This window comes from Tetrao urogallus (genome assembly GCF_951394365.1).
Source record: "Tetrao urogallus genome assembly, chromosome: Z".
NCBI lineage: Eukaryota > Metazoa > Chordata > Aves > Galliformes > Phasianidae > Tetrao > Tetrao urogallus.
Genome location: NC_136816.1, coordinates 26,277,943 through 26,482,772, shown reverse-complemented (window position 1 = coordinate 26,482,772; position 204,830 = coordinate 26,277,943). Strand labels below are relative to the sequence as shown.

The 204,830-nt window shown below is 37.8% G+C and overlaps 1 protein-coding gene across 3 annotated transcripts; it reads left to right on the top strand.

The window, feature by feature from the left end:
- Positions 1-18,410: 18,410 nt before the first annotated feature.
- On the top strand, positions 18,411-159,554 carry FER (FER tyrosine kinase; the record flags this gene model as incomplete). 3 transcript variants are annotated; one of them, XM_079548141.1, is made up of 18 exons in its annotated part: positions 18,411-18,617; positions 22,440-22,613; positions 25,838-25,937; positions 39,694-39,877; positions 42,448-42,585; positions 43,438-43,557; positions 49,733-49,855; positions 53,173-53,362; positions 71,333-71,425; positions 75,767-75,970; positions 79,291-79,413; positions 94,884-94,940; positions 101,263-101,378; positions 102,795-102,889; positions 120,622-120,745; positions 150,211-150,365; positions 154,652-154,774; positions 159,412-159,554. In XM_079548141.1, the coding sequence occupies 18 exons, from the start codon at positions 18,411-18,413 to the stop codon at positions 159,552-159,554; spliced, it is 2,469 nt and encodes an 822-aa protein (XP_079404267.1). The 3 variants fall into 3 exon arrangements, with proteins under 3 accessions (XP_079404267.1, XP_079404265.1, XP_079404266.1); XM_079548139.1 differs by having other exon boundaries at positions 71,333-71,429; positions 75,738-75,970; XM_079548140.1 differs by having other exon boundaries at positions 71,333-71,437.
- Between the last annotated feature and the right edge of the window lie 45,276 nt (positions 159,555-204,830).

Below are 204,830 nucleotides of genomic sequence, written 5' to 3'. Positions count from 1 at the left end.
ACACTGAGTCTTATGTATGCAAACACTCTTCCACATCAGGCATTTATGCATGCCTTTTATTGTTCTTGTGCACTTCAGCGTTATTTTTTCCAGAGACATTGGAGGTTAATGTCCACATCTTGTCACAGTTTGCTCTGACACCCAGTATGTTATAATATAAGTAAACATAATTAAAGCTTAGTCCATTTATACATTTTCGAATGAGGTAATGCATCTCAGGAGTGTTCTTTATAACTAGGGATGATATCTGAGCAAAACTGACTGAACTTGAAATAGTAGGATAGCTTTTTTCGTGTTTCCTGAAGAGTTATATTTTCATAAGGTGTTTGTATTAAAATTGTTATGTATGTGAATTTGCACTGCAAGAACAATATTTGAGAAGTTGCAAACGTCTGGTTCAGTCATCTGTCTTTTGGGTGACTGCCCTTATAGTGAGAATCACTTTATCTCATCTAAAAGAAAGAGTTACCATAGTAAGCATTTTTCAGGACGTGGAGCATGCAAAGGAAACGTCATCCAGATGAGTTACAGCAAATAAAAATTTCAGACAGTGTCTTTTATCAAATTACATTATATGATTTATATCGTACAGTGTAAGAGCCTGGCAAATAAGCTATGAGGAAGGGATTCTGTTCTTGGACTTGTGTTTCTTATGGGCTAGTTTCCCGTGTAAAGAATCATGAGGATGATCTACATTTAATGTGGTACAGTGCCAAGGAAATAAGTGATCTCAGGAAAATTGAATGAACTATGAATTAACTAAAAAGTGTTATATAAACCAGAAGGATGTAGTTAGCTTAATGAAGGTGGAAAGAAGCAGCCACCACTGTATTGCTTTCTCAATTTCTTTTCAGTGAATGATAAATGCTTGGAACTATACTATTTTTCTCTTACAGAGACCTGTGTGTCATATATTACAAACCATTGGTGAGTCTTTGGTCTAATTGTTTTGGCATCTGGGATAAATTCTGTTTGATGTTGGGCCATAGGGAGAAAATAATAGTTGGATCATAGTAGCCCTGTGCAGCAGTGTAGGCTTGGGTAGGGTGGCTTGAAAGTTGACTATCAGAAAGTGGGGTAGAGGGTGCTGGTTGTCAGACAGCTGAATATCAATGAGCCAGCAGTGTGCCCAGCTGGCCAAAAATGCCAGTGTCATACTGTTTCTCTGTGTGGCACTGGTGAGACTGCACCTTGCGTGCTTTGTTCAGTTTTGGACCCCTCTCCAGAAGAGCATTGAGTTGCTTGACTGTGTGCCAGGAGAGCACCAAAGATGGTGAAGGAATTGGAAAACAAGAGCTATGAGGATTTACTGAGGGGACTGAAATTGTTTGGTTAGAGAAGAGGAGGCTGAGGGAGACCTTATAGCTCTGTACAACTGCCTGATAAGAGATTCAGCACAGAGGATATTATTCAGAGAATCACACACAGAACTGCAGAGATGTGAAGGAACATCACAATATCGAGTCTAACACCCCTGCTAAAGTAGCTGCTGTATAATAGGTTGCATAGGTAGATATTCATACAGATCTTAAATATCTCCGTAGAAGGTGTCTCCACAACTTCTCTGGGGAATCTGTTCCAGTGTTCTGCCATCCTTAACGTAAAGAAATTCTTCTGTGTGTTTATACGGAACTTTCTGTGTACGAGGTTAGGCCATTACTCCTTATCTTACTGCTTTACACCAGCAAGAAGAGCCGGGCCTCATCAATTTGCTTTCCACCTCCCTTTACATCATGAGCATCAACTATTGTCTTGCCTGGGCTGCATGTAATGAACAGAAATTGTCTTGAGCCACATACAGGTAGGTTGTTCCAAAAGTAAAGCCTCCTATTTATTTCTATGGAAACTACAACTGATACAAAGAGCATAGTAACACTGTTTGATAGAGCACATCTCAACTACAAAACACTAATTTCCAACTTAGTCACTACCATTAACTATGCATTTTCACCAGTGATGAGTAAAAGCTTGCATACTGCCCTCATAAAAATCTCAACCAGAGGAGGTGACTTACTGTCATCAAGACTGAAACACACTATCCACCACATCACTGTGCTGACATCCACTATTTGGTCTCCATAAATGTTCAGCAAGCATTAGTGAATGTCAGTAGATGCAGGTTTTTCCTGCATGGTGAAATTCAGTGACCAGTGACTTTGCTTCGTATGCACTTCCGCATTGACACAGTTTTGTCAGGCTGCCCCTCTGCTGCTATCTGTAACACAGCAACAAGATGTCATGGAATATTGTTGGGAAGGTTGTGCCTCTGTTGTTATACCATCTATGTCCTCTTCTGATGTTAGGAGTCAACATAATAAAATACAAGGCATTACTTTTGGAGCAGCCCTCACAGAGTACACACAATTGTATATTGATAATTTTTAAGTCCAGAGAGTCCTATTCAGGCTCCAGTTGGTCCAGGAGAACCTCATGAAGTTCAACAAAACCAAGTGCAACGTCTTGGGTATGGATCACGGCAGCCTCCACTACTACCAATACAAGCTTGGGGATTAAAAGATTGAACACAGCTGTGTGGTAAATGTACTGCTTGGCGGTACTAGTGGACAGGAAGCTGGACATGAGGCAGCTGTGTGCCTAGAGAGATGTGGACTGTTTGGACCATGTCCAGAGGAGGGCCACAAAAATGATCCAAGGGATGGAACACATCTACAAGGATACACTGAGAGAGCTGCGGCTGTTATGCCTGAAGAAGAGAAGGCTACAGAGAGACCTGAAAGTGGCCTTTCAGTATCAGAGATGGGCTGTAAGAAAGAAGGGGACAGACTCTTTAGCAGTGTCTGTTGTGACAGGAATGGGAAAATGGTTTCAAACCAAAAGAATGTAGATTTAGACTGGATATATGGAAAAAGTGTTTCATAGTGAAGGTGATGAGACACTCAAACAGGTTTGCCTGAGATGTGGTGGAAGGTCTGTCCCTGGGGATGTTGAGGGTGGGGCCAGTGGGGGACCCTGAGCAACCTGATATAGCTGTGGATGTTCCTGTTGACTACAGTGGGGTTGTACTATAAGGGTTCTGTGATTTCGTTTTCAAATTCCTTTATCAAAACAGAAATCACAACGGCATATTTTTCACTGTTCAAAGCGATGAGTTAAGCCAACGTATCAAAATGCATACAATTTTTTTTACCTTTGTTTGTGTCAGTGCTGGCCTCCCCATGCCCTGGTTTCAGTTGACAGAGAGTTAATAGTGCACTGATGATTTGATTTGATTGTTGCTAAACAATGGGCAGGTGCCCAGGGTGGTTCCACTGGGAAGAACAGCCACCTTTAATCTGCAGGGAGGGGGTGCACTGTGTTGTTAGCCATGCTGGGCCGCATGCAGTCTGCAGGCCACGGGTTGGACATGCCTGCTTTAGGTATTTATAAGCATTAATCAGGTCTTCCTTCAGTCTTCCCTAGGCTGAGCAGACTCAGGTTACTCAGCCTTTCCTCATATGAAAGAGGCTTCAGGCGCTTTATCATCATTGTGGCCCTCTGCTGGACTCCTTCTAGATCTCTATCTTTCTTGAACTGGGAAGCCCAAAACAGGACAGTGTAGAGGAGGAGGATCAATCACTTCCCTCAACCTGCTGGCCACGCTCTTTTTAATACACTCCGGGATACCATTGGTCTTCTTGGCTACAAGCACACTGCTGGCTCATGGCTAACATGCAGTCCACCAGAAGTCCCAGGTCCTCTTCTGTTGGTCTTTTTCTGCAGTGGTGGGTGATAAGAAATGAGGAAGTGGCCTCTAGCTGTGCTAGAGGAGGTTTAGATTGGATACTAGGAAGAATTTCTTTGTGGAGAGGTTGGTTTAGTATTGAAAGGGGCTGCTGAAGGAAATGGTGCTGTCCTTATTCAAGGTATTTGAGCAATTTGTGATGCAGCACTAAGGAACATGTTTTAGTGATGGGACTCAGTAGCTCAGCTTGGTAACCAGCAAGCCTGATGATGATTAGGGTCTTCTCCAAGTTAAGTATGATTCTCTGATTTTGAGCAAGTGAATAAAGAAATGAAACAGTAGCTTCAACTTCCTCCTAACCAAGTGAAGATGATGCTAATAGAATAAAGGAAATTAGTGAAGGAATATGTAATTGTGTATAGAACAAATAATTAGTAAACAAGTTTATCACAGAAATGCTTAATTTCAGCATTGATTTTTCCTGCTCTTTTAATTGCAGTTGTTTCCATTTTCACTATTCATTCAAGACCACTCCTCTTGCAAATATCACATTTGACTTGTCTTTTGTTGTTCCTGCTTGTTTAGAATTTTTTAAAATGTACTTAAATATCAGCATGAGCCACTGATCTCAGTGTTTGTTTTTTGCTTTTTTTTTTTTTTTTTTGGTGTCTGTTTGGGGCCAACTTTTTTGTAATTTTAGCATTGCAAACTTCTTTGTAACAGCTCTCTCCTTTAGGAGATAGAACCTTTGTAACATTAGGAGAGCTGTTTATACTTCTTCAGAAGACCTACCAGCCACATGAGATGATGACCATAATAACAAAAAGCAAATAATAGAATTAGACCTTTTTAGGCTAGTATTTCTTTGCTGTTAATCAGACCTTACCAGGGAATGCTATTGTTAATGACATTAGTATATTCATGTGAGAAATTTGTTGTGGTGTTGGTCCGTAGTTTCATTCCTGCTTGAATTACATTAATTTTTGAATATGCAGGGTATATCATAACATATGCGGGTATATATGAATGCATACATGCACATACAGAAGGAGCTGAGAGAGTCATGTCCTTAGTTTGGATCAGTACAGTTAAAAGATGGAACAGCTACAGCTTTAATTCAGGATTTTGACTTTCCACTCCGAAACAGATCAGAATAAGAGTGACTGGAATTGTTCCTCATAAGCTATGGATCCCCCCATTCCAATTTTGAATAAAAAAGCAGAGTAGCCATGATCAAAGGAAGACTATAGGAACATAGCTGTAAAGAGAAAGGCTCTGCAGAGAGCTCGAACATTTAAGAGGATTGGGTATATTTGATCACATTTTGTGTTGAGATAGAATTGTCTTTACCAGCCTCATTCTGTTCAATCAGATTTTCTGTGAACATCTAACGTGGAGATAGTTGTTGCACCACTGCTGAATACAGAGTTCAGAGGAAATTCTTTGTTCAGGTCCTTTCTATTCAGGCTGTGCTTTTCTTTGGCTTCCCTTGCAGTCTGTAACCTAATTTAAAGGAAGTTTAATTCCTGGAAAAAGATGGGAGGAAACCCTTCTTTATTTGTAATCCTGTGGAAGGTAATAAGAAACTAGGTGCGTGTCCCTTTTGTAAGTGAGCTGTGCGGTCAATGTGTTGTTTTCTACATGGCATTGCCTCTTTCAGAGTTACTGGCAGTGCTGCAATGAGTCCTTGAGGCACAGTGACCGAGTATGATTGTTGCAGTCTCGCTCTGCTCTTCTGAACATTGCTGTAGCTGCCTTCACCTCTGTTTACTCTTCTGCCTGGTGAAATTCAGTTTCAGTCATAGTCAGTGGTTCTGGCCCAGTTCAGCCTGATTGTGTGACTAATGGGGCAGGTGGACCTACAGACCCATTCCCTGAGATAGGTCTGAAAACAAAACTGCAACAGTGAGCTAAAGGAGACAACTGATTTACTAAATATGATAGTGGAATGAGAAAACACAATATAATACAATATAATTGGAATTGAAACTAACAAATAAAATGGCAGAGATAGTGTCCAAAACCAAAGGCCTTACTCTTATGCTGGAGGCAAGACAGGTAGGGAGCAAAACCACAGTGGTGAGCTGTGGAAGAAGAGGCAGTCTCATGACTCATGAGCAGTTTTCCCTGCAGATGGAAAATGGAAACAGAACAGTGAAGTCTTCTGGGATGTAGCTCTTCTCTTCTGAGAAAGGTACATGAAAATATCATCAATCCATGGAACTGGAGCATTAACTCTTTAACTCCCAATGCACGGTATGATGTTACGATGTGGAACACCAGTAACAAAAATAATAAAACATGACAATCATCTGCCTTGCTATTTGCCTCTGGCTGTTGGGTAGAATATTCCTCATGATGGATGTGGGTTGGTTGAACAACTGCTCCTGAAGAGCAGCTACTGTGTGGCTCACTCCCCAGTGCCAGCTCTTGCTTGTTATCTGTTCTTCACAAGAGTCTGAGATGGTCATTAAGTGGCTGGAGGCCAAGATGTGTGAGAAGCAGCTGAGATCTCTGGGTCTGTTCTGTCCAGAGCAGAGGAGCTCTGCTTTGTGTGACAGCAACAGGGCCTGAAGGAATGGCATGGAGCTGTGCAGGGAAGAGGCAGGGAGGGTGTTAGGGAAAGATTCTTTACCAAAGGGCAGTTGGTTTGGAGCAGGCTCCCCAGGGCAGTGAGCATGACTATACTGGAGTTCAAGGGGTGTTTGGCTCTCAGACACAGGGTTTGAATTTTGAGCGGACTTGTGTGGAGCCAGGAGATGGAATCAGTGATTCTTGTGAGTTCCTTCCAGCCCAAAGTATTCTTTCATTCTGTGATCCAATATAGAGCATGTTAAGGATATTTTCATACTCTAAGGAGCTGGGAGTGACTGCAAGTGTGATGGAGAATGGGAAAGTGAGACCTCTGGAACAGTGCAGCCTGTGTCATTAGGTCAGCAGGATAGTAGCATACAGTAGGTCATAGATTAAAATAGGATTTTACTGTTGGGAAAAAACCAAAAGCACTAAGGTTTGGAAGTCACATGAAGCAACCTCTGTTCTTCTCAGCACTGGCAGCTCACCACCACTGCTCCTTATTAGGCTTTGAGCCTAACTGATTTGGGGATCAAATTTGAGGGAGTTAAGAGAGCATCAGTGGTCTAGAAAATGATTTCAAATAAAAGACTGAAATAATCAGAATTGGTTAGGCAGAAAATTATATGCTTAAGTTGCAAAGGAGATAGTCTCTTTTCTCTAAAGTCACAAGAAAATAAAATTTGGTAATTGAGAAACTTTTTCCCATGCTAGAAGCAGAGGAATGCTGAATTGGAGAAGACAGACTTGACAGAAATCTTTCTGCTGTGGGTAAATGTCTTTCTTCGGTGATAAAGGAAAGATTTAGGTGGTGACTTTAGGTCGTGTTATGTGATTGTTACTAACTTAATCCCATCACATCTATTACTATCACTTGCATGTTTGAAAACAATACCTTCAGGTAAGCAAAAACTTTTTATGTCCAAAGATATTTTATAATTCTGATCAGAGAGGAGTCTAAAAGTGGTTTTATTCTTTTTGATAGCATCACAGCTGCTTAAGAAAATTGTGATATTCATCTACCTACAGGGGAGAGCCCAGTGTACAAGTTTGTCTGAGTGAAGTCCATCCAGCTTAGAACTAGCTGTTGAGAAAGGACTGTTGCCACAGATGTAGAATATTAGTGTGTCTGGCATGTTTTTCCTGCTAGTGCAGTTTGGAGATGTCTTGAGGTGGGCGTTCTGTGTGTAAGATTTATTTTATGAATTTTTGTAATAATTTTTGAACTTGTTTGTCTCAAAATATCTTTTGGAATTAAATTCATTCAATTATTTACTTGGTGAAGAAGTACTTAAGAGCATCTTTTTAAAGTCTCATTTTGTGTTCCCACATTCTTGTGGGAAGCAATTCAGACATCTGATATATCATGCCACTTTTTGCTATCACTTTTTTTTGTACTTTGATCTGGCATATTGTTGTTACCTGTTTTGCAAGCTAAAAAATTCTCTTTACTTTCTTTGTGCAGAAGCTGTTCCATACTCTGATCAATATTGCCTATACTTCATGTTCTTCATAAGACAGAATAGAGAGAGAGGAACACCGTTCCCACCAGCAATCTAAGAATATATTCTCTGATGTTCTCTCTTCCCTTCATATCAGAGAATATATTCTCCGATATACTGGATATCTCCAAACCTGACCACTTCAAAGCGCTGAACAAATGTTTTTGAAGGTCTATGCTCAGAGACAGTATTCTCCTGTGTGATGTTAAGCAACCTAGAATGCTACACAGCATTTACTGATCGTTACTTCACCTGCTGTTTTACTTGCCTGTTTCTCGATATTCGGGAGTTTGTCTGCAGGAGTTTGTCATGTAGCATCAGTTTTGATTACAATCTAGTGTTTTTCTCACCATATTCCAGTTTACAGATTCGTTAGTATGATTTTAACACCTTCTCCAGTATGAAAGTCAGACTTTGTACTTTTCCCTGTTAAGTTCTGAAAATAAAAAAAGGGTTTATTTTCTGCTCTCCATTCTTCTTTACATTACTGGTCAGTAGTCACTTTAAGCCTAGGTTTTTGTAGAATTAGTAATTCAGCAATTTCATACTTGGTACTGCAACATTTCTATTAAATAGTAGCTGCTTCTTGTGAATTCTTGCTATTAATTTGTTATTTTTGAATATTCTTATGATACTTCAGGATGCCCCCAAGATCTGATTTGTGAATTGCTTTGACTTCCTCAGCCATAATGAAGAAAACAAAAGTTGATCTAGATTTTCTTCTCTACCTTATCATCCTTTAATTCTCTCTTTTGTATCTTCATTGTCCAGTGGTTCATTGCATTGAGGAAGCAAGCTGTCTGTGCCTTTTAGTTTCTACTGTGTAGGAGGCCAGAAATAGCGATAGTATGTTGTCACTGTCTTATAGGCAGCTATATGATTAGTTTACTGACAATTTTTTTTTTTTTTTTTTTGTGTGTGTAGTGGTTAGTATGCTTCTATCATTTAAACAAGTATTGGAGAGGTTTTCTGCTACCAGTTTCAAATTCTACAAATGTCCTCCATGTAGGTGAAAACAAGCACATAGACATGAAGTCAGTAGTAACCAGAATTACAAAAAGAAAAAAAAAACAAGGTAGCGTACTTTATTTTTGTAGAAATAGGCAAAAAAACCTCTTTTCTGACATGCTGAATAATATCGCGTTAAAAAAAGATGCGAATTTTACCTCTGTGCAGAGAATGGAAAATGTAGCTTGTCTCTGTTTCAGTAACTGTGGTCTGTTTTATTTAGAAATAGAATTTTTGGAAAGAATTATTTTAGCATATGTGATTTTTTTTTTTTTTTTTTTTTTTTTTTTTTTTTTTTTGACAACTGCCTTCATTCGGATGTTCATGTTCTATCTGAAGCAAGAAAAAGGCAAGAAAAGTTTTTCTGTCTAGTGGAATGCTGTCATTTCTAATTGGCTTATATTTGTGATGGGAGAATAGAAGCCAAATTTATGAGAGCTGTTTTGAAGGTAATGCCTCCTATTTTATGATGTTGGCCCAAGGTGTCAGGGGTGATATCACTAAGTAGAGGTTGAACCTTCCCACCAATATTCTGGTATATATATTTTTTTACCATATGACAGATGGCAGCAGAGGGGCAGTCTGACAAAATTGTGTCTGACACGGAATTGAGTATGAAACAAAGTTGTGTCACTGAATTCATCCATGGAGAGAATATGGCACCTATTGACATTCATCATCAACACTTGCTGAATGTTTAAGGAGGTCAAATAGTGGATGTGAGCACAGTGAGGTGGTAGGTGGTGCATTTCAGCAGTGACCAGACTCCTCTATTTCAGACTTTCATAAGCATGGCGTGCAGGTTCTTGTTCATTGCTGGTGAATGTGCCCAGCTCATGGTGGCTACTGTGTTGAAAATTAATGCTTTGTAGCTGAGAATTTGCTCTATCAAAAAGTGTTCTTGTGTTCTTTGTATTCGTTGTAGTTTCAGTGGAAATAAGTGGGAGGCAGTACTTTTGGAGCAGCTTAGGTATTCTAATGTTTTGCTCTTGGTATTTTGCTCTTGGTAATTGCTGGTGGAGACTCTATTTTATGTTCTTAAATCTTGTGCTTTGCAACTTCTTGCAAGTATTCACTTCTTCTATTAAAGATGGTGAATGCTGCAGCGACTCTCATTTAGTGCATTTCTTCCTCTTTTCAAACAACTGCCCATGACTGTTGTTTTCCTTGCAGCAACTGAATGTAAGCATTACTTACAATCTTTCCTATTTTTGGTCATGGAGAATGAAAGTTTTTTATTTATGTTAGGCAGCACTGTTTCTAGAATGTCACTAAGTAACGAGAAAGGAATACTAAATAATATCTGCTTGAATGATATTTGTTCACATTCTATCCTTTTGTAAGATTTAAAACATGTGTTCTATTACTAATGCTTTATTTTAAAGTTAAAAAATAATATACAAAAGATTCCTGATTTAATTTTAAAAAGATATGTTATGAGGTTGTGTGCAGATGCTTAGGATGAGTAAAAATATACAGAACAGCTTGCACTTGCAAGCTACATGCAAACCATCTTTCTTATTACTTTCATATACTTATTTAATATAAAACCTCAAAGATTCAGCCTTGTATTGCTGTTTGCTTCACCAAGATTGCAGTTCAGAGTTGCAGCTTTAAATTTGAGTGCTATAGTCTTTTTAACTGCTTGTCTTTTTGCTATTGTGGATATTACAGTAGCTAGAAATTTCTGTGTTTGTTTGATCCCTTTCTCATGTTGCTGTTTGTTTTATTACTTTCTAGTGAAAATGTTCCCATTAAGTTTTTATTGCAAATTTTGTCAGGGAAGAATGGCATTGAGTTTTAGTTTCCTGTGCTTTCATTTTTCTTATTGGTGTTTTTTTGCCTCTGCTCTTATCAAGAGTAGAGTGCAGCAATAAATTAATTTGTCTAATTTTCCAGCCTTAGTACTCTGTTTCAATAGAAAAAGAGTTTTTCCAAAAAGAAAAGTAAACAAATATGCTTTAGTTACTTGTGTGTAGAAAAAATACTTCATCTCTCAAAACTGGCATAAAGTGATAGCACATGACTTCTTGCAGTCATTTGAGAAGTCTTCTGAATTTTTTGTTTTCCTCAACTATATATTTTTTGTTTTTTAAATATTTTCTGTGATTAGAAACTGAAAATGGAAAGCAATGTATCTAGTTCTAATTTTGCAACATATTTTAAAAATGCTGAAATAAAACCCAAACTATATGATCTCTTTTTATTTCAGAGAGCTCACTGAAAGTGAAAGTATATTTCTGAAAGTGAAAATCAGAGGAAATAGCAGCTGATGTAAAAAGAAGTATACTAAGGATCGTTACTTGGGGATATTTTTTAAGGTACGTGCTCTATATTTTGTAGAAAAGTAATCCTAAAAATAAGCTGCTTGTTTTGCCGTGGGTAGAGTAATATTTCATACTTATTTTGGAATGATTAGGCCGGATTTATGTTGCTCCTTTGGATGTTTATTGGTGGCAGTAGCTCTGTGGAAGCATTAGTTCATTTCAGCTGTCTTTGTACACTTAGCATCAAATGCGTGTGTGAATAATGTTCTGTGTATGTGGTTAGCATAAAGAAATGATAGTTAATACATATGTTTTTTGTTTCATTATGTAAATTCTGGGAGTAGTTCCTATACTATTAGAAATTCAATAGTCTGATTTTTATTTAGTATGTGGATGGAGGGCTATGAATGATGTGTTTCCCTGTTTTAATGTAGAATAACTAGAATAAGCCTCACAGGTGGACTGTGTAATAAATTGAGCACTTTTTATAAAATTGCTTTAAAATTTCTGTGGAATCCTTGAATTTGAGTATATATTTCTCCTGAATTCAAGTCCTTCTCCTTTTTCTGTTTTTTTTGCAATATTGTTAACATTTCGCAATACTGTTAACATTTCATCCTATACTTGATGCAGCAGGGAATGTGGCCACTGAGGACAAGGAGAGGGCTGAGGTCCTCAATGCCTTCTTTACATCTGCCTTTAGTAGCCAGATCAGTCATCCTCTGGGCTTTTTATGCCCTGATCTGGAAGTCTGGGACCCTACTCAGAATCTACCCCCAGCGATTCAGATGGAGACAGTCAGAGAGCTCCTCTTCCAACTGGACTGTCACAAGTCCATGGGACCGAATGGGCTGCACCCTTGGGTGCTGAGGGAGCTGGCGGGGGTGATTGCTGAGCCCCTCTCAGCCATCTATCAGCGCTCCTGGTTAACTGGAGAGGTCCCGGAGGATCGGAGGCTTGCTGTGACTCCCATCTTCAAGAAGAGCCATAAGGAGGATCAGGGGAACTGTAGGCCTGTTAGCCTGACCTCAGTACCAGGGAAAGTATGGAGCAAATCATCTTGGATGAGATCACAAGACATGTACGTGGTGTCCAGGGGATCAGGCCCCGCCAGCATGGGTTCGTGAAAGGCAGGTTGTGCTTGACCAACCTCATCTCCTTCTATGACTGGGTGACCAGTCTGGTAGATGAGGGAAGGGTTGTTGATGTAGTCTACCTAGACTTCAGCACAGCCTTTGACACAGTCTCTCACAGGTGTCTTGTGAGGAAACTGGCTGTCCATGGTCTCAACAGATATACACTTCTTTGGGTAAGGAACTGGCTAGAGGGCCATGCCCAGTGGGTTGTGGTGAATGGATTTAAGTCCAGCTGGCGACCTGTTTCAAGTGGTGTCCCCCAGGGGTCAGTACTGGGGCCCATCTTAATATCTTTATTGTTGACCTAGATGAGGGGATTGAGTGCACCCTCAGTAAACTTGCAGATGACACCAAGCTGGGAGGTGGTGTCAATCTGCCTGAGGGTAGGGCGGCCCTTCAGGGGGATTTAGACAGGTTGGATCACTGGGCTGAGGTGAACGGGATGAGGATCAACAAGGCCAAGTGTTGGGTCCTGCACTTTGGGCACAACAACCCCATGCAGTGCTACAGGTTTAGGGCAGAGTGGCTGGATGACTGTGAAGAGGAAAGGGACCTGGGGGTGTTGGTTGATGCTCGGCTGAACACGAGCCAACAGTGTGCCCAGGTGGCCAAGAGGGCCAACGGCATGCTGGCCTGCATTAGAAATAGTGTGGCCAGCAGGAGCAGGGAGGTGATCATCCCCTGTACTCAGCACTGGTGAGGCCGCACCTCAAGTACTGTGTTCAGTTTTGGGCCCCTCACTACAAGAAAGACATTGAGGCCCTGGAGCGTGTCCAGAGAAGGGCAACGAAACTGGTGAGGGGTCTGGAGCACAAATCTTATGAGGAGCGGCTGAGGGAGCTGGGCTTGTTCAGTGTGGAGAAGAGGAGGCTCAGGGGAGACCTCACTGTACTGTACAACTTCCTGAAGGGAGGTTATGGTGAGGAGGGGTTTGGCCTCTTCTCCCATGCAATGAACAGGACCTGGGGAAATGGTCGCAAGTTGTATCAGAGGAGGTTTAGGTTAGACATGAGGACAAACTTTTTCTCTCAGAGAGTGGTCAGGCACTGGAATGGCCTGCCCAGGGAGGTGGTGGAGTCTCCATCCCTGGCAGTGTTCAAGAGGTGCCTGGATGAGGAGCTGCGAGATATGGTTTAGTGCTTGTGGTAGCAGTGGTAATGAGAAGTCGATTGGACTACGTGATCTTATAAGTCGTTTCTAACCTTGTGATTCTATGATTCTATGATTTCTAGAAAGGGGCTTCAAAACACATGCCAGCCACAGTGATTTGGAACCTATATATGTTTAGGAGTACAAGTGTTCATAGCAGATCATGAGTGAGAGTGATGCTCTAAGCATACTGTTTCCATTCCATCTGCTGGGGGTGCTGGTGTGTACTGTGCTTCCTTCTTCTGAATATAACCAGGGGCACGGCATGCTTCTGTTCTGTGGTTTATCGGTTGCCTGCCTTGGCCTGGACAGTTCATCACTCACGTTACAGAACCACAGGTTCCAACTGATGGAGTTATTTTTAAAATTAGCAGTCACATTTTTAGATATATTTCATAGCAGCATATTAAAGAAGACACAGGCTGTTAAGGGTAGGAGAACATCCTGGGAAAGTATTGCTATGTATGTGCTGTTCTTCTCTGCTTGTTTGCTTTTGATCATTGTTAGGGAGCCAGTACCTTTGATCTGACACTCTACAGATGCTATCATGTATCAAGGGATTGCAATCTTTAAGTGCAGATGGGCTGTGAAAAGTACCTTCTTCAGTAGCTGAAATCCAGAAAGACTAATAACGCTAGAATATTGACTTTATTTGTTGAGTGGAGTGTTACAGGATAGAAGAATTAAGTGACTGTCTTTTAAGCTTTTCTCTTAATACTGAGAAATTTTAAAATTATTTCTTTAGAATCATAGAATGATTTGGGTTGGAAGAGACCCAGACTACCCACTCCACCTAGCCTTGAACACCTCAAGGGATGGGGCGTTTACAACTTCTCCAGGCAAACTGTTCCAGTGCTTCACCACCCTCTGAGTGAAAAATTTCCTCCTAACAGCTAACCTAAATTTCCTGTCTTTTAGTATAAAACCATTCTCCCTGTTCTGTGAACACCATACCCGGGAGCCATTCTCTTCTCCAGGCTGAATGAGCCCAGCTCCCTCCACCTTTCTTTGTAGGGGATTTGTTCCAGCTCTCCAGTCATTCTCATGGCTCTCCTTTGAACACTTGTCTGTATCTTTCTTGTGCTGTGGGCCTCACACCTGAGGCCTCTGCCCTCATGAATGCAGAGTAGATGGGGACAATCCCTCACTATTCTGGCCATCCCTCTTTTGATGCAGCTCAGGATACTACTGGTCATCCAGACTGCAAGTGCACACTGCTGGCTTGTGTCCAGCTTTTCATCTGTGAGGACCCGCAAGTCCTTTTTGGCAGGGCTGCTCTCAGTGACTGCTTCTCCCAGTCTGTACACATCTGGAACCCATCCTAAGTGTAGCATCTTGCACTTAGCAAGATGGTTCATTAGGTTCATGTGAATCCTCATCCCAAACCTGTCCAGGTCCCTCTGGATTGCATCTCTTCCTTCTGTTACATAAACTGCTACTGAGCTCAGTGTACTCTCTGTGTCAAAAGACACTGAAGAGCACGCTGCTGTGGTAGTGGCTGAGCTGAACCACACACCATCTTCAGTAACTATCTAAATACAGAACTGTTTGAGAATGGTTGCTCATTTGCAGTGCATTGTTGAGTGTACATGGAGAGCTTACTACCTTTCAATGATTAGCTTATTATTTTGTGAGTGATTGTAAAAATGCAAATGACTTATTTTTTTGTATTGGCTTCGCAACATATTTTAACTATTGAAACTTAGCAAATATTGATTGACCAATTTGTATATCCACTGGTTTTAAAGTAGTGTATATATCTAAAAATAAAATTAAATTAGCTGAGGTTCAATTGTCCTTTTTGACACCACTTTTATGAAGCATGCTAAATTCACTTTAAGGCATCTTTGGCATGTGAAATGCAAGATGAATCATGTGGGTATCTACCAGAAGTAGTAAAGATATCTTCTCAGTGAGAGCAAACAGCTCTTGAAGGTTTTTTTTGTTTTCTATTTTTTTTTTGTATGAATTTGTCATATTGTGTTTCCATCTAGCTACTTCAACTCATGATACCATCTTAATTTTCTTTCCCTTTAAGAGTAACTATTCTTCAATGTCTTTTTGAGGGATTTTTTTCATAATATCCTTAACGTTACCTCCCATTGATTCCACAGTAAATTGTTTCTTTATTTGCACGTTGTGTTGCACAGCTCAATTTTGCCACTAGTAATAGTGATCGTGATAAGGAGAAGCCAACCAGAGACAGAAGTCAGGCTTGTCCTCAAACTGCATCTCCCATTGATGTGGTTGGAACAGAGCACTAGTTTGATGTGTCATTGATTAGACCCTGAAAGGCCGCTATGAATTTATCTGTCCATGCTAAACAGGGAAATATCATTCCTGGAAAAATACCTGTCGGCATTAGTACCAGTTGAAAGTCTCTGTTAACACTGGACCTTTGAAATAGCTTTGCACTATTAAAAAAGTATTTTAAGTACAGATTACATAGAAAATGTTCACTAAATCCTACAATTTTGACTTCAAATAAACAACTGTATAATATGTTGGTTTCATTTGTTTCCCACAAAGAATAATAAGTGTTGGGTTTAGTTTCCAGGCCATTAAGTAGCTTGGATCTTGGAGATGTGATAACTGTTTTTTTTGCATCCGTAATTCATAATCAGACACATAAAATGCATCTGATATTAGCTGAAATTTTTGATTCAACATTTTCAAATTTTATGAGGGTGCACAGAGGCTGTGCTGAGAATCATCAGCAATAAAACGTGATCCTTCATAATCGTACAAATCAGAGTTTTATCACTTCTGTAAAACAATTTTTTCCATTGCTACTTCTGTCATAGTGTATGGAATAATTGAAAACAAAGATTGCTGTCTAGTATGCATGTGGTTCTTGTCTGTATACTCAGGCATCTACTGCTGTAACCAAAAGTTTCTATTAGTTAGTAGAGACTTAGCAAGTTGCAGAGAGTTGTTATTGGATTTCTGTCCTATTGATTTTTGCGATCTTTTTGCTCCATAGTGAGTCAGTGGAAGAGTGAAATATCACATGCTGAAAATGTTTCCTGCCTCTCTTGCCCTTCTACATCTTAAAGTGCAAGGCCAGACTTCTGGAGATTCAGTTCCTATCTTTCCTGAATCTGAGATGTAAGGAAACAGGCTTGCAGCTTCTTTTGTTGCTGAGGTGCTTGGTGATTAAGTGAATGTACTAAAATGTGCTAGGAGAAAAATGTGATTGGACACAGAAGTAGATTTAAATGTAGATAGTGTTGAAAAATTGTGCAAGTCATGCTAGGAAGTACATGCTGTGAGACTGTTTCTTTTATGTGCCACACTAAAATATTATCTTTTGTGATATTCTCCTTTAACTGTGAAAATGATTTAATTAGTGCAACTAGTAAAACATAGTTCATCCTTTTTAAATACAGCAAGTATAAATTATTCATAGTTGCTGCTTATGACTGGGCTTTTACCATTCAGGAAGAATTTTGAATACGATGTGTGGCTGCAAAGAACATGAGGAAGCCTGTGGTAGCTGTAGGTTACTCGTATAACCTTGATGTCCTTCTGTTGTGTACATGCATAATAACCCGATGTCGCTTGTATTTTCTCTATGGGAGCTTTTGTTTCTTTCATCAAATAGCATGCGTTCTGAATAGGTACGTAGTGGATAAGGCTTATTTCTGTAATTAACTGAAGAGCAAGGAACTTCAGAGAACACTTTCTGGAGTCAGGCTATTGTGAAGATTGTTGTAGGTTCTGATGAAAAATTCTGAAACTTTCTCTGGTAAACGAGTTAAGCCAACAGTGTTGTTACTCTGTATGTTTAGTGTGGCATAAAAGTCAGGCACTTTCAGAAGAAATTCTGTCTTCAACTCAGGCAGTGCCAGTATTGGCTACTACACTACCAACATTGATTTCTGTGTCTCAGTTTACTGTGCATTAGTTCTCTTTCACCTCATGGGCTGCTAAGAAAATGATTGTATTAATGTTTGTAAAACACTGCTAATTTGGTCAGCAATTTAAAGCCTGTCAAGGAATACATACTTCTGCATTCATGAGTGCTAAGGTTAGGCTAGACTGTAGGAATTAGAAGAAGCGATAGACAGGCAGCGTCTGTGCTGCAGTCTATAGCTGTAATTGCAGTTTATGAAGTTCATCTTAAGAAGTTCGAGGCTGATCAGTGTGCAAATGGGTTTTTGCTGTTTACACAGAAAGCAGAAGGCAGCCCATATTTAAAAAAAAATGCAAGACTGTGGAAATTATATATATGGGCTCAAGTCTTCAATGATGTGACCATGTGATTTATCAGTAGAGGTGGTGATGTTTAAAAACCACCACAAATGTGTGTTTTTGCCCTGCAGCACTTCTTATGAGATTATCAAATGATGTCTGCATTGTGCAGTGAGACTGGACTGCTTTGGGAGAAAACTGTGAAATTAAGGACACTGCCCTAGTGTGTTTATCATGAGAACAGAGGAAGGTGGCATAGGATCCTCTTCAGGATCCTCTTTTACTTTTGGCAGGTTGATGCTCGCTGTTAGTGCAGTGGTTAGGAACAAACTATCTAGTGATTTTCCAGGTATCCATTTACTATAGGTGCTATGCCTGAGAACTGATCATTTATTTGGAATTTTCTGTGTTCTTTGGATAGTGTCCATAAAAGCCAAATATTTTGGGTCACTAGTAATGAAACAGTATAATGGCAGTTGTTATCATGTGCACAAGTGTGTGTTTCTTTGCTTAAATAAATTGGTTTGATCTTCAGTATCTCAAAAGTACTTTTATGTGTTTCCTCATAACTCCACCTTCAGGTAGGGAAGCGCTGTTATACAATTGTGTTTTACGGAAGGGAAACTGGAGAACACAAACTGATATTAATTAATCTGGCAATTGAAAATAACAGGGCATGAGATCTCTTTCAGTCACAGCATTGTGTTTGGTTCTCTGACATTTCTCTGTTTGCTTCAAAGCGACAATGGTGTGGCTAAGTCGCTTCAGTGTTAAGTGTTAATAGGTGCTCTTTGTAACTGTAAAGCTTTTTTTGGTTTGTTTCTCATGATTTTTGTTTTGCTTTCAGATGTGGTGAAGAGCCTCTGTTTTCATCTGTACAGTTTATAGTGCCTTAAAGATGGGGTTTGGAAGTGACTTGAAGTATTCGCATGATGCTTTATTAAAACTGCAAGACTGGGAACTACGACTGCTCGAAACGGTCAAGAAATTTATGGTCATGCGTGTAAAAAGTGATAAAGAGTATGCCTCCACTTTACAGAATCTTTGTAATCAGGTAGATAAAGAAAGCACTTGTCAATTGGATTATATCAGCAATGTATCCAAGGTAAGACTGAGGAATTACGAATTTGGAATATCCTTAGAATTAAATGTTTGATTTTTGTTTGTTTTGTTTGAGTTGGATTCTTCCTGATTCATCTTCTTGGGAGTTAATGTTTCTGAAGTTTTTAACTGCTTTTAGTTCTTTGCTGGATTGTGGAGCACTCGAACTCCAGTCTTGCTTTGAATTTAGTAAGTAAAATAGAATCCTAAATTCTGAAATTTCAGTATTTTATGTCTCCATGCTTCACCTCCTTTGTTTTGAAAACAAAATATGTTACAGTGAGCTTTTCTTTTGAGACAGTTAAATGGAAACTATTGTTTATGTTGTATAGAATTTGTGACAGAAATAGAAAAATGCCAGGAAACTTAAGGCGAAGTGTAGCATACCAACTGTTATTCACACCACAGTGTGTGATGTTAAAACAAAAACTTAATTCAGGATGTTCCTTGTACTTGTGAAGTTATTTTCCATCCAATTTACAATAATTTTGTTGATTTTTCTATAAAGTAAGGCTATGTTTTCTCCAAGTTGTTGTCAGACTTGCAGTAAGTACAGTGAAGGTGTAGTTGAAGGAAACTTTCCTGTTCCACCTGCTAGTAACCTTTCCTCTTGACTTTGATTCCTTTCTAACTACAGAACGTAATTCTGTTTTATGGCTTTTTCAATTTTTGATCCTTCTGCTGCTGCAGTGCTTACACAGTTCCGTCAGTCTGGCATGAATCCTGCTCTCTGCAGAAGGCTGGTTTGGGGACAAGTTAAATTCTACACAAAGCATTTTTTATGCAGTGTGCTTATGAAGTTGCTGCTTGAGATCAAGTTATGGCATTGCAGCAGGAGCATTAGTGCTCTGTTTGCAGCCGTCTCAATCGGTACTAGTGAAAGTAAAGTGACTGTGTGGCTTGAAAGCTGCACTGAAGTAGCTAGCTTGCTTCAGCTGCCCTGAAATAGCACTGGGTAGTGTTTATCTGTAATGAATTCTGTTGTTGCCTGCCCCACCCAATATTTCTCGTCTTGTAAGCTGCTGCGCTTGTTCTTTTGTGTTTGTTTTTTTTCATCTGTTGCGTTTTGGTGGTATGTTTGAAATGCTGTTCGCGTAGTTATGTATCTTACCCACAGTTGTGATGATTTTGGTAAATTTACATAAAACTTTTTTGTTCACTGATGGCAAAATCATGTATTTTTTTCAAGCTTTCTGCTGTCAGATCCCAGAGTTTTTACAGAATTACAACAATACTATTAATATTTCTTGCTGTTGCTGCCCCACTAGGATTCTTCTTATGTGGTAGCAAAAAAGCCTTGCAGTGCTTATGGGCAACAAAACAGAGTGGATTCTGGCTAAAATGGTAAAGGAGCACTGGCACCTTTTGAATGCTGAGCATTGCAACCCTTCAGGGTCACCTTCCAGTGATTACCTCTCTGCTCAGTTGAGCCTCTATAAGAAGTTGAATACGTGTCTTAAACCATTTTCTATGCAGGTTAAACAGAAGAATTTGTTTCACATTTTTAAGTGCTGTTTTGGATGTTGCTACTCAAGTTAATCTTTCAGGTTACTTCTGTTCCTTTCATTTCATTTTTCTGTCGAGGAAGTGCTGTTTTCCTCCTAAGCCCTTGATCTCTGATCTTTCACATAACTACAAAAATATTCATGTAATACTGATAGATCATTTGCATAGGCTTGCCTTGAAATTACACTGTCAGCTTGGATTTTATGCTAGCAGAGTGATATATTGTCATATTGCTTTTAGTAGGTAAAATATCTAAGTTATCGTTTGATTACTTGAGCTGTTCTAATATATATTGCTATTTAATTATTCTTTTTGTCTCTTTCTGACATTTTACATAATTAAAATCTGACACAATTTTTGTGGGATGTAAATAGTATCTTATACTTCCTGAATTAAAATACTATCTCTGCATATTTATGTATGTTTTGTGTGCATACGTGTCTAAAAATGTTTTCTAATCAAACAATATTATATTTTACAATTTTTGCTGGATCGTGGGTTTTTATAGGAAAGGAAGTGCTTTGCCTTTCTGATGACTCCACCCAGCTGCTTTTTTGTCCCTTAAATCTTAATTTTTGTAGTTTTTCTCCTATTATAATCTTTCACCTTCTGCTATTTAAAAACAATAAAATTTTACAGAACACAGAAATCTTGTTCAACTAGTGCTTTCTCATCTAAAAAGAGGAATATGAGGAAAGGGAAAATGTGCAAATTATTTTATTTGTTTTTTAAATAGATCAGTTTTCTTTTGGTGTCAGTCTTGGGTTAATTTTTAAATGGAAGGATAGGTTTTTGCTAGGTGTCAGACTTACTTGGGCTTGTTTGGTGAATTGTAGGCTATGTATTTCTTTATTGATTGAAGCTGTGTTTGTCTGGCAATAAATCACCCAAAGAAATGCATTACTTTTATTACTTTTTCACCTCCGAGAGTGCTATGATGAGCTTTTCTGTAACCACTCTTCTCATATGTATTTTTGATGTTATTTTTATTGTACACAGCTTTGTGACATGGCTTCTGAAGTCATTTGGAAAGTTCTCTGTAAATGGAGAGATAAACACTTTTCAGATGTAACCAGTAATCTTCAGACTCTGAGCTTATTATATAACATCACACTTAAAGCAGTTATGCCAGTGGTTGCTAGAATTCTTATCAGCTAAAGGAAATATTAAAGATGGTTTACTGCATACAGGAATTAACTGTCTTTCATTTGGTTCTCTAAATTACAGTTGGCTAGCAGCATTGTTGTGTATAAGTTTGTATGCATGTGTATGTATGTACATGCTCATGTAAACATACATATGTGTGTTTGTATATGATAAAAAAGACAAGATCTGCCAAACAAATGAATTTTGTAAGTTTTCACGATATAAGGTGTATTTCTACGTTTAAAAATATTAAGACAAGTGCCATTAAAACTAATGTACCAGCTGCATTCAATAACTGGTAATTGTATTGGAAACAGCCACACTGAAATGTTAACTGCAGTACAGCAGTCTGTGTTAGTGAGTTATATCTAATGAATCCAATGCTGTTCCTGTCAACAAAGTGTAATGGGCAAGGGTTTTTAAGGGTAACAAATACTTCCATCTGAACTGAACTCTAATTCTTGACTTTTCGTCTGTAGTGCATCAAAAGTCTCTCTGTTCAGCACTCAGTTCTTATCAAAAGCCACGATATATTAAGCAGTCCTGAAAACAGACTGATGGGATGGCTAAAGAAGTTATTAAAGTAAGGTTGCAAAAAGCCGCTTGGTTGCCGTGATAGGGAACGTCTAATCTGTTAGCAGCATTACATCGCGCTGCTGCTGGTGGCTTGGTGCTGTCAGTTATGCGAAGCAGCTGGCAAATGGTGTTCTCTTGAACAGTAATAATTCAAATGCTTATCACTGTGAGGTATTTAGACCAGGACAAAGAAGTCATTTATTGATCAGAGTAAATGATCAGGTGGTGGGAAAGCAAAGAGCACAGGAATGTGCTTGTCAGATGTGTTGAAGATGTGATCTGAAAAAAGCTGTAGAGCTTTCGTGAGTGTTCAGAAGTGCAAAGAGTACTCTGTGGAGTGACTGTGTGATGCTGCGTTTTTGTCCCTGGTGCTTTTTTTATGAGTTTATGACTAAGTTCACTACATGATTTTGTTACAGGAGAAGGAATTTTTGTGGAATCTCAAGTGAATTTGGGAAGTTCAGTTTTTATTTGTTGTTGTTTGTTTGTTTGTTTTTAACTGAATGCATCTTTTACCACAACCCATTTTCATTGTTTAGTTATTTGTAAGCTAGAATAAGTGACTCTTCTCTCCTGATTTTATTTTATTTTTTTATAGTCTTGGTTGCTCGTAGTACAACAAACAGAACAGCTGAGCAAAATAATGAAGACACATGCAGAAGATCTTAATTCTGGGCCTTTACATAGGCTTACAATGATGATCAAGGACAAACAGCAAGTGAAGAAGAGTTACATAGGGGTTCATCAACAAATTGAAGCAGAGATGTACAAGGTATTTTATTCAAATGTTCTTCGTAGATTTACTGAAATTTTATGTACTTAAAAAAATAACATTGAGCATTTTTTTAGATTTTGTTTTTGTTTTTTGCTATTGTAAAAGTGGTATCTAGGCTGCCTAGTTCAAATGTTAGTTGCTTCCTGTATGTTTTCTCATTGCTGCTACCTGACAAGGGAGAAGAGGAAGTCTTTCTTCTGTATGAATTGATTTGGTCAGATAGTGTAGGAAATGCTCCTCGCAGATGATTCTCTGTTCCATCTTTTTTACTTTTCTCATTTTGCTGTAGACATCCACTGAAAGCTTTTATTATTGAGTGATTTTGGCAGCCTGGACTGTTTTGGGTGGGGATGGGATTCTAATCCTTATTCTAAAATATAAGTCAATTGTAAACCAAATATTAAGTCTGTAGGTGGAGCTCTTCAGGACCCTTTCTATTGTCAGTTGTGTCTGTGATATTGACAGCACTGTGTCTCGTCAGTAAAGCTGACAGAAATCTCAGTTTAATTCAGATGCTCTGGGGGAGGATTAACTGCGAATGCGAAGAAACCGATTGGTAGTCTAAAAGGTCTCACAAGAAAAACACTGTTTCTTTCTTTTAGCAGAGATTTAGAGATCTGGAGTAGCATAAAATATAACCTATGAGTAACGTAGTACAGATATCGCAGACTAGTGAGAAAAAGATTCTTGGGCAGGTAATGAGAATAACCTTACTCTAGTACTGAACATATATCATGTTAAATGTTTGGCTTTAGTAGGACTGCTTCCATAATCTCTTGGGAGTTTGGCATCTTCCCTGGCTATTAACTCTGGGAAGTGCATCATTTTTAATGCATGTTTGGTAGAGATTGTGTTATCTGATAGAATTGCCAAGCCAAATAATCACTCACAGGCACTTATGGATTAGTGCATCTGGAAATGCTCAGGATCAAAGGTGGAGAAAAAGTGTTGTGATAAACTTACAAAGAACTTGAGAAATGGAAAAAGAAAGAAGATAACAATGAAGAAATTAGGGATAGCAAAAACAAGATTGCTGGGTATTCATATATGCTTTTAAAAGAGCCTGTATTAAACATGCTTTTTTTTCTTTTTAAGTTCACTCTTATAAAACGCTTTTTAAAAGAAAGAGAGTAAGACTTCTTCAACAAAATATAAAGTAGACTAAACACTCCACAAATATTTAATTACAGGCTATATTGATTTTAATCATAGGGTGAACAAAATGCATGATTGTGCGAGTTTTTTTCCATCCTAATGAATAAACTTGCACTAATTTTTGTACCCCTTCTTTTCCCACCGCCTCTTTCTGCCTTCGTGGCTTTCCTAAGAAGCACTTGGATAAAGTTTTGGTTAGATGTGGTATGTTCTTTCTTTGTTAGCTGACATTATTTATTCAAAGGTTCTACGTCAATGGAACACTTCCAGAATGGTTCCCAGAAATCCCGAACACTTTTTGTGTTCTGTGGCATTAGATCTATTTCCATTATATGTGTTAAGAAAGTACTTATAATTTCCCAGAGCATTATCCAAAACTTGTACAGAACAGTGTCTTTACATTTCATAATCTTTAGGGTATCTGGTAAGGAACTGTTTGCCCTTTCGTGAGGGTCCTTCTTTTCTTATTCTAGAGACCTGTACAATGAGGAATCTTTTTTGATGAAATTATTGAGGGTAATGAAAGGCATGGCTTTTAGTAAATCTTGAAGTTTATTTCAGTTTCCATTAAGATCTTTCATATTTTTTCTTTCTGTGTGAATTTTAAGGGGAAGAAGTAGACACTAGCCAAGTGGGAAATACTGTATAAATATAAATTGGGATTAGGATAATCCTTAACCACTTCAGCTGCTTAAGAGTAAATAGAGGATGGAGGTGCTTTGTTTTTCTCTGTTGATGGAAAAAGACATTGTGAAATTGATTTTCCTGGACCTTGAACTTATTACAAAGGTTTTGTAGTATTGTTGGCCTAATTTAATTTCCAGCTTTCTGTTAGAAAAGAACATTCATCATTACGTGTGTATTGTCTTCATTGCTTGCTAATCATGTTCTTCTGTCCATTGCTTAAAGTAACTTCATAATACGAGTGCGCTGTAAATTTTATTTCTCCTGTGCTATCTCTTTTAGTCAATAATAACAGCAGTTGTGAATGATTTTACAGTACAAATTAATGTGAGAGTATGGGATGAATAGTTCGCAAAAGATCTTACGTTCTTATTTTTAAATTGAGCCTTTGCACAGGTGGTCCAGAAGTAGGAATTACATGTAGTGTCTTGTTTGCTCTTGAGGGAGTTTCCCGGAGTCTTCAAGTGTTGTTCGTGAGAGTGAGAATAATGGTATCTGGGCCTTATCTCACAAAGAAAGGAGGGATTGTGAATGCTAGTTTTCTTCATGCCTTTTGTACAAGGACCAGTTTTTCTGTAGAACAGACTTCCTTTTCTATGCAATGAAACATGTGCTTTCATTAGATTGTTCCTCTTCCATGGTAGCCCATTGTGAGAGCATGTTGCTTTGTCAAAGTTTTTACATTTCTTCAATATTTATGTCAACATTGTGGTATTGTAGTGACTGGTTTGTAATGAACTTGTGTTACACGTTCATGAATTATGAATATTTTTGAGCAGTGAACTAATTTTCACGCTGTAAATGAAAATAGAAGGTTGAAGTTTAGTATTCTGTGATGCAAAATGGAGTAAGTGTGCCTGTTGAAAGAAACTCTGCCAGTACTTCATTCCACGGTACTTTTTAAAATTTTTTGTGAATTTAAGTTTCGTGGCAGATAGATTTATTCATGCACAGTAGCTATTTCTAAGCTATTTGCATAAAATTTTAGATCCAAAAGTTCTACTGTATTTGTATTTTGAGACATTAGAAGAATTCCTTCTTGTGTGAATGTTTTCATCTTGTATGGTTTAATGATCATCCTTTTTGATGCTTTTTTCACTTTGACTGAAGTGGAATAGTGTTTACACTAAGTTAGATTTCCTAAACGTTTCTCCTTACACTGTGCTGCAGAGATGCAAACGGGGAAATCACTTTCAGGCCTCTTATTTCATTCTGAACATTCATTGATTTTTGATTTTGTCACGCTGCATAATAGTCTGATAAGATTATTGCAAGCCGATAAAAAGTGGCAGCATCCTTACTTTTGGAGTAAATCTTATATGACATCTTTAATGTTGAGAGTAAGTATTTTTTATGCTCTTTTTGTTTCTGTTTTCTTAAAGGTCACAAAGACAGAACTTGAGAAACTAAAATCTAGCTATAGACAACTAATAAAAGAAGTAAATTCTGCCAAAGAAAAGTATAAAGAAGCCGTGGCTAAAGGTATGACTGACTTCAGTTTATGTGCTTACTATTGCCTTTTTTCAAACGTAATGCAACTTTAGAGTGAAACTAGGTAATGCTTTTATTTTGAACAACTTAATGAAGATGTGAAAATTAATTCAGAATCTTAAGAAAAGCTAGTTGTCATCAAGATAGCTTGTTGATACACTGAAAATGATAAAAATGAAAAAAAGAAAAGTGGTAGTCCTTCATGACAAAAGAAAGATTACTTCTTTAAGCTCTTCAGTTATTCCTGTAGTGGATGCATTGCAGTGTAAAATTGCTCTTATGGACAGTATTAGTAGTGAAAATCAGGTTGCAGATCCTCATGTACATCATAGCTGCAGCCTCCTTGTGTCTTATGACCTATTATGGCTTGCTGAACAGCATCATCAATGCTATTGATGATAGTGTCATCAATTCTGATGACAGTAGAATAGATCTAAAACTTTTCAACATTAAGGAGCAGGAGAAAAAAAATTTAAAAGTGATGTGTCCAAACTTCATAAATTTTGACTTCCAGTGAATTGTGTTAATGATTAGGATGATGAAAGACTTTGCTATAGGATATTTTGAAATACCTTGTTAATAATTGGTCTCACTTGCCTAAGATTCTTTTTCGTTAAATGAAATTAATTGCATGATGGTGCATAAATACAATTCCAACTGCAGTGTTTTTATGTCATTCTGATTAACTGATCTAATACTTGTTTAGACATATAACATCCAAAAGCTGTTTTTGAGACACTTACTGTGTATTTTCCTGCTTCCATTTAGTATTTATTTTCCATTAATACAGTTCATGGTTGGTTTAACTTCCTCTACTGTTTTACTGTTTACTTAACAACCTCTGACTATCAGAAAAACTGTTTTTCCCCCTAAGAATTTCAGTATTATTTTGCTACTCCTGCACCTCAGACCATGGTATTGCTTCTGTATTACCTGTATGCAGCTAAAATGGTTGTGTATTTGCTGGTCAGCTGAGCTGTTTGAGTATTGTTAAGCCATGGTATTTTCACAGTGTTTCTGAGCCCTCAGGTTGTCAAAGTAGTTTGCAAGGTGAACTAGTTAGGGAAGTCTTAAAATTATAGTATTTCATTATTCCAGGCATTAGTTGAATAGCAGCGGCTTACTCAAGTGATGTGCTATTAGGAGATAGTCTTTCTGTTAACATGAAAACTGGTTTGGTTTTTGAGTCTCTCAAGAATGATTGAAAGCAAGGGAAAGAATGCTGCATACGATAACAGTGGGAGGGCATAGCTGAATATTGGAAATAAGCTGAAAAATATTTAGTTAAACAAAAAAATGAAAATTGTTGTCACTAACTCTCAGAAGAAACATGAGCCAGTTCATTTCTGCTTTTGTAAAATATGATTCTTGACAGACTCTGTTCCTCTGGAAAACCAGCTCTTCATTACTCTTCATTACACTCTTCATTCAGTGTCTGACCCCTCCTGTCAAGAGCAGAAGAAAACAGCTACTCTGCAGGAAATATGATTTAGTCCTTGCTCCTGGGCTGGAGCTGGATTACTTCTAAGTCTGCAGAGTACACATGCAAGTTAGTCAACATCAAAGCAAGTCATAACAAAGGAATGACTTAGAAATTTCTGTTTTGCAATTGTAATCATTTTGCAATTTGGTGACTGTATGGTTTATAACAGTACTTACAGTATTTCTACTAAGAAAATACTGAAACAACTACTGAGAGAGGTACATGCGTTTCTCTACCTAGGGAAAACAGTTTCTTTGAGTTGTTAAAAGCATACTTAGATTTTAAGCTGAACGCTTAGAGTGTTTAAGTGAAAAAGTGGAAGTCTGGCAAAATTAGGAATTATTGATGGTGATCTTCTTTAGAAGAAGTTGATTTTATGATTTTTTTAGCTCAGCTTTTTGGCTAACCTGTGTCATACTTAACACCAGCTAACAGGACAGTCATTTAGAATCAGCATGTTGATGCTTTAGAGAGTTACAGCTGCTTTCTTTTCTAACTGAAAATATAAAGAGAATCTGAGGAATGAGAATTAAAGTTAAGTGATGAATTATGACACCAGGTAATTACTAGCTGTGTTTCTAGTGGGGAATGGGAAGGTGACTGGATGAGATTTTGCATGGAGAAGGAGAAGCTATTTCACAGTGAGGAAAATGGAACTGCTTTCTGAAGGATGCAGGAATTTCATTATGCAAGGATTTGTGCTCTCCAGAGAGGAGAGAGGTGAAAGTGACAGAGATGGTGTGTCAGGAGTTCTGGGAAGCCCCCTTGCAGCATATCTTTTCCTCTTCCCTCTGGGAGAACAGTGGCACACCTGAGTAGATGATGCACTGCTAAGTCCCACTTGCTGTTTGGTGCTTAGACTGCATTTTACTGCCCTATTCTGGCTGCCAGTATCTGCTGCCATGTCGGTCAGAAATCGTTGAATCACAGGATCATTTGGGGTGAATTCCCTGCCATGGGCAGGGTTTCCAGCTCCTAGATTATGCTCCTCAGGGTCCCATCCAGGCTAGCTGTGAAAATCTCCAAGGGTGGCTCATTCACAATTTATTGAGTAAAGCATGTCCACCTAACATCTAACATAAATCGCCCCTCCTCTTAGTTTAAAACAATTCCCCCTTGTCTTATCACTATTCAGACTGTAAAAAGTTGGTCTCTTGTTCATAAGCTCCCCTCAAGTACTGAAAGGCCACAATGAGGTCTTCCTAGAGCTTTCTCTCAAGTGAAGAAACCTGGCAGCCTAAGCTGTTCTTTGTAGAAGAAGTGCTCCTGCCCGTGGATCACCCTTGTGGCCCTCCTCTGAACCTGCTCCAATTGCTCCATGTCTTTCTTTTCTGAGCTCTCCAGACCTAAGTCCTCATGAAGACAGAGCAGAGGGGGGCAATCACCTCCATCACCTTCCGCATCAACCTCTTTTAATGCAGGATACTGTTGGCTTTCCAGGCTGCGTGTACACACAGCTGCTCATGTGAAGCTCTTCATCCACCAGAACTCCCCAAATTCTTGTCCACAAGGCTACCCTCAAAGAGTTTTTCTGCACACGTGTATATTGCCCTAACCCAGGTGCAGTGCCTTGCACTTGACCTTGTTGAACCTTATTGAACCTCTTCTGTGCCTGCTTCTTAAGTTTGTATATGTCCTTTTGCATGGCATTCTTTCCATTCGTAATATCAACTGAACCACTCAGTTTAGTGCTGTCTGCAGTCCTGCAGAGGTCCCACTGTGTGTGTTGGTGATAAGGATGCTGAAGAACACTGGTCTAAGGACAGACATCTGGGAGGCACCATTCATGACCAGCCTCCACCTGGACATAGATCTGTTGACAACAGCTCTCTGGCTATGACCATCCAACCAGTTTCTTTTTCCACTGACTAGTCCAGGCTTCAAATCCATATCCTTCCAATTTAGAGATAGGATGTGGTATGAGACCGTGTTAAAATTAGATGACACTGGTCACTCTTCCCTTTCCAATTGATGCTGTCATTCAATCTTAGAAGGGCATCAGATTTTTTAGGCACAACTTGCTGTCAGTGAAGCTATGCTGGCTGTCCTGGATCACCTCCCTGCCTTGCATGTGCCTTAACAGATCTTCCAGGAGGATCTGTTCTATGATCTCTTCCCAGGCACAGAGGTGAGGATCAATGGCCTGTAGTTTCTTGGGTTTTCCTTTCTACCATTCTTAAAAATGGGAGTGATATTTTCATTAGCGACATGATTTGCTGTTCTTTTGTGGACCAATGATTACCGTGGGAGTCACAAATGTAGCTTGGCTGGTTGTGCTTGGGTGTGGAGATCTCTTTGTCAGGCAGTCTGGTTGGTGCTAATCATTTGATTGATGAGCAGTTTTTGTCCTTTACAGTCCTTACTTCTGTCTATGATTTTATGGGTCATGAGAGAAGGGTAAAGTCACAAACTGAACTGATTCAGTGCTTCTGATGATGTATACTTACCAGCTGAGAATCTGCACAAATTCTTTCTAATAATCTCTTCTGGTTTTAAAACATTTGAATTGGAACATTTGGTAATAATGTGCTCGGAATGCACAGTGTGTTCATCTACAGAATTGAGTCAGTAGGGCATGTTGGGGTCATTTGGAGAAAAGCTTGAGAACTACTGGGCTACCTTTATATAATGAAATAGATGCCCTTTGTAATCTTTCGCATGTGTGCTGTACAGAAGAAAAATTGTCACCTTCTTACAGCAGTGTCCCATAGTGACAATTGCATATTGTACGTACACTTCTAAACCTGCAGTGATATTCTAACGCAATGATGCTGAGTAACAGAGTAATTAAATAGAATGCAGCATATTGACTTAGCTGCTACAGGAAAATGCATCAAAACAAAATGTATGCCAGATGGAAAGACATTGTTTTTCCCAACCAGAGGTCACAAAGTTCTAAAAAGTTTCATAAATAATGAGTAGAGAATACAAACTGGAAACCGTAGAACAGTTGTTGACATTTCTCACTACGATTTGAATCTCAGTTTTCTTACACCTTAAAAAAACAAAAAACAAAAACAAAAACAAAACATAAAAGGAGAGCATCAATTCTTAGACTAGCATTTATTTTTATAGCCGATTTTGGTATTTGGTGTTAAAATGTGAAATGAGTTTGTATCAGGTAATCTTTGCAAGCTGAAATATTGCCAGTATTACTGTGGTAGGTTCATACTGGATTTTAGTACAATATCATCTTTACACAGCAACGTTTATAGTTTTACTGGAAATACATCTTGTAAAGGTGTTTACTGCATTCTTGTTGCTAGTTAATTACTGACTGAATGTGGAAACTACTGTAACATTTTTAAGTAACAGAATGGCTCTGAAATAAACAGTATAGAGATTCAGTATATTATTTCATTATTTCATTCTGTGCTGCTCCTGTATGGTGGAATATCACATATGAGATTTCCCTAGGCTGGCTTATGTTCCCTGACAATGTTGTGATTTAGGTGAGACTGAAAACCTAGCACACTACAGAGCATTGCATCAGATGAAAGAACGATTTTTGAAACCTGCAACTCTTGTGATATGATTCTTTAGATTTCATTTGTCTTTTGTGTTATATATTGAATGTTCACAAATAAGACAGCAGCTAAAAAGGCTTTCATTCAGTAAACATTTCAGACATAGTTGTCCTGCTACTCTTTGTGCTATCTGAATGGCCAGGAAGTACTTTTATTAGGTGGCTGGTGCATTAATTCTGTCTGTAAAATAGTGATTATACTATTACATTTCCTTGTGGCATGTGTTGCCTTTAGGGTTTGCTGAGATGGGAAAAACTCTTGAGTTTAATTTTGACTGAACCTAATGTTGTAAGATGAAACAAATGTTGTTTGTTGAACCAATCTGTCTTATTCACAGATGTCAGTAGGCTGGGATCGATTTCAAATCAATCATAAAATTGTTTGTATTGAAAGGAGCACTCCGCGGCCATCTAGTCCAACTCACATGCAATGAACAGGACACCGAAGCCACATCAATTTGCTCAGAGCCCCATCCAGCCTGACTTTGAATATCTCCAAGGATGAATATATCCACTGACTCTTTATGAAGCCTTGTTCCAGTGCCTTACCACCCTTGTTGTAAAATCATCTTCCTTATATCCAGTATAAATCTCTCTTCCTTTAGTTTGAAACCATTTCCCCTTGTCCTGTCTCAGCAGATCCTGCTGAAGAGTCTGTCCCCTTCTTTCTTGCAGTCTTCCCTTTTATGATACTGAAATACAGCTCTTAGGTCTCTCTGGAGCTTTTTCTCTCTCAGCATGTTCTGGCAGGGGAGGGTGTTCCACTGGATCATTTCTGTGGCCCTCCTCTGGACATACTTCAATAGATCTGTCTCTCCTGTGCTGAAGACTCACATCTGGATGCAGTTCTCTAGTTGAAGCCTCACCAGCACAGAGCAGATGGGCAGCATCACCTCCCTCTCCTTGCTGGCCATGCTTCTTTTGATGCAGCCTAGGATAGAGTTGGATTGCTGGGCTGCGAGGACTCATTGCTGACTCGTGTGCTTGCCATCCACCATCCAGTACGCCCATGTCCTTTTTGGCAGGCCTGTGCTCTTTTTGGCCTACAGCTTGCATTGTTAGTGGGCGTGAGTACTCTGTTGTAGCTCATAGGCACTACAGCAGTGCTTGCAGATGCTAGGGTTATTTCTTCTGTGTGAAATAAAGCTTCTAGAGAAGGAAACTCTGTGGACTTCTGATGGAATTTGGAACCATCTTCAACATATCGTTTCTACTCACAGTGGACATGCAGCACCAGGATGTTCTCTTCAGTCCTCACAAATCAGCATTTATGGGTCAGAGAATATTTTTTAATGGTGCTTATTCAAACATGTTACTGCAGATCGTTTCAATTCTTTTTATTTTTGTACTTTGTTTATGTAAGTGCTGATATGCGTAAAGTAAATAAATTTATTGAACTGACTCAACTCAGAAGTTTAGGTCTTCAGTGTTCCGTAAATTTGAAATCATGAAGCATGTACACATAGTTTTTTTCCCAAAAGAGAACTATTTGTTACTTGCACTCATTCTTTTGTTAGATAAGGTATGGCAGAAACTTGTTATACTTGTCTAAGAATAAGTTGATTAGAGGAGTAAGAGGGTGATTTTCTTTGTTGAATTCATGTAGACTTCTTGCAATACGTTAAGGGAAGAAAAATACCTTAGTTGAAAAGAAAATGGAAGTAATATCTTTGTAACAGTAGTCTTTTGAAAACCATGTCAGTTAAGAGCATTATGCTTGCATCTCTTTATTTAGAGAATAATATTAGGGTTGACCAGTCTCAAACTTTGATTCCTAAGACAGAACTAACAAGAATTCAGAATTCAGTTGTGAATTGTGTTTCTTTATTATTGAGTTCAGTTACCTTGAATAAAACTAGTTACTCTGCCTTGAATTATCACTATAGTCTTTATTTTTTTCTGTCCTATGGTAGAATCATAGAATGGCTTGTGTTGGAAGGGACTTCAGGCGAGTTGCCAGCTACTAGATCATCTACTAGCAGAATGCCCAAGGTACCCATCCAGCCTGGCCTTAAGCACCTTCAGGGACTGGGCATCTATGTTTTCAAAATTGCTTGCTTTAATTTAAGAAGTATGTACGAAATTCACTTGAGAGAAGCAGAATACAGAGATCCCACTAGTACTCCCTCCATTCATGAATCTGTGGAAGCAGTTATAAGGATTATTTCAAAATTCTTTAATATTAATGTATCATATTGCTTTAAAAAAATGTTGCTAGAAGATGACCAATGTCAAAGTGTTAGTCATCTCACTGATGAGATAAAAAACATTTTAAATAGAATAATGCAATTCAATAATAAAAAGGTGCATTCTTTTCTAGGCAGAGTGACATAATGCCCTTTGATAATGTTTCTTTCTAGAATTAATAAGAAAAATTTTCTTCTTAAAGAGGTTTGTTATATTGAAAAAGAAATTGAGAAGCAGCAAAATGTTCAGGAGTTACCTCTGTTACTGGAAACATTGGGAAATAAGTATATGAGAAGATAGACACAGTGCTAGAAAAACTGGTATTATAAACACTATTCACTGTCTAATAGATGGACTTTTATATGTTATTGGTGGCACTTAGGAAAAAGATTCTAAGGTAAACCAAAAAGAAACATTTTTATGACTCAAAAAGAAGTTTTATTCTGAAGATTTGCTTTGTGTACCAAAGGATGATTGATGCTTTATTCTACAATAGTAATACGTTTTAAAAGCCCTAATACTCACCCTCTTTTCTCCCCTTAAAGCTTGTCTCAAATCAGATGGTGTGATAATCCAGTGAAATTTTAAGTGGCAAGCTTCTTGGCTTTTCATGGGAAGCACACCTAGACAGCCTAATAAAGGCAGATGCTAATTTAAACTAAAACCACTCATTGCGTCTGAGCCACAGAATAAGCCAAAACAGATGAGATATCCAAAGGGAACTTGTAAGGTGACGAAGGAGTGTAGCCTGTTCCATTATCTTACTATGTTCCAAGTATTACCCAGGCCATTTGTGTATTTCCTTATGATATTATGTGGTTCGTTGCTGAAAGTTTGCTATTTGAAAAATGAGCTGTCAAACACACGCTGTCCGTTTAGTAAGGGATCCTCTATCCCTGAGTCAGCTGTTTTTATCATATCCTGTCATCTCTTCTTTCTCCAATAACAAAGTACTGTCTCATCAGTACTACTCTTCAACATTGCCTGTGTTGTTTTTCCTGTTTTCACCCATAACCAGAAATTTGATCAGATTTGCTTTTGTACTTCCTGAACTGAAAGAGGCAGTGATTTGAATTTTTGATGTCATGTTTTGTCTTGGAAGTTTCTCTGAGATACTTGCCTGTAATTTTTTTTTTGCCGGTTATTTTCTTCCCCACTGTTATTCGTATATGGTATGTCAAGATTTTCAGATTGCACTTTAACTTTTATTTGATCAGTCTTAGAATTCTGCCACTTTCCTCTCTCCTTTGGTGAAGGAATTTAAGAACAAATAGCTCAAAAAGTAGTACTTTGATTTGGTCTTCTTGACAGTTTTTCTTAACATTGTTGTAAAGAAGTGCAAGTTAATCTTTATTTAGAGTTCACTGGCAGAGATGTTTGTGTGAGCTGTAGGATTTATTCATTAATTTTGGAATGAAGAAAAGCTCTGGGCTTATACTAGCATGTATCCTTTAAAGTACAGTGTTGTGGAGTTTTTTGTTGTTGTTGTTGTTTGTTTTTTTGTTTTCCTACTAGCTGATGTTCTATGTAGATACCAAGCAATTATTTCGTAGAACATTCAGTTTCAGAATTCTTCGTAACCACTTTTTGTGTTTGAGCTATCCAAAATGTTTATATTTGAACTTTTGATTTCAAGAGGAATGCTTTGAATTCCACGTTGGTCAAACCTTTGATTTTCACTGCATGCGTTTTCTCTTTCAAAAGGATAAATTTGTAATAAAATGATTTTATCTCTTGGATCTTCACTTGTGTTGTGGGATATTACTTAATATTTAGCTGAAACTCTTAAACTGGAAATCTTAACTGGAATCTGCTGTTGCAGAAACAATAGAGTATTGGTTATTTCTTAACCCACACTACCATGAAGCTGAATATGAAATCTGAACAGCTAAACTTCTGCTAGTTCCTAAGTGTTGTACTACAGATATCACCCCTGAGTAGATGGATCCTTGTGTGCAAATGAGTGAATATGTAGCACTGTATGTCAAAGTATTACAGTTCAAGAATTTCAAGAGAACAGTATTAACTGTAGTGTAAATTTGGAAAATACACAAATGTTAAATTTTATTGAAGTTGGTCGTAGCTAAAAATAGTGAACATATAAAAGATTTTAAGCCTTTATTTAACACTTTTGACCAAACATTAAACGTTGAGGGTAAAAATTGTAAGGACAAAAAATTGAGCTCCTTAGTATAATTATGTCTTTTTAATCCAAAATATATATGAATTTTTTTCTGCCTGTGCAATATTTATTTTCTGAAGATCAATTTCTTTGACACATTTTCACTGTGGATTAATACATATTTAAAATATGATAAAATTTATGAGCTGATTTTTTCTTAGTTCTAAAGAGTTATCCAGTTAACATTTTGCCATTGTAAGTAAATCTATGCTTCTAATAGAAAATACCCTATGAGAGTTTTTCTGGATGGCTCCTGTACTAAATACAACAGTTTTTAACAGAAATTGAAATACTTGACTCTCTGGAATAGTTTAACAAGAATGCCAACCTTTTCTTTGCAAATGTCAAATTTTCATAATTGAATTTTTCAAGCTGCACGGTACTGTTTGTGACTTGACATATTGTACACTCAGTTTGTTTCTATAAACATTGAACAGATTTGATGACTGATGGTGGTAGGATTATATCTATCCATAACATTCTGTATATAGATAAGGAAAATTTGATGTTTTCCTCAATGTAAATTGGCACATAGAACAACTGTGTACTCTGCCTCACTGCATTTTTCTGTTTTAAAGAATAAAGGATGGGAATAGTACTGTAGCTAGTTTTTTTTGTTAATTACATGTTCAGAGACTGCATTTGAAAGTAGAATGTGTATGGTAAGTTGATCTAGTTTGGAATTTTTGGAGGTATTTTCCCAATGAGTAATGAATAGCAAAGGCACTTAGTTCTTACAGCATAAAAAGGAGTAGTTTAGCTATTAACAAGTGTCATGAAAGTGATACAGTGCTGATAGTCTCTAGTTATGTAGTTGTGATTATTAGTGGTGTGATTAGCTTAGCTGTTGAAAGCTCTCTGTTGTGATGTTTACTGATGGAGCTCTGTTTGGTTTTACGTATTGTTGATTTTTGTTTAACTGATAGAGTATGCAGCTTAAAGACGTGTGTGGACAAGCTGCACGATTTAAGCTCTTCATTCTACTGTAATATTTGGAGATAATTTTTGTTTATGTAACCTAAACAGTCCAACATTTCTTTCTCTGCTGCCATCTTGGCATCCTTTGCCAGTTTCCCAAGGAGTTCTCAGTGCAGTGCAGGGGTTAGGCTGTGTTTAAGCAAAACTGAGTTGTTCCAGTTTGGAGTTCCAGCTGCCTTGTCCTGTCATCCAGTCCTCTGCCTTGTCCTCTTTCATGCAGTTCCAGAACTCTCAGTACTACTTGATGGCTTCCCCTACAAACAGTATTCTGTTGTTTTCCATTATCTTTACATGTTCACATGCCTGCTATTTTCCACAAACACCATCTGGTATGTGTTTTGTCTATCAACAGCCAAACTGATGCCATAGCCTACTGTATTTGAAAGCTGAGTGTATATTACACTTCGATTCATTCTCAGATTTGCTGAAGTCTTTTGTTAGGGGGTAATATAACCAAGTACTTGAAGAATGGGAAAGTGGAATACTACGCTATCCTACTGTCCTGTGGTCTTGGTACACTGGTGTCAGATGTGTTCAGCAGTTTCTAAGTTCTGGAATGCTATTCTGGCCAAGCTGTTTTTCTCCTGCCCTGCAAATGATACAGGTTTGATAGAGACAAAAAAGCTCAGTATTCTTATGTTTTGGCAAAACAAAACAAAAAAAAGTCTTCCAGTGAAGCATGATTTTTTTTTAATTTGCTTGAGTCAACATCTTCAACAGCATCTTCATCATCTCATATATTAAGCCCTAACTAATATTTCTGAGGGCTACCCACTGAGTCCCTACTTCTTCCTTTAAGAATTGATCATAGTATTTCTGTTACAACATTCTCAGATACCCTCAGAGTTCTCAAGCTAAACAGCTTCCAGTCCTGCTAATTTCTGATGCCTCCTGGGAAAGATTGTTTATCTCTTTCACAGGGAGACATTTCAGCATGGAAAATTCGGAACGTCATTTGTAATGAACACGAATGGAAAATACTCACATTTTTTTCTTTCCTACCATCTCTTTTTATATAGCTATCATGTAGGCTTTCTGACAAGCTTACTGACTCCTGTGTATTTGAAAGAGGACCAATTTGTTGTTGCTGTAGAAGTTTGTCTCTCAACTTTTTTTGACATGCCTTAATGTGTTTCTGTGTTTTATCAGAATATACAGTCCAGTCCTTTGTCTGTTTCTTGTTCAACAAAATTTCAGCTTTTCAAGATATACATTAAGGTTTTTAATTTTAAAAACTGTGTCTTTCTTTTCTGTAATGCTTTGTGATGTGTAGTTGACATGATAAAATAGTCTTTTATTATTTAATTTATTGTAAAATTAAAAGAAATGCAGCAGTTTAAATGAGATTGTTCTAGTTAGTGTATGTTAATTTGTGCAGATAATTGTGAATCTGCACTTGATAATTGCAGATAAAGATTCATTTAAAATGCTTTTAATTCCTGGAAGAAGTAATCAGACAATTAATAAGTATCTGATTATTTATAATAAGGATATGGAAGCGATCTTATAAGTCACAGTGAGGAATTGTCAATATAATTATCCTTTCATGACGATGATAAGGGCAGTGCATGATCAGGTTGGAAATATCCTAGTAGAGGTGCAGATCTGTCAGCATAAAGCTGGTTGGTGAATAGATGTTAAGGGGCTCCTGTCAGGATAATGTATCATGCAGGATATATGTTGGGATTAGATGTGGGCGGTCTTTCAGTGTATCATCACTTGGATCTAGAATTTGATTGTTAAATTTACAAGTATCAGTATACCTTAAGGGAATTTAAAAAAATTTAAAAGATAAACAGGAGGACAGCTATAGACTTTCAGATCATTCAAGAAACTCAAGAGATGTCTAGAAATAAATAGTGTGTGTATATAAATATATATATATATATGTTTAGTGCTAACGTGTGTGGGAACCCTTAAGTCACAACCTGAACCAGTGATTGAGCACTGGGAGCATAGATGTAAGCAATTCACCTGTATGACTGGAACGGATGGACTCTGGGTTCTAACCTCATTTTAGGGCTGGTAGCCAAAAGGAAGCATCTCTGTTCAGAGATCTCCTTCTCCAGGAGTTTCTAGTGAGCCCTGATCCATGGAAAAGGGTGAGCTGTTTCTTCTTTATTAAGTAATTGTTATCATTGCCTTTCCTGGATGATCTGAAAACTGAAACAAGTTTAAGGTAGCTATATCAACTGCCTCCTATCCTTATAACATGATTGTATGGTGTTCAAAAAAAGCTTTTTTTGTTTTGTTTTTTGGGGGGGGAAGTAGGAGAGTGATTTACCCTTTGGCTTCCAAAGTTGAATTTTACCTGCGGTTACACTTGTGTAAAGTTGTGAGCCATTTGGCACAAAGATTGGGTGGAAAAGGAGAGTGCATTATCTTTTGCTACATAAAAGATGAATCACAGAGGGCTGTAGAATCTATTTTTCATGTCACACATTGGTAAAATAAGTAACAGTTTAAATTTATAAATTTGTAGTGGAGAATGAAGGAATTATATAATGAGGGTGTATTTTGAGCTAGCACAGCACTAGGCCTGAATAGTACTGGGAAACTGCATAGCTATCACTGGAGATTTTAGAAGACATGTCGTGTATCTGTGTAATTACTGTGGCTAAGAGTAGAGTAGATGACCTCCTGAAGTACTTTGCAGCTCTCTGGTTCAGCACTGGACTGATCTGATAGAGCTAAGATGCAGGGTTGAGCTCCTGATCAGTATACTGACAGTGATGAGGAAATGTTAAGTTGTAGTAGAGCTGAGAGTTTTGTACAGGAGTAACAGTGCTGGAGTTCAGCTACTAATACGAGACTGCATCAGTGCTTGCTTGGGATGATATGTAGCACTAGAGTGCTTGCTCAAAATAAATGACAGCTTCTGTGTAAATCTCAGCTAGCAAGACATCTCTTATTTTCCTCATTTAAAATGTTTGTTCACTTTGAGGCAAATGAAATGTTAGTGTTTCAGTAGTTGTGTGTGTGAATTTTTTAGTCTTTATTCTTGACAGTTATATTATTTCTATACCAGAATATACAGTGGTTTTCATGTACTTTTAGATAAAGAATTCTGGTCAAAGTAAAAGTAGTTTTTTTTCTTACCTAGAATAAGAAAACCAAGAGATTTGGTTGTATTAGAAACTTCAGAATGGTCAAATTTATTTCTTCAGCAAAATATTTTGGAAAAGTTGTATTTCCAACTAATAATAATAAAAAAACCCATGTATTGTCAAATATCTTGGATTGATGTTTCTGTAGGATAATAATTTAAAAATAAAGTGCAAACCTATTATGAATCAATTAGACATCAATTAGATTTATGCCACCCACAAATCTGTGTACTTTTAATTCACCTTTTCTTTTTTTGTTTTGTTTTGATTCTGTTTTCCCCTAGGAAAGGAGACTGAGAAAGCCAAAGATCGATGTGATAAAGCCACTATGAAGCTTCATATGTTGCATAATCAGTATGTATTGGCACTGAAAGGAGCACAGTTGTATCAGCACCAATATTATGACACTACGCTTCCTTTGTTACTTGATTCACTACAGAAAATGCAAGAAGAAATGATTAAAGCCCTGTAAGATACTTCCTTACATATTTTAACTTGCAAATGTGTGTAGTATTCTATTTTATTGCATTGTTAAAAATTAGTAAGCTGCAATCAGTTAATTAATATATCATGGGTACTGAAAAAAGCTGTTTTAAACTTTCAGTAGACAATAATTGTGCGTAAGAAAGTCTATTCAAATACAGACAGTTGTTTGGAGGGATTATTTATGCATTTTGGCTTGACACTGTTATAATTTTTCAATTTAACAGATTAATTACAATGTTTACAATTTATCCTCTTCTTCATCTGGAATAATATAGAAGTTTGTTACCTTTGTAGTAGTCTCATTTTTATGAAATTTTGCCACTAAAAACCTTTGCTAAAACTGTCCAGCCATCTTGACAGTCATTTTGGAGGCGGACAGATGCAGGGTCAAATGTGTGGGGAAATAATAGGATCATGTAAACCTAACCTTACTGTGAGGAATCCAACCTTTATTTTTAAAATACAACTACCTTTTCCCTGGAAGATCATTCTCTGCATCACGACAGAAGATGTGTAAATTGATTATCCTACAGCACAGACGTCAAGCCTTCTTTTCTGGTCTGTAGCTGCCATGCTGCCTCTGTGACTTTCCTGAAGAGTTCTTGAAGAGCTGGTTAGGTCCTCTTCTTAGGTGTTTTGTAAGTCACTAAAAGACAAAATTATTACTTCTTTTTTATAGCTATTGTTCAGTTAGATATGAGGCAATCTTCTGTAACTCATTTACTTACTTTTACAGAAATATGTGTTTGTATTTATGTCACAAATAGAAAATGAGGGAGAATTAAAGATTTTGTGCTCAGTGTCACATAATCACAGTGTGTCAGGATTGGGGGGACCTTGGAAGATCGCCTAGTCCAATGCCCTTGCTGGAGCAGGAACACATTAATTAGGTCACACAAGAATGCATCTAGGCAAGTTTTGAATGTTCCTGGAGAAGGAGACGCCACAACCACTCTGGGCAGCCTGTTCCAGTGTTGTGTTATGATACGCTTGTGGGAAGCAGACATTAATGGCCCCGTTATCAGTATTATTGTATTACTGTCATTAATTCTGGTGCAAGAATCTAAATTAAATAGACCTCTGTAATACTCTAAGTCTTTTTAATCTTAACGTATGCGTAATCACAAGAGAACACACTTAAATTTCTGCATTGTAATTAAGTTGATTTTTTTTCCCAGAAATGTGAGTTAAAGTAATACACTGAAGAATTTTATTGTATAAAAACGGACTGTTGAGCCCACTTGCGTTTGCTGTCTGTGAATACAAGCTTGAAAAGTATTTTTGTCAATTTTAAAACTTTCTGTAGTTAAATCTGAATTGATTGGGAAATTACTGATTTCTGATATCATGAATTAATTCTGCAAAAAAGAAACAGTGATTTCATACGTGGAGCTTGGTGTTGTTGCCATATTATTCCTTAATAGTTCTGATTTTGCAGACCAGCTGGTTTGGTTTTTATGTAGATAGATAGTAATTGTCATTGATTCCCTTTCTTTTAGATATAGCATTGTTGTTGCTGATATTGGCTTGTTGCATTCTTTGAACTGTTTTCTGGAGCTTTTTCAGACACATTCACTGGCAAGGCAAGATTTAATGACTTACCTTGTCCCTTTTCTCCTCAGAAAAAATACTGGAAAAATCCAAGCAATTAATGTTTTTTACTGAGTAAACATAGTTAAAGATCATACCCAGGAAAAATGTATTTTTACCTCTTTCTGTGTGTTTTCCTCTTGGCTGGCTAAAATCATCAGTATTTTAAAAGTCTTGCCACGCTCCAACACCTGGCAAGCCGGCAAGTTTGTCACAAAAAAAAGAGAGTTCTTTTGTGGAAAGCTGAAACAGAGAGAGCAGGAAAGTATTCTGAGGTAAAGGATGCTCACTGGATGCTCTTAAAATTTGTGGTAAAATACTGCCTGTTCTTTTACCACTTACCATTAATCACAAAGTTTATTTTCCCCACTTGTGGAACTGACTAGTAGGCTGAATGGCTTGTACTTTCTTGTGTGAATTTCCTCTTTGATGTTTTTTCCTTTTTTAGTTAACATGTCAAAGTGAAGTGTGCTTGTTTTTGTCTAAACAACAAATTCATAACATAACTGTGTGATAAAGGATAAATAATAATGAAGAAAAAAATTGTTAAAGGAAATTCTCATTCTTCAATGTTTCAGAATGTATTTTGTTATTCAGGAGTACATGAGATGCTATAGCGTAGATTATGACAAGCACGATGATTCCTCTGGTTGTGAAAGAATGTCATCAATAAGTTATGTACGTTCCTTTTTCTTATAATCTCCGCAGCTTCAGTTTATCTTCTCTGTGTAATCAATACAAGGATCGTGGCATTAGAGACATCTCCACTTCTAACCAATTTGTAAAGAAAAGGCCACAAATGCTCTGTTATTGCTTTAAGTAATATACATTGTCTTATTTTTTCCCTTTTTAGCCAGTTGCAACAAGAATTTATAGGAACAGCAAACTGAAACTTTGAAGCATCTCCAATACCATCTATGCCTTCAGTGCCATGTTATACTAGAATTTTTTTTCCTCTCTAGAAAAGGAATCTTGGATGAGTATAGCCAGATCACCAGTCTTGTTACAGAAGAGATTGTGAATGTCCACAAAGAGATCCAGACTTCGGTTGAACAGATAGACCCTAATTCTGAGTATAACGACTTCATAGATACTCACAGGTACACATTTTTATCTTAGTGTGCATGTTCGTATTTTTTTGAGTAAGTCTTGCATTGAACTGCAATGCTGCTTGAGTGATCAGACTTGAATTTGTTTTTCTTTCACATTGTTAATTATAAAACTTTATCCTAATTTGAAAAGTTGTTCTACTTGCATGTACAGAATGCTGCTAGATGTTTTTCAACCATCCGCCTCTTTGACTGTTGTAGAAAAACAAAATCCATGTTAATGTTATTGCATGTGAAAAGACATAGCTTGGTTACTGACAGTGGACTATAAATTATCATCCAGCTTCAGTGCAATCTAATTTGCTGTGTATTTGGTTGGAGTTTGCATCCATTATAGTGCTACGTGTGTATGCTTTATTCCTCTCACTATCCTGATTGTGAATAAAGTGAATGTTAGGCATCACAGTCTACGTTGTGATTACTGCAGAGTGAGCAGTGCCTGAAACAACAGAGCATGCACATAATGCAGTAAAGTATTGTATTTTTAAATATACTGCATTTGTTACTTACTGAGCTGTAACTCCACGTAGGTACATATGGAAATAGTTCTAAGACCCTTATTTTATACTTTACTGTGAACATATGTGAGTTGGTAATTGTCAAGTGCAGGTTTATAGCAGGGTCAATGGCCTGTGCAAACAGATGTCTTCTGAGAAACTTTGGTTCTCCTGTGAACTTAATTTAAAAAATCGTATTTTATTTTATGCTCAGGTGTTTTTAAGACTGCATTCTTTATTCAAAGGATAAGGAAGGTGTATACAATTGCTATTTTCTATTCTTTAACTATGTTCTATTTTAACTATATTCCAATTTAATAAATGCAATATTTATTTTATGAATTAGATCTTCAGAAGTTGTTGAACAAGAAATAGAATTTGATACATCCTTATTAGAAGAAAATGAAAACCTTCAAGCTAATGAGATCATGTGGAATAACCTAACAGCAGAAAGTTTACAAGTCATGTAAGTTGTCTTTTTCAAAAATCTCATCCTTTGGAAATGCTGTCATAGTTTATATTAAATGCTTATTCAACTCACTGCATTGCTGTGTTCTCATTTTTAAGGTCCGTTTTCTCAAATCATTATTTTCAAGCTGTAAACTGTTACTGATTTCTGTTCTTATTGTTCGCTTGCACAACATACCCAGACCTTCTGAATACTTGCCAGCACTTTCAATATAGTTTCACTTCCTCTGCAGTTATTTTACACAGTGCCCCAAATGCATCATTAATCTTCCTTAGACATTTATTTACCTTCCCAAAACTGTTTCCACATTTAGTACTCTAGGAAAAAGTACCAGAATCCACTGGTGAAGCCATTGAGTACAGTGATGTCATTAGCGACATCTTATCATCCAGAGAAATTTCACAAATGTGGTAGTTTACTTGATTTCTGTTTGCTTTTGTTTTCTAAAGGAAGACCATTATTAGAATTTAAAATGTATTAACTTTTAAAGCAAGTATACCTTTTGTATTATGTTTCATGGGAACTTTATTTACAGTGATAAAATGCATATTTTGGTTATTACATATTTAAATCTTTTCATTAATTTTACCAGCTTTACCTTTAGTCAGTTGCCACTGGCATTCAATTCTTCTGCTGAGGTTATTATTCTCAGTGTATTCTCATTATTTTATCAACCTTAGCTTTTCCATAAAATAGCCCATTGTAGTTGCTTCAAAGATTAAAATATACATACACATACAGTTAATATTTCTTATAGCAATTTAAAACTGTTAAGTGAGAATAATGATTGGTTTGTGGTTCTTTGGTGTCTCTTCTGTATATCTGTGCTTGACATGCTTATAAGCTATAGAAGGCATAACTAGTCCAAGTAAGATCAGTGGTGAGTTGTGGTTTTTAACTTCTTTTCTGCTTAATCAAATTGTTTCTTGTAGATTATTCTGAAAACCAAGATTATAGGGAATCCTCATAGCAGTGAGATATTTGGAACGCAAACATTACGGTGTATCTTCCATAGATTATTCTAATCCTTATTCTTCCTCATCATGAGAGATTCTTTGGATTTTTTTCATTTATTTTTCAAGGTCACTAACTAGCATATCTTTTCATAAATTTGTTCTTAAATAGGTATTGAAATAAGTTTTCAGATGTAAATTTTTAACTTTCTTTGTTAAACTCCTCTTTCTTTGTACTCAAAGAGCTGCATCTATCATGTCAATCCTACAATAGTTAAAACCCCTTCCTTCTTTAAGCATGCTTCTAACATATTTATTTATTTATAAATTTATTTATATATTTATTACCAAACTGAGATCATCCCTGAGTATTTAAACATTGTACATGTAAATCAACTTTAGCTCAGTAACAGGAAAAATACAGTTATTAAATCAGTCTTTTTGATCCATCTTTATGTTTTTCTAAGATTCTACATTCAGTAGTTCAAAAAAATTAAATAAATCAAAATAACTTTTTTGCTTTTATGAATAAAACATTAGTATTTCTAACTAAAACATATGAAACTGCAGTTTTCTTGTAAAAAAGATTGTCAAGGTTCTGTCTGTTTCTTCTTTCAAAAGAACCACGCTGATACTCTGTTTCAATCTCATGCTGTCATATAAAATTAGATATTTTTGAAATTTTAGAGCATTTCAGTGTGTTGGTTCTGCATGTGTGCAATCATATATTACAGTGATGAACAGTCTTATTAGTTTGCTTTTAACTTATTGAATACTTGTGCTTTTGCTGTATCTATATTTGGTACATACTGAAGCTTGTTCTCCTCTGCAGAAACTTTATGATATAGAATTTATGTGAACAAAGCCAGTGATTTTAAAACTCAGGACCATCAGTCAGTTTCATATTGTTTCAGCATATGCAGAATGTGTATTTAAGAAGTCAAGTTAAGAATGCAATATATTGATCTTACTTGCAAATTTGTAGATGTAATAGATGTAACATCTGTTTCCTTTTTTTTAATTGCTAAGCCAAATACAGTGTTGATTAAAATACTGATTAGAAAGCTGACCAAAAAAACCAACAGTGTTTTCAGTTAAAGAATTGATAATTAATTTTTAAGCAAGGTATTAACATTTGATAATTGATATTAAATCAGAGAGTCAGTGTAAGAATTGTTATTTCTGAGAAGTTCAGTGTACAGATTTTAATAATCTAATAACAGTAAAACTGCTTATTAGAAAAAGAGATATTAATGTGTTGCTTTTTTCTAAAAATAAACATGCAGATGCTTGTTCATTTGGGAAGCAAGTTATTATCATACACTATATGGCTTTTTTGTAGTCATTTAAGTCTTGCATTTTCTAGTACTGTCTGAAGAAAGAGTATGCTTAAACATATTCGTTTGTGTATATTGTATATATTCTTTTGTGTGCTGTGTAAAATACAGCAGGAAAACTAGTTCAGTATTAAGATCAAACTATTTTGGTATAAATGACACACTGGACATAGATCATGGAGTCTCTGTAAATTGCTCTGTTGTCCTTTGCCATTCTGGGATGGCTTAGGATAGTCACCATTCTGGGATGGTTTAGGGCAACATATCTGTGTAGTAGTATGTACTGTATGTGTTTTGCTCGTTCCACTCTTTACACATGTGTGTGCATATTCATGCTCCTCTGAAAGTAATGCCTCCTGTTTTATTATACTGGCCCATGACATTGCAAATAGATGTTGGGTGTATGGCAATAGGGTTTGAACATTCCCCCTGGTATTCCATTATGTTTTGTTGCTGTGCAACAGCTGGCAGAAGAGGGGTGGTGTGACAAAATGGCATCTGACATGGAATTGTGTATGAAGCAAAGATTTGTCATGGAATTTCTCCGTACGGAAAAAATGGCACCCAGTGACATTCTTTGATGCTTGCTCAGCATTTATGGAGACCAAACAATGGATATTAGCGCATTGAGGGGTGGTGTTTCAACAGTGATGACAGAGACATGAAAGATAAGCCACATACCAGGTGGCCATACGCAGATTTCCCACCATGAAATGCATGTTGATGGGTTCATCTATACAAACTGGTGGATTATGACCAGGAAACTCTGTGCAGAGCTGATATATTGGCTGCAGTGTGTTGGGAACAGTGATGGCATTGTTGGAGTATCACAAAGTTTATGCAGGTGGATCCCATGAATTCTTACATAGGAATAGAAAGAACACTGTGTGCCAGTTTGTCAGGATGTTACTGGGCTGTTCATGGAATCACAGAATTGTAGGGGATGGATGGGACCTCTAGAGATCACCAAGTGCAACCCCTTGCCAAAGCAGGCTCCCTACAGCAGGTTGCGCAGGTAGACATCCAGGCGGGTCTTGGATATCTCCAGAGAAAGAAATTCCACAACCTCCATGGGCAGCCTGTTCCAGTGCTCTGTTACCCTTATCATGAAGAAGTTCTTGTGCACATTTGCGCAGAACTTTTTATGCTTCAGTTTGTGGCATGACTTTGTGATGCGTCCCCTTGTCCGATCACCATACAAAAGAATCTGGCCTTACCCCTTTACCTCCTGTACCTTTAATATTTGTTGTCATTGATCAGTTTTCCTATCAGTCTAATTTTCTCAAGGCTGAACAGACCAAGATCACTCAGCCCAGAACTGGATACAGTACTCCAGGTGACGCCTGACCAGGAAGGAGTTGAGGTGGAGGATAACCTCCCTTGACCTGCTGGCCACGCTCTTTTTAATTGCACTCCAAGATGTCTTTGGCCTTCTTGGTCACCACACTGCTGTCCTACAGTCAGCCTGTTGTCCACCATTGACACTGGCTGTCCTCCAGTCTTCAGGCATCTCTCCCATTCTCCAAGACCTCTCAAAGATAATAGCGTGTGGTTCAGTAGTCACCTTTGCCAGCTCCCTCTTCACACATGGATGCATCCCATCGGGGCCCGTGGGTGTACACTGATGTTGCCAGGACGCTCTCAGACCGTCTCCGCCCTCACTGAAGAGGAGCCTTGCATTCCCAGACTCTCTCACTTACCTCCAGGGTCTGGGATTCCTGAGAGGACTCTTTGCATTGAAGACAGAAACAAAGGTGGTGTTCAGTATCTCCGTCTTCTCAGCATCCTCCATTACTGCAGCACCCCCCTCATTTAATAGGGCACCCACATTTTCCCTAGCCTTCCTTTTACTGTTGACATACTTAAAAAAACCTTTCTTACTAACTTTTACCTCCTTTGCCAGATTCAATTTCAGGTGGGAAACCAGCCGAGAATTTCAGCTGTTACAAGACAGACAATATCGTTTTCCTGAAATACATCATTACATTTCCAGTAGTATGCCCTTGTAGCCAGGAAGGTCAATGATATCCTGGGATGCATTAATAAGAACATGACCAGCAGATTGAGGGAGGTGATCTTCTCCCCCTAGTCTATCTTGGTGAGGCCACATCTGAAATACTGTGTCCAGTATTGAACTCCCCAGTCCAAAGAAGGCAAGGATCTACTGGAAGGACTCCAGTAGGGAGGTGACAAAGATGATAAAGGGCCTGGAGCATCTCCAGTGCTAGGAGAGGCTGGGAGACCTGGGTTTGTTCAGTGTGGAGAAGACTAAAAGGGAATCTGATCAGTGTTTATAGGTATCTAAAGTGCAGGAGGCAAGTAGATGAAGCCAGAGTTTTTTCAGTGGTGTGTTGTGGTAGGATAAGGAGCAGTGTCAAAAAACTTGAGCATAAGAAGTTCACACAGATAAGCGGAAGAACTTCATTACAGTGAGAGTGACAAAGCACTGAAACAGGTTTCCACAACAGAGAGGTTGTGGAGTCTCCTTTTTTGGAGATATTCAGGACCTGTCTGGATGCCTGTTGGTGTGACCTACTTGTGGGAACCTGCTTTCACTGGGGGGTTGAACTCGATGATCTCCATTCCAACCCTTGCAATTCTGTAATTTTGTGATTACTAGTGATGATACATGTTGTCCTCACTACAAGCGGGAATCAAAGTGACAGTCCATGAGGAGGCTTGAATTCCTCATCAAAGAAAAGGCTCAAGATGCAGCACTGAATGAGTAGAGTGCTGTGTGCTGTTTTTTGGGTTAAGAAGGGGTGATCCTTCTGGATTTTCTGGAACCCAGACAAACCATTAACTTTGGACTGCTGTATCATGACTCTGACTAAGCTGAAGGCTTGAACTTCCTGAGTCAGACCAGAGAAGAAGACGACCTTTCTCTTGCAACCTGGTAACACTAAACCCCATACTAGTTTAAATAAAAATAATGGAGCATATTATCAGTCTTGGCTGAGCTGTACTACAATACCCATCTTACAGTCCTGTTTTAGCACCGTCTGACTGTCATCGTTTGGGTCAGCAAAAGATTGTGTGGTTGACGTTTTCCCAGCAGTGATGCTGTCATAGCAGCTGTGAAACAGTGAGTCGCTCCTGCAGTTACAGGTTTTGATGAGTGTGACATGTAGGCACTTGTTAATCTGGTGAAGATATGTAGCTGATGGTGATGACTACGTTGCACATAGTATTTTGTAGCTAAGAATTTGCTCTATCAAGTAGTTTTATTGTGCTCATTGTATATGTTGTACTTTCCATGGAATTAAATAGAAGACACTACTTTTGGAGCAAGCTACTTATATAGTGATGTGTATGCCACTTTTTGGTGCTCATCAACACATATATGTTTTATATGAATGCACATAGGCACTCTTTAGAAGTTTTTCTCCTGGTTTAACAATAGTTTGATTTGAACATATTTTGTTATCAAAGATTGTGTGGTACCAAAAAATTGTTAAGAGAAGCATGCAGCTTGCTCTTAAAACAAGTGTAGTATTAATTAATAATTTAGGACTTGTTTCTTCTTTCATTATCTATAGAGGTTTTTCATTATTTTCTTATTTTATCCCAGCTATCAATTCTGGGTATTTACTTAAAAAGTACTTACGCAGTCAGAAAGTTATTAATTAATGAAGCATCTCAGATATCAGCAGTATGTTAGTAAGGCTTTAATCCACAGAACTCATCATGATTCATAGCTGAAGTTTTCTTGGTAGAAGAGCCTGTGGGCATAGATCATTTTGCAACCTTGTAGACATACATAGCTTAGTATAGACCTGTTTAAAAATTAAAAATTAATGCTTCTTAGATAAATGAAAGTTCCCAAATATGTACAGTTTCTATATATTTACACAATGGATTTTGGTATTGCATGTCTTGCAGGTTAAAAACAGTAATAGAAGAACTCATTCAAACACAGCAAACACTTTTGAGCAAAGAGGAACTTGTGTTGGAACTAGAGAAAAAAATAGAAGACTCTTCTAAGACGTGTGAAAAGAAGTCAGAGTAAGTGGAATTAAAATTGTAATAATGTGAAGGAAAACGTCTATAATGCCATTCTCCTAAATAAGAAATAATCTCCAGTCTTGTTCTGCTTTTTTGAGAAAGTATTCTTACTTAAAAATAACAATAAATTTTCAGCTTCTAAAATAAGCCTTCTTGACTCCAGATTCTAATTAATTAGAAAACTGAGCAGCTCTATTAATTTAATTTTGTTGTCATATTGATGGTAGCTCAATAACTGAACTTTTTTTAGCATTGTAACTTCAGCCCAAATGAAGAAAAAGAGTCAATTCAGATTGTCTCTTTGTTTGACATAGTTTGTTGTATACATGTGATTTTGTGGAAGACTTTTTCAGTTATGTGGAAGCTGTGTAATCTTTCTTACACAGTAATGTTTAGAAGTTGTCAAGTTAAGTTCATTCTTCATGGCATTTGCATTAGAATAGTGAATATAGAGCCAATGCCCTGTGGTACTGCTCAATAAATAATGAAGGTGAGATTTTAATGGTTGTTTTATGTGTCATAAATAAAACATTTATTATAATGATACTTTTAGGGCAGGGTCTTTAACCTCTATTTCATACTTACATCCCAATCTTAAGTGAAGTTACTGTAACAGGTAAAACCTTTATTTTTGTGGTGATGTCTCCCTAGTTCTTTTTGTGATCAGTTGTAGTCTTACTAAGCACTTGGTCATAAATACTGATTTACAGTTACAGGAAATTGTAATGCAATATCTCAGGTGATCTTCATTTGCTGTAGACACATTCTTAGCTCTTGGAAGGCATTTTATCAGTTGGTACTGCCAAATGCATTTCAGTCACATTCAAAACTTTATGTAAGTGTACATGCTGACTAGACAGATTTTCTTTCACTGACAAGGGACACATAACACGTTTTTCATTTATTCAGTTCTTGACCTACCTTTCTTTCTTACAGGATAGACGGTTTGAACTGGATGGATTTTGTTCTGCTTTACTGTAGGAATGCTTCTTCATTGCTTTGCTATCAGTTACATCTCTCTGAAAGTAGTTCGAACTCTCCCTCTGTTTCTTGGTGTGTGCAGGCTCCTTTGAATAATCTGTAGCAGATGTTTGTGTTGTTGAGGAGATTATTTCAGTCCAAACAGTGCCTGTCTTGAGTCTGTGTTATTGTTGAGCCTCAGGTTTCCCCACTTCTTTCTGACTAATTTTCATTACTGCTAATCTGAACAATTTATTGATTTCTCAGTGGCAGTCTGCACTCGGTGTTGTTTCTCTGTATCTAATTACAGCAGCACAGTGAATTGAGTTTTTCACCTGTTGTGCTTTTCATTAAGGGACATGTTGAAGTGCATCTTGAAGTGCATCACTTTCTCACTTGCTGCCCTCTTTTGATCTTGCAAGGGTTCACTCTTAAAAGACACAGGCAGAGAGTTTTGCACGCATCCTGGGATATGACTTTCTGTCTTTTGCCACCAGTGATGTCTCTCTTATTACTTTGTAACTTGTTTGAGTAACCACCTAGCTCAGGATCAGTTTCTGAAAGAGTAATCTTGCCATCCATGACCTTTGGCTTGTAGTGCAGTCAGCATATGTCTGCCTACACAGTGTTTAGTGTCTGTATGTGTAAGTTATGACAGAGCAACTTCTTCAACAGACAGGGCTGTGTCCCATTCTTTGTCAGATGGAGCTGAAACTGTGGATATACAGAATTATGAGGCTTGCTTTCGATTTTTTTCAGGATTTTCCAGTGGTATTTTGGGTGGTGTCAACTGAACTGCTTGAACCTTGTTCATGAGTACAACAAACAACTTCATTTCTGAAGTAGGAATAATGGACTTGGTAATCAGGAATAATTTATAAATTTCTTTTTTTCTCCAAGAGCATACAGAATGACAGAATACTTTAATTTTTCTTTAGTGTCCTTGTTCTTGATAGGCCTGGTGCCTCAACTTCCCATCTGCTCTTTCAGACTATGAGAATTCTGTGTTTCTTTCTAGACAAAGCTTCTGGGCTCAAGTGGAATGATCTGAGTGTGTTAGTGTTGTAGCATAGATGATTCATGCTGTTGGACATGTTTGGTTTTTGGCAATTATTGAGGTTAATAGCCATCTAGCTTCCAGGTGGATGTCCTAAATGGTTTACTTGTCCTCTGCTAATGTTTCATTGTCTGTTGTAGAGTACCTATTGAAGTTAAGTGTGCGTGTTCTCTCATACCTTTATGTGAAGATCTGTTTTATGGCCACCTTCATTTAATTGATGTTCTGCATGTTCATTATTAGGAAATCAGCTTTCTGTTATTTCGTTGGTGTTGTCTCGTGCTTCTAAGGCTGAGTTTGTACCTGATAGTCTCAGTGCTAGGTATGTGTTTCTCATATTCACATGGGTCACTTCTGGGAGAACTGAATGGTCTGGGGCTATTTTTTTTTAATGTACGCAGAATGGTTCTCTAGTGGCCTTCAAGGCCACTAGACACCTTCAACAAGGTGAGAACCTTGTTGACTGTGGCACAGGAGACAATTAAGAGCCAAGTACAATTTTTTTATGTGCAGCTGCAAGGCCACTCACAGGTTTTTTCTTCCAGATCTGTTTCATGTACAGTTTTTCTCAGGAAGCTTCTAGAGCTGATGGAGCCATTCATGATGCAACTATTGTTTGAGAAATGAGAAGCTTTGGTCTTCTCTGAGGCTTTTTTTAATAGGGCAACGGTTTGAAGTCGATCAGTGTAAGAAAGGAGGTATAAAATATCTTTAAAAAGAAGTATTAGTAAATAGACTGAAAACAAGGAAGTGGACAGAAAACATAACTGTAACTAAATATTAATCTGAAATTCTGACTTGGAAGAGAACTAACTGATAAAATGAAATGACACAGTAGTAAATCCATACAGCGTTCTACATTGCACTTCTGTAATGATGTTTTAATAAGTCCAAATGAGTCACAGAATGGTTGAGGTTAGAAGATTGCTGTGCAGGTCTAACCTCCAGAGGTTAATCAAAACGTAAGTTTATACAAACAATAATGAAAATGTATAGTAGTTGAGGGCAGCTGTTTCTCTGCATTTGGAGTAAGGTCAAAGGTAACAAGTGGGAATGTGAAAATACTCTTGTGTTCTCTTGTATGTTAATGGTAAAATACTGTGTAATAGTGCTATAAGTGAGACCACAAGTAGATTATGGGATGTGATTTCAATAGCTGCTGAAAAACAGAGAAATATGCAGAGCAGTGTGAAAATCACTCATAGAAGATAAGAAAAAAACACTTTTTTTTTTTTAAGCTTTCATAAAATAAAAAATATACCTTAAATTATGTGCATTTTAAAGTTAATTTTCTTTTCAGTATTGTTCTCTTGCTGAGCCAAAAGCAAGCACTGGAAGAACTTAAACAAACTGTTCAGCAATTAAGATGCTCTGAAGCAAAGTTTGCAGCACAGAAAGAACTACTGGAACAAAAAGTGCAAGAGAATGATGGGAAAGAACCACCACCTGTAGTGAATTATGAAGAAGATGCCAGATCAGTCACTTCTATGGTAAGCTTTACAGAATTATACTTACTATCATATATTGTTCCTTAGATCAGCAATTCATGACACATAAATGGATGACTGGAGTGAATAAACTTCTCTTTACATTTTCCGAAACTGACTAGTTGGAAAAACAATTCAGTTGTGTGGTTCTATTTATTTATCTATCTATCTATCTATCTATCTATCTATCTATCTATCTATCTATCTATTTATTTATTTATTTTAAGTTGCAATAATTTACATTACTCTTCTTATGTCTGTAGACTTAATTTGGCCTCCTGCACCCTAGAGACTTAACTTCTCATTATATTGTTTTATAATTAAAAGTGTAAATCTTTAAATAGGTTTAATAAACATGAGTATGAGTTATTGACAATTTTGTTGGCTTTGTTGAAGCAATATGTTCACAGTTGTAGAAAGAAAACTAACAGATAAAAGCTGTTGGAATACTGCATACATTACGTCACTGAGAAATTAACTTCACATACTGTAATCATTCCTTTTAACTCTTACTTGCTAACACCCGATTCCTTGCAGCTTATTTTTAAATGGCCTCTTAATTTTAGATGGCTCTTTCTAATAACAATAAACTTGTGTTAATTTTTAAGATTCTATGTAATCTTAAAACGTACTTGTCTACTATTTTGGACTTCCCTTTCTTAATTATATGCAGTTGTGTTGAGATAGTAATCATAGAATCATAGAATGGCTTGAGTTGGAAGGGACGCCAAGGATCATAGATTTCCAACTCCCCTGCCAGAGGTAGGGCTACCAAACTCCAGATTTGGTAACTGGACCAGGTTGCCCAGGGTTCCATCTAACCTGGTCTTAAACACCTCCAGGGATGGGGCATCCACAGCCTCACTGGGCACCTTCACCTCTGTGAAGAACTTCCCTCTGACGTTTAGTCTATGCCTTCCCTCCTTGACCTTAAAATCATTCCCCCTTGTTGTATTTCAATCTAGCCTTGTAAAAAGTTTATTCCCCTCCGCTGGATTATAAACTCCAGGTGAGGCCTCACAAGCATTGAGGGCAGGATCACCTGCCTCAGTCTGCTGGGCCTGGCTCTTCTTTTGGTGCAGCTCAGGATAGGATTGGATTGGGCTGCAAGCACTCATTGGCAGCTCATGTTGGCTCTTTCATCAGCTGACATTCACAAATCCTTCTCCTGAGAGCTTCTCTCAAGCTGTTTTTTTCCCAACCTGCATATGCTTGGGATTGCCTCAACCAAAATGCAGGACCTTTCACATGGCCTTGTTGTACTTCATGAGGTTAGCATGCACCCACGTCTCAAGCCTGTCTAGATCCCTCTGGATAGCATCTCTTCCCTCTAGTATGTCCTTCTCAGCTTGTTGTCGTCTGCAAACTTGCTGGAGGTATGCTTGATCCCACTGTCCATGTCACCTACACAGATGTTAAATAACACTGGTCCTTGCAGAATGCCATTCATCACTGCTGTTGACCACTAACACTCTGAGTGCAGCCATCCAGCCAATTCCTTATCCAGCGAGTGGTCTGTCCATCAAATCCATTTTTCTCCAGTTTGGTGACCAGGATGTCATGTGTAATGGTGTCGTACACTTTGCAAAAGTCTGGGTAGATGACGCCAATTATTTATCCACTGATGCTGTAACTCCATTGTAGAATGCCACCAGGATGTCAGGCTTGACTTGCCCCTGTTGAAGCCATGTTGGTTACCACCAATCACCTCATCTTTATTTTCCATGTGCCTTAGTAGGGCTTTCAGGAGGATCCACTCCATGATCTTGCTAGGCACAGAGATTAGACTGACTGGCCTGTAGTTCCCTGGATCTTCTTTTTTTCCTCCTCTTGAAAATGGGGGTTATGTTTCCCCTTTTAGGCTGCCATGACCTTTCAAATCTGATGGATAGTGGGTTGGCAACTTTATCTGCCAGTTCCCTCAGAACCCATGGATGAATCTCATCAGGTCCCATGCTCTTGTACACCTTCAGGTTCTTTAGATGGCCTTGATCCTGATCTTCATTTACAGTAGGCAGATTTTCCTTGTCCAGGTTCATACCTTTGCTTTCTGTAACTTGAGTGGTGCAGCTAGGACACTTGGTAGTGAAGTCTGAGGCAAGGAAGTATTGGGCACCTCAGCTTTCTCTGTATCCCTTGTGTCCAGTTCTCCAGTTTCCTTCTGGGCCCATGTCTTCTCTGGCCTTCCTGCTTCCCCTCCCTAAGGCTTTCTTTTTGTGCTTAATTAAGTTCACAATCTTCTCACTGATCCATGGAGGCCTCTTGCCTGCTGTCTTTTTTTCTTGGGATGCACTGCTTCTGGGCTTGGAGGAGATGGTCCTTGAACACTGACTAGTTTTTTTGGGCCCCTCTTCCCTCCAGGGCTTTAGCCCACGTCACCCTGCCGAGCAGTTCCCTGAAGAGTTTGAAGTCTGCTGTCTTGAAGTCTGTGTAATCTAAATGTAGAGTGATACTACATTTGATTGTACTTATTTGCTCTTCTTGAAAAATTTGTTGTAAATGTGTGATTTGAAAATTGTTTTCCTAGTAATGACTAATTTTTTGTTTGGTTTATGTTGTGAGTGCATGTTGAGGTTTGTGTATGTTTGGGGTTATTTTAAGTTTAAAATTGCATACTTCTTTATATAAAGCATTTATTTGTTGCCACATAAATGGAGCCAGTATCAAAAGGGAGTAGTTTTCAAATAGTTTTGTTTTTCATCTCTTAGAATGTGTAATAGTGTTGTATGACTCTCACAAGTAGCCTGGCTCTGAAACACTGTTTTATGTGATTTTGTAGATAGAGTTAGGTAACCTGTATTTTGTCTTGAAACTTCCTATGTTTCTGATTCATCTCTACTGTCTACTGGAAGGAGATAAATACTATGAAATAGATTGTTATTTCTAGTAAAGCAGCTGTATTTATGCCAAAATGATGTACCAAAATGAAGTATCAACATTTTTAAAGATTATGTCACTGTCACAAAAGTTAACTGGAAGCTTGTGCTAGATTATCAGTGTTTAGTCAATGAATGCATTGTCTGTCACTTGTCTTAGTGTACGTATATTTCACTTGCTATTTTAAGCGTGTGACAATAGTCTACAATTAAAACAGAAAATAACAAGAAAACTCTAGTATTATTTAATCTTCTGATTAGAAATAGAAGTATTGACAATAATTGGAGCTTTGCAGTGCAAGTATAACTTACTGAAATGTGCAGCAGTGGTTTGCATTTCATTTTAGGTGATTACATTGAGAAAATCAGTGTTGACTAGAAAATTGGTATGCCACAATAATGTATGTCTTCCCGTATCCTTATATGGTAGAAAGAGTTACTGTGACAGTACAGAACAGTATTCTAGAGGTTTTTGGGTTTGGGTTTTTTTTTTTTTTTTTTTTTTTTTTTCCTGAGAACTACCTGTCTTCTAAGTAGAATACAGCAATTATGCTATTTCAGCGTAATTGTGGTTCATGTAGTCACTGTCCCTGGAGATGTTCAAGATACGTTTAGATGTTGTAAGGTACATGGTGAAATGGGACATATTGCTAGCAGGTGGATGGTTGGACAAGATGGTCTTGGAGGTCTTTTCCAAGCTTTCTGATTCTATGATTCTGTTATTCTATGATTTTGCATTATGCTGTAACCATTGGTAAAACTAAGACTTGGTACTCTGGCTCTGTAATCTGGAAAAACTTGTCAGCAGGTGGAGCTCAAGCTTTTAAGCCAAAACACCGGTTATGACTGAATAGTCATCATTTTCCATCATTGTTTAAAAAAGTTTCATCATCTATGTTTAAAAAAATTAGATGAGACACAGAAATGTATGTTCTCTTTTTCTAACATTAAACAGTCTGAAGTGGTGCTTTGTTATTTTGTTTTCTGTTATTTTTCCTGTTGTTTTTTAAAGATGGTAAAATATAACAGTTATGTAGGAAAACCCAGCCCATGTTCTTCGGTAGCATGTAAGCTAATCAAAAAACCTGCACAGCTTTGCTGTTTAAGGAGCAGCTGTGCAAAGTTGCTACACATTTTGCATGTGCTCATTAAAGGATTTCTGGTTGAATTCGGTTGTCAGTGTGGGAGGCACCTGCACTATCAATGAATTATCAGTGCATCATTGTAGGAGAGTGTTGTCCTTTGCACTGTGTGTAGTAGAGTAAGTAAGAGTAGACATGTATTAGCATGAGATTTAACACTTCTGAATTCCTATTATATCTGTCGTAGCTGAGGTATGTATCCAAAAGGAAAAAAAAATATAAAATTTCACAGCATTTATTATTAGTTTCACTATTTAAAAGGCTTCAGAGATTCTGGTCTCAGTGATTACTTTAAAAGTTAGATATGCTAGCTTCTGGTGAAAATTGTTTGTGGCACATATTAAAACAAACAAACAAACAAAGACACAGAAGAAAGAGCACTGTATTCCAGTCGCTGTTTTCCAGATTTTGTGAGTCCATGCTCCTTTTAACAGTGTGATCAACACTGAGAATTTGAGACAAGTATTTTTAGGATTCTCACTTGTACAATCAATAGGTGTACAGATATTAGTTCAAGTAGGCTTATCACAGTAGAAAGATAATAAATGAAAAATGCTCACTGGTGTTGTAGATTTGTAACAAATTCCATGAGGAGCAAATCTCCAGAAAGATATCCTTCCTCAGCGGCAGTCAGCCCTTAAATGGGATCTAGGAGAGGTGGAGCCAGGCTCTACCCCTTCCAGTAGCACAGGTGAATTGCCTTCACCTGTGCTCCTGCAGCTGAATCACTGCTTACCTCAGGTGGTCAATCAGAGGTTCAGGCCATGATCAACAGTTCCCATACATCACTAAAATTGAAATCAGCAAGTTTATCAGTTTATGAGTTCTGAATTTTTCTAAGTCAACTATGTAGATATGTGTAGGAACTGTTGAGTACATGGCCTGAACCACTGATTGAGCACCTGGGGAAAGGACCCCGTCAGTCCTGGGTGCACAGGTGAAGGCAATTCAGCTGTGTGACTCAAAGAGTCTGACTCCTTCTCTCTCTTAGACCTCATTTAAGGGCTGATTGCCACAACAGGTCTCTGATTGGAGAGCCTTCCTTGTGGAGTTTCTTTTGTGTGTCTAGATCTCCAGAGATGGGTGAGCACTTTTGTTTCTAACATCTTTCTGTTGTGTTAGTTTCCTTGTCATTACATCTGCTGTAATGCTATTCCATTGTATGGGTCTTTCTGACTGTGCAGATTTTGAAGAAAGTTTACAGGAAGTGAGTATGTGATTAAAGATGCATCATGAGATGAGTTTTAGGTATTGTATTATAAGGCTGTAGAAATGTAACACACATTATCTATGTTCTATGGGGTGGTTTACTTAGTGCCTGGCTTGATGGTTGCTGATGGGGTCCACCTAGGTCATAGAGGGGGAAAAAAATATTGCCCCTGGAGCTATCTGGGTTCATTGACAGGGCTTCAAAGCACTTTAGAAGTGGGAGGAGAGTGGTAGTAATCTTGCACGTGACCAGATAGTCAAGTTGAAGGGACAGGGTGCTATTGGGGTCCTCAACCTGCTGCATCTTAAGAAGATGAAAGCAACAGGCAAGTCATTCAGAGGTATTAAGGAGTTATCTTGCATGAATCTTGCTGCTAGCTCAAGATTATGTAAGAGTCCGTGTGTTAGGAAGGGGCTGTCAGGAGTTGTTCACAGTTACTTGCAGACTTCTACAACATTATTTTGAGATTGTAAATGGAAACAGGACCTGTGTAAGTCTATGCAACGTTGATACCCTTAGCCTCTTTCTTATTTATCAGCAGAAGAAGCACTGACAATGTAGTCATCTTTTAGAAATTGTGCCTATTAATTTATGTAAGACTTGGACGTAAGCAGCTGTTGGATTCCTGGGCAGCTGAAGTTCAGCGTAATGATTTTTGCTTTGGGCTGCTTTTTAAGCTTTGTAGCTGGGACTTGTGTTTTTGGCTCACAGACAGAAATTAAAATGAAGGAAAAATGTTCCAAATTTCATATGGTCATAGCAGGTGAGAGTGAACTATGTTCTTCTTGCTGTAAAGGTATGTTCTAGTTCCATTTTCTTCTTTTTATAAATCCTTTACCTGATGGGCATGCATCAAAGAAAGGGCAATCCACAGAGATACAGAGATATACTAAGGTAAGAGACAGATAAATCCCATCATGCTTTGTCCTGAGTGGTGGATGTTACTGGCTGAGAATTTAAGAGATAAGAGATAATGAAGCTTCTGAACTTCTTTCTACTGAACATACCTGGAAATTTCTGAAGTGAAAGATTAATCTGGCAGTAATATTTTGGTAGACTAGGAATCAAATTATACATAGTTTGCTCTGGAAGTAGTGTCTCCTGTATATTTCTATGAAAACTGCAATAGATATAAAGAGCACAGGAACATTATTTTTTACTTAATTTATGAAACACTGTTTTTCAATGTAGTGGCTGCCGTTAGTTAGGCATTTTCACTGGCAGTAAAGACAAGCCTTCATGCCAAGTTCATAGATTTTGTATTAGTGAAGGTGATGCACTTTCTCAACTGCTGAAACGCCATTCATCACCTCATGGTGTTCACATCCACTGTGTCTCTGTAAACATTCATCAAGTATCAATGAAAGGGTGCAGTTTTTTCCACGAAGAGGAGGCGTTCAGTGACGCATCTTTGCTTCACACATACTTCCATGTCAGATGCCCCTCTGTTGCCATCTGCCATGCAGTAACAAAATATAATGGAGTATTGGTGGGGAAGTTTCAATCTCTACTGCCATACCACCAACGTCTGCCTCTGACATTATGGGCTAGCGTAATAAAATAGGAGTCAGTACTTTCAGAGCAACTCTTGCATGTTTCTTAAGGTCAGCATATTATCTGGGGGGAAAAAAAAAGGAAAAAAGTGTTGAGCGAAAAACTGTCCTGAGGAAGGGGAAAACTAGAAATGTGAATGAACTTTGGAAGGAATTGATGAAAGTCGCTTGTTCAGAGTATTTTACATGGTGAATTACTGTACTGTTTCTGAAAAAAGGAGAATGTATGTGCTTCTCCTTAACTGCCAAAAATAGTTCAAGAGCTATCAGTATTCCTTAAGGAAGAAGCCTTCATTCCAGTGCTGCAGTATTGCATACCCCTGGGGGATTTGTAATTTCATTCAAAATCATCCCTGCAATAAGGAACGTTTTAAGCAGAAGATTTGGTTTGAACAGGAGTCATGTATTAGTATCCACTGTAAGTTTCTGGATGATTCTGTGTGTGTTGAGAGGAAATTAGTAATTCTCTGCGGGAATTGCTATTGGCTTCTTAAATCTTTTTCATAGTGATTGGACTGATGTAGTGTAATCATCAACTTTTCATAGCCTTCTGGGAACTTGCAGAAAAGCAGTGACAGAGTTTGCCTGCTATGTATTGTCCCTCTTTTCTCTTTTTTTTTCTTCTTTCTGTTCTCTCTTTTTTTTTTTCCATATCTGGTTGAAAAGGCCCTAATTATTGAAGTCAGTGATAATGCTTCTGAGAGTACATAGAGTTATTACAAACCTTTGACTGTTAAGTTTGTGATTAGTGAAAATCAGTTCCAGTTCCAGGTTATGTTCTTTGGCATATGTGCTGCTTTCTAGAGGTATGATGGTGTGTGCATGTGGCATGTGTAATTTGTTTGTATCTGCTATTAACCATTGCGGAGACCAGAAGGAATAGAGGCTCAGCAATCTTGATCTTACATTAACATGTTGCAGAGTTGTGCTACATCTGAATTAATCTGCTAAATTCATTGTGTGGAGCACTGTATGTATAGCTTGGTCCTTCAGCCAGCTGCACTGTAAAACTGTTCATGCTGAATGTAGCTTGTTGTAGCTCGAGGTTCTTTGCCTCTGTCTTTGTATTATTAGCTCATACAGCAGTCTTTAAACTTTTTAAATTGCCTTGTTTTGATGGCGCTCGTGAACATACGTCAGTAGAGATTATTCTAACTGTATTTATTAATTCAAATTTTATAATGAAGTTACATTCATAATTAAGTAGTATTTGTCAGTTTGACACATTACACATCAGACTTTTTTAGAAGTTAAGCTGTCTGCTGATTACCTAAAACTTTATAGTTCCATTGAGAAAGTGTGAGCATTAAATGGTTTGTGGATGCACATGCACTTCTAGCTATTAAAGTGTGTGTGCTTTTAATACCTCTCTGACAGACTGTAACTTTTAGATGATGGTAATAAAAAACTTCTTCACTTTTAGTTTGCTTTGCAAGATTTATATTCTTTTAATGTTTTGTTCTCTAATACATGTTCAGCTTTCTGCTGTTCTAAAATTTATGTTCTTGACGCTTCAAGTCACTTTCATGAAATCTCGCTTGGTTCCCTGATTGCTTATTCTGACATTATTTGCAAGGAAGTAAACAAGTTTATATGTACCTGCTGAACTATAAACTGTAGATTCTAGGTTAAAAACTATATCTGGCCTAGGAGGATGAAAATGCTTGGAAGCAGGGAAAGCAGCTCCATAGCCAGAATGTTGAGCAAGATTGTGACTGGCAGATGTTGACTTTGACCAACAGCTGATACATCATCATGGTATTTTTGAATGATGAGCTCCAAGAGGATATGAAACAATTTAGGTTTTCTAATTTTCATGAACACAAGGTACTGCAGTAAAACCAGGGCAATTTACTTTGGTCTGTTTTAGATTGTTCATTTATTTAGACAGGACAGTAGCTAGAGTTGTCTTGTGTGCATATTCAGGTCTCTATTACTGTGATGTAACAGTGGAAAGCAAGGAAGAGAAGGATCGTCTTATGACTGTATTCCCTTTTGGCATTGCAAATGCTCTACAGACTCAAATTGGCATCATTTTAATGATTTCAAACTAGTAAAGTGAAAACAGAAGAATTAACAAAATTATTATACATCAAGTTAATAGCAGTATTATTGATTAATAACAGTGTTGAAATCGGGGACAATTCACATCTGTGCATTTACATACTGATTTTTTTGGTAGGATTAAATTCCAGTTTTGCCTCATATTTTTCCCAATATACTGGAGTTATTAGCATTGGGCCTTTGTTTTCCAAAACTATGTATTAATTCCAGATTTGGCAGTAAGCCTTCACAAATCTGAATTGGTTTCTTAAATTGTGTTTACTGATATCAGTTCTGTTTTGCTTGGTATCATTGTTCAGTCAGGTGAAGGAGGTATGCTAGAAATTGGTGGTATAGAAACACTTCTATTAAGCAAAGCAGGAATTCTGTCGTGAGCTTCATGGACCCATCTGGAATACTGCATCCAGTTCTGGGGCTCCCATTTTAGGAAAGATGTGAATCTTCTGGGAAGGATCCAGAGAAGGGCTACGAGGATGACCAGAGGGCTGGAACACCCAGCCTGTGAAGACAGTCTAAAGTAGCTGGGCTTCTTCACTTGGGAAGACCTCATTATGGCCTTCTAATAATTAAAGCAAGATTATAAACAGAAGGGAAAGCAACTTTTTACACAGGTAGATAGTGATAGACAAGGAGAAGTGGTTTTAAATGAAAGGAGGGGAGATTTACTTCAATGTTGGGAAAATTTTTCGCAGAGAGTATGGCGAGGTGCTGGAACATACTGCCCACAGAGGCTGTGAACATGCTGTCCCTGGAGGCTAGGTGAGGCCCTAAGCAGAACAATCTAGCGCTTTATCTAGCAGTTTGCAACCCTGGCCACAGCAGAAGAGGTAGAAGTGGATGATCTTTGAGGTCCCTTCCAGCTGAAGCTTATTCTTTGACCTCTCTAGCTGCCTTGCAAAAGGCTGTTTGGTTAGTTTACTTTTCCACAAAGCTACCAGGGAAGGTTGCAGTGCCTCAGCTTAGATGATATATGTTAAGCGTTTTCTTCACAGAGGCACAGTTGATGTTCTTGGTGATAATTGGGTGAAATCAAAATTATGTTTTTTAAAAATAGATAGACTGTTTTGTATATAATTAAAATTTCCTTTGTCTTTAAAAATGCTATTGCTAGCCACCATTAAAGGGTGGTCTGCTTCTGTAAAGTCCTCTAATGTATGCTTGTGTGTTAGAAAGAGTTACTAATTATTTTGAGGATGAAGGTGACATTTTGCTGACATTTCATAGGTAGCTTAAATAATTGGTCCTTAGATACTCTAATTAAAACTGAAAATATAGTACAATCTATACAGTTTAACTCTACATTCAGTTCCAATAGTCATTCAGAATAAATCAACAGGTCAAAGCATTCTGTTACTTTTTTTAGAACTTAATTTTCTAGGGCTCAAATATAAAACTTTGCTAAGTAAAATCTACTGAAGTTTTTCATATTTTCATTTCTAGGTATTTTGCCTGCCTCTTGGTTCAGCAATTAAAAAGATCATTAAACAACTTGTTTTTCTGAACCAATAAAACCAGCTGTCTAGTGTCTGTTGAACCATTAATGATTCTGATAACTGTGGAGCAATTGTTTTGCATGAAAGTTATGATTTATATTTTCATAATTGCTTATTTTTCCCACTTTTCCCCCATTTTTATCCTGCTTTCACTTCAGTTTGATTCAAACCTGATATGTCTCTGAACATATCTGCATATGTAAGCAGAGGAATCTAGGTGGAAGACTGTAGCTGTCAGTATTCCTCAGGGTTTGGTAGGGGGTCCAGTCTTGTTTTGCATCGTCATCAGTGACCTGGGTAGAAAGAATGCACCCTCAGCAAGTTTACTGATGATACAAAGCTGGGAAGAGTGGCTGACATACTAGAATGCTGTGCTGCCGTTCATCAAGACCTGCGCAGAGTGGAGAGCTGGGTGGAGAGGAACCTCTTGAGGTTCCACAAGAGCAAGCATGGAATCCTACACCTGAGGGAAAGCAAGTACATGCGTCAGTACAGGTTAGGATCTAACATGCAGAGAAGGACCTGGGTGGTCCTGGTGGACAGCAGGTTGACCATGACCCAGCAGTGTGCCAGTGTGGCCAAGAAGGCCAGTGGTATTCTGGGATGCATTAAAGTATGTGACCAGCAGGTTGAAGGAGATGATTCTTCCCATCTGCTCTGTCCTAGAGAGGCCACGTCTGGAGTACTGTGTCCACTTATTGGACTCACCAGATCAAGAAAAATGGGAAACTCAGAGAGGGTCCAGGCTGCAGTGATGATTAGGGGCCTTATGAGGTAAGGCTGAGAGACCTATCACTGCTTAACCTGGGGAAGACTGAGGGGCATCTTACCAATGCATATAGATATCTAAAGGCTGGGGGTCATGTGAATGCTCCCAGGTTTCTTTTGTTGATGCCGAGTGATGGTACAATGAGCAGTAGGGACGAATTGGAGCACAGGAAGTTCCTTATGAGCATTAAAAAAAAATAAAATTAGTTTGTGGATGATGGAGCGCTGGAACAACCTAGTGAGCGAGGTAATTGAGTCTCCTTCTCTAGAGATATCAAAACCCACCTGGATGCTTTCCTGTGCAACCTACTGCATGCGACCTGCTTTACCAGAGGGTTGAACTAAATGGTCTCTTAACAACTCCTATGATTTTGTGATAAGTAATCTCAAGAGGAGGAAAGCCTCTTTGGAAATAAAGTTTGTATTTTCTAATAAGAAGCTGAGAATATTTTTTCATGTTATATTTTATATGAATTATTGCTAATAGTCTTTTGATAGTAATTTCATATTGTGTAGTTACGTTTTTCCAAACTGATTGTAGCAACAGTTCTCTGTTTCACATATGCTAGTAATGAACTTTAGGTTACCTTTCCAAACAGGCTCTAAACATACCTGGAAATATCAGGTCACTATTTATTTCACGTTCAAAATCAGTAAGTATGCTAGAAATGATCAGGAAAAAAAAAAAAAAAAAAAAAAAAAAAAAAAAAAAAAACAAAACAAATAGAGAATAACATAGAATTTGTGTAATCTGATGTCCACTTCGTGAATATTGTAGAACTGCAGAATAATGTAGATTTGAAGGGAACTCAGGAAGGCCATTTGATCCAGCTCCTTCTTCAGAGGCATGAGCTTTGTGGTATCGGTCTGCGTGGGATCTTCATTTGAGTTCTGGACAGCACCAACATTTCCCAGTGTGGAAATCTCTCTGGGAAGTTTCTGTATTTGATCATGTTATTCATTGTGATGTCTTATTGCCAAATTTTATAAAAATTCAGTAAGCACCTGAAAAAAATTAAGGAGAATCCTTCCATGACTCTACCATGTAAGAACTTCACATTTGATACAGTCTGCTCTAACATTTCAAGTCTTTAGAGGATGAGGAAATGCTCTGGGGAGTTATCACTGCCCTTTTCTTACAGGCCACCAGGATTCTGGTACAACCTGGAAAGTATATTTCATCTCCAAATGAGCTGTTCTCAAATTTCATGCTGGCAGATTTTTGCTTTTTAAGCTACAACTCAATTTGGAAGGTGGAACATTAATTTACATCTGGTGCTAAGTTTTACAATATGTGTGCATCAGTTATGTATCACGTGTGCTGCTTTGGAAGATGTTACTGTTATTTAAAACTGAGAATACTAGCTTATTTGTGAATGATTTTTGAATAGCTGAGTTGCTTAATTAGTTTCACTGCGTACTTAAGGTATTTTTAATTAGCTTAAAACGCTTTAATTTTTAATAACTTTGTTATACTTCATAGCTCTGCACAGTGCTGCCCCCAAGTCTAGATATATACAACGACAAAATAGTGCAAATCATTATTCCTCTGGAAGCTCTTCTGGTCTGCTGAGCTTGGACAATCAATTTCTGTGCAGTCAGCAACTGATTCTGTCTGGAATATATGGCCATATAAGTGGTTCAAAATATCAGTTTCTGTTTGCACAGAATGAACGATTCTGATTTTGTACATTTAGCTTTTCTGAGATACCCAGTTCTGTCATGGGTGAGAGGGGTGGGGTAGGAGGAAGAGAAATCTTTCAGTGTTTTGGCTTCAAGGTTTCAAGGCATGTTCAGGTTTTTGATGTTATGTGCCAACATTTACCACTCATTTCATGAAATTACAAATGATCAGTAAGTGTTAGTATCTGTAGAGAAGGCATTCATCTTAAAGGTTTTGCCATTAGTATATGTGCGTATCAGTAAACAGGCCAGAGTGACTGTTATATGCTAAGCGTATTGCGTGTTTTCCAGACCTCCTAAATAACATCTCTGCTGAAGTGACTAATGCAGACTATCACTTTCAGAAAATGACCCTCTCTCTAGAGGTTTTTTTTAAGAACTCCTGCTTATAAATCACAAAACTTCATTCTCATGCTAGATATCTGTAGCATTCTAAGACAAAAATTTTAATCATTTTCCACCATATCTGTGTTTGAGGCCTTAAGATGAATATTGTTCTGACTCTTTTTTTCATCAGAGAAATCACATATTTAAAGCAGAAATGAAGCTAGCATTCATTTCACATAAATAAGAGCGTGTTAATTGCTCTTGCAGGTACTTCTAATGTCTCTCTTTTATCTGTATGTTTACTGAATATATCATTTGCAATAATTACAAAGAATTCTACCAGTCTAGTTTCCTCTTAGTTCTCCAGTACCTTTCTGAAATAATTTTAATCAAAATCTGTGAGGACCAGTTCCCTTATCAAACCTCAGAAAAAATACTGTCATGCTCATCTTTTAGATTTTGCTGATTGTGTTCTTCCAGTTGTAATCTTTTTTTTTTTTTTATGTGGGAGCATGGTTCTTTTCTTTCAGGTGGGGAGTCCTTATCATATTTCCTTTACTTTTCCTCTGAAGCTTTTCTGCTTTTACTTGCAAGCCAGCATCATCTTCTGTATCTATGCCATTAGTTCATATCTGACATATTAAGTAGGCCTTTCTTTGTATTAAAATATTGCCCTATTTGTATCACCAAATGTATTTGTTGATAAACAAATTTGTAAACAAATTTGTAAACAAATTTGTTTATTTGTATTTGTGTCTGGCCAGGCTTTTTTGCAGTATTCAGTGTATGCTGCATTATAAGTTGTTTCTTACTGCTAATCTTCTACTTTTTGATTGAGATAGTAACACTATTTGCTTGTCCCCCAGTAAACTTAATACTCTTTATCTTAGATTTTGTTATAGCTTGTTATTTTCTTGCTTCTCTAAAGAGAATATATATTATTCTTCTTTCCTAATAATGTCTGAGATGCAGCTATTTCCTTGGACTCTTACAGCTAAAAAGATTTTTTGGGCTTTTACATTATGCAGTTCAATTTAAACAAAATTTTGTCTTTTATCCTGCCCACATTAATTCAAAATAGTGCTGTGAAGATGATTCTCTGACCTTGTCGTTTTGATTGTCACACCTCTGGGTGTACTGTATTATTTCGCATGCACTCTAAAATCTGCAGTATTTTTGCCTAGTGAAAGAACAGCATGCTTGGCAAATGGGAGATTTTTTGCCCATGGGATGCTAACAGCTGTAATGCATGGCCACAGGTCTACTGGAAAAAAAAAGACGACAAACCTCAAAGTGAACAAGCTTTTAAAAAACATTAAAAAAAAAACAAAAAAACAAAAAAAACTCTGCTTTGTAAGGAAACTCTCCTATGTAAGGAAATGGTCAGACACAAGAGTGAGTGCTTTACTTGTGGTTTTCAACTGAACTGAGTCCTGCAATTCTTTGTGAGCTCTTACACTTTTTTTTGTCTGCATCTTGTCAGGAAAAAAAAGAAAAGCAAAGTAGGCGTGCCAGAGTGATTGTCTTCTACTGAGGCATTACTTTAGAAGGGCAGGGGTAATATTTTAGACCATTAGAAATGGGAAAAAATAACTGGAATGATAAAGATAGCTGAGGTATATACAAGTGGAAAGAGTGTTTCAAGCATTCCTTATTTCGTGGTAGTAGAAATGTAACATGGCTGCTTCCAAAATTGATTGCTTTTAGAATATGACAGTACTCTGATCTTATGATTACAAGTAGCTGATGTCAATCAGTGCCTCAGTAACTGCTTAATTAATATTACAAAATCTGTAAAAATAAGAGCACTAATGCTTTGCATTATTTAGCAGTGATAATGCCAAGAAGTCACATTTGTAAAATTAATTTTTATATTCCATATGGAAAATTATCAATCAAACTTGCGTCATTCTTGGGAACGTGGTTGGAATATGTTAGGTTTACTTGTCTACCGCCTGGAAGTTTCCTTCTCTAAGTGTCAGTCCCAGGTCTGGTGGTATTAAGTCTTCCTGGAAAGTTAGAAGTGTGGCTAGTTCAATAAAGAAAGTATTAGCCAGTGCGTTTTTCCTTATTTATTCTTTCATTTGCTCTTATGCCATAGGTTCATTTAAACACTGTTGAAGAAATAAGTGTTCTGTACAGACAGTATTTATTTTAATGTGTATATAATGGTAAAGTATAATTTATTCTGCAGTAATTCAGTCTTTGCATAAAATATTATAGCCCAGGAATTAGTTTTCTTTTTAATAAAGCTGGTCTAGTGTAAAATAAAGGGAAAAAACAAATATGCTGCCATTTTGCTTATATCTCAGAAAGTAATTAATTCCAGCTAAAGGGAAACTGAATCAGTTAATACTTCTTAGTAACTGCAATTGTGTATGTTAGCAAGCATGCTGTTCCATAGGGCTCACGGCTCTTTATAACAATCCCTGTTGCTGAATTCTTAATTTCTTCCCAGTGTCCTTCTCAAGTTTGTTAGTGAAATAGTGGTGTGATGTGTGTTATGAGTGTATCTGGGACATATGGCATAGACAGCGTGGTTGTGCTGGTTGGTCAGTTACCTGGTGTTAATTCTGGAATGAGTTCTGTTGAAACAAAATGAATTTTGTTTCAGGGAGTCTGTGCTCCCTGTTGGGTTTCCTTCAGTTTTTTAAGGATCTTAACATCCTGAAATAATCCTTTTGCCTATTAAATTGTTTACTGAATTCTGAGGGCCTTGGCCAAGAGATTCAAAATCTATTGTGGCTGTGTTAAAGTTGACTGAAAAACAGCTCTGTTAACATTTTACTCAGAAATCAGGCTTAAAATACCACTTTGACTTAATCACAGAATGGCAAGCATGCAAACAGAATTGGACTGCATCCTGTTGTTAACGAAATTTTTTTTTGTGTAGACAATTTAATTCTTTTTTAAATTTCTTTTATTAAAGCATTGCTTAAACTATATTCTGTAAACTAAATTCCATTTGACAGTGATTGTAGTATAGGTATATTCAGTATGAGGTTAATAGATTTTGTTGCCCATTCAGAAGTCACAAAATAAACTAAAAATGAAAATCTATTAATGTAATACATGCAGTTTTTTTAGTTGAAGATGTACACTGGTCACAACAACCCCGGTTGAGGATTGTACATTTTGGTCACAGCAACTCCAGGCAACCCTACAGGCCTGGGGAGGAGCAGCTGGAAAGCTGCCTGATGGAAAGGGACCTTGATGTTCTGATGGGCAGTCAGCTGAGTATGAGCCAGCAGCGTGCCCAGGTGGCCAAGAAGGCCAATGGCATCCTGACTTGTATCAGGAGTGGTGTGGTGAGCAGGACTAGGGAAGTTATACTGCCCCTGTACTTGGCACTGGTGAGGCCTCACCTCAAGTACTGTGTTCAGTTTTAGGCATCTCAATACATCAAAGACATTGAGGTGCTGGAGCAGGTCCAAAGAAGGGCAACAAGGCTTGTGAAGGGCTTGGAGAATATGGCCTATGAGGAGAGAATAAAGGAACTGGGGATGTTAAGTGTGGGGAAAAGGAGGCTAAGGGGAGACTCTATTGCTCTCTTCCAATATCTGAAAGGAGCTTACCAGGAGAGTGGGGTTGGTCTCTTGTCACTGGTGACAGGATGAAGGGAAATGGCCTCAAATTGTGCCAGGGTAGGTTTAGATTGGATATTAGGAAATGGTTCTTTATAGAAAGGGTTGTCAAGCACTGGAATAGGCTCCCCAGGGAGGTGGTTGAGTCGCCATCTCTGAATGTGTTTAAAAACCATTTGGATGTGGTGCTCGGGGACATGATTTAGCGGTAGATCATTAAGAGTTAGGGTAGTGTGGTTAGGTCGTAATTGGACTTGATGTTCTTGAAGATCTTTTCCAACCGGAGTTGATTCTATGATTCTACATTCAAAACTTTGAAGCAGTTGTTCTTGTAGCACTATCTAACAGATATAGTCTGTCACCATTAATGGTTTAGTTAACCTGTAGCTAATTGGAAAGAGATTGTTGACTAGTGGCCTCTGTCCATGAATTAAATGATGTATGTTGCTTAAAGTATCTTGGCATTTCCTAAGGGTAAAATTATGAAAGATAAATCAAATTTGTCAATGTTAAAAATATTTACTGTTATTATTCTCTGAAAGATTCTGTGATATTGAGAGCTGATGATGATATTGAGACCTCTCAATGAGAGATGTAGAACTGTGCAGTCTTTGGACTAACTTGCATTACATGCACCTTGGACATGTCACTGATTTATGTTGAATTAAGGATGGTTAAAAGCTGGTTCAGTGTTCTAATTTCAGTGATTAAGACTCTTTATTCAGAATTAAAAACTTAGGCAGTGGTTTCTTATGGTTTTGCAATGCCAGAAATTGGCTTTCAAACTGATTAGTATTAATATTTGCTGTTTATTGTTAGCAAAGAACACATTAATTAAAAAGGAAATAACTGAACATACATCACATACATGAAGTAAGAGTAAAGTGTATTTTTTTGAATTCTATTATGTGGGTTTTCTTTTTTATTGTATCAAACCAATATTTTTTGGAAAAAAGTATTTCAGGAGAACTGGTAATTAAATGCTCTGTTTTAGGGTACAAAAGAATTCTCTTTATAGTTTACAATAGTGATATTTAAAATAATGGCACAAGATATTTAAGGAATTACAAGTCTGTGACCTTTTAAATTTATATGTATTAGTTTATTCCCACTAATGTGACATAATCTTACTGGTTTGTATTCATAGAACCTCAGTCTCTCTCTTAATCCATGATTCTAGATGCCGTGTTCTCCATAATTCAGTTACTAATACTTAGAGGTAAACTTCTATTGATTTGTTTGGTTTCACTAGAAATTCTACTTTTCTTCCTAGGACAAGAAGGACAAAGTCTCAAGATTTGATACTATACGTCACTCCATAGCTGGAATTATAAGGTCTCCAAAATCCATGTTGGGCTCATCATCAGTAAGTAATAATTTAGTGTTGCAGTACATTCTCTTGTTTGTCAACTTAAGCAAGATTCCCATCTACACGGAGAAGAATTGTAATATTAGAAACACTGTTCTGCCTGATCAGTGAACGCGATCATACTGTTGCATACTGTGAAACTATATTTTGGTTTGAATGCAGAGAAAAACGCTGTCCCGTGTTTAGTTGGTTACTGGAAGTATTGTGATTAATTGAAGGAAAATAAGGACTTTTTTGTTTCCTCTGAGCAAAGCTGTGGAGAAGCCTAGAATTTCCTCAAGCAGCCGAGAGTTAAACTGTTGTTTATGAGTTGACACTTAAATGATTCACAGGTTCTGAGAATGGGAAGGTATACCATATAATTAGTTTGATCAAATGATGAGAGGAAACATGAGAGACGAGCCAGCTTTTCTGCACCAGTAACTCTGGCTATGTATTAACAGAATAAAGAGTCTGAACGAGTTGTATAGTAAACATCAGCTTCTACCATTCTGATTAAGTGAGTCTATTTTTTTATTAGTGAAGGATTTCATATTGGCACAGATGGCTGTTTCTGTTTATAGGATAACAGCACATGTTGTTTCTCTTACATCAAATAATTTTTAGTTTTTTAGATTTAATAATGATGGTCATAAAACATCACTTTGTACAAACTGCAGGTGATAATTTTATTATGATGGCTTTATCTTAGAATTTTCAGGTCTGTACATTTTTACTTTTATGGAGTTTTTTGATAGGTACTTAAAATTTTTTCACTTCTTTGACAGAGTAGGTGTTGACTTCCAATGATATATTGGCTTGTAGAACTGAGCTAGATTCACTTTGTCTGCTGGTAGAATATTCTACAAGGAAGTGTCTCAAAAAATCAACATAACTGTATTGATTTATTTTCTAATCTCTCTTTGTGCTTACAACTTGAGATAAAAAAAAATCTAGGTAAAATCTTGGATTGTGTAAGAGTGGAAAACAAAATGCACAGACTTAAGAATATATGTAAAAATGAAATTTCAAGTAAATTGTTTAATAAAGTGTTTCCATTATGATTCTTTTTATTGGGAGAATAAGTGCAGAAATAGTTTCTCTTTTTCTGAAGTTAAAAGTAATACAGTACTCTTTGTCTAACACTTCTTTTTAGTAAGAGCAGTAGCTGGGGACTGCTCGTTTTTTTTTTTTTTTTTTTTTTTTACTGTTGGAGAAAAGCAGCTATTTCAATGGATTGTTAATTATAGGGAGGGAAAGAAGTTCAGAATAAGTTAGGAGGGCAGTAATAACCTGAGCATGATTGATAAGAGGGAATATTTCTTCTCTCTGGATGAAAAGCATGATGAAATATGAGGGTATCCCTTTGCTGAAGTAATCGGTGAGCGAACTGTGGGAATAAGTGAAGAAAGAAGGAAAAAAAAAAAGAAAAAAAAAAAGAAAAAAAAGCATTTGGGAAGGAGAAGAAAAAATTTTCAATGTAGTTTCCTTTCCCTCTGTATGATCTTGTTAATTTTTTTGTTGTCCATTCAAACTAACAACAGAAATCCTTTAAAAAATAAATTTTTCTCCATTTAAGGTATTGAATCATGCATTTGAAAGTTCCTCTGTGTTTATGTGTATGTGAGCAAGACATTTTTTTAGTCACAGAGTGACACTGTAAAACACTGGGGCCTAGAATGACAACAGCATTAACTGGTAAATTTATTTTTAATTAATATATATATATATTTAATTATAATTAAATTAAATTATATATTATATAATATTACATATAATATTATTTTTATATATAATTAATTATAATTATAATATATATATTTAATTAATTAGTATTAAAATGATGATATTATTGTACTGGTCTTTTTGTGTTCTCAGCTGTTTTTTTTTTTTTTTTCAAGGCCAGGATGAATATCATATCATGTGGAAAATATTTTTTAAAAATAATTTAAATAATATTCAAATCATATTTACCACTTGTTTCTTCAGAGAAAATAGTGTAATTCACCTTCTTTATAAGTACCCCTCCAGGGTAAGGTAAAAAAAAAAATTAGGTAGTGTAAGGTGGGAGATGTCAGCAAAGAATCTTTTTGTTGCTTGCTTCTATATAAATAAACATTATTTTAAACAAATTTAAAGTTAGGAGGAAGGTTGGTGTTAGTATCATAAGCAGCACCATAGCTAGCATTTTTAAAATGTTTTCTTATTTCTTCATGAGCCTTTTCTGTGTTTTATTCAGGGGATGTGATCATGATTTTCTGTCTAAACAGTGACTCACGCTTGATCCAGTTTGAACATAAGGAAGTGTTATTATCTGGTGACTGCCTCTTCTGTAGGCTGTAAAATAAATTACAGTGTCAGGGTTTGGTTTTTTTCAACTTTTTAAAAGTTTTCTTTTGTGAAGGGTATGGACTAGTTTATTGACCCTGAGCAGTCCCTTTATCCTTAGAGGCATTTCTTTTGGATTAGAACTGTATTTACGTGCCAGAGGTTTTGCTACTTTGAACCCCTTAATGTTTCTTGATAGCATAGTAAAGATCTGTTTTTTGTTTTTTGTTTTTCTCAGCATCTTTGATGCATAAATATTCCAGTGAATAACCTCTTAACGCTTTCTGAAAGCTTGTGTGTGTGTGTGTGTGTGTGTGTGTGTGTGTGTGTGTGTGTGTGTTAGTGCTAGGGATTTCTGCATAGCTTAGTGTCATTTAACTGTAGGAGATAACTCTAACCTAAGAAATGTTTGACTTTTGATGAAATTGAGATGAGTGCCTTCTTGACCAAACAATATCCTGGGCTTTTAGTAATTCTCTATGCAAATAAATATAGTACCTTGGAGTACCCCTTTTTTTCCAAAAAGCTCTGTTATCTTTCTATTCAATCTGTTATTTTTTCTTCATAGTCCTTCTTAGTTTTGAATCTCTAATAAAGTGTAATTGGTAAGTGAGTATCCTTACTCATGACTAGAAAGAGTGTGTTTGTCACTTTTTGTTGTCAGATCTCATATCTGAAATAATCCTTGATAAAAGAGACACCCAGAGTTGTAGATCCCGCTTTTGATGTCTGAGAAGAGGAGGCGTAGTCATCCTCTTAGATAGGATCTCTGGTTTTCCATGAAACTCTTGGACTAACAAGCTGTACCTTTTGAGGTGTTTCTTGCAAAGACAGCCAGAAACCCACAGACAGAGGCATTTGTTATACCAGATACTTTACTATGAAAGTGCTCGGGAATTACATACATTTAAAAGGAAGTTTTCAATAGACTCCCTTTTTGTTATTTTTTTCATTCCCTCTGAGAGAATTCCTCATGGTTAGGGGTTTTTTGTTTCTTTGTTTTGGATTTTCTTTTTGGTTGGGTAGGTAATCTTGACCTGAATATCCCCTCAAGAAGATTGTAAATTTATGTGTTTAGTTTCTAGTTTGTTTAGTTTCTATCTGTTTGATTTAACGCTTAGCTGAGATGTGTCTTTTATTCTGCTATCTGAAATGCAGTTCAGCATACTTGCATGGGAGATATCCCTGTGTCATTTAACTCCTGATCCAATACACAGTGTTTTGTTTTCTTCAGAGCTTTTCCACTTGACAGTGAGAATCTGTATGACCCCTGACACTAATGATTTCAAATGACATAAAGCTTCTCAGTCTAGTCAAAGCAAGCAAATCTGAATGTCATTGAATATGTTTTTCCTAAATGTTTTAATCAATTCTAAGCTCATTTAAATTAATATATGAAACTGTAGATTAAAACTCATTGCCTTCTGCTTACAGTCAGTGAAAATAGTATCTTGTAATCATTATGACTTCAAAAACTCAGCGCATTCATGAACGAAGTACACCCGCATGTCTATTCTCTGCTGTTATGTAAATGCTGGGGAAGATGTCACTTCCATTGATTGATTTGATATGGAGCTTTTAAAGTGTATTAAAACAATTTATCCAATTTAAATGCTTTTTAAATTCAGGGTTTTTTGGTTTTTTCCTCAAAAGTTTCTTTATATGAAGAAAATCTTCATTTTTAATTGTTATTAATAGCATATCAGAATGTCTAAAGCAGTGAAAAAGAGTCACTGGTCACTATTGGTCAGTATGTCTTAAGAAAAACAGCCAAGTGAAAGTTCTTATGTTTTTATGGATATTTCCATAGACTTAATGCTTTTCATATAAACAGACTTAATTGTTTAGATAATAGGAAAAAAAAAGATTGATGTCCATTTTCTGTAATATGCAAGTCTCAATTTGTTAATAGAAATACTTAATTTAGATAAATAACTCAGAAATTATTGTTGTTTATCATGCTTTTCATTTAAAAGTAAATTCTAAAAATGTGCAGTCACAGTAACATTTTTCTTCAATATCTTTCCCAAGTTCTTTGATGTAATATCAACCACAGAGAAACCGTTGGCAGAACAAGACTGGTATCACGGTGCAATTCCAAGAATAGAAGCCCAGGAGCTGTTAAAACAGCAAGGAGACTTCTTGGTGCGAGAGAGCCACGGGAAACCTGGTGAATATGTCCTTTCTGTGTTTTCAGATGGACAACGGAGACACTTTATCATACAATATGCTGATGTACGTCTCTGCTATAGTATGAAATATTCAATATTAGGATATCTAGTACTAAATGATTTAGTATCTATGTAATGTCATATTACACACGGCTTTAATCTTTAAATGTAATCTGTTACAAATATTTCAGTTAGTATTCAAACCAGGGGAAAAGGTCATTCTGGAGAATAAAGGAAAAATATTATTTTACCATATATTGAAAAGTAAAAATATTTCTGTAAATGTTATGAGATCCAGAACTTGTTAGTACTCATTTCTGCATGTACTATGCAGAAATTATTATCTATAACTATATGCAGAAACTATTCTCTATAAACCAATTTTTGTACTAACAGGTTACTTTTAATTCAGACTAATGATTCCCTTGAATCTAACTCAAAAATTCAAATAATACATGCTGTTTCCTGTGCAATTGAGAGTTTAAATCCCTGCTTCTCTGAGATACTTTAATTCTTTTTAGCCCTGTGAATGCTGTTTTGTTCAGTAGAGCTCAAAAGATTTCAAGTACTATGCAGCAAATAGGACTTAGAACTTAGTAACTTAGATTAAGGCTGCCTTTCTAGAAAGTTTATCAATATTCATATGCCTTTAGCTGATGTATTTTTTTGTATTCTTAATCCATTACTTGTTTATTGAAGTATTTTTCTAATTACCTTTCAGAATTCCAAGTTAATTCAAAGTGCAGCAGTTCTTATATCTATTTTCATATAACATTCTTCTGTGTCTTCAATTATAGTATCATTCTTTGTTTTGGTTCAGTAGTGATGACAGAAAATATTTCAGTCTTTTGTTATGAGGTCTCCAAAAATTCTGTCAAACTTCATAGAAGAATGCTCATGTTTGGTCTCGGAACTAAGTTTACACTATGAATATTTCCACGTCTGAATTATCTATCTGGAAGATAATGTATTGTGTGCTGGTTTATTTCTTTTTAATGAGGGGCTGCGATATTTTTAAAGCTCTATGAAAATTTTAGGCGTTTTGTACTATTGGTGATTATGGACACTTATCCAGCTGGATTTTTTTATTAATCTTCATCTGGGATTTTCCGTGTAAAAGTGGGCCTTGACACAAAGCCAGTTTTATAATTCAATTTTTTTAAATATTATTTCAGAATACTGGAGTGCTAGTTGTGAAAATAAGAGCAATAAAATTACTTAAAGCTAGACACGCAGAGTCTTTAAAGATGCTTGGTGCACTCTGACCCTGACTCAGCAGAATTAAATATATGTAATATACTTGGTGTGACTGAAATCATTTTGTGAACATCGCTATAGACTAGGCTCTAAAGTCAGAGCAGAGAAGTTTTTTCACTAATTATTACTTTGAGGCCATGCTTATCTGTAAGCTGAAAAATTAAATAAAGCTGTCTTTTTTTTTTTTTCCTTTCAATTTTCTCCAATTCCAATTTCCAAATTTTATTACTTCCTCTTAAGAATCATATTCAAAATGTAACAGCGACACTATTTAATGTTGCATAGCTTGTCACAGTCCAAACATCATCATGTCACTAGATCATTCTGCTTATACATTTATTAACAAGGTATTGCATTAATCTAGTCTTGGAGTGCATTTAGGGAAGATTTTGTTGACAATTATAACAACTAAAACTTCTTCTGAAGAAATGCAGAACTCCTTAAACACTCTTGTAGGATGAATTTTCTGTATTAATTGTGGGAAAAAAGGCTCTAATTTTAAAATGAGAGTAAAGCTTTTTAGCCTTTAAAAGAAGTTAGAACTAGTGGGACTGTTAGTCATACTACAAGAGGAAATGGACTCCTAGACATTTCGGTAGGCATGTTGTCAGAGTTTAATTCAAGACTTTAAAAGTTTTGTATATGTTGGTACAAACAAAGGAGAATCAGTTTTCTGACTGGTCAGGTCACTGGGGGTTTTGGTTTTCATTCAGTTATTTTTCTGAATTGGGGACTGCAGAATGCACTAGGATATATGCAGGATATATATTCTTTATCTAACTCATTTTATCTTGTTTTAAGTCTAAACCTTAAAAAAAAAAAAAGCATATGTGAGATGAGCTCAATCATTTAATTTTAAGCATCAAAATTCAGTGCTGACATATGTTAGTCATTCAAGGCTGCTCTTTTTTTTTCCCATTTCTTCTGTTTTGAGGCTGTGCTATTCTTAAAGTCTTTGATAGTGATCCTAATGGTCAGAATCCTGTGAAAATACAGAGAATAAAACAGCAATCTTTGCCCTGGAGATTTTACATAGATGACAGCAGATAGGTATAAGATTGGGGCTGCAATGAGGGAGTAAAAGCGGTATTGATCCTTATGCTAAGCCAGTTCTTAGAACACCAAGTTTTTTGAATCATCAGAACAGAAATAAAAATGGGGTTATTTGAAAGGAGCTGGAATTGGTGTACTTGCTCACTGAGCCAGTATCTGTTTTTACACTAAGCTATAATGTACGGTTTAAGACATGAAGGATGAAATAAACACTTATTTACACTTTCCTTACTGTCAAATGTAAGGTCAAAGATAAGATAGGAAGATACTACTTTTTTCCTCATAGTGTTTTAAAGAATGCTATATTTGCTAAGACAATGTTACATATCTCTAATATGTTAAGAGATTTAGTTGTTCCTGTTTTGTAGATTGTGTAGCTAAAATAAAGTGACAAAAATAGAGGAGTTGAGCAGAAGGAATTTTGTCTTGGCCAAATGTTCTCTGTTGATTATATGCGTGGCTCGCCTTTGTTTTTAACATCCGTACTACTCTAGTCTCCTCTGATAAACACTAATTATTAAAGCACGATCCTTGGTCTTGAACTTTATGCTGGAGTCTACTAGTTGAATCAAACATGGTAAATGCTGTAAGATGAGTTAAAAAAAAAAAAGAAAGTTATTTGTATCTTGTCTACTTTATTTTCAGATGTTTGTTTTAGTTCATTTTCTGTTATTTATAAATAAAATATATATTATGCAGTTTTAGGTGCTTAGGAATTTGGTGGTGTTTCATGCTTATAATATTTCACTCTGTCATAGTTAAGTACCTCAAACAGTCCCATCTCTGGAAATGCAAGTGCTGCCCTTTTCTTTAAACTTCAGAGTTTGAGTAAATAGTTATTTTGTTCTTTTACTGCAACTGAGTGATTTGGTAGTTTTGCATTTATTGATGTGTTGTCTTATCATTCTGTGTAATTCATGATAGTAGAAATGCTATTAAATAGATACGGACAAAAAATATAACTTTGTGAATGTGAACGTTTCGTTGTTTTGTTACTGTTTAAGGAAGCTTTGAAAAGCTTTTTTGCAATTTTTGCTTTCAGAGAAACAATTATTTCCTTTTACCTCCGTACAGAATCAATATCGTTTTGAAGGAACTGGATTTCCAACTATTCCTCAGCTCATAGAACATCATTATACAACAAAGCAAGTTATTACAAAGAAATCCGGTGTTGTTCTGCTGAATCCTGTTGTGAAGGTAATACATGCATTTCAAGAACTCTTTAACTGAAAAGACTAGGAAGGGTTTATACTGTTACCTAAAACAAATTCCTATGCAGCTTGAAAGATTTTTTTCATTCTTGCTTATTGTTCTGTGACTTTTCTGAGATTTTTTTTCAGCCTTCTGTGCTCCACGTATTGCATTGCTATAAAATAACACTCCATACTTAAAATAAATCTTTACTACATTGAATAACAGCATTCATTAAAATACATCAGCATTCTTAAAATATATCCTTGTACTTTTCCTTTCTCTGCTTTGCGTTTTCTTTTAGAATTTTACTGCTGGCTAAGTAATTCCCATAAAGTTGCAGTAAGGAATTTTTCTTGAATAAAATAATGTAAACAGTGTTCTTTTAAGTGGTAGAATTGTAGCAGAGTTTGGAGAACTTGTGTTACCTCATGGTTTTCCCTCTATTTCATATAAGGTATTGATACAGGCATGGAAACAAGTATTACCCTGATAGCATAATTGCAAATTTGAAATTCAAAATTAGCTTATTAATCAGTATCATAGTATAATGACTTCTGTGAGAGGAATGATAAGGGACAGAACTATTAAACTATACAACTGTTTAGGAAGCCTGAAAGAGTGTCTGTGCCATTTCCCCAGAGTTTTTAAGTTAATATCTGCTCAATTGATACTTCATGCGTATGTGAACTGTTTTTAACAGAAATCTTGAACTATGAGAAGACCTTTTGCACTTGATTTAAAAAAAAAAAAAAAAAAAAAAAAAAACAAACTGAGACCAGTCTGAAGAATGTATATAACGTTCTGTGTTACAAAAATTCAAGTGTAACAATTTCTCTTTCAGTTTCCTAATACAAACTCCCCATTCTTAAACTTTAATAAACCTAAGAAATGAAAGCATATTCATTTTCTCAAAATTAATGTGGTTTTTGTGATTTTCTATGCTTACTTATTATGTATACTTCCAAATTTGAAGTATGGCAATTGTTAAGTACATATTTTTAGTAAATGTCATGGTGATTACAAAATGAAGACTGTTGAATGTAAAATATTGCTTAAATTCATTGATGGATCTGAGAAAGCTTATGACTTCATTTTTGATGTGCAGATAAGTATATTTCTTATATAAACTCTTTAAGCTAAAAAATAAAAGGCTGTAAAACTCTAAATGAAATCTTCGTTTATAATTACTTTTACAAAACTGTTTTTTTCTGTGTTTCTGCAATGTGCATACTGTGAGAGCTGCTCTGTTTTTGCAAATGTAAAATAATCGTATGTTATGTTACTACGTACTAAATAACAAAATAATTGTTTCTTATTTTATTAAGGTTAAGCAGGCCTGAAAAATACTGTTTCTTAATTGACTGTTGCTGAATTTGAAGGCAGGGAGCTTCTGTATTCCTGACATTTTTTCAAGTTTATTCATGTATGGTTTTCTATTACATACACTGCTAAGGAAATATGGTCCCAAATACATTTCCAGATATCAGTTACTATAATTTACCCCATGCCCTTTGAGGTATAAATGCAAGTAGAAATAGTCTGTATGAATAGGTAACTTAAAGTGCAGACATAAGTTAATTTCAGAAATGGCATGTGTACTCTGACAGCTAGTTGGGATTATTTTCCACATCATATTAATGTTGGAGTATCTTTGATCTCTTCCTTAAAATTCATTTGACATCTGCAAGGTCTGTTTCTCCTGTTGTCTTATAGCTGCAAAGTAGTCTTCGACATTTCATGCAGTTGTTAATCTTTTAATGCAAATTGCTGTCCCTGTAATAACCTGTTTAGGAAATGAAAGTTAAATATGACAGAGAACTTCACAGAAAAACAATTGCCATGTAGTTTGTTTTTGCTCTCCTTTCTTCTCACAGTCATTTATCCTCCTTTACCATATTAGCAAAATTAGTGTTCACCTTCTGTGACATTGCCCTTGAAAGGAACACTCTTAATTGCTACGAAAGGCCTTGTCCTCCATCCATTTTCATGCAGACCAAATCAGCCTGCTTGGAATTTTAATGATATATAATAATAGAATTTAAATTAAAAAACTACTGTCACTAAAATGATATCTGCAAGTGATTTTGGTTTTTTATGGAAAAGCCTCTTATATTTATTTGTAACCTTTTGGAAAATTGCACTCTATGTTCTTCAGTGTATTATTGATAAAATAACTGATTTGAAGAGTGCTAGAGTAACCTCAGTAAATACCCAAGGACTTTGTTAGCAGAAAAGCTATTTTAAATATATAAAACATGCTTTCACTTTCTACTGTCCTTGACTTCATGTTTTTAAATATTTAAATTTCCTAAAATACATTCTGTTTGCTTAAGAAATCTGTATGAAGTTCCAGATATGCTCATATGTTTAATAAAAAAAAATAAAATTATCAAGGACATAATTACCAATTTTATTTGGATATATCTGCATTAACCTTTTAGCTTAGATCAGAAATGCATTTCTGAAGCAAATCTGCCCATTACATCTTAGGCTTTGAACTTTACTCCTTTAAACAGGAACAGAATAGTAAGATGCACAACTGATGGTGGGATCTCAGTCTTCATAATCTGAGGAGGTCTGGTCTGAAATAGTCCCTTGTCCTTCCATGCTTATGTTTTAGGGTCTCTTCAGCAGTTGTTTCACTCTGCTGATCTGCTGCTGTTTGATTAATGTCAATACAGTTAGTCTTTAGACATGCAGTAAATTCAAATTCCAGTCTCATGGAAAGCAGAATGCCGCTTCTTTGTCAAACGAGTTAGGCAGTACATTTGTTGCTAGTGGCTTTCAATTCTGGATCTATTTTGAGTCACGAAGAAGCCTTTGTTATGGCCTCAAACAGGCACACGGAAAAATGATGAACTGTAAATAATGTTAAGTGAAAGAAAAATAAAAGATGTATTTGATTTTAGCAGTTCCAATGATTAACAAATTTGTAAATGACTTGAGGATTCCATGTGGGTCTTAATCTTGGTAGCGAAATTTTAGTATGTTAGACATGTGAAGTTATGAAAAAATGTGATAAGGTGCTGATACTCTTTTCATAAAAGTCACTGGTAAAAATCTTACATGACCTTAATTCTTCAGTCACCAAACCTGTTTTAGTTGTGGTTCAGATCTAAGTGTTTTGATCTCAGCTTTCAAAGACTGAAAGCTTAAACAAGTTATGTGCTCTGTGTTCCAGCTTTTCAGTACTTTTGTCATTCAGTTGACATACACAAAATACCTGTGCAAAATTAACCAAAGTTTATTTTCCCAATTTTGGGTTTCCCATGGTGTTGATTGGTTTTGCAGGTATTTTGTTTGCTTTTACGCTGTTTACAAAAGTAAGTTCAGTGTTGCAGACAGTATGCATATCCTGGGTGAAGGCAACTCATGTTTCATGGTCCTTCAAGGTTGAACTGGAGGAATGAGGGAAAATTGCTAGTCTCATTTTCAGTCAGACTTCTTAGAAGCCTCAGTACTCTCTCAATAGTGATTTTATTACACATAGTGCTAATACTCAATTAGGAATACTCATCTTGAGACATGAAAGAGTTAAGTTGGTGAAGAGGAAGACAACTGGAGTAATCAATGCTGCCTGCTGGGAAGAACATCTTTGTTCATTAGATCTAAGAACAGCTCTTTTGGAGCAGAACTCTCATGTCTTCAGCTATTGATATTTCATAACAGTTAAGTATATTAGTATTAGAGATACTTTAGAGTTATTTCTTCAGAATTCAGTGTTACAAGATTTCATTATAAGGCTTTTAGTATAGGGGGCTGCAATAGTTCTGATGGATAATAAAAAGAATACATCTTTAGTGGTAGCCTGTACATCTGAAAGTATTGCTTCCTAATGAGAAAGGAAAAAAGAGAGCAGCTTTGTGCAGAGTACTAAAACCAAATTTGTGTGTAATTTCAAGTACTTTGAAACTTAAACAGCTAGATGAATGCTTTTTTGAAGAATCTTTTAAAAATGTTGCAGTAGCAGTGACACATTGGAATCCCTAAACACAAAGTAACAAATACTGTTTTATATCCAGGTATGTTGTGATCAAAGACTTATGTAAACTTTCTATGTGGCTGTGGAATTAAAATTCTGCTTTAGAGAATGTATCTGTTTCAGTATTATTTTTGTAGTAAATCTTTCCATTTTCAGTTTTAGAGCAAAATTGGAAACCAGCATTCTTAAAGTGCATAAGCATTAGCTTATGTTCGAGACTACAAAAAGCAGCAGTTTTCAAGGAGTATATTACTTTCTTTTCGGCATACAAAGCATCATGCTTGAAGGATCTCTTAAAAATTTCTGTCTAAATGGACTTGTCCAAAGCCTTTGACATGACCATGCATGACATTCTTATCACTAAATCAGGAAAATAGGGATTGGAAGGCTGACTATTGGATAAATAATTGGTTGGATGGTCATAGCCAGAGGCTTGTTGTCAATGGCTCTATGACGGGGAATGCCAGTGATGAGTGGTGCCCTCCAGCAGTCTGACTTGACACTTGTGCTCTTCAGCACTGTGATCTCACCATCTGTGTCAGTGACAAAGTGCACGCTTAGCAGGATTGCTCATGCCGTTAAACCAGATTATGAAATTTAAGGATGGAGAAAGTCCCCCTTCTGAAGTGGGCCCATGTTGAACAAGGCCAAGTACAGCATGCTGTGCTAGCATCAGAGCAGTCCCAGATATGTGTACAGGCTGGGAGTAGAACTTGAGAGTGGTACTGGGGAGAAAGACTTAGAAGTCATGGTGGATGAAAAGCTGTACATGAACAGTCAGTGTATGCTCACAGCCCAAAAGGGCGGCTGTATCCTGGGCTGCGTAAAAGCGTGGCCAGCATGGTAAAGGAGGTGATTGTCTCTGTCTACTCTGCCTTGTAAGGCCCCATCTGGAGTTCTGCATCCTAGTTTGGGGCCTCCAAAACTTTTTATGTAGTCTGATAGTGATAGGACGGAGGAATAGTTTTACTAAAGAGAAGATTGAGATTAGTTGTCAAGGGGAAGTTTTTCACAGAGAGGGTGATAAGGCATTAGAACAGGTTGCCCAGAGAGGCTGTGGATGCCTGGAAGTGTTGAAGGCCAAGGTGGCTGGGGCCCTGGGCAACTTGTTATAGTGGTTGGTAACTCTGGGCGTGGAGGGGAGGTTAGAGCTAGACGATCTTTAGTGTCCCTTATGACACAAGCCATTCTGTGATCCTGTAATTCATTATGCACAGACTTTTGTTCACACCTTGAAAAAAACTGGGGCTTTAAACACAGCTTTTCAGTCTTTATCAGAAATGTTATACGAATCACTGATATGGCATGATAATAAAGTTTGATTAGAATTAGGTAGGATTGCAATAATAAAATACTTTCTTTACTGCAGTAATATCCTAATTTTAATGGACTCTCCTTTCATAAATTTGTAATTCAACTCTTTTATAATAATTATTCTTTGTAAAATTATGAGCTAACAAATTTCATGAAGTCCTCTAATTTTACGTTTTCTTTTTCACTAGTGCATTCAGTTTGACTTTAATAGAAATAAGAATTCTGAATTTACAGTACCACTCTTATGGTATGATGGAGAACTGTGAAACCTTACATAAATGTAAGCTTTCATTACTGCAAATACAGAATGCATTGAGACCAAGACTCTGTGTCTGCGCTCTTAGATAACTGTAGGATTAGAGCACTACAGAATGAGTTGCTGTGGAGTAGCTTGTGATTGCTTGCACCTGTTTAAGCAGGTCAGTATGTTAAAAAGGAGTGATATGTGGAGAGGAATCAGACAGAGCAGACCTCTATTGTCAGTCAGTGAATGAAAAGTCAAATATTCTGTATTTTAAAATGGTCATGAGATTGGCTGTCACTTGTCCTGCAACGGTACTCCAGCAGAAGTCTGCACAACATTTTTCTTTTCCCTACAGAAAGATAATTGGCACATTGCATTTATACGTACTTTAGCACAGGTGACTCAAAGCAGAAGGTCTATACTGTGTAAAAGAACTCTTCTAAGAGTTCATGATTTCTTGAAGTTCCAAAACAGCTCTTTATTTAGAAGCTCAAAAGGATGGCTGAGAAATGTATTGCTTTTTGATGATGGAAAATTCAGTAAGGATGATAGCTTATTTCTACAAATCAGCTGCAGATATACGTATTATGAAGCAAGACTTGTAGATTTTATTTTTTACTAATGTGACCAGGTGATACAGCAAAGCATGAGATTGTTGGAAAAGGAAGTAGTATGGAACTTAACATAGTTTCTGATTGAATTTTTTAGGCTAATTTGTTAAAAAGGTACTATTTTTTCTGGAAGAAATGGCTTCATCCTGGTATTGGACATCATGCAGGTACTTTATAAAGAATAATGTAATTTGCCTACAACTAAGAAGAGTGCTGAATGTTTGTGCTTTTCTGTCATTACAGCCGTTAAAGTTGTTTCTTATGATAAATTGGAGCTTAGGTTGATGTTGTTAAAATGGAATAATTTAGGTATTGCTATCATGGATAGTTTTATACGCATCTGTAGTCTCTCAACCCAGTGAAAAAAGTACATGAAATTCAAGAAGTTCATATGTAGCTAGGGTGGGGAGGAAGAAGTAAAAATGTGTGCTTGCTTGTCTTTGTGCATCTGTGAAAATATTTTAGCCTGTTTTAACAATTGAAGTGATGTTTTGCTTGTATGCATAAAACAACTGAGCTTTCACATTTTCTTTTTTCAAATGATAAGCAATTTTTAAATGAGTAATTCCATGATCAATTTTCTTTTCTTATGACTTAGCTGAGTACTGGTGTTCTTTTAGAGGGTATTTCTCATAAAGGGCAGGTAGTTTCTACATGCATGTATTTGAGGCGTGTATGACTTGGGGTACTTCAGTTCAGGAGCTAAGTTACTATGTTCAATAAGGATCAGCGCTATTAGTTTCCTGAATGCTTTTGAAATACAGTGGTTTTGACGCAAATTCTCCTTTCCTTATGCTGTGCTTAAGGATTTCATGTTCTATCTCTTTCGTCATCCTTCTCAGCTTTTTCTGTCATGTTTCTTTATTTCCTGAACTTCTCTTGAAATATGCTCAGTATCTTTCTAGTCATTCGGTGAATAAGAGAACATAACCTTTGCAAAATACTGCACACCCTTGCAAAAGAAGCAAAGAAATCTGTAATTTTTTTGTTTGGTTTTGTTTTATATTGTTTTCTGGAGTCATTTTCTTTACTGACCTTCAAAAAAGCAAGCTCGCAGAAAAGCTATGCAGTTATTTGAGGTCACTTCTGCAGTTTATGTGCTGCGTAGTAGCTTTTAAAATTCTCAGGTTTTTTTGCTGGTTCATGGCTGTTCAGAATTTCATTTAGCAAAAAGGTTGAAATTTATAGTCTTGTTTAATTAAAAATATCAAGTCATATGAAATAGGTTTACCTTTGAGAAGAAAAGTTAAATCTGCACTATTTCTCTGTCTTACAGCTCATATTAAGTTCAACAGCATGTTCTAAAATGGCTTAATACACTGCTGATGATAATGCAAAACATTTCTGTAACATTTTACAGTCCATGAATCTTCATTCTGAAACAGTTCTAAAGATGTGGTGCGCTTTTTCAAAATCCCTCCTATAAAACTAGCTTGTTCTTGGAAAGGTCTTTTCACTTTTCACTTCGCTAGCTACCTGCTGTATTTCTGTATTAATCTGGAGAACCTGAAACACAGTTCATGAAATTGATATACTTATATCTACTGGGATAGGCAGCGTAGAAAATAGTGCTTCTAAAGGTTTATTAATTCTACAAGGTTGGGGGATGACCTGCTGGAGGGGAGCTCTGCGGAAAGGGACCTGGGTGTCCTGGTGGATGACAGGTTGGCCATGAGCCAGCAGTGTGCCCTTGTAGCCAAAAAGGCCAATGGCTTACTGGGGTGCATTAAAAAGAGCGTGTCCAGCAGGTCGAGGGAGGTGATCCTCCCCCTCTACTCTGCCCTGGTGAGGCCTCATCTGGAGTACTGCGTCCAGTTCTGGGCTCCCCAGTACAAAAAAGACAAGGATCTCTTGGAAAGAGTCCAGCGCAGGGCCACGAAGATGGTGAAGGGCCTGGAGCATCTCTCCTATGAGGGAAGGCTGAGTGAACTGGGTCTGTTCAGCCTTGAGAAGAGAAGACTGAGAGGGGACCTGATCCAGGTCTATAAATATCTAAGGTGTGGGGGGCAGAATGGCGAGGCCAGACTGTTTTCAGTGGTGAGTGGAGACAGGACAAGGGGAAACGGCTGGAAACTGCAGCATAGGAAGTTCCGCACAAACGTGCGCAAGAACTTCTTTACAGTGAGGTGACGGAGCACTGGAACAGGCTGCCCAGGGAGGTGGTGGAGTCTCCTTCTCTGGAGATGTTCAAGACCTGCCTGGATGCCTACCTGTGCGACCTGCTGTAGGGAACCTGCTTTGGCAGGGGGGTTGGACTCGATGATCTCTGGAGGTCCCTTCCAACCCCTACAATTCTGTGATTCTGTGATTCTGTGAAAGTGGAAATGAGAAATGATCTTGGTAGGCTCTACCCACATATACTGTTACTAGGGGTTTTTTTTTGTATCTGGGTTTTTCTTTTGTCTGGGTAAATAATGCTGCAACAGGTGATAAGTAAATAGCAGTGAGATGAAATAGAACTTTTCTAATTCATTCATCCTGTGTTGGAAATTGATCAGAATTGACTGTTTTCTCTTATAAATCTTACTTGAGAGTCTGCTATGTAAGAGTTTTTGCCTGATGGTTCTCTGAAACATAATACAAAAATAGATGGCTGTTTCTTTTTCTCCCCTTTTCACTCTCCTGCTACAGTTTTCAAAAACAGGTGTTTAAACTGATGTTCACAAGTTTATATGTAGCTCTCAAAGTGTCTATTTTTAAAACATTTTGAACCTAATTGCATTACTGCTGGTTGCTAATTAGAAAAAGTGCTATGTTAGACTTGTTCATGATTGAAATTGTTACCAAAATTGTAGAAAAATTATGCTGGAGAACTGTAACGCTAAATATTTATTCTGGGTTATATTTTTCATTTTATTGAGAGCTGTTAAAATTTACTGTAGCTAACAAGTAAACCTTCTCTCTGACATAATAATTCATGGTTTCCTTGATGTGGTTTCTGTTAATGATGGAAGATACATAGAAGGAAAATATTGCCTCAGACTTGGATATGGATCTGACTTGGAAGAATTTAGGAAAATACTAATAGCATTTTAGTCTCATAGCTTAGAAAAGAGAAAATAGTATTGTGTGTTGTACAAGGACTATCAACTGTTGATACTGTGGCCATAGTAGCTTTGCACACCATTCCAGTACCTGTATCTTTCCTGAATAAAGGAATTTTATGTGATTGCTTACTTTTTACTCCAGGCATGAAACTTATCATAAGTGCAACCGAGAAACCAAATATCCTGGATAGACTCAAAGTCTGGAAAAAGTGCTTAGTAGGTGATATTCATAGTATTCATTAAGTACATGTGCACAGTAAGCCAATACCCAAATGTCTGGAGGGGTCAGCAGCGTCAAGGCTGACATTGGAGTCCTGACAGCAACCTTCTCCTGACCATGGCACAGGCCTGTCAACCTTATGTTGGTGCAGCTGAGTGCTGCCCAATTCGCCGCTGTCTCAGGGGTTGAGATCTCATGCAGTGGAGCTGCTTCCAAATGCGGCTTCATTTCTCAGCCCAGCTCTAGCCCCTCACAGTTCTGTCTCTGCCAGACTATGTCCCCTCATGTCTGGAACTGAACCCTGCGTTGAGATGACTTTTGGGCTGGCCCTGGCCTTCCCTTGTCACTGGGAATCTGCCCAGCAGGTCTGTGGCTGTGCCAGACCCTGTGATGATGCCTGGCCTTCATCCTAACCTCTACCCACAGTCTAATTTACCAACTTGACAGTGCCCTTGCATCACAGCAAACTTGGATTATCTGAATTTGAGGGTGTCCTACCCTGGTGCCATGCTGGAGGCAGTTGAATGTGTGCTTGCTGATGAGGCCACTGTCCTGTTCAGTCCCCAGGGCCTCCTGTCTCCCTGTTCCCTAGGGAACAGCCAGCCCTCACTGCAGTAGCACTCAGACTGATTTGTAGCTAAAAAGTAGATGGTAATGCTGAACAAAAAGGATGTGACTTTGTGGCTTCCAAAGGCAAGAATGCTTTTCTCAGCCAGATTCTAGATGGGGGATGGGGAACAAGGACCCCTTTTGCCTGCTTAGGAAACTTGCACTATCCAGAGTAGTTTCAGTGGGATTCTTGCTCACTTTTCACTTTCTTCTCAATAAATTTCCACCTTGAAGTGGTTCCTTCCTTTACTTTAGGTACTTTGTCATTTCCCTAGTACTCTTCCAAACAGTATCTCAGACACATTCTTTTGCTGGATAGCTCTTTGTATCCAATAAATGGTTATCTCCCACAAGGCAGTGAAGCTCTTTCTGAGCTAAGCCAAGTCACTTAATAAAGTATGGTATTCATATAATTTAGTTTCTGTTTCTTTCGTGTTTATCTTGAAATTTTACTGGTAGGTTTGGATGCCAGAGGACCTGTGAGGAAAAGAAAAATAATAATGTCTGTGTTTCTTAAATAACTGTTTGGAAGTAAGGTACATGGTGAAGATACCAATCATGTATGTCGAAGCACTATTTTTTCTAATAGATTTGTCTGAATTGCTTTCAAATACTCCAGTCAAAAATTAGCAATAAAAAAAAAAAAAGCCTAAACAAGCACTAGGTAAAGTGTGATTTATGATTGATTTGCAAGGTTAATCATAATAGGCTCCTTTTGCAGGTGTTGTGGTTTAACCCAGCAGGCAGTGCAGTAGCACAGAGCCCTTTGGTCACTCCACCCTCTGTGGAAGATGCAAGAGAATTAGGGGAAAAAAGAGTAATGACAATCTAATAGGCAAGAAAGTAGGTAATGGGGGTTGGGATGAAAAAGGAAAAAATACACAAAGCAAGTGATGCGTGATACAATTCCTCAGCATCGTGAACTGACCAATACCCAGACAGTCCCTAAGACAGCAGCCTCTTCCAGCCAACTGGCCCCAGTTTTATAATTCGGTGTGATGTCATATAATATGGAATATCCCCTTTTGATCAGTTTAGGTCATCTGTCCTGGTTCTGTCCCTTCACAGCTCCTCGTGCTTCCCATCCCCTACACAGTCAGGGCAGTATGAAAAGCTGAAAAATCCTTGGCTCTGTGCAGGTAGTGTTGTGCAAAAAAACTGAACTGCCAGTGTGTTATCAACATTTTTCTCATCCTAAATTCAGAACACAGCATCATACCAACTGCTTGGAAGAAAATTAACCCTATCTCAGCTGGAGCTGGGATAGCTGGAAATAGTAATGGCAGTAATAGTCTCGTGTGTTCTGACCTTCTCTCTCATTCAGAGTAGCTTATGGTTAAGTATGAAAACCTAATTAATTTGCTCTCTTTGTTTTAGAAACAACTCTATTGAAATGAGATTTTTTTATGACTCAAACTGGTAGTCTTTAGTAACGATTCATCCATACCTGTATTAAAAATTATCTTGTATTTCCTGCTTTGCTGCTATTTTATTTTATATCACCTGGTTTGTTGTTTTTTTTTTTTTGCACACATGATTCATTTGTAGAGTAATTATTGGCAGCTGTCCAAAAATACAGGACAATACCTTATTTAATTCAGCACAATTTGAGCAGAATTAGTGAGATAATATACCTGCAGTAGAAACAGTAGTCCTTGTGGCTGTCTGCTTTGCAGTTCTGTTTATAAGTTTAGAGATAATTATTTGAATCAATGACACTATTTCAAAACAATTAAGTGAATATTTATCTTACTGCAAATTAGATTATTTTTTAAAATTTTCTAATGGCAGATTTATATGCTGGCATGATACAGATTACAATGTCTCCCTTAGTTTCTTTCCATCTGTCTGTGCTGATGAAACTGCCTTGGTGCAGGTTGGTAGAATGAGCAGGGGTTAAATCACTTCGCAGGTGCTGAAAGATACTAGATAAAATTTTAAGCTCCAACTTATGTTTTTAATGCTACAAAATGTTTTCTTCAACTTGACAAGTGCTGATACAGAGGGACCAGTTTCAGACTTGCATTCATAGATGAGCTTGATGATAAAAGTTGGGAGACAGCAGCACAAGAAAGACGTGGAGCTGTTGGAGTGGATCTGGAAGAGTAGCACATCTCCTATAAGGAAGAAAGGCTGAGTGAGCTGGGGTTGTTTGGGCTGAAGAAGAGAAAGCATTGGGAGACGTCATTATGGTCTCACAGTACTTGAAGGGAAACTATTAAACAGCAAGGAGACTGACTTTTTACATGATCTGATAGAGGCAAGATGGGGAGGAATGGCTTTCAACTAAAAGAGAGAAGATTTAGGTTAGATGTTACAAAGAAATCCTTTATCCGGATGCTGGTGAGGCACTGTCACAGCTGCCCAGAGCTGCAGATGCCCAGTCCCTAAAGATGTTCAAGGCCAGGTTGGATGGGGGCTCCAGGTAGCAGGCAGATCCATTAGGTGGCAACCCTGCTCATGGCAAGGGACTAGGAACTAAATGATCTTGGAGGTTTGTTTCAACCCAAACCATTCTGTGATTCTATGAGTTTAGTACAGAACTGCTGTCTTTTCACTCAGAAGCTCAATATTAACATTCACAAGGTGAAAATTGTTTTAAGGGGTTTAATATTTGTGTTTTAATATTTCCTAGTATAAAAATTTCTTTCCATATTCTTTGGAGGTGTTTTTCTGCTCCTGTAAGTTTTCAGTGAACCCAAGAGAGAGCAGAAACTGGGAGAGAGGAACATAACAGAAAAACTTAGCAGATGAGGGGAATTGACTTAGAAGTTCTGGGTTACAGGTTCTGTTCTGTTAATTGTTTTACAATACATATCTTTTGCTAATTTTTCCTGGATCGTGTGGATAGTATTACTGGTGTCAGAATCTATTACATGTACACAGAAGTTAAAAAAGAAAATGAATGATGATTGCAGTCGGAGTGTGATGTGCCAAGGGCTGTATTGTTTTGTTTAGCTGTCTGTTTTTCTGGTTGGTCCAGATGGTGCCTAATGAGTAGTAAAAGAACAGTTTTGAAGAGATATCAATTAGAATGAGAAGGGATTGTCTGAGTGTCTGCTGCAGCTATACCTGCCACCTTTTCAGTCAGGTAGCCACAGGAATGGCTTATGCAATTAGTCTCTATCTTAAGACAGAGTCTCTGTATCTACAAAAGTAACTAAAGATTCCTGATCACAGAAAACTCTAATAAGTAGGAAACTAATTTACTTATCATTCATATGAATATTCATTTATTGTAGTAGTAGTGCCTTTGAAACAAGCAAGGCACTACTGTTTGCATATGCTGACAAATAATTTTTTTGAAGCAAGATACTCAGTGAAGATACTCAGTGTAATTAATAGCCTATGCTGATATAATAAAAAACAGAAGGTTTTCCTGAAAGAGAAATATAGGTAGTGATTAATATGTTACTATAATAACAAATCTTTTGCCAGATCAGTTGATTACAGCTCATGGTGCCTTTTTGTTTAATTATTTCTCTGAAGGATTATGCATTGGATTTTTACTTTATAAAGAAGTGTTTGAAATGCCACGTTGTCAGTTTTCCAAAAGTCATTCACTGAAATAAGGAACATTGAGAATTAAGAGGTTAAAAAGACATTAATGTTTGACTTTATAACTTAGTGGCTTTAGCATTATTTATTTCAAAGTTAAAAAGTTTTATGTTCATGCATCAAGTAGTCATTTATGTTTTTATTTTCTTTAGAGCTTTATTTCCCAGTTGTTATCTTAAATTTGAGCTTTACTGGTGAAGGCAAATGCACTTTGATGGCCTTTTCTAGCTGTTCAAAATATAACAACTTCTGAACAAGGAATCCAATCAGCAAAAAATACCTGACAAATTTTACAGACTTTAGTGAACAAAGCATTTTTAATTTTTAACAAAATCAAGTCGAGAAGATGAAAGAAACATTCATAAAACTGTTCAGCTTCTTTTAAGATAATCTTAAGATTTATTCTACAGAAATGTTGTTCAGAAATCACTGTACACAGATTGTGCAGTGTTCTGCACTTGTTACCTATGGTTCAGCCATAGGGGTTGTATATATGTTTTTTTAATGGCTTTCTTTCTAGGAAATCAGTGCTTCCTATGCTGGGATTTGTCTTACTGATTGATTTAATGGCAAATAAATATACACTCAGTGTTTCTTTTTAAACCTGAAAACATGTTAAAGATAGTTATGGCTGTGGCATTGCCTTCAGTTAGGATGCAGTCTTTGGCAGGAAATATAATGTGTGAAATATCTGGTTCTGTGCTGGTAACTAGCATGCTTGACCTCGCGTGTTAGTTACAGACATGTTGTATCTATAAAAAGAGAGTGAATTCCCTACATTAAGGTTTAATTACATACATTTCTCACAGGCTTAGCTAGATTATAAGAGAGTTGAGATCATCCATCCAACCCTCCCCCATAGGAACTGTGTCAGCTCGAGTGGGTCCAGTTGAGTATTGAGTGTCCCTGCAGATGAAGACTCAGAATCTTTCTGGGCATCCTGGTACAGTGTTTCATCGCTTACATGAGAAAAACACTTCCTCAAGTTCAGAATACGTATCGTGTTTCCTCATTTGTGCCCATTGCCACCTATCCCATCACTGGGAGCCACTGAGGAGCCTGGCTCCCTCTTATTCCTTCCCTGCCATCAAGTATTTATTTGCGCATGTGAGTAACCTCCTGTTTTGCACCAGGAGATTGGTCTGTTAAGATTCCACTAAGAAGTCAATCAGCAAAGCCAGCGTGGTTGATTTGGTCTTCTGTGAGCTTCAGTGAGTTTTTATTAACAAAAAATACATAGAATCTTACCATTAATATGATCAGTATTAATGGTGTTTGTGAGGTGATAAGCAGATTAGGTGCTAATAAAGAAATAAAGTTGTTAGTCATCAGCACTGCACAGATCCAATGACTTGTGTTTATTATGTTGTCTTCTCAGGTAGTTGGCTGTTATGTATCAAACTATCAAAGAAGATTAAGACCTAAGACTTAAGATATGCCATATGTACCTTGTTAATAAGCAAAAAAATCAGTATATATTTGCACTGAGGAAATAAACGTTGATTTGGGTTTGTTTTTGTTTTTGACCCTGCAATAAGTTACTTCATGTTCTAAAAAGAAGGTTCTTATGTGGTTTTGGCTCAAGTCATTTTTAAAAACGGGGCACTAGATACTGTTTCCAGAGCTTGCATGAGAAAGTGCATGTGCTTTGTTTATTAGCACACATACTGTCTACTTAATTGATGCACTTAACAGGCTATACGGTATATTTTAGCATTTCCTTGAAAAGCATGTTTTCTGAATGCTGTTTTTAACTTCCTGATGTGCTTTTGACTGAGCAGTCCGAACAAAACGCTTCTTTAGTTACATTTCGACTTGCTGAAGTGTATGTAATAGAAAGTATGTATTTGATACTACTGAGTATTCTTCTTTCCTTTTCTTACCATAGGATAAGAAATGGGTTCTCAATCATGAGGATGTCACTCTGGGAGAATTACTGGGCAAAGTAAGTAATCAAGTGAGCTATCAACATGTAAATAAATACGTATTAGTCATTAAGCCTGTATATTTCCTATTGCTTTATCCTTTAAATTACTGTGATTTTTATACCAACTGTTTTGCTTTAATACATGAGTTAGTATTGTATAAGTATAAATGCTTATTGCATATAATAGTGAATCGCGTGATGTGTCTGCTGAAAATATTTAGCATACATGTTTTTCTTATTTGTAAGGATTTTAAGTTAATTACGTGTCTGCAAAGCATTATATTACAGTTTAAATTCTGCAGTCTTGCAAAAAAAAAAAAATTTTTTTAATTTAATTTTTTTATTTTTAAAATTGCTTAAAAATATGAAAAGCATGTAAGTAAAAGAAAAAATTGAAATAAGATGATAATGTAGGCAGTATTTGTTAAACCAGATATTCATTGTTACTGTATGATTTATTGTAATTTTAGGTAATCTCTCAGTAGTATGTAGGTCACTCCAAAACTATTGCCTACGATGTCCTTGAAAACTACAACTGACACAAAGAGCATAATAACACCATTTGATGTAGCTGAGAATTTGCTCTAAAACAGTATTTTTCAGCGTAGTCGTCATCATTAGCTATTCATTTTCACCAGCAATGAACAAGAACCTGCATGTTGTGCTCATGACAATCTGCACCAGCTGAGCTGACCCTACTGCTGAAATGCACCACCCAGTGCCTCACTGTGCTCCCATGCACTGTTTAGCTCCATAAATATTCAGCAGTCATAAACAAATGTCAGTAGGTGCCAGTTTTTCCACGTGGAAGAATTCAGTGACACATTTTTGCTTCATAAGCACTTCTATGTCATGTGCCATTTTCTTGGACTGCCCATGGGATATTGGTGGGAATGTTCACCTTCTACTGCCATACCACCAATGTCAGTCTCTTACATCATGGGCCAGCATAATAAATAGGAAACATTATTTTTGGAGCAACCCTTGACTGTGTATGAAGTCTCAAGTGAAACTGTTTATAGTACAAATTCTGCATATGAGCTGCAGTTCTTATGAACTGCTTCTACTGAAATACAATATCTGACTTAAATTTTCATCACTTCTGCACCTATCAAGACAGTTACCATAGTCTGAACATTGATTTCTAAAAAAGTTTACATATGTATTGCATTTTTTTTACAAAATATTTTAATAAATTGATGAAGACAGAGCAGTCTTAAAACTGGTTTTAGTAGGATATGGAGTTTTAAAATTTTAAAACATTAATAACTTTCTTGTAAACCATATAAATATGTAATGTATTCATTTCTCAGATGATATAATCAAACTAGAAAATATAAGGGTGAGAAGATCATTAACTTCCATTATGAAAATATTAAATAAACTGCAGCTGTTGATCATTTAAGTGAGAAATCTGAGTCTACTGGAAACAATGGCTAGGAAAATCAGGGAACACTGATGCAGACTTAGCAAAGTGGCTATCAAAAAGGGCATGAAGGATAATCCAATCAACTATAGGCCAGTCAGCCTCATATCCATCCCTGGAAAGGTGATGGAACATTTTGTTCTGGATGCCAGCTCCAAGCACTCAGAAGAGAAGAAGATTATCAGGAGTAGTCAGTCAGATTCAACAAAGGAAAAATCGTGCTTCACCAACCTGGTAGCTTTCTGTAATGTCATCACAGGCTGGGTAGATGAAGGAGAGCAGTGAATACTGTCTACCTTGACTTCCTCAAGGCTGGATACATGAGTGGACAGTGCAACTGAAAACTGGCTGACTGGCAGAGCTCAGAGGGCTGTCATCATTTGCGCAGAGTGTGGTTGGAGGTCTGTAGCTAGCTGTGTTCCCCAGGAATACGTGCTGAGTCTGGTCTTGTTCAACACTTTCATGAATGACCTGGATGAAGGGATAGAGTCCACAGCAAGTTTGCCAGCAATATAAAGCTGGGAGGAGTGGCTGGCACAGTGAAAGGCTGTGCTGCCCTTCAGCAAGACCTGGCCAGACTTGAGAGTTGGTCAGGAAGGAACCTGATGAGGTTTAACAAAAGCAAGGATGGAGACTTTCGTCTGAGGAGGAATAACCACATACATCAGTACGGGTAAGGGGATGACCTCTTGGAGATGAGCTCTGCAGAGAAAAACCTGGTGGACAACAGGCAGTCCATGAGCCAGCAGTGTGCTCTTGTGGCCAAGAAAGCCAGTAGTATCATGGGGTGCATTAAGAAGAGTATGGCCAACCATGCTCTTTATTCTGCTCTAATAAGGCCACATTTAGACTACTGTGTCTAGTTCTGGGCTTCCCAGTTCAAAAAAGAGGGATCTTCTAGAAGGATTTCAGTAGAGGACCACAAAGGAGGCCTACAAAGATGATAAAGGGCCTGAAAAGTCTCCCATATGAGGAAAGACTGAGTAACCTTGGATCTGTTCAGCTTGGGGAAGAGAAAACCGAGAGGATCTGATAAATGTTTATGAATACCTAAAGGAAGGTGGGAGGCGGATGAGGCAGGGTTCTTCCTGTGGTTTGTAGTGAAGGGACAAGGAGTAGTGGCCTGAAATTTGTGCATAAAAAGTTCCGTACTAACATGTGGAAGAACAACTTTACAGTAAGGGCAGTGGAGCAGTGGTTGCAGGTTGCCCAGAGAGGTTGTGGATCCTCCTTCTATGGAGACCTATGTGGATGTCTATTTGTGTGACCTTTTGTAGGATATCTACTTTGGATACAATGATCTCTTGAGGTCTCTTCCAACACATGTAATTCTATAATTCTGTGATGCTCTGAAAGTAGAATTTTTTTTTTCCCTTCAGCAGTGAATAGTCCATTTATTTGTACAGTATTAATTATATAATACACACAAAATGAAATATACGAGTATGTAGTGTATGTAATACTATATCAAAAATTATACATAAAGTGATAAATATTTAAAATGAAGAATTAAAAGCATTTAAAATAGTTCAATAATATTTCGTTTTCCTTGTTAAATACTCTTAAACAGTACACTAGAGGAAGAGCATGTTAGGAGTCACATAGTGCCTTTCTAGATATCAGAGGTCCTCTAAAAGTACTGTTTCTGAAGCATTATAGATGGTAAGCAGGCATGCTTGCCAGCTGTTTCTTAGACATCTTAGGGTGTGTGAAATAATACTTGTTCTGTGTTCAGACATGTGAATTTCTTCCCTTGGCATTACTGTTGTGATAGTAGGTTCCATCTATCAGTTTATTCTGATAGACTCCTGGAGTAACCGCAACACCTAAGAGAAAGGCACCAGACTGTGGTGGACTCCCTGCCTTGCCATCATTGAGCAGAGGGAGGGGACATAAGAGATGAGGAGTGGACGTAGGTCCCAGTTTAGTGCTACTGGCAGACCCGGTTCATACCCTTGTTGATTCCCCAGGTGCTCGTGTAATAGCATCACAGAATCACAGAATCGTAGGGCTTGGAAGGGACCTTCAGAGATCATTGAGTCCAATCCTTCTGCTAAAGCAGATTTCCTACACCAGGTCGTACAAGTAAGTGTCCAGGTGAGTCTTGAATATCTCCAGAGAAGGAGACTCCACAACTTCCCTGGGCAGGTTTGAGGCTCTGAAACTCCAGGCAGAGGTAAGTAAGAATGAGGTAGATGGTCCATCCAGGAGGTTTTCTAGAGTGAAAAGTTTGACTCTGCACCTCAAGACTGCCTCCTCTGAGAAGGAAAGAAGGGTAATTGTTGTAGGCTACTTCCTTTGGAGAGGAATGAATGCCCCATAATGTCAGCCAAGCCCGTCCAGTAGGGAAATGTGCTGCCTCCCTAAGACCCAGGTCAAGGTCGTTACTAGAAGTGTCCCTTGTCTAGTTTACCTGTCTGGTTGTTACCGCCTTTATCGCCTACTGATAGTTCAGTCTGGCTGCAATGACAATGCTGAGAGAGCCCTGAGGGCTATCAAAAGGGGCTTAACAGCATTGAGGTGGTTAGTTGAGAGACTAGTTGAGAGACCACTTCAGTGGCACCAAGGGATACTAAGAGGTGCAGGAAAACCCATCTCATAAATACATGGCTGAGAGTGGTGCAATTGCAGGAATTTTGGCTTTTTTTGACCATGTGGAGGTTTACTCAGTGCATGATCTGTTGACTGCAGATAGGTCTTACTTGTCGCAAGGGGGGATCGTAACTCAAGAGCTGACAAGACTCATTGAGAGGGCTTTAAAGTAGATATGAAGGTGAAAGGGGCTGAAAGTGTCATAGAATCAGAATTGCTCAGATTGGAAGAGACATTAAAGATCACCAAGTCCAACCGCAAGGTAACCAATCTACCCTAAAAAAGGCTCTCTAGAGATAAACCTAGGGGAACGTTGATGGGGTTGGGCAGATGGCTCAGCTGAAGTGCATTTACACCAATGCATGAAGCATGGGCAACCAAAAGAAGGAGCTGGAAGCCATTGTGTATCAGGCAAACTTTGACTTAGTTGCCATTACTGAAATAGGGTAGATCACTCTTATTACTGGAGTGCTCACAGTATTCTCCTGGAAAAGATGGCAGACCATGGCTTGGGCAGATACACACTTTGCTGGATAAAGAACTGGCTGGAAGGGTGGGCCCAGAGAGTGATGGTGAATGGTGTTAAATCTAGCTGGCAACCAGTCATTAGTGGTGTGTCCTGTTTATCTGTATTGATGACCTGGATTAGGGGATTGAGGGCACTTTCAGTAAGACTGCAGATGACACCAAGTTAGAAGGATGTGTTAACCTGCTTCAGGGTAGAAAGGTCCTTCAGAGGGATCTGTGTAGGCTAGATAGCTGGGCTGAGGCTAGTGGGATGAAGTTCAGCAAAAACCAAGTGCTGCACACTGACCACAAGAACCCCAGGCAACCCTGCACGCTTGGGGCAGAAGTAGCTGGAAGACTGTGTGGAGGGAATGGACCTGGAGGTGTTGGTCAGCACTTCACTAAATGTGAGCCAGCAGTGTGCCTAGGTGGCCAAGAAGGCCAATGGCATCCTGGCTTGTATCAGAAACAGTTTTCCAGCAGGAACAGAGAAGTGATCATCTTTCTGTACTCAGCTCTGGTGAGGCCACACCTTGAATACTGTGTTCAGTTTTTGGCCTCTCACTACAGGAAAGCCATTGAGGCCCTTGAGTGCATTCACAGAAGGGCAGCAAAGCTGGTGAGGGGTCTGAAGCACAAATCTTATGAGGAATGGCTGAGGAAGCTGGAATTGTTCAGTCTGGAGGAGGCTCAGAGAAGATCTTACTGCTCTCTACAGTTGCCTGAAGGGAGGTTGTGGTGAGGTCAGCCTCTTCTTCCATGTAATTAGTGATAGGGCTAGAGGAAGTGGCATCAAGTTGTGACAGGGAAGATTCAGGTGGGATATCAGGAAAAATTTCTTCTCTGAAAGAATGGTCAGGCACTAGAAGTTGCCCGGAGAGGTGGTGGGGTCCCTGTCCCTGGAGGTCTTTATGAAATGTTTAGGTGTTGTGCTGAGGGACGTGACTTAGTGGGAAATACTGGTGGTAGCTTTACAGTTGGACTGGATGAGCTTGAATGCCTTTTCCAACCTTGGTGATTCTATCATGCTCCTCATCTTTTTTCTTTTTTTTTTTTTTTCTGTTTCTCTTATCTTGGCAATAGAGTCTTCATATATGTTCTGTAAAGAAATCTTTATCACTGAAAAAAGGAAGGAAAAACTTCCAGCATGTTTTTTGTTTGTTGAAGTCATTGACAGCTCTGTGTACCAGAACATGGGGAAGAGATTCATGTGGAAATATATCAGACATATATTTAAAATGTTGTATTTACTCTTTGGGGAAAAAGAAAGCTAGAAGTGTGAGATATTGAGATCTCTTTTTTCCTTTCCTGCTCATTTTATGTATTTTACTCGATAATAGATTTCTGTAATAACATAATTTCCTCTTAAATTTTTGTGCTAATTTCTTTTTTTTTTTTTTAAAGTTAAAAACACATCTGATGGAGATGTCTATCTCAGTTTTTTTTCCAAGCAAGCTGAAATAAAAATATCTTACAGTGGGTTGTGTAGGTTACACTGGACTGTAAATTGAAAACTATTGAAAAAATGCAGTAGTTCGAAAATGAAAGAGGTTAGGACTTAAGTTATTAAGAGTATTTAAAAGAAAGTTGTAATTATGCAATGTATTTTTCTCACAAGCCAAATTGAACTCTTATGACATATTTATATAATAGATTTATTCTCTGTGTGGACTGATTGTGCTAGGAGCACAGACTTGAAGAAGACTTTATAAACACAATTTAAAGTTCTGTAGTGATTATTTAGCTGTTTGTATTTTATTCCTGGATATTTGTAAAGACTGGGTTATTTAGGATTTTTTTTTTTTCTTCTTTTAGGGTAATTTTGGTGAGGTATATAAGGGAACGTTAAAGGATAAGACACCTGTTGCTGTAAAAACCTGTAAAGAAGATCTTCCTCAGGAATTGAAAATCAAATTTCTGTCAGAGGCCAGGTAGGTGCTCTATGTTTGTTTTTTTCCACCAAGTTCTCTTACTATGTTGGTTTACAAAATGGGACCTTTGCAAGAATTGAAAGAAGCAGTAGTCAGACGTCTTCCTTTTTATTCTCCCTCAGTACTTGCACTAAGTGTTGCCCTGATAACTGTACATACACGTTTTTAATGTGTATGAACAGCAAGCACCTGTACTTGTTGAAGCCACCTTGGCAAGCTGTGCCTATAGTCCATAGTTTTGATATTGTAAATGCACCCATTTAGAATTTATTTGATATATGCCGCAAGGATTACAGTAAGAAGCCTGGAAGATATTAATTTAAATGAGATTATGGTACAGATTTAGCAACTTCCTCTTTCAGTCCAACTGCTGTATCAGGCAGTAAGTGGCATTCATATCATAGCACGCTGTATTTTGAATACAGATAGATTATGTGGCTATCTGCATAGTTTCAAGAGCTCAAGCTCAGGATAGGAGGATCTATTGAGATAATCTCATAATTGTTTAAACTAAAATTGGCTGTTCTGGCTGTGAAGCCCCAAGGTAGTATAATCAATATATGTATGCTGTATCTGCTGAGTGTTTTTAAACAGCTCATAACTTGGCAACCACAGAGATTTTTTCATTTGCTTAGCAGTCAGCCACTAATGGAACAGTGTTGTATAGAATATTATATGAAAAAAAAAACCCCTGAATCGGTTATTTTTCATTAAATCCGCATGTCCCAAGTTTCACTCTCATTTCTAGAAAAATCAGGAAAAAGATGAGGTGGTTTAAGTTATCAAATTGTAGAAGAAACATTTTTAAGTTAAAAGATCTCTCTGGAATTCTCCTAGACCTTCAGTTCACTTACGAATCATAGCACGCTGATTTAGGCTGTGTAAGTTCTTATTAAAGTATCATGTAAGAAGATGTAAATGTTTTTGCTTTAATTCCAGAGATGAAAATTGCGGTATTTTTATTCTTTTAAGACTTACTGTATCAATCAATCTTGTTAATTAAAACTGAAATGGGTGTGCATTTGAAAAGTGCAGCAGGAAAATGTAGAGGCATGCTGTGCATGCATTTTCAACAAAGCTTCTCTTCTGATACACCACTTAAATACTGTTTAATTACAAGGGTTCCTCAGAAACTACAAACCTGTCAGAATATTTTTCAGTTCCACAGATAAAATGTTACCTAGACAAATGTTAAAACTACAGTGAGAATGAACTACTAGTGTTGATCTTGATTTTTGAGTAGAAATACCCTCAACCAGAAGAATGATTTGTCTATGACATTGATCTTTTAATTGATAACAGTAATTCTACTGAAAATTCTATTAAAATAATATTGAGAGTGTAAGATATTTTTCTGTTTAATTGGTTTGTACAATAAAGTTTATTAATATAATAAACTTACTGTATGTTTTTCAGAATACTCAAACAGTATGACCATCCTAATATTGTAAAACTCATAGGAGTTTGCACACAAAGGCAACCTATTTATATTGTTATGGAACTTGTTCCAGGTAATTTTTTCCCTTTCTTTTTTGATAAAATACATTGTTTTCTATGTCTGTGTTTGCATTCGTATGATGAACCTCCTGCAAATTCCTAGAGATTTTCTTCTATCACGTACCAGCTTAGGAGTAGAGTAAGCTCTTCAAAGCTGTTCCAGATTTTTCTGTAGACATTCAAGACAATAGAATTTATTACACAGGATCTCAGTCGTATCTTCATTTTTCTCCTGTTAAGATTTACATGTTATTTCCTGTAGCAGTAATTTTATGTAGTAGTGTTTCTATTTAATAAATCAGATTTGGGTAATTTTTATATAAGATATTTTTCTTTATAAAAATACATGCTTAGTTCATAGGTTGCTCTTCATTTATTTTTGGAATCTTGTGTTCATGTTGCTCACCAGTGGCTGAAGAGAATCTCAAATTATTGGGATGAGTAGCTGGCTTTTCAACAATTTTAACGCTCTGTTGATTTTCTTCTCTATAAATTTTGTCCTTTTGGTGGCCTGTAGTACTATTTAGTACTGCAACACTGATCTATCACTGAATTTGACCTAAAAATTGTACTGGCATGCCATGCTGCATCCAGGTCATCACACTTTCCCATATTCTTCTGAGAACTTAAACTTGTCTACCACACTTTGAGACTGACCAAACTGTCTGGAGAAGATAAGGATGCCAACTCTGAGGAATTTAGCAGATGAAGGACAAAACATTTAAATTAGTTCAGGAAAGTACTTCTGATCTTAGTTTCCTGTTTTCTACTGTTAAGTTTGGTTGAGATCACCTAAAATAATGATTATTAGTGCTTAGATTTGATATTCAATGCTTTGAATGGTGGTAGGTTTTTGTCTGTGTTTTGTCTTGAGCATACTTTAATACTTTATTCTTTATTTAGGGAGTTGAACTCTGGAATTCTTTGTAATAACTTAAAAATGGCACGGAGTAGGTTAGAATTCTATTCTGTGTCTGTCTGAGAAGGGTTATAGTTCGTATCTGACTATTTTCTCCATGGGGAAAAAAACTAGCAACAGCTCCGTTAGATATGGAACTTCCCCGTGTTAATTTTCTTGTGTTCTTTTTATTATTTCCCCTTTTTGGGGAAACAAAATTTCCCATGTATTTACTGTGCTTTTCAAGCTGCTGTGATGTGATTGCTTTTCATTGCAGATTCAGATTGCAATTCAGTGATTCTGTTGTTATTTCTTTTTTTTCCCCCTGCACTGTCCCAAACCTGAAAAGAATTTATGACATCTGGATACGTAGTTGCATTTATGTAACTGTGCATCAGTGGAAACAGCAGAGAAGATGCAAATTTGTATTTAAGCATCTGTGCATCTTTTGTTTCATGCAGGAATAACTCAGATGATCTCCCTTCCCCTGGCAGACACCTTTGGAGCCAAGTCAATTGTTGCCCTTGTCGTGCATGCATTCCTGCAGGAGCCTTCATAGGTGTAAAGGGGAGCAATAGTTTGTTAGCCGACTGTGGTGATTTTTTCGAGAGTGTGTGGGTGTGATGTCAGTCTAGTCCTTGCTTCTGAGACATGTAGTGGAAAGAGCAATCTTTTAAATTGACTGAGTTAGAAGGCCTAGAAACAAGAAACATTATTTTTTTTTTAATTTCGTTAACCATACTTTTACTTTTACTGATGATTATCCAGTCTTAGATTTGATATTCTTAGAAGGTTTTATAAGTCAGATTGAAAACGTAAGTGTAAGAGACTTAATTTTTTTTTAAATGTAAGTTTTGTGTGATACTTCTAGTAATTTGACGGAATCCAGTAGACCGGTAAAAGATGGTTTCTTCAAAGGACTCAGGGGTCATAGCAAGTATTTTAAGAAATATGTGCTTTAAAATTCTAATAAGATATGCCCACTGACCTACACGAAATACAATCCTTTTTACATTTTAGAAAGCCGTTATTGAGTGATACACATTTTAATATAAGAAAAAAATAATAGAATATATTTTTAAAAAGCTGTGTTTTCATGTTTTCTGGATAAGCAGCTGGCATCACTGTACAAGTAAAGACGTATTAGAAACAGAATCTGTGAAGACAAAAGATGATGTTCTGCCAATAGTTTCGTATTCTTTTTGACAGACACAGCACAGATGAAAATCTCAGTAGTTTCTGATGGTTACCTACTGACAAGAAACCCCTGGTCACTGTTCTAAGGAGCATTATTTTGCAGATATTTTCTATAAATTTGTTTATTGTATAATTATGTTTATTATTGCTTTCTATATGCTGGTCTTATAATTGATTAAAAAAACAACTTTTATTTAAATTGATTTACCTTTCCATTTTTAAGTATAAACAGTTTATGTCTTTGTACATTAACAGGGGCCTACAGAAAAAAAACGTAATTTACAGGCCTAAGTTATGGTAAATAGCTGCTGTGAAAAAGCAGTTTAGCAAAGCATTTAGTTTTAAAAAGTTGATTTCTGGCTGCATAATGGATAAATCTGTAATAACCTTTAAAGCATACTTGTAAATAATAAATTTATACTTTTTGACTTAAATGACATAGCATTAATAATTGAAAAAACCTACTAGCTAGATCCTTTCAAAGGCACGGTATTGAAGTTGCTGCTTGGCTTCTAGACTATCATGTAACAAAAGCAAATACACATTTTACAATAATGTGTTTTTTTCCATAATTTGTATTTTTTATTTTTATTTTTTAGTGAACAACTAAAAAATCATGTCCTAGTAGGACATGATATTTGTGTAGCATCGTGTTAATAGACACCTTCTCATGGAAATTTTTTGTTCTTGTTTAATAGTTGTGACTTTAGTTACCACTTTGAAGATGTTAAAAGACTTCTGCAAAGAAGGAAAGTTTGAGCAAAATGTTCCCCATGCGTTTGTATGTCCATTATTTTTCATTACTGTGTTCCTCATGGAAGCTGGACTTCTATTTCTCTTTTGTTGTAAGCTTACCCTTCCTCACATTTTGTAATTTCATATTTGTGTCTTCTGCTCTTCTCATTCCTTTATGGCTCTGATTTTATAATGGTGCTTGGAGAACGTACAGATACGTGCCCAGCAAATCCTCCAAGTCAGATGTGCAGGCTTCCAGACAGTCTCAGCCTTAGGCTCCTGGGCGTATGTTGTTCTGGGATCCAGAATCAGTGTAATTACTTGCAGAGTTCACTGCACATTATGGCACACCAGTTTAATTTGTTGAGTATTTGCTGATCATCTACACTGCACATACATAGTAAGTGATATGCATGTAGTAGAGGATTAAAAGCAGTTGGATATTCACGTAAGGAGCCTGTAAACTTGGTTTACAGCATAAAACTTTACCTGGAGACAATAGTGTCACAAATCTGTCCCAGCTGATTCTGACTCGTGTTGAGTCTACACAATAGAAAAAAAAACAACAGTGTCTTGATTGCTGTTTTTCTCTTCTAGCACTCCACTGTCCAAAAGCAGGTTTCAAATGCTGTTAGAATATAGGTATTTAGAACTCCATGCCAAAAAGTCATGTATTATTTTATAATGTAGTAAAATAAGTCTTAATTGAAGTATCAGGCAATTAATTTTATGTTTTGCATTGAAAGAGAGGAAATGATTCAGATAAGCTCCAGAAAGAGTAGAGTGCAACTCTCAAGTTGCTATATGCTGCCCAATATTTTCATGCTTTTCATTTATGGAACATATTAGTATTATAGAGAAACTGTGATAATTACATAAATTGCTGTAAGTTATTTTGTTTGCATTGTTCTTACACTTCTTCTAACATTTTTTAATGCAGTATCAGATGAGCAGGTTTGTTAAGATGTACTACTAAGAAGATGGAGGTTTTTCTAATACCTTCTGACCTAAAAGTACAAATATTGAAACAATACGTAATTTAGTGTAGTAACTTTTCTGTGATTTTACAAGATGTATTTGAAGTGTTCAGTTTATCCTAAGAAAAAGTTGAAGTTAAATGACAATTGTTAATGAATCAGGAGAAGAAGCTGTTGAGATGTGCCATGTGTCTCATGTTAGTAAAGAGCCTTGAACTTGACTACAGATTTAATCTAACTGAACAGTAATGTTGTAAAGGTGGGATTCTGGTTTTACAATTGTTTGGGGAGTGTTGCTGCATATTTGAGATTCTAGTCTTCTGCAAAAATATTGAAATGTAGGTAAGGCTTTCTCAGGAACAGTTTCCATGAGGAGCAGAATATGATTTGTGTTATTTTTCTGTGATGCCACATCAATCTACAAAATTACATACCCGTATTTTCTGGGTTAATTATAGGAAGAGAAGTAATAATGAAGAGCTGCTTTGTTATTCATAAAAAGAAAAGAACAATTTGCCAGAGTCTCTTAAATGCCACACAGGCCATATGGAGTTTACATAGCAGCTCGTTTTTTTTTTTTGCAAGTTTAGATAACGATCAGAGAAACTGCCTGGAATGCTGCTAGTACTGTGTGTAAACAGGCTAGAATCCATACTGACAGCCTGAGAAAAGAGATCTAGAATTTTGCTAGGATGCAGAAGTTACCTGGAAAATAACGAAGGGGTTGAAAAACTTGCTTACTGTTGATTCCTTCTGTGCAAGTGAACCCTGCATCTTTTCATGGGAAAGACAGGAATGAGAGAAAGTAGGACACCTTTCTTTTATCCTTCTTAAGTAGTATTATCCTGATCCCAGCTTCTCTCTTAACAGATCATGGGTCTTTTTATGGCACTTCTGTTTTGATAATAAATTATTTTAATTCACTTAAGTCACTGAAACACTCAGGGTCACTTAATTCTATTTTCTTTTGCTCTTAATTGTATAATTAAGATAATCTCCCATGCAATCAAAGGAAACTTAGAAGAGCTTTTTCTTTCTCTTCCTAGATCTAGGAATTAAAAAAGAAAACCAAAATACTATGTGATTTATAAATGCATGGAGCACTCTCAAGTCACAGAATTCTTTCTTCTCCTACTTGATGTTCATTCCAATTGACTTAGGTTTTAAATTGCCCTAATGTATTTTACAGCTAGGAACTTTGCGTGTTTGTGAATTGTGTGTTATAAGATTGAGGGATTTTAAAGGTAGCTGTATAATATTGTAGTACAGATACCACTTCATACCAGTCTTTCGACAGTTTAAGCTTCAAAGGTTCCTTCAGAGTCTATACAGGCTTTCAAGGTAACCACCATTATCACACTCCACTGCCTCACCCTGGCAGGATTTTCTCAGTTGACTGCAGATGCAAGCATCATTGTAAGTTCCAGCTGTTGAATCATGACAATAGAAGGAAGCTTGCTGTGAGATTTTTCACAATCTATTACTTTGAGCTTATGGACTGTTTAGTCACCAGCATACATCTTTCAATCTGTTTCTTGTTTCTACACAGTTGAACATTTTTATAATTAATAGTTAAAATTATATCCCAAAATATTTTAAAACTTTTTCTTTTCAAAAAAATTCCTAAAGAGGAATTCCAAAAAGGGCATTTCAAGAATGCAGCTTGTCTGTTGGGTGAAACTTTAACTTCCTCTAGCTTATGATACAGACTTTAATAACTAAATTTTCTCTCTGTATTATATCTTTACCTCATTCAGTTCTGAACAGTTTTCTAGGAGTTGTTTATCTTTGCTAAATTTGTTCTGTAGCCATCGTCTAATCTGTTTTATTAGTGATCTGCTCTGAGTGTGCATTTTTGTTCCCCAATGGACATTTCTGGATATTTTTCACTGTAGTGCTAAATGCTTTGTACTGACACACTTGCCTGCATTCCCACTTGATCCACAGAATTCCTATTTGATAGCAGATATGTGTTTTCAAAAAAAACCACCAAATTCTCCTATTTAATTGTGTGCTATGTTTGTGTTCTTTTTTTTGTTTAGACTCTTGCTGAATTACACTGGAGTAGGTCTCTTGAACACTTGCAGCTGGAAACAAGTTGAGAGATGAACATGTTTAGTAATCTGATAGTTTGATAAGTTTGTCTGAATTTGTCATTAACTCTGGGTTTCCACTATTTATGTTCAGATTTTGTATAGACATGCCCAGCTTGTTTTCAAGGTGAAGTTCAGCAAGGTCATTAACAGCTATCTTTGCAACTGAATAAGGTAACCTGTTCAGATTTGAACTGAATTATTGAGATGCAAATTAAGCATGCCATCAACAAAAGAACAACTCAGAGGTGACAAGCTTTATTAGATCAGGTGCAGCACTGCATGATTTCTCCTGTGCTGGCTCCTAGACACATTCAGAAAGGACAGTGCCATTTCTGTAATACCTGTAACAGAATCTGATACAGCCATTACTAGCCCAAGCTTTGGGGTTGTTCATGCTATCCTGACTTTATTTGTATTTGTCTTTGTTCCATCGTGTTTTACTCTTCTGAAACTCTGGTGACTGCTTTGCTACTTTCTGTATGTTACAGCACTTTGATCTCCAGAGGTGGTTTGGAGGAATCTGCAAATAAAGACAAGCATTCTTCCTCACCTAGTAGGCCCTCTTTCTGGTCTTTGGTAGAAATGACTACAACACAGCATATAGTGGAGGAATATCTGCAGATTTGGAGGTGAAGCTGATGCAACCTTCTAAATATAACCTGACTTTTGTGGAATTACTCATATTTTTTGTATGCAGTAATATTTTAGGGCATAGCACTAAATCACAGCCAAGTCCATATATTTCTGCTGTTAGCTATCTGAAGCTAAGCCCATTTGGGACCATGGTCTTGTTGCTGAGACTGACGTGTGTGCCATTTATTTGCTAATATGATGAATAGTATCCACATAATCTGAGATTTACTGCAAGTTGGAACGTCTAAATATGAACAATACCTGGCTGTACCTAAGACTAATGTGTACACTATGGCTTTCCTCAGCCTCAAGTTTAAGTTTGCTGTCTCTGACAGCAGCTGATTGCATTTATAGGCTTGGAATTCTGATTGATTATAATTTTTTTTTTCACAGAATGTTCTGTGATTCAGCTGCTGTGTTGTTTTCTGCTTTATATGTTTTATCTATTCTGTGCTTCTAGAGGCAGTGAGATCTGAATAGAGATTATTCTTTTCTCCCCATTATTTTTTCTTTAGGAATTCCTTAATTCTTTAGTCTCTGGCTACTGGTTGTATTGCAAATCAGTTACTGCTTTTTGCCAGATTTCAGATCTCTGTCATGTCTCACAATCCCATACAGAATTACTGCACAGTGCATCAAAAATCAATATGAAAGAAAAAGCAGTTGATTGAACTCTATGCAGATTCAGATAAGGTGCAGATGTTTAATAGTGATAGTGACTGTGACTTTGTTTTTCATTCAAGTTTTTTTTTTTTCCTCTGGAAGATAGTTTTAGTCAAATAGTCTATTTGATTCAATACCTAAACTGCTAAAACTGTTTTCTGTCTGCCATATGGCTGCCTTTCATGCAGATATGTTCTCTGTCTCTTTCTTGTTTTCTGCCTATTACGTTATGCTTTCATCTTGCTTTCTGTTAAGCTTCCAGCTTCTTTTTATTTGTCTCAACTCTTCTGCAAGCAGCCTTGCTGCTTATTCTGCCACCTTCTCTTTCATTAGTAATATCACACTGTGAACCAAAGACCTGTCCATGGCTTCCCTCTGTCTTCCAACCTCACCTCTCCCATCCAGCCCTCTTGCAAAATACACATGTGCATTTAGACCTCATTTCTTCATCCCTTCCGCTCTTCTGTGAGACTCTGCATTTTGCATTTTTTTTTTAGCATTTTTTAGCATTTTGCTCTCCTGTGAGACTCTGCCTTTCTCTTACTTTCTGCATGGTTTCCTCCTGTAAAAATATTAAGAAAGCAGGGGGAACAGTCAGATTTCTTTGCTGCATAATAGGTGGAGGTCATTAAGGATTCCTTTTAGCTCAGACCTCCTGATAGAATAAAATTAAGTTAGTAAGACCGAAATCCCACTTAACAGTCTTCTTTTCTTGTAATTTTGAGACTAGTTTTCGATTTTTATCTTTTAAAATATTTTAGATTTTGATTATACAGTTTGTTTCATATAGAAATAGAATATAGTATATAGAAAAATAAATGAAAATTTAGTCCATGATCAAGTAGTCAAAAGATTTACAGAAATCTCATACCAACTGAATATAAAGATTCAGTTTTTCTGTAGCTGCAGGAAATTCTCCGCTATTTATTTTTTTAGTTCTATTTGGTGGTACTCATTCACACTATTTCACTTTTTGTTTTACGTAAAATATTTATTAATATTTTCATATTATAATAATATGAAAAATGAAATGTTAATATAATAATAATATTCATAAAGCATTTAGAAATAACTGTTCATTGTTTTTCTTCTTAAAAAAGAATTGTTCTTCATGTATATTCTGTTGGAGAGTCTCTCTCTGCTTTCTAATCTGCTGTCCCTTTAATGGATACTGACTGTTGTTTTTGAACATAGTCCAGTTACCAAATGAAAGACTTTCTGGGGGAAGATGATTTTCCTTTTAGTTAGTTTTTGAAGTAGGTGACTTTTACCCACACATAGACCTGTATCCTCATCACTACAAAATGTCCAAGTTGCCTTGACAGAATTATTTTGTGTGACATGAAGGTCAAAATTTTGTCTGTTGATACCTTGCTGTAATTTCTGAGTTCCTCTCAACTGGTGATGGCAAGCTGACTTCAGGGATCAGTAGTTACTGCAGCGCAGTCATTGGCTTCATGTTCCAGATTAAGACAAGGTTGCTGGTCATTGTTAATATTTTCCTCCTTTGTAGTATATTACTACAGTAGTACATTATCCTGTTATATGAAAGCAAAATAGCATGTAAAATGGGTTCAACCCTTTTTGTCTGCTTCATTTTGAGTGCACTTTGTACTAATGAATCATCTGCACTGTATTGTCATAGAATCATAGAATCCTTAGAGTTGAAAGGGACCTATAAAGGTCATCTAGTTCATTTCCCTTGCAGTGAACAGCTAGATGAGGTTGTCCAGAGGCTGATCCAGCCTCACCTTGAAAGTCCTCACAATCAAGGCTTCCACCACATCTTGGGGCAACCAGTTTTATTGCCTCGCTATCCTTAATTTAAAATTAATTTTCCTTATATCTAATCTAAATCTACAGTCTTTAAGCTTGAAACCATTTCCCCTTGCTCTATCACAACTCTGCTAAAGAGTCTGCCCCCTTCTTTCCTGTAGCTCCCCTTTAGATACTGAAATGCCACTATTAGCTGATCTTGGAGCCTTCTCTTCTCCAGTATGAACAGCCCCAGCTCTGTCAGCCCGTCCTCCTAGGAGGGGCATTTCATCCGTAGGATCATTTTTGTGGCCATGCTCTGGAAGCACTCCACTAGCTCCATGTCTCCTGTACTGAGGACTCCACATCTCGACTCAATACTCCACGTGAGGTCTCACCACTTGTCACTGATCTCTGTCCCGACACTGAGTCACTGACCATCATGCACAGTCCACCAGTGAACATTCTCTTGTTCATTGATGCAGTGACACCATCATAAAAGGCCATTAGGTTAGTCAGGTGGATGTGACCAACCTAGTGAAGCCAGGTTCCTAGTAAAGCCATGCTGATTCTTCCATGTCAGCTTCTGGTCTACCATGTACATTAGCATAGCTTCCAGGACAATTTGCTCCATGATCTTTCCAGGCAGAGAGGTGAGACTAATATATCAGTGGTTCCCAGGGTCATCCTTTTTACCTTTAGAAGTGGGTATGATGTTGCCTGTTTTCCAGTCACAGGAGACTTCACATGATTGCCATGACTTTTCAGATATCTTTGAGAGTATCATTGTAAATCTTCTGCTCAGAAGTCATTTGCACGTTCTGGTGCAAACGTTTTCTCCATGTGTATCTCTTTGGTGCTTCTTATCTTGTACTTGGCTCTCAGTGCAAGTTATATCTTTTCAAATCTTTCATCTTTTGCTTTCACCTATATGCATCTTCAGTCATACTTTGTTTCCAACAATGTTAACAGTGCTATTACAAAACTTTGCATGAGAGAGACTTTTATTTGGTTTGCTTAACAGGAAAAATGAAGTTTTAACTGGATTCTGCAATACTAATTCGCAGGTACTTGAAAAACTTCTGGTTTACAATTTCTGTTACTTAGTTACAGTGAGAAAAAGTGGGGGGAGAATTTGGAAATACTGCCTTACGCACAAATGATCTACTAGTAGAAAAGTGAGATCACAATGTTTTAATGAAAGTTAAAGATTTTTAAATGAACGCTAAGCATGTTTAAAGACATTTTTAACAGTTTCTCAAACAGCTGTTTAATTAAAGAACTGTTCTTGAATTGCTACCGATGTATGTTTAACATTTAAAATCTGTAGCTGTAAGCAGCAGTGCTTATTTGTCTTAGTTGAAAAGGCATATGAGCAGCAAAGGAAATGTGCATTTGTTGACTTGAGGAAATCAAAGACTGATGTTGTGAACCCTGAAATTTACAAATACAGGTGCAGATAAAACATTTCAATTATATTAGTATAGCTTATAAGACACTTAAGAATATTGAGTCGTGGATCTCCTCCTAGTTAAGTGACTATTGAGAGTTACAGAAACAGACTGTGGGCTGTTTAAAGAAACTGCTGCTTAATAAGGCTATGTAGTAAAGGAAACTCTCCCACATCATTAAATCTTACAAGTAAATAATAATTTCTGCTATGTTACTATATGTATCAATATTGCTATAATTATTGTTTTAAACATTGTTTAATCTATGTTACTATTTAATCTGGGTGAAATATATACACTATCTGGATATGATATCAACAGCTAAAGTGGAAGATTGCCTGTCATCATTTCAGAAGTTTATTTTACGTACATTCAGTATCTTATTATTACAAAAATACCGTGAGTGCCTAGAACAAGTAGGATGGTACCACTTACAGCACCAGCTAAAGAGAGCACCGAAACATGAAATGCTCCTAGTTATAAATGCCATTAAAGTCAGAGATTGCTAAAATTAAATAACTTGTAAGGAGGTATTTTTTTTCTTTGCTGTTCCTCGGCTTTTTCCTTCTTACAGATCACAGGTTTGGTTTTTTTCTCTTGCAGAACTTCAGCTTGGTTTTGCATGCTCTATTAATTGTACTGTTACATAGTCATAAAATACTACATAAAGTACAGTATAAAGTTTATGTTATGAAGCATGGCCACTTGTAGGAAAAGTTGATATGTGGTATTTTCTCTCTGTTAAAATGTCTGTACGTAACAAGAAGTATTTTATGTTCTCACACGAGAGGCTGCTTTTAAGGAATCCAGTTATTGCAGGGAGACTTAATATAGTCATATTGCTTTCTGCTTTTGTACTACATATTGTCTTTTACTTAATAAATCAGTCATATTAGGCAGACCCTCCAGTTCTGTTATTTATTTCCCTATTAACCCTAAACTGGTAGTTGGTTTCTGCTTGGTAGTAATTCTGTAATGGTCTGATTATTCCTGTAGCACTTACAGTGGTTGGAGCAGATCTCATTTCATAGTAGTGTTGTGTGCCATTAACCGGAATATCAGCAACCATGTAGCATACAATGGAAATTCTGCATCTAGGAGAAAACATTGCTTACTGTTTTGTTGCCATCTAGTTTTGTTTCTGTTGTCTCATAGTCTAGTTGATTTGTTTATTTCATTTTTATCAACAGTTATTACTTTAGAGATTATGTTCTGACACTTTGCTACTAATAATGAACTGGGGGATTATATTAAAACTTCTTCTCAGAAGGACATAAAGATACTACATAGCTAGAGTTCTGCACTGAAGAGTGTGTATCGATATCCTCAGCACTGAAAGTACTCGTATGGATGCTTTCCTGCCAACATAAATAGCTGTAGCAGCCTATAAAGAACAGTCAGTTTTGTAACAATAATGAGGATAATCAGGTTTAACCTAAAATGGCATGTATCCTGTATGGAATGAATTGTATGTATTGTTGCTATTTTTATTTTGACAATAGCTGAGAGCGCTTTCAAATCAGTATTGAACAGAGTATCTAAAATGCATTTTCATTACCTCTGCTGAAGGAAAGATAACAGAAGACAGAAAAACTAACATATTTGCTGCCTTCTTTCACTCTTGTGACAATGAGAGAGATCAGGATAATTTTTATTGACTGTGTTTTTGATGATAGTTACAAAAAATGCTATATACAGCTTGAGGTATACTGTGCTATTTTTGCTCAGAACTCTAGAAATTCATAAAATACAGGCCAAACACTGAAAATCAAGCACATCCTAATGGTACAAATATACATTAATACCATGGGAAATTGAAGGCTCACACTCTGCCAATTTGACAAATCCTGACATAAGAAATTGAGCACCTTTCAGTGCTGATCAAGAGTGAGCCAATAAAAGTAGATATCTTACTCTGATTGCCTAGATGTATTAGAAACAAATTTACAGTCTTTGTTATTTCTAAATTTTGGAATGGAGATGGGTAACTTTTCTTTAGATGCCTCATTGCCGCTTGTTCTTTGTGAGCAGAGCCCTTACCATTGATTGTGGAGAGCGGGGAATTTCTGTGCATTTGGAGAAAAACTGATCTTTCAAATTATTATTACATTTATTTAATTTTTCATATTCAGTTCAGAATTCTCTTTTAATGTTTACGTAATTCAGAAGGATTTTTTTAATGTTTAAATTATGTTTTTACCACAGATTTTTTCTTCTGTGACCATTTTATCTGAAACCCCAGCGAAGATGAGTTTATGTTCTTGTTAGATAAAAGGAGTTTTGATTTAAGTAGCCTCTGTATTCTGTGTGTTAAACAAAGAAAGATAAGTTATTTTTTAACAATATTCTTCTGGAAAGACAAAATTTCATGTGCAAGTGTTTGGGAGAAAATATTTGGAGAAAATAACACAGACAGAACCTGCTTTATCCCGAGTGTTTCATGGAAGCTTGGAGTTATTTAATAAAGGGAATTTCTGTTTAGGCTAGATTCTCACCTTTAGGAAGTGAGTTAGAGAAGCACATGGCTTGTTAGCTGGATTCACTTGAGCATGGTGAGTTACAAGGCTCATCTATGCTACTGTACTCCTTAGAGTACCTTCTTAGAAGTCCCTCAGCATGAGGTGAGAGGTTCCAAGGCAGTTAATACTTCAGTGGCCGGAGCCTGGACTTTACGTGTCCCTGAAGTCTCTCTGTCTCATGTGACCAAAATTCAGACGTCCTCCAGCATATGATTATGCACTTACATGATAGGAAGGCAAAGCAGATTGGAAATACTGCATGTACTATAATTTATGTCTTGTTTTTGCATGGCTGGACACACAGCTGACAAAGCAATCTGAACTTTGACACTTCATTTGTTGCACATATACTCTTCTATCACACAAGAAGTATTTTGAATATTTTTAAAGTATCAGGAATAACTTGCTGAATGTGCAATACAGTGAAAAAAATAGAAACAACACCGTAGTTTTCACATTAATATATCTGGATATATTGTTCTGCTACTTCATTTGAGTTATACATGTCCCTGATTTTTTTGTTTTCTTCTTTCTTTATTTCTACTTCATTAATTTTCCTGTAATTGACTGTCACGAGTAATAATGGAAGAGTAAGTTGTTATAAGTTTTGGTAGTTCGTAGATATTGTTTAGAGGTTAGTGTGCTTCTCATGGCACAGATATTCTGATACTGAAACACTGAACATGTAAGATAACCTATAAATTAAAAATTGCAGTTTTACATAAATAGTAAAAAAAGTAATTTGTCTCCCATGTTCTTCGCGGTGCTCTGTTTTTAAGCTACTAGTGTCTTTAGGGTACCTAATGAGAGAAAATTTGGAGTTGCCGTGCAAAATATAGACAGTTGTATTGCTTTTGTTTCTTCTCTAATCAGTGTCCACAGGCTCTGAAAAGCAAAGTTTACAGCCTTCCTGTAAGAATTTGCAGTCTTAATTTTAGAGTCACGAGCATTTTGAGTATTCACAACAGGAATCAGTAAGAAACAAAAAAAAAGAATCGCTACAAATTAAGTCATTACTAATCACTTAAGACCAGAATCACTAGTAGTTTTCAGTGCAGACTTTAGTCATTTTTCATACTGAATGTTAATTATTATGCAGAATATATACATATTATCAATTTGATAAATTTGATTGGAGAGTTCAGTAGGATGGAACTTTTAGAAACGACTTTGTTGCTATTTGATTCATTACAAGTTCTACTGAGAGTGGAAGAATGCCTCTTTTCCTTGCCACAATGATATTTCCAAGGAAGAGTTTTATCAATAACTATTTTGCTTTGAAAAAGATTTCTACTTTTGCTGTAAGGATTTTAACATTGCTTCTGTGATTGTACCTACAGTTAATCTGATCTTGTTGTAGAACGTTGTATAAATAGACCTTTCTTATTAAGGACTTGTTTCTTAATTTTTAATGAGACTGTATGCAAAGGCATCTTTTCTCATAGTTTATCAAGCTGAGCTTATCTTTCTTTCAGTTCTTTCTGAAGTAAGTTGTTGGAAATCTCAATATTCAAAGTAGGAATATTGATTGATTGAGGATATATCTATATTTTTAGAATGTTGTAGAATCATAGAGCAGCTTGGGTTTGAAGGGACCTTAAAGATACCATTATCTTGTTTAACCTCCCTGCCTTGTGTGAGAGCGCCTCCCAGTAGATGAAGCTGCCAAGGGCCTCATTGGGTCTAGTCTTGAGTGACTCCATGTGTCCTTACATGCTTTTTCTATAAGGTTTCTTGATGTACTTTTCCACAACTGTGATTCAGTTTGTTGAGTTTGGAAGAATTTCACATTCATAAGGGCTTACTAGTCATTGTTCCTAATTAAAAGATGATTCCTATGTACAGAGCAGTAAGTCCATGGTATATAAACACAGTGATTTTCGTCAGCTCTGAATGTAGTGTTGCTGGTTTGTATGTGTTCAAGGAGTGAGGGGGGATTGCTTTAAAATGATTTTAACTGTCTCCTATAAACAGAATGTTTCTGTTTATACATGCAATAAATTACACATCCTTCAATGGAGTTTTTATCTTCCTTCTCTCTGGCAGTATCTATGAGTCAGCTACGAAACTGTCAGTAACCTCTTAGATTAAAAGAAGGATGATTGTTGCTCAGTTGAGTTTGCAATGTTATTCTGTTCTTTTAAGATTTCCTGAGAATTTAAAATTAAATATTCCAAGATAGCACCTGTCAGACTTTGAAAGTGTAATACATGTAACCATTTTTTGGAAGATAAAATGGAAGTCATTTGAAATTGGCTTTAGTTTCAAGGGCATCCAGTCGGGCCTTCATTTCCCATCTGTGGATTATGCAACCTTTGAGTGAAGGACATTGTAGGCTCCATTGCACCGGCACTGCTATTGGTGCTGTCTGGATGCAATATTTGCCTGCTCATGTGCCTGCCCAGCATAATTTGTGTTTAAAAAAAAATAAAAATCACTCACCTTTCCTGTTGTCATCATGCATTGTGTTCTGTCAGTCTAGTTTGAAATACTTAGATGACCCGGAGTTTCAATTATATGGTTTGTGCAAACCTTTTGTTACTCTTACAGATTACTTTAAGCAGACTGTGTTTAGCTGTTACATACATTCATTCTTTCCTAAAAATTGCCAGAGATTTGTGACTGAAGAAAGAATGTATCAGGTAGCATTAATCATGTGTTTATTTGGAATCTGAGTAGTAAGAAAACGAATGCCAGCAACTAGAGGTGTGCCCCAGGGGCCAGTACTGGGCCCAGTTCTGTTTAATATTTTCACTAGTGATCTGCTTTATAGGGCAGAGTGCATCCTCAGCAAGTTTGCATGTGACACAAAACTGTCCAGCAAAGGGCCACAGAGGTAATTGAGTGGCTGCAGCACCTCTCCTGTGAGGCAAATCTGAGACAGCTGAGGCTGCTCAATGTACAGGAGAGGAGGCTCAGGAATGATCACATCGGTGTCTATAAATACCTTACGGGAGTATGAAGAGGATGGACTTAGGCTCTTTTCGCTGGTGCCCAGTGCCGGAACTATGGACAGTGGACACAGACTGGAACAGAGGAGGTTCTCTCTCAACGTCAGGAAGCACTGCTGTGCTGCGCAGTTGGTAGAGCACTGGCACAGGTTGTCCAGAGAAGCTGTGGGGTTTCCTCCTTGGAGATCTCCAAAAGCCACCTAGGCATGATCCTGGGTACCCTGCCCTGGGTGTTCCTGCGGGAGCTGAGGCTGGACCACATGGATCATACCAACCTCAACCATGCGGTCATTCTGTGATAATATTCTGTGGCTTTCCCATGGTACTACTGTACATACAGAAAAAGCAAAATGGAAGAAATGTTGTCTGTGTATTATTTTTTCAGAGTTTTCACTGAGAGACAGCATATCAAGCCATCATCTTCAAATCATTGTACTAAAATAAATTTGATCTCTGGAAAAAATGAGTAAATGAAGAGTGCAGTAATTGGTGGTTAAGATACTAATTCACTTTTCTGTTGCTCCATGATAATATTTAAAGGGCTTTAAAGTTACGCTTTGCAACAGCAAACTCTTCTCTTTAACGATCTCTGATTGTATTTCTTACAATATGAAATATAAATAGAACTGAATTCCAAAGGAAATTCCACATGAGACTTCTAGCTATATAATGTCTTTCTACTTTGCTAAGAAAGGTAGTTTATGAAATTGTATTGCAGTGCAATTACTTGCAAGAGAGAATTGCTATTGTCAATTTAGTGCATTGAGAAGAGAAACGAGACTAGAGCAAGAGCTGGCTACACTTTTTCAAACAATATTGTGACGTGGAAAGCTTCACTATGATTTTTAGTCTTTGCCTGGAACAATATATATATTGTTTTTGAAATATATTTTCAAATACATTTTTAATACAAATATTCTATCTGAACATGATGTTGCAGTGTTTGTAGAAATGCCTCCACTACTTGTGTTTGTTGTAAGTCAGGCTTTCAGAGACTTTTGGTTACAAACACAGATTGCCTTTCAGGAATCCTTTCTGCTTGCAGCTTCTCCTCCTGAGACAGGACAGCAACAAATTAGTTACTGCAAAACAATGAACTGTGGAGCTACAGTAATATTTGTTCGCTTTTGATTGCTGGCACCAAATAGGTGGTTCACATTGCCTGACAAGTAAAACATAAAACACTTTGTTACCCCTCCAGTGGCTTCAGTGTACTTTGAGAAACACCACCTCAGATCAGTTAAAAAATCATTGGAACGTGAGGTAAAATGTCTTTACCATGAATGCAGTCTGGCAATGCAACAGCCTTCCCAGAAAGGAGGAATGATGCCACATGCCTGTCAGTGTTCAGTAGGCACTTGGATAATGCCCTGAATGACATGCTTAAACTTTTGGCTAGCCTTGGACTGATCAGGCCACTCAACTGTAAGATCTCTGAAAGCTTCTTCTAGCCATTCTGTTGTTCTACTCTACTTTACTCTAAAATCAACTGTTTTCTTGTACCCAATAGGAAGTAATCATTTTATTAGCTATTATTTTAAACTTCTACAACAGTCATTCTGTGATAGGAGAACTGTATTTGTCACAAAGTTTAAGTTGTTTTTGTCAGCAGTTTTCATGAATGTCTGTATTTAATGTTGCACTGCTAAAGATTTTGTTTGTAACAAAATGCAGCTTTTATTCATCATGTAGTGTACAGTTTTCATCCTGGTAATTAATTCTTTCCTTCCTTCTCTTAGGCTAACTTCAAACTGATGGGCTGAGAATTACACTGAATAACTTCATTCTGTTTGGTCTCTTGACCCTAATGAGAAACAAATATGAATGTCCTAACTGTCATGTCTTATTGTACATGTTTCTCATTTCTCCAGGAGGCGATTTCCTGTCCTTTTTAAGAAAAAAGAAGGATGAGCTGAAGACCAAACAGTTAGTGAAATTTTCATTAGATGCTGCTTCCGGTATGGCGTACCTTGAATCGAAAAATTGTATACACAGGTAAGAAAAATACTTTTTTTCTCATATTGTAATTTTGATCTTTCAGAATGCTAGCAGGTTCAATGTTTATGGTGCTTAATATCAACACAGAGGATCTCTAGAACTTTTTTAGAAGCTACACTTTTTCTGAAAGCGGGTCATTGAGTGTTTTGTTCATTTGGGTCAAAATAAATACTACAGTATTTGGTTTAAATAGGTCATTTGTTTTCGTATAGATTTATTTATGATGATTTTTTCATGGGAAGAATTTGCGTTATGGAGAGCATAACTCGCCATGATTCAGTGTCAGTGGGACATTTGTAGATAAACTCTGCATCACTGAATGTACATCACGAGCCCACTTCATATTTAGTACAGTTCTAATGAATGCTATTCTTGGAGATCTGAATTGTATTTCTCTTTCTTATTTTATCAAAAATGAATTGTTCTAAAAGCTGCAGATAAAAAGGTAGATTTATCTTTGAAAACATTCCTCTGACCACAGTAAGCTCAAAACCTTTTTACAAAGTATTAATTATTTTTGTAGTATTATTGTGTCATTTGTATTTTTTTTTTTTTAATTCTTTTTTGGGTTTAACTTATCTTAAGAAAGCTTAAACAGAATTGCAGTCTTCTTAATTGCTATTTTTCCCTATCATCTATCTTCTATTTTTGTTGCAGCTTTTTTTTGGGAGAGGTAAGGAAGGGGAGTGCCTATTAACAGAGACAGTAATTGGAGATTCAAAAAATACATTTCAGAGAGAGTATTGATAGATATACCAATGCACCTAGTACAAGTTAAACATACAAGTCATGAAAAGGTGCCTTCTTTTTTACTTTTCAAAATCTTCACAGAGGATATTTATTATTGCCTCAAAATATCACAGAAGATTATTGTTGTGAACTACTAATTCCTTTAAAGGCAGAAGCAAAATTTTTAGTAAACCTGTCCTGAAGAAAATTACAGTTTAAAAATGCAACCAAGCAGGCAAATGAGCTCTTCTGGAACACTGTTAGTTTTATGAAATGCATAAGTTAATAAATGTAAATGTGCATTTCCAGTATTATTTTATCATTCTTATTTTCTGGCAGGTTCAAAATTTATTCAGTTTTATGTCTCTGGGCATATCATATGCTTATTATATTACGTTCTGAATTTGATACCTAAATATAATGAAAAGCTCTGAATCAGACAGCAAACAACCAAGGTTAGTAATGTTAGTAGTAGTAATTCTGGGGTTTTTTTTCTTCTTTTTTTTTTCTTTTTTTCATGTCAGTTTTCCTTTCTGAGGATTTAGAATTTTTGTCCAACCAGCCTTAATGACTGGTTGGATAGACACAGGTCTCCCTGAAAGTAGTGCCTCCTATTTATTTCCATGGAAGGTACAACAAAGGGCACATTAACACTATTTGATAGAGCAAATTGTCAGCTACAAAACATTGTAGTAACAACAGAGTTACTACACATTTTCACCAGCAATAAACAACCATCTGCATAGCACTCTTGTAAAAATCTGCACTGGCAGATGTGACTCACTGTCCCTGTTGCTGTTCCTGAAATTCAGCACTGTGCTCTCATCCACTGTTTGATCTCCATAAACATTTAGCAATCATCAGTAAATGTCCATTGGTGCCATGTTTTCCACATGGAGGAATCACTGACACACATTTACTTCATCCGCACTTCCGTGTCAGACGCCGTTTTGTCAGAGTGCCCCTCTGCTGCCATCTGTCAGACACAACAAAATGTAACAGGATATTGGTGGGAAAGTTCAACCTCTACCACCGCCATTTGCCTCTGGTGTCACGTGGCAACATAATAAAATAGGAGGCATTACTTTTGGAGCAGCCTTTGTACATTTATCAAGAAATCCCATCTGCTGCAGAAGCACAGGACATCTGTTACTTGCTGGATATTGTGAGCCTATTGCATGCCAGTGAACACAACACTCTTACGCTATGCAGCAGATATGTTAAATTAGGGAGTGAGAGGCTAGCATGTTAAAAATCCCACTCTGTAGTGCTTTGTCAGCAAGTTGTTAGGTGTATAAGGCTCAGAACTCCTTCGGAGCTTAAGTCCCACCTTACCTGACCACTGAAGATGCAATTATGTGACAGTGTGATTTCTTAAAGGAATATGGGAGTCTTTGTTCCTTCCTTGTTGGGTCAAGGTATTCATGGGCATATTTCATGCTGAGATTAGAATGGAACAGTTTAATGTATAGCAGGAAGAAAATTTAGTATAAAAAGAACATGAATTGTTTTGAAATAACAGTAAATTTGTTCTCTTTTTATCAAAAACTCCATCAAATAAAAGTGCTTCTTAGATTGAAAGGAAAAAAGAAAATTAGCTACAGACAAAACGGAATGCACAGTGGAATTTTTTTTATTGTGATTAAAAGTCAGAAGGATGTAATTACTGTTACTGAAGAAATAATATATCGTTAGATATATTTGCAGCAAAATGATTTTTTTTTTCATTTCCATGTTATTGATTTTTCCCCAGCATTCTATTTATTGTCTTAAATATTTGTTCAGAGCCTTGCTTTTGTTTTCTTTGCAACATAGGTGAGCATTATTTAGTGCCATGTGCGTTTGACTAGCTGTTAAAGACTTGCAGCTTATTAAATGATTTTTAGTGCCACTTTTTAGTTGTAGCTGCACTAGCTATACCTAGCCAGTATATTTTAAATTTAAATCTGTTCTGGCTTTCTGATATTGCTATCCAAGTCACACCTTGGCTTAGTCTTCCAATAATTGGGCCAATGCAACAACTAATCTGCCCTTTGATTTTTATTTCTGTGCATGGTGTGGTGTTTCAGTGAGCGCAAGTATAAAGTTTGAATTTGTCAGACTTAGAATTCTTAATGCCTGTGAGGGATTATTTGATCTGCATTTCCATCTCCTCTGAAGTCCAGAAATCACTTGTTCTTTATTCTCTCTTTGTTCTGTTTAAAAAGCAGAAATGAGTGGGCTTAAATAAATAAAATAATGATAAAAAACCTGCTGCACGAAAAAATGCTTTTAAAAGAAATAACATTTACAGAGCTGTGCAGTTATTTCATCTGCATATGATTAAAATGAGTTTGAAGTATTGTTCCCTGCTTTTCATTTTTATCCCTTGCTATTGTTTAGATCCATTTTTTTCCTGTTAATTAGAAACAGAAGATTAGGATGGAGATGCGATAACTTCAGTTTTTTCAATAAGCATTAATGAGTGATCTTCTTCAGCAGAATTTTATTTGCATGTGTTGGATGTCCATAATTCCTTTTAGTTTCCAGACCTACCCAGAGCAACTGTGTTGCTCAGAGAATTTGAACATTCCCTCTTCTCCCACTCCCCCCCTCCTCACCAGTATCATGTTTTAAAGAAAATAACTGAAATTATGGTAGTACTCAACTGGAAAAAAAAATTAATACTGAGAAAAGCAGTCGTCTTTTGTGTTTCCTCTGTTTCTGTCATTTGGTAGTCAGTACAACCTTTCAAAATTAGAAAGCCAGTTTTGTCTAGAAAATACTATTTCTGTGTGCAAAATTGTGTTGTAGCTTTATCTATGAATCATACATGCATGATTCTAATTCAAACTAGCAGAAATATATTTTTTTCAGTTATTTTGTTCAATTGTGGTTTCACTCCTTTACTTGAGAATTAAATTGCTTTTCTCCTTCCTGAAGAGCTTTCACAGACAAGGAGTAGTTTGATTTTAAAAATAACAGTTTAAACAAATTTCAACATGCAGTATTAGGAGAGAATCAAATTAAAAGTTAGAATCCTAGAAGTGGTCAGTTAGTAAATATTTTCACTAAATTTCAGCAGTCTTCATTTATTCATTTTACCAAATGTAGCGTAAAGTTGGACTCAAATGAGTTATTTTCAATGTATGAGAAGATGTGAAAAAACAAAATTCAAGGGGTATCCCTTTAGTCAAGCTTTCCTTTCAGTCTGGGCAGCTACTATTCTGGAAATCTGCCATACTTTGAATTCAAGGTGTATTCAATGGTAAGACAGTCATTTTGTGTATTCCAGTTTCTCCATTTTTATTTCTACTACACCTTTTTTTTTTTTTTCCTTAATGCAAATACAATTTTATTTAATGTAGTTTTCTAGGTACTACAAACTCCTCATTAAGGTAAAAGTGGTTGGCTCAGCTTCATACTATGAAACTCGGGCTCTGTGCATGTTAATTTGGGATTTCTATAGTTCTGATTAAATATGGGCTGTTAATTAAATTATAAATGACTGGGAAAATACCTCTTTTATCTAGTTTATATGCTATTCTTTCTTCCCAGATTTTTTCTTTCCCTTAACTGTTAATGTAAAGAATCTTAGAAAGAGGTATCAACTCTTTCCCAACCAGGAATTGAAACTATGTTGAGTGATTTAATTAGTCTTTCCTGTGAATCTTTTTTTTCTTCCTGTCGCAGTAGCTCAGCTGCCACAAAAAAGATGAAAAGTGATCTTTTCAGCTTGCTGTTCTGTTTAGTATATCAGTAGTAATTTAATTATCTTAGGGATCAAGAGAGTAGTAGTCTAAATTCCAGAGCTGAGCAGGTCTCCTTTCTAAGAGCACGGAATAATCATAGAATAATAGAATGGTTTGGATTGCATGGGCCCTTTTTTGGACCATTGGGTGCTCCAGCACTTCTATGTCCTGTACTGAGGTGCCCAAAACTGAACACAGTACTCAAGGTGGGGCCAGTATTGAGTACATCAGCAGGATTGTTTCCCTAGTCCTGCTCACCACACCACTCCTGGTACAAGCCAGGATGCCATTGGCCTTCTCGACCACCTGGGTTCACTGCTGGCTCATATTCAGCTGACTGTCCATCAGTACACCAAGGTCCCTTTCTGTCAAGCAGCTTTCCAGCCACTCCTCCCCAAGTCTGTAGGGTTGCCTAGGGTTGTTGTGACCAAAATGCAGGACCTGACACTTGGCCCTATTGAAACTCATTCAGTTAACCTTCACCCGTTGATCCAGTCTATCCAGGTCCCTCTGTAGTGCCTTTCCTCTGACAGATCAACACTCCCTCCCAACTTGGTGCTGTTTGCAAACTTACTGAAGGTGCACTCAGTCCCTTCAAAAGCAGAGTAGAGGGGTGGAAGGACCTCCCTCAATCTGTTAACGCTTTTCTTGATGTAACCCAGGATACGGTTGACCTTTTGGGCTGCACATTGCAGGCTCGAGTTGAATCTTCCATTATTTGACACTCCAAAGTCCTTCTATCCAGGGCTTCTCTCATGCCATTCTCCACCCAACATGTATCTGTGCTTGGGATTGCCCCAACCCAGATGTAGGACCTTGCACTTGACTTTGTTGAGCTTCATTATGTTGGCATGGGCCACCTCTCAAGCCTGTCCAGGTCCCTCTGGAGAGCATTCCTTCCATCTAGTGAATCAAATGTATTTTTCAGCTTGTTATCGTTTCCAAACTTGTTTAGGGTGCACTCGATCCCACTGTTCATGTTGCATACAAAGGTGTTAAAAAACACTGATCTCATCTCTGATCGCTGAGGTACCCCACTCATCACCTGTCTTCTTTAGGGCATTGAGCTGTTGACCACAACCCTCTGAGTGCGGCCATCCAGCCAATTCCTTATCCAGGGAGTAGTCCATCCGTCAAATCCATTTTTCTCCAATTTGGTGACTAGCATATCATACAAGATAGTGTCAAATGCTTTGCACAAGTCCAGGTACATGATGGTCTCTTCCTTTATCCACCAATTGTAACTCCGTCATAAAAGACCACCAAGCTTGTCAGGCAAAACTTGCCCTTGGTGAAGCCATGCTACCAATCACCTCGTCTTTATTTTCTGTGTGTGTCTTAGTCGGGCCTTGGGACGATCCACTCCATGGTCTTGCCAGGCACAGAGGTGAGATTGACTGGCCTGTAGTTTCCTGGATCTTGTTTTTTTCTCTAAAAGGGGATTATATTTGCCCTTTTCCAATCAGTGGGAACTTCATCAGGCTGCCATGACCTTCCATATATGGTGGATAGCAGCTTGCCAGCTTCATCTGCCAGATCCCTCAGAATCTGCTTACTTGATTTCTGTACCTACATTCTGTGAAAGACAGGAGCTAAATACAAGTCATTGCCTCCTTTTGACACTTCAGTGCTCAGTAGAATGGCTTTTTTCATTCTGAAATATCTCATTCTCCTTGAGCATGTTTCCTTGTATACCATATTCCTCTTATAGCACTAAGAGATTAGAAGTTGGTATTGCAGTACGTTTGTTGTAATTTCTGTGCTGTTGATGTCTTAGGAAGAAAGACTATGTTTCTGTGGAATGAATTTGCCTTTCTGTCATCTAGATAGGCTCATAAAGGTTTACTGTGCAAGCAGTAATTTCTTACAAGATGATATCCACTTCAATAATTCATGAATTTCCCTGAGGGAGTATTAAAGGCTTCATAAAGGAAAATATTAGTGAAATAAATATTATATGTGACCTTATTTGTATTTTATCTTTGGGAGGGGTATCACAAAAACTTAGTTACTTATGTTCAGAACACGTGCTAGTCTTCTGTTTCTTTGCTTCTATATACACTCATTGTCATTGTTAGTTAGCTTTTTATGATTAGTTCAGAACAGCATGTATAAAATTAAGTGATGGTGCAAAATTTAGTTTCTATACCTTTCATATTTGATTATTTCTTTATTACTGTATCAAAAATATCTATACTGTTGATGGCTAATTATAGTTGATTGTGCTTCAACAAGTGAGTATTTCAGAGATTTATTATCAGTGTTACAGTTGAAACAGCACATCATTGAATAACTATGATTTTAAATGTTATTTATATGATGTCTCTGTTTCATATAAAATTGTATTTTTTTTACAGTATGGGTATTAGAAGTCATATCTATTCTATTTAAAGCTATGACCACAAATGCGAACACTGATAAAGAGCTTTAAGTTTGCCTTGGCCACTTAAGAAAGGTATGTTGTTATTGTTGGGGAAAAAAGAAACTTCTTTCTTTTATAGTACTACCGTACTATAAAACATTTTTGTCAAATTTTTTATTTCTTCCTTTGCATGTGTTTTTTTGTTTTTGTTTTTGTTTGCCTCTTGTCTAGTGAGCTTTTTTTCATTAAATCCTGTTAGTTTATCAAATTATACTGTGCAGTTACAACTCTATGGATTTTAGACAGGTTATTATTTTTTATTTGGTTTATTAGTCGTAACATAAGCACCATAGGAAGTGGAAGAACTGTTACAAATGCATGGTATTTATGTGGAGAGATGGTCTAGACTTGAAGCAGATATTCAGGAAGACTGAATAACTTTCTCTCCTATGTTTTCTTCATAACTGATGATTTATCTGCCCTTTCTGAAAAGAGTATGTTTAAAAGACGCTACTTCTCATGTGAGGAGTGGATGCTGCAATCCTTTACAGGCAGCAGGGAATATGGACTCTGCTAGTGCTGCACCAAGGCCCTTGGAGTCTTCAGGCTGTCTCTGTTCTCCAAGAGTATGGTGCCGTTGAGGTACTTTTGTTTGTGCAGAGTACCTTTATTTATAATTGGCTATTAAAACTGTATTTCAGACCATAACGTTTATCAGTATAAAAGTGTCAGTGCTTTGCAATGCTCCAAGAAACATTTTTCACAGTTTTCATATTACTGCATTTGCTTCCAACTCTAGCATTACCAGTGCAGTGTTCTTCAGCTGTTGTCATCTAGGAAAAGAGGAGAGGAGAACACTTCTTCATTTCACTGTGTTTGCTATTTAGGAATAGATTGGAATATCATAAAACTGGTTTTACATAGACTTGTAAAAATAAATGTGCTTTCATTACATAACCAGAAATTACTGATTTTGCACAGATGATTCAATATGATATTCTTGGTGAACTTTTGTTCAGGGATGAGCTTGGAAGACTGGTATTCCATTTGATTCCTTTTCCCTCAAGAGATCTTACATTTTCTATGTCATTTGTGTAATTAAAACTGAAAAAGTTGGTGTAGTTCCTAATTGCTTACTTCCTTTCCATTTAAACTACTGAGTTGGTTAATTCCTCGTCATTTATTAATTCTTTTCCCTCTTCATCAACCTATTGCCTTTAATACTGTTGTGAAAGTAATATGAGGAACGTTTAATTTCGTATTTGCTATTTGAAGCATTTTAAACTTTGGCAGCACAGTCCTGCATTATAATCTGTGTCTAAGCAAAAGCAGGAGTGACAACTTAATATATCATATTGAGGTTCACATACTACTTGGTGACATGAGTCCACAAAACAGAGTAAGTCTCATATGAATCTAGAAAACACAAAATTCAGGAAGGCAATCTTTTTCATATTTTAACTTTAAATTTCAGTTTTATAAATATATGAAGTCTAGCTAGAATGCAGAATTGTTAGCTTATTTATTTGCAGTATGCTTACTTTTTATATGTTATTCTGTACTGCATGCTTCCACCCTTTTTCATGGACTCTTCTCACAGAGTGTTGTGGCAGAAAATTCGTGTGTTTCTTGTGGAACTTTGGAGTTTGTATCATTATGCTTTAGAAAAAGAAAAAATGACAGGTAGTTCTTTCTAGGTAGAAATGAAGACTTATTATTTCATTTCAGAAACTTTAATTTCTTTGTTTAAAGTTTAAGTTGGTGTCTTTGTTAGAGATTATTCAATTGTAGTGGGACATTGGTTCATATGCAAAATGAACCTGCAAAAGACATTTTTGCAGATTGACCTGTTCTTGACAACAAAAGGATCTTTATTTCACAGAACAACACTACCTTCATCAGCATTGCCTTTTGTACATTCCATGACATTGAGGACCTTTATAAAAATGCTTACAGTATTGTAGGAATCTGAAAGTGAGTATTCAGAAACTCAATTCCTGCGGCTGTATCTAGAATTAATAGATTAAAATATTCCTTTCTTGGAATTGTTTTCATGCCTAACATAAATTATGATACATTCAAATATATAGCTAAATAAAATATGATTAAAAAAAAAGAGAATGGGCATAAGGTCACATGCATCTACATGATTTCTTATGGCAAGCTTTCATTAAAAGTCTTTAGACTCTTGTTCTCTTGATCTGATGACTGAGTGTCTGCTATACTGTGCTTACATATGTTTCTGATTCCTATCCCTAGGCTGTTGATTAATTCTTAATAGTTTTTGCTTAGCACTGTCATTTTGTCTTCAAAACCTTGTCTCAAATGCCAATCTCAGTTATTGCACTTATGACTAAAAAAACTGAGTCACCAAGAAAGAAAGTGCAAGTTAACAGCATTTCAGAGTTCTGACAGCTCTAACAGTTTGGGACTCCTCAGTCCTTCCTTTTGCTCTTCTTGAGGCATCATATTCAGATAATCAGAGGTAGCATTGTCTTTTTTTTTTTAACGAAAGGTAGGGAAATGAGAGTTTTAATCTCATCTTTCAGAATTGTGTCTTCTCAAACATTAAAGATAAACAGCAGTCCTTGAAGTTCTGTTCTAACAGTGACTGGACTCTTGGATCACTGTCTCTTGATTCCATACTTTCATAGTCCATAGCTTTCTTGATTCCATAGTATGTAGCACTGTCACATGCTTTTCACCCGGTTCTCTCCATTGACAAAGCAAGACCAAGAATCAAGTAACTTCCCTGGATATGACTCACTTTTTTTTGTTTGTTTGCAACTTTCAAAGTATCTGATCTTAGTTCATTTCTTACAGTTGGGTGCTATGAATATTTGTCACCAGCTACTTGATATCTATGGGATTTCCACTTCATTTTCTAGTCATGCATGCGTTGAGAAGCTTACTGAGGTTTGTAGAAGTTGTGTTTGGAAACACCTCTCTTTACTCTTAATCAGACAGGGAATCTGTGAGTTTTCCCTCAGGTTCTGTGTCGTGTAGAATACTACTGGGAAACACTCGTATTCTCACTGTACATACAGACAAATACTCAAGGCTACGTTATTTCCATGTTCTCTGTTGAGTAGCAGACTCAATCAAAACTAATTCTAGTACTCTTCAGAGTGCTGTCCAATCTTGGGAGTCTTTGGTTGAAGCCTACATGAAGGAAAAAAAACATTGTTCTTTTATTGCTGTATGGACTGACCAGCGCACAGTAAGGCTCAACACTGGATACAGGTAGGATTAAAAAAAATCTGCACAGAGCATGAAGATTTGTGTCAAAAATACATATGAAAGTGTGGCTCCATTTTTGTACTAACATAGTTGATTCTTGATTTCCAAACTTTTCTATATGAACAGTAAGCATGAGCTTGGAATATGGAATTCTCCTGAAGTACTGTATTGCAGCGTCATATATAGTCCTGGGCAGAGTTTGAAAACTTAAAACCATTACCAGATTATCAAATTCTAAACATGCTGTAATGTATCCGGATTTGACCTATGATGAAGAAATGCTTCTGAAAAAAAGATGTGAGCTTCCTTCTACACTATTTTCCTAAACTATTGAATCTTGGCATAGCTGAGTAAAGATTTCAAAAGGGAGAATAACACATTTTTTCCGTGCAGACCATGTGTGTTTGTTGTAGAGATTGATACTGCTTTTCATTGTGTGCTTTATTTGAAATTCACTGCAACCTCCAACAAAAGCAAATTAGTTATGTCCTGCATCTCCAATTTAGCTTTCTGTAGCTGCAGAAATAGTTCTGAAGGTTTCTGATTAGAATAACAGATGCATGGATTTGGATGATCGGTGTGTGATATAAAAATGTCAGGCTGCATTTTTGTTGACTCTAAAACTCAATATATCATGCTATCTCAGTAAGGGCATGCTATGTTACAAATATATTACTGAATTACATTTGACACGCATTCCTGATATCAGAGAATTCTGTAGTCACAGTATGCAGAAAATGCATATTTGAATGGTAGCTTTTTGGTGTTGTGGTGGTTGGTTTAAATAAGCAGTAGAATACACAGATGAACATATTAACTTGTGAGCTAACTTTGGCTGTTCACCAAGTGCTCACCAAGATGGGGGGGGAACAATCTTGTGTGATTCAATAAAGATAGGCTCACCAATTACCAACATGGGCCTAACAGACTTAACTTGAGGAATAATAATTTCTTGCCAATTAGTAACAAAGTAGTATAGTGAGAAGTAAAAGAAAATTTAATACACTTTCCCTCCTCTTTTCTTCCCAGGCTCACTTTCACTCCCCACCTTCCCCATTGGGAATGAGGGCTGCGCTCAGTCCCTTACAGCTTCCCTCTGCTGCTCTTTCCTCCTCACACTCATGCCCTTTTCCATTGTGAGCCCTTCATATGGGATGAAGTCCTACACAGACTGCACCAGCATGAGTTACTTAAGAACTTCTCCAACGTGGGTCATTTCAGTGGGCTGCGGACCTTCAGGAACAGGTTCCTCCACTGTTTGCCACCTACCATCTGCAGTTCCCACCAGCCCTCCTCCCCCCGACACACTGCTCCTTCCAGGCTGCAGTTCCAGCCCAAAGCTGCTCCTGTGGAGGTGTCCATGGGCACCTCCTCCAGGTGTCATCCACTGCTGCACTGTGGATGCCTTTGTGGCTGCATGGGAAGATCTGCTCCATACAGTGCCCACAGGCTGCAGGGGGACAGCCTGCTCCCCTGTGGGCCTCTCCTGGAATTCCTCCTACCCTCTTTCTGCACTAACCTGGTTGCTTCTTTCCCATTTCTCACTCCCAGATGCTGTTGTGCAGCAGTTTTCCCTCTCTTAAATTGGGTCTCTCAGAGCACAGTCAGCATCACTTATGGCTCAGCTCTGGCAGTGACAGATCTGGCACGGGGCACTGCTGAGCTCTGATCACAGAGCCCACACCTTCAGCCCCCCACTACCAAGACCTTGTCATGTTAGCCAAAGCATTATGTAATTACTAACACATTAATGATGTAACTTGAAGTGCTATTGTCTTCTTTTTCTTTGTCTTTCTTTTTTAACTATTTTTTTTTTTTTTTAATGCATGCCACATTGCTTTCTTCAGCTGCTGTTAGGGCAGATTTTGTTTGCTGTTGGTAATTTCTAGCACAAATTATCATTGCCATTTGCTAATTTTCTCATCAAATATCTCATTACGTGGCATCTATTAATAGAAGTGCAAAACAAAGTTGTTGTTTAAGTATGCTTGTTCTGAGGCTAGCAATAATAATAAAAAATTACCACAGGCTGGTTTTGTATAAGACATAATAAGTTCTTCTGTTACTCTGTTTGTAATGGCAGATTGGAATTTATTCATAGAAAATAAACAAACAGAAATTTATTTTTTCTTTCTGTGGAGGGCTTTTCTTTTCAAAAGAGAGTTATCACATTTCATCTCTATTATTTGAAGTCTCCTTTCGGTTTCATCTTATTTCTCGTTATTATGCAGCCTATCAGCTGAACGGTATCCTGGGTAATTCAGTCTGATAGTCCTTCATATTCATGTTTAAAATGTCTGTTAAAGATCTTGATGGAGTTGATATTTTCATTCTGTGGTAAACTTTCCCTATTAATGATTGTGCTTGAATATCATCTTTGCTGTATTCTCTGCAAAATGGGGAATATATCTTTTGAGATTTCAGTATGTCAGCGTTCAGTGGATGATGATTAGAAATATCACAAAGAGAGAAAATGTTTGGGCATGTTATTCCCTGAGAGAACATAAACTATATAGGTTGTCTAAATTTTACTTTGTCTAAATTACGTAAGCTAAAGATAGTTAAATTATTTAGCATGTTATCGCAGAATTACTGTTTAGACTTATTTATTTTAAAAAATAGTGTTCATATTTACAATTAACTGTTGTAATAAAAATACATATGATGGAATCCACCAGTAAAGAATACAATATAGGGAAAACTAAAGATGAATTATTTTTCACGATATCTAGAAACAGCATTATATGTAGCAGATATATAGCATTACACTTCTTGCGCTTTTTGTCTTGGTACATTTAATTCCTCAGCAATGAGAGGTGAAGACTTCCATTAGAATGTAACTGTTTTCTAACGATGTTGCTGTCTGCATTGTATTTTTAAGGAAACGTGAGTGTATATGCAACCTGCACATGACTTGAAATCTTAATTTAACACTTACGAATTTGTTTCTTCTGAAAGAAACTAACGTGGAGGCCTTCAGAGATGAAATCCTGTGGCTGGGGATGAGACCAGAACAAGGTTCCTGTTCAAACTGCCTCTGGCAGTCCATCCCAACTATTAACTGCCACAGCATTCCTCAGGTTTTAGAGATTACATGACCGTTTTTGTTTCTTGACTTCTCAGCCCTGCCATTTCATTTAAAAGAAGTGGAAATGACACTGAAATTATATCAGACAGAAGTTACTGTATGATTCTTAACTGCGAGCGTTCACTCTTTCTGAACTCACTGCACTGAAATGAATGACCATGCAGAGCAGTCAAAAGCGTCCCTGTTTTTCATTAAGTTAATGTACTGACTCGCATTTTGATAGTTTGAAGGTGGGGAAGACATGGTGCTTATGGTATGTGTGCAATACACAATTTAAGTTGCTATCAGCTACAATATCTAGGCATTTATACTTCATGTCTTTTTAGTTCCATAGTTCCATGTAGTCTTATCTTCCTTTGCTCTCAACAAAGAAATTTTACCTTCTGTCCTTACTACTGAGCTTTAAAGAGGTAGAATGTGATACTGCAATACCAGATATGTTTTCTCCATGTTTTGCTAGCTGATGCAGTCTAGTTTCATGGAGAAAGGGAAGGGAATATCTCCAGGTAACTTTGAAATTTTATAATGTCTTCCATAGATGAAAATGTGGCCTTATTTTGAGCAACTTAAACATTTACATACTGTTTCAAGAATAGCTCTGTTACCTACTTTCTTATTCAGTATACTCCTATTTTAAAAAACATTATTTTTTTAGAATCAATTTAAAAGTGAAGTTTGGAGAGTATTTTAGCTTTAATAATAATACTTAGGAGGAAATGGTAATGTGAATCTGAATATATCAAGATATCGTGGGAAATCAGTATTCAACAACGGGTCCTAACCTCCCACTGAAATTGAATAATAAATGAAAGGCTTAGATTTTTTACATCCATGAATTAGAATTAGCCCTGTCTGTTAACACTGGTTGTCTGGTTATTTAAAATAAAATACTGGTTTGCTTGCCATCTTTGTGGCAAAGAATTTTACTACTAAATCGTACTGAAAAATTAACTGAGTCCACAGAGAGAATTTGCGAATTTGCAGTATGTATTTGCAAAATATACTGGAAAGCCAGTGTTGCACGTTTACCAAAGCACACTAAATACAGCTTTGAAGTTAACAGAAAAATTATCATTAAACTCAACTGTAAACAATGTCAACAACTGTTTTTGTATACTTCAGTCTATGTTATTCTGAAAGTTGTAATCAACATGAAGCTGCAGTGGTAATTCTTCTCTATTTACTGTATTTTAGAGCTCAAATATTTGTATTATAACTACCGAGAGAAAGGAGGCACCCTCTGGTCCAAAGCCATCAGATACTAAATATAACCTGGAGTTACAAGCCATATTTATGATTCAGAGTACCACTGATGGTGTTTTTACTGATTGTTTTAAAACAATTGTTTTTTTAGCCTTTGTTCCAGAAAGAAAATGTACTGCAGGTTATAGTATTTGCAGTGGGTAAATGATGTATTAGGGATGGATGCTGAACAACCAATTAGATCATAGGATAGGACAAAAGCAGAAATGGATTAGGAAGAGGAGGAAGAACATGTTGCCCAGTCAGCTCGAAAATGAGATTCAGGATTCTTCTTTGAACATGCATCATTGAGTTTAGCTGCTCATTCTTCTGTTAGTGCCAATAATTATATGCCTCACTGTAGTATAGTTGTACACCGCACTTTGGAAAGTTTTTCTGGAGTTCCTCGGAGCTTCGCATTGCTGCAGTTTTATCACTGAATTATTAGATTCACTATAGGCATATGTCTGCATGTGTAATGAAAAATAGATGGAGGAAGAATCTAAGATGAACTTTAGTGTGCTTTCTTGAAAAAAAAAGTTAAGTTTGCGCAACTGAAAAGCAGTATTTTAGAGAGGATAATATTCTGCAAGATTCTTAAATGGCATATAGTTCTGCATTTCAAATTACTAAGAAAATTCTGTCCAACTTACTGTTGGTTTTTTTAGAATCAAGGCATTTTTCTTATAAAACTGAGAGAAACTGGAGTGAGGTCATGCACGTTCAGCTCAATTCAAAGGAAAATTCAGTTCTGCAAGGTATTTCTCATAAAAAGATTCTGAGCAAATTTAATGTATCTTAAATCACAGTTGCTAAGAATGAGTAAAGTAGAACAGACAGTGAACTAAGTGCATGACATGTTTTCTTTCCTTTTGCCACTTGTTGTTTTCAGCCTCTTTCTGTGTTGTTTGGCAGAATTGTAGTATGAGGATACATGTTATGAAACATTTTTATATCACTGTGAGTATTGATTGAAATAGGGTCTTACTATTTGTCAGGGGATGTTTCAAAATCCCTTATGCAAGGCAGTAGGCACTGAAGAAAGCTTTATTGGCATGTTAGCTGATTCGGAAGATTGAGAGAGATCATCAAGGAATATGGAGCTGTAAGAACTGTTGAATCAATGCTACAATATTTTGTTGTTCACAGATAGAAGCTGAGTCACTCGAGCTTGATAGAAAAAGTTTCTGGCAAAGCCGGATGTCAGATAATTCATCAAGTCTTATGGGTTCTGGGAAACATAAATAGATCAGTGAAATAAGGGCCAAGTCCTAGCTTTGACAGACTGTACATGGGAATTATGATGGCAAAATAAGTGAAAATCCTTGATTAGAATGGCTTTCTGCTTTTGGATTAATTTCTGGACAGAATTTTTGAGATCAGTGTGATGAGTAAGCTTCTAAATGCTTATACAAGTATTTTTAACCTTTCTGGCTGTGAGCATCACTTCTTAATAGTTAGCTTGTTACAAACAGCTCCAAAATGAACAATTTGGTTGTCCTACACATTTGGTATCATAGGCTTTCCTTCACTGCCGTGAAGCCACCCTTTCTTTCCGTTATTGCTTATACAGTCTTTTCCTGCATCCCCTTATTCAGATTAGTTTTTTCTCCTCCAAAGGGCACAGGTGGAATCCTGAGCCTACTCCATTTTAATTGTTATTTACAGGGACCACCTCTGCCACCTCTTTCAAATTTAGTGTGATTCTTATTAGAGTTAACATAACTGCTGACATGAAAATTAGCCTTAAATAGAAGCTTAGTATCATTCTAGCTTGATACGGTCAGGGATTATCATGTTCCTGAGCAGAAATTCTGAGTACAGTGAACGTGGATGGCAAAACTGAGATGACAGAATCTCCTAAACTGCTGTTGCCTTATTCCAGCTGAAGTCAAATGTGTGATAGTACTACTCTGGTAACAGACATTTATTTATCCTGTTTATTTTTTACTGTGTTTTAACTTGTAGGGGCTTGTTTGGCTTCTCAGAGGAAATTATTCTTCTATAACACAGCTGGACTTCAATTATAAATTGAAATTAATGATTATAAGTAAATAGCCATCTTTCCTACCACCAGAGAGCATTGTAAGCTTCAGAGAGACTAATGCAGAAAGAACTCTCAGAAAAAAAACAAAAAATTAGGGAAGATTTTTGTATGTAAGATATGTACTTTTTCTCTCATGTAGCTATTGCACTTTTTAACTGCTAAGCAGCTTCTGAAGTCCTTCAACTTCATTTTGATTAGTATTTTATATCAACTGATACAGGGCTTGATAATCTTTTAGATTTGACAACCAGACAAATTCATTTAGTATGCAGCATAGTGTATCATATCTTTTGGAGAGATACTTAAAGAGTTGCAGTAGGTATTCACATACAGGAAATGGGTTGACTAGTTGGTCAGAGAAATTTCTATATCTTTATCTATTTATGACTATTCTGTTTCAGTAGGTAAGGGTCTACAGTCTTGTACAGATGTATGCCTTCCATATTATGTTTGACTGCAGTGCTAGCTGACATATTATTCTTGATAAGAAAGAAGAGAAACATTTATAATTCATACATTACCTGATGTCTTTTCCAAATAACCTGGCCTGTCTTTCCTGTTTGAATAATATGCCTCTGCAAACGTGATTTTGTTCTACATACTTGTAAGAAGCAGTAGTACATTTTTTTTGTTAATCTCTCATTCCACAGTATTGTGTTAGGAGAGGACAAACTGAGGGTTAACCATTGTATAGGAATGTGAGAAAGGAGAGGACAAGATAAGGGTTAACTATTGTATAGGAGTGCAGATAAGCAGGATGTGAGGCCAAATAAGAAAAGAACATATCGAAACTCTTGAAGAAACATTACACAAGGAACAGGTCAGGATTGGATTACTTCTGTTGAAGGCAGTGAGTTTTCATCCCATGACCACCGGGAGGAGACTCCCACTGCCCACGGGACACGTGCAAGAGGGAGAGACCATGTGCTGATGGGTTCTCAGAAATGTAATGAACATGGATACAAATTCCTGGAAAATAATTGATTATGTATTAGTTCAGCCTACATCTGTACTAAGCTTTTGCCCTACGTGGTGCAAATTAGGAGGAATGATCCCCCTTGCACCCCGTGTCTGCGCAGCACTGATTGAAACATACTTGCTTTTGTAACTACTTTGTGGTTATAGAGTTTGATTTCGCATGTCGGTATAATTAATACATTTTAAAACCTATGGAGAAAAAACAGAAATATATATTGCCATTTCTACTCTATTGTTGTATTCTTTGTTATTGTTCTGAATCATTTAATTTTTTATTTGTTTCTTGGCTCATAAATACTGGCTTGGCAATAATAATAATCTGGACTTCCTGCTTTTAAGCTGTTCTTATATCCCTGGCCTTTACTGTTGGTTCTGTCCTTCATTTTATCTGCTATAATATTGGTGTGGGTTGTTTTCTTTTTTCCTATTTGTGTATATTTTAGCTTCTCTCACTGTAGAAAGTATAACACTTTTTTTGTTTATGCATACAGTTGTAGATAGTAGTGTTAATGAGCAGAAGAAAGTTACATTCCCAAGTCAAAGCTATAAATAATTATGATTACCTTTGATGATACTGTGTTATGACTATTAATTTGTCGTAGTTGAGACTGCAGAAAAGCTTAATTACAACAGTAGGTCAAAATATTTCTTGCCTCCTTCTGCAGTTCATCAGGCTGTGAGCACAGTGGAAATGAAATCAGCAGAGCTAAACTATGCAACGGAAAGAAAGATTTGCTACCAGTAAGAACTGGAAAGGTTACAGTTTTGTTTTGTTTTGTTTTTATGAGAGGAGCAGTAGCTATGAGAAAGCAGCGTATACTGCTTTGTATTCTCAAAGCAGTACCTATAAGAAAACTGAAAGCAAATATAATCCTGCGGGAGTTGTAAATTGGGCATTTATTTAATAGTGGATCAGAAATAAAAACCAAAACATTACAAAGATTGTGTCAGCCCCAGTAAATTAATAATATAAGGGTCACTTACAGTGACAAGTTTTTGCAGATTGTGTCCAAATATTAAGGACTGGGAGATCAGGAAAGAAGAGTGAGTTGCATTCTTTTTTAATGGAAGCTTTTTTCTATAATAGAGAAAAGTAATAATTTCTACTCAGTACTTACAGAGTCACAGAGTAGTTGATGCTGGAAGGTACCCCTGGAGATCATCTGTCCAATAGGGCCACCCAGAGCAGAGTGCCCAGGATCAAGTCCAGGCAAGCTTTTAGAGGTAGAATCATAGAATATGATGGAAGGAACCCACAAGGGTCATCAAGTCCATTTTCAGACTTCACACATATCCACCCAAAATTCAAGCCCCATTTCTGAGAGCATTGTCCAGACGCTTCTTGAGCTGTGCCCAGTGCCCTGGAGAGCGTGTTCCACTGTCCGACCACCCTCTGGTGAGAAACCTTTTCCTAATACCCCCTGACATTCCCCTGACACATCTCCATGTCGTTCCCTGTCACAGAGAGCAGAGCTCAGTGCTGCCTTCCTCTCCGTGCGAGGAGCTGCAGCTGCCACGAGGCCTCCCCTCAGCTCCTCTGCTCTGGGCTGAGCATAGCCGAGACCTCAGCTGCTCTTCACATGTCTTGACCTCCAATCCCCTCATCACCCTCTCAGCAGTGTGTGTCAGTGCACCACACAGCACAGAATTTCTTCCTGGTGTTCAGAGAGAACCTCGTCTATTCCACTTTGTGCACCCTGCCTCCTGTCCTTGCGTTGGGCGCCCTCTGTCCTATCTTTGCTCTCCTTTCAGCTATTCGTGTGCATTGTTAAGATTTCTCTCTGAGCCTTCTTTTTTCGAGGCAAAAGAAAAGTCCCAGAAAATGTCTAGTTTTAGGCTTAATTTTTTTTATTAATATCTTCATTTTTGTTTACAGATTGTCTGATTTTCTTGTTTCCAACAGACATTTCTCTACTCTTTATTTCTCTCATTATTTTTATTTCTTTGCCCTTACTGATGTTTGCAGCAGCTTTTAATTTGTTCTCATTTGGAAGTTCAATTAAATTGTTATTTGACTTTTCCTTCAGATCATTAACAAAGCTGATAAATGAAAACAGGCAACTTCAGTATGTTGCTCTGTGTTCTGACACTTTCACTAATCTTACAGGAAATGTCAAAAATATGTCACAATACCTATAATACTTCTTCAACATCTTCATCAGTGACATAGACGATGGTATTGAGTGCACCCTCAGCAAGTTTGCGGATGACATCAAGCTGAGCGGTGCAGGCAATACATTGGAAGGAAAGGAAGCCATCCAGAGGGACCTGGACAGGCTGGAGAAGTGAGCCCATGAAAACCTGATGAGGTTCAATAAGGCCAAGTGCAAGGTGCTGCACTTGGGTCAGAGTAATCCCAGGTCTTTATACAGACTGGGAGAAGATCTCCTTGAGAGCAGCCCTGCAGAGAAGGACTTGGGGTCCTGGTGGACAAGAAGCTGGACATGAGCCAGCAGTGTGTGCTTGCAGCCCAGAAGGCCAGCTGTGTTCTGGGCTGCATTAAAAGAGGAGTGGCCTTCAGGCAGAAGGAGGTGATTGTCCCCCTGTACTCTGCTCTTGTGAGGCCCCATCTGCAGCACTGCATCCAGGCCTGGGGCCCCCAGCACAGGAAGGACGTGGAGCTCTTGGAACAGGTCCAGAGGAGGCCACTAAGATGATCAGAGGGCTGGAGCACCTCTCCTGTGAGGAAAGGCTGAGGGAACTGGGCTTGTTTAGCTTGGAGAAGAGAAGGTTCCGGGGAGACCTCATTGCAGCCTTCCAGTACTTCCTCTACAGGAGATGTGAGGTGATCTCTCAGAGGGATGGAGGTGTTCCCCTAGCGTGAACACATGATTAAATGATACAATTCCTAGATGAGTGACTTATGAAATGCTTACAGATAATTTTTCTGATGGAAATTGTTGCTTTAAATGATGCGTTTGTTTCCATTATATGGATGCCTGGGCTACCCCTCTGTGGGTGTTAACAGAGTAATCAGAAGCAGAAGCAACCATGTAGTGTCTCAACTGTTTGTCCTGCCAAGACATCCGTACCCAATACATGTTCTTTGACTGGGGCATTTAGCACCATCGTGGCAAATGGGGTAGTATTTCCTGTTGTTAAAGTAACCTCAGGTAAGGGGGCAGGGTGAGATTTCCCCAGAGCTACAGATAGGTTTGTGCTCATTTGGCACTTGCTTTGACAGATGACAAGCAGCAGGCAGTGTGGACAAGGACAGACTTTTAAGTGGTGCTGACTTTTGCTGTTGTTTAAACAGTGCTGATGTTTTGGTTCAAATCTGTTTCTGCTGGTGGGACACCAGCTCACACAAGATCTTTATGCATTTGTTTCCTTGTCAGCTGTGTGTTAACTATTGGTTTTGCTGACTTTTCTTTATTCACCATCCCCTCAATTTCCCTAAAGGCATCTGCAAGGGCATCTGTGTTCCCAGTAGTATTCATGATTGTTGGTATGATCAGAGGTTTCACTGAAGCAGATGCCCCTCTTAGAAGGGCATCTTTTTTGATACTTTTCATTACTGATGCCCTTTCCAGACTGGGTCCTGTAATTACCACGCCCATCTGCTGCACTAGATTAATATCTCTTTCTGTTGTACACCATTTTCCTAAGGATGACACTACTTCAGCTGGATCTGTATAAGCTTTTATAAGTGTTAAACACAACCTTTGATACAGCATAGGTGCAAAAGGTGCAAAAACATCTTGCCTGTGGGGTTTCCAGGTATTTCCTAACTGAGCAAAGAATCATAGCATGCCCCCACAGTGTCTGATCAACACTGGCAGTAGGGCTTAATGGATCCTTTTCAGCCACTAATAAGAAGATAGATGCAGTGTCACTATTTGAGGCTCACAAAGCCATTCTGGTACACCTTCCCCACTCTTCTGCTGATATATCTCTGAAAAGTGGCTTAACTCTTTCAGGATATGAGCGTTCATGATCTCTGCCTTCCGTCCTGCTGCTCCCCCATTCACACAGCCTCAGAATCTGAAGACTCAGATTCTTTCACGTAATTTTTTTTCCCTTGAATTTTTCATGATAAGAGCACAAGCTGGAGAAGTCAAAACTTCACTTTTCCCATATCTGCAACTTCATTTGTTAGCAGTATGTGCCACTAGCTGTTTTACAGTGCATTGCAACTCATAGCACTGCTCTGTCTGTGCAGTAAGTACTTCTTGTGCGACCACCTTTGCATCTTGTAACTCTCTTACTGTAATGCATAGTGCTGTAACTTCACAGTCAGGAGTTCTAGGATTGTCAAGAGCTAACAGCCATCCAAATCTCCCCGGTTACTGGCAAGAAGACTCTGATGCCATTCTCCTGGCAGTTTGCACACAGTTTCTTCAATCATCTTGGAGTTAATAACTGCTTCATCATCGACTTTGGATCCCACTTCCAGTGGAGGTATGGTAGTCAGGGAAGCAGCCAGGCAGAACCAGCATTCAGTGGTGGGATGTTCTGCAACACAGAGAGTCCCCAGTGCCACCTCCCCGGTCCCCTGCTCTTTTGCCAGCCACTGTGTGGCAGTTCCTGAATCCTGCCTTCTGCTCCACAATTGTGAGCCAGTTTAGACAGGAAGAAAGAACCAGGCTAGACCTGTGGCTGAAGTGGAATGAGTGAATTTACTGTCGTTACATTGTCAGATCATCCCTAAAGGAACACGTGAGCATAGGTTCACAAGCACAGGGAATGTAGGCAAAGTCCATGCTAGAGGTTTACTGGTCTGCTGTTTATGCCTGTTTATCAGTTGTTCACTCAAGCATAGTTTACCACCATGCTGTATTCCCAGCTGCAAGGTCACTTGAGCTTATTTACATTCCTCACTTCCATTCTTTTCTCACAACATCCTTGTTGCCAGTTTTTCTGCTTTTAACTCATTTCTCCTAACAGAAACTTCAGGTTTATTAATGTGAATTCCTTGGCTCATCCTTGCTGTAAAAGCTTCCTGCATGCACATGGATTTTTGTGGTTCCAAAAGCTACAGCAATCTCATTACTTCTGCTGTGATCATGACACTTAAACAGCATACCGTAACTTCATGTTCCTTCCATATTGTCTATTTCAGGTTCTACACACAAATTTTTCAAAATCCCATTGCTCTCTTCTTCTTCTAGCCAGAAGAGTGCTAAACCTTTTATTTTACCTTCGTATTTTTATTTGTGGATAGAAAACCTTTTGCAGAACACAAGTAACTTAGAAAGGGAGGATCAAATTATTTGGTAATGGTGAATTTACATAAAATGGATAGACATGGCCATGCTATTCCTTTCCATTTTTTACTTATTATAATGTGTACAACTTATTAGACATAAGGTTTCTTACATATTTCTGTTGGAATATTTCTTACATATTTCTAACTGCAAATCTTGCTTAGCTGTCTAGAGCAATTAGAGTAAACTATTGTTCTTAGCTTTAGATTTTTTTCTAATTCTTACAACAGACTGTTTTTAGAATGCTAAAGTATCTTAACATGTTAGTAATCATTTGTTTTTAATCTTTAAATGTAGAGAGATACACTGCAAGGTACAAGCTACAAAATGTTTTTTTACTCTGATGAGAAAATAATGTTAGCAAACAGACATTGTGTATCTGTGTCAATCTCATTTCCATTGCTAAAGTACTATGTTACTGCACCATCCACTTGAATTTTCCCTCACTGATTAAGAAAAATCTACGATATGATGATGGCTTTGAATTGTAGTTGATCTTCCTCTCTTTGGTATCGGTTTTCTTTATGTGTTTCTCTTAAAAGAAACCTTGTCTTAAAAGAAGCATTCCAACCGAAGGAGAAGGATTTTAAAATACTATAGGACTTTAAAATACTAAAATATAAAATATACTTTTTATACTAAAGTAAAATTAAAAAAAATTAAAGTTAATTTTAATTTAAAATTAGTATTTTAAATTAAACTAAAAAATTAGTTTTTTAACTGGGACTTGAAAAGTGCTGCAAATTCTATTGTATTCGTTTATCTTTTTCTATACAAAGCGTGTAAGAGACAGAATGCTGACCTGTATTAGAATTATGCCCTTGAATTTCTTGGTTCCTTGAGTGCTTGTGATGTTACGTGTCAAATTTTCATGCTCTACTTTTCAGTGTAAGTGTTGAACTGTTCTTAAACTACATACAGAGCATAATAATATTAAAACTACATTTTTTTTTAACAAAATGATATACTTCTTTGCTAAAAAGCTTAATCATAAAATCAGTGCTAAATACCATGCTGCTTTTGACATTTTCCTTAAATGCATCCTGCGGGCTTTTCTGTGTTGTATAATTGTTTATCTCTTCACATAACTCTAGGTTTGTAGACAAGTTAAACCAACATTTAATGCCTCTGTACAGACAAATGAATGATATTTTGACATTGTGCTAAGGAACAGAATAAGCAAAAGATTCAGAACAATTCAGAAGAGAAGCCATTCTTTTTATAAAAGGGCAAGGACAGTTACTGTAGTAAGTTTTGTGTCATCACATAGAGTGAATAAATCCATGATATTATCACATGAAGAATGTATGAGTTAATACAGTCATATAAACTCGCGTTGTGTTTCATCTTAATGGCTTCTGTGAATGCAGTACTTTGTTGAAATTACTGCTTGAAAATGTTATTTGACTTACTGTGAATAAACCATCTTCCTTTATATCTGCTTTTGGAAAGATGCCTGTGACTGTAAAAGTCCAGTGCAACTTTTTCAAGTACAAAATGTAGACATCCGTTCTGGACCCATCTTGGATAATTATTCATTTTGGTTAATTACTTTTTGGACACCCAGTTCCCTCCTTAATTCCACTGGATATCAAATACATTTTGAAGCAATATATATATTTTTTTAAGTATCATAAGCATATCTGTATTTTCTGTTAACATGTAAGTGTGAGGAAAAAGCAGAGGCATTTAATGCCTTCTTTGCCTCATTTTTTAGTAATAATGATAAGTTTGGAGTTGTCCAGTCCTCTGAGTTGGGAGACCTATGTTTGGAGGAGCAGTAACTTTCTACTTAGAGTCTCTGGAAATGTAAGGGAACATTTCTGACAGCCCAACATTTAGAAGCCTGTGGAATCTGACAGGATTCACTACCAGAATGCTGAAGTAGTTACTGGATGTTACAGTTGCACTTTTCTCAACAATTTGCCAAGGGATCTTGGAGGCTGGTGGCGGAAGGACAGGTAACGTCAGTAGCTCATGAAAACATCAGTGTGTAGACCTGCTAACAGCCCTTCTCTTTTAATCAGATAATGGACTATATTGGTTGAATTAAACATGCAGAGGGAATAAACTGATCCTGTTCACTAATTAATTACTTGCTTTTATCACTTAGGAGCATTTTAACTGCATGATCCAGGGAGGAGATATAAAACAGCTAATTAGTTCAGAGAGGCAATCTGTCCTGCTGCTTTAGTAATGAGGAATTCACTCTTTTGATTTTCTTTAGTTGATGGAATTCCATTCGAATACTAGGTATCAATTTCTGCGTAGTTCTTTAGAGGTGGAGTCCTTTGAGAAAAGTTTAAGGTTTATGTCTTCTCAGATGGATACGAATCCAGATGGTAACAACTCTCAGCACAGAGGAATTGCTTCTACTTTCGCTTTGACTTGCTATTGAAATCTTAGTAAAAGCCTTACATGAGCTCTCTCTAGCAGTTTCAGCATATTCAACCTGTGTTAGTGACTTGTAGTCATTGCCCTGTTTGCATTTAAGGAGCTGCTTAAAACTCAGATCTCTGATTTACAAATCAATTTTTATTTTTTAGTTGTTGGGGAAAAAATTTGTTTCTGATAGCGCTATGAACTTCCATAATTATGATATTAAACGGTGATAGTCATAGCTTTTCTTTTAGTAAGGAACTTGTTCTATAGCAGCTCCATGTAATTTGTGCCTAATTTGTAGAGCTTTCACAATGTGAACTAAGGAATATTTGTTGATTTTCTGTGTTTAAGATGCATGCTGATTTTATGGAATTGCTGCAGGAACTAGCAAATGCTGCACGAGAAGAAAAACAATGTCCCACATGCAGAGAGAGGCACCTAATTCCATGCAATTATATCTGCACTTTTTCAGGATGTTTGCTTTAGGGACCATTCAGGAGAAGAAAGTGAAACAAATAGAACATTGATTTCTCTTTGTATGTTTTTACAGGCTATCTAGAAAGTGTGAAGAGTTACTACAATATCTAACTGAAATGATCTGTAATAGAAATTATCTGTAATGACCTCATAGCTCTTTCTGTCACAGGCATTATATGTATACACATCATGTACACATGTCACTTATGTCATGCACTGTACATAACAACTCTTGAATGAAACCCCATTGTGTGTACTTTGTATGGAAGGTTACAATGCAAAGGGTTTTCCTTAAACTCCATATCAGTGTTATATTGGAGCTTTTTCCTTATATCAGTATCAAATTGAATGAATTAGAATCCTGGAATCTGAAAAAAAATTAAAGCTGTAACTTAGTACTTCGTATTACTTTTTAAAATATCCTTTAATTTTTTTTTCAGATTCTCACTATAAATTCTGTAGTAAATCGTAGTGATTATTTGTCTCATATTGGGATAGGAAAATATGAATATCATCTTTATGTCAGATATGAGGAGAAGAAGTGCAGAAGCTGCTTGGAATATGTTGAAAAATCATAGCAACCTTTCAGAATAAAAAGGAAAAACATGAGGTGGCTAATGTAATATGTTTTAATATGCTCTTAAGTGTGCAAATACAAATAGGAACTCTGGATGATTGAGTAGATGAAGGAGATGTAAAATGAGAACAGAACTGCTAACAAGATACCCTAACTTTCAGGGCCATTATAAGACATAGGAATGAAATAATAAAATGGATAAACAGACACTGTTAAGAAATTACAAGAGAGAAGGGAGAAAAGAACCTGAAAAACAAGTTTTCAGTGGATGTAATTTCAAAACCTGAGGCTGTTGAAGGTGGACCACTGAGAATTATACTGTACTCATACTGTTTTATCCCACCGAATGGTAAGGTACTAGAGGTGCAAAGGAGTAGAATTTTTGGTGGCGTTGTTACATCCCAACTGTGTGGAGGGAGGAATGACAGATTTGCAAATCCCCATGGTTAGATTAAGGTGAAATAACACTAAATGTGTGTACACAAACATCAGCTTTAGTGGGAGATTTCTAGAAAACAGCTACCCTGCAGTCATTGGCTCTCTTATAGGTGCGTCTAACTAAACTGTGTGGATTTATGAAAAATCAAAGTAAGCTTTGCATTACTTAGCAACTTTGAGAGGAAAAACATAAAGAAAGATCAGGGGATAGGGGAGTACCCATCTTGGATGCAGCATTGGACCTGCCAATGAGGCTGTTCTGTGTAGAGTTCCTCCTAGACTTGCACATGCTCCTCTTTACTGGCCCAGTTCCTGGACTTCTGGAGCCTTTTCTTGCTCCAGTTCCAGAATTGGTTGAGTGACAAGAGGCCTCTCCTCATGACTTGGCTCTTGCTAAGCATTGTACTGGACCTTTCTTTCAGCTCAGTTACAGGAGTGGCTGAGATACAGTCAAAGGAAGATTAGGTTCATCCCCATGGCTAAACCGTCTTGTGTGGGGCTCATCGCTTACAGATAGCAATAAAAATTCTTCTGTGTGTGATAGATGGGTAACTGACAAAGACAAAGTGTCAACAATTTGCCCAGAAAGATTGATGGTGAACTTGACAGTTGTGTCCACCCTCACAAGTTGCAGTCCATTAGCTAGCCACTGGCCCGTGATTCCTCCCTTGGAGCTTGTATACAGGATGTCAGCTTGAATAGTATCATTCTGCAACCCACTCCTAAAAAATAGACAGCTTGAAAATCATTTGCATGAAGCCAACACTTTTATATCTGCGGTCTTTTAGAAGATCTAGTGTTAATTTATGTATGTCTAGAAGGTAGTTGCAAACTTTACCCACCTTCTCATATTCCAGTTTGATTTTCTTGGTAATGTAATAGGAGATTTTTAGTAATAATGACAAACACTTCTTCTAGATGATCCTAAAAGATAAATAAAATTGTCACACATGAAACAGACAAGAACTATGGGAACTGCATTAAGCTTTGCATATATACTTTTATATATATATATAATATATATATATATATATATATATATATATACTTTATAGGTATTATACTATTTACTATATATTTTCCCTAATAATCCAAATTATGAGGAACAAACTTAAGACAAAAGCTCAGTGTTCAGCTTTTTCTGAATCTTACTCGGAACTGGTTTAAATGCTGGTCTGACTCAAGTAAGGAGATGTGCGTGGTTTTAACTAACTCTGTAAATTTTCTTTCACATATAACATACTCCTTATAGCAACTGTCACAAGATCTAGACTAAATGGAGTAAAATGGTAAAAAAAAAAACAAAAAAAAACCCTTAGATGAAATATAACTGGAACCTCAGCCATAAATACTGGGAATGTCATGGTGATACATTTTAATTGAATATAAGCAGTAACAAATTGATACTGGAACTGAGCAATATCCCATACTAACATTAAACTATATACAGTGGTACGTGTTGAGCTGTTCTAGATATTTGTGCATATCTTCAGCTGCAAACTATGATTTCAGATGTGTTTTTAAGTTTCCTTAACTGCAAGAATAACTGAATTTGTAATAATGTAGCATGGCACTCAAGAGGCATAAATTATCTTACTGGCAGCAAAGCTGTATGAGTCAGCTGCAATTTAAATGTTCAGATCAAATTAAATGATTACTTACAAACAAAGGTTCTGTACGTAGCAAATAATGCGGTGCAAAATCAGTATGCATCAATTGATCAAAATAGTTGTAGACATAGGAGCTCTAACACCTGTATATATGGATCAAGACTTTTACTTAAAGATTTAGTTCAGACCAATGTCCTGAGTGTCATTGCCATGCAGAGAGCTTCGAGCTGTTTGTCATTGGTTCAGACTTTTCTTCCTGCTGTAAGTATGGACACAAATTTGGTGCACACTTTGGCAGAGTTTCAGGTTAGTTTCCTTCAAAAATAATCTAGTTTCCATGCTCCAAAATCACTCTTCAAAAGCAATGAATGTCCATTAAGTGTGCACAGGGGATTCACTTCAAAATGGCTACAGCTCCAATCTAAAATGTGAAAGCTAACGTAGTTATTTCCCATGGAATATTAGCTATCTAAGCTAAAAGTATCCACTGTATATTTATTTTAACAATACTTTGCCCGGGAATTGTAGCTACTGTTACAATTCAATCCTATTAACATGTTTTTCCTCCAAAAAACTTGGTATGTATTTTGTTACACTGACTGGAATTATAGCAGGCATTATTCACTATTTTAATATAATGTGAAATTATTCAATGTAATAAATGTATACTGCATTGATAATACATTATTTTCATGTATTTGTATCTCAAACATGCGCTGCACAGAAGCTACATTAGATCTCCTATCAGATATTACTACAGCCTCTCCTAGTCTAGAAGGTTGTATTTGAGATGAGAGAGAGAAAGGGAGGTTGTTGATTTTTTAGATTTTTCACCTGTCACTGAGCCAAAATGCCTTTTCCTGTAATACTAAGTAGCTTTATTTTTAATGGCAATTCTAATTATAATACATGTAAGGTGTAAGAGCTAGTTCACTGTTTTTTCTTGGTTTTTTGTTTTTTTTTCAGTGTCTTTTATAACTGTGGGAAGATGTTTTAGGCATGTACTTGGAATTCTGTTTCATTTCACACAAAATCTGATCTGCTAACATGCAGATTTGCTTCTCCATTCAGCTGCTCCTTCCTCCTCACTGCAATCCTGCTCCCATGTTGGCTCCCCTCACACTGCCGTCCCTTCAGAAAATATCCACCTACTCTCTGGTGGTCTCCCCACAGGCTTCTGAAAGCCTGATCTGTGTGGTGCCACACTCACTTTCATTGGCAAATTGAGCTGTAGTAGAAAAGACTTGCTAAATGGTTTCATGTTTTTCTTTACATTTTCCTTGACTCTTAAGTAGGTTTAAAGTAGATTTAAACATGTAAAAATGTGGATTTAATGTTTCTTGTTCTAACCTAGGGATCTGGCTGCAAGGAACTGCTTGGTGGGTGAAAGCAACATACTGAAAATAAGTGATTTTGGAATGTCTCGTCAAGAGGATGATGGAGTATATTCATCATCAGGCTTAAAGCAGATTCCTATCAAATGGACTGCCCCAGAAGCCCTCAACTATGGTAAGGATGTATCTGTGACTTCCCCGCAGAAAGTACCTGCAGTACAAGAAGCAGAAGGGCTATCCCATCCACAGTATTTTAGTATATATATGGTTTTTCCTTGTATTCACGTCAGGTCAAAAAGATTTAAAATACTTTAGTGGTTCATCATATTTAAGTGGTATATAAAATACTGTTCTACTTTTGAAAGGAATAAGGCAGCAATTTGCTGCTCTTTATGTTATTACCGAGCACTAAAATAATACTCTGGCTGTGCTGCCGACTGGTTCTAGCGGACTGATTTGTTCATCATCTGAATCATTACCAAAATTGCTGGCAGGTTCTGCAAATTTATGGCAGTGATTGCTCTAGCATTTCTTTGGAAATGGTAGAAAATGTTAATATTCCATGTTAGGTAAATCATTGCACTTGAGAAAAATGAAGACTGCTTTATATTTTTCAACTTTAGCTTTTTTTTTTGCTTTTTTTTTTTTTAACCTGCACTTTTGTATAATGCTGTGCTGCTCTCACTGGGGGAAAATCCATTATTTCTGATTAAGGAAGGTGGTCCATACTATGTATTTCAGATGCAAAACAAAAATAGAAACTGTAGCATTTAGCTTTTTAACTTGTGAGTGAAACTAGAAAATACAATTTTCTAAGTGAAATGAAATGTGAGGAGTCAGCATATTAAATGGATGATGTCATATTTTGAATTCAGTCCTCTTAGCCAGATCTTTATTTGAGTACTTGGAAAAATATGTTTTAAATACTTGAATTGTCTACAAATATTTTTTGGCCATCTCTTCAAGCTTGAGTTTAAAATCCTGCATTGAAAATCATAACTTTGCAACTTGACAGGAAAATGCTTCATTTAATTAGCACTTTTAAAGAAGTTAATGCCATAATACAGTAAAGCAGATATGTCCTTTGTAAGGCTAACAATAAATGCAGTTTCAAAAATTGATCCTATATTACCAGTTGTTCTCTGGAGTGCTAGTGTTGCTGGTGGTCACTGTGGAATACACTTTCTATTCTGGTGTTTGTTTGTTGCACTACAAGAGGTGTTTTGAAAGCTTTATTTTACTGTTTCAAAACTACATACAGTGTATTCGATATAAAATGGAAGCCCATTGCTCGTAGCCTGATGCTGTGTTCCAGTGAACTACATAAAGTAGGAAACAGTCTTATTATCAATACCTTAATTCGTGCTCTGAGACTTTTCTGCAGATTACAGGAGAATTATATGGTGTTTCCTAAAATGCACCTGTACCCAACCAGCTTGAAGTAGCTTTCTGTAGTGTTGGGAAAACCAGCGAGTTGTTATCAGCAGCACGAAGTCTAGTTGGAAGCCTGCAACTAAGAGTGTTCCCCAGAGGTCAGTACTGGGTTATCCTTATCAGTGACCTGGATGAAGTAATACACTGCACCATCAGCAAGTTTGCAGATGATAGAAAGCTAAGAGTAGTTACTGACACACCAAAAAGATGTGCTGCCATTTAGGGAGACCTTGGCAGGGTAGAAAGTTGGGCAAAGAGGGACCAACAAGGGCAAAAGTGGAGTATTAAACTTATGGGGAGGAGTAACCATCTGCATTAGTATGGTTTAGGGGCTGACCTGCTGGAGAGGAGCTCTGCAGAGACGGATTTGGGTGTCCTGGTGGGCACCAGGTTGGCCTTGAGCCAGCAGTGTGCCCTTGTGGCCAAGAAGACCAGTGGCATCTTGAGCTGCATTGAAGAGAGCTTGGTCACCAGGTCAGGAGAGGTGCTCCTCCACCTCAGTTCTGCCCTGGGGAGGCCACATCTGGAGTACTGTGTCCAGTTCTGGAATCCCCAGTTCAAAAAAGAACTTCTTGAGAGAGTCCAGTGGAGGGCAACAAAGATGATGAAAGGCCTGGAACATCTTGCATACAACGGAAAGCTGAGTAAACTGGGTCTCAGCGTAGGCAAAGGAAGACTGAGAGGGGATATGATAAATGCTTATAAACATCTGAAGTGCAAGGGTCAAGTCAGTAGGGGTAGACTTTTTTTGGCGATGTGCAGGAATAGAACAGGGGACAATCAGCAGAAGCTGGAACACAGAAATTCCATACTAACACAAAGAACTTCACTGTGAAAGCAAGTGAAAACAATGAAATCAAAACACTGAAACCGGCTGCCCAGAGAGATTGTGAAGTCCCCTTCTCTGGAAATACTCATGATCTGTCTGGATGCCTACCTGCACAGCCTGCTGCAGGGGTTCTGCTTTAGCAGGGGGGGGAGGGGTGGATTGGACTTGATCTGTCCAAACCCTACAATTTTGTGATTCTGTGAAAATAAGCCATCTTAAATGTTTTTACTTTCAGCAGTCTAATATATGATATTCAAAAAGTGGTGGTAGATTTCTGGGTATTTTTGAAGGACTATATTTTTCTACTCCCTTAAAAGATGCAAGTAAAAATAATGGCTAAGTGTTTTACAATCCTGATAATGTGGTCCTTTATGCTGCATTATTTTGTGTGGGTAACACTGAAGGCATTTATGGATACCAAACTGAACAGAACTAAATGTTCTGTGACTCAAAGCTAGTTGGAACCACTGTTCATGTTGGTTCTTAGTGGAAAAGTATAAGAGTTGGGAGAAAAAGAAAGATAGGGAAGTTTGGCCATTGCATGAATGATACAGTGCTTAAGAAAATAAGAAAAGAGGTTTTTTTAATCTCTTTTGGATTCACTGTAAATAAAAAATGAATAGCAGTCACACACATACACACACAAAAAAAGGAAAAAAAAAAAGAAACTAAAGTTGTGATCTTTAAACTGGATTAGGAAAAATGGAGGGGTCAGGGAGCTGTGTCTGAAGTCACAACTGAAATCCTGATGCTACTGGAGCTTGTGGAAGATTCAGCATTTACTTCAGTGGTCACTGTTTAGTGCCATTCCTTACCGTTATTCGTATTTGTGGTTATATGATTTCCACCACTTCCAGCAAGTGAAAAAAATGCTTTAAAACCTCCTTGTAAATAGACCAAGTATAGGATATTCTTGCTTTCTGTTCTTTCATAATTAATCTATACATTTAATATACACTTATAACTTTGTGCTCTAAATTACTGCACTGTGTGGTGTTTTTTTGTGAATGAATAAGCCTTTTTTTTTTTTTTTCTGCTGGATAGTAGCACACTTGGAAGGCAAATTAACTGTACAGAACACATATTTCTTTTTTTTTTTTAAAAAAAAAAAAAAGCTCATCACATATCTTGTGTTTACTGAATGATTTTAAGAAAAAATGTTAAAATTATTGGATGCCAAACTCTGAAGAGAGTTGATATACAGACAAGGAAGCTAATCTTACTACGAAGAGCACAGTGAATGTCCATAATTACCATCTACAAGGCACACTAGCTAATATAACACAGCTGGAAGTGATACTTAGTTTAACAGTAAACTGAACTTTCTGACGTCAGAGCAGTTGACTTATCACCAGCTGTCTCTAATTTACATGTATTTTATTTTCCCTTTTTTGTCTAGCCAGAGGTGGCTTAGTTTGCTTAATCTAATGGTTGGAGATGAGAAACAATACATTCATAAGCATGCATGTATTTTTAAGACCGAAGATACACATACAATGCAATAATATGTTACAGAAATATAAACAGAAAATTGATGAAAGAACTGTGAGAGGTGGATTTTTAAGGTAACATTTTCACAGATCATGCTACAAAGGGCCTGGATCCTTCACTTTCTGGTGCAGTGTTTCTTTTAATGTGAATACATCAGAGACAATGATCCAAGATCTCTTCTTCTTCCACAAAATCAGGTTTTCATTACACAGAGAGGTTTGGAAGTCAGTTATCAAAATTTACTGTCTTAGAAGGATAGTTGGAGACAATGGAACAAAGCAGGTCCAGTTTTTTACTTTTTTTTTTGACTGATTGGTTGCATCAGTTCTTCAGTATCAAATTAAACTGGAGTTGAAGTCCTTTTGTATTAAAAGATTTTTTTTTTATAGCAAGAGGTAAGTAATTCTTAAATTACCAGCGAAATAATTGATATGGTAAGGCTATCTCAACCATGTGCTTTGTGTAGCAAGTCTATTTGTCAAACTTCTTAACACTTAAAGTTGGCTTTTACTATAGTTATTGTACTCAAGATAATATATCATTTCAAATACTGAAGACTGTGGTATTTACAGTGTTTACTTGTAGCTACAGCTCTGTTCAGCTTAAAGATTCCCAATATAATACTTTATAAAAAAAAACAGTATCTGGAATCACTTGAAGAATGAATTTCTCTGTAGACTAAGCTGTGGGTTTTCTCCTTTTCTTAGGGAGATACACATCAGAGAGCGATGTATGGAGCTTTGGAATCCTTCTGTGGGAGACATTCAGTTTAGGAGTATGCCCGTATCCTGGAATGACCAACCAGCAAGCACGAGAACAAGTTGAGAAAGGTAGGGAGTGAAAGAAATGCTATATACATCCATGAGGATATAGTAGACAAAGAAAGGTAGCAAGTAAATAATATCTGGAATTATTTATCTGGAATTAGCTATCTGGAAATGTTAGCAAAAATACTGTGAAATGATTTATTTGATAATTCTAACAAACATAGATGTGTATTAAAAATGAAAAGGAATATATTGATGTAAAGGAGGAAGAACTTCTAGTGCATTATATGTATGCATAATATATAAAACATACATGTGTGTTACTAAAAGGTAAGATGAAGAGAGGGTGAATTTACTGCTATGCAAAGCAGAGGCTTGAGCAGAATGAATTATTTAAGATTATGCTAATGCACCTATAAATATTCTAAACTACTAGAAGAAAAAATCTGTATCTTTCCATCTTCCACATTAAAGTATTTCAGACAAAGTTTTATCAGTTACAGAGGAAAATGTAAGCTGCTTGAGCCATGAAAGCTGCATTTCTCCCCTACAAAATAATCAAAAGACTTTTATTAAAGTAGCAAATAACCATGAGCAGGATTTCAGGACTTTGATGTATTTTCATCATATTTAGTGACATTTCAGAACTCTATGTAGTACTACTATGTAAAACAGATTCTAAATTAGTAAGACTGGTAATTGATTTTTAAAAAGCGTAGTTTGGTGGTGGCGTGGTCACTGTTGTTGATTATTATCACTGTAGATGACCACCAAAGCTTATCCTTAAAAGGCTAAAGCAAAAATTCAATCTTTGTCAAAGCAGAGACATATATGTAAAAATAAGTTTTACTACCTAATTACTGTTTGAATCCACTGCAAAGAAATTGGTCCAGATGAAAAATTAAGAAGTATTTTTTTGCCTTTCTAGTTTTTTTGTACTATGGAAAAACATTCCTGATGGCCCGTCAGAAATTCTCTTTCAGTTTTTCTTCTAGAATCATCATTTCTCGTATCACCATGTTTTTCTGGTTTTCACAAAATTACAGTTCATCTGTTAGGATAGTCAGCTAGGATATTCCAGACTTTCTTCCTGATTTATCTGTCTCAATTCCTCAATCAGTATGAGTCATCAGTACATTTAGTTGCTTGAATGCTTACAATTAAATCAGGATAATTTAAATCCCAAATTGAGTATATAGAATCACTTCACTTTAGAGACAAAAAGTAGCTGCTGCCATCACTGTTTTGAAGAATTAGTTTATAGGGACAACTTCATGAAGGAAAGCATTTTAATGTGGCTTCATATTATCTGTTTGTTTTAGAGCTCATTCGTTCTCCTTTGAAGTTACACAGATCAGTCATGCATCTAGAGCAGACACATATACTATAAAAAAAATCAAAATCAGTTCTTTGATTTACCCGTTGTGTGAGTATAGTGTCATTTATACTCTGCTTTACAAAGAGAGAGATTTCTAAAGTAAGCCTGACGTCACAGAGCTGTGTTAGCTGTAGAACCCTGCGTGCCAGCCCATTGTGCTGTTCTCTGCCTGTAATTAACCCTGAGAGATGTATTTGGTAAACAGTTCACAGAATGACAGAACATCTGAGGTGGACAGAGACTTCTGGGTCCTGTGTGGTCTCCTGTTCAAGTAGGGTCACTCAGAGCATGGTGCCCAGGACCAGGTGACTTTAGGAGATCTCCAGTAAGGAGACCAACCTCTCTGAACAGCCTGTGCCAGTGCTCCATCACCCACATAGCACAGAAGTGCTTGCTGATGTTCAGAAAGAGTGTCCTGTGTTCCAGCTTGTGCCGATTGCATCTTGGCCTGGCATAGTCCAACCCTGAAAAGAACCTGGATCCATCCTCCCTTCAGGTATTTGTATTCAATGGTGAGATATTCCCTGGAGCTCTTTTCTTCACCAGGTTGAATCCAAGTATTTTAAGCCTTAACTTAGAGGAGAGATGCTTCAGTCTCCTCAGTCTTTGTGGCCCTCCTCAGGACTCTTTGCAGTTTGTTCATGCTCTCTTGTAGAGGAGGGCTCAAAAATGGACCCTACTCTCCACGTGTGGCCTCATTCACCAGTGTTTAGAAAAGAAGAAGGATTACGTCCCTCCACCTGATGGCAGTGCTTTGCCAAACAAGGCAAAGTATCCCACTAGCCTTCTTTACCACAGAGGTACCTGGCGTACGTACTTCTGTCTGGCTCACATTCAACTTGGTGTCCACCAAGAACCTTGAGGCCTTTTCTACCAAGCTGCTTTCCAGATGGGTGGTCCCAGCATGTCCTGGGACCAGGGGTTGTTACTCCCCAGGTACAGGACTCTGCACATCTCCATGTAGAACTTTATAAGGTACATTTTTCCAGCTTTTTGAGTTTCCTCTGGATGGCAGCATGGCAGTGGTATGACAGCCATTCCTCCCAGTTTTGTGTCACCTGCACACTTGCTGAGGGTACACTCTGCCACAAGATCCAAATCATTAATGAAGATGTTAATCAGGCCCCAGTACTGAGCCCTGGTGTATTTCTCTAATTACAGCCCTCCTACTTGACTGTGTGCCTTCCTCCAGGCCCGACTGTTCAGCAGATTTTCAGTCCACCTGTCTGCACATTCAGACTGTATTTCAAGTGCTTCTCCATTCAGATCTACTGGGATGTATTGTTAATAGCCTCACTGAATGAGCCAGCCGTGTGCAGCCCAGAAGGCCAACTGTGATCTGGGCTGCATTAAAAAAGGGGTGGCCAGCAGGGAGAGGGAGGTGATTGTCCCCATCTACTCCGCTCTTGTGAGACCCCATCTGCAGCACTGCATCCAGGCCTGGGGCCCCCAGCACAGGAAGGACGTGGAGCTCTTGGAACAGGTCCAGAGGAGGGCACTAAGATGATCAGAGGGCTTGAGCACCTCTCCTGTGAGGAAAGGCTGAGGGAACTGGGCTTGTTCAGCTTGGAGAAGAGAAGGCTCTGGGGAGACCTCATTGTGGCCTTCCAGTACTTGAAGGGAGCTTATAAACAGGAGGGAGAACAATTGTTTAAATTGGCGGATAGTGACAGGACAAGGGAGAATGGCTTTAAACTGAGACAAGGGAGGTTTAGCTTACATATTAGGAGGAAGTTTTTCACTCAGAGAGTGGTGATGCACAGGAACAGGTTGCCCAAGGAGGCTGTGGATGCCCCATCCCTGAAGGCATTCAAGATCAGGCTGGATGTGGCTCTGGGCAGCCTGCTCTGATGGTTGGTGACCCTGCACATAGCAGGAGGGTTGAAACTAGATGATCATTGTGGTCTTTTTCAACCCAGACCATTCTATGATTCTATGAAATCCCTTGTTCTGTCACCTACAAATATGATGATTTCATCACAAAGATCTTCAGATTGACTAACTACTCCCACTGACTTTGTTATCCTTCATGTGCATGGAAATGGTTTCCAGGATTAGCTGCTCTATGATTCATGTGAAGTTGACATACCTGTAGTCACTGTGTGCTTCCCTCCCTTCCTGAAGATAGGAGTATCATTTGCTTTCCTCCTTGTTCTTGGATGTTTTTTCCAATCCTCTTGATCAATCGAGTACTATCAAGATTGGCCTCTTGGTGACATCTCCGTCAGCACTTGCGGTTGCTTCTCATCAGGTTCTATGAACCTACATATGCCCAGTGTGCTTAGGTATTCTCTGACCTGATCTTCTTCCACCATCTTGCTTATTTCTTGCTCCAGACTTCTCCTCTTGTCCTTCAGGCCTAGGATTCCTGAAAGCCAGTCTTGCTGGAAAAGACAGAGGCAAAGAAGGGATTCAATTCCTCAGCCTTTGTCCCAGCATCCTATGCCTTCTTGAGCAGTGAGCTTACATTTTCCCTAGCCTTTGTTTTGCCATTTGTGTACTTATCAAAGCCCTCCTTCTTGCCTTTGACATCCCTGGCAGGATTCCACTCTTACTGGGGTTTTGTTTTCCTAACCTCAGCCTAGGTGCTTGGCCGTTGTCTTTGTATTCCATCCAACATACTCGTCCTCTTCGTGCTCCCTTTTTTTTGCTTGAGTTTTGCCAGGAGCTTATGGTTTTTGACTGCAGGGCATTTGGGGATTTTTGCTTTACTTCCTGCTCATTAGGAAATTGCCCTTCTTGCTGTGGGTACATCTCTTTAGTCCATTCATCTATGGCTTTTGAATTATCAGGTGCAAATAAGTGGTTGTTCATTCTCCTGTTCATTTCTAAGTCATTGACCTCCTTCAGTTTTCAGAGCAGACTGCCTTCAGGAGCAAATCAGAAGAATATTAGTGTTAGGATGATGTGGGAAAATACAAAAATAAGTTAAGAAAATGAGGGGGAGGAAAGGGAACTTCTTGAGGATACAAGGAGTGGAAGAGCAATGAACATAAAGGTCTTTACATTTTGAAAGAGTAAAAAAATCTACTCCAGTCTTGGTTATAATTCCCATTATTAATGATTTTGCAGGTTGTTGCCCTCAGCAATGAGAAACATATAGACAATGTACCCTACACAACTGAAATGTCACCTGAGCTTGGGTTAGATTAATACTTACCCATCCTTATGGGGTTGTGTACTGAGGAATTTGTTCATATTACAAGATGTAAAACTGACCCTCAATTATTTTTTAATTGTGAGCTTTGCACATTTCTTTTGAAATTTGTCAATATGCATTAGTTTTCAGCGCTGAACTTTTTCCCCTTTTCTTGTGTACCAGGTTACCGAATGTCAGCACCACAGAAATGCCCAGAAGAAATATATAAAATAATGCAGAGGTGCTGGGACTACCATCCCGAGAACCGACCAAAATTCAGTGAGATTCAGAAAGAGCTATCTTCAATCAAAAAGAAAGTGACATAGTGATGTACTAGTGCCAAACTCAATATGTGGGACTTGATTTTCCATTGACGTATTTTTTCCCCTTAAACACTATGCGTTTATACAACATTATTTGCAATATTCATTTAGGATTACTTTAAAAATAACTGGTTTTTATATACATGTGTACCATCTTGAATTATGTCTACACCTGCATTAAAGACATATACTGCCAAATGCTATATATCCAATCACAGTAATATTGTCATTTAGGTTACATGTAAATAGGAAAGCAGATACTGTAGATTTAAGGAACCGTGGCTTTTATGTGTTTTACAGCAAGTAACTGCTAATTTTTCAGAGTTTTTCTACTTAACACAGTCTTCTCACTCTGCTGTCCCTGTCTCAGTTGTCAACACCAGCAGCTCTCTAACATGGTGACTGTGTCATGCATGTTGGCCTTAAGACTGAAGACAGTTTTGACAAGTATTTCAGCTAGAAATTTTTGTATTTTTCAAATTCTATCTGCAACTTTTTTTTTTTTTTATGATAGCTTGTTTCAAGGCTAAAGGTCAATTAGGTTCTGGATGTAAGTTTGCTTACCAAACAGCAAAATCCAGAAATTTCTTCTGTAGAAAATTGAGCTACATGTTCATTTCTTACCATGCTATATTAAGTTCTTATGACTTTTGATATTATTTACCTATGCCCTTTAGTCTACCCCTTTTTTTTCCTATGAAGCCATCAGAATTCAGTAATGTGTCTTCTTTAATTACCTATGTTTGTTTAAGAAACAAACAAAATAACAGTCATTGAGCACATTCATTGTTAAGAGATACTGCAAATCATCTGTCTTCCAAAGAATAGGTAAAAACAATAGGCCAACAGAAAGAGGTTTGCTAACGATAGCAGCATTGTAATAGGTGACCAATAGCATTGATCTTAGAGGAGTTAAACAATGTGAATTTCTAGATTTGCTTTTGATCTGATGTTTTTCCCTTAAATTGGCAATTACCCTCAGTGTGCTGTTGGAGCTTTTAAAAGGTTACACAAAAAAAAGCACATTCCATGCATAGTGTTGAAGGGAAAACGCTATGTTTATATGGCATGAGGAATTATCCAAGAAACCCAAATAAGAACGTATATTTTAAGTCTGTGACAGGTGGAACGAAGCAGAGTAGAAATACTCACCTTCTAAATTTTTAAAATCATTACAATCAGGTTTTAAAAGATGGGGGATAGACAAATTGTAAATGTCACCAAAAATAAAGGAAACTTGTTAAAAAAAAAAAAAGGTAACATTCCATAGTATAAGATACAGTAGACAGGGAATAGAGGAAAGGTACAGTGTGTTGCTCTGACTTTGTGTTCTCTTCATAGTGGGGATTATTTTCTTTTGTTTCTACATAGAAACAAAAACAAGTTATAGTACCCTGGTCCAAGCTCCAGAGTTAAGGTGCTTAAGATTTCTTCATGAATTAAATAAAATTTTTCAGATCAAGGAATGTCTGTTGCTGTTAATACAAGTAAACGGAGACTGAAAGTAACACAGCATTATTAGCCCTATGTAGTGAAATCTGTGGCTACACTGCATTTTTATTTCCCTTAAGGCGGCTTTTCTATCATCCACAGAATTTATGCTCTTTTAAAGCATACTTGTGGTAGTGCAGGGTGGTAATGATTAAGGGCTGTGTGTGACAAAAATATGTGTAATCTAAAAGAATGTGTCTGAGGGCTGCTCCAAAAGTAATGCATCCTGTTTTATTACGTTGGTCCATGACATCAGAGGCAGTTGATTGTGGTATGGCAGCAGAGGGGCAGCCTGACAATATGGCATCTGACATGGAAGTGTAGATGAAGCAAATGTGTGTCACTGAATTCCTCCATGTAGAAAAAATGGCACCCACTGGCATTCATTGATGCTTGCTGAGTGTTTGTAGAGCCTGAACAGTCAGGTGGTGGGTGGTGCATTTCAGCAGCGGTGCCAGCAGTTTACTTCCACTGGTGCAGGTTTTTATAAGCACAGCATGCAGGCTCTTGTTCTTTGCTGGCAAAGATGCATAGCTCATGGTGGTGCCGGTGTTCGGAATTAATGTATTGTAGTTGAGAATTTGCTCTATCAAATAGTGTTATTGTGCTCTTTGTATCTGTCGTACTTTCCATGGAAGTCAGTGGGAGGCATTACTTCTGGAGCATCCTACATGCATACCCATTAAGGTGTAATACTTGGCAAACTTGATGGCCTGAATTGAAACTTCCTTATCAGGAAATTCCTTATACTGGACGTATTGTCCTTATAAGGAAACTTCCTTATACTGGATGTATTTTCTTAGTACTGTATTTCCGAGTAGCCCAAAGATATTTTTCAAGAGCAGTGGGAAGCATTCTTGTTCATTTGTGTGCTATTAAGTATTACACACAGTTTGTGCCTTAATTTGCTTGTATGCTAATGCAAATGCAAGTGCACTAAGATTAAGAAATGCACCACAACGATATGAAAAAATCCCTGTCTCAAATCTATTATTAATCCAACTGCTGGTCATTAGGTATGCACCAAGAAAGTCTGCAAGTAAGGGTAATGGTGTCTTCTCTATCAGCATTCAATGCTTCTCTGGAGAGTTGATATTCTTCTTCTGTGAAAGAGATGAATTATGTTTCTTTGCTATATGCCCTGGACAGCAAAAAAAAAACAAAAAACAAAAAAACAAAAAACAAAAAACAAAAAAAAACCTTCTTTTTAACGAAATACTATTTTATTTGTCCATCTTGATTCTCATATATAGATAAGAAATGCATTCTTATTTATTCTGAAATGATTAACATTTGTAATTCATATCACAGTTCTGTTTAAATGTAGTGTACTTCTTAAAAAATGGGGATAATTCAGCAGCAAGAAGATATATTGTTGCTGCTGAAGTCAGCATAAGTTCAGCTAAAAAATAATCATTCTTCAGGAGAATACCAGCTTGAGTTTAAAATAAAATAAATTATAACACATATAAAAGGTATAAAATAAATTTAAACACATAGTCTCTTCAATTATTTAATGCTTTTTTTTTTCTTTTTTTTTTTTTTTTTTTACAATTAATTTTTCAGTGTTTGTGGCAGAACTTGTTCATCTTTTCTCATTTGTAGTTAATGCCATTATACTTTAGGAAGTGCAATCCCTACCTATGAATACTTAGTCTCTTAAGTTTCTATGAATTTCTTGCTGGAGGAGAGTTTACAAACAAAACTGCCCTATGGTGAAATGTAAGAGACAGACATAGTATTCAGGAGCCAAAGTCACCATATCTGCTTTCTGTGAACTTTTGATGACTGAAGTCTTGCATTATGCATAGGTTGTGCAAGTACTTGTGGCTGCATATAGCTTGTAGACTTGATTTGCTATGGAGAGTTCACAAAAAATGTCAGTCTCTCTTAGACATACAGTATTTCAAGTAAGTTCTTAAATCTGCACTCAGTCTCAGCCAGGTGGAGTCCAAAGGAGTTCTGAACTGTGTACACTGCTAAATGGGAGGGACTCAGAATACTCTTAAGGGCTGAGCCCAGATGTTATCTTCAGAATTCAGCTGTCGGTGAAATCATGAGGATTCCTCAGCATTTCAATTTTATTGGAAGCAAAGTATTGAAAAGCATCATGTCTGTGAACAAACTCACTTTAGCAGAGGTGTAATCTTTTAGAAGTAGCACTCCACCAAGACCTTATCCTTCAAATGTACATTTTCGTCAGTTTCTAATAAAAACAATGAGGCAGTTTTTCATGTAGTGACTAAAGTTATTTTGCATTTCTTCTTCAGTTTGTAAAGTCGCATCCTGTTTATGTGAAACAGAGAACTAGTTAAGGAAATAGTAGCTTATTGTTTTATCTGTGTCTTTAACCACCTGTTACCCACACCTGAAGCTTACTATGACGTTATCCATTCATTATCTATTATGACTATTTTAACTACTTTGTTAAGCTTATTGCACCCATTGTAAAGATACTGTTGGTAAAAAGCACATGCAATAAATAAATAAGTAAATAAGTAAATAAACAAGTACTTCTCCTGAGGTTACATAGAATAACCAGAACCCAGAAGCATTTAAAAATGCTTTGCATCTCTTCCCAGATGTCCTGCTGCATGGATAGTACCAGTTGTCGTTAACTGCAAAGCCTGCGTCCTTAGTCTGACTGTCACGTCCTCTACATGGCATTTTCAACTGTGAATTATTGGAAGGGATGAGTTAGTGTGTAAATAGTGTCATCACAGATGATATTCAAGAGCATCACTTCTGGAGGTGGCTGGTTGTAACGAGCAGTGATAAATCATTCTAAGGATGGAATAAAAAGAAAGAGGCAAATAGGGAAAATCCACTTCCTATAACAGCTGTCTCATTTGTGGGCAGTACTAATGTTGTTACAGCAGTGCACTTGCATTTGTAACGTTTTTATGACTAAGAGTAAATTAGTTTGCTATTAAAATAAGAGTTCATCAATTACTATTTTTTTTCTTAAAGCATGAAAGAACATGTGATAGTCTTGTCAGGCTATTTCTTGGATATTGTGGAGGGAAGAATACACAGAGGATGGAGAGATGCCCCTTGTACCAAACAAGGTATTTTCTTTTTCTTCTTTCAGAAATAAAGAGCTTTAATTAGTAACAAAAAAGCACAGAGGAAGTCCTGTATTCCTGAAGTTCTAAGCAATCATGGCTTAAGAGTGGTCTGCTAAATCAGCTCTGTTAAGCAGGTTTTCTTCTGATTTCTACCTGCAGAAATGACTGTAAGAATGGAGTCATTAAACATTCACAAGTTACGGCTTATAAGAAAAAAAAGCATTAACAGCAACACCTATCATCTTTCTATAAGAATAACATAGTAAAGAGTATTTTTTGTAGTCTTATACTAGAATCCCCCCAGCACAGCATTTCTTCCTAAAACGCAAAAAGAAAAAAGAAAAAAAGGACACCAAAAACACCAACAGGAAAATAACCCACGTAAAAGTCTCACGCTGAAAACCCAAAAATCCGTTGTCAAATTCTGAATGCTCTTGCTAGTGTTGTCACTGATCCTTCACTGAAGCAGATAATGCAGCGGTGATTTCAGCTCTGTCCATTTCTCAGCATTGCATATTTGTGCACTATTAACACTCAGCTTCACTTGCAGACTTGGCTTGGTGAGAGTGTTCCTAAATTGCCACTATTTGGAATTGCCATCTAGTTTTAGGACTACAAAACCTTACAGACCAAGTACATAGCTGACATTTATGAGTTCTGAAAGAGGTGTGTCTTCCTCCATTTAAACCATCCAAAAAGTTAAAGCATTTCTGCTTTTTAAAAGGAAAAGTCAGAGATTTCTTCTAGATTACATGTGTTGAAAACATGTGCAAGGACCTTCTACTACTGAAAAAGCACAGATCCACATCGTCATCTCTATTTATAGTCGGCTCAGTCTTTCCTAACATATGAAGAAATCCCTAATTATCAAATTCAGTAGTAATACGAAACATTGATTTTGTTACGTAAACTACTTCACTCACATCCAGTGCTTGAATTATTCAAGATCCTTCCTTCCACACTGCTCACGGTGTGTGGGGGGTAATTCCAGCTGAGCTCTGCTGTAGTGCTCTGCGCCCTGCATCTCTGAACTGTTCCTTAGTTCTGACACTGCCACATACCACACGTGGTGCCTGTCACTTAATTCAAGGAAGTTACTCTTGTGACAGAAAAACTTCAAATGTATCTCTGGCTTAGTTTGACTTCAAAAATATTATAGGGCCATTATACTCTCCTGTGGCAACATGTTTGTATGAAGACTGAACTCACTGTGAATTAAGGTGAAGCGCATCGTCCAAACTGTGTTTCCAATCGTGCTACAAATCCTGGGTATATCATGAATTGTACATACCATAAAAGACACTGAAAAACAGCATTCCTGACTGCCTGGTTTGTGGTACAGAGTGTCCCGCTCACATGGAAAAATTATGAAGCTAATTGCACTCCTGGAAAAAGGAATGATTTGCTGACAGACCGGATACAAAATGCTAGCTTTGAAATTAGTAGCAATGACTTAATTCTCACTAAACCTCCTTGTAAATATGCCTTTTAATTGCCAGGAATTTCCTCTGAGTGTTGATTTGCATTATTTATATCCATTTTTCTTTTATAAATTTGACTTCCATATGTGATACAATGTTTACCTGTGCTGGTAGTTTTATCCACTACCTCCAAATACTGAGACGTGCAGCTTCAGGAGCTGATTGTTGCTTTGCTCAGTCTGCAAATTCTGCAGGGAGTCAGTCTTCCAGGAGGTGTCCAAGTTGATACATCTTAAGGCTTTTTAAATATCAGCAAAAGTAATTGTTTCAGTTCAAACCTGTTGCAGTTCTAACAGCAATCTTCCTTATAGGAAACACCACTTTAGTAGTAGCATTTGCGTTTTATTTGAGTTCAACAAGAGGGTAGAACTCTTTAGTGCAAAGGCTTAGTTAGTTGCGCCATTCTATGCAAAGGAATAGCTCTCACCATGAAAGTGAATTGCTAGGTTCCAATTACAATGGCTAGGTGCCGTTGGCCATGCTGGTACATGGCATGGATGTGGCCAGGTTGCTGTAGGAAGGGCCTTGAAGTCTGCATGGGACACTTCTGTAAGACACTTAATGCTCGCTGCAGTCCGCCAACAAACCTGCTGGTGAGGGGAAGCTTGCTGCATGGTGAGTTGTGGCTGATTGCTGGCATTGCCTGAGCTTGTGCATAAGGGAAGAGCAACAGCATTATTTCATTGTCACTGTGCAGGCAAATGGAAGAGGAAATATGCAAGGGGGAGCTTTCCTTGCACCTTCTGTTTAGTCATGTTACAGATTCAAACCTCCAACAGAGCTACGCACTAGGGAAAATGTTCGTGTTCCTGCTGTTGTGTAACCTGTAACTGACAGGTTAACCAGATGGGTTTTTTTCCAAAAAACATCTAATAGGACAAAACAGGCTCATTGCACAAGGCACAAAAGTCAGGCGGACTCCTAAAAGGGAATTGCTGAGGACTGAAACCCCAAACACTTGTCCTTTCTGTAGAAGGTCTGTATAGTTACATGCGCATCCAAAGGACTCCCATGGAGTAGCCTGGGGCTAACTGTTCTAGGATGCCTGCTTTTCAGCTGCAGGTGTTTCTTTTCCTTTGTGCCATTGCAGCAGCTGGGAATGGCAGAGGGGCACTGAGGGAGGGCCGGGTCACGGAACCACGTGCAAGGGATCCTCGACACCACTGATCATGAGTAGGTTACAGCTTGCAAACAAACTTTCTTTTCCAGTTTGTGCCTGAGTTAAACACCAGCAAGTTTAATATCAGGTAAAGCACCTTTTATGCTCCTATTGTTTAAAAATAATATTGTGAAACATTGGTAATACATAACACTGGAAATGAGTGCATGGATAGTAACACATGTAAATACAAACAAAAAAAACCCCACATCACAAGTTCATCTGACTTCTAAGCAAGACTGAAATAATGACTATGTAATACAGTTGCCAGTTGTCTGTCCTTTATAATTTTAAATAGATCTGCAATCTAACTCCATTTATTTGCCATTTTTTTATATACTTTAAGGTTACCCTTTTGAAACTTCAGCTAGCTTTTTTATTTTCCTAGGCTGATACAAAACAGAATTCTTGTAAACTGCAGGCCATTTTTGAATAACGCTCTGTCTTTTCTCATGGACAAGTTACATGTCCCCTTTTTATTGTACTCTTTCAATAAATGTAAAATATCTGTATCAAGCTGTCTCATTTTACTTGATATTAAAAAGATGTATTCATTCACTTGCTCTGTAGCCAAAAGAAGACCTAACAGTGCTCAGGGGAATACAACAATTCAAAGTAGTCTGCAGTTCTCTAAGAAAGAAAATCAAGTGTTCAAGTTTGTTTGTTGGGTAGTTGTTTTCTTTGGCAACTTCAGGAGTTACCCCTTTGATCCTTATGCCTAGTTTGCCTGTCACTTGTCTCCTCTTTTAATTTGGAAGAGACAAGAAGAGTAACCAAGTCGGCACAAGTGGAAGAGGTTTGAAACCTGGGGCTTTAGCTCTGCAGTGCTGATGGTGGTGTAACACCACACTCATTTTAATTCAAGCTAGGAGCAAAGCTCTGAAAAGCGAACATCCATATTCTGCAAAATCCTTCCTCTTTCTACACACATTTCCAGTTAAGAGCAATGCAACAATGCAAATGCATTCTATACTGTTTATTTTGCATGATTTAGTGCTCTGTTCACTTGATACAAAAAAAAAAATTGTTGCTCACATTACTCACATTTTAAATATTTTGATTGTTTAGATCTATTTTATATTTTAGTTCAAATGAAACCAATCATGGTAATAATTCCCATTTTTACCATGCTTTGATGCAGATTCTTCTATTTCCATAATCACTTTTTAATGTTAGCTAATACGACGTCTGCAATTCAGAATTTATGGCTGAGGTAAGAAAACAGAACTATTATGCTACAAAAAAAGATTTGAAAATCTTTTCAGATCTCGTGGTTATAAATAAGCCACTGAAAGAACTTTTCCAGCTGCCTTCTGCTCCCTGCAGCTGCACCTTGCTCAAACACCCAGCACCAGGGGAGTGACAGGCTTTGTGTACCCACGCATTTTAAGGAATTAAATATTACTGTTCCCTCTTACAAACTCTTTGAGGGTACTTTTGTGCACCATCTCCCAGTAACCATTCCTGAGAGAGATGTAAGTTCAAAGCTCATCCCTTGGATGTGCTGCTGGGTATTGAAACAGAAGACAACGCAGCGTGGGATTGCACATAGCCATGGTAACTTTCTGCTGGGTCATTTATTTGCAAGATAATTTTAGTAAAATTTGCTGCAGTTAAGTCTGTTCTGCTCAGCAATGCCCCGCCTCTCAGTTACTAAGACATTGTTTGAAAACCTGCTACTGCCAAACACCAGAGAGCACCGGGTCATCAAATTTCCTCCTTTGAAGTGTCACAGCAGTTCATTAAGAGATCAACCTTCAAGGTGACCGGAGTCTTTGTATAGTCCTACATTTTTTTTACTATTTAGAAGTAAATTTAAAGGAGCTGGAGTATAGAGGATTATGTTCATGAGACTTTTCAGAAGATCCCCATGGAGATTGCACACCTAAATGCCACTGTAAATAGCAGTGATAGCATTTCCATATTCTTAAGATGCCTGATTTAACCATTCAGACACATCTTCCCCTAACAGACATAACTAACGGTCTGCAGTGACAAAACAGTCCTGTGCAGGAACATGTGAACCACAATTCCAACACTACAAAAACACCTTGTTTCATATTTCAATTCCAGCTGAATTTTCAAATTAGCACTTCTGTGCCAATCTGACCTGTGAGTCCTGCTCCAGCAGGTACTGTGCAACTGGTGGAACTCTCCATAGAATCCATTTGGGCATAACAAATTTGATAATGGATAACAGCATTTGCATTCATCACATTTTATCCAATTGCCCAAAGTTGACATGGGTGAGTCAAAGTGAGTTTATTTAATTCTGTCTACAAGCAACAGCCATACTTCCCTCCATTTTACATCCAAATGATGCGTGTTTAAATATGTTTTTATACTCATGTACAAAACCTTTCCCTAAGTTTGGAGAAATACTGTTTTAGTCAAAATATAGATGCTCATTAGTCTTGTTCAGAGACACAGAGAAGGATCACATCAAAAATATGTGCCTGCCTTCATCCTGTTCTTTATGGATTTGAGGGATTGAGATGATGTTTGGTTTGGGGAGTGGATTTTTTCCCTTATAGTGTGTTCAGGTTAGTGGCCATCTGGTTTGTTGACCTCCTTGATCTTTGCTTCAGAGTCCCTAACCTGCCACCACCTCCATGCTCAGGGAGCTTAGCCTGGACCAAGGACTATACACTGTTCCTATTTTTAACTTATTTGATGGATCTACCCAATTAATCACCCCACACACTCACTCCATGCCTCAAACCAGCATAGATGTGAGGAAACTTGCAGTAACTCACAGTTAGTCAGCATGGAGCTGATGTACCATGAGTATGATGTACCAGCAGTGGCATGATAACATGGTTCCAATATGAAAATCATTATAAGGACATGTGATCCCCAGCACACACATTCAGTGAGGCAGTTGGATTTTAGTCCTCTTTTGAGTCATGTTCTAGTCACAATATTCTTCAAAAAGAATTGAAGAAAGAATGAAATCAAACTATAGGCTAACTGTGAATACTCAGAACAGCAGACTGAGATGTGGTCATGCTGTAATGGAAAGAAGCATGTGTCATCTTCAACACACATTCAAAGCATGAAATAATGAAATTAATGAAATATTAGTTCTCTGATAGTTCAAGGAAACATGAGATTGCTTTAAGTACAGCTGTATATTATATTGAAAGATTTATCTATTTCCTCTCTTGAAAGCTTGCATTGCTAAGTGTAATTCATGACAGAGGTGGTATGGAGAGGGGTAAGGAGGACAATGTAGTCTCTTCAGCTGTTTCTGCAAGCAGTAGCTATGAAAGCCCATCTTGGTTACACTAACATAGAAAATTCAGAGCCACTGTAAAGTTAGACCAAAACATTACTCTAAGTCCTTACTTCCAAGTCTCCCACTCATCTGATCCCAAACTTCTGGAACCAAAAATCCTTTCCAGAACTTTACAACCCTGAGTTTGAACCAAAAATGAAAAATATTATAAAAATAACTCTGGTACTTAGATCTAGGCTATTAACTCACACCCTACCACTTATCACCTGAGAAGGGTTTGACATCACACTGTAGCCTCCTTTCAGGTAGTCACAGGGAGTAATGAGCCTTCTTTTCTCCAGACTAAACAACCCCAGTTAACTCACTTACTCCTCCTAAGTCTGGTTCTCTGGTTTCTGCACCATCTTTGTTGCTCTTCTCTAGGCACACTTTAAGTGAATATCCTTCTCATAGCAAGAAACCCAAAACTGAGCACAAGATTCATGATACGGTCTCACCAGAGCCATACACAAGGAGAAAATCTGTCTTGGTCCTTCTCGCCACGCTATTTCTGACATAGGCCAGGATACGATTAGCCTTTTTGATCACCCAGGTGCACTGCTGACTCACGTTCAGATGAATGTCAACCAACACCTCCTGGTCCTTTTCTGTTGGACAGCTTTCCAGCTGCCCTCCCCCAAACCTACGGAGTTCCATGGGGTTGTTCAGACCCATGTGCAGCATGCAACCCAGATCTCTGCCCAAATCTTGAGACCAAATACACCATCCAAATGTTCTCCTGTGACTCTTGTGGACAGGAATGCTTTCCTACTCTCATAAATACAAGTCCTCACTTGACAGTGGCAGTAAATGAGTGACAACTTGTATTACATCAGTTCTAACTTAGAAGACATTTACAGTACTTTATTTCAAACATACAATATATGCTTTAGGTGTATTTAATCAGCAGCAACAGGCCTGACCCAAAATCTCCTTTTTGAAGAAGAAGAAGTAATTATCTTCTCAGCTGCTCGTCAACAACATGGTTTTCTTATTAGGGTATCTTACAGCACGGTAGTGGTAGACACTTCTGACTTCTTGCTATGATGTATGCAAGAAGTCTCTCACTCTGTGTCTGCTTCACTTCACTGTCAGAATTCCTCTCACTTCTATCAAGCTCAGAATTTTCAGGATTTTTTGTTGTTGTTGTTTTAAATCAGCATATTGTTTAAGGAGGAGAACTAAGAAAAATGCCTTCTATTAGATGCACTTGGCCAGCTTTGAAGAGGCTGTCAACCATAACTATCTTTTCCTGCAGTAACTGGAATTTCAGATGCAAGAGATGCTTTTAATAGTTCCAAACAAAGAGTTTCAATTGTTATTTGTACAAGCTAAAATATTTCATTTCCACTTTTATTTTACAGGAAAATAGGTTTGCCTTGCATTCCAGGACAGAAAGTAATTTCCATACAACTCATGTCTTAAGCACCTATTTTTTGATCCCATCAGAATCACTCTTCACACAGCCATTTATGTGGGACACCTGGGACAACACACACTTCTCTGACAGGCATTCAGCATATTACAGTAACCAGTTGTGAGTTTTCCTGAATGAGCTGTGCAGGAAAGTGCTATCTGCAGAAACCCCAGCTCACGAGCTCCCAGCCCCAGCAGTTTCTCTTGCACACAAGGAGCCTGCAGAGTTGGCTGGGTACAGAAAGACAACCTTGTAACTGCTCAGCTGGCCCAATTAAGAAAATGATAACCGAGAATAAGGAACCTTTGAAACCGTATGATCTTCTAAACAATGTTGAGATAATCCAAACTAAACACAGAAGTTGACATCTTGTCCCCCTTTTATTTATATGTTTATTTGTTGTCTTATTTATTTATTTATTATTAAACCTTTTGTAAAGTAGCTATACCTTCAAGAGCAGGTACCAGGCTCCGATGTCCAGGAATTCAATACACAGCATCTGGAGATGTTACAGAGCACAAAAAGTGACATAGTTCACAACTGCAGTTCCACCCCCATGGATTTTAATTTTCTCTGCATTGCAGCCACCTCAACAACAGGCTCTCATGGCTGTCAGCAGCCCATGCGCCTCTACCTTTCCCTTATTGTCCCAGCTGGCAGAAACACCAACCCCCCAACCCCCCCAGAATCCAACTCCCAGCTGCAGGTCTGTCCTGCTCTCTTATGAGCCAAGGAACACTGCCTGAAAGCACTTCTCAGATCCAGAGAGTACAGACAGTGTTGGAAATAACTAGTAACACTTGCCATAATTAGTCACTCCGGAATTACTAGGTTTACTGCTGGAACTCCCCTAATTATGTGATTACCACGAAATACGAGATTTAAGTGAATTTAAAACTAAGAGACAGGAAAATCCATGATCCATTTGTCAGCCATATCTGCTTTGCTGATGTTCTTTGCTGAACATTTATGATGTTCTTCTATTCTGGCTTATGGGAGTTTTTGTTGGAGAGAGGCTGAAGAATAAGTTCATTAAGAATAATTTTCAGAAAAGAACCTCTGTCAAACTATTGCAGAAAACATCAGCTTCAGGCACTTTTGCAAGCAGCTATGTGATACAGTAGAGAGAACACAGACTGCTGGATATCACCACTAGTTCATAAATCATTCTAAGACCTGATGGTCACCTGCAAACACACCATCCATCTCTCGAAGCCCAGCTTTGACACTTTTCTTTGATGTTGACAGGAGGAAGAAGCTGAGCCTGGCTTGTGGAGGGGCTGCTCCCCGTTGTGGAGAGTGGGCAGGAGACTTCCCCTAAATTTCCTTCCTTCCTCTTGGCCTCTTTTCCTTGGAGAAGGATGAAGAGTGTACCCCACTGAGCAGCTGTGGTCCCATCCAGTTGACAAAGTGAGACTTCATTCCCAGTGAGAGCTCCCTGCACCCAAAATGGGTGGCTCAGAGCTCATCACCCCACATCTAGGGGTTGGGTGCTCTCAACATTCTGAGCCCTGCCCACAATACCCCTGCTGTCCATGGACCTAACACCTCAAAGAAGGTTTCTTACAGTGATGTGAGTGTTCACTGCTCTCCGTCTCCTCTGATGCTTAAAAGGGTTGGTGATGGAGTTATTCTGAAACAACAGAACTGAAGAACAAAGGTATTGTTGATTGAACCTAGTATAATTATCATGATATCTCTTGATAGTGATAGGACAAGCAGGAATGGTTTTAAACTAAGACAGGGAGTTTTAGGTTAGATAATAGGAGGAAGCTTTTCACTCAGAGAGTGGTGACGTGTTGGAACAGTTTGCCCAGATATCTTGTGGATGCCCCATCTGTGGAGGCATTCAAGGCCAGGCTGGATGTGGCTCTGGACAGCATGGTCCAGTGGTTGGTAGCCCCGCCCCCAGTATGGGGGTTGAAACTAGCTGATCTTTAAGGTCCTTTTCAACCCCAGGTCATTCTATGATTCTAAGATCATGGGGATAAAAAAATAAAAGATAATTAAATACTTTCTTTTTCAACAATGGTAGACATGACTTTGCCAGGCATCTTGGGGAGCTCTTGCTGTGAGGTTAACAACAACTTGTGTACTGGAAATGCATTTCCATAAAACTGTCTCAGGCAAGAAAAAATTGACAAACATCAAGAAATCAGAGCACAGTCTGTTCTTCTACACTTGGTTATTATTAATATTCTTCAGTCATCAGGGTATCAAAATCTTTGGCAGTGATGGATGCAATTTAGCTACTCCCTAGAGATGTCTTTAGAGAATGCGTAATCAATTTTATAAATGAGCAGCTGGCCTGCACAGCAAGGTGCACTCTGCAATTCACCAAAATGAATCATGAATTGCATATACCCTTGCATTAGGAAGATTGGCATTCATCTTAGAAACTGTTTGGAGTAAGTGTTATTTCTTCCACATGCTGCAAGTCTAACAGATACTAGTGGTGTTGGGGTGGTGCAGTGGCCATGCACTTCTAGGGCAGCTCCTAGGCCACAGCCATGGCAAGGCAGAGGGACAAGAAACAGAAGTGTATTTCAGTCTGCCTGGGTCCTGTGGAGCGGTGACAGCTGTGAGGAAGTCAGAGGCTGGTGTTACATCCTTTATGAGCCCAACAAATGGGTGTTCTAAGCAAAGTGACAAGTATTTATTTTAATATTGATCAGAAGTATTTCACTGCAGGAGCAGAAAAAAAAATCAGATGCCATGTCCATTTCTCTCAAACTTAGTGATCTCTGGGAGCCAGCACAAAAGTTTGCAGAGGCCCAAGGGCGTTTGGTTGACTTTCTGCTGGCCTTTCTGTCTAAAATACAATTTCTCAGGTCTCTGTGTGGCAATGATTTGTAACTCTCATATGCCCATGGAGAATAACCCATCCGTTACATCACCTCTAGCAAAATCTGCACTGTGACAGCTTTCTGAGGCCAGGTAGCCTACTGTAATGCTTTGGATGGGCAGGCATGCCATGTCTACACTTCTTATGATTCCTCAGAAGGAAAAACAGGGCAAGCAGAAAGGCATGGAAGAAAATGTGGACGCTAACGTGCAGAGCAACCAGTCTCTGCAAGGAAGCAAATCTACAGTCAGACATGTTTTCTCCTCATGGCACATTCTCTGGATAGAGACCATCTCAGTGCCCCTTCCCCTTGGAAGTGCTGTCCATCCCCACAGAGACTTTCCTGCAGATCCCAGGTGCCTCTGATCAGTTTCCATCAATGTTTATATTTGGATCTCATGGTAAAGATGCAGATGGCAAGAAGGGAATAAAGATGGTGGCATTGCTCAAAGCTGTCCTGCGTAGTTTATTTGTGACAGTGTTGGCTTCATTCTTGAGAGAATTATGGCAGTAGTTGCTGAGCCTGTGGGCTACGTTCAGCAGCAGTGTGAACTGCAGGAGAAGAAGTGTGTTTGTGGGTGCACATGCTATTACTTTTGGTCCCTGGACTCTGAATGTGCTGCAGGAATTCAGCACACAGCCTCAAACCTGCTGACTTTGCTGTAGGCCTGCTGAGTCCCTGCACTTTTTAATGTGTTCAGCAAAATACCGATAATCCTCTCTGCACAGATTTAGTTCATAAACACCTTTTTTGGCATTTCAGACACCTGACATTAATGAAATGAAAAATTAAATTGGGTGTTGCAGCACCCAACAGTCCTGTTGCATTGCAATGACTTTCATGACTTGTCTATTTTTACTACATGAGAATAAATAAAGTCAATGAAGAATACACACGGAGCACTGCATCTGTAGGTAAACAGAGGAAAGCCACAGAGAGATCTTGGCACTTCACACTGGTTCAGCACCAAGACCATGGATAGGAACACCATGTGGAGTAGCACAACCTTTTTTTGGGTCTCACTGCGCCTGGGCAGACACACAGAGGTGTAGTAAAGGATTTCCATTCTTGCCAAAATGAAGAATAACCTTAATGGTTAGAAATCTTCTGCTAGCAACACACTACAAACTTCAGCCTGAAGCCCAGAAGCTGCTGCAGTGGTGATTCCTGAAGTGGTGATGGCCATCACTGCAGTGCCAGCCTCCTGGCAGCCATCCTGGATAACATGTACAAACATGAGAAAAGTGCCCACTTTTTAGCTCTGGACACCGCTTTCCCTCCTCTAGTTGCCCTTGATCTGAAGCTAAGGAATGCAGGAGCTGAGCATAGTGCTGTTGAGTTATTTCCCCTAGAAGACATTTGAGGTAAGTTCTGCACATTTGAGGTTATGTTTGGATCTCAGCTACTTTGTGCTGGCTGCAAAAGAGAGATGCTCATCACAGGGGATGCCCCCTTGACATCCGCATCCTCTTTCTTGACTGTTCATCCATGCTTAATTTTCATTCACTTAATTTTTTTTTTAATATTCAATGTCACAAAAACATCACAAAGTATTTTTAACTTTTTAAACAAGTTTATTCTGTGCCTACTGAGCAATTGGTCTTAAAATACATTTTTAAAAGGAGCTGTAGACAAGAACCTCTCTGTCGCTAAAACTTAAAGATTTTTCTGTATGTGGGAAGCTTTCTTTACCTCAAAAATAATATCACAATCTCATTAGGAATGATTCTGTTCTTGCTGTGTTTTCTGCTGAGCCCCCAGAGTAATGCTCCAAAATCTAGGATTGAGGGGAGCATTATGGCATTATGGCAGTGACACTCCATATGCAGCAAGCAGTTATTTGAATCCTCCTTTTTGAAAGCAAAGTTATTTTCCCAAGGGAGACCAATCTGTGTTTCAGAAAATACATTTCCGAGTCTTATTCTTTCATTGTTGTCTCCAAGAACAGATAACACACTGTCTGCGTCAAGTGGAAAGTTACAGGAGGGCGATGTGCTGTGCCATTCGTATCAGGTTGCATGGCAGGGCTTGGCTGCGGCAGCACTGCCAGGGGCACAGCTTGCTAGCAAAGCCAGGACCTTGCCAAGTGAGAGAGGAGCCTGAGCCCTTGGAATAAAGGACAGGGTCATTCACTAGCTAGGGATGCCTAAGGACTCCTTTCCGGCTGGCTGGATCAGCAAAAGCAGTACTTTCACGGCTTTTATTTCTTGTTAACAAGAAGGCTAGACAGCCAGCATCAGTCCTTAGTACGTAAGGACTGCAGTGGTGCGAGTGAGTGAGAGGCAACATGCAAGACCTGAACTGTGACACCGATCTCACTTTCTCTGATACCAAATCTGTAAATCTGACAACATCTGTTTTTCCCCATTTCTGTATCTGATCACAGCCAACGTAAAAAAAAAAAAAAAAGAGTTTGTAGAACTTTTGAAACATCCTCTGGTTCCACTTGCCTTGAGGAATGACCCATGGCATGCCCACGATAGCTTATTTCCAAATTTGTACAAATCCCAAGAAGCAAAAAATAGCCAATCACTTTCAAGTATGTGGATGTCATTTAAATGCCTTTCTTTTATTTGAGTGAATCTGACAGCCTATGGATAGACAGCATGTATATAAACTCCGCTGTGAAGGAAAGGAGCAGGCATGTGAGCCATGGGGTGCCTGAAGAGAGCTGTGCCCCAACCCGTGTCTGCCACACAGTTCACCCTGATACAGAGACAGCAGGGCAGAGTAGGCCTTGTGTTTTTGGAGCCTGATGCTTTTGTTAATGCGTAGGCCTCCTCACAAATTTCCCTGTATTCACAAAATCTTTTCCTCCTTAATCAGCAAGATGTCTCACCAGTTGTAAGCAGCAATTACCTTCTTCTATATGACAGGGTTTGTCGTTGGATAGCATGCATACACTTTTTTTCCCTAAGAATACAGTCATCTATCTACATGGTAAGTGGAAATAAAACAGCAATTATTATTATTTCTTTTTGTGAGAAATAGGACCAACTGTCAAGCATGTATTAATTTTGTGTTAGAAAAGATTATTCCACAATTCAGTGCAACTCTCACAGTCAGTCATCAAATAGAGGGTGAATAAAAGACAGCATAGATTTTTCTAGACCTCAAAGAAAAAAACAGTTTAGCAGAGATCTTCTTAGAGCTACAATCACAGGAGGCACACTTGACAAACCATTTCCTAACTGTGCTGCCCAGGGGATTTACAGTTGGTTTCTGTCCAAACATTTTTCAGTCAGACATCTTTCTTCTGTGGGCACGCTGTAGGCAAGCAGAGCTGGGAGAAATGTGGAGGCCAGGGCTGTCACAGCCATTGCCTTCCCTATAACTCTTTCTTTCCCCCCTCCCAACCCTGCTCCACACAGGTTAAATTATCTAGTTATTGATTACATAGCAGGCAATACATCCAAGGTTTTTCATCACTGTCTTACAAGTTTGGTGCCTACTGCAGCTGAAAAGGAAGGCAGTCAATTTTCATGGGGGTGAGCGGGCGACGTCATCAGTGTCACAGCGCGGCCTCTGGAGTTCAGCCCTTATAAAAGCGCAGGAGGAGATCAGGGCATTCACCGGAAGGGCAAGCAGTGCCTGGGATGCCAGTAGAGAAGAAATCTCGTGTTCATACGTACCCCAGCTCTTGTTTCGTGCATCTTCTTTCTGGATATGCTACTGCCATCCTCTCTGAAATTCCAGCTAGTCCAAAAATGCATAGAGTAACCATGCCTTGTTCCCTGTGTGGCCTTCCACAGGCCAGTCTGCATCCCCGAATGTAACAATATAGCGGACTTTCTTCTTTAGCTTTCATTTTGGAGGTGAGATGTTTTTACTAAGCAAAACATACAGCCCTGGCATTTAGCCATCTCTGGCCGACGGTCACATGGAAAAAGTGGCAATGCACAGGAAAAGACCCTCTTTCCTGACCTTACTCCTCTGCTTTAAAAGCTCACCACATTTTGTAAATTAGTGGCTATTTATTCATTTATTTTAACAGGAAACAAGTCTAGATGTTCCTATGCATCATCACATTGGTGTGTCACCCCTATTCCATAAATCCTCACGATCTCAATTGCCTCCTCGTTTGTCCTAGTACTACAGAATGTACATAAACACTCAGAAGGAAATAATCAAATGCAACACGCTGTCTGTTCTTCTTTCCTAAAACATAGAATCTTATTTTCTCAGGAAGAGATTTCGCTTCTATCTAAAATGCTTGTTTATTTTATAGCATTTTGTCCTGAAGTTCCCCTTTCAGTCTCTGCTATGGCGCTTGAGCTCAGTGATGGCTTATTATTTCTGTTTGAAAGAAATCCCACTCACTCAGAGCACTGCTGTCATCTTGCTCCATATTCAGTTTTTTTTAAAAAGCATCAAGCAAATTATTAATAGAGGTGAGTAAGAAGAGACAGAGCTTCTCTAATCCCCTCTTGTCCAAACTCCAACATTTTAAATCAAACCTGGATGATTGGACTGTGCTTTACTGACACTGATCTTGGATGGGAAAGAAATGTGAAACAATTTATAAAAAACGTAAAAGGAAATAGGAAACAATGCAACTCAATACAATGGTACAAATAATACAAGAGTAAATAGTACAAAAAGAAAAGAAAAAGAATTTTCTTTGCTGTGAATTCATACTTTCTGCCTTAATTAAGATAGGTATGAACAGTTCTGTTCCTGGCATTATCCAACAACAATTCAATGAAGAATACATCGAAGCCAGGCAACCAATGGCAGAGCCAAAATCTCTAGTCTGTAGATGACCCGAAACTGAGAGGTATGCCTGATGCACCAGAAGGCCATCCAGATGGACCTGGACAGACTGGAGAAATGAGCTGACACGAATCTCAAGAAGTTCAGCATGGGGAACTGCCAAGTCCTGCATCCAGGGAGGAATAGCCCCAGGCACCAGGACACACTGGGGGTTGCTGGGGTTACCAGCTGGATCTCTGTAGAAAAAGCCTGGGGAGTCTTGGTGGGCACTGAGTTGAACATGAGTTAGTAATGTGCACCTTTCTGCTAAGAAGGCTAACCATTTCCTGAATTGCATTAGGCAAAGCAGGTGAAGGGAGGTGATGCCTCCTCTCTCCACAGAACTGGTGAGTGAGGCTGTAGCATGGGGTCCAGTTTTGGGATTCCCAGTACAAGAAAAAATTAAGTGGAGGGGCCACAAAGATGACTGAGGAGTCTTGAGCATCTCCACTGTGAGGAAAGGCTGGGAGAGCTGGGATTGTTCAGCCTTTTTTGTTCAGAGGCGACTGAAGGGTATCCCATTAATATCTACAAATTGTTGAAGGGAGGAAATAAAGATGATGAGGCAGGGCTCTTTTCAGTGGTGTCCAGAGCCAGGAAAAGAGACTTCAAGCACAAACTGGAGTGCAGAAGGTTTCCTCTGAACACCAGGAAGCTCTTTTGTGCTGTGCACATGTTGGAGCACTGGCACAGACTTCCCACAGAGGTCTGCTTGGAAATCTCCAAGAGCTGTCTGGACATGGTCCTGGGCACTCTGCTCCTTGCTGGAGCAGGGGCTTGGCTGAATGGACTCGGAGGTCCTCACCATCCTCAGCCATTATGTCATTCTGCATGTCTTTAAACTGAGATGGCTCAGTCTTCTGCTAATGAAACACCTTTTCTGAGGTGTGTGGAAGGCTTTTGGAGGGGGCAGCATGCAGAGCAGATGACTTAGTCTGCAGCTAGCTCGTTCCCAGCATACCTGAAGGCAAGGCAATGTCATCTCAAGGCAATGAGGCTGCTGCTTGTTCTTCAGAAGGTCACACTTGGTTCATTGCCTTTAGTCTCACACCCATCACCCATTCGCCATTTGTAGATACAGAGTTTATAGATGCCTAACTTCAAATGCAGTAAAGAGGGACTCCAAAGTGTAGTGAAACAGCTGCAGAAAAGAATTCTTAACCAGAATGAAGTACTACACAAGATGTTCTCTGTGTCATTTCATTTTTGAATTTCTTTTTTGTGAAGATCAAAGTTATATCTGAGAAAGGCACTTCATTTGAATTCCTTAACTGAAGTTCAGAGATGTGTTAAAGAAGTGCAGGGGGAGGGATTGAGCTTTTATCACTTTTGTGTCACCATTAAATCCCTACAGAGTAGTTCAGATATGGACTAGTTCCCATCCTGAAACAAAGTTCACTCTACAGCATTGCAAGCTAAAGTTACAGCTCTTCCACAAAAATGCAATCACAGTTCAACTAGTTCTGAATTTAGGACAGGGCAGTTTTTACAACACCTTAAGGTAACGAGCCATACAGCATGAGGAGGGCTTTAGAGTACAGACTGGCGAGAATGTTGCTTTGTAATAGAGAGGAGAGGCGAATCTCATCTACCATCATGTTTATTCCTCACCAACTGATTATTCTCCTCTTGGTTGCACCTCTTTATATGAACACGTTATATGAAGCAGGGACAGGTCTTTCTCAGTTTTTGTCTTTAGACCAGTGCTGGAACACTGCTGTTCCAATTGTGTAGCATAAGTGCGCAATCACAAAAAGCATAAGCAAGAACTGAAAACAAAGCAGATAAAAATACATGGGCCTTTAAGCCTCACCACACAGAATTCACAGGCAGACTGAATGGTAGTTTAAAGTGCTGCATTACTGCAGTGTGCGTGTTTGGTAAGATCTACCACCCAGGTATTAAAAGAACATCTACTTTTTGAAAGACAAGATTATGAATCATGCAGAAGTCTTATGAAAGTATGCTATAAATGTACGTAGCTCTTCAGAAGAGCTGAGACAAATGAAATCCCCTCTGATCCACAGAACACTGCACAGTTGCTCTTCCTGGCTACTTCTAAGGTCCTTCCGAAACACTTCGAGTAATAGCAGTAGCTATGGCCAATATGCTGCCACAGATTGGCTGACAAATGTAGAATACTGTTTTCTCTTGGACTTTTGTAGCATGTTAGAGGAAACATAATGGCCAAAATAAGCAAGGAAGGCAAGGAAAGGAAAGTGAGAAATTCTATTCCTTGCACTGTAAAACACAAACTGCCTGTAAAGTACTATACAATCCTGTTCACTCAGCTTCTGCTCAGTCCTTATTTATTGTGACAACTGACAGGCAGCTTAGTACACAGGAAAAATATTCAGGTGCACTGCCACATAATGCCACCTCTGAAGGTGCAAACTACCACATGGCAGTGTTGATTTATCTGAAATGCCTATGTGCACAACTCATACTCTAGAAAGCCACACTGTCACCTTCTTAAAAACACAAAGTAACAATAACAATGACTTTCTTCTACCATAATCATACAATCCAAATTTCTGCCAGGTTGGTTTTGTCTCCTGTTGCAACTCATGCTAATTTAAGACAGTGATTAGATTTACACTTAATTACTTTTTTTCCTATTTGGGGTTACAAGGGCTAGCATGTCTGATGGGAGGAAGGATAAAGCAGAGAGACCAAAGAAAACTAACCTAAGAAATTTGTCACTCAGTTCTCCAGCTCAAGCCACACTCCTGCCCCTTTGGTCCTTTTCAGGACACGGTACCCATGCACTCTGGAGTCACAGAAGCTATTACAACTCCAGACTTGCTGCCCACTGTCAGAAAACAGAGAAGGGTTTATGAACCAGAAAGAAAAGCAATACATATAATGTGCTTTTCACAGTTCCAAGTTCCCTTGTCTGCTTTCTCAGGGAAGAAAAGGGAGCATAACCCTGGAGATTATGTCTAATTTTGGAGAAAGCAAGGTGGGGGTGGGAGGCAGAGAAGAGAGAAGAGAGAGGCAGAATAAAAACAGTAGCTCCACTCTAAGAGCCAACAGAAAGAAAAGGAGAGGGAAATACACACAGAAAGTCACATGGAGAAAACAGAGAGAAAAACTTGTATAGTCTGTTATGCAAGCATAACTGAGCTACACCCATGTTATTTGATTCACACAGGTGTGGGAATACAAGAAAAACTGTTCAGTTCATCAGCTGTGGAGCAAGATAAACAGCATGAGAACCTCTAGACACCTCTAGAAGAAGAAAGAACATCTCACGACTCTGATTGGATAACTGCCTGTGTGAACATTTGAAGAGTGTTTTGTAGAGCACTCTGTTGACATGTAAAGGTGGATGAGAAAGTTATAGGGGGGAATGGGAAAGCTAGAAAAAGAAAACTTGTGAAGGTATAAAAGTGATGTGAGAACTTGTAATAAGGGATTTGGATCATCCACATCTGAGTCCGTGCTGCTGCACACAGGTACATCTCACAGTCCAGCTGCAACATACCTCACAGTCCTAGCACAGAACTCACCATCCTTGCAGGATCTTTTCTTCCCACCATCCCAAAAGAAGGTTTGTGTGAGACACAAAGCTACAAGACAAAATTACTGCTGGGTTTGAACGATGAGTAATCAAGTAAGTAAGCACCTTGCAGACACATGAAAAGAAGAGGAAAGGAAGAAGAGGAAAAGAAATATGATGAATCTTCCTATAATTTTCTCCTTTGCCTTGGAGAGTGTACTTGAAATTTAATCAGTAGAATGAATACTCCACTGGAGTTCGCATGGGAGCATGAATGTACACAGCAGTATGTTTCAATGTGATCAACATGCTGAGCTCTCCAAAGTCAGAAAATTCCAGGTATCAGGGCAGAAAGCATTAAGCTTACAGATGTCCTAACTGTAATAGGACATATAGTTGTATATTTGCAAGGTGGGATTGGTCACTGCTGAAATGAAGACCTCCACTGAAATGCAAAGTTATGAGGAAGGTGTTTAGCTCATGACACAGGGGCCCTTGAACTCCTGCAGGTACAATGGCAGTAAGTGGCTTCGTTATGGGAGGTTTCTACCAAAGATGGTGGTTCTTTGAGACAGGGAGAAGTCACACAGCATTTCAGCCCAGTGGATCTTAGAGAAAATTTGATTCACCCAGGAAAAACACCAAAAAATCCTACACGGAGGTAGCTGAAATTCCATAGGAAAAATGAATGAATTAGGATACAGCTTTGTTAGCTGCAGCCCAGCTCTCTTCCATAGCTCACTATGTAATGTAACAGTGCTGTCAGATGTTCTCCACCACTGTTAAATAGCAGCAATGCATTTACAAATGAACACTAGTCTTGTCTTCGCTACAGAAAATAACTTTCCATGTGCATGTCACTACACCGTTTTTACATTAACTCTTGCCAGCTCAGCATTCTGCCTGGAACCCTCTCCAGACTCTTCTTCTCTACCACTGCCCTTGTCTTTGTGTGGAAGCTTATGACTGCACACAGTGCCTACAAAAAAGGGACACCAGAAGTAGAAAGGAAAAAACAGAATATTCCACACATGAACAGAAGTAACGATAGGTATATATATTAAAAAAATTGTCTAATGCATAATACTGGTGGGATGAAATAAATTGCATATAGTCTTGTTTCAGTTCTTTAGGATGATTCTTATAAAAACACAAGAAAATACTACCAGAAAGCAAAGGCTTGAAATTGATTTTACAGTCAAGTACATTGTGATTGATCTAATAAAGGTCTCCTTTATGTGAAGAAAGAACAAAGCAGCTGATTTTTTTTTCTGTGTATTTGACCTGAGGAAAAACATCCTTTGATATTGTTAAATCATGCCCAACATTTATCCATAGTCCACAGCGTGTTTTTCAGAGCATGCATCATTTCTCCCCACTACCGTGGAAGAAGGTAACTTTGCCTACCTTGAACGCCTCTGTTCTCTCCTCTTTTTGTTGCACATTGCAACAAAACCATTGTGCTCAGTGAGTTATTTGCATTCTATCTGACAAGGCTGCTACTGTCAGCTACTGTCTATGTTCTTCTTTCTGGCCATATTCTCACATTCACGTGTTTCAACAGGAATAGAGTGGGTGTGTAGAGAAAAGAAAAATCTCTTAAGTAAAATGCTGGCTGCATGAAGTCAGGATAAAACAAAGCAAAGCAATCAGAGAACAATCTTTTGTTATCAACAAAACATTCTAAAAAAAATGTTCCATCAGCCATGAAAGATAAAGCAGTGCTTAGAATGGACGCAGCAGCTGATCACTGTAGACAGACACAGTAGCTCCTCCTTGGAAATACGAAGACTGGAAGACATGGAGTGCTTGTGTGGGAACACAACATGTCTTAAAGAGTGGGGGTTGGACTCGATGATCTCTGGAGGTCCCTACCAACCCCTACAATTCTGTGATTCTGTGTGAGTATCCAGAACTACAACTTAGCTTTAGCAAACATTAAATAGTATTTATGCTCAGTACTGCATCATCACCCGAAAAAATGTCCATAGCACAACTTAGATGTAGAGCTGATCCTCATAAGGACACTGGCACTGGTTATTTCTGTGGATATTTGCTGCCCCACATCCTTGTTGTCTTTGGCTCTACCCATGTCACTGCCACTACTCTTACAGTAGCTTACTTTCTTAATGAGAAAAGCATTAAGAAAAGATCTGACTATATTAGAGGTCTATATACTCTTTTACAGGTTGTAGTTGTGCATTTCGGTGGTAGAAGTAATATACAAGCACCCATTTGCCTGGGGAACAAGGTCAGCCAAGTTAGCAAACTCAGACATTGTTTACCATTGTCTCCTTATATCATTATTTAATCCAGACACAAGACAGCTGAACTGCAGAGAGTACTTGCAGGGATCGTTCCTGCATTAATTTTTCCCCTCCTCACGAAGAACTACTGGTTTCTCTGACTCTGATGGATATCCTCTGCTTTTGTTTTCCATTGATCCTAGGTAGTACAAGAATAGTAAAACATCATCCAATGACCTATATCTGAAGTGTCAGGGTACATTTGTAGCCTAGGATCTGCCTTATCAATTAGGAAACTTCGTGCGCCAAAAAAACTCAACTGTTCATTTTCTTGCTTCTTAAAAATTACTTTTGTCAACTTATCCCTAAATGAAGGCTACTCTACCACTAGTCAGAACAGGCAGCTGGCCTGTGGGAGATCACTGCACAAGGAGGCTGTACACAGGCATTTCTGCTCTAAATGCTTATCTGAGTCAACCTGCAGTGACAGGCAGCATCACAGCTGTGAGGGTGCAGTTTAATTTCAGTCAAGGAACTTCATTAAAGTTTTGATGCTGACTGGAACACCAAGGAACACAGAAATTCCTCTTTATGAGATTACTGTATCTCTGATGTGGAAAGTAATCCCGTATGCCAGGGCTTAAATCTACACAGTAAGTGTAAATGCACAACAAAAAAAGCCTCTGCTACAGTATGAGCAGTATGTAACAAAAGGCAGCAGCCTTTGTCACAAAGGGCAAGTAATGGTCCACTTTGGTAAAGGCTTTATTTTGGGCTGTGATAGAGGAGAAGAGGTTGGGCAGAAACAGCAGTATTTCTCTTTGCAAGATATGGCCATATATGTTACATATAACAGGACCAGATTCTTTTTTTATTCCCCACACAAAGAAGAAATTATAATCATGAAACCCCACAAATTTCCTTTTGAAGCAGCTGCACAAGTGCCATTTGCAACCACTCAAAAAAGAGCTCCACCTGGCACCATGGACTGCTGCTGGTATGAATATCAGAGGGCTTAGAAAAGGTCCGTGCCTTTATCAAGTTCTCAGACATTCCCTAAAAACAAAGCACAAGACAGATCTGCTGCATTTCACTTTGGCAAAGCAAGCCCTTCCTTCTGAAGTCTAGGTGTTAGTTTTAGGCTGAAATACAACTTTTTAACAAGCATTAGAAAAAAAACAGGTATGTAATATTTCCACACATTTTATCTCATCTTGAAGATATTCCTAGTGAGCTGACCAATTGCTAAGGTGCTAGCATTTTATCCTGCAACCTTTTCAATGGCTGGTCAAGAGAACCAGGCTATCCTTTATGATTACCTCTTTATCAGTTTTATCACTGACTATTTATCTCTTGTAAAAATGGTAATGAAAAATAATCTACAAAGTAGGTCACAAGCTTGTGATTGAGAGCAACTCCAGCTTGGAAATTTAAATACAGAAGGATATAATCCAGCAAGACCCCATGTTTGATGGTTTGCATAGGACAAAATGGAGATTCTGGGTAGAATGAAATGGAGATCTGTTAAACAGTTAAACTCCTTCTGTTTATTGAGTATTTTTGTTTACCAGTTCAGATGACACTACTACGTGCCTACAATAGTCTTGTACAACAGTACTTGCTTTGGACTGTGCTAAGCACTGAAATGAATTGGTGCACCCAAGGTGGAAAAGAAGGTAATAAGTGAAGGGAGAAGTGACAGTTTTTTGCTGTTCAGAAAATATCACAAAGACAAAGATAAGGAAATCTGCAGCACTACAGAAAGAGAGAAAGACACAGATAAAAAGCAGCTGCTGCACTTAGGAGGATGAAAACCAGGACATTTTAATTCTGTCTCTGTCACAACTCTATGTAGGGGTTGGAGAAATGGCTCCTCCCGTGACTCAGTTCTCTGCTGTTCAAAATCAGGATAGCAGCATCTCAGAAGAGTGCTCTGCTGCTGGATTGTGCATCCCACTGCTCTTCCTGGTAGAAGGACTGTTAAAAGAACACAAGCTTTACACTGCAGCTTGCAGCTGACAACTGGGGACACAGTGCCTGCAGTCTTCAAGTTCCCAGCAAGAAACAAGACACCTCCCATGCAGCAGAGGACCTGATGTACATGAAGCAGTGGTCTCCCTGCTCCTTGTCTTGCACAGAGGATGCTTTTCTATCCAGTGGAGTGGTGAGAACTGTCAGACACCTTGGGCCAGGCAAGATACTGGCAAGCACAGTGAAGCTGCAGACAAGAAATGGGCTGTGACCATAGTTTGGATTCATAGTTTGGATGCTGGTGACACAGACACTGCCTGCGGGCCCAGGCTTGGCTGCCCGCCCGCGGAACCACACAGAGCAGGCACTTGGGGGAAGAAAATGAACTGCAGTCACTGCTGGGGAGTTTGATTGATGAGGCAAACGAGCTGCTGAACCTGGCAGTTCCTGGGAGGCTGGTGGGCTGCCTCTGCCATTCTCCTGGCCGAGCTGTTCATAGGCCACATGCCATGGCCAGCCTTCATGAATAGTAAACAGCATCTCAAACCCCTGGTGCTACGCTGTTAGTTTTGGTGAGTGTCTCCTTGAAAGCAAAAACAAAGGCAAAATCTACTGTCCTCGGCAAGCTAAAGCTGGGGGGAAAAAAAGTAAAAATCCCCAGCTGGTGGTGTCAGGAAGTGAAGGGAAAGATTGTCTAGAACTGCAATGTTGTACCTCTCAGCTACATACTGAAAACAACAGCAAATGATAGAGGAAAGGAGGCACCTTCAAGTCCCCTGTCAAGTCTTAGACAAAACAAAAACTTTTTCCTGCTCTTTTAGGTGTTCACATTAGAAAGATAGGGTTTCTTCAGAAGTTTTGATAGAGAAACTAATTTCATATTTAATTCAAACTTTTGAGCTATTTTAATTAAATTAGGAGTGGGTTTTTTGTTTTTTGTTTGTTTTTTTTTCTTTTGGTAATCAGTTTTTGTCCTTGGAGATTAAATTAACATGTAAGAGCCTCAGGAATTACAGAAGGAGGGTTTTTCTTTGTTTTGCTTCGTTTTGTGCTATTTTTCCTAAGGTAAAATTACTGCAAGGCAGCAGCATTAAGCAGTAACTTCAGTGTTACAAGGGGAATGAATTTATTTTCAAACCCCTTTTATGAAACCATAACGGATTTATTTTTTTTTTTTAAAGGGAAAGTCAAGGTTCCTAGATTCGTTTTGTTTTTAAAAGCATAGCTCTCTGTAATCATTTCAGTACGCAGAGCTACCTGAACTCAGCAAGTCCCTTGAACTGCGTGTCATCTCACAGAAGGGAAAACACAGTGTTGTGTCATTCTGCTGCATAATCCGTGTGTTCTTGGATGTGCTCACATGTGTACATATGTGCATGCTGGGGAAGGGACTAACAGCAAGAATTTATTTGCAGCTCTCTGACATTTGTCGAAGTGTACGTTGTGTTTCCATGTGGCTTATGCTATAACTTGCTTTATGAGTTCTTCTCTGTTAATGAGTTTCTGTTATTAAACTGGTGAAAAGCAGTTGTCAAACATCACAACCACAACACTGACTGGTCCCCATCTTGCACACCGCTCCAGGGGCAGCCCTTCTCATCTTCATTATTTCTGGAGAAATACACTGTACCTACCCCAAACCAATACCAACTACTCTCTAAAAACAGAATGTATTTTCTGGGAATTTGTAATAAGTCCAATATTAACAATTACAGTATGTACTGTACAGTATAAAGGTATAAAGTTAGAGGACAGTGAAAGACGAATAAAATATCCATGTTCCAATTCCCTCCTTTTTGAAAACACACAATATTCACATCTGGGAACTCTGAGTCATAACAACTACCAAAGGGTTAATAAAATGCATTTAACTTTCCACTGCTGTTACAAGAGATGTAATATAGATATGTGCCATCCATCTCTCCCTGTCATTGCTTGTAGCAAAAGCATTTTACAGGTTTCATTATAATGATTTCTTCCTTTCCTTGATGGTGCTCATCACAGGACCAATACGTATACCTGTAGAAACTTATTTGTCCAGCACATTAATATGAAGTGTATTACTTGGACAAAATACACCAAAATAAAATGAATAGACTGAAAACAATTCAGTTAGTGCGTGGCAGAATTTGGTTGGATATTTTTCTTTACAAATGTAAGAACATTCTATTCAAATTCTTACAAAGATGTCCAACCAGACCAAAGCTAACAATAAAGCTAAAGTAAATAAAAATAAAATACATATGCATTCTGTATTCATATGTGCTCTATTTGAACTAAATCATTATTACATTTATCATTATCAATTATCATTATTTACACAGAAAGACACTTCCACATCTAAGCACTAAAGATGGGCATAGGTGAAATGATCAGAATATTCCTTTCATATGCAATATAATAATAAAATGGGAAAACAGTGTGTATTTGTTAAAGATTGCAGTTATATTTGATATATATAAATCACACACTGCTGTGATCCATTACACTTAAAAAATGCCTCCCACTGGATGTAACATTTGGAGACACATTAACTCACTGGTGTGTGCTGTGCACTTGTACCTGGTCGTGTTCTTCAGGTACCACATGTGTTTCTTAATTGCCTCAGACCAAAGAGAAGTCATGCTGCAGCTTAATGTGAGATTATTTTTTGCCTTAACCTTCCCAATACTTCTTCCTAGCAACTACCACCACAGCCTTTTTCTTTTCTCCAGGATGTTAGAAGATGAAGAGTGGAGGTGAAAATCCATTTACACAGAAAGGAAAAGGGAAATCTAAATACGCAATTGAACTTCTGTATTGAGCAATAGATGGAAGAAGTATGTCTTCAGGAACCAGGGTTTAGCTGTCTAACTATGTTCATCTCTTGGCGATATTTCATTACCACTTCAAATCTTAAATTTCCTCTTCTGAGAAAAATATGAAAAAAAGAGGATGAAAGCAAAAATAAGCCCCAAACAGAAGAAATTTCTATTTTCAAAGCTATTTTAAGTTCGTACCTTGCAGTGACACAATCTTCAGTTTGTTTTTGTTCTGGATGATATTGCATTGTCTTCATGCATAATGCTAACTGGCTCTAGCAGTACCATATGTTAAAGCACTTCGGAGTCTGGGAGGGAATGGGATAGAGATGTGAGAGAATCAGGGGAGCATTAGGGAAAAGGTCTTCACCAGGTCATCATGAACACAGAACAGGCTCCACTGGGCAGTGGGCATGGCCCCAGTGCCAGAGTTCTGGGGTGTTTGTATAGCACACTCAGACACAGGGTTTGGATTTTGGGCGGTGCTGTGTGGAGCCTGGAGTTTGAACTGTAGGGGAAAAATTGAAGCTTGCATTTTCCTACCTTCAATCTCTCGCACTCTTGTTTCAAGCAAATGTTAAATTCATGCCTTATCAGTTATTCATTATGAACTACATTATTTTCAGTCCACATATGCAAAAGTTAGGACTTAACTTTAAAGTGCTAGTAAGGGCTCCTGTGAGTTCATGGCAATAGCCTAGCTGCAAATCAGGTAGTAGGCATTTCGTTGTAAAACTTATTGTTCAGGAAACATCAATTGTCCATAAATGTTTTCATGTTTAAAATGCTATTTTTCATATGTTGAACAATTTCAGTTATCTTAGTTTCTTTCTATTCATGTTGATGCTGTGCTTTCATAAGCATTTATGATCTATGATGATCTGGTATGAGGCCTGTGGCCATTCATGTTTTCCACTTGGGGATTCAGCACTAATTTCCAGTGCCTGTTCTTTAATTGTGCTCAGTAGTAGTTTGCTCAGTAGCTTGTTTGCTGACTTTGCAGGCAACCAATGGACAATTACTTCAAATTTCCACGGGATTGCAAGAATAATTTTTTTGAAACCTCCTGAAGTGTCATATACATTGTGCGTGCTTATATGGTCACTGTCACATGGCTATCATTTGCTGATGAAAATGAAAATCCTAGATGGTGATTCTTTCCAGTATTCAGGAGACTTAGAATTTGATTTTGCTATTTTGGATGACTTGGTAAGTCATACAGATTAAAATACATTAAGATTGCTGGCCAGGTCACCTTTGTCAGAGGACAAAAGAATTATGTGTGATTTGAGACACATCTAGCTGGTAGACATGATCTTTACTTCAGAAGCAGGATGATCAGTCAAAATCATGTTTGACTGACTCTCAGAGAAGTGATGGCCTACTATTGGTTTTGGTATGAGTACATAGAAAGTAAATTATGCAATAAATAGGGAAATTAGAAGAATGCTTGATTTTGCCCTCCATCTGCTGTAAGTTCAAGTTGCAGGATCCAGCTGGCAGTGGAATGGAGAAGCCCTTGTTGTAAAAACTAGAAGTGTCACAGGATAAATACATGTGAAACACATTTCAGAAATACAGCAATAAGAAGTTATCTCAATGTAGATTCTAACTGAAAGTTAAATATTTATGTATACAGGTGATCAAGATTAAGATCAAGATTAAGTCTAAGGAGACTTAGACTTTGGTACATATCCAAGCTGCAACATTTTAAACAGGAATATAAAATGACACCATATCCTGAGATTTTAATCCAAATAAAATGGATGCTGCCTTGAAAGTGCACTGTGTTCATTTTTTTCTTAAAAACAACAACAACAAAACTTTATATATGCGGTGCTGGTATAAAATTGAGGCTAAACAAAACATTGGAAATATTATAAGGCAATCATGTACATAACCACACACTCATATCCACATACAAATATATATAGAAAAATATATCAGGAATATCTATTTTGCTGAGGTCGACACAAGTACATGTTTAAGTGAACAAGCCATCTGCTTCCATTGCTCTCATCATAATATCAACATTTGACTGTTCTCTCTTACGCACTATATACATGGATACATGCTGTGTGTTACTAACAGTGAAAACAGATACTGTGATTTACTTGTGCTTGTAAAAATGTAATTGCATTTAGTTATTCTGAAATAATATTAATACAGTCACAACAGAATTGCACCAGTTTGTAAGTTCCTAGTGGCTACATGTAGTCATAAAGGCCACCTTTGAGGATCCATGTGCACAAACCATCTGCTTCCAGCTGATACCAGAGGAAAGAGGCATGCTAGGGGAAAAAGACAGTCTCAGCTGTCCTTAAATGGTGTGACAAAAGAAAGGCTTGTTGAAATCAAATATTTAACAAGACAAATGCAATAACATATGTGTAAAGCACAACATTGGACAGTGCTGGAGACTTCTGTCCCAGATAACATGATGTGTCCACAAATCTACGTGTCACACTCCTCTGTCCTATTTTCCTCATCTGTCCTGGAACCTCTCCCCAAAGACATCACTACCGCACTGCAGTCCCATAATGATGACACAGTTGGCAGGCAAAGATTATTTTTATGCAAAATGTTTCCTTTATGGGCATTTCCATCTCCCATTGCCCATCCACCCCTGCTGCACCAACCTTGCCTAATGTTTTTTGTAATCCCACGTAAGTTTTAACAAGTATTAGATCTTCATCAAAACTTCGTCTCTGAAATAAGATCTGAAATATGGTGGGCTTTTTCTCCTGAAAGTTCTTCTCACAATGTATTCTATTGCTTTACCAAGTATTTCAGAATTTAACCAGGTCAAAATTATTAAATCCGCAGTCCAGATTTTTATGAGTCACTGAAGAAAACAGGTGACAAATTTAATAGCAAAATGCTTCTAAATGCTTTTAGAAATCTGCACTGAGTAATGCCACTTAAAAAAAAAACAAAAGAATACATTTCTTTCTCATTATAATTCTTTGATTTCAATGGTAATATTGCCCTAAAAGGAGCCACAAACTGGTAGAGGCATTGTTACTTTAATTGCTGGAAAATTACTGAGCTTTTTTACTCCCTCCTGTAGTCCTGATAATTAGTTACTGAAAGACAGCTTTTAATCTCCTTCTGCCTCTCCACACTTAGCTATAAATCACTACCAGCTTTGTTAGATGGATTCTCAGGATTAAAAAAAAAGAAAAAAAAAAAAAAAAAAAAAAGGTTAATAAATTCTGACCATGATTTAAAAAAAATATATAATATGTCCATGATGAATTTATACAAACACAGCTAACAGTCGGGTACCGAACACCAGGTTCCTTCACCAGTTTTCTAAGTAGCACAGAAAAGGAAGCAAATACTTGCACATATATGAATATATTCTCAATAACTGCACATTTTAAGATTTTAAACTTAATTTTCACAGCATCTTTCAACAAGTTCTGCCATTCTAAGTCATCTTCTGACATTTTGCAAAGTCAGTCATTAATTACCTCATACATCAACTTTTTTCAGAAGAGACTTAGTGATGTAGGGAAAGTGACAAAGGCTCAGCAGATTTCCTGTTCTCTCAGTGCACCACATCAAAATGAAAAAAGAAAGCACAGAATCACAGAGTCACAGAATTGTAGGGGTTGGAAGGGACCTCCAGAGATCATCTATCCTCCTGCCAAAGCAGGCTCCCTACACCAAGTCACACAAGTAGCTGTCCAGGTGGGTCTTGAATATCACCAGAGAAGGAGGCTCCACAACCCCCCTGGGCAGCCTGTTCCAGTGCTCCGTCACCCTCACCATAAAAAAGTTCTTGCGCACATTTGTGCCGAACTTCCTATGCTGCAGTTTTACTGTAAATGAGGATTTATATTTTGCAAAAGCAATGGTCTTTTTAATTTGAGGACTGCAAATGCATTTGAATTTTATGAAATACTGAAAGAGCAGCAAGGATTTTGAAATATTAGATCTTCATCAAATATTGGTCTGTTTGATATAGAAAGACTAATTGTTTTTGTTAATGAAGAATGATAGTTCAAAGTTATATGAGATCACTTCTAGTTTTACGTACATGTATTTAACAATATATACATATATATATTTAACAGGTCTCTCAGGGAGGTGGTGGAGTCATTGTCCCTGGAGGTGTTCAAGAACTGTGTGGATGTAGCACAGAGGGACCGTGGTTAGTGGGCATTGTGGGAATATGCTGACAGTTGGACTAGGTGATCTTAGTAGTCATTTCTAACCTGAATGATTCTGTGATTCTATATGAAAATATTTAAAAGTTTGGGGTTTTTGTTTTGCTTTTGTTAACCTGATGTGACATCAGCTTACAATGTTTCAAAAATTTTGATGTATTTTTCTTGAATAATGCAAATCCGGAAGGTATTTTCTAACTCTTCATCAGAAATTTAACATGAACTAGAAATTTAATTACATACTGTACATAAGTAAGTGTAATTTCAGCTTTAAAGGCAGGTTATGATGAGAAAAAAAACAAACAAGCAAGTAAAAAAACCCATACCTTTATTCAGATACCAAATCTAAATTTAGACCATGTCTTAGTATGTAGATGATTATCTAGCAAGCATTGAAATTGCACAGCAGAAACTATGGAAAGCTGGAAATGATTAGCACTGACATGCTTCTCTTTTTTTCCTTGAGGAAAAATGACCAAAATCTTTCTCACAACCTGCATTGCAGTATGTTTCCTGATCGCACCCGTTCTTCCAATGCTCTAAAGTAGATGGGGCAAGCTAGTGCTCTCTAGTGTGCGGCACACTGTGTCGTAACAAGGCAAACAGAATGATAATGCAAGTTAGCAGATTGTATGAACCTGACAATAACCTCAAAATGCGAAGGTGGATGGGTGGGAATATTGCCCTGGATGTGCAATGTCATGCATAAGAAAGGACAGAAAGGAACAGCTGCTGTAAATACTAGCGTGCCAACTACAAACTCAAAAATATCAAGAAAAAAAATCAAGATTTTACAATAATTTGGAAATAGAAACTACTACTTAAATATATGTTAATTCTGAAAACAATACATACAGATGTTTTGTTTTGTAATTTGTGCTTGACTTATGCATACACAGAAATATCTTAATTCTGTAATGCACAGAAGGAGAAAATATCACCTTCAGACACTTTGCAACTAACACACACTGAGTATACCAGAAATAAAACACCAGCATTTACAAATAGTTTTCATCAAGTCATTTTTAGGAATAGAACAGAAAATACTTTTTTAACATCTTTACCAGTGACATCAACAGCAGGATCAAGTGTGCCCTCAGTGAGTTTGCAGACGACACCAAGCTGTGTGGTGTGGTCAGTACACCTGAGGGATGAGATCTGATCCGGAAACCCGGACGTGTTCAAGCAGCGGGTCCAGGAGAACCTCATGAGGTTCAACAAAGCCAAGTGCAAGGTCTTGCACATGGGTTGTGACAATCTCCACAATCAGTACAAGCTGAGGGGTGTAAGGGTAGAGCACAGCCATGCTGAAAAAAACATGGGAGTACTGGCAGATGGCAAGTTGGACATTATATGCAATGAGTCTTTGCAGCCCAGAAAGCCAATCATATCCTGGGCTGCAACAAAAGAAACATGGCCAGCAGGGCAAGGAAGGTGATTCTACCGCTCTACTCTGTGCTCAGTACAGTTCTTATTTGAAGTACTGTATTCAGATTAGTGTTCTCAGTGCAGGAGATACACAGACCTGGAGCACATCCAGAGGAGAGATTCAAAGATGATCAGTCAGAGTGCTGGAGCACCTCCCCTATGAGGACAGGCTGAGAGAAATGGGGCTGTGCAGCCTGGAGAAAGCTCTGGGAGGACCTGAGAGAAGCCTTTCAGTATGTAGGGAGGCTATAGGAAAGAAGGGGGCAGACTCCGTAGCAGGATCTGTTGTAACAAGACGAGGGAAAATGTTTTTCAGGGTCTTTCATGGTCTTTCATGGTCTTTCATACTGACACAAAAGAGGTCTGACAGACTTCCAAGGACCAACCCAGCTTTTATATAATTTTAAAAGCTTCTTAATTTTAAAATGAAAAGAATCTCCTTTCCAATATGGCTTGTCATTCAAGCATGTAATGCAACAAAGGAGATAAAGGCAGATACATACGCAGAACTGGCTCTGAGCAAGCACCAGGACATTTCACTACCACATTTTAAGAGGAGCCTGTTTACAGCTCTGCTAAAAAGAAGAACATTCTTGACTAGAGGATCAGAAATTACTGCCTTAAAGGAGGATTCACCTACTAGCAAAGAGGCTGAAATATTAAAAAAATCTGAGTCGGTATTTCTGCAGCTAACATTATCTCACTGTAACATTATCTCACTGTAACATTAAAGCAGCATTAAAAAGCCATTTTATGCTTTTCTGTTTTCAGTAAGAAAATTCCATGCATTCACAGTGAGGCTTTTCTATGCTGACAGAGGAGATCCTGCATATTAGCAGGTCACAGTAGTCAATATACAATAAAGCAATACTTCATCTTGCAATTTTTAATCCTGCAGGATTTCCTGCTATATCTCAAAAGTATAAAACAACCCCCAACTCCCAGATATTATTAATTAATACCACCTTGGTTGGAAAACTAAAATAGCTTTGCTTCTTTTCAATTGGAAGATCAGACGTAGAATTACTTTCAGAATATAGTCCTTCCCACTCTTTTAATTTAACTGATTTCTTTGAAATCTTTTCCATGGCTTTGGACTGGTGACCTGCAGACAGTTCTGTTTTACAGCCAAGAAAAGGGTTTTTTTTCTTTTTACTTTGGTTTAAGCACTGCTAAAAGAAACATTGGACTGTAATCCCACTTATGCTATCATTCTGTTTTATTACCTAGTAAGTTTTCACTTATTCTCGAAAGCTTTTTTCTATGCCTTGGGAGCACAAAGTAACTCTGGTATAAATGAAAATCGCGTTCTTTGCATTTTGGCCCTAAGACATCATTAAAACCTCGTACTTATTCATTAATAATCATCATTAGTTGTTTTGTCTATCATTACTTATGATACATGCCTCAGAGCAAGGTAATTGCTTATCTACTGAAAGGCTTAACACTGAGAAAAATCACAATTACGTGGAATCTGAGGAAAATGGAGATGTGTAAGTATAGATTTGGCTTATCAGCATATGAAGAATAAATGCTTATTCTCCTTATAGTAAGATCTTTTCTCTTGCCAAAGTAACGGTAGGTCTGAGCTGTCTATGAGCACCATACTGACCAAAGGACTGTGCATGAGCAGTGTCTTATCCTCTCTCCTTTCCATCCTGAATATCCTAAAAGCGCACAAAAACAGAAGGGGCACGTAAAACCTTGGTTTCAAAAAACACACTAAAAAAGCAAAACTAAACTGTCTGACCTGCTTTATTTCTCTCCCATTAATATCTATAGCAACAAGAACTAAATTAACAGTATCAGTTCGGATGTAGTCATAGCAATACTCCATCCCATGGAAAGACTGCTTTACTAGAACAAGAAGCTGAAAGGGAATCCTATGGCTGTGTGCATTTGTTCTATGAAAGAATAAATGTAACACCGATGCTGCTGATTTAAAATATATCATTTACAACACAGTCTTTAATTCATTCACTAAAACACAATTGATCTTTTTAGGATCAATGTCCTTAAAATTTCAAAGCAAAAGATTAGAAATCTTACATAGGAGTATATATTGAAACTACCTCTGTGCTAATATATTACTTCCTCAGCAAAATATCTTCCTCTCCTTACATTGAAAATAATTTGACAGATGATTAGTTTCAAACCCAGAGAAGAGAAAATATTTGGTCATTAATTATTTTGTTGTGGTGTAGGTGAGGACCCGTTGAAGAGCTCACTCTGAGCCTTACATTCCATCAGTTCTGACAGGTACCAAATCTTGTTTTGGTTAGCTTGGACAGTACTTAAATGAGAAGGCAGCAGAACTTCTAGCAACAACCTTAGGCACTTCAGGACTTCTAAACACTGGTTTAACCCTTGTTGTTAGATTTGTATACCTGAAGACTACATGGAAAAAATCACCACTTAGTTTGTCTCCTGTGTAACACACAGCCTTGTCCACTAATATTTGCCAGTAGGTCCATAATTCACAGAGAAAAAAAAAACACACAATCAGTTTAAAATTGGAGCAAAATAACTGCCAAACAAACAAAGAAGAAACTTCCTTTTGTTTGGTTTTGCCTTCGTTTTGGGACAAATGTACTGAAGATACTAAAGACAATTAAATATTTATAATATTTAATATAATATTTAATAATTGAATTTCTTTTTACTTGAATGGTGACATACATATTTCCACAAAAATCTACTGAGTTTCTTACGAAGCAAGCAAACTATTTCTGCTACATGACATCGAAAGCCTGTATACAACTTTCTCCCAAAATTGGTCACATGATTATCCATCTGCCCTGCTACAACAAGCTCAAACACAGCCAGAAAGAGTCAGCATGTCCACTTTGTCCATGATTAGGGAAGAGGCAGGGTAGAGATCTGTTGGAAAAATCTTCCTAAATTTTCCCTCCAGAGGGATGTGGAGCTGCTTCCTGGCCATTCACTTCCATGAGCTTTCCAGGTCTGTAAGTAGAGACCAAACTCTTTGTTTTTCTTTTTCCTCTTTCCAGCCAGCTGACAGAACATAAGGAAAGCAGGGTCATTAGGGAGGGAAACAGAAGCCGTATCTTTTGGGTTGTGGTTCTACAGCTGAGGGAGAGGGGCTTGCCTGTCCTGCAGTGAGGTTGCAGACTGGCTGGCAGAAGGGGATAGGAGAAGGGCAGATCTCTCAAAGAAATTCCTACACCCTTTCTCTTCAGCTGGCAGTGCCTTCAAGTCCCATTTTTCTGTTTCTAATGTCACATGTTTGCGCTGTCTCTACAGTGTCATGCACAAGGTCATGAATGTTAGCTGCAGCAAGTTTCACTTTGAATTCACGTTTTGTTCAGGTTAAGAATTTCATGAATAAAAACTAAAAATACTATTTATGCAGAAAATCAAATAGTGTTGTTAAAATACAATTACATATTTCAGGATCCAAATTAAAATGGAGTAATTCTCCTCTTTCGCAAAAATGAAAATGAAAACAAAAAAAAGTCAGAAGTGGAATTACTGGGATCATTCACTAGACTTTGCTAATGCCACTAACAAGAAAAAGAAAACAAACATACAAACAGAAATTCAGTGCTTCACAAAACAAACAGTTAACAAATATCAAATAGTTCCATTGTATTGACAAGTTACAACCGGTTCCCCTCTCCTGTGAAAGAGTATTTCGTTATATTGCTTCAATTTAAAACTGGTAAAACATTTCTATAGGAAAAAAATTAAAAACTAATATAACTTGCAGTATTTTGATGTTCATGGAATTCTGTTGTCGTAACACCATCTTTTGAACAATACTGCTTCACGAATTTTCATGCAAAGTAAAGAATAAGGTAACACACCAGTGCATCCTTAAAAAATGCACCAAAAAAGAAGATAATAACTTCAAAAATATCTTGAAAACAGCTATGGGTATGGCAATTCATTTGAAGACTTGTCCCTACAAACATAATCATTCCCTTCTCAATGAAATTAAACATAGACTGTTAGAATATCCTCCGTTAAAAGGGACCCACAGGCAACTCCTGGCTCCACACAGGAACACCTAAAACTCAAACTCAGTGTATGAGAACTTTGTCCAAAAGTTTCTGGAACTGCAGTAATTCGGGCTTGTGACCACTGTGAGAGACAATATTGAAATTTGCTGAAATCCAAAGATTACATCGCCTAACTTCTCTTGGTCAACTGGGTGGGTAACCTTATCATAGAAGAAATTAAGCTTTTTAAACAGGACTTCCCTCTTGTGAACCCATGATGGCTATGGCCAGTGACTGCATTGCTTTTCAAGAATCTTTCAGTAACTCACAGAATAATCTTCTCTATAATTTTACCAGGCACTGAGCTGAAACTGACAAGCCTATTATACCCAGGGTCTTTTTTCTTGCCCTCTGTTAAAATTGGGATAACATCTGTCAGCCTCAGGTCAATTGGCACATCTCCAGATTTCCAAGACCACTGAAAAATGATTGAGCGAGGTCTTGTGAAGATATCAGCCAGCTTTTTTAGTATGTTGAGATGAATCCCATTGGGCCCCATTCACTTGTGTGCACTCATTTGGAGCAACAAATTCTGTATGGATTTAATGTTGGCTGGGAATTTACTGTTACCACAGTCACAGGCACTCTGAGGATCCCAAAGCTCATCACTGGTGTTAAAGGCAGACGGAAAGAAGGCATTAAATGTCTGCCTTACCTACTTCACTACAAAGGCAAACAGCATCTCTGCAGTTCTCGCATGTTGGCTGACCTTGTTTCCAGTGGCCATATAGTTTCTTTTCACACGTAGGTTCTAGAAGAACACTGCTCAGCCAAGCTGGTCTTCTGCCCCACATGCATGATTTCTGAAATTTTGGAATTACCTATTCCTGTGCTCTTAAAAAGTGGTACATAACAAGTGATCAGCACTGATAGACTCCAATACTTTAAAATGCAGAATCCTGGGGAATCCTGCTAACTTGTTCCCTCAACGTCTCAAACCCCTGACTCCAGGGTTGGAGTTTGGGTGGCAATTTTCTTTCTGTCACCAAAGATTTTCAACTTGGATACTTCATGGTCACTATGTCCAACAAGGCCACCAATTGCCACTTCACCCACAAAACTTTCTCTATTTAAAAGTAATGAATCTGGGAAGTACCTGTACCAAGAAGTTACCACCAAGGTGTTTAAGGAATCTCCTGGGCCTGCTTGTATGCGCTGCGTGGTATTACTTGTTAAAGTCCACCAAGTTGCAGTCACCCACAGTCATCTAGAGGTATCCCCTAGTAATCAAAAATTCATCTGTGCTCTCATCCTGGCTGGGCAGCCTCTCACAATTACATCCTCTTTATTTGCTTCTTCCTTCATCCTTACTCAGAGGCTTCCAACATTGCCATCAACAACTGCAATCTCTGTACAGCCCAGCCCCTCCCTTGTGTATGGAGACCAACCCATCTCACCTGTATGACCCATCCCGGCTGGAGGGCCCAGAAACCTTGTCCACTGAGACACAGCAGTCACAGGACTCTTCCCACCAGATTTCACTTACGTCAGTAATGTTGTAGCTCCAGGACTGAGTTCAGGCTTCTACACGTTCATGCTTTTCCCTCGTGCTGTGTGTACTGCTGTAGAAACATTTCAAATGTGCTTCATTCTACCCAGCACCTCCTGGAGCAGACTGAAGGTTATCGTGATCATGTAGTCCCTCAAATTTTAGTGTACCATCCCATAGCTTATGACGCTATGAGCTGCATTTTATTCCTGATCTCCTTCAAATCTAGTTCAAATCTATCAATCATCTCTACTAACTCCTGTGCAAAAACAGGAAAGGTGCATCTCAGTGTGTGTCAGCAGGCCTGGTATTGTGAGGATCATGTCAGCGACTCAGAGACATGTAAAGACCAGCTGGTCTGCCTGTTCAAGATTGTTCTCTGCTGCTGCTGGGAAACGCTACCCATATTCTTGATCCTTCAATTGCACAGAGGCCCTGAAGTTCCTTTTGACTGCTCTTGGACTTTTTTTCTTTTTTCTTTTTTTTCGCTATTTCACTGCTGCTAACATGAAAAAAATCTAAATGAATAATTACCAGAGGGCCATACTGGGCTAGTGAGTTTTGTAGAAACATCTCTCTAGGGGCCCTAGGGAGGCAGCAGACTTTCCTGTGGGTCAGGTCTGGTTGGAGTATCAGGCCCTTCATTTGCCAGAAGGGAGACACCTATCGCAACCACCCTTTTTTCTTGAAGGAAATGGCTGTGATACTGGGGACAGCAGACTAGTCCTAGGAGATCGTTCCAACATGGATGGATATTAATGCGTTATGGTTTGCATGTCCATTCAGTTCCAGAGCCTCATGCCTGTTGCATGAGAACATTTGGGAGGGTGATGTAGGCAGGCAGGGAATTTGCCTGCACCCCTGATCAGTAACATGCCTTCCTTCTCTGTGTACGGTGACCTCCATTTACATGGTGGCACAGGGTAGGGAGTCCCTCATCTCTTGTACTATGGTTGGAAGATGCACCCGTTTCAGGGACAATACAATTCTATCAGCCCACCTCCTTCTCTAGCTCCCTGACATTTTTCTCAGCCTGCCCAGCTCCTCCTGAAGAGCTATACATACCCATGCTGATCATTTCTTCTGCCGGTACACACCTGCCATGGATGCACTCACTACTGCAGTCAGGCACTGACAGAAAGCTCCTCATGCTCTGCAGCCTGGGTGGTTGCACATTTGGAAGCTCTATCTATGCAACTGTATCAGTTCCCGTGGCTAGAGAAGCACCAGGATACAGAGGACATAGCTTTCTGCCCGGTAGATATCATGACTGGAACTCTGTCACTGGAAGTCATGCTGATCCCACTAATGCTCTCCTGCTGTACCAAGGAGCCTCAGTGCTCCTTGGACAGCCTTTTGCACATGCACAGGTGCACCGCTGCTCCTGGCCTTGCCCAGGACTTGCAAACTGTTCTCATGATAACTAGCATACCCTGGCAGATTTAAATCCTAACAGATTAAAAACAACATAAAGAAAATATTTTGAATGTACTCAGAGCAAAAATGGGCAACTCGCTCAGAACAGGAAGAACTTGTGAGGCTTTTGCCTGCTTCAGCTCATAGATTGAGATTTATTTTATGGTGAAGTCCCACTGGATATTCAGCACATTCCCTGCCATTGAAAAAAGTCACTCTGATGATAAAGGATTTCAAGCCTGGAGAGTCAAGTCTGAACACCAATGCAATGCATTTGTATTTGGAGGCAGAACAATGCAGCAACACTGCACGCATACCAAATCCCATAGCAGATTTATTCTACACAAAGCATGAGAACTCAAGGGAGCTGCTTGGGCCAAAGTAGTAGCACTGCATGTTGAGGCTATGAGGTTGTCAAGCATCACAGCTAATGGCATCCCTAATGCCTGGTGTTGAGTGGAAGTGTGGTACAGTGCCTAGCACTGTGCTGGACACGGGCTGAGAAAAAGTGCCTGCAGCAGAAGCACTGCTCAATGGTTCCCATCCAAACCAAGCCCCCAAAAAGCTGATGAAGAACACAGAGGAATGAACCAAGGAATTAACATCAGTGTATGCAGATGTAGCAGGCTGCTCTGTTTCTTGGCCAATAGAGAAGATAATTCTATATGCAAAGGACAGTTCTGGAGTGCTGCTGGCTTACCTCAAAGGGCCCTCAGAAAGGAATGCATAAAATAAAAAGTTAAAAAATCCAAAATACTTCATATTTTAACTTCGCAATGAAAATGTTTTATTACATATTAAAAAGCATTCATTTTACATCATGTAGTTTACCAGAAACACATTTTTCACAAGAACTTCTGTATTACTTGAACATTATTCAAAGTAGGTAATTTGTTTATCCCCTTTTATGATCTCCTATGGACTTTTGATGCATCCAGTTTACTAGTACATGAAGAGATGATACAAACCCTTGGTTGTAGCAGACCTATTTTTCCACATTTTCTTCCACCTTTTTGTTGAATGCTTTTTTTTTTTTACCTAACATGGGAAAAAGATTTTCTTCTTGTACCTAGAATTTTTTATTAGAGAATGCCCAGGATGTTCTCTTTGAGCAAATATTTGCTCTTTAATATTTATTGTTCTAGGAAAGTGTAATGTTTTACAAGGCGTTTTCAAGGACCAGGCCTACTTGAAATGATTTTACCACTGAATGTGCACAGCAACCTGACACAATTTCATTTATCAAAAAAATAAATCACAACCAGCACTTGAATATTCCAAAGAATTTGGTCATTCAACTCTTCTTACGTGTTGCTGAAGGTTTCTGGTAATCTCCTGAATATGTCCTGACCTGGCATATAATTTTGCAGACACCTTGACAAAGATCTTTCATTTGCTATTTCCTCAGTTGAGGCACCAGGAAAGATCTATGAATAATCCATCAATCCATTCAAGGTGAAGGGGGGAAAAAAAAAAAAAAGCTTTAACACTTAGACAGCTGTTTATCAGTTGTTTAGAAACAGTAAGCAAAACTGAGGCCAGTAACAGATAAGGAGAAAAAAAGCCCAACAGCTGCTTCTGTCTTAGCTCCTGACATTGCTGGTTAAGTCCGGAATCAAAAGCTACAAGCAAGAGTGCTCCCAAATCTTGCCCCAGAATCTAAGGTAATCTCTTTACAAAACACGGTTCTTAAAGGATTAAATGAGGGACAGCATACTGAGCAGTTAGGAAAGAAACGTAATTCAGGCTGGTTAAAATACCTGTTGTAGCATTTGCCATAGGAGGAGCAATCAATGGGCATTCTCCCCAGCACTGATTCATAAATGAGATACAGAAAATTATAGTGCTTCTTGTATTAGTATGAATTGTCCCAGTGAGTATACCTATAGCCTATGTTCCCTGTCACATTTTTCAAAATCCTGCTGATGTCAGCTTTGATGAATATAGAGTTCTAATGCAGAAAAATAAACTTGTAAGGAGCTGTGCTAACCACTTCCACAACTTTTCACCAACACCCTTGTTCTTATTTCCTCGTATTCATGTTTAGGAATGCAAAATCTAAAACCTCACGAATAGATCTATGGCAATATCCAGCAATTCTTTGTTCTGTCACAGTCCACAAAGTACACTGTAAAGTAAGTCACACTACTCAGTATGTCTCTCAAAAACACTATTCAAAGAATATATTAATATTTATAAAGATGAGGCTATTAGGGCAGCAATAACCACAACCAAGTAGCTGAGTGCTACTTTAATCTTAGTTTTTCAGTCATCACATTAAGCTTTCCATGATCTCAACTAGTAGTTACTGGAAGCAAGTAATTTTAAGAGTGCTTGGATTTGGTTCCTTGCATATTATCCCCATGCTCCAGCACTGTAAGATTGCACAACCATTAATACAGAATACACAAATCAAAATCTTAACTTGCTGTGCACGAAGACTAACTTCAGCACAAGAGAAAGCTTTAAGGGACACGGAGTATTAACTAGAGAAATACATTTTAGAAATTACAGTCTTCTTCCCTTTAAAATACTTTATGTAGCATAACCCACTGCAACAAGTGCAAACACCAGAAACATTCATTCTTAAATTTCTGAAATAATAGTAGTTATCCTAACACCCATGTATTCAAATATATTTTTCAACTAAGTGTACAAGGTTGTTACTACCTTGTTCAGACTTCAAGACTCCAAGAGTCAAAAATATTTTAGTTATATCTGCATTAGGAAAGCAATCC